The sequence below is a fragment of the Palaemon carinicauda genome, chromosome 30, assembly GCF_036898095.1.
Source record: "Palaemon carinicauda isolate YSFRI2023 chromosome 30, ASM3689809v2, whole genome shotgun sequence".
Taxonomy (NCBI): Eukaryota; Metazoa; Arthropoda; class Malacostraca; order Decapoda; family Palaemonidae; genus Palaemon; species Palaemon carinicauda.
Window position 1 is genome coordinate 70,752,433 of NC_090754.1, and position 288,358 is coordinate 71,040,790.

At 39.9% G+C, this 288,358-nt stretch overlaps 5 protein-coding genes and 1 long non-coding RNA gene across 10 annotated transcripts in view; 3 read left to right on the plus strand and 3 right to left on the minus strand.

Annotated features, from left to right (window-relative positions):
* The window catches only part of LOC137623263 (probable tRNA (uracil-O(2)-)-methyltransferase), an 88,353-nt gene extending 83,655 nt beyond the window's left edge, over positions 1-4,698 (minus strand). For both annotated transcript variants that reach the window (XM_068354023.1, XM_068354024.1), the window contains exons 1-3: positions 4,680-4,698; positions 2,606-2,698; positions 2,309-2,349 (exon numbers count right to left, since the gene is read on the minus strand). The gene's annotated coding sequence lies outside the window, so the exon portion shown is untranslated. The remainder of the gene's footprint in view (positions 1-2,308; positions 2,350-2,605; positions 2,699-4,679) is intronic.
* Positions 4,699-12,887: 8,189 nt separating this feature from the next.
* sta (stubarista 40S ribosomal protein SA) lies at positions 12,888-22,226 on the minus strand. The gene is made up of 7 exons (XM_068354025.1): positions 22,103-22,226; positions 16,613-16,748; positions 16,278-16,483; positions 15,804-15,962; positions 14,305-14,426; positions 13,927-14,185; positions 12,888-12,989 (listed from the first exon to the last, which is right to left on the minus strand). The coding sequence occupies exons 2-7, from the start codon at positions 16,743-16,745 to the stop codon at positions 12,912-12,914; spliced, it is 957 nt and encodes a 318-aa protein (XP_068210126.1). The 5' UTR covers positions 16,746-16,748; positions 22,103-22,226; the 3' UTR covers positions 12,888-12,911.
* Positions 22,227-44,099: 21,873 nt separating this feature from the next.
* On the plus strand, positions 44,100-44,972 carry LOC137623597 (uncharacterized). The gene has a single exon (XM_068354431.1). The coding sequence runs from the start codon at positions 44,100-44,102 to the stop codon at positions 44,970-44,972; it is 873 nt and encodes a 290-aa protein (XP_068210532.1).
* A 3,875-nt stretch (positions 44,973-48,847) lies between these two features.
* Positions 48,848-177,936, plus strand: spg (dedicator of cytokinesis spg). Of its 3 annotated transcripts, none has more exons than XM_068354028.1 (39): positions 48,848-49,029; positions 57,162-57,248; positions 58,641-58,737; positions 60,919-61,015; positions 61,811-61,974; positions 62,302-62,386; positions 70,678-70,716; positions 72,151-72,299; positions 73,082-73,163; positions 73,554-73,730; positions 81,309-81,426; positions 97,812-97,944; positions 99,006-99,120; positions 99,748-99,907; positions 100,183-100,455; positions 100,798-100,988; positions 116,374-116,474; positions 116,988-117,231; positions 122,718-122,904; positions 123,141-123,286; positions 125,521-125,622; positions 125,952-126,230; positions 129,471-129,630; positions 129,877-130,025; positions 130,577-130,662; positions 135,725-135,887; positions 136,202-136,444; positions 136,790-136,984; positions 137,583-137,732; positions 141,703-141,861; positions 142,008-142,190; positions 142,654-142,818; positions 145,749-145,832; positions 152,707-152,867; positions 153,055-153,211; positions 156,153-156,295; positions 157,456-157,598; positions 161,105-161,190; positions 174,609-177,936. In XM_068354028.1, the coding sequence occupies exons 1-39, from the start codon at positions 48,993-48,995 to the stop codon at positions 174,642-174,644; spliced, it is 5,526 nt and encodes a 1,841-aa protein (XP_068210129.1). In that variant the 5' UTR covers positions 48,848-48,992; the 3' UTR covers positions 174,645-177,936. The 3 variants fall into 3 exon arrangements, with proteins under 3 accessions (XP_068210129.1, XP_068210127.1, XP_068210128.1); XM_068354026.1 differs by lacking the exon at positions 174,609-177,936 and adding an exon at positions 166,421-166,901; XM_068354027.1 differs by lacking the exon at positions 174,609-177,936 and adding an exon at positions 166,421-166,901 and having other exon boundaries at positions 157,459-157,598.
* LOC137623266 (uncharacterized) lies at positions 167,758-172,605 on the minus strand. The gene is made up of 2 exons (XR_011040579.1): positions 171,118-172,605; positions 167,758-171,021 (listed from the first exon to the last, which is right to left on the minus strand). It is a non-coding gene; the product is annotated as an uncharacterized lncRNA (long non-coding RNA).
* A 22,871-nt stretch (positions 177,937-200,807) lies between the features above and the next one.
* On the plus strand, positions 200,808-284,772 carry LOC137623267 (A-kinase anchor protein 200-like). Of its 2 annotated transcripts, XM_068354029.1 has the most exons (9): positions 200,810-200,968; positions 207,696-207,799; positions 214,900-214,962; positions 227,132-227,294; positions 244,389-244,479; positions 249,601-251,322; positions 253,945-254,074; positions 263,584-263,708; positions 284,373-284,772. In XM_068354029.1, the coding sequence occupies exons 2-9, from the start codon at positions 207,738-207,740 to the stop codon at positions 284,618-284,620; spliced, it is 2,604 nt and encodes an 867-aa protein (XP_068210130.1). In that variant the 5' UTR covers positions 200,810-200,968; positions 207,696-207,737; the 3' UTR covers positions 284,621-284,772. The 2 variants fall into 2 exon arrangements, with proteins under 2 accessions (XP_068210131.1, XP_068210130.1); XM_068354030.1 differs by lacking the exon at positions 214,900-214,962 and having other exon boundaries at positions 200,808-200,968.
* Positions 284,773-288,358: the final 3,586 nt, after the last annotated feature.

Below are 288,358 nucleotides of genomic sequence, written 5' to 3' on the forward strand. Positions count from 1 at the left end.
GGTAAAAGGAGTGTGAGCTAGTAAACCCTAAAAACCCTTCCTGGGACTGAGTTCTGGGACAGTACTACTCCTCCTACGTCTCATGAGAATCGGCCCGATTGGTTGCACTGTGCTTCTGCTAAGGAGTAGGTCTTTCCCTCAGCGGTAAAGTATCGGCATGTACTACTACTTCTCAGTCTCCCCAAGAGAGAGAGAAGCCAAACATTCACTTACAAAAAAATGCAATGGCCCCCTTTATCCATAACGGTGGTGCTAGTTTGTTCTCGCAAGAACTGAGCACAGGTATCGGGTGTGTGAGCTCCTGTACCGTGTGCCTATCTGTCTACTAAGGGATGGGAACGTTCCCTAAATGTATTCTCTTACCTTGAGAACAAGACAAGACCATACTAAATTTAGTATTACTTTCTCAAGAATGTTCTTGGTATCACCGTGTCTAGTCACAGTTACACGACTCTTATCGATTGGTCTTCTTGAACTTCTTTAATACAGCACCTATAAATTTTATCAAAGAATCCTTCCTCCTCTAGGAAACTCCCAAATGGCACCCAGAAAGTATCCCCTATGTTGAAGAGAATGTGGCATCTCAGTGCTTGTAAAAGTCCAGAGATTGGATTTGAGAAGTCATATGTTCTAAGCCCTAATGCACAATCAAGTTGGAACACCTTAGCTTCTGGGAAAACTTAACCATTGATCAGTTTGACCAATCAACGACTGAGTTTCTCCAAAAGATCTTGGTTGATGAGCAGTATTGATCACTTCGGAGATCTCGAGCTAGAAAGCATACCAGAAACGTCTTAAGGCATCAGAGAGACAAGGGTTGCTGCCCGCATCCAGACTGGTAGAAGGAGCATGAGCTCCTGTACCTCGAACTGGAAACACTTTGCACGGGTTGGGTTATGGTACTGTACTGCTCCTCCAATGAAATCATGTGACCGCTTCCTCCTTCTCTAAGGGCAGTATGAACACTGAAGAGACAGGTAACAGATACAAGTGAACTCGAAGGTAAATATCACCTGAAGTTGAGATAGTGTGGTTACAATTCTGTGGTTCCTGATCATGCGATTTCCAATCCTCTAGTTCTAGATCACAGCAGCTGATGCATGATTCCCAACTATGGCTGCTGATGATATGATTCCTGATAGCAGAACATGGTCAATTCCATGGGGAACGATAATCGTGGAGAACAAGGAGACTTGCTGGGAGTAAACACTCAGAACGCTTTTGTGAAGATAAAACACTTAAGGGAAAACTCAAGGAAATCTTGGAGCTCATGAATCGAAGATCTCATAGCCTGTACAAGCGATGAAAACAATAATGGGTTCCTCTTCAGACGGTATTGTTTTGTATGTACTGGGAACTCTCAAACAAAGCAGATGCCAGATGTTCTGCGACCAGAAAGTCACATTAGTACAGATGTGAAGAGTTAAATTGCATAGGGTCCGACAAAGGCAGTGGATGCATAAACCATGTACTGAACTAAAATACATTTTCCGGGGAGGGAAACATTTCAAGATATGTAACCTCTCACCTCACATACAAGCCAAGAATGTATGAGGGTCATCCTTCCAAGTAGATGCATTCCCAGTATGTACCGTTCCTCCAACACGTACGTGGGCGAGAGTACATTTCAAGTACAAACTGTCTCTCCTTTGCGTACGCAAGGAGAGATTGGTTGGGTGTTCTTGTTCCATGGCTGGGCGAAGTACTAGATATGTTCCCGGTATGTACCGTCCCTCCCAGGCATATGCGTGGAGAGTTCGGCGGAGTGTTCTCTTCATGCTAAGACTGCTCAAGTGGTAATGGAGAGAGTTTGGATACCAGAGATTATCTGCAATGTTGAAATTGTGTTATTGGTAACCCATTGCTTAAGTGGATATTTATGTTAATGGAATTTGTGCACTTAGTTGATCGTGCATGTGGAATCATTTCTCATATGGGTGGAATACTGTTGCACTGGAGGCAACTGAACTGAGATTTAAAGGTAGACAAATCTTTTCCCTCAACCCCATCTACATTGGGAAAATGTTCATTACTGGTAAAGATATAGGTGCTTAATTATTCTGAAAACCATACTTTGATATTACTCTATGAAGCAAAACTGAGCACTCAATGACATGGGAAATTTTCAACCAAAACACCGAACATAAACTAAAATCCTTCTAAATCTTTTCTCTTCCATTTCATTCTAAATCTTTTCAATAACTTTAAGACCTAATCTCTCCTTTTGTTGTTAATAATAGGTAATCTGCATAAGGGAGATTTCCTTTTTACTATAAGAACAAGAACATACACACTGCATTCTACCTACCTCTTGAATTTCAGTTTATGTTGTTAATTCTTTTTGCAGTACTGAAAAAAATAAAAGGAAAACTAGTTTTAAGATTTGTTTTTCAAATTACATTTGGCCTAAACAATTAACGTACTGTACTGTATTCCAAATATATCAATATTGAGCGAGGAAAAGATAATGCTATTCTTAACATATAACTTCTCATCATAAACAACAATTATTTCAAAACAAGGATGGCTTCAAACACTTACATAATTCATTCACAAAAAATTCAGTTCTAATCTTAGATGCCTTAAAAGTAGTTTTGCTACAAACCTTTTCTACGACCCACTTCCCATCCTCTAAAGCGCGACCTATTATTTGACTAATGCGTTCAGGGTCGGTTTCTTCAGCATGCTGCTCAAAGCCCTTAAAGATAAAAAGAAATTCTAAATTACAATATGCACACATCTGCATCCCCAACAATATTCAACTACAGGCTGATAAATTTACTCAATTGGTCAATTAAGTGTAGCACCACATGTCAAATAATTTGTGAAAGACATGTTAATAATCTGTCATACCACTCATATACAGCACCAAAATAATAATTCTTGCAGAAAAAGAAGGTTCAGCAAAGAATTCTATTAATAGGTTCAGACAATTTAAATTTTATCCTTAATGTGAATGCTAGACATTAAATTAAACAGAAGCCAACACATCATTGAGATTTAGTCTTAAGGTACACAGGCTTGAGTCTTAGTCGTATGATAAGCTCAAAATACTACCGTCCAAGGGGGGATTGCAGGGGGTCATAGTCATCCCACGGTTGCATTGGTAAGAAGGTAAGAATATGATTCCTAGGTTAAGTTAGGTATGGAACCTTAAGTTAGGTGGTATTCTTGTGTTTGTTTCCCTTTATAATGTGGTTTTTCAGTCATAACAATAGGAATTAGAAAAACATTTAAAATTTGTATACGAGTTTCCTTCAATTATTTGCATCAGATTAGTTTGAAGTATCAAAATGAATGTTCCTATAGTGAATATTTACCCACATTTTAAATACTGAACCGGTCCGTCCCAACCAACTAGAAGTATCAAACAAAGTACCAATAATTATTTTCATCAGGATTATTGTAGCATAATAAATATTTAGGTAAAGTTTTACAAGTCTACAGGGTATCATTTCGAACAGAAAATATATGTTTTCCTGTAGCAAATAATATGATTTAACCGAATTCGACCTTCATTTCAACCGCAAACAGACAGAACAACCAGTTCGACTAACTTCTAGTAGCCAAAATGATTGTTGTTGTTGCGGTTGAAAGGACGGTGAAAACCGGTTAAATCACGTTATTTACTAGAAGAAAACATATTTTTTGTTAAAATGTTTAAATATAATGACTCTTGTTCTGCCGCGGGCTCGCTTCGCTCGCTAGAAAACAAGAACATCAAGCTCGTTCGTACTGGCAAGCGGTAATGTTGAGCTGCGCATGCTAACATTAACAATGTTACACTAACATTAGCAACACTAAATATAATGGTTCTTGTTCTGCCACTGGCTTATTATACATCCAAGAAGGTAATGTATAGAGAAGAAAAAGCTTGTTTTACCATTATACACCATCTCCTCAGTGTTTTCCCCACCAAAAACTTTGAGTTCCCACTGGGGTCCCTCATTATTGTTGGATATAGTTATATATATATTTCTGAAACTATTCATTTGCGACGGGAACGAGTGTCATTTTCGAAGAGAGCGGAATTTTTTCTAAAGAAAAAAATAATTGTTTTCCTAGGTTACATTGCCCTGTAATACAGTACAATAATACCGAAAAAAAGTTTTTCCGCTAGGTTACATTACCCTGTAATAAACTATGGAGCCTTTGTCTATCAGTGGCCAGTTTGTCCCGTGGGAATTGAAAATGGACATCAACTAACCTAAACTTCCCCCCTAACCTAACCTATAAGCCGTGTCCTTCCCTACTAACCTATGGAGGGGGGGCTAATGCACCCTGCAACGCCCCTTACACTGCTGTATTCTAAGTTAGTCGTAATCATATATACAGGTGGCCACTATCATACACCCCTAAACTACAATAGAACCAATACATTATTTATCAAGCTTCAGTAAATATTGACCATTTTGCATACGCTGTCGTATCCTACACTCTGACCCTATACCCAACACAGAATACAGAATACAGCTCCACCTACTAGGGATAGTTATCCTCTCCCCGTTATTATTATTGTTAGGGGAAGGCTGCTACATGTTTGGGATGGTTACAGAACTTACAGTAAAAATAAAAACTTTCTCGAGATACACGTCAGAAATATATAATACAACTACAGTAAATGTATAAAATACGTAACCTCCTCATAAGTTTCATGAATTTAACGTTAAGTATCTTACCATTTAAATTTCTAGTTACCTGTCTTATGTGATATTTGTAATGACTCTGGGCGTTTTCAGGGAGTTTCTTACATTCTCTTAGTAAATACTTATACAATTGTTTGGACGTTACGTTGTTTACTCTCATCACGACAAAATATCCGGCGACAAATGCAAAGTTTGTTTACATTGTGAAATTACGCAAGACAGGTCGCAACACTCCACGATTTCATGACAAATATGTTGGGCCTCCTGTTATTTGTGAATTTTTATTTACAACTAAACATTACTAAGTTTTATTTTTTAAGTTAGTTTTTAATTTGTCCCGAGCGTTCACCTAACTCCGCTCAATGAATTTGCGGGCACTATCAAAAAATAGATGGGTGCAAATCTTCTAACTTTTTTACTGGCTGTCGACATATACAAATGTCTTTATGAAAATCTGTTTAACTTTTACAGGCTCAGATTAGGATACAAGGAAACCGGGGAGATCTTGGTCCTTGGATAGTAACCAAAGACCCTGTGAACATTGTGATGTCATACCACAGCAGGAGGGATACCACAATAGGCCCTCCTGCACCACCTACTAAAATGTAAGGTAGACAGGGATAAACAGCTGAGCTGCTGAGGGCCGACCTTCAAAATTCAAATGGACACCAATTCGCCACAAGCCCGGCAGACTGCAGCCACATTGGGAAAAGAAATTGTCGAAAACATATCACATTCTAGTTTGAAATTGGTTGGGTTAATACCTGGTTATCAGTGTTGGCAACCTATTGTGGTATATTTGGTATTTTTAAACTTCTTTCAGATTCATGCCCCAACGAGCTCCTTGCTAGGATTTTGCAAAATACCCACGTTTATATCTTGGTCTTTTAACTTTCCTAATTTGGAGCATTTCAGTAAATGTTCTTTACTGTCTTCTTCCTTGCATAGTTTACACATATCATCGTATTTTTTCCCTTAACTTTGCCTTTAGTTTGAGCATGTTTAACTTTGCCTTCATATAAGGATTGCCTTAACGTTAACAATTTCTATTGTACATGGCTGTGGCCCATTTCCTTCTATGAATCTCAATTTTTCATCCCTTTCTGTTTTATTCAGTAGTTTCATCTATCTTTTCCATTCATCTTTAGTTTCAGGGTGTTATCCCCTAATTTCTTATTTACTATATTTCCATTAAATATTTACATTATTAATGCTACTGCTGTAGTACTTTCTATAGGGGTTCTGCAACTGATCTTTAAATATCTCTGATTAATCTCTTTTCATGAGTGTATAATGTTATGGAAGAGCATTGTTTCCTTAATTCTGCAAAACACTGGCCATGTTCGTTTCTTCTACCATGTCCCAGTGTGGTTGTTCATGCATATTTCTTATTATCCTGTATTGAATGTTTTCTGGATCATTTATACCTTTATCTCTCATTTCATTACAGTTTTCGACATTAGCAAATATTGCTGGTAGAGAATAATAACTTCGAGTGATTATTTAGCTCATACCTCACCTCTATTCCGGTCTCTCTCGATTCTGAAGTTGGAGGACACCTACAAACTCTCCTTAATGAATTTGATGTTTCAAACACTTTCGCTGCATAAATATCCATCCATTAGGCAAAAAATAATTCAGGTACAATCAGCACACCAATATGGAACAAGAGACTCTAACTCAACTCTTCCCTTCGTACGTGTAAAGAAATGTGAAGTTTTATCTCTATCAGGGAGTTAAACAATGGAATACTCTGCCTGCTTATCTTAAGACATTGCTTAGCATTCGATATTTTTAAAAATAATATACTAATATGTTATTATCTGTGTACTAAGTTTTATTAGTAGACATTTCTTCATGACCTAACCACTCATGCAATAATGTTCTTAATTCTTATATTGTTTATTGCTTGTATACATTTGTAATTCTAGCATTTCTACAATATCAATGTTTAAATTCAAAATTTGCACTATTTTTTATTCCGCCCTTCTTTATTATACGAATATACAATTCCATTAATTTTTAGGCTAAAAATCTCATTTATATGTGTCTATGTGTATGTATATGTACATGTGTGTATATGTATGCATATGTATATACTTATGTATATATATAAATATGTTTTTGTCCAATAAACATTATTATTATTATTACATTTAGTTTATCTATATCAATATTTACTGTTTTAAAATTATTTTAATTGAAGATGTTATTTTGTTTGTATTATTGCCCGAAGAGCTCTGCTCCACATGGGCTTGGACCGAATTTTTTTTGTAAATATTTTGTATGTAAATATGTTTTTGTCCAATAAACATTATTATTATTATTATTATTATTATTATATAGACCTTGGCTGGTACTGTCCAAGTTTCATACGTTTTCTTACAAATTTCCTATGACATTTTTCTACATTTCTCCTGTCTCCGTATTTTCATATTACGCGACTCTGCTTTTCTTGTTGATATCTCGTTTCCATTATCAGATACTTATATTCCTTAATTTTACTTACTGGCATGCTCTTTGCTTTTGTTAATTTCTAAGATTTTTAGTGATTATGAACTTTTTCATGACCTCCAAACTATGACAATTACTTATTGCAGATTCTACTTTTTACTTCCCGTAGGAAAGATGATTTACAAACATCATGAATTAAATTCCAATATCCTTTATCAACATTATATTTTTTTCTTCTGATGTTATATTCGCTTTGTCACCCACTATACTGCATGGCTTGAGCCCAAATACTTTCTCTTCAGAAATCTTATTGTTTATTGTTCCCGCAGGACAGTTAACGACTGCAATACCTTTTTTTATTATTTGTTTCGCTATTAGGGTTTCTTTCCATCCTATTATTTTTCTAATCTCTTTAAGTTCTAGTCTAGCCTATCAAAGGACATATATACGATCTGAAAAAAAAAGAACCAAATATGTGCAGGATGTTGATTATTGCATTCGTATTTTCTCGAATATAATTAGTGTTTGTAATAAACATTGCACTTTAGTTATATTGCTACATTGCATTTAACACTTCATGTAAAGTTTTGACATACATTCCTACAGGATATGCATAACCCTACATATATTTTCATCATGTTACAATAAGCATTTCTATTTCCTATCTCATCTTATAATTTCCTTGTATATTGTGTATTTGCCTTTCAGGCTTCTGCCTCATGATTTGTCATCTTAGGTGTGGATTTTTTTCTGCCATGATCTCCTCTTTACTGTCTCTACGCGTTACTTTTCTCCTCGAAGGTTTTTTTCCGAGGGGGGGGGGGGGTTCTTTAAAATGTAATTCATTTTTCCTAATTATTTCTTTTTCTTGCCATTTTTAATCCTTTAAATTTGGTCACTTTTTCTTTGGCTACCTTCGGAGATTCTTTTATGTTAGTAGACTTTGATTCCATAACTTATTAATAGCCATCTTTTCTTTCCTTCAACATAATCCAGTTCATCTCGAGTAGAATTGTAGATATCCAAATACTCTCTTGATATCGTATAAGAAGTTATCAATTTATGTTTATACATTATAAGGCTACAAATATCTTTGTCATCTCTTAATATGATTTAATTGATTACTTGTTTCTTGTCCTTTTCAACTCTAGTCCAAGTTCCTTCACATCAATTAGCATTAGCAATTATAATGTTGGACTCTTGAAACAGTTTCTTTGTTGTTTTTTTACATTTCATACTTAACAACTCGTCATCCATTAAGACTACTTTTCATTCTACTTAAGTTGTTTGGCATTGTTCTTCTTTTACTAGTGTACAAGACCACTCATAAATCAGGGGTAAAATCTAGATATGCGCATACACAGATTAAACACTTTCCCAAAATTATAACCAGTCTCGCCAGGTTACAGATACTCCTCTCTCCCTGAACGAGGGACGGGGAGAGGCCAATAGTTATGCCTTGTTGTGCCAAGGAAGTAATAGAAACTTCTTGAGATCTGGATAAACCATGACATATGCTTGTACAATTTGCTGAAAAAAAAAAATCTTGAAATCATGGACACTTTTTGGAGAAATGAAATACGAAATACATTTTATTCTCAGTGAAAAAGAGTAGCCAAAAGATGTGTTAAACATGTTAAAAAGTTAAGTGGCCATAAAATGGCGAGAAACAAAATGAGGTAAAACAGAGAAAAACTAATTGCAAGAAAAAATAAACTCACGTGGTAAGATAAAAATTTCATGAGATGTTTAGCAATACTGTATGAAATAGGTACTCCAAGCTACACGATGAAATGCAAGCAAGTAAAGAAATGAATAGTAATTTAACAAAATTTGTATGGGAATTGCCACAAGAAATTGGTGGAAATATTCCTACAAAACACCAAGGAAAAAATACCAGGCAAGACCAAAATCATAAGAGAAATTATTGGCAACAAGGATAAAATCCAAGATTATTATTATTACTTTCCGTGTATCATACGGTCGTACACAGCAATGACATTTCTCAATTTTGTGTATAGATACTCTGTGTCTTTAATAAAGTTACTTGGTTGCACTGATCTCGCCTTTGAGTCACAACCTACTCTTGGCCCGTCACAGTTGAGCAAGAGATGGTGATAAGTTTTAGCTTTTTCAAAAAGATAAAAACAAGTATACATAGATAGGAGTGTTGATAACTAAAAGAATGTTTGGAAGTTTGAAAGACGTGCACGTGTTTAGGGGTATGGCTAACGGTATGTCTTATTTTTTGGTGGAAGGCAAATTAGTTGTAGCAAAAGAGTGGGGGAATAGAGTAGGTGGATGTAAAAGGGAGCTAGTGAGGGTTGAAGAGCTAATAAAACCGGTGGTAAAAAGTAAACATCACGAAAGGTTGAAAATGGCATATGACGAAGTGAAAGGAAGAGAAACTGGTAAATTAGAGGAGTGGAAGTTAGTAAAGAAAATTTTTTTGGGATTGCAAGTGATGTGTGGCAAGAAGTTTGTTGGAGGTAGCATGAGGAAGGGCAGTGAATGGTGAAATGGAGTGAAAGTAAAAGTGGAAGAGAAAAAGAGAGCTTTTGAAGAATGGCTGCAGAGTAATAGTGTAGAGAAGTATGGAAGATATAGAGAAAAATGTGGAAGTAAGTGAGGCAAAGAGGGCAGCTGACCAGAGGTGGGGTCATGGATTGGGTCATTCATATGAAGAGAATAAGAAATTTTGGAAAGAAATGAAGAGTAAGGAAGGCTGGTTCAAGAATTGGAGAGAGAGAGAGAGAGAGAGAGAGAGAGAGAGAGAGAGAGAGAGAGAGAGAGAGAGAGAGAGAGAGAGAGAGAGAGAGAAGATGGAAATGGAACGTTGTTAAAGGGAGAGGTGGCAAGAAAAAGGTGAGCGGAATATTTTGAAAGTTTACTGAATGTTGAGGATAATAGGGAGGCAGATATAATTGCTGTTGAGGTGCCAGTGATGGGAGATGAGAATGAGAGAGAGAAATTACAAGAGAGGAAGTGAGGAGAGCACTAGTGAAACGAGAGTAGGAAAAGCATCTGGTACGGATGGTGTGTGAGTCGAGATGTTAAAGGAAGGTGGTATGACTGTATTTGAATGGTTGGCGAGATTGTTTAATGTTTTGTGTTGTCAATGGTACCAGTAGATTGGGTTTGTGCGTGTATTGTACCACTATATAAGGATAAGGGAGTGTGCATGAGTGTTGTAATTCAAGGGGTATTAGTTTGGTGAGTGTGGTGGGAAAAGTGTATGGTAGAGTATTGATTAATAGGACTAAGGATAAAACAGAGAATGAAATCTTAGAAGTACAGGGTGGTTTTAGAAGAGGCAGGGGTTGTATGAATCCCATTTTTATAATTAGGCAGATATGCGAGAAATATTTAGCAAAAGGTAAAGAGGTGTATGTTGTGTTTATGGATCTGGAGAAAATGTATGAGAGAGTTGATAGGGAAGCAATGTGGAATGTGATGAGGTTATATGGAGTTGGTGGAAGGTTGTTGCAAGCAGTGAAAAGTTTCTACAAAGGTAGTAAAGCATGTGTTAGGATAGGAAATGAAGTGAGCGATTGGTTTCCGGTGAGTGGGGCCGAGACAGGGATGTGTCATGTTGCCGTGGTTGCTTGACTTATATGTTGATGGAGTGGTGGGAGAGGTGAATGCTCGAGTGCTTGGACAAGGATTGAAACTGGTAGACAAGAATGACCACGAATGGGAGGTAAATCAGTTGTTTGCGGATGATACTGTACTGGTTGCAGACGCAGAGAAGCTTGGCCGATTAGTAACAGAATTTGGGTGTGTGAGAGAAGGAAGTTGAGAGTTTATGTGGGTAAGAGTAAGGTTATGAGATGTACGAAAAGGGAGGGTGGTGCGAGGTTGAATGTCAAGCTGAATGGAGAGTTACTTAAGGAGGTGGATCAGTTTAAGTACTTGGGGTCTGTTGTTGCAGCAAATGGAGGAGTGGAAGCAGATGTACGTCAGAGTGAATGACGGATGCAAAGTGTTGGGGACAGTTAAGGGAGTAGTAAAAAATAGAGGGTTGGGCACGAATGTAAAGACAGTTCTGTATGAGAAAGTGATTGCGCCAACTGTGATGTATGGATTGGAGTTATGGGGAATGAAAGTGATGGAGAGACGGAAATTGAATGTGTTTGAGATGAAGTGTCTAAGGAGTATGGCTGGTGTATCTCAAGTAGATAGGGTTAGGAACGAAGTAGTGAGGGTGAGAATGTGTGTAAGAAATGAGTTAGCAGCTAGAGTGGATATGAATGTGTTGAGGTGGTTTGGCCATGTTGAGAATGGAAAATGGCTGTCTGCTGAAGAAGGTGATGAATGCAAGAGATGATGTGAGAAGTACAAGAAGGCCAAGGTTTGGGTGGATGGAAGCAGTGAAGAAAGCTCGAGTGATAGGAGGTTAGATGCGAGAGCTAGAAATATGAATGAATGGCGAGCAATTGTGATGCAGTTCCCGTAGGCCCTATTACTTCCTCCGGTGACTTGGATGACCGTGGAGGTAGCAACAGTAGGGGATTCAGAGTTATGCAGCTTCATCTGTGGTGGATAACGGGGAGGGTGGGCTGTGGCACCCTAACAGTACCTGATGAACTCAGTTGAGTACCTTGTCAGGCTGGGAGGAACGTATAGAGGAGAGGTCCCCTTTTTGTTTCATGTTTGATGTCGGCTTGCTGTCAAAACTGGGGGAAGTGCCTAGGTATATGTATGTTATACATCCCCAAAGATTGATTTCTTATATTTCATGCTAGTGACAGGAATCTTGTATTCTCTCAACCTATCCAGAGCAACAACCAGTTTGTCTGGATCAAGAACTTTCCAGATAGATCTTGGATGCTTAAAAACATTTTCGTCTTCTTTTCTTCCTCTCTTCTAAAGAAAATGCCCTATTCTGACTTGACCACCCTGCAGTACAAGATAACCCAAGTGTAGATGAACCTGCTACCCTAACAAAAAGTTTTCTATGGCTACAACACAAACTCACGCCGAATCTCATACTTATCAAGAACAAGGTTTTGTACTCATGTCAGAATAGTGTATGTAATAAAGAAAAAAAAATTCCCTCTAAATATATATTTGGATTTTAAGTGTATATACTATAGTTTATAAAAATCTCAACTACTCATATTTTATACACCTTCAAATGGGAGTAGATATATAATAATGCATTCAAAAACTTTGATAAGTAAATTCCAAATGATTTAAGAATGTAGTACAGTAAGTATGGGTACGAGGTGAAGTGGGAGGCAGAGCACAAGATGAAAAGATGAAGTGAAGGATTTGATAAAAATTCTAATTGAAGTTAGAAAACAAGAAGACAATCTTACCCAATTTATTAGTGGGGATGATGATGGTAAGTATGGATAGTTTCTTAAAACTCGAATGGCAACTTGCTGGAATGTGTGATCTTTAGTAAAAAGTTTGTTGTTCCTTCACGTATTTCTAAATATTTCAGTGTAAGAACTGGCTTTAAAGACTAGACACAAAACTCACCTTCATTGCATAGATTTGACAATACAGTATTAGTTTACTGTACATTACTGAAGACTATCAAGTGTTTTTGAAGATAATATATACACAATTATGATACCCGTCTCTGTCTGCGCTAAAGGAAACGATATAGCATTAACACTGGACGAGCATTACTTGAATTTGAAAAACCTGAAGCCTGATTGATTACAAAAAACAGGCCTTGAAACCAATGCTTCCATCTGCCAAAAAAAAAAAAAAAAAAAAAAAAAAAAAACCTAGAACTGACTAACAAATAGAACTAAAGGTTTATACAAACAATCCTCTTCAACTAGACTTTATTGATGTTTACCATGAGGTACCATCAGGGGCACCTCCCCAGTCATCACCAGTTCCTGCAGCAGGAGTGGCAGCCCAATCATCACCCTGTAACACACAAATCAAAAAAATTAATTCCATTTATGACTGAAGACTTAAAATGACTAGTAGCTGATCTACCTCTTCATAAAAATGATTTTAGAATAGTGAAAGCAATCAGTTCAATTAACAAGTGAATTACAGTACAGCATATGAGATCCTATTTTATAATTAAGAGAGACAACAGAGACGGGGCAAAACTAATTCTAAGAGGACAAAGGGGTTCAAAGTCAGTAGATATAAAATCTGACAAAAGTTTTTAACTTGTCAGTTATGTCCTTTTAAATATACAATATTTATTATGTTCAGTACCTTACTATGATTGTAAATACATTTCATTCTAACTTTTTAAAAACTAAGTAAACATTAAAACTTGCAGGATAGACACGGTTAAAACTCTAGGTTATAATACAAGTAAAAATACCATGCTTCCACCAAGGCAAAAGTTTTACAGTTTAGCAGAATGAATTATGGTAAACATTCATAAAAATATCTAATCTAAGATAAGATTAGGTAGGAATCAAGTGTCTGTTCAACAAAATTCATTTTGTGCTATCTACTCAAGGGAATACAATACATAATATATTATTTTCAAAACCCTTCCATGATATGAGACCAGAATGCAAAGCACAATTAATACTAAAAATTGCATGTCGCTAATAGTATTTAAATTGGGATATAAAATTTAGTTATGTTAGTTTAGAAGCATTCCAGTAAATTGTAAGTTATAGATTCTAAGTCATCTGAAGCTTGAAATAACAGACAAATTCTTTTTCTTAGGTATCTCATCAGTTCAAGACTGCTTACTGTATGGGGTCTTAGCTTTTAATCAGACAACTAATTCAGTAGGCAAAGACCAGGCACCTGACCACAGAAAGGTTTAGGGATTACGGTGAAATAACGAGGGAAAGCATTACAATCCTGAAATTCATATGGTACTACTTACAGCTTGACCCCAGTCATCAACAGGTCCTGCTGGGGCAACAGCTGCAGCTGCAGCAGCAGCAGGTGCGGCACCAGGAGCAGCTCCAGCCACTGGGGATGGAACAGTGGCTCCTGGAGCTACAGCGGTAACAGCAGCCTCCGGAGCGTCGGCATCAGTTCCCCAGTTCTCAGCAGCAGCTGTCTCAGCCTTCAACTGTTCAGCCTCAGCCTTAAGGGCCTCTGCTTTAGCAGCCTCTTCCTTTTCTTGTTCTTCAGGATCCCTGGGAAAGTTACACAATATAATGAAATAAAACAAGACAACTTTTCTTTCAGGATCTAAGTTGTTAAATGAAAAGGGGGAAAAATCCCAGAAAATGATAGCCCAAAAGCTTAAGCTTACCTGTAGAAGAAGAGATCAGGCATGACATCAGTTTCCCAGGGCAAGGTGCGGGATATGGTACCACGCAGACGAAGAACTTCACGAGCCAGCATCCACCATACGAGGCCAACTGAATGAGCGCTCTTGGTAAAGAAAACAGAAACGACCAAATTAATAGAAGAAATTTCTTTTCCATTTCAAATATTTCTCTTTTAAAATATGCAATTAAGGGGCCTGGCCGGAATGCCAATTTAGGGGGGTAAAGAAAGAAAAACACAAAATCATAAAAAAAAAAATCCCTGAGCTTCGTATGGCAATGGATGTAAAAAATATTTTGTTAAAATTCCTTTCTTTTAGTTACAGGGTAATTAGTAAAAGTAACTCTACAAACCATAAATATTGTTCCCTACAAAAAAATGCATTATTGTAAATTTTGATAATTATTACAGTTTAACGTAAAATAAAATGGTGACCAAAAAAGAAGCAAGATATTGAGCAAAATGATCTTCATTTAAGATCAAATTACGATAAATGACTTATTTTATTATTACCCAAAAAAAGAACATAAAACTCATAATCATGATTTATTAAGTGTCTTGTAAAAATAAAAAAATAACCTTAAACGCTCTTATCTCAAAACTATACTTGTTGACCTTCAAATTCAATAGTCTCCCTTAGTTTTAAAAATATAGCATAGAAACTTGGTATGTAACTTAAAAAATACATTATAAAACAATAAAATGAAGCCCTATTTTCCAATTTCCCCCCCCCCCTGCTTTTTAGGATTTTTTTTTTTTACCATAATGGATGGAGTGAAAAAAAGCTCTGGGTGATAAGGAGGATAGATGTGAGAGAGGCAAGAGAGCGTGCTAGGAATAAGAATGAATGGCGAGCGATTGTGACGCAGTTCCGGTAGGCTCTGCTGCTTCCTCTGGGGCCTTAGATGACCGCGAAGGTAGCAGCAGTAGGGGATTCAGTGTTATGAAGCTTCATCTGTGGTGGATAATGGGGGAGGGTGGGCTGTGGCACCCTAGCAGTACCAGCTGAACTCGGTTGAGTCCCTTGTCAGGCTGGGAGGAACATAGAGAGGTCCCCTTTTATTTTCTTAATTTTGTTTCATTTGTTGATGTCGGCTACTCCCCAAAAATTGGGGGAAGTGCCTTGGTATATGGATGGATGGAATGAAAAAATTCATCTGGCAAAAAAAAACTACTTTTAGAGAAGAAAAACTTCATAATATTGGAGGTCGATATCAGGCCTATACAGGGTAGTAATGCCACATCTTAGTAATAATTATCATTGGGCGAGATAGAATTTGAAAAAACACAAATTTTTAGGATAAATCGCCCTGGCGTCGCCAAACCGAAGGTCAGAGGCAAAAATACTATGCAGTTTGGAGATGTCTAAAATCACGTAATTAAGTGGTATGAATGTCATTAAAAATTGGCATTAGCCAGCAGGCCCCCTTAAATATGAGCTTTCATCATCTAACACAAGTACAATTTTAAACATTTGCTTACCTTGTTGTTGCATGGGACAGCAATGTCCACAAAGCGCAGGGGAGAGTCTGTATTGCAGAAGGCAATGACTGGAATATTCACATATGAAGCCTCAGTAATAGGCTGGTGATCACAGGCGGGGTCAGTGACAACAAGAAGACGTGGTTCACGGAAAGCAGCCTAAAATAGACAAATGATAGTACAAAAATTAATTCAAAGCAACTTAGAACTTTCAATAAAATAGTAAATTTCTTAAAATTATAATCATCTTTTTATAACAATAAAGATTATTAAAAATACCTTAATATTTATACCAAATTCTAATTTTCTACAATATCAAGTCTACCTAAAAAAAATTTAACTCATTACTCACAAATAAAAACTATATACTCCTGACAAACATTACATGGTATATGAAATTCATAGACAATAAGTGATCAAATATCATGCAAAGATGTGTAAAGTAAACTTTATAAAGGCATCAAGTTTTCTTACCTGGATCTGATTGGTGAATGCACCAGGAGTGTACCGCCCAGCAATGGGGGTAGCTCCAGTGTAGCGGGCAAATTTCAAAACTGCACGCTGACCCATGGGACGTGATGAAATTGTATATACATCAGCTGGGTTTTCAATGGCTGCAATGCTACGAGCAGCCAGCAGAATCTTTTCATAAGTTTTCCTTAAATGAATAATGTGTACACCTGGAAAAAGACAACACATTACATACAGCAGGAAATTCTACCTTTATTCTTCGTGCATCACTAAAAAATTAAAATTGAAGGACATGGATTTGCAAATCTGCAAGGTTTAGAGAAACTTCAGATGCCTACCATCTTGACGCCTCTTGAAGATGTACTGTTCCATTTGGAAGTTCACATTGTTGGCGCCAATGTGTGTTAATGCAGCAAGAAACCTTGTTACATCATTTTCTTCAAGGCCCATAACAGCTAGTCCACCCGACATTTTCTGAAATGTAAAATTGTAATCATACAAAGGTTTCTTTAAACCCATAGTATATAACAATCAAAATAAAATATACAAATACTCTCTCTAATACAAAATACGACATATGAATGAGTACAGTACATGTTTGTTTTCTTAATGGAAAGCAATGTTGTAAAAAGGGCACGAAACCAAAAAGTATGCCTCCACTAAATCTAACAGTAAATTGAAATTAGATTTTAATTAATTTAAAATGTGTAAGTGGCATAAATGACTGAAAAGATTTGTAAAATGTATGATATTACAGTTAAGTAATTGCAAGTGTTCCATTCCAGGTAACAGCCCATTCCTTAAAAAAAAAATCTACGGTAATTTTTTCAATTTTTTTCATTTCTATAAATCCAAGCTTTTGTAAACCCACTTAACAATTACACACCTGTCATATACACGTATTTTAGACATCTTTAAATATATGTACTGTAAATGAAACTTTAAAATCTGAATACAGTACTCATCAATGTACAATACTGTATGTATTGCTTGGCCAGGCCATGCCGTTGACCATACTATAAACCCATTTACTGTGGATAAGAGTACATCTGTATTTACAATTTACAGGAATTTCCTAACACTGATGTTACACTTGACTGTATCTGGGGCGTACAGTATGTATGATAGCGGCCACCTGTATGACGACAGGCCCCCTTCTTTTCAGCTCTATCAGAAACTTGTATAGAATAAAAGCAGTTCAAAATGTTCAATATACCCAGGATAAGTACTTACCAGATACAAACAGAATTATTTTGAAAAACCATCAAAATTGTTGTTACGATTTACAAGTCGAGCGAGCTCTGTACCTTGACAGGAAGTTTCTCACTCCTGAATTCCTAAAATTCACAGTAGATGGCACTAAATTCAACTGAGCTCTAGCAGCGGACTAATGATCTAAAGAGGCAGTCACGACAATTTGAAACAACCCAGTCGGACCCCTCTTGACCTGGGAAATTGCCGGAAGGCTTTTTTTTTAATCCAATCAGAATCCATTATTTCCAAAAATCAAACACGATACAGTAATGGGAGCATCAAGGGTGGGCCCCGCAATGCTCATTCTTAACCCAAAAGACACGAAGATGGTAACAAATCAGTGCAAATATACTAGTGTATATCCAAACTGATTAATAATACAGTATATTGTAAAGATTGCAAATTTTACCAAGAGTCCTATAATGAATTTCCTCATTATTTGTACGAAATGGGACTCTAGGAGGATTACTGCGATGATTGTTCAGTATTGTATTGGGGAAATGCATTTGAAAGATACAACTCGAAGATTCAGACTTCGTGTAATAGCACTGTTGCAAAGGCTATGACTCATCCCTGAAAATTAACCTCAAGTAATATAAATAAAACTTTAATTGTTTGTGTTAAAATCTAGGGGTGAATGCAGTACATTAATACAGGTGTTAACTTTCTTATTACTTGTATAATATTCTTCCTTAACAATGAGTGGTATCTTGCAGGAGTGAAACGGGTTATGAATCAAACACAGAGTTAGCTAAGACTACGTTAGTGTAAGGGGACGCCACCATTAGGTAAGGACACGGCTTGTAGGTCAAGTTATGTGTTCTTGTGTATAGGTTCTGCAAAACGCAGGTTCGAGGTAAGTACTCAGTGTTGGAACAAATGCAGTTTTTGTGCTACGGCAGCCATTACTTATAAAACGGGTAGAAAATTTAAAAAATTACCACTTTCTATACATGCGGGAGGATCTGGCCGGATGCTGATATACAGTACAAAGGCAACCACGATAGAATCGCAGTGGCACATTCTGGAAAGGAGTGCCCATAGAAATTTGGTACTCAGAAACACTTTTCCAATGTACTGTGTTCAGCAGTGATTCCTAGAGTTCCTAGTGTAGAGTGAAGGTATTCATTGCATTAAATGATGTTTACCGATTAAAAAACTGTCCAAACCCTCTAAAAGTATTCATTCCAATGCATGATTCCCAGTCTACTTAAATTTGCGCTCCCCCCATTTCCTGATCTGCCCAACCTATTCCTTCTTCACATGCTGGTCCACCAGAAAGACAACAATTATCCCTAGGAAAGGGGATACAGTATAACCAGCTGGTAGCAATTTCAGCAACTATGCTTAGTTCAAGTACAGCTATATTTGTTCATGTTAAAAAAATACTCTCCAACGCATGCTGGCATGCGCAGCACATCCACGTATCACCTACCAGAAAGAGGAGCAACGGCAGTGTTAAATTGTAAGCTAAGCAAGCCATAGCAGATCAAAACCCATTGAACCAAGTGATTCTGTTTAAGGGGAAATGGTTATCTTTGTCTGAAAATTTTTTTTATCAAGTTGGTTTGACAACGTACGAAATACAAAATTTAGTGTTACCGTGCCAAGAGTGTATACAGTTGGGAAGCAAACAGGGTTGAGACTTATGCTAAGGATCCGGAGGGCCCCTTTGGCAAGTAGGGGAGTGTATGTATGATGACAGCCAGCTAAGAATATGGCTCTAAGAGAGTTACAGGGGGCGTTAGTTGCCTTTAGGCAAGGACACTTCTTGTTAGATTAGGTTGGGAAGTTTAGGGTAAATATAAGCTTCTCCTTTCTTAGCATCAGAGAAAAAGCACTGAACACGATTCTGATTGGTAAGAACGAGCATAGATCATCATCTACACTAAACTTCCCAACCTAAACTAATCTACTAGCAGTGTCCTTAGACTTACCTAACTGGGGGGCTAACAACACCCTGAACTACATTAAACGGTTTCATTGTAGTGTATTACAGGGCAATATAACCTAGGAAAACAACTACTTTTTCTTATAGAAAAAATTACGCTCTCTTCGAAAATGACACTCGTTCCCGTCGCAAATTTTCAGAAATATATATACATCTATATCCTCCAATAATGAGACCCCCAGTGGGAACTCGGGGTTTTGGGTGGGGAAAACATACTGGGGAATCGATATATAAACGTAAAACAAGTCTTTTCTTCTCTATACATTACCTTCTTGAAATTATAATATCCGGAGGAAAATACAAAACAGTATATCTGGATAAACTTTGGAGGCGCCGTTACAAAGATTGTGTCATGAAAAAATACAGTAACCAGTGCTGCCAACGTCCGATGTAGATCAAATGTTATTTTGTGACCTGTCATACTACTAGGCTAGGTTAGGTGGGTTTGTTAGGTTCTGTACCCTTTTTGTACTTTTTATATATTGAGTAAAACTTATATGGAGAAATTATTTAAAATACATATGGAAATATCTACCATCACTATCTTTAGTAATGTCAGCGTGCCGTTGGTAACTTTGTGTACCATACGTCAACATTAGTAACACTGTGTATTATTGGTAACGTTGCTAATGTTATCGTTCGTTCGTAAGAGAAGTGACACCGTGCAACTCAAAGTTATCCGAATTGGTTGATCTGTTTGTTTCCGATTGAAATGAACATCAAATTCGGTTAATTCACGTTATTTACTATAGGAAAACAATTATATATCGTTTCCCGAGTATGTTTTCCCCACCCAAAACCACGAGTTCCCAATGGGGGTCCCCCATTATCGTAGGATATAGATGTATATATATTTCTGAAACTACTCATTTGCGACGGAAATGAGTGTCATTTTTGAAGAGCATAATTTTTTCTATAAGAAACTGGGAGCCTTTGTAAACGGCCAGATCCCGTAGAAAACAGGAATATTCTGGACTAAAGCCATCGTTCTAAAAACGATTTTGGTGGGAGAAGCTGACTTAAAAAACCCACCAAACCTATGCTAAAAGCTGTATCCTTAACCAGGGGGGCCTCCCCCCCCCCCCCCGGACCCTCCCCTTACACAACAGTTTCCTTACCTACGAGTACGACGGGAGAAGCTAACTTAAAAATCCCACCTAACCTATGCCAAAAGCCGTGTCCTTACCCAGGGGGGCTGCACCCCCCCGGGACCCCCCCCCCCCCCTTACACAACATATTTAAGATCTGTAGCCCATTTCCAAACGTTTTTATTCTATACAAGATAACAGTCGGAGCGACAATAAGCAAATTGGGACGCTTGGCCGTAGCGCTACAAATTACCCAGAAACTGTAGTTTTTTTTTCCTAGGTTACATTGCCCTGTAATTCACTACAAAAATACCCATTAAACTGCCTTACTCTTAGGACAGGTTTAAAATCAAGAGAGTTATGGAATGTATATATGATAGCAGCCACCTGTATGTATAATGAAAGCAGGATATGAATCCAAAGGTGTAAGGGGGTTGCAGGAGGGCATTAGGTGGGGATGATTATGTTAGTTGGTGTCCATTTACTACGCACGATGGAGGAGCTGGCCGCTGATGTACAAAGGCTCCCGAGTTATGGGGTATGGCCGTCATTATTTGTACAGCCCCTTCCGTCTAACTTTATCGTAACTGACAGTAATAAGTCTGTACGTAAAATACACGACCTGGAACACTTTACAAAGTACTCTGTGATTACCTACAAACTTCAGATACATTTTTAGTTGAAAATAGTTTAATGGATATGTGGCCTATATTACTATCAATCACAAAGAGTACCCGTGACTGAACTGAGGAATTCTTAAAATTGAAAGTGAACCGCTCAAGTATAGTGACCTGAAAAAAGTGATTTAGGGTACTTTTGAATGGGAAAATGTCACAATTACTATACTTTTAATCATTATATTCATACCATTAGTATTTAATGTAATCTTTATTTCTTGTTGTTAATAAAAGTTTTCTATTAATCTATAGTGAACAATAAAACCAAAGCTTTTACAATTAATCAATGGTGAATAAAAACTTTTTCTATTAATCTATGGTGAAGAATAAAAACTTTTTCTATTAATCTATGGTGAAGAATAAAAACTTTTTCTATTAATCTATGGTGAAGAATAAAAACTTTTTTTATTAATCTATAGTGAAGAATAAAAACCGGTAAAGTTTTTCTGTATTACAGATTCTTATTAAAAACCATCTAAACTTCACAGTACAGAGGCATGACTGCCATGTTACCAGATGTAATTGTTTATAATTAGTAAAATTAAGTAATAATAATCCCTCAACATTTCATATGAACTCGTTACGCATTTCTGGTTTGTGGCTTCTAAAACCCGACATTTGTAAATAACAAAATAATTCTCTGGACAAACTTATCAAGTTAGGTACTTGTTTACATGGAAAGCACTGCCGTTGGGTTACTAAAGTTTCATCTACGAACATCCAATTTATATTCAATAAAATTCATATAAAAACCTTAGGAAATTATTACCACATGATTCAACTTAAAAATTAAATACAGATAACAAGGGAACAAAACTAAAATCTTAAGATATAATGCATAAAATATTGGAAACTTACGGCGGCTTTCCGCTTTGCGGGGACGACTTGTAAGGAAGGAATCGGCAGATTTAAGTAAACACTAGCGTAGCGCTACTAGCAGATAGACAGTCAATCTAGATTTACATAGATATCTAACCTTTGAATTCTTAATTTTTATTTCTTGTTAAAAACCGTTTTTAAAAAACATAGTATTAATTAAATGGTTATTTATATCAACTTTATTAAATCTAATGCATTATAAGACTAATCTATTAGGATTTTATGGACTACATTAACTAATTTTGCTATTAATTCATGGAACACATTCGATATCTGTTTTTTTCGAGTTCTTAATTTTATTTCTTTGTTTAAAACCCATTTAAATACATATTACTCATTAAATAGTTACTTATATGACATTAATGAAATTTGATTCATTATATGACTATTCAGGTTCAGGTTCAGGTTCTGGGGTGAGGCATAGCCTTTACAACGGCGCCTCTGTGTCTTTTAGTTTTGTGTGTTCCTTATTTTCACTAGTTTTTCTCTTTTCATCCACATTTGTTGTAGTATACTTTTCTTATTTTCAATATTCTCTTCACAAAAAAGGAATTTTCCAACTGTTTGTGCACTATCTTCTTTGTATGGTTGTTGAAGCTCAATTGTTTTTATTCTTATATCACTAAACTGTGGACAATATAATATAAAGTGGTTAGCATTTTCTTCTACATCACAGAATACACAGTTTATATTTCCATCTTGGTGTCTGTTTCTTATATTCAAGCCCAATGAGTTTGTCCTTGCTCTAAATAATAAAATTGACGAAAATGTATTGTCATACACTTCCTCCTCCTTGATTTCACTTTTCCAGTTTTTATACAAAATTAAACTCTCCTTACACTCCATTTCACTCTTCCATTTGCTTGTGTCCCATTCTCTTGTTCTCTTCTTTATGTCCTCTTTCGTACATCTCTTGACTTCTTTCATCGCCATCCCACATTCTTCAGCATACTTCTTCACATGCATCCACCACTTCCTCTCTTTTTCTTCCATATCATTGACTATTGCTGTAAGTAGGTCCTTTTCTCCCTTAAAAATGCTATTAAGGTACCTCAGCTTACCATCCATTACCCTTGTTTTCATAGCTGATGCTCCTACATCCCCTCTCAAGGCTACAATTGCTGTATTCCTTACACCCCCTAACATCCTTCTATACACTCCATTCTCTATTCTCTGCAACTTTTCTATTTCCGTTTCTGTTAAGTTAATCACATTTGTTCCATATAATATAGAGGGTAGTGCTACACTTTTCCAGTATGTTTTTCCTATCAGTATCTTATTACAGCTTTTTTCTATGATCGAATAAGTAAGATTGGCTAGCTTTTGCGCCTTAACTATCATTTCACTTTTCTGTGTTTTGAACATATTCCTACCATCATCTACCTTGATACCTAGGTATTTAATATTGCTTACTACTCTTATTCCCTCTATATTATCTGGTTTCTCCTTCATATTATATATAAGTACGCTACTTTTGTCTCTATTTATGTCTAAACCACACTGCTTTCCTATATCTATCACTTTCCTTATGTTTAATTCAGCATCCTCTATATTCTCAGCAAGCACTAGGACATCATCAGCAAAAAATAATACTACTAGCTTTATAATATCATTTTTAAAACCATTACCTTCCCTTTCTACTTGTTTTATAATCTGATAAGTAATTAATTTGAATAATGTTGTAGAGGCAGTACAGCCTTGCTTTATTCCACTACTTACGCTCAATTTTTGTTCTACTCTTTCCCCTATGTCTAATGTAGTCGAGTCTCCCACATACACTTCAGCTATAGAGTTAATTATACTAGTATGTACTTTGTATTGCTTTAATGTTTCTATCAGTGCTTCCCTTTTTATGGAATCGAAAGCTTTTTTGAAATCTAAAGAGGCCACTATGAGTTTTTTCTTATTTTTGAAAGTTTCTTCGACCATGTATTGTAAGATGAATATATTATCCTCAATCCTTCCTCCTTCTGTAAATCCCGCTTGACTATCCTCTATGGCATTATTACTTTTTAAATGCCTTTCTATTTCATCCTTGATAAAAGCCATGTATATTTTATATGATACATTTGTGAGAGCTATAGGTCTCAATTCCTTTGCTGTTGGCTTGTTTTTCTTTTTTAACATTTTTGTTCTGGATTCTTTCCAGCTTTTGGGTTTTTCTTTGCTGGCTAGTTCCTCTTTGTAGCAGTTCACTAGTGTATTCTTGCATATATCACTCATCATCATTGCTTTGTAGTAGTCTGGCTTTAGTCCATCTGGCCCTGCTGCTTTACCTTTCTTTAGACGTTTTAAGCATTTTTCTAATTTACCTTTACTCATTTCAGCGGCGGGCATGGGTTTAATTATTCCTTCGACATTAAGTACAGCATCGTAATGCTCCCTTAGATGTTCAGGTATACTATATTCATTTACAGTTATAATGTCGTTTTCTCTTCTCAAATTATCCAGGTATTCACTCTCCTCCTCCTCATTCCAGATCTCAGTTATTCTATTTTCATGTGTGTTGTATACTGTTTTCCAAAATTTTACTAATTCTTCTTTAGCCTCTTCATCTGATAATTTATTTCCTCTCTCTCCATATAATTGTATTGCCTCGCTTTTTATTTCTTTGCTATTTCTTAATTTGTTTATGTTTTCCCATAGTTTATTGTTTTTATCATCTCTTATCTCCCTGGTCTTCTTTTTCTCATATAACGTTATGCTCTCTTTCACCAGTATTTGTACTTCTTTCTTCTTATGATTGTATTTTTCTTCTAATTCTCTTTTTATCCTAATATCTTTTTCATTTCTCTTTTTTCTATTAAGTTCCTTTCTTTCCTTAATCTTTCTTCTTATTTCCTCGGTTACCCAAGGTTGTTCTTTGGTCTTCCCTTCATTTGTTACCCTTCTCCTATATGTTTTAGCCAAATGCTCTTGTTTCATTTCTGCCATTATTATGTTTAGCTCATCAATATTTTTTACATCCTTGCTGACAAGTTTTCTCTCTATAGATTTCACATATTCGTCTATATCTTTTGCGTCACTGCTATAATATGTAATTTCTTCCCACTTCCCTTTATTGTAATTATTTTCACTATTTGTTTTTGCTTCCAATTCTACTGTTATTAAGTTGTGATCTGATATATCTAATACTGTTTTATCTTCATCTATTTCCATACATTTAAAGTTTTTATATAGCATATTATTTGCAAGTACAAAATCAATAGCACTATGCTGATCTTGTCTATTCCACGTGTATAGTCCTGAGCACCTTTCATCTCCATTTAATAGTGTTAGGTTGTGGTTACCCATCCAATCTAGCACCATTTCCCCATTTCTGTCTACTTGTTGGTGCCCAAGAAATCCAACGTGCCCGTTAAAATCCCCCATAACTAGCAAAGGTGTTGTTTCTCCTGCTTTTTGTATTAAATTTTCACATTCCACTTTCAATTCTTGATCTCTTTTTCTATCTTCTTCTGTATTTCCTGCTGCGAAATATACCAGTATTATCAGGAATACTAAGTTGTGGATTTTGCACTGTACCATTATTATATCGCTATGTTTGGTTTCTATTTCCTCTACTTCAGTGATGTTATTGTTTTTAAAAATTAACATTAACCCTCCACCCTTTTTGTCTTTAAAATCCCTTCTTTTTTCTAACTTTAACAGACCTTTACTCAGCTGTATTTTATCTATTTTTTGGTGCGTTTCTGTCAAACAAAATATATGAACTTTATTTGTGTTCATCTCGTTTTCTATTTCTATTAATTTCTGCTTGGTTAGTGCTTGGATATTTAACAGGCATATTCTTATACATTGGTTAACTTTTTTGTCTAAATTTATACCTTTCCTAATTCGCTCTGCTTGCGTTTGCTTCTTGACGAAAATTGTCGTTTCTTACTAGTTCTCCTCTCTTTATGTACCACCCCTGTTCTCCATTTTCTTTTTTCTCTCTTAATTCCTCTAGCAGCTTCCTTTCTTTTTCCCTTTCCCTGAAAGTGAGGTCAGGTGCAATGAAAACTTGTCTCAACTCCTCTTTTGTTGATTTCTTGAGGTGTTTCCCCCTTGCAATTACTCCCCATTTTTCCTTGGTGCTTTTAAGCTTAACTAGCAGGGGCCTTGGTTTTTGTCTTTTATATAGGGATTTTGTAGTTTAGATTAACTAAATTTGCTATTATTTCATGGAACACATTCGATATCAGAGTTTTTTATGTCTTTATGACGGCTCTTTATGACATTGATCTGATTTTATATTTATCCTCTTTTACTATCCACATCGCCTAAAGTAAGGCATAAAGTATATATATATATATATATATATATATATATATATATATATATATATATATATATATATATATATATATAATATATATATATATATACACACATATATATATATATCCCTATTTTGTTGATAAAATTGTCTACAAAGCACCATATATCACTAAGCTAGCCTAACAAAACTTTAAAATATCTTCACTATAACAATCAATAATTTACTGTATATGTACAATACAATTATATTTGGTTATATCTAAAGCAATACCACAATCCAAGAAAATGACAATTATTATTATTATTATTATTATTATTATTATTATTATTATTATTATTATTATTATTATTATTATTATTATTATTATTATTATTATTCAATCACAGTTTTCAGGTATTGATAGTCTATACAGTATTGGGGACCGGGTTGTGTCTAACTTCCTTGGAGACTCCGTCACTTTCCTCAATATAGGCCTACTATGTGCTATTTCAAGTGGCACGCTCCTTTGCATAAGTCCTGGGGCTATCCTACCTACTCAAGATTCCTTTCAATGATTCCTATAATTATTGACAGTACATCTACGTGCATATTCCAGAGTATTCTCAATTAAGTTCGCAAGTTTTGACACTTGCTTTTTTATCTTTTCTCCCTTATCCTCCACTCTTGAGTCCCATAGTACTGAGAAATCTTGTTGATGTGCTTGTCTCACAATGTTCGTCCTTGCTATATAGCCTACTGTAGTTCCAGTGGGTCCTGTGTAGTTCCAGAGCCAGGGTAGCTTAACCTGGTAAATTTTTACCACCAATTGTTGCTGAAAGATAAGTAGCAATACTAAATAGACAATCAATAGAAACGAGACTTGTTTCTGCATAATCAATATAAAAGTATTTGCATCACCTTTGGAGTTTTGAAGTTACACCAATCCCAATATTTCATTATTTTAACTTTACTTACTTGAAATTTTCCTGGTTCTACCAGACACGGAGAAGCCCGTCGCCTTTCATGACATAAGAAAAGTTGTTTGTCGTACACACCCTTTAGTATTTAGAGAATCATAGAGCACAGACTGATAGACTTTATGTCATCAGTTATTTGAGGTTAAATGCAAGCTTGTGACATTGTTATACAATCTTGTGGATACTTATTTGTAAGGCCTAGAACATGCAGTCGAGAGGTATCTTGGCTTCAATAACTTGAAACCATCCTTAACTATTCTTGTGTTGACACTACTTTGTGGCTGTACGGTGTGTATTATTTCTATTAAATATTTTGGACGTCCAATGCTGTGATTACTTCAGGGGTCATTATGCATATCTTTAAAAATGCAGTCAGTGTACTTCAATCAGTACATGGGTAATCCTTTGTTTCGTAATAACTTCTTGAGTTGCACTTTGGGTAGGCTGTAATGGAGAGTTAAAGTCAGTCCTGGTAATAACACTGTTATTCTTAATTTATAATGAGTCAGCTGGTGAAGACCAGACAGAAAATTATCCCGGGGAAGATGTATTGAAATGTATCACATTTTGAGAAAGAATGTGTAAAATGGAACAAAATTATATCGTTATAGACAAAAGGATATACGGGATTTGTGTATCATATCTACTCAGAATAAGTTAAGATATAACTCCTAACAGAACAAAATAGGTCCACCTGGTAGACTAAATGAGTGCGGATAGAAAGGCCTCGAAGTATAAGCTTAGACTTTTAGAGGAACGTATATAGGCATGGAGCAATTTTATTCTACTGCTAGATTTTTAACTAACTTTGGTTTCTCAATTATTTAGGTTTATCGACGTCCCAATTACAACACTTCTCGAAATTATTTGTGATATAGTATTGATCTAGAGTACGCTGAGCGGGCTAAAACTGCCATATGTGAACTAGATGCGTATGACTGAGTAATAAGAAGAACCCCAAACTCAAGGTTTATAATTTGTGTTTAATATTTAATAACACTTTCCTGATTTATTGAAACATGCAAAAGATAATCATTCACACTATTTGTCCTTGCAATATTAAGTGTCGAATGTCAAAACTGAGGATGGACATGACTTATCTCATAGCTTCTTTATGATATGAGTTACATAAAACTCCACAATCTTTTTTTTTTCTTGTCCTAATGTACCTTTTTAGATAGTATTGAGTCACATTTACACTGCATAATGTACAATAATCAAGCTTCAGTCCCAAATGAAAAGATGTAGTACGAAAGTACTTCCTGGAATATCAGTCGGTCTCATCTATATTTACAAATTTGTCCAGTACAATGATTTCACATATCTCTCCACATTGACATAGGTTTGTGCATACCAAATTATTCTTCTTGCATCCACATGGAAATCATGGTTGTAGTAGACTATTGAAAACGTCCCTGCCTGGCGTTCTGCTGGACGGGAGACCGAGTCCCACTCAAACTCGATAGCTTCTTGTAGTGTCTGAAACCTCACTATCCTTAATTATGAGCTAAGGATGTGGGTTTTGGGGGAGCCTACCTGCGGAGTCATCACCAGCTATTGCATGGCCCTCCCTTTTCCTAAGTTGGGTATATAAAAAGGGAGCTTGGACGCTGATCTCTAGGGCATTGTCCTGACTCTGGGACATGTTACTGTCCCTTGCCTCTGTCATTCATGAGCGGCCCTCCCCCACAAAAAAAAAAAAAAAAAAAAAAAAAAATGCAATGACATTTCCTTAGCTCAGTTTAGGCCTCTGTGGCTAACTGTAATTTACGCAAGAGGTTGCTTTTGAAGCGACCCTCATTTGACTCCCAGTTCTAGTCTATAGTTGAGGGTAGTTTGGGACAAGGTACTATCGATAACATAAACACAAGACACAGCCCGCCAAAACAAACCCATTTATAGGATATTATGATACATTTTTTAATGTGACGATTTCTTTTTTAACGGCGAATTTTTTTTCTTGTAATGTATTATTTCTTCCAAGGTTATCAACAAGCTGCTGGTGTACCATTGTTTCAATGTTCATATATTCATACACACATACATACATATTTATATATGTATATATACACATTTACATATATATATATATATATATATGTATATATATAGATAGATAGATAGATAGATATATATATATATATATATATTCACACACACGCACCCACCATATATATATATATATATCTGAGGGTAGATAGAGATTGTTGGACATGCTCTTCGCTCTCCCCAAGAGAAATCAGTTCACCAAACTTTCATCTGAGTACCACAAAGCACTAGAAGAGTTGGAAGACCCAGGCCTACATGGCTGAGGACTATGAAGCGTGAAGTAGGAGATGATGAATGGAGAAATATTGATTTAAAAGCTCAAGATAGAGACGACTGTCAAAATCTAACCGAGGCCCTTTGTGTCAATAGGCGTAGGAGGAGATGATGATGATGATGATATATATATGTATATATATATATATATATATGTATATATACACACACACATATATATATATATATATATGTGTGTGTGTATATATACATATATATATATATATACACATCTATATATACATACATATATATATATATGTATATATATACATGAGTATATATACATACATATATAATATATATATATACATATATATATATATATGTATATATATATATATATATAACTTCAATCATTGCTTTCGCAACTAATGGCAGGCCCATATTAACCCTCTAAAACAACGAATAATTTACAGTATATATTTCTATCATCAGTGTTCAAAAGTTAGGTCATTTCTTTCCGTTTACGATTGAACTAAGTTCATCTTTTTACTATATACGAATATCAGGTTTTCGCATTATCCATTTTTTCAATAATTTCATTATCCGGATGAAAATATACTCGAGCACTTTCCTAAGGTCCCATGCAGATGGTTTATATTATGCATTCATTTCACTTGTAGTTACTTGCTCTGTAATTTATATTCCTCCGTGTGCAAGATAAGAAATGAGATGGTAAATTGTGCATTGGAAACACCTGACTCGTAGCGCCAATTTACATTTTTTTTCCTGGTAAGACCTAAAAACCATGCACATTTCGCTAGAGGATCTGAAATTAGATCGGAGAGTTGCAAGACGAATGGGACAACTTTTCCTGTTTTCTAGGGAACTAGATACTCACGCGTATATATATATATATATATACATATTTATATATATATACATATATATATATATAAATATTTATATATATATATATACATATATAAATATATATATATATATATATACATATATAAATATATATATATATATATATATGTATATATGTATATATATATATATATATATACATATCAACACAAATATACACAAACATACAGTCATACATACACACATAAAGTTTCCGATATATATTTACGCACTTGCCCACACACACATATATATACATATATATATATATATATATATCCATAATAATAATCAAAGGTTAACTGGATGGTTGTTATGTTTGCAATCATATCGTATTAATGTAAAGCATATATCTGGTAAAGAGAACGTGGTTACAGATTATTTATCTCGGGCTAAATCGGTGGATTCAGGCCTGGAATAAATAATCTTTTTCGTAGAAGCTATCTTACGAAGCTGGTCTAACATGAGAGTAGATTATTTTTATTTGCGTATTTCATTTGTGTATTTAAGAGATGTATAGCCAGCTCGAAAGGTGGGTTCCATTCATGTATTTAATTGTATTTAGATGCATTTAAATTACATAAGAATGTCATCATTCATTAGCTGTATTTTCATTCAATTCCGTGAATGTAAATTTATGGTATTCTAAAGAATTACTTCTTTATTTCACATTGTTTGGTTACGAAGTCTTATGTAATCTTGTTAAAAGGTATGTATGACACACATGAGGTATAAAACGCCAGGGATTGCATCATGTTTCCACGTGGTTGAAAGAGGCATGAAAGTTATAGACTAGAAATTACTCTTTTTTTTTTTTTTAATATTGGTAGAGGAGGTGAGCAGAGTTAGCTGAGAGGGTAACCATTGTCAAGCGACGATAGAACCATACTTCAAAATGCCAAGTTGGCAATACTGGCGCTGCGAGAGCCCACCCGGACCTTGTGCACACGCACCAAGAATATTTTGCTTGAATCCACAAGAAGTTTCCAGAATATATTAGGATGACATATAAGGGTCCACTATTATATAGGAGGGAGAGATGCAACCTGACATTCTGAAAGAGCCAATGTCCGACAATCCTCTCATCAGCATCTATCCATCCACTGAGTGTTTTCTCTCAAACGTAACTAGTGCCTGTTAAAACATTGGTGATATTTTTGTGGTTTAATTTGAAAGAAGTGAAGTGAATTTGTAAGTGCAGTTTATATTGTAAAACTATTTTTTTTTTTTTGTCACTGGCCCTGTAAGAACATTTATTTTTGCTTAACCATTCTGTAACCTTGTGTGACCCCAAAAGTCATAAAGTAACAGTTATATATAAGTAAACGTATAATTATTGTTTTTTATAGTGTTAAAGTATCTTTTTTTTCATTAATTGTCAAAATTAAATATTTTCATATACAGTAATTTTCAAGTGAAACAAGTCATTTTATTATTCTTGAAGTGTATTTCTGTCAAAAGTCTAAGGTCTAGTTCAGTTTAAATTTCGAGTGATTTATTCATGGTATTACTTTTGAAGTGTTATTTTTTATAGAATATATATTTTTGTAAAGTGTGTATTATTTCAATCACCAATAATTAATCCAGTGTCTTGCTCGTATCCCTGACTAGGAACCGACGTAACAGGTTGAATTAAGAATAGTTCCCATTAAAAGTTAAGTACTCATCTAGTTTTTTTTTTTAGAGTAAAGTAAAGAGACCTTTAGATATTTAGTGGTCATATGTATTAACGTCTGGTAGGTACGTATTATTCTCAGAACTTGGAGGGATTCTCGTGTGTATCTCGTGTAAGTTTGGAGCTTGGGAGTTTATGTAATTTGCTAGTTGTAATAATATATATATATATATATACACACACATATAAAACAGTATATATATATATATATATATACATATACATACATACATATATATTATATATACATATAGATATATATATATATATATATACATACATATAAACAGTATATATATATATATGTATATATATATATATGTGTGTGTATATATATGTATATATATATACAAATATATATATATATATATATATGTATATATATTCTAACAACTGGCATGGGCAGTACATGTAATGTGTAATGAGAATGAGAGATAACAGATGGACATTAAAAACAACAGAATGGGTCGCTATAGATTGCAGCCGAAGTAGGGGAAGGAAGAGAAGACGATGCATTGACGAGCTAAGAAAAACTACTGGTATAGTTTGACATAGAAAGACTATAAACGGATGGGAGTGGAGGGATATGTCTAAGGCCTTTGTCCTGCGTGAGTATCCAAATATAATAGTTTTGTTTTAAGAAAAATCTAATCAATAGAATGAACCTTAGACATCATCTAAATTAATTAGTCTTTATAATGTCACTCTTTTCAGAGAATGAATTTCAGAGCAAGGATGTTTCCTTTGTTTCCAAAAGACAGGAAATTGCATCATAATACCATACGGACAAAGGAACCTCACCAAGAAAAGCTAGTACTATATTTCGTATGATAATTATACAGAATAAATAGCGGGCTTTCTTGGGGGAGAGGAATGTGTTAAAGTATTTGATTACAATTTGAAGTACAATATTTTTTTCCACTATTTCTGTCATTTCTGAAATGTTACAATTATATTTTTTTATTTATGAGGAAACATCCTCAATCGACGTTGCTTATTAAATGTCCTTTCGATTTTTATGATTATTTCAAATGAATGTTAACATAGAATTCATAATTATTACAGTATCAACACTTTGGCTGATAAATGGCTGGTTTTGGTAGCTTATTTTGAATGTCCCCGACTAGCGTTCCGTGGGTTGGGAGTTCGAGACTCGCTCCAGCCCAATAGTTTCTAGTAGGTAGGCCTATTCTAGTTTCTAGTGGTTTCCACAACTTCGATGTCTTTGTGAGCCTTGGATGGGGTGTTTTGGGGAGCCTATAGGCCTAGCTCATTAGCAGTCATTGTCTGGCCCTCCCTGGTCTTAACCTGATGGGGAGAGTTTGAGAGCTTATATACATAGTTGGTCTCTAGGACACTGTCCTGTCCCTTTTCTCTTCCACTTATGACTCTTTTAAAATTTGAGGTGTGATTCTCGACAGGAAATTTACTTTCGAGAAACACATTAGGTCTGTGTCTTCTTCAATTGCATAAAAAATTGCTTATTGAGAAAGTCATTTAAGATTTTCGGTGATCAATCTATTCTGAAGAAGTGTTTTGATTCTTTCATTCTACTTGTTTTGAGTATTGTTCTCCTGTCTGGTGTTCAGCTGCTGATTCTCATCTTAATTTGTTGGACAGAAACTTACGGTCTATTAATTTCTTATGCCTGATCTAGATATTAATCTTTGGCACCGTCGTTCAATTAGTTCATTATGCATGTTGCATAAGATTTTTTCATAACTCTGACCATCGTTTACATTCAGATCTCCCTGGACCATTTTATCCTGTCCGTAATACTAGGCTCAATAATAAGGCTCAATACTACACAGTATTCTAGAAGTTTTATTCCAGCTGTTACCAAGTTGTGGAATGATCTTCCTAATCTGGTAGTTGAATCAGTAGAACTTCAAAAGTTCAAAGTTGGAGCAAATGTTCTTATGTTGACCAGGCTGACATGAGTCTTTTTATAGTTTATATAGGACATATCTGTTTTGACGCTGTTACTGTTCTAAGAATGATATATTGTTAATTTATTCTCATCATTTATTTATTTCCTTATTTCCTTTCCTCACTGACCTATTTTTCCCTGTTGGAGCCCTTGGGCTTATAGCATCTTGCTTTTCTAACTAGGTTGTAACTTGGCTAATAATAATAATAATAATAATAATAATAATAATAATAATAATAATAATAATAATAATAATAATAATAATAATAATAACCTTTGAACGTGTCTTATATAGATATTCATAATTCATGTGACTTATTTTTCGATTTTAAATTTTCAGTCCTTTCAGTTCCTCAAGATTTATACGATTTTTTTTTTTCTACGGTAGGAGAACATGGGTGGTATATATTAGGGCATTGTTGTTACACAATGTCCTCCCTAATTGGACGTCTTCCTGTTCGGACCTACGTGAAGAAAAAAATCAATTTCTCTTGGACCGAAGAGGTCCAGGTTGGCCTGGGCACTTGTCACCCGTTGAGATATTACCGCTAGAGAGTTATGGGGTCTTTTGACTGGCCAGATAGTAGTACATTGTATCCTTCTCTCTGGTTACGGTTCATTTTCCTTTTGCCTACACACACACACACACACACACACACACACACACAGACACCGAATAGTCTGGCCTATTCTTTACATATTCTCCTCTGCCTCATATACCTGATAACACTGGTATTACCAAACAATGCTTCTTACTGCACTGTAATTGTTCAGTGGCCACTTTCCTCTTTGTAACGGTAGAAGAGACTCTTTAGCTATGGTAAGCAGCTCTTCTAGGAGAAGGACACTCCAAAATCAAACCATTGTTCTCCAATCTTGGGTAGTGCCATAGCCTCTGTACCATGGTCTTCCACTATCTTGGGTTAGAGTTCTATTGCTTGAGGGTACACTCGGGCACGCTGTTCTGTCTTGTTTCTCTTCCTCTTGTTTTGTTAAAGTTTTTATAATTTATATAGGAGATATTTATTTTAATGTTGTTGCTCTTCTTGAAATATTTTATTTTTCTTCGTCTCCCTTCCTCACTGAGCTATTTTCCCTGTTGGAGCCCCTGGGCTTATAGCATCCTGCTTTTCCAGCTAGGGTTGTAGCTTAGCAAATAATAATATTAATAATAATAATAATAATAATAATAATAATAATAATGATAATAATCTCAACCATCTTTGGACTCCAGCTCGGTCGTCTTTTGCTGCTGTCATCTGACCTGCCACTTTCACAAGATTATCCGACTTACGTATCCTGCCTTTTTCGCTTGGCAATCTAAAAACAAAACAAACAAATACACGATATTTAGAGATTGACTTCATTTATACTTATGATATTTGTTCGCAAGATATACTTGACTGTCTTTGTGAATTGACGCTTTATCTGTGTACTTTAAATTTCAACCAGTAGATTGTATACCCTACATTTTTATCAGTATTATTATTGTTGTCATTATTATTTCACGCAAAAATCAAGCCGTTTCCATGAATAAAAGTGTGACTAAAAGGTGAGATAATTGTTACTGTCAAGTTCTCCTTTAGCTACAAAATCAAGGATAATGACATTGTTATTAACAATGGCCAAAAGGAAGCTTAAAAGGACTTTGATTTATGAAGCTAACTTCTATGAAATAGATAGTACATTTTTGAGAAATGAAAACAGAGGCATTAAAACAAATGAATATAAGCACAAAGAGAAAGAAACTAGATCCACCATACATATTTTATAAATAAGCGAAGAATTTGCGAAGGCAATACGAGAGCAAAGATAAACTATTTTTAGGAGTAGAGGCCGATGGAAATAGTAACCTAAAACCATCTTCTTGCACATATAAACATAGAAAAGAAGATGGGGAATTGTTAAAACCACACATGACTTACCCGAACATTGGTGTCCTAAGACTGAGAGCAATTTGCGTCACTGTTAAACCAGTGTCCAGATCTAGCCCAGATTTGAAGGAAAGGGGATGGGGGTGATCAAATCAGTGTTTTGATCTGAGAGGAAAACGTGACACGGGAAAGAAAATTAATTGGTGCTCCCTCTCCGGTTTAGGGGAAGACTACCCATAAGTTCTCCCCCCCCCCCTTCCCCAATTGCTGTTGAGGATCGGCTTAGACTTGGAGGGATAGCTATTCTCCTCCAATGGCTTAGAACACTTGTTCTTAATTCCCAGGACCTGGTATTCCCAAACTCATGATTGCGACCCAAATTAAGCTCTCTTCTCCTACCAAACCTTCCCGTTCTCCAGTAGCTGCACGTAATTGGTCGGGTTAGACTAGGGGACGGCCAAGGTCAATAGAATTCTATTGGCCTTGGGTACGGTCAAGGCCGTCTCGAATGGTTCGATTCCTAAATCAATGAGGGTTACAAGGATATTTCTAATTGCCAAAACCGTCCGTGCAATAATAAAAATAGAAAAATCAAAGGTGAGGAATTAGATAGAGTAATTGTATTTGCATTTCAGTGATGGAAGTTATAGTAGTTATAATCATAGACTGAATAAAAAAAAAGAAAAAAAAAACTATTAACACTTTTATGCCTCCACGACTAGAACTTGAGACACTCAAACTATAGTTTCTTTTTGGTGATAATCTATATCCTTGATGTGTTAGATAATAGACACGCTGTGATACACAGATACCATAACGTAAGAATCGTCTGTTAATTATGTTTTCTTTTGCTATGATAGTCAAGCTAGTTAATGCGTAGGCAGACCTATTACAATCCATTCATTAAGGACAATTCTACAGGAGAGTTAAAGAATTCTTCAAGAACTGTCCATAGGCCTACAAATGAAGTAGACTGCCCTATCTGGTTTCTTCTACACACTGTGCGCAGAAACCTTTATATGACTCCAGTCAACCTAAATAACAAAAGACGTTGAAAGTAACAAACATTGATTTCGATTCTATTTTCATTACCGTTATTATACTGCTAATAATATGCAAATGCCAACCTTAATAACTGTAAAGGCTTTCAAACTGCAATAAACAGCCAACCTAAACGATACTGTCCGTTAAATGTTCACATGTAATTGCCACCTTTATGACACCCTTTTGGAGCATATAAATGCCGTGTTTCCTGGTAATTAAGTTAGTTATTCGAAGGATTGCATTCTGATCATACCTCTCCCCGGCACGTCACAAGGTCATTCATTTGACATTCTTCCTCTTTTAATTAATTTTTCACCTTTTCATCCAGTGAGAACATTGTTGAAAAGAGAATATGCCCTATTCCCGAAACCTGCAGATGACAGTCTACATTAAACCCTGAATTCCAGACCAAACCTTTGTGTTTATTTCATCCATTTCTTATAGACAAAGAGTTCTCCGGCTGCTGGATGAGGAGGAGGAGCCACAGAATCACAAGTGTGTGGGAGGGAGTGTGATGGTTTGCCTGCAGAGGATGGGGAGGGGGAAGGGGTAAGGGAATACGAGATGGATTGGATTGGAGCTATAGCATTTGAGCCACATGACACTTCAGCGTTAGGGCCAGACAGGCTATTCAGAATTGAGGTGAGACTGGGGGAAAACCCCCAGTTACTTTGTAAGGTAGTTCAAATTGAGAGGAGTTGAACGACAAGCAGAAGAAATGAATCGAGAATAGAAGCGAGGCATAAGGCTTTAAAGCAAATGGGTGCTGCAGAGAGCCTTAATTAATGCCTACAGTGCACCTCATGAGGTACGCTGACGTCACTATCCGTAGGCGGGTGTATAGTGGTTGAGGTGACCACTGCAGTGCCAGGAACATAATTTCTTTGTCTTCACAAGACGGGGTCAGGCAGTGATGCTGTTGAGTACTGATTTTTTTCTTTTTTGCTTGCTGCTGAAAAAAAGTTAATCCAATCGTATCTCAGGTTTCTCTATTATTATTATTATTATTATTATTATTATTATTATTATTATTATTATTACTTCCCAAGCTACAACCCTAGTTGGTTACATAGGATGCTATAAGCCCAAGGACTCCAACAGGGAAAATACCCAGTGAGGAAGGGGAATAAGGAAACAGATAGTTTAGTATGCACGAGTGTACCCTCAAGCAAGAGAACTCTTATCCAAAACAATGGAAGACCATAGTACAGAGGCTATGGCACTACCCAAGACTAGAGATTAATGGTTAGATTTCAGAGAGCCCTTCTCCTAAAAGAGCAGCTTACCGTAAGCTAATGAGTCGCTCTACCTCAATCTAAAGGTTAATACTTTCGTGATTAAATATTAGTGGAATGTTAAACACCTAATGTCAACGATAATTTTATTATTATTATTATTATTATTATTATTATTATTATTATTATTATTATTATTATTATTATTATTATTATTATTATTATTATTATTATTATTATTAACTGCGACCTTATCTAAGTAAGACTATTTGTTAGCATTAAGGAAATACAACAAGCTAGTACACGAAGGATTGATTAATATTGATTGTCTTTTGTTTTCATACAAAACGTAACTTTCCCTGAGGAGGACCATTTCTCAAGTCGGAGGATCCTCCCTGCGTCAGGGGGGTCAATATTGAGCCAAATGATTATCTTTCATAAATCTCAAGTAGTACAAAGTTGCCTGGGTCATTTCCGGGACCTTAGTTCTGCTTCTAAATCCCTTTGTTTAGAAACACGGGCTAGGTATAGTATCTCAACCGTGCTTAGAAAGTCCTTTGGCATTCGTCTGATTTGTTTGAAGATTCTTTGAGTTGTAGAATGAATATGTTGATTATGAATGTATTCATTGACAAACAAAAATAAAGGCGTAGATTATATGCATTTCCTCATATAGATTTCACTTTGATTATGTAAACACTTAGATGTCAATGATAATGTAAAAAACGGTTTATATGTATATGTATAATTCTATCAATACACACACACACACACACACACACACATATATATATATATATATACATATAGGCTATATTGCATATATATAGTATATATATATATATATATATAATATATATATATATATATGTGTGTGTGTGTGTGTGTGTGCGCTCGCGCGTAAAACTGACGGAAGGAAAATGAAAATGCGTGAATTATGACTGGTTTCGCCATTACTTCTTCAAGAGGACTGCTCTATTGAGAGATCTTCACGATACAAAGTACCTAAAACGAACCTAGCTCGCAGGTGCTTTCGTGGGTGGGGCTCATATCCAATTAGCCAGGTGGGGTGCTTAAAGAGGTATTTCAGATGTCACTTGGGTTTTTAAGCTTTCTGACAGTTACTTACAATTTCTTTATATTGATATACGTTTGTTTATTTTAGAAAATTTCTTAAAGTTATCCACACACACACACACACACACACACATATATATATATATATATATGTATGTATATATATATATATATATATATGTGTACATATATATATGAATTATATATATATATATATATATGCGTAAAAATCACAGGAAAACGTGATGCTCAGATGCAAAAGAACCATAGGACTCTGAAGAAGTATCACGAAACTAGTCAGGACTTAATCGTATATTTCGTATTTTCATTTTCCCTGTGGTTCTTCTGCACACACACACACACACACATACACACACAGATATATATATATATATATATATATACAAAAACATATACTTTTAGGAAGATTCGGAGTTAACTTCATAAGTAAATGCTATGAAAATTTCAAGTTAATCATGTTTAGTACAGTGTTACCGAGCATTAGATTAACATTTTCTTTTGAAAGTGTTAAAAAAGAAAATTGTTTCCCAGAAAGAAAATCTCTTCCTTAACAATAGCTTCCTATCTAATATATTCTATATCTAACTTAGAGTTTTTTCTTAACAACATATTTTGTCCTCGTTCTAAAAATTTTGAAAATTTTTTTTTTTTAAAAAATAAATCGAACTCTTCATCATAATTTCGTATTTTAATATTGAAACAAACACACGTATAAGGAAAATAATAAGTATAGTTTTGAGTAAATACCTTCTAACCTGGCTAACCAAGCTGGATTTTGGAGTGTCCTCCTAAAAGAGCTGCTTACCATAGTTAAAGAGTCACTTCTATCCTTACTAAAAGGAAAGTAGCCACTGAACAATTACAGTGCAGTAGTTAATCTCTTGAGAAAAGAAGACTTGTTTGGTAATTTCAGTGTTGCCAAGTGTATGAAGAAAGAGGAGAATATGTAAAAAATAAACCAGACTATTCTGTGTATGAAATGAGCCGTGACCAAAGAGAGGGATCCAATGTAGTACTGTCTGCCCACTTAAAGGGCCCAATAACTCTCTAGTGGTAGTATCTCAACGGGTGGCTGGTGCCTTGACCAACCTACTACCTATATAAAATATTTACAAAGATCATATGCCGAATATAAAGACAGCTAGACTTTAATCAACCAAGAGAGTATGCAGACTTTAGAAGTGGGTATTCAACAATTGACCAAATCCATGTAATCAACCAGCTAATGGAAAAATTGACACAGTATGACAAGTCCCTATGCATGGCTTTTATAGACTATGAGAAAGCCTTTGATTCTCTCAAAACTTCAGCAGTAATGAAAACCCTTAAAAGACAAGGAATAGATGAATCTTATGTTGGAACACTTGAAGATATCTATACAGGTCCACCAATCCTAAAGCTACATAAAGATGGTGAGAAATTTCCGATTGAGAAAGGAGTTAGACAGGGAGACCCCATCTCTCATAAATCATTCGCATTGAGCCTAGTTTTTTTTTTCTTTTTTCAAGAATTTCGATTGGGAAAATGTAGGAATTAACATAAATGGAGAATACCTTTACAACTTGAGATCTGCAGATGACATAGTTCTGTTCAGGGGATCATGAGAGGAAATGCAAAAGATGCTAAAAGATTTTAAAAGATAAAGCAGATATGTTGAAAGGAAAATGTATATAAGTAAAAATAAGATCATGTTCAATGAAAATGCAGAGAGATCACAAATAATGGTTATTAACAAACCTCTCGAGATTGTTAATGAATATAATGAATTACTAAGGGAAGGCAGTAAGTGTTTCCCCAAGACATGAGACCGAAATTAGGATGAAAGGATAAGCATAAGATGGAGAGCTTTTAGTAAACAAATTGAGATCATGAAATGTAAAATGACACTTTCTCTAAAAAGAAAAGTACTTAATCAGATGCTCCTACTAGTATTAATCTAGCTACAACTCAAAGAGCTATGGAAAGAATAATGATGGGAATAATACTAAGAGACAGAAAATGAACAACATGGATATGAAAGCAAACTAAAGTAGAAGATATTCTAACATATAAGAAAAAAAGAAATGAACATGAGCAGGGCATATAATGAGAATAATAGATGGACATTAAGAATAACAGAATGTGTCCATAGAGATTGCAAATGAAGCAGGGCAAGGAAGCGAAGACGATGGATTGATGAACTAAAAAAATATGGCTACAGACTGACATGTAGATGATGAATGAAGAAGTATTGAATTAAAAATTCGTGATAGAGACGACTGACTAAATCTAACGGAGACCCTTTGCGTCAATAGTCGTAGGAGGAGATGATATATATATATATATATACATATATATATATATATATATATGTATATATATATATATATATGTATATATATATATATATATGTATATATATATATATATATTTATTTATTTATTTAAATATGTGTGTTTGTATCTCTCTCTCTCTCTCTCTCTCTCTGTATATATATATATATATATATATACAGTATATATATACATACGAGAGAGAGAGAGAGAGAGAGAGAGAGAGAGATTTTATTCTTTATTCATTCCATTTACTGGGTCTTTATAGTTAGTTATGAATTATATGCCTTTATTTCTTTCAATTTAATTTGTCAAAAGACTTGATGTTAGATCCGCAAAAACTACAATGTCAGTGATGTAGTATCATATTGCCAAGATTATGAATGAACAATGGTAATAACTTCATTCACCAACTCACTCATTCACCCACCCAGGATCGAATTCATAGGGGCATACGGGCTAATTGCCCTGGGACCCATGACTCAAAAACTATATTGGAAAAATTAGAAAGATGGGAAAAAAGGTATTTTGTGACCCGTAACATACTGAGAATTTTTTTTTTTTTTTTAGACACTGTGATGATTAATGGTGTCATTAATGGTGTGATGTTGAAGTAACAGACACTTTAACAAACGCCAATTTATGATAAAGCATAATCTTCATGATTATTATTTTCACTGTGATCCAAATTTGAAGTTAAAATAAAAATATTCGAAACCTTACATATTGCCTCGTTTAAAAATTAATTAAACTTATTTTATAGATGACTGGATTTCTTTTTGGGGAGTTATGTGCCCCAGGCCCCAATTTCTAAATCCGGCCCTGCACCCACCCACTCACATCCCAACTCACACAACCACCCACTCACCCAAGCCGCCACTTAACCAATCAATCAATCACCCATTCGGTCACTTGCCCATCTGGTTGCCCGCCAACTCACTGACTGTGGCAGCAGTTACAGCTCACACCAAAGTCATGAGACTAGAGCCAATTCTTAAGGACTGTAATTTGCCGTGTTGCTCCTGGTATAATGTAACCAGAGTCCCGCTTTTTTTCAAAGTTATAAAAATTTCCCGCGTTTTGGGAGTTTTGTCCAGCTTCGTTCCCATTTGTCCCACTTTTTTGTGTTATACTAACAAAACTGTCCTCATTAATGGAATAGTACTGATATTGTTTCATTTTGCCATTCCAGTGAAAAGTATGAATATCAAAAGTAAGTAGAAAAAGGTTTTGGATTGATTCTTGGATTCTCTCTCTTATATATATATATATATATATATACATATATATATATATATATATAGGGGGGCGACCCGTACAGTCGCGATCGACAAAAGACTAATGGCAGTATGATGACGTCACACAAACTGAGCATGTAGATGCTCCATCCAAACAGTCCGCCATATTTGTTACCAACACTTGCTCTACCGTTGTTCCTGCCAGGTGAGAATTCTTTTTGTTGGTTTCCTTGTAGTATTTTATGTCACCAATATAGGGGTCCCGAGAGCGTGAATATATTGTGATTGTTTTAGGTATACATTGATTAGTGATAAAGGCCATATTAACGTGATTTCGAGTGATAAAAGTGACCAAGCGGACAAAAGTGTTGCCGTGAGAAGTGCTTAAGAAAAGTTTGTTGTGGGGGGCGACCCGTACGGGGGCGATGCGTACACCTACCGTACGGGTCACCCCCGAACTTTTAAATGTACGGCTTGCCCCCAATTGTTTAATTTGTTAATTGTTTTAATATCTTTTATTTTACAATACCTAATTACAAATTTTTCTTTTCCAGACTACTCTAAACCCTCATCCACCGTCATGCCTCGCAAATTTATCACCCAGGGGAAGCTCACAGTTGACAGGAAAGCCCTAGAAGAGGCTTTTAAGCACCGGGCAGAGACTGGTTGCAGCCTGAGGGCTGCATGCAAGCAGTTTAATGTTAAAGTGATGACCTTGCGGGTAAATTAATAGGAAATAATTATTCATTGTTTTAGTGTATGCTAACATAGCATATTTTCTGCTAATTAGGTGCATGGTAATCAAACTTGATACAAATCGATTCAACAACTTTAATTTGCGGTAAAGCTAAGGTTTCTTTGGTAAGGATGCCGTATGTGATATTATCTTGAAATAAAATAGGAGAAGCACACATTGAAAAAGTAAAAAGCTTACAGCAAAAGCCTATCTCTAAGCCATTTTCTACATGACTTAAGGCTAATGTTTTTGTTTTAGGTTAAGGCTTAATTGGTTATGACTGTAGCCTAATGCTTTGTTTTGTTGGCAAGATGCCTTCAACAGGTCAAAGAAATTTTCCGATGGCAAGACTTTTGTGCCCATACAACAGAACTCCCATAGGGTTTTCAGCTAAGAACAGGAGATCCACATCTCCGCATATGCTATCAAGATAGGGAAGATGTTCTATGCCCTTCCTACGACGGAATTTCGTAGGATGGCCTATACCTACGCTGTAGCTTGTGGCAGCAAGTCGATTCCTCCAGCCCGGGAGGAAGAGAAGATGGCTACCAGGGACTGGTATTATGGCTTCATGTCTCGTCATCCCGAGCTCAAGTTGAAGACTTCAGAGGGTATATCCATTGCACGGGCCACAGCCTTCAATAAGGTTAGTGTGGACTGTTTTTTCACGGCGTATACCGAGGCAATGGAGAAGTACTGTGTCAGTCCCGACCGGATCTACAACTTGGACGAGAAATGCTTGTCGACTGTGCTGAAGCCGGTAAAGGTTGTGTGTGAGAGAGGCCAGCCTGTTGCATCCCAGGTTTCGCAGGAACGAGGTGCCACCATGACTTTTGTTAGAATTGTAAATGCTGCAGGACATTACATCCCTCCAGTTTTTATAATCCCCAGAAAGAGATGGAACGACTCGTTCATGAGAGGTACAATTGATGGGTCCAAGAGTATATTGCATCTGAATGGGTGGATGAATGGAAAATGTTTCTTGGAGACACTCCAGCATGTCCATGATAAGACTTTTTGTAGTGTGGACGACAAAATCATTCTTATCATAGACAATACTGTGTGTCACTTGAATATCTATGTCATTAATTATGCCATTGACAATGGCATAGTTATTGTCACTTTGCCGCCCCACACGACGTTAAAGTTCCAGTCATTGGATGTGAGTGTCTATGGCCCATTCAAGACGTACCTGAGGTCATTTCAGTCTGACTTCTCTCTCATGCACCCCACACTGGCATCACGGAGCACATGCTGCCAGAGTTTGCGTCCAAGGCATGGATCAGAAGCGCCACTCCTTCCAACATCCTGAGTGGGTTTTCTGTGACTGGCATCTGACCCATCAACCGCAGCATCTTCCCAGATGAAGCGTTTGCTGGGGCAGAGGTCACGGAGCAACCTTTGCACACTGGCGAGGAGCTACCTGATTTGGACCGTGCTTTGGATGCAGATCTTTCGTCTCCTCCCAGGCGGCCATCTCAGGAACCTTCACCTTCTGTGAGTGAGCCAACTCCAGGACCTTCAGGATCTTCTGCCACCATTACTCCTGAGGATATCCGTCCGTTCCCCAAAGCTTGTCCCCGTTCTCGTGACAAGGGGAGAAAGAAGATCCGGGCGTCCATCCTCACCAAGAACTTGGAGGCCATCGCGGAGAAAATCCTGGACCGAAGAGTCCGGGATGGCAAGCTGGAGTACTACCTGAAATGGAGGGTTATGGCAGCGAAGAAAACACCTGGGAGTCCGCCACCGATCTGGACCTCCCCGACATGATTATAGATTTTGAAAGTAAACGGAAAGAAAAAGAAGGAGAAAAAAATCTTTGCGTCTGGGATTTGACAGGGGCTTGAAAGCCGAGAGGATCCTCGGAGCTACTCAGTTCGGGGGAGAGAACCTGTTCCTAATTAAATGGAAGGGATCAATGAAGCCGATCTGGTGCCAACGAAGGAGGATCATCATCGATGTCCTCAGCTTGTTATCAAATTTTACGAAGAGAGGATCGTGTGGGATTCTCATGTGGCTCCTACGAATCTTGAGGACGGGAAAAAGAATAGTTGAAACGAAGGCTTTTGATTGATCATTTCATTGAGAAAGATGTTCTTTTGCCATAGAACTTTTAATTTTCAATTAATGTTTCAATCCCCATCAGTTTGTTTCCTTAAAATACTGTGTTCCTGTGAGTCGATTTTCATGTTTCCTATGATTCCCGTTAAGTAAACAAAACAGAATATGAGTAACCAGAAGCAGTAGTTGTATCATTCATATTATAAACTTTTATGGATTTATGCTAGAATAAAAATTCACAGGACCTCTGAATAATTTCTGTGAGCTATAACAGTGAAGGAAAGATTACTTGTAAATGATTTTAAGATATTATACATTTTGAACTTTTAACTGATCTTAAGATATACATTTTTAACTAACTGCCTCTCATATATAGTTTGATTACTTCCTTATCTTATTTTACTCAGTTGGTAAATTTTTCCTGTTGCGATTATAGGATCCTGCTATTCCATTTCGTGACGTAGCTTAGCTAATAATAATAATAATAATAATAATAATAATAATAATAATAATAATAATAATAATAATAATAATAATAATAATAATAATGATAAAAATAGAATTATAATAATAATAGAAATATAAAATGATAATAAAACAATAATAAATTATAAAATAGTAGTATAATAGTAAAATTATAAAGTATGATATAATAATAATAATATAAGGATATAATATAAAAAGAGTATAATAATATAATAGTGATTATAGTAATAATAAAAAATATATCAATGATATAATATAATAATCCATCCATATACCAAGGCGCTTCCCCCAATTTTGGGGGGTAGCCGACACCAACAATGAAACAAAAAAAAAAGGGGACCTCTACTCTCTAAGTTCCTTCAGCCTAACCAGGGACTCAACCGAGTTCAGCTGGTACTGCTAAACTCGGTTGAGTCCCTAGTAATAATAAACTAATAATAATATAAGATAATAATAATCATGGAAATGAGTCATCTCTCGAAATTATTTTCCTAAGAATAAAAGTAATATTCTTGAAAGGGTAAATTACTTCAATTCTAACTATGAAAAGAACATTTATCCTCCTCCAAGGTAAAATATGTATTTGTAATATAACAAAGATTCAACAATTAGTGTTTAATTTGTAGATTCGTCAACAATTTAACATTGTCTTAAATTAAAGCTTTAGTAAAACAAATGAACAATTACAGAAGAAAATCAATAGAATTCTACCAAGAACAATTTTCATATTACTCTTCAATTATCTTGAACTACTATGAAATATTGGTTCTGTTACAGTTACGGATGGTAAAACATTTTTGTGCTAAAACATGTATTTCCGAAAAAAAATTGCGTTTCCTTCGAATATATATATATATATACATATGTATATATATACATATAATATATATATATATATATATACATATGTATATATATATATATATATATGATATATATATATATATATATGTGTGTGTGTGTGTGTGTGTGTATCATCAACATAATCGTCATCGTCATCAGTCGTTACTAGTCCATATATATATATATATATATATGAAATGTCCAGCTTTAACAGAAAAAAAAATCTGGTCACATTATGCTGTTCTATACCAATGATCAAATTTACTTTAGCTTTACCTAAAGCTAGGGCTGTTTTCCTGGTCCTGTCAAACACAATTAAAATCCTTTACTGTCTTTGGTCAAACACGGAAAAGCCCTTTTAAATATTTAAAGAGTCACAGAGCGTAATACTTCGTTAGTTGTCAAATCCACGCTATCGCAGGTTCACAATATTTCATAAGGAAAAAAGTATCAACTTAAGTAATGCCCCAGTCACATTGTGGTTAATTTCCGCTTGCATCAGACACGTGTATAAGTTTTTATTGCAGATTTGAACGGAGACATTTTTTATCTCTTAATACTTCTTTGTTAATGGAGCACTGCATAGAATCGGTAATCGCGTATCAAATCTTCTGCCACGTTATAACAACAACAATAAAGATAACAATAACACCATTACATGAGCCATCCCCAAAAGTTAAAGTTAATACTCTTAAAGAGTAAAGGTGATAGTGCTTCCCACACACCATCGTACTTGCTTGCCTCAAGCTTTCAAAATAACATCTTTATACACAAGGGCTTCATTGCCTCTGCTTTATTCTTGATATTTCAAAAGAAAAAAAAAATCCAATCCATAGATACTATTATTGGTACAGCATAACAAGAAATTTCAATGTTGATTTATTCCATCACACCAAATACCGCATTTCTGATTGATGTAAACGTATAGTATTTAGACTGTACAGCTAATGATGTCATTTTTACTGTTCTTGGAATATATTATTTCATTTGTTTATTACTTCTCTTGTAATTTATTTATTTCCGGGTTTCTTTTCCTCACGGCTATTTTTCACTGTAGGAACTCTTGGGCTTCTATGGTATATTGTTTTTCCAACTAGACTTATAGCTTAGCTTGTAATAATAATAATAATAATAATAATAATAATAATAATAATAATAATAATAATAATAATAATAATAATAATAATAATAATAATAATAATAATAATAATCATCATCATCATCATTTCCTTGGATTCTGGTATTGCTTTACATAGGCTAGCTTTTGTAAGCAGTTTTGTACGCAGTTATTAGATTATTAACACAATCTTAATAGGGATATATATATCATGTTATATAATAATGATGATATTACTTAAATGCTTATAGCCGTGACCTCCAGCCTTGCTGGGTGTGACCTCGTTTGACATTTGAACGCGGCGGGCAAATTAGTGTTGATGGGGAACGCCCCTCCGAGTAGATTGTCAATGACAGTGCTGCCATCCAGTGTTGCCATTTATGGAATTTATCCCTAGATTTGGGAATTTTGGATGTCTGATGGGATATTCTGCACAAATTTCTATGAAAAAGAAACAGAGATGAGTAAACCTTTATATTGTTGCAATTAGTTTGCTTATACTTATATGAAGTATAGTGAGTAATTTCTATATTATTAGAGCCTACATGGTCAGAAGAAAATATATTTGTGGAAATGGGGATTTCTGTGCTGTTTTGGGGATTTTTTTACCGTAAGTTTTGGGGATTTTTTAGACTACCCCATCTGGCAACACTACTGCCATCTATCGGCCAGTCAGCCAAGCTTCAAAAGTAAATAGTCAATATGCACGACTCCAATCTCTAGTGATTACCATGAAGTTAATTGCTATTACTCGCACGGAACTCTTTAGACGTCTATGCTAGAGGAAAGTAGAAGTATCTCAGCCATTCACATGGGAACTTGAATATGTGGACGCCAACTAAAAATCAGAAATTTGGTGTGGGTAAGTGTCCTCGTCAATCCAAGGCTACCGTAGGCCTACCAAGACCAACCCTTGCTCCTTAGTTTTCATTGATGTGCTCTTCCACTACGTTGTTTTTTAATGAAGGCATTTAAGACTCGAAATTTCGCCGTTGTTTATTACGATTAGTATAATGGTAAATGCAGGTTGAATTTCATGCGTAAAATATAAGGAAATGGCAGAATAGTTGTATAATTTAGCTTGTTTGTGAATGGGCTTGTTTTTTTGTGCATCTTCGTAAACAGCTGATTTATTTCCTCCTGGCTAAAATCTTTGAGATGGCCTACATCCAAATGGTTCTTATAGATTATTCCATTAAATTTTCGAGGGTGGGTCTTTAATTATGTGGAATGGCTTGGCTCATTAAGTCGAATTTGTGATAGGCTTATTATACAGTGAGCATCCTTATTGACAGACGAGTTCAATGTCATGAACATAGTTATTGGTCTAATATTGTCTGTTAATTCTTTTGTATTTAGAATTGATAAAGGTAGTTATATATCGATAGATTATGTTACAGTACATCCTAGGTCAGAATGTGTCATAGAGGTCTAGTTAAAGTTTTTATGGTTTATATAGGAAATATTTATTTTAATGTTGTTACACTTCTTAAAATAGTTTATTTTCCATTGTTTCCTTTCCTCACTGGGCTATTTTCCCTGTTGGGGCCCCTGGGCTTATAGCATTCTGCTTTTCCAACTAGGGTTGTAGCCTACCAAGTAGTAATAATAATAATATGCTACTTGTATGGAATCTACATTAAACCTAGTTGAAAAAGAGAAATGACCAAAGGATTTGTAGTATGAGCAACTTAAATACATAATCTATATTAGGTTAATTATGAGTTATTGCAATCATAATGTAGCCTAGTATTTCTGAAACTTCTTATTGTGTAGATATGATATTTTGTGTATGACATTTCCCCATGAAATAAAAACTCCAATCTTACTTGGAACATAATTTAGTCTGTTATTGTTGTTATAATTACTTGCTAAACTACAACCTTAGTTGAAAATGCAGGATGCTATAAGCTCAAGGGCTCCAACAAGGAAAATAGCCCAGTGAGGAAAGGACAAAAGGAAAATGAAATATATTAAGCACAGCAACAACACCTAAACTAAATATTTCATATATTAACTAGAAAACTTTAACATAAGAGGAAGAGAAATGAGATAGAAGTGTGCCCGAGTGTACCCTCAAGCAGGAGAACTCTAACCCAAGACAGTGATAGACCATGGTACAGAGGCTATGGCACTACCCAAGTCTAGAGAACAATGGTTTGATTTTGGAGTGTCCATCTCCTAGAAGAGCTGCTTACCATAGCTAAAGTCTCTCTTCTACCCTTACCAAGAGGAAAGTAGCCACTGAACAATTAAAATGTAGTAGTTAACCCCTTGGGTGAAGAAGAATTGTTTGTTAATCTCGGTGTTGTCAGGTGTATGAGGACTGAGGAGAATATGTGAAGAATAGGCCAGACTATTTGGTGTATGTGTAGGCAAAGGGAAAATGAACCTTAACCAGAGAGAAGGATCCAATGTAGCACTGTCTGGTCAGTCAAAGACTCCCACGACTCTAGCAGTAGTATCTCAACGGGTGGCTGGTGGCCTGGCCAACCTACTAGCTTCTGTTATGGTTTTGTTGCCATTTTCTAAAATGAACCTTAGTGGCATTATCATAGACATTTTTGACATGCTTTACCCCTTATGGACTGAGTTGAAATATGAATTCTCTCCCTTTTCCTGTTTCTTGCGTACTCTGCTTCAACTAATATCTGATCCAAGTTTTGACTTGTCTTGTCTTCCATAATGTTGAAGGCTTCATACTGGCCCGCTACTTCTATATTTATCACCATTCTTGCTAATTGTTTATATCCCTTCGTATCACAAGCCGTAACAATATCGAATATTGATACATCAGTAAAATTATAGTTACAGACGGGACAAGATGTTGAACAGAAAAAATAGGTTTTCCTGTAGAAAATAATGTGCTTTCTCTGAATATGACCTTCATTTCAACTTGAAATAAACCACAAACTCATTAGACTCCCTAGGAAAGGGGATATTTTTTAGAAATCTGATGGTTTTTGTGCCGACGTGTGCTTGCTTTGCTGGTGGAAGAAGAAAAGCATCAAACTCCTATCTATTTGCAAGTGGCATAGGCTTAGCTTTACTGGCTATCCCCATTGATTATTATTTCTTAGATGATTAAGTTTTTATATGCATTTAAAATAAATGTAATTTTTGAAGTAAACAAATGTTTTTCTTAAGGAAATATCTATTTTTTCAGTAGAAAAGCTTTTTCTGTCTGTAACTGTAATAAAACCAATGCTTCTTATTTTATAACCTTTTAATCCAATTGCAGCTGCTAAATTTTTTTACTGCCAGTGACTATAAAACAATATCCAACAGATTTTGTAGACTAGAACAAAGCCTTCAGAAGAATATTGAGATTTGAATGGCAGGGCAGGATTAGAAATGAAACTGTAAGAGAGATTACTCAAGTGCCATATGTGAATGAGATCATGGTGAAGGGTAGATGGAGATGGTTTGGGCATGCTCTTTGCACTCCCCAGGAGAGATTAGTTCACCAAACTTTCAACTAGGCTCCTCAAGGCACTAGAAAAGTTGGAAGATCCAGGCCTAGATGGCTGAAGGCTATGAAACGTCAAGTAGGAGATGATGATTGGAGAAGTATTGATTTAAAAGGTCAAGATAGAGATGACTGGCGAAATCGAACCGAGGCCCTTTGCCTCAATGGGTGTAGGAGATGATGATGAAGATGAAGTTTTTCTAATCCTGATGCATCTAAATTCTACTTTGTTCCGTAACCGAAATACAAACCACACTATTTACAGAGGGTTTACCTTTTAGCGCAGCTGAAATGGCGAGCCATTAGAATTTAACGAGGGTAGGGGAGTGGTAGCTAGCTACCCCTCCCCCCCCTCACACACAGATGAATGCTCACTTTCACTTTTGGCTCGGACTGTGACAGACGTCTCTGTCTTGGTCCTCTCTTGGCAGCCATTGTTTGTTTGGTCTTTATTTAATCGCTTACTTTTCATTTACTCAATATATATGTCCGGCGAGCACCAGGAGTCAGAACACGCGGCCTAGTAAGTCCTGACTCTCATGAGGAACCTTAATGGGATTCCAGACCCTGAGGTCCCACCTCGTGAAGGTAAGGACGTGGTCCTGGATCGCGTCTACGGCACTCAGAAGCCCTCTAGAGCCAGCGCAGCATTGCCCTGGTCCCAAGGGATGAAGAGCGCCAGAGACAAGATCTAGGACCATCTCGCGGAGCTTGCCTCCTCCAGCAGATCCAGTGCCGGGAATTAGCTCCTCCCTCCTCCTCGTGTCCATCAGAGGAGGTACTTTGAAATCCTCGAGGAGTCTTCGCTGAGCCTTCCCTTACATCACTCCGTGGAAGGACTCACAGGGGGAGACCCTCTTGAGAGGCTCTCCAACCGGCACGTATCCTTCTCAGCCACTGAGATCCAGAGCCAGGAGAAGGTCATCAAGTGCGCCATGCAGGCCACTTCATGGCTCGACATCTGGCTGGGGTCTCTGGGCATCCTGGTGCGGTCCGAGGATCTCTCCAAGGAAAGCACCAGGAAAGCGCTGGAAACCTTTCTCCTCTCGGGCACTAGGACCATCGAGTTCCTGTCCCACCAAGTCTCGAGCCTGTGGGCCAACATGATCCTCAAACGCAGGGATGCTGTTGCCGAGAGGTTCCACCATAAGGTTCCCAGCACTGAGTCGAGCAGGCTCAGACACTCTTCCGTCCTTGGTAAGAGCTTGTTTGAGCCTAAGGACGTGGAGCTCTCTGCTGAGAGGTGGAGGAAATCCAACCAGGATTCCCTCATCCATATGGCCCTGACATCGAGGCCCTATAAGCCTCCGGTGGTTCAGCAGCCCCGTCCCGTCAAGGATACGAAGACGACTACCGTAGCAGCTAAGCCCAAGGTGTCTAAGCCCTTTCCTGCCAAGGGCAGGAGGGGAAAGAAGTCCTCCAGGGGAGGCAAGAACCCTAGAGGCTCCGGCCGAGGCCGGAAGCGCTAGGGTTGGCAATCCCCCTGCGTGTCCACCAGTGGGGGGATGCCTGCAGAGTTGCGCAGCAAGGTGGCAGCAACTCGGGGCGGATGCCTGGACGGTCTCTGTGATATCCCTAGGGTATCGCGTCCCGTTCACAGCATCTCTCCCTCCCTTGACAGCGAATCCAGTGTCGTTGAGCTCTTTTGCCATGGGATCGGCAAAAGGGCAGGCCCTTTTGGGTCGAAGTCCAGACCATGTTGGAGAAGGACGCTCTCCAGGAGGTCGTGGACGGGTCCCCAGGCTTCTACAGTCGACTCTTTCTTGTGAGAAAGGCGTATGGAGGCTGGAGACCAGTCATCGACCTCTCGACACTGAACGGGTTTGTCAAGCAGACTCCGTTCAGTATGGAGACGGCAGACACGGTCAGACTTGCAGTGAGACCACGAGTCTTCATGTGCACACTGGATCTGAAGGACGCGTGCTTCCAGATCCCAATCCATCCGTCTTCAAGGAAGTACCTGAGATTTTGCCTAGACAACAAGATCTACCAGTTCAAGGTGCTGTGTTTCGGTCTCTCCACAGCGCCTCAGGTGTTCACCAGAGTCTTCACCATCATCTTTTCGTGGGCTCACAGGATCGGCATCTGTCTCCTTCGTTACCTGGACGACTGGCTGATCCTGGCAGACTCGGAGGCATCCCTTCTTCGCCATCGAGACAAGCTCCTCGAAGTTTGCCAGGATCTGGGGATCGTGGTAAACCTCGAGAAGTCCTCTCTGCAGCCCTCTCAGAAACTGGTATATCTAGGCATGATCATAGACACCAATCTCCACAAAGCCTTCCCATCAGACGAAAGGATAGCAAGGCTGAGGAAGGTTGCGAAACCTTTCCTCAATCGAGAAGAACTCCCAGCCCAATCGTGGCTTCGTCTCCTCGGCCACCTCCCCTATCTGACCCGTCTCGTCCCCAACAGCAGTCGCCTCAGGATGAGATCCCTTCAGTGGCGACTGAAGTCTCGGTGGAGTCGAGGACTCGACTCCCCGGACATCCTGATCCCCATGGGATCTGCGGAACGAGCGGACCTCAGGTGGTGGGTGGCAGACGAGAACCTGCGAAAGGGAGGGGATCTTCCCGTCTCTACCCCGGATTTGATGCTCATTCAGTGGCGACTGAAGTCTCGGTGGAGTCAAGGACTCGACTTCCCGGACATCCTGATCCCCATGGGATCTGCGGAACGAGCGGACTTTAGGTGGTGGGTGGCAGACGAGAACCTGAGAAAGGGAGTGGATCTTCTCGTCTCTACCCCGGATTTGATGCTGTTTTCGGACGCATCAAACAAGGGGTGGGGTGCCCACGTTCTGAACCACAGGGCCTCAGGCCTGTGGTCAGAATCAGAAAAGTACCTTCACATAAACATGCTGGAGATGAAGGCCGTTTTCCTGGCCCTTCAAAAGTTCCACCAAGTCCTGGCGGGCCACTCCGTGGTGGTGATGAGCGACAACACCACGGTGGTGGCTTACATCAACAAGCAGGGAGGTACCTTTTCGGAACAGCTGTCCCATCTTGCAGTAGAGATCCTGAAATGGTCCGAAGTTCACTCTATATCACTTGCGGCTCGCTTCATTCCTGGCAAGAGGAATGTACTCGCCGACAGTATGAGCAGAGCGACGCAGATAGTGAGTACCGAGTGGTCTTTGGATCCTCGGATAGCCAACAAAGTCCTGACTTTGTGGGGTTCCCCGACTGTGGACCTGTTCGCTACAGCGTTGGACACCAAGCTTCCGCTGTACTGCTCCCCAGTCCCGGACCCCAAGGCCCTCTGGCAAGATGCCTTCCAACAACGGTGGGACAACGTCGACGTGTACGCCTTTCCCCCGTTCTCTCTGATGAGGAGAGTCCTCAACAAGACCAGAACATCGGTCAATCTCTCGATGACCTTGATAGCTCCGCTATGGCATCTTGCAGAGTGGTTTCCGGACCTTCTGCAGCTCCTCACGGAGATCCCGAGGGAGCTCCCTCCACGTCACGAGCTACTCAAACAACCACACTCCAACATCTTCCACAAAGCCGTAGCTTCGCTTCGACTTCACGCCTGGAGACTATCCAGCATCTCCTCAAAGAGAGAGGATTTTCGCAACAAGTTGCGGAAAGGATGTCTGGCCACCTGCGCAGGTCATCCGCAGGAGTCTACCAGGCGAAGTGGCGAGTTTTCTGTGGTTGGTGCCGGGGAAGGGGTATCTCTCCCCTCGATGCCACTTTACCAGCAATAGCGGAGTTCCTTGTGTATCTGCGGGAAGGAATGCGCCTTTCAGTCTCGGCAGTGAAAGGCTATCGCTCAGCCTTAAGTCTTGCCTTCAGGCTCAAAGGAATGGACATTTCCTCCTCGCTGGAACTGTCTCTTCTCATACAGAGTTACGAACTTACCTACCCTCAGTCGGAAGTGAGACCTCCTCCTTGGAACGTGGTTCGGGTCCTCAGGTCTCTTAAGAGGCCTCCCTACGAACCATTACGCCAGGCTTCTGATAGCCACCTTACCTGGAAGACGGTGTTCCTGCTAGCTTTGGCCTCGGCCAAGCGAGTAAGCGAACTGCATGGTCTCTCCTACGACTTCGCCCATTCAAGGGGATGGGGGGAGGTAACGTTCGGCTTCGTGCCTGAGTTTGTTGCTAAGACTCAGAACCCGGGAGTGCCGGACCCTAGGTTAGACTTTTTCCAGGTCTCGAGTCTTCGTTCTGTAACAGATGACCCAGACCATCTCCTACTGTGCCCAGTCAGGAGTCTGAGGTTGTATCTTAAAAGAATAGCTGCAGTCCGCCCCCAGGTGCGAGACTTGTTTGTTAGCACCGGGGAAACGAAGAGGAAGGTCACCAGGAATACCATTCCGGCCTGGATCCTCAAGGTGATCCACCTGGCCTTGAGTTCTGACCCTCCTCCGTCACGGCGCCTTAGGGCGCATGATGTCGGGCGTAGCTACGTCCCTGGCCTTCAAGAGGAACTTTTTGGTGATGCAGGTCCTGCAAGTTGGGGTGTGGAAGCGTCAGACCACTTTCACGGCCCACTACCTGCAAGACGTGACACACACAGAAGGCTCGATACGTTTTCTATCAGCCCTGTGGTGGCTGCACAACAGCTGGTATAACCTCAGGCTCCTAATTGGACAAGTAGCAGAGGGTTGAGGGCATTGTTACCCAGTTTTAGTCTCTGTGAATGAAAAGATCTGTCTGGCCCTTTTCTTTTCTTCATCCTCTCCTCCCTTTGAGAAAAACAGCATCCTGGGTCCTTTGCACAGATGACCTCGAACCTCTGCAGGTAAGCCATGCTTCCTTGTGTTCCTAGTATTAAGTTGTAATACTGTCATGTCCCCATACTCTGACGAGGTGGTACTGGGTAAGTCCTAGCCTAGATTTCCTTCTAAAGAACTCCAGGTCAACTTCCTAGGACATGTCACTGCTTACCTTCACACACGACTTACATAGGCCGCAGCAGCCCCTCAGCTGTCTGCGAGGTGCAGGGGCCCTCAACCCTTGAGTTGCTTTATGAACTCGAGTTCGGGGCCCCCGGGCAAGCCAAAGCCAGTATGGCAGGGGACTTACCTCCCTTCCTAAGGGTTAAGTCACCCCATGTAAATAGCGTGGTTTGTATTCAGTTACGGAACAAATGACAAATTCGTAGATAATTTGTATTTTTCCTAACGATACAAACCTTAGCTATTTACAGTTATGTGCCCGCCAGCCCTGTCCCCCAAGATAAGTCCTACCTCTAAGTAAAGTAATGTGAATCAATCACTTTATGGCTCGTCATCGGCTGTCGCCAAAGTAATTACCCTATGTAAATAGCTAAGGTTTGTATCGTTAGGAAAAATACAAATTATCTACGAATTTGTCATTGTTGTTATTTGTACAGTACAAAATATATCAAAATCATGCCATAGGTGTTAAGGAATTGGTTTAACATTTTAGTGCCCTTGTCCAAATTTTTGTGTAGATTACTGAGCTCTGTTAGTCACTTATTCAAATGCATCTGTTTATCTATAATATTGTTGAAAAACATCTGCGTAGTCCAGTAAATTTCAGTTTCTTTTTCCAGCAATCTACAATTTTGAAGCTGAACATGTACAACAAGCTTTACGACTTGATGTTGGGGAAACGGTACAGATCTTGGAGGAATGTGGGGGTGAGTGGCTTTATTAAATTTAATTTGCTTTATCAATTGCATTGTCTATTCGTGAAGTATGCTGTCGGAAGTATTCATTTATGAGTTGTTAAAGGCACTTTTAGAAATGAAGTAAAAAATTTTGCTATGTTTTATGTAGAAATTTGTCATCTGTTTCCCTAATCCATTTGGATTGAATTGTAGAAGGAGAGAGAAAGCATTTTTCTTTCTTGGAACAACATATTCAGACCACTAATCAAAAGTTTTGGGTTTCATGTTGTAGAGATTCATGTGTCAAAACAATTTTTTTTTCAATAGATTTTGTTATAAATACAGCAGCTCAATATTGTAGGTGAAGGATTTGTTAGATTTGAAAGATTTTATACTTATGAACAGCATTTTTATTCTGTGTTCAGGGAATTTTGTTCCCGTCTGACATATTTTGTCTTAATTTTCTGTTCTTATTTACATGTACAATATAAAATCTTTGCAAAATAAGTAAAACTGTATATCAGTTGAAAGGAAATTCATTCAACTAGATGCAAGATTGAAGAAGAATTCCTTGGCTGTACTAATTTTTTTGCGGAGGTGAGATTAAGGCTAGGGGTTGATTGATAAATCCAATCGTTAGGGCTGGGATTAAAAATGTTAAGCTCTAATGCTTTCTTATAAGAAAAATATTTTGTTAGTACAGTAGGTAAGATTTATTTTGTAATAATATGATTTTTTTCAAATATAATGCTTTATCAAATTGAGTCTTTTAGTTCTGTAATTATGTTTATATTTGTACCGTATTCCTTATCGCCTTATCGGTGGTTATAGTGATTTTTCCATGATTTTAGTTTGATAGGAGGGAATTCTTCAGTGAACCTCAATAATCTCCCCTATATAATAAAAAAGTGTATCTTTATATTATTATTATTATTATTATTATTATTATTATTATTATTATTATTAAATGCCAAGCAACACCCCTAGTTGGAAAAGGAAGATGCTATAAGCCCTAGGGCTCCAACAGGGAAAAATAACCCAGTGAGGAAAGGAAATAGATAAGCTACAAGAGAAGTAATAAATAATCAAAATATTTTAAGAACTGTAACAACATTAAATTAGATCTTTTATATATAAACTATAATAACTTCAAAACAAACTAGAAGAAGGGAAATAATATAGAACAGTGTGCCCAAATGTACCCTCAAGCAAGATAACTCTAATGCAAGGCAGTGGAAGGCCATGGCACAGAGGATAGGGCCCCACCCAAGACTAGACAACAACAACAAAACAACAATAGCACTACTACTACTACTTATTGATGATAAAAATAATGATTATGGTAGTGTTGGTAGATTTTCAAGACTTACTTTATTTAAAGATTGAGGCAAACTATCATTATATTTTCAATTTGAATTTCAGGATGGTACCGAGGCTTTTCAACGAAAAACAGGAATCTCAAGGGCATATTCCCCTCTCAGTTCATCCACCTGAAGCCCTTTAAAATTGACAATGAGGGGTAGGTTATCTATTCATATGTTTATGTTTAAAATTGTTCCTACATGAATACAAACCATTGTCCTTTAATAGGACTAAGCTTTTAGCAAAGCTAGAAACAGCTTTTGAAATTTATAACAAAGTAATGGTTGTTATCCGCAGGGTGGCAGTAAGACCGGCCCACTTGACAGGCCACTGAGCTCTATTTATTTTTTGGTGGCTTTTGTATTTTAAAGTTAAATGTGTTGGCAGGTTATTGTGTCTGAGGGATATTAAGGAAGAAGACAAGGATGTGCAGCTGTTTCTTGAAAACTGTAGATGTGTGACACTTTTCGGTATAAAGCCCTATGGAAAGCAAACTTAAGTTCTTCTTTCTCATCTGCCTCATCTTCGTTTGATTCTTCACGCTGCGACTTCTAGAGGAAGGACTGGTAGAAAACTTCATCGAAGAATTCTATAAAGACCAATCATTAAGAGCTTTGTATGTGTGACTCAGAACATTCTCTCCCAGTAACCTCACTTCAAGGGAGGTGTCTGAGTACTTGGTATGAGTGTTCATATATCTTTTACTGGTGCTCGGTCTCGTACTGTGAAGCGTGAATGGCGAAAGTTGTTCCATAGGGGAAGACACATTTTTACACATCTCATATGGGGCTGAGCACGCACTGTCATTCGGGGCAAAGGGCCAGTGTTCTTCTTTTTGCACATCTTGGACAACCGGTTTCTCTTTCTCTCTCTCTCTCTCTCTCTTACTCAATAAGAGCCAAAACTATCTCATAACAGGAAGAAGTATCAGTATGTGCTGGTACTGCTATCTTTGTTTGATATAGTGTATGGGAGGAATATGTCGAAAATTATCCTGTAGTGGGAAGAAATTTTGGCACAATTCTCTCATACCGATTGCAATTCAGTAAGTGGTACGAGGTTCACACACTTACTTCCAGTGTTTGATCTCGTACAAGACTAAGCAAGTGCGCATTCATACTTCAGAGAGTTTTGGAGTTGTAAGTAGACATCGTTCTAGCAGAAGGATCGTGATGGAGATGTGATTGAGCATTGCGAATAGTATGACATTAGCAGACCATCTCATATACAGTAAGACATTTTTTTAGCCTGTCTTTAGCTAACTGGTCCCACTGAGACCACTTTCAAAACAGTTTTCACTCTCCCCGTTCTTTCTGCTCACCATGACTGTGCGATCATTCTCTGTGTAACCATTCATAATGTAATTGGTCTTCATGCGCTTAGACACTGCATGACCAGACACCGTGTGATTGAACTCCTGTTGGCCAGTCTTTCAAGTATAGTAATGTTTGAGTCACAGGGCACCTTTCATTTGCTGCTTATCATTGTTCTACGCTCATGCATCTAATTCATCCTGCATGTATACATCCCTCCATGTATTGAGGTCTTCCTTTGCTGTAAGGCCGGTGTACATCACGAGATACCCTTAAGCTCCAAGACTGGTCAATGACATGAGACCTTCCCACACATCAAGACCCTCCCACATGTCCTTGCGTTGAGTTGAAGTAGTGACTTCATAGGACCACTCTGAGCCTTCGTACAATCATTGGGACTCCACATCGTGTATGCGCTATCATTGGCAAGACACACTCACGAGCAACAAGGCTTCACATAATGTGCTCAGTACCACGGTCTTATGTTCGCCCATCGGAAGCTAAAGTGCCTAGTACTATTCCAGCCTCTGATTGCATAGGAGCTCCTCAGCCTTTTAGAAAGTCAGACCCTGAAGCTGTCATCCCTAACTCAACAGAGTACAGTATAGCCTCAGTTTCAGTCTTGGTCCAGTACGTGAATGCATTGAAAAGGATTTTCCTTGGTAATGCTATGCTGGAAATAGGAATGAATGGTGAGCAATTGTGACACAGTGCCGATAGGTCCTGCTGATTCCTCTAGTCACCTTGGTGGCCACTGAGATAGCTGGAGCTTAGCCAGCACCTGACAGGAACCACCATCACCATCCAGCTTTTCTGAAAGCATACTTGCATTAAAGGGTTCTGGTTTGTATAGTTACAGAAAATATATATTGAAAAAACTTTAAAATTTTGTGATTTTCATAAGCTACAAAGAGGTTAGCTAGCTGATAATTTCAAGAAAAAGCATTATAGTAGTTGATCTTGGAAATAAAATACAAGTTGAACCCTAGCTACCATTAGTTTTTTAATAACGATCTGTTTTGCAGGATTTATGAAACTGTAGCCCCGGTGGAAGATCCAGTTGTACAGGAAGCAGCTTCAGTATTGAGAGAATGGGGACAAATATGGAAGGACTTGTATGTGGTAAGTTCTTGTTTACAGTATACGGAAGGAAAGGAATCCTGTCACTGAGATGTAACCAGTCTCTAAATAGATGTTATAGTTTGAGAGTTTTATTTGAATCATTTTTTTGAGTGAGCCTTTCTTTAAATAGATGGCATAGTTTTCAAGTTTCATTGCTATGAGTGAATAAACTGCTGAGATATTATTCTCAACCTTAGAAAGTATTGGAACAGAAGTGTATTCTTTAATTATGTATCTCTTAATATCTTAAAAACCAAAGATAACATTGCCTTTGGGATAGTTGATTTTTTATTGCCTCCTGTTAATCTTATCTCCTTCAGCATTGACATTTTTGTAAATTGAGGATGTTAGGAAAATATTCTTTGTACAGTACTACTGTACTCTATTTAGGTGTAATTGGGATACTGCTTTCACTTGTTTGATCTTGAAAGTTTCCTTACTGATTTTTTGTTATGTAAGGGTTTTCTATTAATGTTTATACAAACTATAGACTGTAGCCACTTTTTATAGAACAAATATATAGGCAATGACTTGTATGATTATTGCTTAATTGTGAATGTAGAACTTAATTTGTCATATGAAAGCATGCCATTGATGAAATGATAAGGACTTGGCAAATTGAAGAAACCTGAGTTATTTGATAGAAGAGGAAATTTGTTTAGATACTGCAAGATATATTTTTTAAGTATAGTATACTGTACTGTAGTTGTTGTTTGGACTTCTTAGAATGATATTGCTTGAAGTAAATATTTAAGTTTTAAGGTCTTTAATTTGATTTCTTTTTCCTGGTTGAAGGTTCTTGGAACCCCTCATGGCGACCAAGAGCTATGGGATGCAGTCCGCAAGACTATGATGGATATAGCGGACTGGCGCAAAATGCTGATCACAGGGACACTAACGTCAGATCAAATAGGGCAGATTAAATTGAAAATTACAAGGAAAATTGATTGGGGCAACAGGTAAGTGTTGAAGGCCAGGTTTTCAAATTCTTTGATCCGTCTGTAACTTTCTCTTCATTATATCCAACCTGTACTAATTTTTTTTAGTATTGACATTTTGCAGAAGCCTCTTGAGTTGTTCTTTTATCCTTGCATTTGTATCTGCTACCCTTTCTGATCAATTTCTTACCATTCTATCCATTACAACTGGATAGCAACAAATGAAATTCATTGAAAATGTTCATGAGAAATTGAAAGGCATAACTAATTTTTTGATAATTGTAGATATTGTGGTTTTCTCATACTGGATTCAAATCATAATTGATTTTGTTTTATTTCTTTTCACAGGAGACTGGGTTTAGATCTGGTACCTCGTGTAGATGGAGAAATGGTGGATCCTGATGCCGTTAGTGTAGTAGAGCTTTACAGAGTGGTAAGTACTGAATGTTGCTGTCTATTAGTATTCCAGTTTTAAAGGTTTATTGGCTGTGCATGAGCAGAAGCGGTAAGGCACGGGTCATTGCACTTGTCATAGAATGTCCTAGGGACCTACCATAAGAAGTGTGTTCATTAGGTAATGAGAAAATGTCAGGAGAGATGCTAATTAATTTGATAAGCTTACTAAACTTTTTCTTATTCAAATTAATGGCCTCTAGCATCAACACACATCTGCATGCATCTCTTTTAATCCTTAAAGACATCTTCAAATTCTTTCTTCAGCAGTCCCTTCTGTTAGTTTTCCGATGTTTCCTTCAGCCCCTGTGTTAACTGGGATCTGATTCTCCTAAGGCTGTATTTTATGCTTGGGAACAGGAAGAAGTCGCAAGGGGCTAGGTCAGGGCTGAAGTGTGCATGTTATACTACTCTTATTCCCGTGTTGGCCATCCAGGTGGTTATCAGCATTGACTCGTGGCATGGGGCATTGTCTTGGTGAAACCACTACTGACCACTACTCCAGTGCTGTGGACTTTTCTTCCTTATCTTCTCCCTGAACTTTTTCAGAACTTTAAGGCAATACTCTTTATTGACGGTTTAACCTGAGAAACCCGTTCAACGGGAATGAGCCCCTGGGAGTCAAAGAAAGGATTGACTATGGCCTTCTCTTGTGACCTGCTCATCCTTGCCTTCTTGGGCTAGGGGTAGTCTGATAAAAACTTGCATTGCTCATCAGTTCATCCCATTAGGCCTCCTTTAACATTCCATAAGCTTCTCATTTGGTTGTCTTAAGTTTAACACAAAATTTGAGGGCATAATGTTGCTCCATGTTTCCGTGCATCTTGTCAAGTGTTTACAGATCATCAAACTGGATCAGACAGGTTCCACCACATACACCACTGCACTCAAACTTAGGAAGATAACAAGTTGCCAGTTAGACATTCTATAGATTATATGTATGTATACTTCACCATGAAGTAGCATTTTGATCAAATCATGTTTAATGTCTCTTCTTACATTTTCTCATTACTTATTTAACTCAACTTGTACATGCATATATGATCAGCAGCCAAGCAAAGGCCAGAGAAAGCCAGGCAGTGGCTGCGGATGACTCAGTATGTAGACATAAAAGTCCCCTTAAACTCCCCTTCCTAACCCACTAGTGCATTTAGGTTGCATGGGCAACTTAAAACTGCCATGCTTTGAATTGGCCTTGAACTCCCGACCCGTGGACTGCGTCAAGGTCCAAGACTTGTGCAATAAAGGTTAATGAAATTAAAAAGTGCTGGATTGGAAACCTATTTGTTGGGAAAGGGGAGAGCTGTTTTTTTTTTAATGAAAGTGTAAACCATTTCATACACTATTGCTTCTCTATGTAAGTTTTATTCCTATACAGAGACAAACCTTTGGCCTATAATAGAAGTATGTTATCAGCTTGGCTGGAACTCCTCTGTTAGAATTTGTAATGAGGTGTTGCTAGTTACTGGTGATTAACCTGTTACTAGCACTTGGGCTCATATGATATCAAACTATCCTTTTCGTGGTGGGATGAAAAGGCCCTCATCTAGCCCAAGTGAGTTACAATACATGCTTAAAAGTTACGTACCGGAAATGCTTATTTCCCCAAGAATACGTTAGGTTTTGAGGTTCATGTATTTCCCGCGCTTGCGCGCGATGAGATCGGACACTTAATGTATCTTTTTTTGGGTCTCAGAGCATCTGGCATCTACTTTGTCTTGCTCTTCCATTCCACAATACGAAGGAAGAGGAACTTGGGAGTGTTCTCATTGTGGGTACAGGCTATGAAGTCTTACCAGTAGGAGTGTGAGGTTTCCTTGTGCCTTGGCCTTTTGTGTTTCGTCTTGGGGGAATGTTCTGAGTGTTTGCTCTCTGCAAGAGAAGTTGCCTCACTCTTGCTCTTCATGATTGGCATTTTCCCATGGGGGATTGCCTATGTGCTGTGTTCACCAAACTTACATTTGGTTACTGTAATTGGGATCCTTATAATTGCTTACTGTTCAGTATTACAATTTGGAAATTTATGATTGTGTACTGTGATTGGGAAATTTACAAATGTCTGCTGTGATTGGGAACTGTACACATGAACTCAATGTTTGTGTACAGCAATCGGGAACTATGCAATCAGTTTTCAATGTCGGGATCCTTACGGTTGTGTACAGCAATAGGTAAACTTACAATTGTTACAGATTGTGAGTCATGTGAATGGGAACCACATGATTTACAACAACGATCTGAGTTTACATGTGCTCAAGGGTTCATCACCTTTGATCCACCTGGGAACTAGGTCTGCTGTTCCTATCACCGAATCCTTCACAACTCCTACCATATAAGAGGAGGAGGACGGAAACACTGAAGCACGAGGCGACCAATCTGGTGTAGTTGCTCGAGACTTAGGCCAACCCCTCTGCATGGTTTTATAGGAGCAGCGGTTTTGAACCAAAAATTCAGAAAGACTGATTGCTCCCTAACAGCCACAGGTTCAATAGTACTTGGGTGAGCTATTTATCTCTCTTCCTTTAGTGGGAAAGCTCCCTAATTTCTGGGGTCAAGATACTGATCAGTTCCAGATCCAAGTGTTAAAATTGGATTCAGACCTATACTCTTTATGAAAATGGACTACACTATACTCCTGAGAAGTCGGGGTAGTGAGAGTTTTTACTCCCTAAGAGCTAAAGTTGCTTGGAATGTTTCCATGAGTCTTCAGATCTCTTAATTGGAGTGGCTCAAACTCGGGTTAGCCCTGGCTAAGCGAGTAGGAGAACTGAATATATTTTTTGTCACTAACCGTTCTTAAGGATAGTAGAAGATCTTCATCTCCTTGGTTCAGCTGGTTTTGGCAAGGACTTAGAATCTAAGCAGTCATGACTTAGATCTTTTTTCCTCTCCTCCCTCTTGATATGGGTCTGAATTACCTTTAAGTATGCCAAAAAACATCAAAACGCATTAACGTTATTTACGAGAATCTAGACAAAACTGGAATAATAATTTACATAAACACAATTTCTGCTATAGTCCTCACTTTTTAGGTACAATAAACACACGCAGGAATAAGTCCTTAGAGTATCCCAGTAGGTAGTAACAGATAAAGACCACAAAGGCCATTGAAGTTCTCTCTCTGAAAGTCTGTGAATCTCTCCTTACATGACTTGGTGTCACTATTTATATTCTACAAAAATTCTAAAATCCAGAACAAACAGATATTTTTCTAGCTCCTTAAACAGTTAAAAACAAAGAACAGGTAAACAAGCAATGGGAAAAAATGACCAATCTAAATATATTAACAATGCAACAATTGTTAATATTCTAAAAAGATTAAAAGTGCAGTAATTTCAACAAGTACAATAAATAATCAAGAACTCATCAACCTTCATAACCTGAGTTTGAGATGAAGTGTCTAAGGAGTATGGCTGGTGTATCTCGAGTAGATAGGGTTAGGAATGAAGTAGTGAGGGTGAGAACTGGTGTAAGAAATGAGTTAGCAGCTAGAGTGGATATGAATGTGTTGAGGTGGTTTGGCCATGTTGAGAGAATGGAAAATGGCTGTCTGCTAAAGAAGGTGATGAATGCAAGAGTTGATGGGAGAAGTACAAGAGGAAGGCCAAGGTTTGGGTGGATGGATGGAGTGAAGGAAGCTCGGGGTGATAGGAGGATAGATGTGAGAGAGGCAAGAGAGCGTGCTAGAAATAGGAGTGACTGGTGAGTGATAGTGACACAGTTCCGGTAGGCCCTGCTGCTTCCTCTGGTGCCTTGGATGACCGCGGAGGTAGCAGCAGTAGGGGATTCAGTGTTATGAAGCTTCATCTGTGGTGGATAACGGGGGAGGGTGGGGTGTGGCACCCTAGCAGTACCAGCCAAACTCGGTTGAGTCCCTTGTCAGACTGGGAGGAACGTAGAGAGTAGAGGTCCCCTTTTTCCTTCCTTTTCCTTTGATGGCTGCTTTTCCGGTCCCATACAGCAGGGGAACCCCACTCTACAGGACCTCCACTGTCGTTTTACCTTGTTTGCTCACAGTATTTATCTTTTCAGGTCACATATTGTTCATTTACTTTTAAATCGTCACTGTCAAAAGACTCATGAAATAAAAGTTTTCAGTTTCCTCTTGAAAGCCTTAATGTCTTCAATCATTCGAATGTTTCATGGGAGCGTATTATATAGTCTTGGGGCCGCATGTTTAAAGGCTCTGGATCCGAAAGTGGGCATAAATCTAGGTTCCAACAGTTTGAAGCCATCTGTAACTATTCTCGTGTCGACACGATTTGTTGGCTGTGCAATATGTAGCAATTCTCTTAGGTATTTTGGATGACCGGTTCTGATAACTTGGTGGGTTTTTATACATATTTTAAATTCAATTCTCGTTTTAATTGGCAGCCGGTGTAAATCAATTAGTATAGGGGTGAGCCTTTCTCTAGGTCGGCCACATTTTATCAGTCTTGCTCCTCTGTTTATTATGTTTGGTAATTCCTTAAGTTGCACTTTTGGTAAATTGTAATAGATAGAGTTGCAGTAGTCAATCCTGGTAATAACACAGTTTATCACAAGATTCTTTACAGAATTCTCGTCCAGGTACTTTTTTATAAACGCAATATTTCTTAGATGATAACCAGCAGTTTTTATTGCATTATTCATTTTGGCATTTAGAGACAGGTTACAGTCAAGAAATGCACCTAGATCTCGAACTTTACTAGATATCGGCACCAAGTTATTATTTATGTTCATTTGAATATCACCTAAGTTTCTCACGCTGTTTGTCTTGCCCACCACCATGAATTCAGTTTTGTTCTCATTTAATTTTAGTTGTTTAAATGTCATCCATTCTCTAACACTATCAAAGATTTGGTTTAGAGTTTCAGAAGTGTCATGTATATCATTTATGGAGAAGTAAAATTGTGTGTCATCTGCAAATAGTTTAAACTTCACGCCATGCCTTTGTAGCATTTTCGATAGACCAGTAGTATAGATGCAGAATAAGATTTGGCCAAGTACACTCCCCTGGGGTACCCTTCTGATTAAGGGTTCATATGATGAATAAGAGTTTCCAATTTGTACACAGTAATTTTTACCAACCAAGTAGTCTTTTAAGTATTCGAAAGCTTGATCTTCAATGCCGATGGACCGTAGATCATTTAGTAGCAGTTCATGCACAACTGTATCAAAAGCACCACTTAGATCAAGCAATATTAAAATACCACATTTATTTTCATCCTTCATTTCTAGCATATCATTTACAACAGAGCAGATGGCTGTCTCCGTAGAGTATAGTTTTCTGTAAGCAGATTGGCTGTCAGGCAAAGCTTCCATTACTTCTAAGTGGCTGACTAGTTGTTCAAGAACTACATATTCAAGCACTTTTGAGACAAAGGATAGATTTGAAATAGGTCTATATGAGCTTAATTCCTGGTAGTCCAGTGCATTTTTCAGAAGTCTCTCTATCAAACCAAGGAGATTGGTCTTTTACGGTTATAGTCTTTTCCATCGGTGGGCACATGGTATCATATTCACTTTTACTCGCTTTATTGTAAGTTGTCATAAGACAGTTAGCACACTTAGCTCCTAACAGACGTTGGTCATCATGATCACAGGGAATGTTGATAGCATCATTTATTCTCTTTGTAACTTTGTCAATAAATACGGTAGGAGAAAAATTTGATTTATACTAAAAGTTTATTTTCTTTACTAATGCATGTTTCTGTAGAGGTAGACTAAACGTAATAAGTTTGTGTACTGGGGAGATAGTACATTTCTCTTCGACTTTTATATCAGATACAATATTATTTATGTCATCACTTATAATTAAGTCTAGCGTATGACCAGTTAAAGTAGTTATGCAGTCGACATTATTCAATAGTCGTTATGATTCTGGTACTGTAACTCAATAAATGCCAAAGCGTCAGGATTTGATGGCGTCATCCATCCAAAAATTGAAGTCTCCACAGATAACTAATTTGTTTTTTTCCATGATAATCATCTCAATGAGAGCACCAAATTTTTCAAAAAAGATACTAGAGTTTGTTCTAGGAGGTTTATAGATTGTTACAAAGGATATTGTATTTTTTGGCGTAAATTTTATTTCTATATATTCAAAGCTTGTTACACTAATTCTTTTCAACGTTTTGAGATTTGAGTAATTTTTATGAATAAAGAGTCAGACACCCCCACCAGACCTACCTTCTCTTGGTATGTGAAAGAAGGCATGTGGGGGGGGGGGGGCATCATTTCAGTGATCTTTGCCCTGTCAAAGTTATTTAGCCATGTTTCAGATAATGCTAATATATCGAAATATTTTTCATTTATCAATTCTCAAATTTGAACAGTCTTATTACCTACAGATTGTATATTTACATAGCCACAGTTTATGACATCCCTAGTAACCATGATCAGTATTTTCCGCTAGTCTATTCAATTCCAAGTCCAAAGCATTGCAGTCTCTAGAATTTACTGTATGGTCACTTGGTCTGTTTAACTTTGTGCATTTTATACACTTTGACACTTCCGAATTACACTCTGGTGGAGTGTCTCCCTGAACATTTCCCGCAGACTTTATCTTCATTCTTAGACTTGCAGTCTTTTTGAAAATGTCCGTACCTCTAACAGTGGTAGCAGGTGATCACGTGGTACTTATCTCGTATGTTATAGATATCCCATCGTAACGAAACTTTGTCTCCAATATCATGAATAGGCCTCCGAACTTCAGGATCACATTTCAGCACAAGGTGGGTGGTCCCCCCCGAGGCATTTTTCTTCAGGTCCAGGCAGCGATTTCTTTGAATCAAAGCATTTACTACATCATCTTCATCATTTTATACATTGCATCATTATTTTGGGTTTTAGTTTTCCAATTTTTCTCGTCTCAGTGTCAGCCACCAATGTCTGAATTTTATTTGCCGCCTCTTCTCTGATCATATTGTTTGCAAAGTTTGCAACAACATTTCCATTCGTAGTTGACCTGGTCTTAAGTATAGGATTGTCTTTAAGTGCTTGTTCAACCTCACGTTTTCTTTCAGTAATTTTAGTTGTTGTATTTGTTGATTTAATTATCAACAGATTTTTTTCCTTAACTTTGTCAGCAAATGTCGGTTTCTCCGGTTTTGGGTCTATCAATGTTTGAAGTGTTGCTTTAGTTGATTCCATATTCATGGCAAGTATGTTGACTTTCTCAGTGAGGTCGGTGATCTGGGTGGAATTTGTCCGCAAGTTTGTTTTCCAAGTCATCTATTTTCATATCTTGTTCGATCAGGGCTAGATTTCTCATGCTAGCATCTTCCTTTAATTTTGATATTACTAAATTGTTTTGTCTGGCATCACGTACGCAGTGAGGGCATATCCAATCTAGGCTGTTCCGGTCAATCTCATTGATGGTTGTCACTATGTGCACACATCTCTTATGGTAGTCTTTTGCTTCCACATGCTATCCATTTTTTGCGATCTCCATCCGTTTCATTACATTTGAAGCAGATATAGTTAGAAGCAGACATGGTGTACTGTTTCTTATCACTTATGTTTCTCCATAAGACTAACTAATATCCTTTCAATGATATTCTAGGCGAGAAACACAAAGCTAAAACATGACTCAGGGCATCAATAGCAGAGCTGAACACAACACGTCCACACACTAGCACAGACAAAGGGACAAGGTTTGAGTGGATGGATGGAATGAAGGAATCTCTGGGTGAAAGGAGAATAGATGTGAGAGAGGCAAGAGAGCGTGCTAGAAATAGGAATGAATGGCGAGCGATTGTGTCGCTACCCCCCAAAATTGGGGGAAGTGCCTTTGTATATGTATGTATGTATACAAACCTGAGTTTCATATCCTGCGTAAACCACCCTGTAAGCCCTAGGTGAAGGTTGAAATAGCTACTCGGTTTATTGGCTTGGGAGCGGGCTTCCCGACCACCCGGCTTCCTGACCACCCGCCAGTAACTACCGATACCTCGTTATAAATTTTAACAACTGAAGTTCCACCCAAGCTGAGAGCATACTCTTATTAAAGGACTTAAGTTAGTACAGTATAGTTATGAAAAACACAAATGACTTTGAAAATTTATGACAGCTAGTCTGCAGTAAAGCCAGGTTTCCTAGATCATGTTAAAATATGGTTAAAATTCCATTCTTAAGAAATGTCTTTATCACCTAGAAGAATTGATATTGTCCAATGATACTTTTAAGAATATTTTCATAAAGCTGTGGATAATTGATGCTTTGGTATTGGTAAATGCTAGCTTAAAGTTAGATATAAATTATTAACTTTTTTCATTCTTTTTTTATTCACAGCATGTCTTGAGTGCAGAAACCTCCCAGGGCCATTCACAGGTAAGAAATTCTTGTCTGGTTTTGAACAAGGTTTTAATGCCTCTTTAGTAAATAGGGATTTTAGAAATTTTATTCAATATCATTTACCAAAGTATTAATTTTTTTTGGTTCATCCTTTCAATTTTTGTAGTGTGATCACATTGACAATTGTTTTGAGTTTTCCAAGAATTTAACCAAAAGATAACATATAATAAAATCTCGAGAGAGACAAATATATTTTTTTTAGTATTGGATCATCCTTTGTTTTAGATGTTCCATGCTAAAGAAATTAAACCCCTCATTCCTTAACGTAACCAAGTGCAGTACAGTAATTAAAATTGCATCAAGTCTTTGCATATTTGAGGAGAGCTGGAAATATTTATTTGGATGAAGAAAACTAGTGGGGCAGGCTTTGCTCAGTCTTGGAGAAGTTTGCCTACCCCAAACACTTGTTACTTATTTCTTCTTGTTATTTTACATTTTATCTTCTGGAGACCTGTATGCTAGTTGATAACTGTTTAGACTTGTTTCAAATGGACATATTCATTTTGAATTCAGTAATGATAAAAATTGACTTTGTTGTAGCTGTAATAATGATAATGGTCTCTAGCTTCTCATTTTTTTCACTACGTTTTTTCGTTCTTTATGGAACACAAGGTTGAAGTTGGGATGTTGCTCATGGGCGTGATGTGTTTAGAAAGACATCTTATTTCTTCAGGCAAAGTTAGTGAGTGGCCACTTTGAACACCGTAACCTCAATCTTTGTACTAGATAATGAGAAAAAATATAGTGAAAATAACTGTTGTAATGATGGTAACCCAGTTAGACATTGATTATTGCTTATTCAATACGTAAAGTCTCTCTTATCTTTCTAATAATGACAAGTGCCCATCTAAAGGCCAAGAATGGATATCTTTTGTCATTTCATATCGCTGTAATTGTTAATAATGCAATGCAGCTTCAAAATGCTTGAGTGTTACGGTCAGGATTTTTAGTACTTCACTTGCATCTGTAGCCATTGTAATGCTAAAAGTCAAGAAGACACTTTTATTAGGAAGTAGTAGAAGGTTAGAATGAAATTTAGAAATAGAGGACAAGCATCTGAAATTAGATATTAGATATTTTTTAGGACCAGTGATACATTACATTATAACTGTTTGGGTGGAGTGGTAAAAATTCTCTGTACTGTATTGTATCTTTTATTATGTTTCAAGTATGATTAAGTGTTCAATCACTAGATAGGAACTGCATTTTACTTTTGATTCTAAATAAAAAATCTTGATATGAAGGTGAATATTATGAAGGATTCATTCACGTATATTACCTCCAACTTTTTTCTTTAATTATGAGTATTTTGGGCGTTTGATGTCCTGCATGGAATGCCTGGGCTCCGCAAAGGCTGTCCCTTTTATCAATATTGTTGTAAAAATTGTAATGTTGTTTCTTTTCTTTCAGGGACTTGGTACGTTAGCCAAAAAGAAAGACAGGAGGAAAGCACAAAGTCATCACTTGTTTTTTTGTATGCGTGACTTTTCATATCACCTGGGGGAAGATGCTGAGGTCTTCTTTTCCCTTTATGATGCGTGTAAGGGGAAATTCATCAGGTGAGGGTCTTTTAATTGTATTTGTAGAGGTGTTATTGTTCAGGGGAATAAGTCTTAAGTATATTGCTAGTTTTTCTGTTTAGAATAATTCAGATTTAGAAAAAGGAAATTAATGATGAATTTCAATTTGTATGTGTTTTGTCATTTTGGTTATCCAGTAATTGTAGAGTTAGTAGTAGAGTTCAACCTGATTCCCTATAATTTTCCCCGTGTACTTATATACTTTAGCTGAATCTATTTAAAGAAAATTGATAACCACAGGTCTTCAATCAAGAGAGAAGTTTAATGCAATTAGTATAATATTTGTATTAGCAAGGTACTACATACCAATGTTCATAGGCATGTATATGTGAACAGTTAGATTTAGATACTCTGATGTATCTGCCCACAAGACATCAGAATGCAAGTGTCTAGTTGCATTCTGACCACTAATGCTGGCTCTATGTGATTTGATTGAAGGGAGTTGGTTTTAAAAAGAATATTTTCTTCATAAACTTAGTTGTAGATATCTTTACTTTTGCTGTATAGCAATTGAGATATGCTTCAACTGGGTAGGTGTTCGTTTTCAAGATGCACCTGAATTGCTGTTATATGAACTAATCAAGATGAAATGTTTCAAGAATTTTAAGGATAATTGATAATTGTAATCAAAATGGTGACTGAACATCATGCTTAATCACTTTTGTTTTAAGAGCAACATTTATTTTTTTGGAAAATTTGTAAATGTGATATGTATACAGTACTTCTCTTTCCTGTGACTAATAAAACTTTTCCTATTTCAGTGAAAGATTTCTAGTCAAATTATCAAAAGAAGGTTTCTTCAATTACGTAGAAAAAATCCACAGCAATTGTACGATTTTTACGGTAAGGAAGTATTTGTAGTTATATTTTAAAACTTTACCAAAAATGGACTAGAATGTTAAGATGTGTCATGTTTTTCAAAGTTGTTTGCTAGCCTTACCAGCCAATAATATAATTATAAGACATAGCAACACACACACGCACACAAATGCTCACTCACACATGAAAGAGAGAGACTACTCGGTCTCTCCCCATCCCTTGGGTTGGAGGAAGAGAGAGTATACTCAGAAACTACAATCTCCCACAAATTGCTGAATCGGCAGATTGTAGTTAGGAAAGAGGAAATGGGTGGGCAGTATCAAATCTGTGTGTGTGCATATGTATCTAAATATTTAGCCATCAGTTAAATTATTTTCTGTCACTATAACTATGCATTCTTTTTCATCCTAACAGGACTTGGGAAGTGCCGACCTGGCCTCTGAGTTGTATATTGTTGCCCATGTTGTCAGAGTAGGTCGGATGTTATTCTCAGAGTCAGTTAAGAAATCGTCGTCTCACAGTTATAGGAGGCCGCATGGTGTGGCTCTTTTCAGATTAGCCCCATCGGTACTGCAGGGAGCAGATGGAGAGGTTAGTAATGGGGCCAGTATTCTAGAAATCAATCATGTGAAATGGCCATCTTTAAAGGTATTCTATTTTTATTGTTACCTTATCTGCAAGAATTTCACTGTAGTGATTAGTTCTGGTAGTTTTTTTACAAATTAATACTCACATATTGTTAATCATTACTGTACTTGTTTTTTTATTTATGTATTAATTTTTTTTAGAATGGAAAGTAAGCTTATTGTACAGTACTGAACTTTTGGAATACAGTGAAGAATGAAAGTATGTACTGTATAAGATTTTGTTTTAACAATTGATTTTTCAATATTAATCTTACCCGATAATCATGTAGCTGTCAACTCTGTTGCCGACAGAAATCTACGGTCGGGATACGCCAGCGATCGCTATACAGGTGGGGGTGAACACCACAGCGCCATCTGTGGTCAGGTACTCCAGTACTTCTTGTCAACACCACCTCAATTTTTCCTCTGTCGTGCCTCCGGCTAGACCTACATGGATACGCTGTTGATTCTGGAGTTATTGCTCACGATTTGGTGATGTATTTGCTCTAGAGTTTAGCCTTCGCTATTCAGGAAGCTATATCATTAGCTTAGCAAGTTTTTGGAATTAATGTGATTTAATTTTGGTACGAAGAGAGTATGAACTCTCTTTCACTTTTAAATGGCCGACCCTTCCCTTAGACGGAAGTGTTGGTGTCGAAGAGAGTATAGACTCTCTTAATTTTGCTTAACAAGGTTATAGATTTATTTTATATCTCTCCGCCTTTTATAGGCCTCTTTGATTAACTTCCTTTTATTATAAACTTATTAATATTAATTTTTATATTTGTTTATATTCGACCTTTCCTAATAGTAGGCGGTCTTTTCTTGGAACCAAAGTTAATTAACATTGAGCCCGTCATTTCGTTTTTACCTGTTAACATATTATGCTATTTTAATGTTTTTGAAAGAATTTCTTTGATAGTCTTGTACTGTTTTCAAAGTTGAACTAACGTTTTGTTTTGTCTCTGCAGTTGTTGACGTTCAGAACGTTCAACTTGCGCTCTATCGTTACGATAGAGAGAGAGTCTATCACGGTGTCACGTTGCAGTAAGAGTTAACCGATTCTAGCGTTTTGTTCATTCTTTCTTAGCTTAAATGGTTTTAATTCTAATAAAGGAACTTTTTATTTGGGAAATCTTTCAGTTTTTTTCCTTTAACAATAATATGTTTTAACGATATATATAATTGGGCTCTTCTCTCAGGTGCTAAGTCAAGAGAGAGAGAGAGAGAGATAGAGACGGAGGGAGAGAGAGGAGGATAAACGTTTCGTTCAAGCGGGTAACGTTGTTATCGTTTTTGCTCTTCTCCCTAGTCTCTTTAGGGGAAGAAGGTAAACGTTTCTAGAGTTTTATTCTTGTTCTCAGGCTTTATGCGGTGAGAGATTTTAAACGTAGTTTATTTGATCTAGTGTTTAGTCTCTTTTCCAGCCACTGAATTATTTATCTTTCATTATGTTTTTCTGTTACATTGTAATACTGTTTTCGCAATTACTAACTTTTAATGAAGGATAGAATTGCGTGTTTCAGGTACAAACCACTTAAAGTTTCGAGTTCAGTGAAATAAGTGCAAACAGAAAATCAAAAGTGATAAAGTGATAAGCGCAAAGTGTTACAGTGTTGCGTTCGAGGGTTCGTCTGTTCGTGCCAGTTGTTCGCCTAGTCTGGGACCTCTTACAAGCTCCCAAGCCCAGGGGAGAAGTAATGTCGAAGGACTTATGGGTTCAGCAGGCCTTGGTCGACGAACAGACGTTTCCCTCCGTGGTTTCGGGTGTTACCAACTCACGTAGCCGACGTGATCACCCCACCCACACAAAGACGAGAGAGCCCTTTTATTCCTCGTCTGCGGAAGAGGTTTCTCGCAGAAACCATGGACCAAATCTTGCAGCTTTTAAGTGCAAGTCGGTCCCTTCCGCGCAAGTCCAACTCCTAGGTGGTGCCATTAGCACTGGGTCAGTTCGGACTTGCTGCAGTACGACAACTGCACACCTCCCAGAGAGGCAAGGTGGTATCGCAACAGACAGTAACTCCGTCTGTTGCCGCACCAGCTGTTTTAGACCCTCAGTTTCAACGGACAGTAGCTCCGTTTGTTGTTGTCTTTCTTAAACTCTAGTGGTCTATGCTGCTGACAATGCAGTCTCAGCTTGCGGTGTTGATGCAGGAGTTTCAGGCAGAGAAGGTTAGCACACCTCCTCCTGCGAGCGCTCATGAGGCAGCCGCCTCAACTCCACCTCTGCGCAGTCCACCCTGCCAGACGTATGATGTTGAGGTTCCTCAACCTACCTCCACGCGTGAGCTGCCGCATTGGGAGTTGCCAGATACCAGCGCTGTGCAGCAACCTCCACTTTCCTTGAGGCAGGAGCCTCTTGCTATGCGGCAACCTCCTCAACACTTGAGGCAGGAGCCTTATGCTTTGCAGCAACCTCCTCTACCCTTGAGGCAGGAGCTTCATGTGTTGCGACAACCTCCTCCATCCTCGAGGCAGCAACCTCTTGCGTTGCGGCAACCTCCACCATCCTTGAGGCAGCAACCTCAACTCTTGCGGCAGCCACCTCCAATCTTGAGGCAAGAACCTCAACTCTTGAGGCAAGAGCCTCAACTCTTGAGGAACCTCATGCTATGAGGCAGCCGCCTCAACGCATGCAGCAACCGCATTCTTCACAGCATGAGCCTCTCTCTGCGCAGCTACCTCCTCAACCCTTGAGGCAAACGCAACTCTTGAGGCAGGAACCTCACAGGAGCCTCATGCTATGCGGCATCCTCCTCAAACCATGAGGCAGGAGCCTCATGCTATGCGGCATCCTCCTCAACCCATGAGGCAGGAGCCTCATGCTATGCGACATCCTCCTCTACCCATGAGGCAGCCTCATGCTATGCGGCATCCTCCTCAACCCATGAGGCAGGAGCCTCATGCTATGCGGCATCCTCCTCAACCCATGAGGCAGGAGTCTCATGCTATGAGGAGCCTCATGCTATGCGGCATCCTCCTCAAACCATGAGGCAGGAGCCTCATGCTATGCGGCAACCGCCTCAACCCATGAGGCAGGAGCCTCATACTATGTGGCATCCTCCTCAACGCATGCGGCATAAGCCTCATCCCTTGCAGCTTGAGCCTCATCCCATGCAGCATGAGTCTCATACCATGCAGCATGAGCCTCATCCCATGCAGCATGAGCCTCATCCCATGCAGCATAAGCCGCACGCCATGCAACATGCTCTGCTTACCTTACAGCATGCTCTACATACAGCATGCTCTGCATACCTTACCGCATGCTTCTCAGTCACACATCTTTGGTTGTTGCCAACTCACTAGACTGTCAAGCAGTTTCATAACGTTGCCTTCTAGTCTGCTGCTTTTGCACCAGTGAAACCCTCACTGAGAGAACTTAGCTTTTCTCGGATATGGTTCCTGTAGATGAGAAAGTGCTATTCTCCCTCCTTCTGATTTTCCCTTGAGGACTCTGTCATTTGGAGAGGAGCCTTTAGCTGCTTAGCCTCCTATGGACTTTTATTTAAGCATAGCATGCTTCCAGGGAGGGTAATGGTTCCACTTCAGTCGCTAACCCCGTCTGTTACCACACCTGCTCCCATAGACCTTGAGCTGTGTTGCAAGACATGCAGTCCAAGCTTAGTCCTTGTTAGAGGATTTTTTGTTTACGGAGTCAGTGTGTCACTGGGAAGACGTTCAACAACCAGCAGAAGTGACTTGTTGTGACGCAGTGCGGCAACCTCAGCAACCCGATAAGGAGTTGTCTGTACGACCCAGACAGTCTAGACAGCTTCGGGTTGTCACTGTACTTCCTCGCTTCCCCATGGTTGACAGTTCACAGACTGTGCAGCAGTACCATGATCTTGTGTCCGGCTCCGTCAGACGACTAGCTTTTAAGAGCTCCCACAAGTCGTCGCTGTCTGGAGATTCTCAGATGGACTATGGATCTGACCAAGGAACTGGGCCTCCTGGTCAATTTTGAGGAGTCCCAGCTCGTCCCATCCCAGACCATTGTCTACCTGGGTATGGATCTTCAGAGTCGAGCTTTTCGGGCTTTTCCGTCGGCCCCAAAGATATACTAAGCCCTAGATTGCATCCAGAGCATGCTGAGAAGGAACCGATGCTCAGTCAGGTAGTGGATGAGTCTAACAGGGACACTTTCATCGCTGGCCCTGTTCATCGAGTTAGGGAGACCCCACCTCCCCCCCTTCAGTATCATCTAGCGGCTCACTGGATAAAGGACATGACGCTAGAGACAATCTCAGTTCCTGTTTCCGAAGAGAGGAGGTCTACTCTCACGTGGTGAAAGAACAGCTTTCTTCTCAAGGAAGTCTACCTTTGGCTGTTCAGAAACCCGACCGCCGTCTCTTCTCTGACGCATCAGACACGGGCTGGGGTGCGACTTTGGACGGACAGGAATGCTCGGGAACATGGAATCAGGAGCTAAGGACACTTCACATCTATTGCAAGGAGCTGTTGGCGGTTCATCTGGCCTTGATAAACTTCAAGTCCCTCCAGCTTTACAAGGTGGTGGAGGTGGACTCTGACAACACCACAGCCTTGGCTTACATCTCCAAGCAGGGAGGGACTCATTCGTGGAAGTTGTTCTAGATCGCAAGGGACCTCCTCATCTGGTTAAAAGATAGAAAGCTCACGCTGGTAACGAGGTTCATTCAGGGCGATATGAATGTCATGGCAGATCGCCTTAGCCGGAAGGGTCAGGTCATCCCCACAGAGTGGACCCTTCACAAGAATGTTTGCAGCAGACTTTGGGCCCTGTGGGGTCAGCCAACCATAGATCTGTTCGCTACCTCGATAACCTAGAGGCTCCCGTTGTATTGTTCTCCGATTCCAGACCCAGCAGCAGTTCACGTGGATGCTTTTCTGCTGGATTGGTCCCATCTCGACCTGTATGCATTCCCGCCGTTCAAGATTGTCAACAGGGTACTTCAGAAGTTCGCCTCTCGCAAAGGGACACAGCTGACTTTGGTTGGCTCCGCTCTGGCCCGCGAGAGAATGGTTCATAGAGGTACTGCAATGGCTGGTCGACATTCCCAGGACTCTTCCTCTAGGAGTGGACCTTCTACGTCTACCTCACGTAAAGAAGGTACATCCAAACCTCCACGCTCTTCGTCTGACTGCCTTCAGACTTTCGAAAGACTCTCAAGAGCTAGGGGCTTTTCGAAGGAGGCAGCCAGAGCGATTGCCAGAGCAAGGAGGACATCCACTCTCAGAGTCTATCAGTCTAAAGGGGAAGTCTTCCGAAGCTGGTACAAGGCCAATGCAGTTTCCTCATCCAGTACCACTGTAACCCAGATTGCTGACTTCCTGTTACATCTAAGGAACGTAAGATCCCTTTCAGCTCCTACGATTAAGGGTTACAGAAGTATGTTGGCAGCGGTTTTCCGCCACAGAGCCTTGGATCTTTCCACCAACAAAGATCTACAGGACCTCCTTAGGTCTTTTAAGACCTCAAAGGAACGTCGGTTGTCCACTCCAGGCTGGAATCTAGACGTGGTCCTAAGGTTCCTTATGTCATCAAGATTTGAACCTCTCCAATCAGCCTCTTTTAAGGACCTCACATTAAAACTCTTTTCCTCGTGTGCTTGACAACAGCTAAAAGAGTAAGTGAGATCCACGCCTTCAGCAGGAACATAGTTTTCACATCTGAAACGGCTACATGTTCCTTGCAGCTCGGTTTTTTGCTAAAACGAGCTTCCTTCACGTCCTTGGCCTAAGTCGTTCGAGATCCCAAGCCTGTCCAACTTGGTGGGGGACGAACTGGAGAGAGTACTTTGCCCAGTTAGAGCTCTTAGGTACTATCTAAAAAGGTCATAACCTTTACGAGGACAATCAGAAGCCTTATGGTGTGCTATCAAGAAGCCTTCTCTTCCAAGGTCTAAGAACTCAGTTTCTTACCTATTCAGGCTCCTGATTAGGGAAGCACATTCTCATCTGAAGGAAGAAGACCTTGCTTTGCTGAAGGTAAGGACACATGAAGTGAGAGCTGTGGCTACTTCAGTGGCCCTCAAACAGAACCGTTCTCTGCAGAGTGTTATGGATGCAACCTATTGGAGAAGCAAGTCAGTGTTCGCATCATTCTATCTCAAAGATGTCCAGTCTCTTTACGAGAACTGCTACACCCTGGGACCATTCGTAGCAACGAATGCAGTAGTAGGCGGGGGCTCAGCCACTACATTCCTATAATCCCATAACCTTTTTAACCTTTCTCTTGAATACTTTTTATGGGTTGTACGGTCGGCTAAGAAGCCTTCTACATCCTTGTTGATTTGGCGGGTGGTCAATTCTTTCTTGAGAAGCGCCGAGGTTAAAGGTTGTGATGAGGTCCTTTAGTATGGGTTGCAGCCCTTTATACTTCAGCACCTAAGAGTCGTTCAGCATCCTAAGAGGACCGCTACGCTCAGTAAGAAAGACGTACTGTACTTAATAAAGGCAGAGTAATGGTTCAAGTCGTCTTCCTTACCAGGTACTTATTTATTTTATGTTATTTTTGAATAACTAATAAAATAAAATACGGGATACTTAGCTTCTTTGTTAACATGTATGCTGGTCTCCACCCACCACCCTGGGTGTGAATCAGCTACATGATTATCGGGTAAGATTAATATTGAAAAATGTTATTTTCATTAGTAAAATAAATTTTTGAATATACTTACCCGATAATCATGATTTAATTGACCCACCCTTCCTCCCCATAGAGAACCAGTGGACCGAGGAAAAAATTGAGGTGGTGTTGACAAGAAGTACTGGAGTACCTGACCACAGATGGCGCTGTGGTGTTCACCCCCACCTGTATAGCGATCGCTGGCGTATCCCGACCGTAGATTTCTGTCGGCAACAGAGTTGACAGCTACATGATTATCGGGTAAGTATATTCAAAAATTTATTTTACTAATGAAAATAACATGTTTATGAAGAATAGGTCAATTTCCACATAGATTCAAGTAATCATAATGAACCCAGACAGGGTTTTTGGCTACTAGGAAACTAATAAGAAAGATACCCGTAATTGTTTGGAATGGGTCATCTAAATTATGTTTTGATTTTATTTTCGGTAATTGTAAGTTAGAGATATTTGGTTATTCATGAAAAGATTTATTAAGGAATACAGTATCATGATTTGATGGTAATTATATGTTTACTCATTAAAATTATAATTTGAAGAAAAATTTATTATTTGGGGAATGTTATTAGTATTTTATGCTATTAGTTGAAGATGTATAGAGTTTGTGAGGTAAAGGTAATGTTCTGGATTTAAATGTTCTTAGCCTTTTATAACAATATTCAAAACTGAAGATATTGAAGTATATATATTAGTGTATTATCTCTCATTGATTAGTCATTCAAGGTAAATCTGCCTGGGTACCTATTTCATTTATACATCATAAAGATTATTTATCTTATTTCTTGATTAAATAAACATATTAAACCAAGTTATTTACAATATCGGAGGCAATGTACTTCTCTATATCTATTTCATATACTGTACTGCAAGCTCATCCAGCCAGTTGTATTATTTTTTTTTCTCTGCCTGTAGGTTGAGCTAACAGGAAAACTCTTCTCCTCTGACGAGAAGGACTTTTGGCAACTACCAGAGTTGGTTTTCAAGAAACAATCAAACAAATATTCAATTATGTCTAATAATGCTAGTTACGGTAAGTAACACTGGCTAAATAGAAAGTTAAACTATTCCAAATAAGACCAAAATTTATAATACTGTATTCATATTTTGCACAGAATGTAAATTGTGTATGCTTTTTAATGCCCTGTATAGTACAAAAAAGGAATTTGTTCTCTCTGTGGATAATAGTAGTAGGTTGGCCAAGGCACCAGCTACCCATTGAAATACTACCCCTAGAGAGTTGTTGGGTCCTTTGACTGGCTAGACAGTACCACATAGGATCCCTCTCTCTGTTTATGGCCTATTTCATCTTTGCTGACACAAACCCAGAATAGTCTGGCCTAATTTTTACACATTCTCCTCTTTCTTCATACACTTGACAACACTGAAATTACTGAACAATTCTTCTTCTTCTCAAAAGGTTAACTACTGCATTTCAAGTGCTCAGTGGGTACTAACCTCTTAGTAAGGGTAGAAATGACTCTTTAGCTATGGTAAGCAGCTCTTCTAAGAGAAGGACACTCCAAAATCAAGCCCTTGTTCTCTAGTCTTGGGTAGTGCCATAGCCTCTTTACCATGGTCTTTCACTGTCTTGGGTTAGAGTTCTCTTGCTTGAGGGTACCCTTGAGCACACTATTCTATCTTGTTTCTCTTCCTCTTGTTATTTTGAAGTTTTCATCTTGTTATTTTCAAGTTTTTATAGTTTATGTGTGAAAGATTTATTTTAATGTTATTATTGTTCTTAAACTTCTCTTGTAGTTTTTACTTATTTCCTTTCCTCACTGGGCTATTTTCCCTGTTGGAGCCCTTGGGCTTATAGCATCCTGCTTTTCCAACTAGGGTTGTAGCTTAGCAAGTAATAATAATACATACCAAGTTATTTATATTTAATTGGGGTTACTCCTGGGCGAAGCCAGTTACGGCCAGTTAAAGAATTATTGAGTGTCTGGCAGCCATGGCAGCCTCACCCTCCCTCATACCGTATGGGTTGGTAATCCTGAAATGTCCTTGAAATTGTCAGTGGTGAGTGATTATGTCCATAATTAACTTAATATAGTTTTTTCAATATTAATCTTACTCGATGATCATGTAGCTGTCAACTCCGTTGCCCGACAGAAATCTAAGGTCGGGATACGCCAGCGATCGCTATACAGGTGGGGGTGTACACAACAGCGCCATCTGTGAGCAGGTACTCAAGTACTTCTTGTCAACAAGAACCAATTTTTCCTCTGTCGTGCCACCGGCAAGACCTACTTGGATACGCTGTTGATTCTGGAGTTGTTTTTCACGATTTTGGTGATGTATTCGCTCTAGATTTTAGCCTTCGCTATTCAGGAATCTTTATCATTAGCTTAGCAAGCTTTTTGATTTAATTTGGATTAATTGTTAACGAACTTTGCTAGATTTTGGAATTCCCCCTTGACTATTTCTACAATTCAAGATGTCTGACCAGTCTCAAGTCCCTAAGTACAGGCAGTGTAGTGTTAGGGCTTGTACTAGGCGTCTTCCGAAGGCCTCCATAGATCCTCACACCGTTTGTTCCAATTGTAGGGGTAAATCCTGTCAATTGGAAGATCGATGTGAGGAATGCGCTGGGTTTTCGGAATTCGATTTTAACGAATTCCTTAAAAATGCACGTAGGCTAGAGAAGGATAGGATCAGGAGGAGTTCTTCTCGCTCTTTTGATTTTTCCTCTCCCCATGCCCCTCAACCTATTCCTTCCCCTGTAGTGGTGACTCCCGACCCTGCTACTAGTGCTCATCCCTCCATGGCGGATATGATGCGTGCCATTCAGGCTCTTGGTGACAGAGTGGAGTCATTGGCTAATGACCGTAATCAGCTTTTGGCAGATGTCAAAGAGCTGAAAGCGCATAGTGCAGTGGGAAGTGTTGTTAGTGCAAGTGAAGTGAAAAGTGTCAGTGTCAGTGTTGCGCATGAGGGTACATCTGTTCGTGCCAGTCGTCCTCCCAGTCCGGGACCTCTTGCAAGCTCCCAAGCCCAGGGGAGAAGCAATGTCGAAGGACCAAAGGGTTCGGCAGGCCTTGATCAGCGTACGGATGTACCCTCAGTGGTTGCGGACGTATCTGTCAGAGATCGTCCCATCCACAAACAGACGAATGAGCCCTATCATTCCTCGTCTGTGGAAGAAGTTTCGAGGAAGAAACGATGGACCAAGGTCTCACGACCTCTCAAGCGCAAGGTCCCTTCCGAGCGAGTCCAACGGCCCAGGTGTAGCCACTGGGTCAGTTCGGACTCGCCGCAGTCTTCCGAAGACTGCACACCTCCCAAGAGAGGTAGAGTGGTTCCACAACAGGCTACTACTCCGTCTGTTGCCGCACCAACCACGGTAGACCCTAAGTGGTCCATGCTGCAGACTATGCAGTCTCAGCTTGCTGCGTTCATGCAAGAGTATCATGCTGAGAAGGTTGACACTGCACCTGTTAACCTACAACCTGCCACGGTTGTGCGCTCAGCAGATACTGCGGCTGCCTGCTCCCACACTCCGCCTGTGAGAGCTCCACCACCGATGCGCAGTCCACCCTGCCAGACGCATGTTCATGCTGCACCCTCCGTTGACATGCGTGAGCTACCGCATCAGCAGTGGGAAGGTGCTGTAGAGCTGCCGTGTTTTGACACTATGCGGCATGCTCCGCAACCCATGCGGCATGCTCCGCATCCCATACGGCATGCTCCGCAACCCACGGCAGTCCCTCCCACACACCACCACTCTGCTTTTGTTGTTGCCAGTCGCAGACTGACCAGCAGCGGCATGATGTTGGATCCGCAGCAGCTACGCATGCACCCGTGCTGCCGGATTCAGCCGTTCAGCTTACTGCTCCACCTTTGCCACTTCCTACTCAGCTTTCGGATGATGGAGTATCGGATGACGAAGCTGCACATTTGGATGAACCGCACTCCGACTTAGAAGGACCCAAGTCTACGCCTCCCTCCTTAGACTTTCGTAAAGTCCTTGCCTTGTTCAGGGACTTGTATCCGGAACAGTTTGTGTCTGCAACCCCTCGCTCTCCTCCCTCCGAGTTTGCTCTGGGCATGCAGTCAGCTGCTCCTGCCTTCACCAAGCTTGTCCTCGCACGCTCATCCAAGAGAGCTTTGAGGGTTATGGGAGAGTGGTTGCAGTCCAAGAAGCAACTGGGAAAGACTGCTTTCATCTTTCCGCCTACCAAGCTTGCTTCCAAATCTAGCATCTGGTATGCCACGGGAGAGGAACCTGGCTTTGGAGTTCCTGCCTCTGCCCAGGGCGACTTCTCAAGTCTGGTTGACTCTCCCCGCAGGCTGGCTATGAGACGATCTAAGATTTGCTGGTCCTTTTCTGACATGGATCATCTGTTGAAGGGAGTCTTTCGTGCTTTTGAGATCTTCAACTTCCTCGATTGGTGTTTGGGAGCGTTAAGCAGAAAGACTTCCCCTTCAGATAAGGACTCTGCCATGCTTATCATGTCTAGCATGGACAAAGGCATTCGGGATGGGTCTGGTGAGCTTGCGGCTTCGTACGTGTCGGGAGTGCTTAAGAAGAGAGAACATCTTTGCTCCTTCTTGTCGTCTGGGATCACTCCTTGCCAGAAGTCGGAGTTGTTGTTTGCTCCTCTCTCCAAGTGTCTGTTTCCGGAGGAGCTGATCAAGGGGATGGCTGCCTTGCTGATCCAGAAGGATACCCATGACCTGATGGCATCTTCCGCACGTAAGGCTAAAGCTTTACCTTCCGTGCCTAGACCTTTCCGTTCTGCAGCAGTGGACACACCAGCAACTAGGTTCATCCCGCCCTTTCGTGGCAGAACCTCCAGCAGAGGAGGTACCCGTGCCGACAGTCACCGTGGCAAATCCAAGAAGGGTTCCAAGTCTGCAAAAGGCAGTATCTGACTGCCTTCCTCTCCAGACAGCAGTGGGAGCCAGGCTCAAGAACTTCTGGCAAGCTTGGGAGAGCAGAGGTGCAGACGCTCAGTCTGTGAAGTTGCTAAGGGAGGGGTACAGAATTCCGTTCTGCCGCAGTCCCCCTCTAGCAACATCTCCCATCAACCTCTCTCCCAACTACAAGGAGAAGGACAGGAGGCTAGCGTTGCAACAAGAGGTGTCGCTCTTGCTACAAAAGGGAGCGGTAGTCATAGTCCGGGACCATCAATCCCCGGGCTTCTACAACCGTCTCTTCCTGGTAGCGAAGAAGACAGGAGGTTGGAGACCGGTGCTGGACGTCAGTGCTCTCAATGCTTTTGTCACCAAGCAGACGTTCACGATGGAGACGACGAAGTCGGTCCTAGCAGCGGTCAGGAAGGAAGACTGGATGGTCTCGTTAGACCTGAAAGACGCGTACTTTCACGTCCCCATCCATCCAGACTCCCAACCTTTCCTAAGGTTCGTCTTTGGAAAGGTCGTGTACCAGTTCCAAGCCCTGTGCTTTGGCCTAAGCACGGCACCTCTTGTGTTTACCAAACTGATGAGGAATATTGCCAAATTCCTTCACTTGGCAGACATCAGAGCCTCCCTCTATTTGGACGACTGGCTTTTAAGAGCTCCGTCAAGTCGTCGCTGTCTGGAGAATCTCAGATGGACTATGGATCTGACCAAGGAATTGGGCCTCCTGGTCAATATAGAGAAGTCCCAACTCGTCCCATCCCAGACCATTGTCTATATAGGTATGGAGATTCAGAGTCGAGCTTTTCGGGCTTTTCCGTCGGCCCCAAGGATCAATCAAGCCCTAGAATGCATCCAGAGCATGCTGAGAAGGAACCGATGTTCAGTCAGGCAGTGGATGAGTCTAACAGGGACACTTTCATCGCTGGCCCAGTTCATCGAGTTAGGGAGACTCCACCTCCGCCCCCTTCAGTATCATCTAGCTGCTCACTGGAGAAAGGACATGACGCTAGAGGCGGTCTCAGTGCCTATTTCCGAAGAGATGAGGTCTACACTGTCGTGGTGGAAGAACAGCATTCTTCTCAAGGAAGGTCTACCATTGGCTGTTCAGACCCCCGACCACCGTCTCTTCTCGGACGCATCGGACACGGGCTGGGGTGCGACACTGGACGGACAGGAATGCTCGGGCACGTGGAATCAGGAGCAAAGGACACTTCACATCAACTGCAAGGAGCTTTTGGCAGTTCATCTGGCCTTGATAAACTTCAAGTCCCTCCAGCTATACAAGGTGGTGGAGGTGAACTCCGACAACACCACAGCCTTGGCTTACATCTCCAAGCAAGGAGGGACTCATTCGAGGAAGTTGTTCGAGATCGCAAGGGACCTCCTCATTTGGTCAAAAGATCGAAAGATTTCGCTGGTAACGAGGTTCATTCAGGGCGACATGAATGTCATGGCAGATCGCCTCAGCCGGAAGGGTCAGGTCATCCCCACAGAGTGGACCCTTCACAAGAATGTTTGCAGCAGACTATGGGCCCTGTGGGGTCAGCCCACCATAGATCTATTTGCTACCTCGATGACCAAGAGGCTCCCGATGTATTGTTCTCCGATTCCAGACCCAGCAGCAGTTCACGTGGATGCCTTTCTGCTGGATTGGTCCCATCTAGACCTGTATGCGTTCCCTCCGTTCAAGATTGTCAACAGGGTACTTCAGAAGTTCGCCTCTCACGAAGGGACACGGTTGACGTTGGTTGCTCCCCTCTGGCCCGCGAGAGAATGGTTCACCGAGGTACTGCAATGGCTAGTGGACGTTCCCAGGACTCTTCCTCTAAGAGTGGACCTTCTGCGTCAGCCTCACGTAAAGAAGGTACACCCAAGCCTCCACGCTCTTCGTCTGACTGCCTTCAGACTATCGAAAGACTCTCAAGAGCTAGAGGCTTTTCGAAGGAGGCAGCCAGAGCGATTGCCAGAGCAAGGAGGACATCCACTCTCAGAGTCTATCAGTCAAAATGGGAAGTCTTCCGAAGCTGGTGCAAGGCGAATGCAGTTTCCTCAACCAGTACCTCTGTAACACAGATAGCTGACTTCCTGTTACATCTAAGGAATGTAAGATCCCTATCAGCTCCTACGATCAAGGGTTACAGAAGCATGTTGGCAGCGGTCTTCCGCCACAGAGGCTTGGATCTTTCCACCAACAAAGATCTACAGGACCTCCTTAGGTCTTTTGAGACCTCAAAAGAACGTCGGTTGTCCACACCAGGCTGGAACCTAGACGTGGTTTTAAGGTTCCTGATGTCAGCAAGATTCGAACCACTTCAATCAGCCTCTTTTAAGGATCTCACATTAAAGACTCTTTTCCTCGTTTGCTTAGCAACAGCTAAAAGAGTCAGTGAGATCCACGCCTTCAGCAGGAACATAGGTTTTACATCTGAAACGGCTACGTGTTCCTTGCAGCTCGGTTTTTTGGCTAAAAACGAGCTTCCTTCTCGTCCTTGGCCCAAGTCGTTCGAGATCCCAAGCCTGTCCAACTTGGTTGGGAACGAACTAGAGAGAGTACTTTGCCCAGTAAGAGCTCTTAAGTACTATTTAAGACAGACAAAGCCATTACGAGGACAATCAGAAGCTTTATGGTGTTCTATCAAGAAACCTGCTTTACCGATGTCTAAGAACGCAGTTTCTTACTACATCAGGCTTCTGATTAGAGAGGCCCATTCTCATCTGAAGGAAGAAGACCTTGCTTTGCTGAAGGTTAGGACACATGAAGTTAGGGCTGTCGCTACTTCAGTGGCCTTCAAACAGAACCGTTCTCTGCAGAGTGTTATGGATGCAACCTATTGGAGAAGCAAGTCAGTGTTCGCATCATTTTATCTCAAAGATGTCCAGTCTCTTTACGAGAACTGCTACACCCTGGGACCATTCGTAGCAGCGAGTGCAGTAGTAGGTGAGGCCTCAGCCACTACATTCCCATAATCCCATAACCTTTTTTAATCTTTCTCTTGAAATGCTTTTTATTGTTGTTTTTTGGGTTGTACGGAAGGCTAAGAAGCCTTCCGCATCCTGGTTGATTTGGCGGGTGGTCAAATTCTTTCTTGAGAAGCGCCTAGATTAGAGGTTGTGATGAGGTCCTTTAGTATGGGTTGCAGCCCTTCATACTTCAGCACCTAGGAGTCGCTCAGCATCCTAAGAGGACCGCTAGGCTCAGTAAGGAAGACGTACTTAAAAAAGGCAGAGTAATGGTTCAAGTCGACTTCCTTACCAGGTACTTATTTATTTTATGTTTGTTATTTTGAATAACTGCTAAAATGAAATACGGGATACTTAGCTTCTAATGTTAACATGTATGCTGGTCTCCACCCACCACCCTGGGTGTGAATCAGCTACATGATCATCGGGTAAGATTAATATTGAAAAATGTTATTTTCATTAGTAAAATAAATTTTTGAATATACTTACCCGATGATCATGAATTTAAGGACCCTCCCTTCCTCCCCATAGAGAACCAGTGGACCGAGGAGAAAATTGGTTCTTGTTGACAAGAAGTACTTGAGTACCTGCTCACAGATGGCGCTGTTGTGTACACCCCCACCTGTATAGAGATCGCTGGCGTATCCCGACCTTAGATTTCTGTCGGGCAACGGAGTTGACAGCTACATGATCATCGGGTAAGTATATTCAAAAATTTATTTTACTAAGGAAAATAACATTTTTCAGTGTGTATTTTCTTGCATACTTTAATCTATGAACACTACTTTCAGATATTTCTACACCATTTGGAGCCATTGGACATGTTTTATATCTATTTATTGTCATTTTTTTTTTTTCATTTGTTTTATTATTAATTAATATTACAAAATATGACATACATTAATAGAAAAGAAATTTATTCATGTTTACTATCTTTGAAAGTTTTTATGCTTAGAGGATTTTAGTAAAATATTCCCCAAAAAGGACTAGAGCTGGGGGCCAAATATTTATGAAGCAGGGGAATTATGCTTAAAAGACCTACTTCTTGATGCAGGCAAGGCACTGTTCAAGTAATTATAAACTTATTTATCAAATATATCATCAGGTGGATCTAAACCAAATAAATACATTTAGTTTATGTAGGGTACTATTTTGTAGCAGTAATAACTGTCTCCTGGTTAGATTGAACTTTTGTTGTACCACTTGGGTTTTTGTCCTTACAAATGCCCTAATGGAATTTGTTTTTAACCCTAAAAATACCATCCCCTAAATAAATAAATTTATCATTCAAGGCCCAATATTTTACTTGATTCATCTAGGCACAAAAACTATCAGCACCTAAGATAGAAAAAGAAAGAGAAATTTATAGTGAAAGTTATGGGCAGTAACTGCACATGAAATATGTTGTAAGAGGTTGGAGTGGGTAAAATTCATGATGTAGAATCTATCTTCCCAGACAGGGTGAAAACAGTTTAAACTATCAATCAAATAAGAATTTGCTTAGTGCGCTGGTTAGTGTGTGTGGATGCCAATTCTGAAAGTTATTTTGAGAGTGTACATTAGCATGATCTGCAATCTTATAATTACAGAAGAATGAAATTGTTGTGTTCTATTGTCAATATGGTATTGTACACAGCCAAATTTCCTGATGTGGTTAGCAATAGTGGATACTGGAGTTGAGAGTCGTTAATTGTTCCAACACGAATACTTACCTCGAACTACTTTCTTAGGAGTTACCTGTAATCTCCTCTCTACCGACCAGAGTTTTGTGTAGGGTACCCTCCATCCCGTTTTCTATGGAGGCCTACCCTGGCATTAAAGAATGTGCCCCGAGGGTAGGCTTATCGCTAGGTCGCTGTCAGCTCGGGTCGAAATCTCCAGTAAGTTCTCTGGTCGCGACGTGTCAACACGTCCCTCTCGTTCTCTATCGATCCTTTGTGTGCGTTGTGTGTGTCCCACGTGTTCCCCGCGTGGTAACTTGTGTTTCCTGTGTACTGTTCCCGGGTGTTCCTGTGTGTTAACCTTCCACCCTTGTGCTTACCCAGTCTATTCCTTGATTCCCTGCGTGCCTGTGTCTTGCGTTTGTGCATTATAGAGCAAATCCGCCATTGTCCTGGGCCTAGAGCCGGTAAATCGTGTGGAGCGTTCCTCTCCAAGCCTGAAGTGGACCCTCACTCCCTTTGCTCCTCCTGTAGGGGAAAGGTTTGTTCGTCATCAGATACGTGCTCCGAGTGTGTAGGTTGGAGTGATATCCAGTGGTTACGTTACGGAACTAAAAAGAGGAAATCGTCGAAACGTTCCCCCAGGAAGGCTAGCGTTACTTCGCCGCTACCTTCACCCAGTGAGCGGTCCGACGGGGCCTCTGTTTCACCGTCCCCTACACAGAGTAGGGGCCGAGGTAAGTCTGTCGTGGAGAAAGAACAAAGCGATCTTCCCCAAGAATCTAGTGAATGTGCAGTGGGGGTTGTGGGTCCTTCTAGGGCTAGTGAAGAGCCCAGTAGTGCGTCCGGAGAGTCGGCCCTTGTGCTCGGGGGGCACGTGTCCTCCGATGACCCCTTGTGGGGCAGTAACGTTGTGTCTGTGTCTTCGCCCCCTTCGTGGGCCTGTGTTTCAGGGTCTTCGGCAGGCGGTGACAACCAGGGTAAGTTAGGTTCTACGGGAAGTGATGCCTTCGGTTGGAAGCTTCCGAAGACACTAGGTAGGTCCACGTTACGAATGGAAGAGGGCCTGGATCCCTGGTTTCCTAGCGTTGGGCGTCAATCATCGTTCCCGACCCCTCTCACGGAAGTCCCCGAAGAATTCCTTCAACCGTCTACCTCGGGCACTCAACGATTTACGAAGTCCCCCGCGGTCCCCGCTCCCACCCGCCATGCGGTAAGTGCAGTGTCGTCGGGCTCTTCAGAAGAGTATTTCTCGTCGGGGGAAGACGCCAGGAGAAAACATCGCCGTCGGAGAGAGCGGTCTAGGAGCAGGCGTTCCCGTTCTAGGTCGCGCTCCAGATACAGCAGGAAACGCTCCCGCTCTCCAAGACGTAAGTACAGGAGGAGTAGGTCACCGGATGGCGATTGGGTCTTCGTACCCCGTGAGACAAGAGTACGTTGTTCCCCTGACCGCCAGTCCAAGGAGTTCTTGCCAAGGATACCTTCCTCCAAACACGACTTTGACCCTCGCAAGCAAGTTCACGAGAAGGACTCTACAGGCAGGCATAAGTCCTCGAAGCCTCCGGTTCACCCCGCCCAGCGGGGGGAAACGCGCTTCCTTTCGGGCAGCCTGGCCGAACCATCCCAGCTGGTGCGGCCTTCGGGTCGGAAGGAACGGTTCCCGCTGTCGGGTCAGCCCACGGGAACCGCGTCCTCGTCCCCCAGAGACCTTGAGCGGACGAGAGTCCTCGCTGAGTCGACGATGCCTGCGTTAACCCCTGCCCCTGGTGCGGACACCCCCGCCAAAGAAGTCCAGTACCTCGGTAGGACGGCGCCCCTGGCTCCAAGAACTAGACGTCCGGTGGGTGTGCCCGGCAACCCAGCTCCCCGGTCTCAAGCCGAGACCTCGGCTGATGGTAGGGAGGGTTCCCCAACGGAGGACTCGGCCTATAGAAGGGTGATTGGCCTTATCAGGAGGCACCATAAGATTGAGGAACCTGCAGCTACTGACGAAGACTACTGGAGGTCCAGCCTTATACGGCTAATGCAGGCCCCTACCCAACCTAAGACCTCTCTAGCACTTCCTCTAGCCCGAGATCTGGTCCTAGGGCAAGAATATGTGGACAAAGTGGTGGCTAGTAATGCCGAGGACCCCAAAACTCAGAGTTCCTCAAAATTGCTCCAGGGCCTCAAGACTCAGGGCAAGGTATATGTGCCAGAAGGGCGTCGTCCAGGCCCCTGTAAGGTAGAACCTTCCCTTGACATCCTGAGTCAGGGCGTCTCAGAGGATAGAGCCTCGTCGGCCCCAGTTTGTTTTTCTCCATCGGAGGCCTCCATGATGGAAGAAATGTCGAGGGACCTGGTGCACGTCTCCTCTTGGCTGGACTGGTGGGCTTCCACCTTAGTAGGAGTGCAATCCTCGTTCGACCCCGCGGACCCTGAGCAGCAGAACCTCCTGAGGGAACTTATTACCTCCGGGGGTAAGACCTTAAAGTTCTTGACGTACCAGTTGCTCGTCTTGACAGCGAATTGGGTACTCCGCAAAAGAGACACCGTCCTGGCTAAGGTGTCCCGGAAGGTCCCAGACAGGGAAGCGCGGGCCATGAGGAGCCTGCCCTTGTGGGGTGACTCCTTGTTTCCCGTAAAAGAATTAGAGACCATTATGGAGAAGGTCTCGAAGCGGAAAGATTTGAACACCCCCAGGCCTACGCCTACTAGGAGACCGCCCTACAAGAGGTCCGTCTCAGACAGTGCCGCGACGGCCCAGGCCTCTCCCAGCATGACGAGGAGAGAGGCCCCTTCTTCCTCCTGGTCCTCAGCGCCTCAGCCCCCCTGTAGGGGAGCTCCAGCATCTTTTAACTCCTTTAGAACAGGTTATTCTGCCTCTAGGAGAGGCCGTTCAGGCCGCTCCTCCAAAAGGAGATAGAGTGAGAGGCTCCCTATCCTCGCCCAAGCCTCGGGTTGGGGGATGCTTCAGACTTCATTGGCAAGCATGGAAGGCTCACCGAGCGGAGCCTTGGACAGTGTCCGTACTGAAGGAGGGCTACAGACTGCCGTTCTTAGCAGAACCACCCCCTCTAATCCCGGCCATCCGGGCGGAATGGCTGGCTCCCAAAGACCCGTTGAAGAAGACCGCCCTTCAAGAGGAAGTGTCCTCCATGTTGGAGAAGGGCGCCATGGAAGAAATTCTTTTCCCAGGCCCGGGTTTCTACAGTCGTCTGTTCCTGGTGGAAAAAGCGACGGGGGGGGGGGGGGGGGGGGATTATAGATCTGTCGGCTCTCAACAAGTTCATCAAGAAGACAGACTTCAAAATTGACACTCCGAAGTCAGTCCTACTGTCCTTGAGGGAGAAAGCTTACATGATGACCATAGACCTCAAGGACGCCTACTTCCAAATTCCGGTCCACCCCTCGAGTCGAAAGTTTCTCCGGGTGAAATGGGGTTCCCAGATCCTGCAATTCAAGACCCTTTGCTTTGGATTGTCAACAGCGCCCCAGGTGTTCACGAGAGTCTTCACGACTGTCTCAGTGTGGGCTCACGAACGAGGCATTCGCCTCATCCGATACCTGGACGACTGGTTGCTTCTTTCCGCCTCGAAGGACCTCTTGGAGGAACAAGGGATGAAACTCCTCCAGTTTTGCAAGGATCTGGGCATCGTGATCAACCCGTAAAAATCAAACCTATCCCCATCCACCAGAATGACCTACTTGGGAATGACGTTAGATACCATTCTGGGAAAAGCTTTCCCTTCGGAAGATAGAATAAACAACCTCATGGAAATCATTCGCCCGTTCCTATCGGGGCGTCCCAGGAGAGCAAAAGACTGGCAAAGACTGATAGGGCACCTGGTGTCGTTGGAGAAACTGGTTCCCCAGGGGAGGGTAAGGCTCAGAGCCGTACAATGGAACCTGAAGAACCTCTGGTGCCAACTGGACTCGCAACAAGTCCTAATCCTAGTTCTACCAAACACGAGGCCCTCCCTGGAATGGTGGCATTGCCGGTCGAACTGGCTCGAGGGGATGCCCTTCGCGAGCGACCCCCCCGAGTTACTACTGTTCACAGACGTCTCCAACCAAGGATGGGGAGCCCATCTCCTCGACGAGATAGCGCGAGGGACCTGGTTGGATGGGGAAAAGGAGCTCCACATCAATGTCCTGGAGTTGAAGGCAGTCCAGAAGGCTTGCCTACACTTCGCAGATCTTCTAAGGGGAAACACCGTGGCGTTGATGTGCGACAACGCCACGGTAGTAGCATACATAAAGAAGCAAGGAGGCTTGAAGTCGAAGGAGTTATGCGATCTCACCATAAAGATTCTAGATTGGGCAGAAGAGAACCAAGTGGTATTGTTAGCAAGGTTCATTCCCGGGAAGAAAAACGTGCTGGCCGACGGTCTCAGCAGAGTGGGCCAAATAGTAGGGACTGAGTGGTCCCTCCTCCCAGAAGTAGCCAAGCTCATCATCCAACGTTGGGGTTCCCCGGTGATGGACCTCTTTGCAACCAAACTCAACGCCCAACTCCCCGTATATTGTTCTCCTGTACCAGATCCGAAGGCAGCCTTGGAAGACGCCTTTCAGCACAGGTGGGACAATCTAGACGTGTACGCTTTTCCCCCTTTCACGTTGATAAGGCAGGTGCTCAACAGAGTAAGGACAGCCCGAATCTTAAAGATGACTTTGGTAGCGCCCTGGTGGCCGGAGAGAGAGTGGTTCGCGGACCTAAAAGACCTGGCGAGTCAACCTCCGTGGCCTCTACCTGACAGGTCAGACCTTCTACATCAACCGCATTTTCTCAGGCTCCATGACAACCCACAGTCCCTACGTCTTCACGCCTGGAGACTATCGAGCGACTCCTGAAGAAGGAAGGATATTCTTCATCCACTGCTAAGAGAATGTCGCTATACCTGAAAAAGTCTTCAGCTGTGCTCTACCAAGCTAAGTGTGCCTCCTACACGAAGTGGTGCTCTGCGAGGCACATTAAGCCCCTTAATGCCTCTGTCCCGGACATAGCGGATTTTCTGGTATTTCTCAGAGACAAAATGGGAATGTCAATCCCAGCCATAAAAGGGGTTCGGGCTGCCTTAGGCCAAGTCTTCCTCCTGAAGGGCATCGACCTGGGGTCCTCTAGGCACATAGCGATGCTTGTCAAGAGCTTCGAGCAGTCCTGCCCCCCACAAGCGAGTAGGGTGCCCCAGTGGGACTAGCTAAGGTCCTGAAGATCTCACTCTCAAGGCAGTCTTCTTGCTGGCCTTGGCATCCGCTGAGAAAGTGGGTGAGATCCATGGGCTGTCATATGACGTTTCTCATTCGAAGGGGTGGAAAGAAGTATCCTTCTAGTTCGTGCCTTCTTTTGTGGCAAAGAACCAGAACCCGGCGGTCTGGGATCCGAAGTTCGAAGGTTTCTCCATACCAGCCATCCCTAGAATGGGTAATTCGGAGGATTTGAAATTATGCCCTGTCTGAACCATTAGAAAATACCTTGAAAGAACGGCTCATCTCCGCCCAGGCATCAAGAGCCTCTTCGTATCCACGGGTGTTACTAAGAAGCAAGTGTCCAAGAACACCATTTCCTTCTGGTTGAGACAAGTTATTGCCAGAGCCTACATGGAGGAAGGCCTGGCCGTGCCAGGTGCCCCCAGACCTCATGACATCAGAGGCCTGAGCATGTCCTTAGCCTTTGAGAAAAACATGGCAGTGGGTCAGATCCTTCGGGCAGGTACTTGGTCGAACCAGTCGACCTTTACTGCCCATTACCTCAAGGACTACTCGAGGAAGTCCTTAGACAGGTTCTCCATTGGAACAGTCATCTCCGCCCTCCAAATGGTTTAACGGTAAAAGCCCCAGGCTCAATCACGGATAGCAACCGGGAGACACAGGTGGGTTTCCTTCCATCCTACCCGGTTGCTCCCTATCCTCATTGGAGATTACCAGCTTGTACCATTGGATTACACGTTCTTCACAACTACGTTACTGGATGCAACATCAGAAGAAGATTTTCAAAGGGTGAGTACTTAGACACTAACGTGAGCTCTTTGTGTAGTTTCCGTTTTCTAGTATGTACTGTTATTCCTAGGCTGCTTGGCCTCCGCTTACTGGGTCTGTAGGTCAGAATAGTACTCCCGCCTCCTAAAGTATAAGTCTCCTAAGAAAGTAGTTCGAGGTAAGTATTCGTGTTGGAACAAATCAAAAATTTTAAGTAATTTTTATTTTTCCTAACATACTTACCGAGAGCTACTTTCGGGTAATGGCCCTCCCTTCCTTCCCCGAGTGCCTCTCTTCCCTTGCAAGTATTGTGCTACTTCAATAGAACCTACTGGAGATTTCGACCCAAGTGGACATCGACCTAGCGCTAAGCCTACCCTCGGGGCACATTCTTTAATGGCGGGGTAGGCCTCCATAGAAAACGGGATGGAGGGTACCCTACACAAAACTCTGGTCGGTAGAGAGGAGATTACAGGTAACTCCTAAGAAAGTAGTTCTCGGTAAGTATGTTAGGAAAAATAAAAATTACTTAAAATTTTTGATATTCATTGTACAGTAAATGTATTACCTAAATGTAGTAGTGATTGATTAAAAATAAATCAGTATGAGCTTAAAGACTAGGTAAATTTATGAGCATTGTATCCGTCTTCCACTCATATGCACATTTTTGGCTGACAAGCAATAACGAGTCTATTATTATTATTATTATTATTATTATTATTATTATTATTATTATTATTATTATTATTATTATTATTATTATTATTATTATTACTTTTAAGAACAGCAACTACACCTAAACAAATATTTCCTATATAAACTAGAAAAGCTTTAACAAAAGAAGAGGAAGAGAAATTAGATAGAATAGTGTGCCTGAGTGTACCCTGAAGCATGAGAACTCTAACCCAAGACTCTGGAAGAACATGGTACAGAGGCTATAGCACTACCCAAGACTAGAGAACAATGGTTTGATTTAGGAGTGTCTTTCTCCTAGAAGATTTGCCTACCATAGCTAAAGAGTCTCTTCTACCCTTACCAAGAGGAAGGTAGCTACGGAACAATTACAGTGCAGTAGTTAAACCCTTGGGTGCAGAATTGTTTGGTACTCTGTGTTGTCAGGTGTATGAGAACAGGGGAAAATCTGTAAAGAATAGGCCAGACTATTCGGTGTATTTGTAGGCAAAGGGAAAGTGAACCGTAAACAGAGAGAAGGATCCAATGTAGTACTGTCTGGCCAGTCAAAGGACCCCATAACTCCCTAGTGGTAGTATCTCAATGGGTGGCTGGTGCCCTGGCCAACCTGCTACCTACTAAAATCTATCGTGCATTGCCCCTACGCTACATACGTAGTGTTCACATGATTTTAAAACCATTTTAAAGAAATGGCAAAAACATTCATCTTTAGATAGGTTCCTTGTCAAGTTTGAATGCAAGAGTGTGAAATAAGATGACCAAATGTCCATAATGCTTAAATTAATTGATTCAGTCAGTGATAATGAACGTTGTTCAAGAGAGAGAACTCACAATATTTTACCTGAAGTGCTCATGGAGGGAAATTCTCAAGTAGGAACCCCCACCCTCCTCCCCCTCCTGTCTTGTTTCCCTTTCACCAGCCACAGCTTTCCTCACGGGTAAACTCTGAGTTAATTTGTCCATTTCTTTTTTTTTGTTGTGAATTATTAATTTGTATTAATGTCTGAGGTTAGTGGTTATAATTTCCTCCTTAAATTACATTACAAACATTTGGAAATGAGTGATAATGTGTATTTATGCACTTGTGGAACACATCGAGTGAATTGCCTTTATTTCTTAGGGGAGAAATTCGTATAGTTTACGATAATTTTAGGTTATGAGCTCACTCTATCAACATATTAAACTCGTAAACCAAGGTACTACCTTAATGGATTTGGACATTATTATTAGTAATACTGTTCTGGATATTGATGTAATTTTGCCTCAAATTTTTCAGGCCTGGTTGTAAGTGTCAAAGTGGTCCATGGTGAATTAGAACAAGCTACTAAAGAAAACCCGCTACTACTTAAGAATGTATGCATCACTAAGAAATTGGGCTTTTCTGATGTCATCATGCCTGGAGATGTCAGGTTTGTGTTATACTGTATAATTTTTTAACACCTGTAGTACAGTATGATCATTTTTGCTTGATATTTAGGTAAATGTGGAAATTGTTTTGTATTTGTAACTTGTATTTTGTTGATTTTCTCAGTTGGGCAGTGTTTTGCTTTTTATAATTCTTAACTAGAAAATTGATGGTAAGAAGATTTAACATGTGATGAAACCTAAATATTAACTATTCTTGCTTTTAAGTAGTTTGTTATACGGTACCTACATTTTAAGCCACTATGATGGGATGTGAATGAAATTGTTCTGTCCCAAGTTCTGATAGTTTTACTCACTCAGACCTCATCTTTATTTACAAACTTTTCCTCCAATTTACTTAAATTACATTTCTTTGTGTAAGTGAGTACCAGTGTTGAAGCGTATTTTCTCTTATGCTGATGTCTAACTGGATCCTGATTGAGAAATTAGTAGTGAAACAGTTGTTATGCATTGACTAGAAAAGTACTGAGATGGGATATCAGCCTAGACACTGCCATAAGTAGAATATATGTTACAAAATTAAATGTTCAAGACTAGAGTTACTGTACTGTATATAAGTTACACAGGTATTTTGAATGCTCGGAATTTTTGAGTAATTAATTGATGCTTATTTATTGCTACTGTACATGCAATAATTGAAAAAAAAAATCCTTTTGGTTCTAAGATTCATTTATAAAAGGTTTATTTATGAAGGTCAAAGAAAACTTCAGACAAGAAGTTTAAACATGAAGGAACCAAATATTATTGGGATGAAAAGTATGTTGCAATGATCTATGAGAATGATAAGGGATTTTGTTTGTCTTTCATAGGTTCGGTTCACTTGAATGAGACGCAGTCATTTGTATCTTGTAAAATTCTAATTAGGTCTTTCAGTTGTAAAATGAAGTTTATCATTTTATAACTAAAATGTAAATTGGTGAAGTACTGAACAGTTCTTTATTTTATTGTAAATGGTTTATTAGCATAGTGATTGCCTTTTTTTTCAGTAGTTGCTTTGTTTTCTTATACATTACTGTGATGTAAGTGTATTTTCTGTTACTTTCAGAAATGACCTTTACGTAACACTAAACAGTGGTGAATTTGAGAGAGGCGGAAAATCTGTCGCAAAGAACATTGAGGTCACGGTGTCAGCCTTGGATGCTGAGGGACGGCCTCTTGAGGTGTGTTTTATGTTAATGGAATATGAATTTGTATCACGGTTGAAAATATTTTTGCAATGCTATGTATTTTGTTAATGAGAATTACTTGTTGCATTGAGACATCGAATGATGAAAATGATTGGGGGTTTCTTTTCATTCAAGCTGCATGACAAGACTTGGTTTATGATCTTTTAAGAGTTTGAGTTTAGACTCTCCTGTATTTTGTATAGTTTTATTAATGGTAATGTTGATACTATAGAATTCACATAGATTTATATACAATTTGCATATTTAAGAATATGAGAAATTTCCTCTAAGTTGAAGCGAGTAACATTTCTTTTGATATATCAAATACTTGTGCACTGAGTTTTTAATCATTGACATATTTTCAGATTCTCAGTGTAATTCTTTGGATTTCTTTTTGTTTGTTTGTACATGCACTGCTTTTAGGAAGAATTAAAAATAATTTTTGTGCTATGTTATAAGGGGGATTTTCATTTTGATTTAGAACTTCTGAAATATTAAGATCTATTAGTAGTTGTTGGAAGTAAAGTAGCATAGGTTTGAATGAGGCATAGCATATTTGCCTGTTTCTTTACATATACTTAATTGTATCTTTACGAAGCCAACATGTTTTTGTCCTTTTAGTGTATATACAGTGGTATGGGTCATGAAGGAACTACTGAATATGCGTCCATGATCATGTATCACAACAATTCTCCACGTTGGAATGAAAGATTAAAAGTTGCCATCCCAATAGACCAGTTTGGAGGAGCTCACTTGAGATTAGAATACAGACATTGTTCAAGTGAGTTAAGAGTATGTTTTTCGTAGCAATTCCTCTCTCCACAGTAATAGATTTTTTTATACAAAGAAATTGTTTCTATTTTTATCATATGGCTGAAAACACTTTATTGAATTATGTATATCATAAAAAAGTTACAGCATTTTATATTTAATTTATTGTAAGTGGCTTTTTTTCAGCCCTTAACCTTATCTATTCTGGTGCATTTAGTGTTTAATTCTAGTTATAAGGTGATCAAATAATTATTATTGTTCTCAATATTGTACTTTTGGTTACAGCTAGAGAAAAAAATGAAAAGAAACTGTTTGGCTTTTCATTTATACGGCTAATGGACGATGAAGGAGGGACAACCTTACGTGATGGCTCTCACGAACTTTGTGTTTATAAGTGTGATGAACGTGCACGATTAAATAATCCTGCGGAGTACCTGACCATGCCGTTTCTTTCTAAGGAGGCGGTAGATTGCATATATTCTTTACCATTCCAGCGATCCCCCAAAGAATTCATAGTTATTGATACATTACTTTGCTCAACTAAGCTTACACAAAATGGTAAGGATTACATTGCTGTTATTTGTGATTGAAAATTTTTGACTTGTGAAGTTTAACTAAAACTTAGGAATATCTCCATAATGGTCTTTTCCAATTGTAATTTTGAACTCTTCAACCTTTTCTTTTTTTAGCTTTTACCATCTATTCAAAAGGGATTCACTTAATACTAGTATTTGAGAGTTTAGTACATCATTTTTCATGATTGATATAAGTTGTCTATGGAGAATAGCTGTTGTACTTTTGTTTATGATGTGTGTCATTCTTTATTCTTCTTGATTTATAACTTTACACTTAAATTTGTTTTTCAAGTTTGTTTATGACTTCACTAATTTTGTCTTCCAGTTGATCTGCTTTCGCTTTTGAGATGGCGTTCAACGCCAGACGGTATTGGAGAAACTCTGTCGCGGGTTACTCGTGTTGATGGCGCTGAAACTGTTAAGTTCCTACAAGATGTTTTAGATGCCCTTTTTGCCATGTTCTCTACAGATGATGGCAACTCCACTCAGCATTCAGGCCATGTCTTCCAGGCACTAGTAAGTCCTGCATTTTGCCTTAAAATGCTTGTTGATTGAATTATGTCTAGTGGGTTTTGGGTTCAGGGAAAGTATTAGTTGTTGACTATGGTATTGGTGGTGCAGGCAGGATTATGATCTAAATGTTTACTGCCATGTTGAAGAAAACACATTTATTACATTCCTAGTACTGTATTGCAATTTAGTATACTGTAGATTATAATATATAATGAGTACCTAGACAATGCATAACTTGGAAATAATTTAGAGAATTCACTCCAATGCTGTATCTAAAGTGCCATCTCAACTCATTGCGAGGTGTGGATCCTAGGCACTAGCAAAGTTAATCTAAAATTTGCTTTAGCACAGTACATTTATAGTCTATTGTAGTATAATTTTATAAAGTTTCTTATACTATATTAAACAATACAACCATTAAAGACAATCCAAGTCTAATACATGTCATAACCTTTCTAGTTCGTTTATGATTGTAGGAGATAGGAGAGGGATTTCACTTCTATCATAAAGTACATACAGCAAGTTTGAATTGCTGACTTTAGGTGACAAAACTTTACTGTTTTAATTAGTGTTTTAAATCATTATTCCATTTGTAAAGTAATTAATCCATTTTGCTTGGGGCTTGTCACATCATCATCATCATCATCTTCTATGCCACCTTCTCCAAAATGGGTGATTAGAAGGCTTAAATGTGGTACATGATAATAATTTATACATATAAGAGACAAGTATGTATAGTATACATTATATCTAAACTACAAAAATGAATTATTAGTAACTTTTATAGCTTGATGTAGTACCTTAAACTTTTTTTCAAATTATTATCTGGTTACTATGAACGATAGCGCAATTTCTATCAGTATTATATTTATTTTGCCATTTAGTTAGAAATTAACTTCTACGAAAGAAAAAATTACTTTCTAAGAGATGAACAATTAAGATTCATTGAGAATTTTATTATATGTAATATTGCAATATTGATTGCAATATAAATTTTTTCCATACATGACTTAAAAAAGCTCAGAGGCCAAATTATTTGTTTTCCTTTTTTAGTCTTTCTAGAAGAATATTTTTAAAAAAATTCTGATAAGAATCAAGCCAATCCCCACAAACATAATTTTTTAGTAGAAATTTGAATTACAGTATAACATGGTCTTATGGCATTGGCTTGCCCAATTAATATGATCGTGTATGGTATTTGTTCCTACACATATATAAACTCTTGTCCTTTGATAGGAGTATGTTTTTGGCATAAATAGAACTCTGCTTGTAAAATCTTGACGAGGTGTCGGTAGTTATTGGTGGGTGGTGGAGAAGCCCATCCCCTCGCTAGCACTCTGAGTACCCTCCTTGTTTTCAACTGTCAGATAATACACACATGCTTACGGCATCCCCAACTATCTATTCTTAATCTTTTGCTTTTTATTTTAGATACTGTAAATTGGTTGGTTAGCAGATCATTGGATATTAGTGAAGAAATGAGGTCTTGCAGTTGTTTCCTGATAACTGTAACTGGGTAACAGTTGTCTGCACAACCTACCAATATCCACATTCTTCTACCTGTTAGGCAGCATTTCTGTTAGCTATTTGTTCCCTCACAAGTGTGGTCTGGTGATGTCAACATAACCCTGAGGAAGTTAGCTTTCCTTGGACATCATTGTTCTACATTGGAGGGAGGAGTGTCTTCCCATTTTAGGAAGGGCGCTAAGGACGCATCACCCGCTTGAGCAGTCTCTTCATAGAGTTCCATTGATCTCTTTCACGGTTGGAGCGTCGTCACCATTCTGGACGATCCCTTAGAAGGCCAAATTCAAGGTTTTCTTTCTTCACTTCCTTATCTTACTTCTAGGAGATCGTATAGAGGACGTCATTGGAAGAAGTTCCGGTAAGACCGATTGATAGGAGTTGGGTGTGCGTGACTCTTATTGTCTGTTGGAGAGAAAGTGCTGTACCAGTTGGTGTAGAAGGGCTTAACACTTCTTTTCTCTCCTTCCTGGACTGGTCTGAAGGCAGTCTCCATGAGAACCCATGCCCATTGGAGTTCATGTGCACTGTTTGGAATGTACTACCTTCTACACGCAACTTAATCCATGCGCACATGCTCTACATACAGTCTTTTATCATACTGCCCTCCACACATTTTCTTGCAGTTATCGTATAATTGTGTAATAGACACATACACGCAACAGGTGTCCAACAGCATAGGCTTGATGTTCCTTACTTTACACCCACAGACTCTATATAGTCTTTAACATAAGTTACTGCCTTTCACATATAAACACACCAGAATTCCATGTTTATGATCTCCATGTTCCTGACTTCTACGCTCACAGGCTCTGCGTTTAGTTTTTACGTTGTACCTGTGGCCGCGGGGGCATAAAACAATTAGAATAGCGCCAACGTTATCCCTGCGTGTCGTAAGAGGCGACTAAAAGGGACGGGACGAGGGGGCTGGGAACCCCCTCTCCTGTATAGAAAATCCTGTGAGACAGCAACAAAGTACCTTTCAAGCGCATACAGTCAGTCCTCTATCATCTCTGGGGTAAGGTAACACACACACACACCTATGAAGAGAAAACAGCCGGGTAACATTGGTGGCCTAAGGTTAGCCAATTAATGACACGTCCCTTCCCCCGAAATCAATGACCAGTCTAAACATGCGATGACGGATGGCTGACTGTGCGAGCAATGTCTTCACGCGTACAGCTTTTGACATTATCGCTTTCTGTACATACACAAGGTGTCTATGACACAAACCTTGCCACAGTCAACCATGCAGACGATGGTTCATGCGCACAATTGTCTATGCCCGCAATCATCCATGAGCAAGAGCACGCATGATCTATGTTCACACGATTTCCACGCTTTTAAGGATATGCACCTCTTGTTCTAGATTACCCCGGGTGTCCACATTCTGTTAACTCTTGAGCATTTTCAGTGTGTCCAGTCATTACGTGATTATTCTTCTCCTCTATCGGGAACATGTTTACTTTGCCCCGTCATTCTTGCAAAGGACCAAGCACTTTCTCCTTCATAAGGAATTGGTTGCAGGTCCTCATCTTTTTTCCTTCTTCAGAGATTTTCTGAAGTCTTCCAGATAGGCGATGGAAGACATCTGCGTAGAAATCCAGGAGGATCAATCGATAGGATTCACGTATGTGCGGCTTCTACCGTAGAAGAAAGTGTAGTACTGTACTGAGAATGTTTTACATCGGGAAGCAACTTTGTACATTTTTGCCTCATTTGTGTGGGGACTTCTTATGTAACGGAAGCATTCTCATCCTTGAGTATACGTGTTGATATAGTTGCGCACACACATACTACCTTTGCTCTGTTTCTTAAGAAAACAAGCACGCACATGTGCACTGATGGTTGGAATGTATAGCTGTGTTCTTTATCCCTCCCAGGACAATCTCTTTTGGAAGAGAGAAAGAGAAGGTTGAAGTGGTGTCGTAATTTGTCCCTGCGGAACAAACTTCAGTGTGCACCGCTTTTGTCCCGAATTTGTACCTGGGTTTAGCCATACAGTAATCCAAATGCAGTGTCTTCATCTGAGCGCTGCATCTAAACCCATAAAAGAATACTTTGTCTAAGATCTCAAAGTAGCTATGTGTAACCGATGATCTCTCTCCATGATGCAAGTACAGCACTAGCCAGGAGAGGCAGTACTCAACTCTAATTGGTACCTACCAAGATAGTACTCAGCTCTTGAGTGGTATGTGATGTAGGCGTTCACACGCCTGTTAACATCACTCGGCCTCGTATGAGACCAAGTTCTCGGACCCTCTATCAGAATAAAGGACGCCGCCATCTTTCCAGTCCTTCTGACAGTTTCCCAAGAGGCGAGATCATGACCAATCTGAATGCTCTAACGGTCATTGAGACACCACTTCCCTTACTCACTATCATTGGGAAGTTTCCTCATCACCAACAGGCTGTCACACAATGTGCCTATGAGTCGTTGGTTGTCATGATTTTAAGTTTAGCCATCAGGAAACGAAGAAACTAGTTCTTCTCCAGCCTCTTGAGTGCATAGAAGCTAGGAGCATGTCAGCATTTAAGGAGTCAGACCTCCAAATTGTGTCTCTTCCTCTACAGAGATTTGCTCCTATTCCTTTCTCAGTTTGGTGCAAGAGCACAGTAGAAAGAGTTTTTTTAACTGCTGACCATTTAGACATGACTCCAGCTGTTAATAAAAGAAGAAGAAATCACCTATGAAGACCAATCTTTCAAACTCGTACAAGACTTTGTCTGACCTTGCCCCTTGTATGCAGGAGAGAACGCGCTGTACACCACCCAGCACGGGGTATTGGGTAGGTATGAGGTATGGTTGCTCACACTCCTACTACCAGTACTTGGTCCAATATTGGAAAGAGTACCCATACTGTTGGTTAGGATGAAGGCTGATGCATTTGCCCTCCAACTTCTTCAGAGAGCTTCAGAGAGTCATTTTTACCCAGAAAGACAACACCCTGTGACCTTTTCTCTTTGGTGAGAGGAGGAGTCCACGTGTCATGAGACATAGACCTATTTTATAGGAAAAGCAGTGCTGTACCAAAACCCTCCCCTCCCTGGGAAGATATTTTGGTACAAAATAATGTAGCTCACTCTCCTGCTGCCAGTGTTAGGTCTCATGGAAGACCAAGCAAACACTACCAGTCAGGACATTGGGTGCCACCCTTACTCCTCTCCTGCACTGGGACATCTGTGATGTTTCAGCAACCACAAGATTTTGAAGAGCGTCGAAAGAAGCAGCAGTACGTACTAAGAGCGTTTTCACTTGGGAATACAGTTTTGGAATGGCCTTACCTTTGAGACGAGACAAGTTTTTGTATCTTGAAGTTTCCTATCCAGAAAATAAGTTTCAGTACCTGCATAGGAGTGCACATGCTTGTTTTCTCTGTTTGGTTCCGAACATACGCTCCCCTTGCGAGAGGATATGCTCTTCTCTCTTCCCTTCCCTTTTAAGAAAACCAGAGATGAAAACAGATCCAGCCTCCTATATTACTACTGGGCGTGAGTAATCACTATGCAACCACTCACTATGGAAACAATCTTCCACTTGCTGGTCCTACACCACACGATTGGACATCTTGCGATTGGATCTCTCATGCCTGTTCCTCTGTAATATTTAGGTTACAGAACTTCTGGCATCTGCTTTGTTCTGACTTTTCCAATCCAGGATACAGAGGAAAGAGGAACCAATGATCGTTCACATGCTGGCATGGACTATGAGATCTTCCCTTCTCGAGTGCTGAGGTAACCCTTTTGGTCTTCCCTTTGTGATTTGACTTCACGGGAATGGTCTGATTGCATTCTCTTCCCTCAAGACAGGTTTTCTCATATTTTCTCAATCGGCATCAACTACCTGCTGCTATTGGGAACAATGTGATCAAGAACCATGCAATTGGAAACCACACAAACAACTTCACAATTGGAAAACACGAGATCAGACATCTGGCTGATCCCATCTTCCTCTCGGAGGCAACTGCTTCAGACATCTGGCTGATCCCATCTTCCTCTCGGAGGCAACTGCTTCAGCATAGAAAGAGGCTCCTCAGGAGAAATTACGTCTCATCCAGGCAGAGGGTGGAGTATCTGGAGTTGTTGATAGATGCGACAGCAGCAAAGTCCTCCCATCAAATGACTGCATAAGCAGACTCAGATAGGTAGTGCAACCTTTTTGTCTCCCAGCAAAACTACTTGCATGACAGTGGCAACAGCTACTCAGGCATCTCTTGCATTAGGGAATCCTCGAGTGGTGTCCAAAGAGACACAGGTTAGCCACCAATAATCCTCCTCTCCATCTGGTTCTGGTGGAATAAGGAGCAAGGAATGATTTAGTTTAGTGGCTAAATGGTGAGAGTTTCAACAAGGGAAACCCCTAGATGTGCACCACAAAAATCAAAACACCTCTGGTTGTTGGTGTAGTGAAAATGCTTGCATATCAACTGGATGGAAACAAAGTTAGCTCTTGTAACACTGCAGTCATTCCAACAATGTCTGATAGGCCGCTTGGTAACACTACTATAGTGGCATACATCAACAAGGAAGGAGTTACTGTTACAGCACTTCTCAAAGCTGGAAAACTCTTAGATGCTAGACAACCCAGTAGACTGGAATGCTAGGTCCATTTTAGACAAAAGAAATGTAAATGCCAACAAGCTCAGGCAACAAGGACTAGTTGTAGGCGCAGAGTGCTCCCTTCATCCTCTTGGCGAAGAAACTTTTGTCTTTGTGGGATTCTCCATTAATTATTGTCTGCCACTCACCTCAACAAGAAACTTCCTGTGCTTAGTTCCCTAGTACCAGACCTAGCAGTGGCCCTTGAGGATGTCATTCAACTCCCGTGAGACAACGCTAACATCTTTGTTTTCCAGTGCTAACTACCCAAGTCATCGTGGGATGTCATTTCAGTTCAATCCCAAGCAGGCCCCTTTGGACCTTTGGGGCAAGCATCAGATGGAGAGCAGATTCTTAAAGATCATCATCTTCCTGCAGTAGCCTCAGAGAAGCGTGTACACAATTTTCACCGTATTTTAAGTGGATGCAGCCTGTTTAAACCACAGCTACAAAACCTTTTTGTTTGTACAGTTAGACTCATGAAGATCTCTATGAATACCATATTTTTCTAGCTTCGAGGAATGATTAGTTGAGAGTATTGTCCTTCGGCTGAGAATCTGAAAGAACACGCTCGAGCTTGTGCTCACGAAGTCAGAGGAATTGGTTCTACACTAGCCTTCAAAAAGAACCTGTCTGAGTGTAAAGTGTTGAAGGCTGGGGTCTGGAAACTTCAGACAACCTTAACAGTCTACTGTCTGTGGGAATATACCCACAAGTCCTTGAATATATTCTTACTGGGACCAGTGGTAGCTACACTGGTTATGTAGTGAACTTAGCTCATTGATGCAGATAAGCTTCTGTCCTGAACAGTTTTTCTATAAGAGTAGATATAGAAGTGTCTCCCCATCCTCCTAGATGTCAGGATGCCAGAAAACCTCAAATCAATCAATCAATCCCCATCCTCCTTATGAGGGGGAGAATGGACATGAATGTGGACAACCTCATTATTTTTATTTGTCCTCTGTTACAGACATCATACCCTTTGAGGATAGAGGATTTCAGGAACTGTCTGTTGCTGGATAGGAATCTAGCCTATCATCTGGGAAACTTTTTCAGGTGATGAGATGTGGACAGAAGTAAAGAATGTTGCCCCTAAGCAAGTCAAAATGTTTTGACATCCCGGTATTTTCAACCAGCCATTTTGGTTATAGGGACCTCCTCTCTCCTTAGGATAAGTCTCCTGTTTTTTCTAATTACAATATTTCTAGTTTAACTCACCACTTCAACCACACTACAAGTCCTGAGTGAAGGTCAAAGTGGCTACTCAGCGTGCTGTATAGGACAGGGCTTCTCCGCCACCTGCCAGTAACTACTGACACTTCATTAGAATTTCAACAGCTGAGTTCCACCTATGTTGATAACATACTCCTATTAAAAAACCCAGGTTTGTATAGCTATGAAAAATACAAATTACTTGAAACGTTTAGATATCCATTTAAAAGAAACATTTTGTGCCTACCGTATGATATTTAAAAGTACTGCACTGTATTACCATATTTTAATGGTCTGGATAAACTATTTAACTATACGTAATGATAAGAATTATCTATGCTGCTGTTCTTTTGGCCAATATTATATTTCCAGTTTTTGTAGTTTATTTAAGGGCTTTAAGTATTTGCTCTGTGTCAGCATATCATCAGTTAGCTGTGACCTTATTAGTAAGTTTTCCTATTCAAGGTAGTTATTATTCCACCAGATAGCCACCTTTTCTGGCATATAAGAACCTTTTTTTTTTTTTTTTTTTACTAAAATATTCGAGGTACACCTATCATTGTGTCCATGATTTCTTGGTCTCTCCTACACCTCTTTGTTGGGCTTATTTGAACTAGCCTTTCCTCATTCCTTAAGCCGAAAATCAAATGTTTTAAGTTTATCCTGTTTCATACACATTGATAATTTTAGAAACGGAAAAAATATAATTTCAAGCATCTCAGAATACACTAAATTACAAATTAAAAAAGAAATTATTTCATGAATTACAAGTTACTATTCAAGGAAATATCCCAGTAGAGACTCATCCTCAAATCCTCCAGTCATTCATATTGCTATCAATTGAACTTGGGGGGGTGGAGGGGGTTGTCTCAGCAAGCTTGTGTTTGCCTCTAAATAGTGACTACTGTACTCAATATGTATTATGAGTATTATTTTAATAAGAAAATTTGTTTAAAGAAATTGCTTATTATCAAAGTGCTTGCCTCTCAACCCTACTGATCATTCTCTGCTAGATCAGATTACCTAAGAAGGAATACAACCCATCAATAAGGACCAAGGAATCTGTAAGCATAGGGACTACGTTACTAGGTACCTCCGATTGTCTGCTCCTATATACTAATGTGTCTGGTACTTTATTTGTCTCGCAATAGTAGCTTTACTGTATCATGATTAATGTTTTTTCAATATTAAACTTACCCGATAATCATGTAGCTGTCAACTCCGTTGCCCGACAGAATTCTATGGAGGGATACGCCAGCTATCACAATACTAGAAGGGGGTGTATTTACCAGCGCCACCTGTGGCCAGGTACTCAAGTACTTCTTGTTGACACCTCCTCAATTATTCCTCTGTCGTGCTTCCGGCAAGACGTTCTGGGATACGCTTATGTTCTTGGAGTATTTTCACGACTTTGGTGAAGTATTTCTCTTTGATTTCGGCTGTCGCTTTACTGGAAACTTCTATATTAGCTTAGTTAGCTTTTGGAATTAATTTGATTAATTATGGTGACGAAGAGAGTATGAACTCTCGTTCACCTTTCAATGGCCGACCCTTCCCTTAGACGGAAGTGTTGGTGTCTAAGAGAGTATAGACTCTCTTAATTTTGCTTAACAAAGTTATAGATTTATTTTATATCTCTCCGCCTCTTATAGGCCTCTTCGATTAACTTCCTTTTATTATAAACTTATTAAAATTAATTTTTATATTTGTTTATATTCGACCTTCCTAATAGTAGGCGGTCTTTTCTTAGTACCGAAGTTAATTAATATTGAGCCCGTCATTTCGGTTTTACCTGTTAACATATTATGCTATTTCCGCCACAGAGTTTGAAAGAATTTCTTTGATAGTCTCGTACTTTTTCAAAGTTGAACTAACGTTTTGTTTTGTCTCTGCAGTTGTTGACGTTCAGAACGTTCAACTTGCACTCTATCGTTACGATAGAGAAAGAATGTTCACGGTTTCACGTTGCAGTAAGAGTAACCGTGTCTAGCGTTTTGTTCATTCTTTCTTAACTTAATGGTTTTGATCCTAATGAAGGAACTTTTCATTTTGGGAAATATTTCAGTTTTTTCCTTTAACAATGATATGTTTTAACGATATATATGATTGGGCTCTTCTCTCAGGTTCTAAGTCAAGAGAGAGAGAGAGAGAGAGAGAGATAGAGACGGAGGGAGAAAGAGGATAAACGTTTCATTCAAGCCTGCCAGGCGTACGAGTAACGTCGTTATCGTTTTTGCTCTTCTCCCTAGTCTCTTTAGGGGAAGAAACTAAACGTTTCTAGAGTGATCTAGTGTTTAGTCTCTTTCCAGCCACTGAATTATCTTTCATTAGATTTTTCTGTTACATTGTAATTCTGTTTTCGCAATTACTAACTTTTGAGAAAGGATAGAATTGCGTGTTTCAGGTACAAACCACTTAAAGTTTCGAGTTCAGTGAAATAAGTGCAAACAGAAATCAAAGTGATAAGTGATTAGCGCAAAGTATGTCAGTGTTGTGCGTGAGGGTACTTCTGTGCGCGCCAGTCGTCCTCCCAGTCCGGGACCTCTTGCAAGCTCCCAAGCCCAGGGGAGAAGCAATGTCGAAGGGCATAAGGGTTCAGCAGGCCTTGATCGGCGCACAGAAGTATCCTCGGTGGTTGTGGGCGTGTCTTACCGAGACCGTCACTCCCACCCGCAGACGATTGAGCCCTTATTTTGCTCGTCTGCAGAAGAGATTTAGGGGAGAAAATAAAGGCAGAGTAACGCTGGTCTCAGGTTTCAAGACCTCTTAAACGTAAAGTCCAGACCTATGCCAGACGTACGAAGTTAAAGTTCAACAACCCGGATGCAGTCATTGGGTTAGCTCTGACTCTCCTCAGTCATCAGTTGAATGCACTCCGCCTAAGAGGAGTGAGGTTCTGCCGCAACAGATCTCTGCTGTTAAGGCTTTACCTCAGCAGACCTTAGTGTCTGCCGACCCCAAGTTGACTCTACTGCAGTCCATGCAGTCACAACTTTCGGTCTTAATGCGTGAGTGTCGGGCTGAGAGTGTTGCGCCTCCGCCTCCGCCTACACTCCCTCCGCCTACGCTCGCTCCGCCTGATCGCAGTACCACCTGCCAGGCGTACGATGTTGTGGACTCTACTATAGTCCATGCAAGCACAGCTTTCGGACTTGATGCGTGAGTGTCGGGCTGAGAGTGTTGCGCCTCCGCCTCCGCCTACACTCCCTCCGCCTACGCTCGCTCCGCCTGATCGCAGTACCACCTGCCAGGCGTACGATGTTGAGCCACGTGCTGAGTTTGCTGTTCCCAGTGGTGTTCAGCCTCCGCCTTCCTTAAGGCAACCTTTACAATGGGATCAGGAGGATTATACCTCTCTTCCTCCGCCTCCACTTGCTGCTCCACCAGTGATGCAACACTCGGTTGAGGTACAACAACCTCTCCCGTCCATGAGTCAGTCTCCTCAGCTCTCGCTGCAGCGAGCTCATCCCTCCACAAGGCAAGCACCACAACACCTTAGCCTTGCGCCTCAGGAGCCTCAGCTTGCGAGACATTTACCTTGTTCTGCGCAGCCTCTTCCTCATCGCGCTCCACTCACACCACAGGAACTGGAACTTGCTACTCCGCTTCCGCCAACCGCTCAGCAAGCGCAACCCTTGGGTTCAACCACTCATGCTAGGAGTCAGCCTCCTCCACCCATGCGCCTTCCTTCTGCTTGTCTTTTATTCAGGCTTTGCAGACTGAGCCTCTGGTGTTCCCTCAACAGAGTCTTGAAGAGGAAACCACAACTATTGTTGTTCCAGCTCGTTCTGATTCTGCTGTTCAGCATACCTTACCTCCGTTTTCAAACCATATGATAATGGAGTTTATTTGTATTTCTTATAAAAATATATTTGTATTCCTTGCAATATATTTTTAACAAGATCGCAAAATATGGCAAAAATATGAATCATGAGTTATGAATGTAAGGTAAATATTATGTTGATATTAAAACCCCATGCAAGCATGCATAAAGCACTCTAGCACTGGTCATGGAATTTCTGAGAAATGTTAAACGCCATGCACACGCTCTGCTTTCCTTACAGCAGGCTCTGCTTACAGCAGGCTCTGCTTACTACATGCTCTGCATACAGCATGCTCTGCATACAGCATGCTCTGCATACAACATGCTCTGCATACAGCATGCTCTGCATTCAGCATGCTCTGCATACAACATGCTCTGCATACAGCATGCTCTGCATTCAGCATGCTCTGCATACAACATGCTCTACATACAGCATGCTCTGCAGACAGCATACTCTGCATACATCATGCTCTGCATACCTTACAGCATGCTTCTCAGTCACACATCTTTGGTTGTTGCCAACTCACTAGACTGTCAAGCAGTTTCATAACGTTGCCTTCTAGTCTGCTGCTCTTGCACCAGTGAACCCTCACTGAGAGAACTTAGCTTTTCTAGGATATGGTCCCTGTAGATGAGAAAGTTCTTTTCTCCCTCCTTCTGATATTCCCTTGAGGACTCTGTCATTTGGAGGGAGCCTTTAGCTGCATAACCTCTTATGGACTTTTATTTAAGCATAACATGCTTCCAGGGAAGGTAATGGTTCCACTTCAGTCGCTAATCCCGTCTGTTACCACACCTGCTCCCATAGACCTTGAGCTGTGTTGCATGACATGCAGTCCAAGCTTAGTCCTTGTTAGAGGATTTTTTGTTTACGGAGTCAATGTGTCACGGGGAAGACGTTCAACAACCAACAGAAGTGACTTGTTGTGACGCAGTGCGGCAACCTCAGCAACCCGATAAGGAGTTGTCTGTACGACCCAGACAGTCTAGACAGATTCGGGTTGTCACTGTACTTCCTCGCTTGCCCATGATTGACAGTTCACAGACTGTGCAGCAGTATCATGATCTTGTGTCCGGCTCCGTCAGACGACTGGCTTTTAAGAGCTCCCACAAGTCGTCGCTGTCTGGAGATTTTCAAACGGACTATGGATCTGACCAAGGAACTGGGCCTCCTGGTCAATTTTGAGGAGTTTCAGCTCGTTCCATCCCAGACCATTGTCTCCTTGGGTATGGATCTTCAGAGTCGAGCTTTTCGGACTTTTCCGTCGGCCCCAAGGATCTTCCAAGCCCTAGAATGCATCCAGAGCATGCTGAGAAGGAACCGATGCTCAGTCAGGTAGTGGATGAGTCTAACAGGGACACTTTCATCGCTGGCCCTGTTCATCGTGTTAGGGAGACTCCACCTCCCCCCCCTTCAGTATCATCTAGCTGCTCACTGGATAAAGGACATGACGCTAGAGACGGTCTCAGTTCCTGTTTCCGAAGAGAGGAGGTCTTCTCTCGCGTGGTGTAAGAACAGCTTTCTTCTCAAGGAAGTCTACCTTTGGCTGTTCAGAAACACCGCCGTCTCCTCTCGGACGCATCAGACACGGGCTGGGGTGCGACTTTGGACGGACAAGAATGCTCGGGAACATGGAATCAGGAGCAAAGGACACTTCACATCATTTGCAAGAAGTTGTTGGCGGTTATTCTGGCCTTGATAAACTTCAAGTCCCTCCAGCTTAACAAAGTGGTGGAGGTGGACTCTGACAACACCACAGCCCTGGCTTACATCTTCAAGCAGGGAGGGACTCTTTCGTGGAAGTTGTTCTAGATCGCAAGGGACCTACTCATCTGGTCTTAAGATCGAAAGCTAACTGGTAACGAGGTTCATTCAGGGCGGTATGAATGTCATGGCAGATCACCTCAGACGGAAGGGTCAGGTCATCCCCACAGAGTGGACCCTTCTCAAGAATGTTTGCAACAGACTTTGGGCCCTGTGGGGTCAGCCAACCATAGATCTGTTCACTACCTCGATAACCTAGAGACTCCTGTTGTATTGTTCTCCGATTCCAGACCCAGCAGCAGTTCACGTGGATGCTTTTCTGCTGGATTGGTTCCATCTCGACCTGTATGCATTCCCGCCGTTCAAGATTGTCAACAGTGTACTTCAGAAGTTCTCCTCTCACAAAGGGACACGGCTGACGTTGGTTGGCTCCGCTCTGGTCCGCGAGAGAATGGTTCTTAGAGGTACTGCAATGGCTGGTCGACATTCCCAGGACTCTTCCTCTAGGAGTGAACCTTCTAAGTCTACCTCACGTAAAGAAGGTACACCCAATCCTCCACGCTCTTCGTCTGACTGCCTTCAGACTTTCGAAAGACTCTCAAGAGCTAGGTGCTTTTCGAAGGAGGCAGCCAGAGCGATTGCCAAAGCAAGGAGAACATCCACTCTCAGAATCTATCAGTCTCAAGGGGAAGTCTTCCGTAGCTGGTACAAGACCAATGCAGTTTCCTCAACCAGTACCACTGTAACCCAGATTGCTGACTTCCTGTTATATCTAAGGAAAGTAAGATCCCTTTCAGCTCCTACGATCAAGGGTTACAGAAATATGTTGGCAGCGGTTTTCCGCCACAGAGGCTTGGATCTTTCCACCAACAAAGATCTACAGGACCTCCCTAGGTCTTTTGAGACCTCAAAGGAACGTCGGTTGTCCACTCCATGCTGGAATCTAGACGTGGTCCTAAGGTTCCTTATGTCATCAAGATTTGAACCTCTCCAATCAGCCTCTTTTTAGGACCTCACATTAAAAACTCTTTTCCTCGTGTGCTTGACAACAGCTAAAAGAGTAAGTGAGATCCACGCCTTCAGCAGGATCATTGTTTTCACATCTGAAACGGCTACATGTTCCTTGCAGCTCGGTTTTTGCTAAACGAGCTTCCTTCACGTCCTTGGCCTAAGTCGTTCGAGATCCCAAGCCTGTCCAACTTGGTGGGGAATGATCTGAAGAGAGTACTTTGCCCAGTTAGAGCTCTTAGGTACTATCTAAAAAGGTCTTAACCTTTACAAGGACAATCAGAAGCCTTATAGTGTGCTATCAAGAAACCTTCTTTTCCAAGTTCTAAGAACTCAGTTTCTTACTATTCAGGCTTCTGATTAGAGAAACACATTCTCATCTGAAGGAAGAAGACCTTGCTTTGCTGAAGGTAAGGACACATGAAGTGGGAGCTGTGGCTACTTCAGTGGCCTTCAAACAGAACCATTCTCTACAGAGTGTTATGGATGCAACCTATTGGAGAAGCAAGTCAGTGTTCGCATCATTCTATCTCAAAGATGTCCAGTCTCTTTACGAGTACTGCTACACCCTGGGATCATTCGTAGCAACGAATGCAGTAGTAGGCGAGGGCTCAGCCACTACATTCCCATAATCCCATAACCTTTTAACCTTTCTCTTGAATACTTTTTATGGGTTGTACGGTCGGCTAAGAAGCCTTCCACATCCTTGTTGATTTGGCGGGTGGTCAATTCTTTCTTGAGAAGCGCCGAGGTTAAAGGTTGTGATGAGGTCCTTTAGTATGGGTTGCAGCCCTGTATACTTTAGCACCTTTGAGTTGATTCAGCCTCCCAAGAGGAACGCTGCGCTCAGTAAGGAAGACGATCTTATTAAAGGCAGAGTAACGGTTCAAGTCGACTTCCTTACCAGGTACTTATTATTTCATTGTTATTGTGGATAACTGATTATATGAAATACGGGATACTTAGCTATCCTTTAGTCTTGTACACTGGTTTTTCACCCACCCCCCTGGGTGTGAATCAGCTACATGATTATCGGGTAAGTTTAATATTGAAAAATGTTATTTTTATTAGTAAAATAAATTTTTGAATATACTTACCCGATAATCATGATTTAATCGACCCTCCCTTCCTCCCCATAGAGAACCAGTGGACCGAGGAATAATTGAGGAGGTGTCAACAAGAAGTACTTGAGTACCTGGCCACAGGTGGCGCTGGTAAATACACCCCCTTCTAGTATTGTGATAGCTGGCGTATCCCTCCATAGAATTCTGTCGGGCAACGGAGTTGACAGCTACATGATTATCGGGTAAGTATATTCAAAAATTTATTTTACTAATAAAAATAACATTTTTCTTAAATAGACAGTTGTGGATTTGGTGCTTGCAATAATAGTTGAAGTGACTCAAGTTCTGTTTTTAAAAATAATGCTGTTTTTCTGATGATTTAATTTCTTCCAGGTCTTTATATTTAGCCTATTAGAAGACACAAAATTTGAGCATTTTAAGCCAGTTATGGATGCCTACATTACTGGACATTTTGCTGCTGCTTTAGTATACAAGTAAGTTGGGAACATTCAGTGTGGTGGTTGTAAATAGTCATCATTATCAAAGAAGGGCATTGTAGCAAAGAATTAAGAAGATAACTTGTAAAGTGGTTTTGTAAAAGTGATTGACAATTCATAAGTGTTGGGTTATTTTCCATTCAATTCAGTAAAGATTCCAACTATTGAAGGAATGTCAAAAGTGCATGGAACTAGTTTTATTGGAAACTGTTACTTGAGTAGATGCTTTGAATGTTAATGATAAATGCTAAAAGATGGCAATTATTATATAGAAATGAGCCTAGGTCATCAATTTCTTGCACAAATAACTGTTGTACAGAATCATCTTGACTGGCTTCTTAGAATATTAGAATGTATTTAACTCATTATCTGCACATCATTATAATATTTGAAAACATGTAACTCATTACTGGCTTATCATCAGAATATATCATCATTGTCTAATTATTTGATAAGATTTGTATTGAAGCTATGATTGAATGTAATCTAAAAGCAGATTCTATTTTCCAGGGGACTTATCAGTTGTGTGAAACACTTGTCAGATCTTTGCCCTCAGAATGAGAAGCAGGAACCCATCATGAGGTGTTTTCGATCACTGGAGTACATTTTTAAGTTTATTATTCAGTCCAGGCTCTTGTTTGCAAGGGCAACAGGTGGCCAGAATGAGGACTCATTTAGGATTGATGTGGACAACTTGTTTGAATCATTTGCTCACTTGCTAAATATGCATTTAGAAAATATTGAAAATTCACAGGTAACTGTTCCTGAGTTGCTGTACAGTAAATTTAACTATTTGTTAGGAGGTTTTAAGATAACAATCCATGAGGTTGATTTGTGAAGCAGTGCCAATTCATCTTATGGAAAATAGCATAAGAGTAGATATTTTTAAGATATCTTTTTTTATTAGGAAAACTTATGAATTCTGTTAGTTTTTATATGAGAGGTTATTAATTAACCTCTGTAGATTGGTTAGAAGGGCTGAAAATATCCATTTCTAGCATTTGCAGTTTCTTGAGTTAGTTGATGAATGGTAAGTAATATTGTATATTAAATTCATACAGGTTATTTATTCCTAATAGAATAGTTGCTATGACATTTATTGAATAGGTTATTTATTCCTAATTATGTAGCCAGTATGATAGTTATTCAAATTGTCGGTTAGATGCGTTTTACCTATAGCTTTTATTTTTAATTGAAAGTACCTTAGCTTTTATTAGCCAGAAGAACTTCATAATGGCAGTTGGGTAAAGTTTTTTTTTTTATATTTTCACATCTTGAGTTGTCCTGTGAATCCTTGATTTGTTCAATACAGTTTGTTAATCATAAGTTGCCTTTATCCATTGTGAACAGTGTCCAGTTGTATCATAAGAAGTCAAAGCAAATGTCCCACTGCAGGTGAACTGATTTGTTCTAACTAAAATTCTCTATCTTATTGCATCATGCAATTCTGGCGACTTGGTAAACAACATTCATCTTCAACACTGATTTGTGCCACATTTTTAAGCTTAGTTTTCACCCTACATTCTCTTTTCCACTCTAAACCGATTTTCAACCTACATTCTCTTTTCCACTCTAAACTGCGTGACTTTCTTTATAAGTGTTTTAGGCAAGATTTACAACCTGCTAAGGTTTTCTTAGCTGTCATAAAATACTTTATTTCTTAATAACATGAATTTAGCCCACGCAAATGGTTCATTTCCCGTATTCAAGTAATGCTTCGAGATACTTTTTCAACTTTTCATTTTGGCTCTCATTTTTGTTTCGGTAGGTTTTGTTTTTTCTTAATTTCACTGTTCATCCTGTGTAACATTTCCTGACCCCAGAAAGGAGCAGTGAAGTGATATAACCAGGTCAGTGGGGTAATACCTAAATAATTAGGTCAAGGCTCTTATTTATCCTTCGGAGATGCTTCAGCATAAGTGTTAGAGTTTGCTAGGCTGCACCTGTAATGATGGCATTTTCTTTGTAGACAAGGACCCCTCTTTTTATACCCTTCGTGCCGTGGAAATACATGTACTCTTGAGAATACCTTTGCTGTGTACAAGGAATAGAGCCTTCCTCAGCATTTTAAATTTGCACAAAAGCTTATACTGTAAGTCCAAACTCTGAACACTGATGATTGCTTTGGTGGTTTTTTTCAGATCCGTCTCCTAACGAGACAGTCTTGGCTTTTCTTCTCATGCCTTAACCCTTTTACTCCCAACGCTATTTGGAACTTTTCAACCCTTAACACCCAGGCGTTTTTTTTTTTTTTTTTTTCAAGCCCATTTTGCAATATATTTTTTTTGAATTGTGCTAACAGCCTTAATTTTCATCATAGAGAGGTCAGGTTGGTCTCATTATTTGGGAAAATGCATGAAGTTTCTCATAAAGTTATCAAAAATATGCAAAAAAATGTAAATAGCAGTTTTTTGCAAGGACGTACCAGTACGTCCATGGGGGTATAGGGATGAGTTTTGTGAAACGTACCAGTACATCCATTGGGGGTAAAAGGGTTAAGTTAAGGAGTGTACTCTGTGCTGTTCCATGGTAAAGAGTATCCCTTTATGCACCATGGGGAGAGTAGTCTCGCAAGTAATGTATCAGGAAGTCTTGCCCTTTGTTCTCCATGTTTGAAGTGATGCACCAATTCTGTGCTTGTCATTGTCTATCCTGTGGTGATTCCAGTACTTTGGTTTGCCTCTCTCTTGACCATATCTTCTATGGAGAGGAGGAATCCTTCCTTGTAGCAACTCCCATATACACTTGGGTGAGACTTTGCTTTATTCCAGAGCAGATGTGGGAGGCACAAATTTCCTTACATTTGCTCTGCCTTTCACACTCTATGTTGCGCTCATCTTTATTTTCTCCTCCTGGCTTGACTTCACAGTTGTAGATTCGGGGTTTTCAGAACAGATCCAGAAGTTCATCTGGAAAGTTAGAACTACCCTTTAGAAGTTTTGGATAATTTTGTTTTAAACCCAGTTACCTACATCTTTTTTTACCATTAGTTTCCCTTCTTAGTTCTTGTTTTCATTCCTGAATCCTCACATGTCTCCACCCCTTTAGCATTGCTGTTCTATCCAACAACTTATTTAGGAATTCCAACTTCCTTTTATGAGACACTGTCTACCCTTTGTAGAAGTTACCTTGCCAAGAATGTCTGAGCAATGAATGATGAGGGCGATAGGTGTTGGCCATCTTCCTATGAGGAAAGGTGTTCCTCTTCAGCTAAAAAGGCAGTCGGATTAGATGATTTTGATTTTTGGAAATAGGTTGGATAGTCCTGTTCCCTGCAGAATAGAGTAAACAACTGTGCAGACCAAGGTCAGCGAGTTCTTATCAGAAGAGGAAATTTTTATTTAAAAGGGTCTGGCCATTTACTTGCTCCCACCTGTTGGCGCAAGAACTACAGCTCTTCATTTTTCCGTTATTTGGATCATGACAAGCTATTCCAACAAATCTTCCTACACATTCCAATTGGAACATTTCAGCTCGCCTCCCAGTTAGAAAGTTGGCTCCAAGGACACACTCCCAGTGGAACGTCTGGCCGTATGAGAAAAGGATGAGGGTTTCCCTTTTAAAACATTTCTTTTGTTGAAGTTTTCCTCCTGTGGCTTCTACTGTGTGGATGGTTACCCTTGCTTTTCTTTTGCCTTCTCTCATTCCAGGGAGAGAAGAGTTTACCCATAGATGGACAAGGTTTTTCTTCTTGAACCAAGCCAAAGATCATGAATCTCTATAAGTATCCCAGAAGGGATTGTTGTTCAAGTTTGAGATTTGCATCCAATTTGAGATATATAGGCCAGCTCAATAACCTAGCGAGATCCTTGAGGCAGAGTGACACCCGGAAAAGGAAGGCTGTCTGACAAGAGGCCTTGATCTACCATGGGCATGATCTGTTACCATGATAAGTGATGGTATTTGCTCCATGAGCTCTCCTCACATTCTTTTAATGTTATATCTTAGGGCTAGGAAGTTTTACAAGAGGCTAGGCTGCAGCTTCTTCCCTTGGAAGCCTTCTATGACCACTGAGGTTATCACCTAGAATGTATTTTCCCCAAGCTCAGTCAGACATTTTGGTTTAGATTTACTATCCGGAGTCGGTTACTCGCCCACTTCTTCCTGTCACATGAGGACCTATCTTCTTAATATATGTCCAGAGCTTGAGGATGATATTCTTCTTTGGCAACATATTGCTTAAGTGAAGTCATTCTTGTTTGCAGGTGAACATGGTCATGAAGAGGAGGGATGCAGCTTCCAAAGATGTCCTGTGCGAATAGACCTCTAAGATTTAGAGTCTTCCTTTCAAGGTTGAAACCTGCGGGTCATGGAAGACAACACCACTACCAGAGCATGCTGAAAGAATCAATGGTCACCCACTTCTGTATGAAGTAGCAGGCCAAATCTTAAGATGGGTGGACGAAAACGACCTAATAATCAGAGGCTACTGTTCTATTGCTCCCCACAGCTTAATCAAGAGCATGGGCCATGGAAGTCCCCCTGCCTGCCGATATTATCCGCCAGATTCTAGGGAATCATAGGTTGGTGTACTAAGCTGACATGATGATCATTGCTCCTTGCTTAACATAAGAATGGTGTCTAAACTTTTCGGATCTAGTACTAAACATCCCAAAGTTTTTGCTGCAATGGGGAAATTCTTCAAACAGCCCACAAGTACAGGGTTCAAGGCAAGCTTTGGGTCTCAGTTTTAAAGTATGGAGACAATTATGCTTGCTGTCAGATAAGAGAAGTCGTTCAGAAGAGGCTACATCCTTTATTGCCACACCTTGCCGGAGACCTACAACTAAACTGTAATAAGGAAAGTGGTCAAAGTTTGCCTGATGTTATCAATGGAATACTTATGTACTCAAGCCCTCTTATTCCCCTGTATTTTTTGCATTGAGAGAAATTGATATATTCAGAAGAGACTGTGTTTGCCAACTTTTGCTTACTTTATGAAGGTAAGAGAACTTCATACCCTGTCGAATGTCATTACTCACAACATTGTCTGGACTCTTTGAGCCTTTTTATTGAAAAAACCTGAAGGCCTGTTTTCTTTTCTTTGCTATCCTGGCTCTACCAGTAGCAAAAGAGTGGGGACTCATTACTATCTCTTGTCAGGGCCTTGAAGGAATTCTTATAAAGAATTAAAGTATATTGAGCCCCTCTCTCCCGGCTTTTCTCGAATACAGGTCAAAGAAGAAACCCAGTCTCCAAAAATACTATGTTCTAGATCAGGCAAATGATTATCAAGGTCTATGTTTGTCCTACTCAGTAGATGTTGATGCCATATGATGTTTATGGGATTTCTACATAATGTTTATACTCGAAGCATGTTTGTAAAAGCAATGGTCCACCTTTTGCCTATATTACCAATTGAATCTAACACGTAATTACTTGGACACTTCACTGGGATTGGTAATTACAGAAAGTTAAATTCTACAAAGGATTTGGGGACGGATATCCTATTCTACTTCTTCCTCTTAATCTATATTTTCTCCATCTAGGGCACCTGCAAGAATTTTGAGCAGCATCATCTCATTTACGATCAGTATCAAGGTAGTCGCCCTAACTTCATTAAATACCAAACATTACTTTTTATAATCTACTGCACTTGGAACACAAATGGTCCATAGGTCCTCTTGACTTACCAATTTTCCAAGGGAGGGCTCTCTGTTATGTGTCCTGTTCCTCCAGCCTCATTTGCTATTCAGACAACTTATGATTATTGGGTTTTATTGAAGAAGCTATGTTTTCGTGATACAGAAAACATGTTATTGACTATAGAAACTCATTAATCATAAGAGAACAGCATGTCCCATCCCTACACTTGTTGATCCTTGGAGGGAGCACGATGTAAAGTACAGTACAGATAAGGTCAGTCCATTTGTGGCTGAGGCACTCGTATTGTCTGTTAATGATATGACTTGACATCGTTCACGATGGATGAAGGCAACTTTTGATTAATGGGTTTGTATACTGAAAAAAATGTGTTTTGTATAAAAGAAACTATTTTCTTTTTAATCTAATGCAAAGTTTTTTTTTTCATCTTTGTACAAGGTGAAAAATATTTTTATTTCTCTGACATTCTATTTGTAAAGAGAGGATTTTTACCAAGTAACTACTACTTTAGGTAGTTTAAAACCCCTTGAGTTTTGCAGTGCAACATTATAAAATTTATTATAAAATTAATTGAAGAAAGACTTCAACATAGACCCTTTTTCTGTTGTAAACTGACATTGAATATCCCACCCCCAGATAACTTTATTAGAGCATCTGCAAGGAGCATGTGATCAACTCTGCCAAGTTTTAAGTCCTGGAGAGGTTTCCAACCATCTCAGCAATCTCTTCAATGCCACACCTTTTGAAAGCACAAGAGAGCTCACCCGAGCCAAACTCAATGCCATGAAAAATTCAATTAACTCTTCTTTATTTGATGATGATGGTAAGTAAGAAGTTGTTTATGGTAATATTTTGTTATTGGTGTAAATTTTTATAGATGAATTAATGTGTAGTTAGGTGACATCACCAGCATGTAATTGACAATTTGTTACATCTGATTTGCTTTATTTTAATGTATATGATAGAAGTAGTACATTTTATGAATTTTATAAATGTAACATACCTCTACTCTGTTCCCGTTATTGTATATAGCTCTAGTTCAATTAATTAAATTTCCAGATGGACGAGCTGTTCTGCTAGAAACAATCAGCACTCATTTGAGACAACATCTTGAAGGTCGTCTTGAGCTTCGTTTGTGTGGGGATGTCCTCTCTGATTTAGTTATTGTCATTCATAAAAATGTGAAGAGCCAGTATAGTGGAAGGGTAAGTAGTGTATGATGATGATATTTTTACTTGCTAAGCTACAACCTTAGCAGGAATATAAAAGTGCCACAGGTCCGAGGTCATTATAGTTATTTGTTCATAGTAATATAGGATTCGTCTGCAATATTTGTAGGCCTTGATTCTTTACATTGGTTTCTGATGGGTATTTCTCAATCTTTCAGAAACATCAGGAAGTTACAGTACCGTATAACACTCATACTAGTCAATATACATATTGTATATTAATGGAAGTGCAATGCAATTTGTTAAACAGTCATATCTCCCTCAAAACAGACTAATTTTGAAGGATGTTTATGGTAGAAGTTCATTATGTTTTGCCTTCCTGAATATCCTTTTCTTTACATATATGTCGATAAAAGGTGGGCAAGTTTTCCTGCTGAACCAGGAAACTCCTGGGCCTTAGTCTGAGCAGAGTAGGTGGTAGAATATCAGTTTCCCAGTACTCAAGGTATCTTTCTGGGTTTGCTAACTTTCATAATTTAGGTCAAAGACAAGATGGTCAATTTAATGACCGACAATACTACCATGGTGGTTTATATAACAGGAATGAAGATAGCAAAAGATGGAAGAACTCTGTTATCTTGATGTCCTCTCCAGAATACAAAAATACATATTGTTGCGAGTGTTTTTCCCCAGGAAGGAACATGAATTTTATGTAGTTGCCATTGAAGTTGCTGCCATAAGAGGTGTTTGGAATCATCATTACTGTAAATGTATACAATATTTTAATTGTTTTGTTGAATATTATAAAAGAAATTAAGTACTTGCTGAGCATAATAGAAAAGGATAGCTATTTGCTATAGATTACTGAATGAAATAGGATAGAAGGTAGCTTGAAGATTGATGATAAAGAAAAGGTTTTTGTCTTTTCATTAGTTTAATTTTTTCATTATGTATTTTATATACAGTACTTGTTAATAATATCGTACAACTGAATAAAGGATTAAATAAGATAATACTGTACAATGAGGGTCACTAATTCTTGATGGTTTTTAGCCTTAGCGTTGAGTTTTCATTGTGCTCAATTTTATGTTAATCTTGTCATTATTTCTTGGATGAAACAAATACTGTAGTTGCACATATCAATACCCATGTTAGGATTAAGTATGTGCATTTCTATTTTATTATTTGTTTTCTTTCTTTTAATATTCATAATTTAATTACTAACTGTCTGACAATTGAAATTACAGTAACAAAAATAGTAATGGCAGAAATTCTTGGTGTCTCTTGGCAAGAAAGTAGAGGTTAAATTATATATATTGCAACCTATTATCAAATTGATGTTTGATTTTATACAAAGCTTTATGTTATGTAAAGTTTTAATCCAAATGGGTCATCGTTTGTAATACAAATGATGATTTACCAAACTTTTCCAGATATGTCATTATTGGCGTATCTCTTCTCAACTTTTTAAGTTTTGTGGACTTGTCTCGAGTTGCACTCAGAGTTTTTTTTAAAGCAGTGATTTTTTTTTTTTTTTTTTAATCAGAAAACATCATTATTTTTGCATATCTTTGAAAAAATGCAGACTTTTCCAATTTTCAGTAATTCATGTTCAGTGCTTTGTTTTGTAAAATACTGTACATAAAACCTTAGACGGTTTCACATTAAGGTTTTTTGACAGTTCGGATTAACTTCACATTACTATTTTTCCCCCCTACATTATTTTTCGCTGCTACTAGCTGCCTTTTTATGTTTTCCTGCAGTGTATTTCCAAGTTAATAGCATTGACTAACAATTGGAATATAACCACTAATTAATCTGCTCCCTCTTAGCCAATCATGAAGTGATAACAATGTATGGTGTTGAGAAATTAGCAAAGGAAAAAACAAAAAGTTACGTAGACGTCTGTTTACTTACAAAAGTTAGATATACCTTGCATGCAAACATACCTCAAAATTTTTGAATTATTAAATCAATAGAAATATAGTACTATTTACATCCAAATAAAATAAAAGTTATGCTAACTCATCATTATAAGGATATTCTGAAATCCTAAACACTTCTGGTCTGAGGAATTCCAGATAAGAGGTTCTCAACCTGCACAGGCCAATTTATGTTCTTATGGTTAAACAGTTCAACAGGGATTTGAAATTCATCTAATATATTTCACTGATAATAGGTATTTCTTATGAGTTCTTTAATGTTTAACCATGACTAATTGTTTAGTTCTGATAATGCACCATTTATTTGATACAGTATTTTATTTTCAGTTGCCACCTGCACTGCATCGAGATGTTGAAACAGTCATGTTGACGTTATTCGATGTAGTTGTGCAAGTGATCCTTTCTTTAGAGAGGACAGCGCCAAGCTCAGTAAGTAACATGCTATCAGACTTTAATATACATACTCTCTCTGTACGTAACATGCTATCAGACTTTAACTCTCTCTCTTTTTTTTTTTTGTGTAAATTTCCAATTATGTATCATAAGAATAGTGTATGATAATGTTACCTCCTGCTGAAGATCTACAGTATATTCATGAGTGTGGTTTTTCAGTTGCCTATATTTCTTTGGCCATTATAATTGATAATAATACTACAGCAATATTTGTGCATTTGTTATTTTATGTTAGTAATGAGTAGATAGGATGTATGTATCATACATATGAATGTCTTGATTTTCCTAATGTCATTTATTTACAGGGTACCCTAGTTGCCTGTTTAATGGGGATCTTGCAGTTCATGGAGGAATCTCATTATGGCCGACTCTGGGATGCTAACATAGGATCAGATGCACATCGTCTCCGACATCTCCTTTATTCAACTACGGTCCTCCTGTCAGACCTGGTCAGAGCTGCAGTTTTCCCAAGTGACTGGTTTGTCATGAGGATGGTAACAAACCACACAATACTGACTGCCATGCAGGAAATCGCTCAGCCACTTATATCAACATTTTTGAAGCAGGGACGTTTTGATAATCAGGTATTATTTGTTGTGTTTTTTCCCACTGTTTGCTTTCTCATCATCATGTGGAACTAAGCTTCTTTGGGTGACCAGTCATGAAAGCCTAATCAAACCAAGAATTTTTATTTCTTTTTAAAAAATCCATTACTTATATACCATGATTAATGGCTTGCAAAATCCCAGAGACACATGTTCATGTTTAACAATAAGAAAGAAGTAACTAAATAGTATCTCACAGGCACCAAAGGATCCCAACTCCCTTGTACTTCATTGACTTGCTTTTTGTGACCTAGACAGTCAGCTGTTAGGAGCACTACTGCCAAGTAAATGTTTCATTACTAGACAGCAAAGACTTTCGATGGATACATAAGTCCTGTGGTATTCAATGCTGGTTAATGTGGGTTTTGCTAAGGAAAATGGTTGAGATTTTGAAAATGAGTGACCATAGAATACTGTACTGTATTAAGATTTGTGGTCTGAAAAGTATGAGATGATTTTAATATGACCGAGGAATAGGCAAAGTGATGTAGTGCACAGAGTGAAAATAAGAGGATGATGTATTAAACAATACGAGGATTTTGACATGATGGGGACACATTATACCAATATTTTTATATAATTAAATGAGACATAGACTGGATATATTTCTCAAAATGGAATTGTCAATTAAGAAATATACCTAAAATTGTGAATTAATTTCATTACTAGTGGAACTCTCAGTGAAAAATGTTGTTAGGCGAGATATCCAGTGCCTTAGATCTACATACAGTGAACTTTGAGTCTTGGTTTAGTTTAAGTTCAACATTCGTTATTTCTAACATTCACTGCTGCATTGTCTTGTGGTTCATACTCTCTCACCTACCTCTTCCTGTTCAGCTTCCATTCTGATAAGAATGATGACCACTTGACCCCCAGACAACCTTCGGGTCCGAAACATCATGCTGCTTCCCTTAGTGAAGAAGCAATGCCCTACCCCTCAGGGAGTCTAGATCTCTCGACTCACTGCGTCAGTTGTGGCCTTCCATGGGCTTTCGGGTTCCCCTACAAGGGAATGGGTGTTGGAGATGTTGAAGCTTGGGTTACTGCAATAGCATGCTGAACCCTTCTGGTCTGGTGATCGTTTGCAGCAGCAACAGCAGCAGCAAACCTTCCCAAGCAAACCAACCTTCTCTTTTTTGCCAACATTCAAGCTCGCGCGTTCACTCCTGGGCACGCACAAGATACAGATGCCTCACGAACCATCACCAAGTGCTCTTGATGGTGTTCTTGGACCTGCTCACGAAACTCAGGCTTCTGAGCGAGCTGATTATGATCTAGTGGCAGGTAGTACCAGGTTTGCCCTCGCAAAATGTTTACAAATGTGTCTGCCACTGATTATGACCAATTCCCTACTCCTTTAGCATGCACTGCTGCTGTGTTGGGTGTTCATACTCGCTTGCCAGGAGAAGTGAGGTCTCGCAAGCAGCGTGCATGCGTGCGAACATCATTTGATGCCATCAGCTGTGTTAGCTGCCCTCTTATTCGCGAGGGACGAATCATAGTTTCAAGAGCTTGTTAAAGCTGTCGTTGAGGTTACGACCGGTTCTGTAATAGGCCAAATACCAGAGAAACTTTTAGTACCCGTTTCTATCCCTGTCATGGTATTGGGTTCTCCAGGGAGCAATATTCCTCCTTCGGACCCAAGGCATAAAAGCACGACTCGTGCTCCAATTCGTCCTGCAGTCCCTGCCGTTGCCTCCTCTCCTGGTCACGTGTCAAGTTATCACCCGTACCTTGACTTGGAGGCTAGTCATCCTAAGCCTGATCCCTTACGGAAGAAACTAGGTATTGTCCCAGTTAAAGTGGCCAAGAAGTGGAGAAAATGGGCTGGTTAGGAGTTGCCTTTTCCAGGAGATACTTTTCACCTGTGGACTAGCAGGTGTCCTCAGAGATCTCATTCATGGACAACTATTGGCTCTCTCTGGTCGGGATTGTCCGTGCCTCATCCACTGTTCACACCCCGGAGCCTGTTGCTGCTCCTGTCGAGCCTCTGCAGACTAAGCAGTCTGCGATGGCTCCTCGGAAGTAGGCTATTAGTGTTCTAGCCTCCTCCTCCTCCTCGAAGCCTCAAGCATGGAAGGATTTGAAGTGTCTTCCGAAGAACTGGGCATTGAAGATTGCCGGCGACCCAGTTCTAAAGAAAAGATTTAGTGGTGACCTGATGCTGGTAAGTCACACTTTGGAGTTCCATTCTTCATAACTAATGAATTATCTCCGTAAGCGAGGGGAAGGATCGTGGAATTTATGCCAACCCATTGATCATCATACAAGTATATGATTCCAAATTGATAATCCCCCATTTGAGAGAGAGGTTTCTTTATTTGATTGAGTACATGTATTCATGCACAGGCCGTGCACAGTCTTGTCATCCCTATGAAAGACAGTTAGTAGGTTGCTAGAGTCACTGCTTAGTTTCCGTACCGGACCAAGTGGTAGGCACTGCAGGGAAGAGAATGAACCATCCATTTCAGTTCTAAGGGGACTTTCAACCCACCAAGCAGGGAGTGTCTCTAATTAAAGGACAAGGGTCCTTTAAAATTTGTGATTTTAAAATTTGTGATTTTTCGATTATGCTTATGTGTCCATGTTAATTTTATGAATAATTCAAATAAATTACCATTTACAGGTACATAATTTGGTATGTTTTTTCTATGCTAAGTACTACATTCTAACCCTTAGTTGTGATCAAATTGTTTATTGGTGCTGATGTAATATGCTTTATGAAGATATTTTGAATAAATAAAGAAATTATATAAATGATACGCATAGTTATTCGTATTTGTGCATAATCGCAAGACACTAGTGTGACCTTGAGATCGTCTGGTGACTACTAAATTAAAACAGAAGTAATTGTTCAATTTTTTTCTGTCTAACTTGTCCACATACAGCTTAACTTTTTATTGTAAGAACTTTGTATTCTTGCAGTATTTTTTTGTTGTATGTGTATCTTTAAATCTGTTTCTTGATAAATGTTGCAGTTTTTATCCATCATATACTTTATAGCATAAATTGCTTAGGACTTGACAAATTTTAGAGTCCAGTATGTTCCTAAGAGTATGATAAGTCATTTGTTTAATGGCTACCCCATCAAATATAAGGGGCTTTATTTCACAATGTCAAATTAAGGTTTATTATTATTATTATTATTTGTAGGATGAAATTAGACACTTAAGTTTATATTTCATTGATACACTCAATTATTTATTTTTTATATTTCAGCTGTGGAGCAACTATTTGAATTTAGCTGTTGGATTCTTAACTCAGCCTTGTTTGCAACTAGAACACTTTTCACAACAGAAACGCCACAAAGTATTAGAACGTTACAACGACATGAGGGTGCTCATGGGCTTCCAAATCCTATCCATGTGGCATAATCTAGGTACAGTAGAGTTTTTAATTTACAAATATTTAGTTTTGATTGTCATAAAAGTCAAAGAAATCTTGTTAATTTTAATGTACTTGGTAGTTTCTTTAGGATTTTTAATACAAAGCTTTGTTCAAGTTTATTTATTAAATTTCCCAATATCCTCTTAAGGATATTTTTTAAACATGTGAAACATTCTTTGGGGAAAGTATTGTTACTGCTATATAGTATGCATAACTAATTTTTCCTCTTCATTTACAGATGACCATCGTCTTCATTTTATACCTGGGATGGTTGGACCATTTCTAGAGGTAACATTAGTACCTGAACCAGAACTTCGCAAGGCAACTCTCCCCATATTTTTTGACATGATGCAGGCGGAACAACAAGCAAAGGGCAATTTTAAGCAGGTAAGCCTGTCCCATGAATCACTTTTACTATCAGGGGAGCAGGTGTTTTTTATCATAAAAAAATGAGGAAGACAGGTTAGAATAAATAAAAATTTTGCTTGAATTTGAAGTATTGTTGGACTAACTTGGTAACAAACTCTGTTTTAAACACTAAAAGGAAACCTAATTAGTAGAATATAGAATATGTAAGAAGTAAGTGATTGTAAAGGTGTGTATTTGAACAGTAAAATAACCAGATGAGTTTGCTTGCTGTTATGATTTTTGGAAATAAATCATTTTTAAGGAAGGTGACTTGATAGTCTGGTTACGATATATATTGATAAGTCATTCTAAAAGGGTAAAAAACCCTCTTTTTTTATGATTTATGTATTACTTAATTTTGTATTATTATAACTAAACTTGATGCTTATGGTACACTTTCTGATTGAATGAGATATTGCATTTTTTCTTTTATTGTAACTAATTTTTAAGCATTGAACAATAATCTGACAGTAGAGATGAACTTATTTTGAAATACAAATTATTTCAAATATGTTTCTTCTTATCCTCAGGTGGAAACGGAACTTATAGACAAATTGGACATCTTGGTTAGTGAAAATAAAGGGGATGATGAGTATCGGCAGCTTTTCAACACTATGTAAGTACAAATTCTACCTTTGATAGCTAAATGCTTGTCAAAATTGTGGTATACATTTGTAAAGTATATTTTTTTAATAAATTTTTTTATTTTATTGAAAATTCATGTGAAAAGTACTACTGTACTGGTTTCTTTTGATTTGTGCCGTTGGCACATTGCCAGTAAATAGTATAGGAAATTTCTTTAATCATTTCAAATTGATTTCATGCTTACTCCCAGGGAACATTTAAGTGCTGTGTAAGTGTTAACAGTTTGGTGCATGTTGAGTAGTTTTTCACTTTTAGTCAGTGATGATATCTTATCAATTTTGTAGTACTTTTTGACTGAAACCATTTTTATTTTCTTTTATATTTATACACGTCAACAATGTGAACACGCCCAAATCCTAACTCCTTCAGGAGAGGGCATTTTAGAGTTTAACCATATCTTAGCCCTAAATACTTACAGTTCTTTATATTGAAATAGTTAGGTATCTATTCCTCTTATCAGATAATTTTTCTCTCCTTATGCTATCAAAATTGATGTTTGAATGATGACCTTTGTGCTGTGTGAAGGGTGAGGTTGGACAGTAAGCCTCCTCACCCCTAAAATTCAAGTAGGTACCTAGCCGAGTGAGGAGAAAGTCTGATCTCGACAAATTGACAACCCTCAATCTTACTTGGAGTAATGTGTATATCTAGTTATAAGTCGTAGAGTGGCCCTCATACATGACAGCTACACCCATTTTGTAGGTGTAGCTTCAAGTCAGGCAAGGGAAAGCATCTAGACAAACAAATAATTCTTGGTGACCTCTGCACAGAATTATAAGACTCATCCATGATCCATTTTTATTTCTCTTTTTGCTCTGGAAATTGGTCTAAATTCCATGTAAAATATTGGGGAAAAAAAATTAATATCTTTGTTGTAACACAACTTGAATTTTCTTTCTTAAATAGATATATTACAAAATAGATGTCATTCAAAAAAATTTGTTAGTAATTGATTGAAAAGAGTTGTTGATGGGCACCATAGTGAGTATAGAAATTAGATGTTATCAGCTGGTGTTCCTTGGGGTAGTATCTTGGCCCATTACTTTTCTTACTATATACACATGATATGTGGTTTGGCCTAGAAAACAAGTTCATTGGATATGCAGATGATGCTACTCTTTTTGCCACAATTCCATCTCCCGATTGTAGATCTGGGGTTGATGAATCCCCTAATAGAGATTTAGCTAAAATTAGTGCATAGTGCAAAGTATAGGGCATGAAATTGAGCCCTAACATAGCCAGAAGTAGGATTGTAAGTAGGTCAAGGGCAGTGGCTCCTCATTATCCAGATCTGTGCAATGAAAATGTTGTTTTACTTTATATGACTCTTACCATGATTCATGATTGAAAATTTACTTTGAGAAACACATGCAATCTGTTTCTTCTTTAATTACAAAAAAAATTGGCTTATTAGAAAGTTTGATTTTCGATGATAAATCTATTTTGAAGAAATATTTTCATTCTTTCATTTTGCTTTGTTTTGAGTATAGTTTTCCTGTCAAGTCTTCAGCTGCTGAATCTCATCTTATTCCTGATCTAGATATTAATTTGTGGCACCGTCATTCAGTTGAATCTTTATGCGTGTTGCATAAGATTTTTCGTAATTCTGACCATCCTTTCCATTCAGATCATCCAAGACATAGTACTAGGTATGAAGTTAATTCTGACAGTCATGCCTTTCCATTATAAGACCCAATGCTTCACAGTATTCTAGAAGTTTTATTTCAGCTGTGACCAGATTGTGGAATGATCTTCCCAATCAGGCAGTTGAATTGGTGGAACTTCATAAGTTCAAACTTGCAGTGAATGTTTTTATATTGAACAGGCTGACATAAGTCTCTCTTTATAGTTTATATATGACAGATTTAGTTTAATCTTTTTAATTTTAGGATATTTTATATTGATTATTCATAAAATCTCATGTACTTTTTCTTATTTCCTTTCTTTACTGGGATATTTTTATATGTTTATAACATCCTGCTTTTCCAACTAGGGTTTGTAGCTTAGCAAGTAATAGTAATAATAATAATGATAATAATACAATCGAGAAAACCATTGGATGGCTGAAACCACTAAAATCTAGTCTGATAATTACTCAAGTTAGAACTAGTTAGAAAATATAGACATAAGTTTAAAAAGTTTTCAAGTATGACTGATATTGTAAGCTGTATGCAAGGCATGGTGATTTTACTAATCACAGAAGAGAAGAAAATATAAAAACTATATTAGTCTCTTTACAACAAAGATACAACAATAGGGAAGATTGTAGGATACACAAGAATTTCAGTAAGGAAAATTATTTTTTTTTTCTTTTATTAAATGTGATAAAGATTAAATTAGTGGGCAAAGTTTCACTCAAAAAAAAAAAAAAAAAGATAAAGAATCGCTAAATCAGAGTTTTGAGACCATATGATCCAAAATTTCTTCAATGACAAAACTGTAAGTATTTTAGTGACCCTCAATAAGCTCTTTGTGGATCAAATGACTTCACAATCATTTGGAACTACGATACATCAAAATCTGTTAACTGTGTTTAAAACCACCATGCATGATGAAAAGAATTATTATATGCACAACAAGGAAATAGAGAAATATCACAAGCAAGTACATGCATGGCCATCAAAAAATTAAAATACTGCTTAGAGTGAGTGACTTTTGTTTAGCCATCAAAGAAACCTATATATAGAACTGTAGGTCGCCCCAAAAATGTTCATCATAAATAAAATAACACTGAATTAGCTACTAATCTATAAGAAGATAAGGGGTAAAAGTATTGATTTAAAAACTAAAGATAGGCTACTGATGGAATCTAAATGAGGCCCTTTGCGTCAATGGGTGTAGGAGGAGGAGAAGATGATGATGATAGGAGATGGTTAATTTATAATGCAAAAGTCAGAGGATAGTCTCCAATAAAAATGAAACACATCAAAGAAATAACTTTGAATGAAAATCAATTACCATTATGGAAGAATGGGTCACTAAGACAAACAAAGCTAATACTGGTAAATCAGACTAAAATTTAAAACCAATAATTACTGTATTTTGGAAGAATAAAAAATGGGGAGGGCACACCTTCCCCATGTCAAATCCAAGTAAAGAATTGGACACATTGAGTTACAAACCCGAAGCAGAAGAATAAACTTCCAACTCCCACAACATCAAGCAATAAATAAAATGAAATTTGATAAGATAGATTAAAGTCAAAATATGAATCAGACAAGCCCCTAGCATTCAATTAAGATGGATAATGTATCAATCATTTTTCAAGTGTGGATGCTGGGAGTGTTTTATTAAAACACTCATTACCCCACCAATTTTGACAAATCATTTGCATACATTATTATGTTTACCTATGTCACTTATTGCAGATCATCACACAAAAGATAATCCAAAAAAGTCATAACTCAAAATTCTTATGTGCATTACACGTGAAATAAGAACGTGTACAGTAAAGTCTCAAATAGTAACAAAGAAACTAATTGATCTGGTTTTGATTAACAAATTACTTAACAGTATGGTTAAAGCACTTGTTTAGACCAAAAACAATTTTCATTTATATCATAAAAGAATAGCAAAGTAGTGAATCACTGTAAACTAACCACTCACGCCAAAAATGTTTAACTATACATAACTTGATGAAATGTAAATTGAATTATCACAAAAATCTGTCTTATTATAATCCGATATACCTATCTCCCAAGAACATTGAAAAATACCAGTTCACCACAACATTAGAAATTATTTTATGGTGATGGTGCCTTATATTTGTATTTTAGTTGTTTGAACGTTGATGTATCTGATGTTTGCCACACGTTATGACTCCACAATCTCTTTCAAGTGGATATATGCTCTGTTGTGGGATATTGCTTTTATTTTCACCTGTATCCTGTGGTCTCTTCCCACTTGGCTGTGTTTATTGGAATTTTTACTTTTCTTTTGTTTTGGTTCTTGTAAGATCATTTCCTTTGAGTTAGCTCTCAAGAATTGATAAATGTTTCAGTAGTATCATTAAACTATTTTATAATTGTAATGTTGCTGTGTGAATAAGTTCATCCAATGAAGCTTTAGTATTGATAATATTAGACTTTGTTTTGCTAGAAACATGAAAAATCATGTTTTTCAGCAAAGGCACCAATTTCCTAGTTTCAGTAGTCAACATGAGTTTGCACACGAGTAATGATATTTTATGGAGTCGATGTAGTTGTATAAGTAGTAGTATTGGTAGTAATAATAGTAGTAGTAGTAGTGGTAATAGTACATTTAGTAATGTGCAGATGCTTAATTTATATAAAAGTGTGTGCTTTTTGGCTAGGAGAACCTGGTCAATGCAGTATCTGTTTTGACATCTTCACATATATTTTTCCTTCAGTTGGCAACTTTGCTGGAATAGGTCACTGAAAGGTAGACAACAGTAGGGAGAAGATATCCACTATCATGGACAAGTGGGTGTCAGACAAGATAACATAAGACACTGCTGCGCATATGGGAAATGTTTGAGCTGTACCCGAGGTCTAAAAAGTAGATTTATTATGATCATTATGAAAAGACCTTGTATTTGTATCTGGAAGGAGTTTGTAGTTGGTAGAGAATTAGACAAGAAAGGTTATTGAGACAGTGAGATCTATGAACTTTGTGGACAGCATAAATATGATGACTGCGGGTCTTGAACGGTACTACGAGGGTTGATGTGACTTGTGTAGTGCTGTCATCGTTCAATATTAAGAAGAGGAAAAGTGATCTAGTGTTGCAGATAAATTATAGATTTTCTTATAGGTTGGGAAGTTTAACTAAACCGTAGTTATTGCTTTGCTTTTTTCATTCAATTCACTGTTTAAAAGTCACAAAAGCATAAGAAGAATGAGATGATGGGATTTTGCTGTGTAAGGGCTATTTAAAATTCTGTATTTATAAATTTTGGTTTTTACAACTACAGTATTCAGTTTTGCTATTGATTAAGCATTTTTTATCTCCGCATTGTAGAGGTTTACTGCTTAAGTATTTTTTTCAACTATTTTTTTTCAACTCTATTACAGATTGCTGGAAAGGGTTCGCTCTAATGATCCTGTATGGCGAGAGTCTGGGACTGCATTTATTAACTCCGTAACACGACTCCTAGAACGTCTTTTAGATTACCGAAATGTAATGCAGGGTGATGAAAATTGTGACAAGAGAATGAGCTGCACAGTCAATCTGTTGGTAAGCAGAAATAAGTTTCACCAAGTATTACTTGAAATTAATTTGGTATTTCTTTTTTATATCAGAATTCATATTGAGAAGGTAAAGCTTTATAATAATAGTTTTTATAAAATTAGCAATGATAAGAATGAGAATAGATGTATTGGTTATGTGAATGGGGATGCAGTAGCTTGAATAAATTTGTAAAATCCCCTCACATTGACTGTAAAGATGTTTCATAAAAAGTGCATCCCAAAAATTAACTACAAGTAGGTCGTTATTATATTTTATTGCCATATGATTGTATATGAGCTTACATTTATCATATGTTTCAGAACTTCTACAAAAATGAAATAAATCGTCAGGAGATGTACATCAGGTATATATACAAGCTGCACGATTTGCACCTTCCGGCGGGGAATTTCACAGAGGCAGCTTTTACCCTTCAATTACATGCTAGTCAATTAGCCTGGACACAAAGGATGTTGCATGCAGATCATTTGTATCCTGCACAGACAGAAACACAAAGAAAAGAGTTGATTTACATGAAAATTATTGAAAACTTTGATAAAGGAAAGGTATGTTACAACCTTTGTTATTTCTGAATTAATTCTTAAGATGTTTAATAAAACGTTAGCTTGAAGGAGCCTGCCTTCAACCCTTTTAAGTTTTAATAAACACAATTTTGTCTGCCCTGTGTACTTTGGCATACTTTTTATTAAAACTGTAATTGATTTTGAGAGAGAGTTTAGGCTGGAGGAACATAGAGAGTAGAGGTCCCCTTTTTTGTTTTGTTCTTGTTGATGTCGGCTACCCCCCAAAATTGGGGGAAGTGCCTTTGGTATATGGATGGATGTATTACTTAGAAGGTACTACGGTAGTAGTTTTCTTGCCGTATTAATTTTTGTTGTTGTACATTTCAGTGTTGGGAAGAAGGTCTTCCACTGCTAGAAGAATTAGCAACCCAGTATCGCTGTAGATTATTTGATTATCAGAAGCTGAGTGAAGTGTTGAGACGGCAAGCAAGGTTCTACGAAGAAATTTTGAGTTGCAACCGTCATGACAACGAGTACTTCAGAGTTGGCTTTTATGGCTTGGGTCTTCCATTGTTTGTTCGGGTATGATTGACTTATTTCAAGATTCTAGCTAATGATGATAATACATTTTTGTCATAGACAAGCATTTTTTTCAGTTACTCTACAGGAGCATTCAAACTACAGTGTTCCTTTTTAGCTTAAGATGTTACTGTTTATTTTTATTCCCTTGCATTCTTTGTTAAGGATTTGTGTTCATAATTGCAAATTTTGTGGAATCCTATATAAATTTTTCTTTTTTTTTTCTTTATAGCTGGTAAGGACTTTAAACTAATTTTAGTTAGCTATATTTTATTTTTTATATGAAACATTTTAGAGAACATTGCATTCTATATCTGTTTAAACTACAATGTAATTATGATAAAGAAAGAAGTTAATTTTATAATTCATCGTTGGTTATGCCCAACTCATCTGAGTGTGATTATTCAATTTTTTATATCGGTATTAAACATAATCAAAGTATATAGTAATCCAGTCAGTTTGCTTGGCATTTACACAAACTTAGTTTCTCATTCATATAATTGAAATTATGCTTATATTTGTCAATTTTTTTCATTCATTATTTTTCAATGTATGGTACCAGCCCTCTCTGTTTTATGTTGATTTTTTTTCTTGTCCACAGAACAAAGCATTTATCTATCGAGGCTTGGAATATGAACAAATAAGAGATTTTACTCAGCGTATACAAACAGAATTCCCTCAGGCAAAAATACTCCCACCCAACACTCCTCCAGATGATACTATTCGATCATCTGATGGGCAGTATATTCAGGTATGTCTCTTATTTGTTGTGATATCTGATACACCAAACTTTTTGTTTCTCTCTTGCTGATAGATGTCATTAAAGGTATCAAAAGATCCAAACAAGACTGTAAACAGCTTGTTTCTATGCGTAAACAAACCTTTTACCCTTTAAATTAGTGATTTTTCTTGAGCGGTGCTGAAAAGCCATTGTATCATTAACAAGGTAGCTGGTTAAGAACAGATGGCTTAGGGGAAAGCCTTGCATACTCACATGCACTTTTGTATTTGGCTGCAACAATTACAGACACCCAGTCGTGCTCTCTCAACTGTTGGACCTTTTTTAACATTCATTTGTGATGTGTTGCTTTTTTATCTACTTTATTTTTTGTGATTACTCTTGCTTATGAATATAAGGCAGTGAAAGCTAAGCATGTGGTGAAGTGAATTTGTTCCTCTTGAGTATACAAACCCTTGAAAGCCCATGTGTAGTGTACCTTTGTGAAGGAGTGACTATGAGCAGTACTCCCCCGCATCCCTTGTGTTTTGTTTTCACTCTGCTGATTATGAAAACGATGAATTTGGATAGTAACCTGCCTTGCTTTGTGGTAGTTTCTCTGCCCCAGGAAGGAGTTCCCATTTCAAACTGAGTTTCACCGAGGAAACCTGTTCTTGGGTGGGTTCATTTGGCACCGACATTGTTCCTGGGATGGTGACCTCATATGTTGCAGTATCATTGATTGTTCCCAGTGCTCCCTTGTTCCTTGTGACAAAACCCCAGTGAAGTGGTTTGTGTTGCAACGTTGGAAGCTCTTGTAGCTTCCCCCTCTTAGGGACTGCAGTTCTTATTGGTCACACAAACCATGACTCCTTAGTGACAGCAGGGAAGAAGGGTTGGCAATCTCTTCTCTCTCCTTCCTTCTCTTTGTCAGACAATTCCACCTTGAGAAGACAACAGCTAAAAAGGTAGTCTCGTAGGAAAGACTCACTAAATGTTCCTTAGGACTTAATGCTAATGCTCTCATCCTCCTAGAGGGATTGATGATACTCATCTGCTAACTGGTCACCTTCAAGGTCAGACAAGTGAGTGTGAGCCAGTGTTACAGTTACCACTGTTATGCCTGGAGCAAGTGAGTACTGTAGTCTTACTTGGACTCAACATCAGCACCGTAGGGCATAGGAGGGGGTGAGTGTATGGGGTCACCTTCCTTGTTCCTACTGCGATATGAAGGATTGTTCCTTACCTTGGTGCACACTCGGTACCATACAGAACTCGCTTGCCAACTCGCACCTTCAGGGTCGGTTAGTGATCATGAGCCGGGCATTTTAGTCACCACATTTTTCATCAGTTGTAGGTGAATGGTCCTGCCCTAACCAATCCTTTGCACCATACAGTAGAGTAATAAGAGTATTGTTCACTCTACTGCCTCTTGCTGAAAGGGAGCTCTCACACAGGCCAGTACCTTCTGGTTTTGTTAGTGATTGTGAGTCTGATGCGGCAGCCATTGCTGTTTTGTCTTCTACAGGCCAGTGGTCTAAATAGGACAGATCTCCAGCATTATACAGAAGGCCAATATAGGGATTGTTTACATTGCTCCTTGTGTCATTATAGAATGTAGAGGAAAGAGCACACACACCAACCCAAAGCTGTGGTGTTGATTTGCAATTATGAGCTTGTGGTAACAGGTATCGCTGTCCACCTTTTAGCTGCTGACGAGTTTTTTCGCTGATCGGTACCTTTGGTGACAGTCAGTGAGGTGAAACCTGTGCAACAATGATCACTGTTTGCTCCAGTTTCATTGAGATTGCTCCATCTGGACAGAACACCAACTCCTAGGTAATTGAGAGTAGGATACACTTTTATGTGAAGCTATCCTCCTCCTCATTCACTCCCCCTTCTGATTTTGATGATTCTTCTCAGCTGTAGTATTAGTAGTCCAGGAAGGCTAATTGTAAGCCAGTTGTAGGATTCTTCAGAGACACTGCCTCACTTTCTGGGAAGGTGGATGGCTCCCCGTTGGTCCCTCCCCGTATGGGGGCTGGGACCACTACCTCATGCCAGGGCCTGATTGGCTGGCTGGTTTGGTAGTCTGTCTGGCTGCAGATACATGGCCCTGTGCCCCATCCGGGGTGGCTGGCTTGCTTGACTACGCTGGTAGCCTAGCTGACCTTAAATATATGGCACCGAGCCGTGGAATGGGTAGCTAGCTTGACTACCCCGATAGCTAGGCTGGTTGGAGTTGCACGGCCCTGTGCCACAGTACAGGTGGCTGGCTAGCTGGCTTTACTACCCAGGTAACCAGGCTGGCCGGAGATGGATAGCCCCCTTACCTTAGCTTGGGTTGCTGGCTTGACTACCCTCTTACATGAGATGCACAACCGGAGTGGCTGGCTTGACTGTATCGGTAGCATGGGAGGGTGGGTTGACTACCCTGGCAGCCAGGCTGGCCTGAGATGCATGGCCCTGTGACCTGTGCCGCAGCCAGTTCATAGCCTTTGTTATTTTGTTAGCGTAGGATGTTAAAAACATGTTTTTTCTCTAATATACTGTTTTTAGGGGTTTTTTTTCAGAGGGTGGGAATGGATTAATTTGTTTTTAGTTGTTTTATATTGAAAAAATTCATCTGTGATACGAGAAAATTGAAATACGAGCTCGGTCCTGGAACGGAACTCGTATCTCAAGGTATTACTGTACCTTTGGTCTTGAGGTGGCTGCTGAGTAGTTGTGTTGCATTCTCAGATTCCTCAGAGGACTTGGTATGCAACCTGGCCCAGCATACATCTTGAAGAGGAGTAGAATGACTGGCTCATCTACGTCTTTCTAGTGGATGCAGTAACCGAAACCGTTACACGCTGGTTGTACATTTGATGCTGGCCAATTGTGTTTTTGTACTAGATTTAATTTAAGCCAGTACCATCTGAGGCCCTCACATTTTTTACATACCTTAATTACCTGTTTTTAATATGCTAAACTTCTGGTTTAAGAAAAAAATCTTAGGATGACTTTCAGTCGGTATATAGTTTTGATTGGCAGGAATATTCAAGTTTCGGGTTGTTTTTTAGTGATTTCTTTTTGTCTTGTTTTTAATCCAAGATTTTAATTTAAGTTTGTAAGAAAAATTATTAGTTATTACCAGCCAAGCTGCAGTTCTAGTATATAAAAAAAGTGTACTAAAGCCCAAGGGTCCCTAAAGGGAAGCAGCCCTGTACAGAAAGGACATGAAGTAAAGAATTGACTATAAGAGAGAAGTAACACAAAAAACTATATCAAGATTATAGATAACAATGCTAAAGAGATGAGTAATAGGTAAAATATGAAACAAGCATATCAACCTGCTCAATAGGGCAGCATTTTCACCAAGTTTGAATTTCTAAAGTTTCTTAGATTCAACTGTTTGATTGGAAACATCATTATAAAATTTAGTCATAACAAGAATAAAGTTATTAGAATTAAAGATATGTCCAGTACTATATAGTAAATATAATCTAGTAAGATCTGAACGTGAAGAATGTTTAGAATTATGAAAAATGCACAATGAACTAATTGGACAACAATGCAAGTAATAGATATCCACTGCTGGGATAATGAATTTAATAAACAGCAAGTTTTTGTCCAACAGTTTAAGATGAGAGTAAGCTACTGAAGCCCAGACCATTGAATGATATTCAAGTATAAAAGAATTGTTTTATTAGATAAAACTGGTCAACATGGTGGCACCAACATAACTTCTAGGCGAACCACTTAAAGCGAAGGAAGGACAGTAATGAATGTTTTGAAAATGGAGGTTGAAGATGCAGATAATGAAAAATAAAAAGTAAGGAAAAGGAAACCTCTTGTTAAACTACCAGGCATACTTCCGCCCAACACTGATAGGAAAGTGTTCTTGAGTGTACCCTCAAGAAAGAGAACTTTAACCCAAAGTAGCTAATGAATAATTTCAGTTTTACAATAAAATGCTTAGAATTTTTGTGGCTGAAATAATTTTGTATTTTTTTTTCAGATTTGTGCTGTGAAACCTATCCCAGAACCTAACCCTAAGTTTGATGGTTTGGAAGTGGATGATCGGATACTCAAGTACTATGCTGTCAATCATGTTCGCTGTTTTGTATATGACAGAGCGACATATCGTGGAGGTGCAGACAAGGATAATGAGTTTAAGGTATTTATTCATTTTTTTTATCCATGACTTTTTTAGTTATATTTGATTGTTACTAACGATCAATTTTAAAGAATGCTAAGCATAAGATATAATAGGATTTGTATATACTAAAAATCGACTAAAATATTATGACATTTTTATTGCAGAACCTTTGGATTGAGAGGATAACGTACACAATTGAGTCCGAATTGCCAGGAATTCTCAAGTGGTTTGAAATAGTAGACCAGAGGATAGAACAGTTGTGTCCTCCCCAGTGTGCCTGTGAGACAGTAGAGAAAAACAATAAACAACTGAAACAGATGTCCCTCCAGTACAGAGCTAATCCACATGTAAGATTTGCTAAACACAATAATGGGTTTTCTAATTAATAACAAAGAATGAATAAACTATTTGAAATTTTTTTGGTTATCTTGTATAGTATTTTTGAATAATACATAAATGTATATTATACATACATGCATACATACATACATACATATGTATGTGTATTTATCAGAATATAATATAGTTATCTTGTATTCCTCTTTTATTATTCTTTTTCTTTCTTATATATCTTATATAATCAAGCATTATACTGTATATAATTTGAAATACTCCTTTCACTTGATATTTTAATGTCACACAAAATTGCATTTATTTGTAGGATCACTATGAGCAATTTTGATAATTTGATTTTATTCCAAATTTTGTAGTTTGCTCAATTCTACAGGCTGCCATTTAGAATACTAATTATATACAGAAGAACACAATTATATGTCCTCATGCTTGGCTATGTTTCTTCTTTCATGACAGGACAACATCCAACCTTTCACGATGAGGCTTCAAGGCACCATTGATGCTGCAGTAAATGGAGGCATAGCTAAATATCAAGATGCCTTCTTTGGCCCAGATTATCTCCATGTGTATCCTGAGAACTCGGAACATGTTAACAGGCTGAAAGTTCTTTTCTCGGAGCAGGTAAGCTTTCTTTGAATAGTTAAGTAGACACATGTTGTGATTATATTACCTTATAAAAAGATGGGTAATATTTAATTAGATTTGTACAGTTTTTCATTTGACTTTCTCTTCTCTTTATTATTTGCTTGTGTGATTATAGGTATTAAACTTTTTTGCAGAAAAATACTTAATTATAGGTGTTTGAAAAGTTAATAAATACTGAAAATGTATTCTTTGCTTTTGGTAACAGAACTTTATTTATTCTTTCAGTTACCTTTTAATTTTGTTACTCAAAAAAGATAAATATGAAAACTATCAAAGCTATTAGATAGGACTTTTACAGTTTTAGTGATACCTTAATAGGGGTGCTTATTCTATTGGTTTTTGGCTGAGAAAGCTTGAGCCATGTATTAATCCATATATTTTTTCCATCACTAATTTAACCATGGATGGGTAGTCTCATTCTTAATTTTTACTGCCTGTTAAGTTATTTTTAGTCTTTTCCAGAATTTATAAAATTGAAGTCCCCTATAGCAGTCATCATCACTATGTAGTTTAGCCAGATGTTCAATTCTATGGTAGAAAGTGAGGAGTCTGGTTCAGTAGTTTTATCGGGATAATTATAATAGTTTAACTAGACCAGTAAATCCTTCCTAGACCCTCAAAGGGCCTAAAAGATTTTTAGGTAAATATTATAAATTAGATGTGAACATTGGAGCAAGAGAATCTTGAAGGAGGTTAATCATTAGTTGAGATTAAAAGCTAATTCTGAAAAAGAAAAAAAGTAAAAATCATTGTAGAAGGGCATTATCATCATCATCATTGATTACTTGCTAAGCTACAATCCTAGTTGGAAAAGCAGAATGCTGTAAGCCCAGGGACTCCAACAGGAAAGGAAACAAGGAAAAATAAAATATCTTAAGAGTAACAACATTAAAATAAATAGCACCTATATAAACTATAAAAACTTTAACAAAACAAGATGAATAGAAATAAGATAGAAGTGTGTGCCCGAGTCGGTGTTGTCTCGTGGCCTCGTGGTAGTAGCGGCTTAAGACTTAAAAATATGGGAAATGAGGATTATGACAGATTTTACTCTGTATCTTTTCAAATACTTCACTGAAAATATTAAAGTACCAATTTACCAAGTTGAATAGAAATAGCAAAATCTTTTAAGTGCTCAATATTAATACATACAAGTTACAAGTTGGTGAATTACTAGGGTCTGGCAATGGAGAGAGACACAGCGGGGTTTTAGAAAGTCACTGAATAATACTACATTATGAAATTTAAGTAAATGTTGATAAGGCCAGGATCAGTCTATAGTGGCTATAGTGGCAGGACGGTACTGGCGAACCCTCTAACATCTGGGGCAGGCTTCTCCTTAAATTTGGATGAGATACCATGGGTGGTCACTGGTGTTAAGGGAGGGATGGCTGTCTCAGATTCAACGGTTGTTGTTACCAGTCGCCGGTGCATCCTCTCCATCTCCAGCCCTGTGGGATAGAGATTTGATTCAGCAATATGACAGGTCAGCAAAACATGGGCACCAACTTCCACAACACTTGGCTAATGTAGATTGAGCAACTCAGAGCATCGAGGTCACAAAGCAACGGTTTTATGTCTGGAGGCGTCTCGTTATGTGTTTTCTTTATTCAATAATCTAACTCTATATATCTTGTCCTGTGACAATGCCCAGTAAATTACTCGAAATCAATTGCTTGAAAAATTATTTCTCAAACTTTCAATGCCTCGAAAGGTAGATTGCTCGAAAGCAAATAACTTCTAGTATTTTTTTTTTGAGCATTTGAATTGGAAAAAGACATTGCTTGAAAATAAAAGCAGTCGTTTAGTTAAATAAATATTACAATCTAATATTTATAAATTTGTCTTTATAGTTAAAAAGAAAAATCAAATAACATTTATTCGCTACTAAAATTTATAAATTCTGGAAAAATCACTTTTACTGTTAAATATTCAAATGTGGCCACAACATTGGGTACCGTTATAAATGCCTATACAGATAAGAGACAAGTTTTAAGAGCAAATTCGGCATCAGTGTCGCTTTATTTAAAGACTTTGACTCAAATGAAAAAAAGCACCCAGAACATTTGGAGAGTAAAAATTGTTGCTCTATGGCCTTCTTAACCATGGCCTGTTCAAAATCAACCATTGTTGTCAAACGCGGGAACATATAGGGACTTCTTTCTTTTAAAACCACCAAGAACTTCCTATAGATTTCGTCAGTTTTATTAGGTAACAATGCATATACAAGAGGCATGATTTTACCTGATTTCATGCCATGTATTTTACATAATTGAGCAAATATGAGGACAGAGGAGAGTATGTAAAGAATAGACCAGATTATTCTCTTGTGTTTGTGTAGGCAAAGGTAAAATGAATCATAACCAGAGAGATGGATCCAATGTAGTACTGTCTGTCCAGTCAAAAGACCCCATAGCTCTCCAGCGGTAGTATTTCAACGGGTGATTGGTGCCCTGGCCAACCTACTACCTACCTAGTGGGAATGCTACATATAGACTCCAATAATGCTTAATTTATGCTGCAAATTGCAATTTTGAAGTTGTAATTCTCTGTAGGGATTACAATGCTGTATTGTTTTTTTTATGGGAGGAAGGTATTAATGCAACTGCAATGGTAGAATAGATTGTGCATAGGTTTAGGGGAAAGTGGTTGATGATTTAGTTTAATATTTTTGTTCATGTATTGATATTTAAGGTAAAAAAAAACAAAAGGGGAAAACTTAGCAATTCTAAGAATTTGGATTAAAGAGTGATTTATAATCATCATTGTGATTTGTGAAGAAAAGATTCGGATTCAAGTCACTATTTTTGCCTAATTCAGATTCCTGTTAAAGGAATTCTATTAACTTATGACCATGTCTCATTAGTTGTATCAATTACTTTATTTTCTCTATTTTGTCATTTCAGACTCTGATCCTAGAGGGTGCTCTTGATCTCCATGGAAGGATTGCACCACCTGCCAACCAACCCTTACATAGACGTCTTGTAGAGGTAAATTTTGGTTAATATTTTTGAAAAGTATGGTATGCATTTATTAATATTGTTGCAGTTGTCAGTTTCAGGAGTTTTTACAGGATTAAAGCTCAATATTAACTGTTAGAGGTTGATTGCAGAACTTTTAACAATGCTTGGAGATGCTTTTGGGCATGTCTGTTGAAAATTCCTGCTTAATGACTTTGCTTGACAACCTCCAGGTGTGTAGATTGACTTCTTAAAATTCTGGTGATACCTCCAGAAATGTGACTAAATAGAAGGTTGTTCCATCAGGACAGTCTTATGGTGTCTAAAGGAAAGTTTGGGAGGTTTGTAAACCATTTTTATATGGCTAGAATAGTGATCACAGTTATTGTTAGATGTCTCTAGCACCATATTTGTTCAGGGACATCTAAATAATTTAAGATTAAAGGGAAAGCAGTGCATATATGTTGTCCCAAGGATTCATAACCATGTCTATTGATGGTACTCAGAAGGCTGGTGAGAGATAGATGTAGAACTATATAGATAGTGACCCTGAGCCCCTTAAGGGGCTGGCCGGCTAATGCCAATTTTTAATACCACTTAATAAGGTGATGTGGGACATCTCCAAACTGCAAAGGATTTTTGCCTCTGACCTTCGGTTTTGTGACGCCAGGGGGATTTACAGTATCCTGAAAATTAGTGTTTTTGAAATTCTATCTCCTCCCTTGATAATTATCACTAAGATCTGGGATTACTACCCTATATAGACCTGATATAAATCTCCAATAATTTGGAAAGTTTTATTTCTGCGAGATATGAATTTTTTTTTTATTATGGTAAAAAAACAAACCCTAAAAATCAGGGGAAAAAAATTAAGAAAAAAAATAAGAAAAAAAAATTGGAAAAAAGGGCTTCATTTCATTGTTTTATAATGTATTTGTAAGTTATGTACCAAATTTGAATTCTACGTTTTTAAAACTAAGGGAGACTACTGAATTTGATGGTGTATAAGTATAGTTTTGAGATACAGGCGTTCAAAGTTTTTTTTTTGTATTTTTACAGTCAAAATTAATGGTTTTAGAAGAGGTAGGGGTTGCATGAATCAGATTTTTACAGTTAGGCAGATATGCGAGAAATATTTAGTAAAAGGTAAGGAGGTGTATGTTGCGTTTATGGATCTGGAGAAAGTGTATGATAGAGTTGATAGGGAAGCAATGTGGAATGTGATGAGGTTATATGGAGTTGGTGGAAGGTTGTTGCAAGCAGTGAAAAGTCTCTACAAAGGTAGTAAAGCATGCGTTAGGATAGGAAATGAAGTGAACGATTGGTTTCCGGTGAGAGTGGGGCTGAGACAGGGATGTGTGATGTCGCCGTGGTTGTTTAACTTGTATGTTGATGGAGTGGTGAGAAAGGTAAATGCTCGAGTGCTTGGACGAGGATTAAAACTGGTAGACGAGAATGACCATGAATGGGAGGTAAATCAGTTGTTGTTTGCGGATGATACTGTACTGGTTGCAGACACAGAAGAGAAGCTTGGCCGATCAGTGACAGAATTTGGAAGGGTGTGTGAGAGAAGGAAGTTGAGAGTTAATGTGGGTAAGAGTAAGGTTATGAGATGTATGGGAAGGGAAGGTGGTGCAAGGTTGAATGTCATGTTGAATGGAGAGTCACTTGAGGAGGTGGATCAGTTTAAATACTTGGGGTCTGTTGTTGCAGAAAATGGTTGAGTGGAAGCAGATGTACGTCAGAGAGTGAATGGAGGGTGCAAAGTGTTGGGAGCAGTTAAGAGAGTAGTAAAAAATAGAGGGTTGGGCATGAATGTAAAGAGAGTTCTGTATGAGAGAGTGATTGTACCAACTGTGATGTATAGATCGGAATTGTGGGGAATGAAAGTGATGGAGAGACAGAGATTGAATGTGTTTGAAATGAAATGTCTAAGGAATATGGCTGGTGTATCTCGAATAGATAGAGTTAGGAACGAAGTAGTGAGGGTGAGAACGGGTGTAAGAAATGAGTTAGCAGCTAGAGTGGATATGAATGTGTTGAGGTGGTTTGGCCATGTTGAGAAATGGAAAATGGCTTTCTGCTAAAGAAGGTGATGAATGCTAGAGTTGATGGGAGAAGTACAAGAGGAAGGCCAAGGTTTGGGTGGATGGATGGAGTGAAGGAAGCTCTGGGTGATTAGAGAATTTATGTGAGAGAGGCAAGAGAGTGTGCTAGAAATAGGAATGAATGGCGAGCGATTGTGACGCAGTTACAGTAGGCCCTGCTGCTTCCTCCGGTGCTTTGGATGACTGCGGAGGTAGCAGCAGTAGGGGATTCAGTGTTATGAAGCTTCATCTGTGGTGGATAATGTGGCAGGGTGGGCAGTGGCACCCCCAGCAGTACCAGCCGAACTCAGTTGAGTCCCTTGTCAGGCTGTGAGGAACGTAGAGAGGAGAGGTCCCCCTTTTTGTTTCATTTGTTTGATGTCGGCTACCCCCCAAAATTGGGGGAAGTGCCTTGGTATATGTAAGTATGTATGATTATTATGAATTTTATGTTCTTTTTTGGGTATTAATAAAAGGAAACAATGTTATTTATCATAATTTAATCATAAATGAAGGTCTTTTTGCTCAATATCTTGCTTCTTTTTTCTCTGTGAAGCAAGGCAGCCACTCCTCTGTCCACAACACTCTCTCTCTCTCTTTCTGCACTACCGATATTACCCTCTTCTGAACTTTTAATAGAGCAAATTTTCTTCTTGCTTATGTTAGCAAGATGTTGAAATTTTCTTTACTTCTTTGAAATGATAATATTCTTGCCGAAAATGAGAAAAACAAATGTGAAAATTGTGAATGTCAGAGGGTGTTTAAAGTTTTTCTTTATATTTTTATAAAGCCAATATTGATAAATCCTGATTATTATGAATGTTATGTTCTTTTTTGTTCACTTATAAGCAAAAACAAAGTTATTTATCATAATTTACTCATAAACAAAGATCCTTTTGCTCAATATCTTGCTTCTTTTGCTCGTGTCAGGCAAGGCCGTTGCTTCTCCATCCACACAACTCGCTCTCTCTTTCTTTGCACAACTGATATTACCTTCTTCTGAACTCTCATTGGTGCGAATTTTCTTCTTCCTTATGTTAGCAAGATGTGAAAATTGTATTTTCCTCTTTGAAATGATAAAATTCTTACCGAAAACAAGAAAAACAAACATAAAAATGAGTGAATGTCATAGGTCAAACTCAGGCATGTACTCTCCACGAGGTTTGTGGTATGACTGAAGGGTGAAGGGTGTAATTTACTGTGTAATACATCATTTGTGACTCGTGAAAGGTATATCGATGCCATTGTTCACAATTTCTTTTACATTGAAATGTAATGATTATCAAAATTTACAATAATAGAAGAAATACTGCATTTTCTTATAAGGAATAGTGTTTATGGTTTATTAAGATACTTTTACTAATTACCCTGTAACTATGAAAGTAAGAGGAATTTTGACAAAATATTTTGTATTCGCATTCTCCATTGCCATACGAAGCTCCGTGAATTTTTTCAGGATTTTGTATTTTTTTCCTATACCAGTGTTATATTGGCATTCCACCTGGCCCTCTTAATGTTAAAGAACATATAAAATGAATGCAAAAGACCCACTGTAACCCCATCTCTCCCCTTGTTCTAGACATTTGCAAGAAGTTATTAGGTGCAATAAGGACTCCGAGGCCAAAGTGCTTTTTGATCCAGTGCCCAAAGTTACCTGATCCCTGACTTGGCCCCACTGTATCCCACCCCATCCCCAGTGCCGATCTCCCGACACTTGTGCTTGGGGGGCCTGTGTCCCAACGGTGTGCCCTCCCTCTCCTGTGACAGTCTGTTCCAGTGTTGTGGCTCCTGTTGGAGCAACCCATGTGGTTCCCACACCTCAGGTGAGCGTCATTCTTTCCTGATTACTTGGACGTCAACAACTCTTCTTACATAGCTGGGAGCGATAGTCAAGAAGAGGAAGAAGGATGCACAGTGTTCTTCTTTCTCCTCCTCCGACTCTGATTCTTACTCTTCTTCTAAGATGGTGAAGAAGAGGAGGAGAAAGAGGTAAAAAAAGTCCAGGAAGACCAGCAATAGTTGTAAGGAAAGGGCTCCTTTCAACCCTGTCGCTCTCTCAGGCGGTTGGAGAAGATAGCATTCGAGTGGCTTCTGACCAAATGGGGGCCGAAGCCACCGGTTATCTAGCCCTGGCCATCATGGTCACTTAGCCACCTATGTAGCTGCCCATGACAGGAGTATACGGCTCTGTACACATTCTCATCCCAGGTTGAAATAAGAGTTTTGGCAACCTTCATAATCCATCTTTCCAGGCCTTTGTGACCCGTGCTCGTCCCTCTTCCATCAAGTAGTCATGACCTTTTCCCTGTACCACTGAGCATATTGCCGTAGCTGTCCACCCACCCCTATATGCAGAGGGAGAAGTACTTTGGTCTTTGCTGGCTCTGCTGGGATACATGCCTGGACTTCTCCTCCCATTGCTGTTGGTCTGCCCAGGCCTTCATTAGCCCCCAATTAGATACCAGTTTCTGTGCTCTGGGCAGAACAGGTGTACTTTGGGGGGGAGCATAATCATCGTAACGTCCTGCCACACCCTCAGCCCCATCAAGTCATGAGGTTATGCAGGGATCAAATGTCCTGGGGATACCGGATTGGGCCAGATTACCCCAAGTCGGAAAGTTCCTTCGTGAAGGTCCTTAGCCTCATCCGTGAGAACCTCAGTTATTAATCGGTTCTTTGGTTCTTCTCAAGGCTCAAGGCCCCATTGGAATTGTCATGGTCAGATCTTGTTGATTTGGCTCTGGATTGAATTGACAATCAAATCTGCAGATCTGAGAACAAGCTTGTATCCAGTCAGTCAAGTAGGATCCTGCACCATCACTTTCCAGGCAGCGGATGTTATACACACTAGAGAACACCATGTCAACCCATCTGCAGGTTGACCCATCGGTATGTGCTCTCAAGGCAGAAGATATATTATTCTTAGCCTCTTGAGTCAGCGGCCATGGAGTTGTCTGTCAAGGCCTCTCTCCACACTGTTTCCTGGCTCGCCCAGTGGTCAGGAGCAGTTAGTTAGTTACTTCGCAAAGATAATGATTTTATCTGCCCTGAAGTCTTTGGTGAAATACTGTATGAGAGTTTTGTGCAGTCTGATGGGAAAGCTGTGACCTTCCATGCTCTCCAGGTAACAAACCAATGGGCTAACTGGGTTTTGGAGAGACAGGATGCTATGGTCTCCCATTTCTCAAAAGAGGTTACCCTGGAAGTGGCATTGTTGCTAAGGAAATAATTTCTCAAAACAGTTACCTTGGAAGTGGTGTTGTTATTAAGGAACTCATTTCTCAAAACAAGTTAAGCTGGAAGTGGCATTGTTGCTAAGGAACTCGTTGGTGCTGGAAGCCACGTCTCTCCTTCTTGGGAGTCATGTTTCAGGCAGCGGTGGAATCTTGAAGGATTGCTTCACAGGACTCCCTGATCCAGAGCAGTATTTCCGATGGTCCCAGCCCTATGAAGGCAGCAGCTGCCAAGCCTGCGGGATTTGGATTGAAGATGGGCCCTGTGCTCAAGCCGTGACCACGATTGGCACCTCCTGCAACCTCTTCCCGAAATGAGCCAGTATGTACGCAGCCTTTTCAAGAACCCCAACCTGGTCCTTTTAGGAAGGGTGGCTGTTAGAAGAGGTGAGAGAGAAGGAATCACTGGTGCTGGCGTTCCTCCTCTCCCGAGAGTAAGAAGATGCCTGTCTTACCAGTGCTCTACTTGGTGGAGACACATGGCTAAGCCTTGGGTAGTGAGTGTGCTTCAGGATGGTTACCTGTTACATTTTTAGGACCAGTGCTCCCCCATGTCAATTAGCAATAGAGTTTCCGGTAGATCTCCAACATTGCTGAATAGCCTGGCTTTGCAGGCAAAGGTGAGAAGGATGTTGGAGAGAAAAGAGATTGAAGTCGTGTGAGATAAGTCTCCGAGCTACTATAGTTGCCTTTTCCTAGTGAAGACAGCTGGAGCCTGCAGACCAGTCATCAACCTCTCTCCCCTGAACAAGTTTGTTTGTCAAACGAAGTTCAGAAAGGAGACAGTAGAGTCTATGCTTTCTTTCATCGGAAAGGAAGATATGTTATCACTGAACCTGAAGGATGCATTCTTTCAAGTTCGTGTTCATTGCATAGCATTTTTATATTGGTTTTATTTCAGTAAAGTTAATAGCAATAGAATTGATACTAGTGCCCTAGATTCTATTTTTTTAATTTATTCTTTGTCTGTACTTGATTAAATTCATTTAGAACAATACAGTATATATAAAAGGCACATGATTTTTTTTCTCTTGAATGTCTTTTGTTAGCTAGAATTGCTGTATGTGATGCTCTATGAATGACTGTGCCTACCAATAATATGCATACACATAATGTGTTTATGGAAATTGCAGAAGGGTAGAATTTTTGTAACTTCTAAGGTATTTGTGGAATTACATATTTAGTGAAGCTTGGAAGTTGAACTATGGGAATAGTGCCTTATAAATTTAACTCAACCTAAACCTAGAATACTTTCAATTGTTTTAAACTTATTTCTACCACTTTTGTTGGTTTTCAATATAAAACAAATCTTTTATGTTTATGTAATTCAGTTTCAAGAATTTTTAGAATTTATTGTACACTAACACGAGCCAGCCTGTCCCACCAATTTTACATGGCTTCATTCTTACATTTGATATTTTGCTTGCGGGTACTTTTGTTCTGAAGGAAAATTGAGCTTAAGAAAAGTTAGATGTATCTTATATTTTTTATTTTCAAGTATTGTGCATCTATTATTTTTTATCTTGAAACTGCATTGGTAACTTTATTTAATTTGTAATTCATATCTACCTTTTATTATTTCAGGTATTTGAAGATTTACGAATTAAAGTACGAAAGATATGCTCAACTCCTCAGTCCCAGAGGTCGGTTTCGTCTCTTCAGTCTACACCTCCTCCACCTCTTACACATAGACGAGCTGACTCTGATCCTGCCACTGAATTCAGGAGAATTGGTTCTATTATCAAGTTAGTCAACTGTCATATTTTTATTGAAATTAGTTTGGGAGACTCCCAAGTTTTCAAGTTTTGTTGCCAACAGCAGGTTTTAAAGGACTTGTGTATGCATATTGGATATTTTCTTTATATAAAAATAACATTGAAAGTTGAATATCAAGTTTGCCAAGTTATTGTTCAATATTACTCCATTTTTCAGCTCCCCTTTACCACCACTGCCTTCAGACAAGTGTGCTGCTAGTATAAGTTCTTCATCAACATCTGGACATTCATCACAACGTTCTTCACAGGCATCATCTCTCTATGCTCACTTTCAGTCAGCATCCCACGATGATGAATTGTATGCCAAACCTCAGGTGTGTATGATAATGTGAAAGAAGTCTGTTTTTAAAGGTTCTTTGAAAATGTTAGAAATTAGAAAACATATTTGCAATACTTTTTTAGTATTTATTGAAAGCTTATAATCCCCAGGTTTACAGTATATGATTGATTGTTTTCATTTAGCTAATACATACTATTTAACCTTGTGTTAGATAATACCAAGTTGTTTTTGGTAATATGATACTGTACTGATTTATAATTTTTTTTTTTTTTTTTACTGGGTAACCAAAAGGAAATGTAAAGAAATGTTTTTGATCTCCACCATCCCATTAATCATATGTTGATCTATTTCCATGCAGGGAACCCCTGCTGCATTCAATTTCTTAGTTGTCCTCTATTGAGGGGTTCATCTTCATCTATCTATCTATCTATCTAGGCACTTCCCCCTATTTTTGGAGATAGCTGACATCCCAAAAGAAATAAAAGGGGATTTTTTCCCCTTGTTCCTCCATGCTTGATGAGGAACTCAGCCGAGTTTGGTTGGTATTCCTAGGGTGCCTGCAGCCCACCTTCCCCAGTCTTCAACAACAAATGAACCTTCATAATACTGACTCCCCAACTGCTGCTACCTCAGTGGTCACCAAGGTGACCCGAGGTAGCAGCAGGACCTATTGAAACTACGTCACAATCCCTTGCCATTCATTTCTATTCCGAGCATGCTTCTTTGCTTTTCTCTTATCTATCTTCCTGTCACCTATGGCTTTCATCATCCATCCACCCATACCTTGGGCTTCTTCTTGTACTGTACTTCTATCAACTCTTACATTCATCACCTTCAGCAGATGACCATTTCCATCCTCTCTACATGGCCAAACCACTTTAACACATCTTATATACACCAGCTGCTAATTCATTTCTCACACCTGTTCTCGCTCTTACTGCTTCTTTCCTAACCCTGTCCAGTTGAGATACACCAGCCATGCTCCTCAGACACTTCATCTCAAAAACACTTTTTCTGTCTTTCCATCACTTTCATTCTCCACAATTCTGATCCATACATCACAATTGGTACAATAACTTTCTCATACAGAACTCTATACATTCATCCCTAACCCTTTATTCTTTACCACTCCCTTCACTGCCCCCAAGACTTTACATCCTTCATTCATTCATTGACATACATCTGCTTCCACTCCACCATTTTGCAGCAGCAACAGAACCCAGGTGCTTGAACTCATCTACTTCAAGTACCTCTCCATTCAGTATGACATTCAATGTAGCTCCACCCTCACTCCTTGTGCACCTCATAACCTTACTCTTACTCACATTTACTCGTAACTTCCTTCTCTCACACACCCTTTCAAACTCACTAATCAACACAGCTTCTCCTCCGAGTGTGTAAACAATGCAGTATCTTCTGTAAACAATTACTTATTCACCTTCCACTCATGATATTTCTCATCTATCAGTTCCAGTCCTTGACCAAGCACCCAAGTATTGACCTGTCTTGCAGCTCAATCAACAAACAAATTAAACAACCATGGTGACATCACACATACCTGACTCAGACCCACTCTCACTGGAAACCACTCACTCGATTCATTAGATTCATTCCCTATCCTAACTCATGCTCTGACTGCCTATGTATAAGCTCTTCACTGCTTACAATAACCTTATGCCAATTCCATATAACCTCATGACATTCCACATTGCATCCCCATCAACTCTTATCGTAAGGTTTCTCCAGATCCATAAATGCAAAATATACCTCCTTACCTTTTGCTAAATATTTCTTGTATATCTGCCTAACTATAAAAATGTGATCCTTACATCCCGTACCCCCTCTAAAGCCACCCTGCACTTATTAAATTCTATCTTCCATTTTATCCTTTATCTTATTAATTAACACTACCATACAATTTTCCAACCATACTCAACAAACTAATACCTTTAAAGTTACAGAACTCATGCACATATGCTTTACCTTTATATAGTGGAGCAATACTTGCACAAATCCAATCCATTGGCACCCTTAATAACAAAAAACATATTAAGCAATCTTGCCAATCATTCCAGCACAGTCACACCCCCTTCCTTTAACATCTCGGCCCTTAATTTTCCTTGTTTCTTTTCCTCACTAGGCTAATTTCCCTGATGGGGCCCCTGGACTTATATAGCATCGTGCTTTTCCAACTAGGGTTTTAGCTTAGCAAGTAATAATGAAGATAATAACAATAATAGGTCAAAGGGGAAGGCTTGATAACCACTTGTTATCCAACTTTATTAACCTTATCCAGCTCACACTGAAACAATCCCCTAATTAAAGGATTCAGGTTTGTATGACTGGGAAAAATACAAGTTTAAAATTGCGGTTTTATGTCACTGTGCCATATGTGGCATGCTCTTTAGACTCGTGGATATATTTTTATCTTGGTTTATGAGGTTTGATTTCTGACACATCATCTTTAGTCTTCATTACCCAATTCTGGATCTTCTGAGATGCTTTGCATTCTCCCCCTCCATGAAAAGGGCAATTTCAGCAAACGGTTTTTATGATTGGAAACATATTATTCATCAACAACCCATTACTCAGTGTCTTTTGCTGCCTTAATTCCCTGCACTCATATTTTTATGATATGAAGTGTTATCACATGAAGGTCTGGAAATAATGCAATGAAACTTTGCTTTCTTGCTTACAAATAAGGCAACGTGTGATTCCGGATTTTTCATTGGAGTGCATGTTATGTGCTGTAAGAACTATTTTGAAAAAGAATACACTTATTTTCATTTTGGCACATCATGTACAGTGGCACTGTATTTTCAAGGTGCATGATCACATTTAAGAGAAAAGAAGTGAATTATTTGTTATATTTTGTTTGTATTTATTTTTCATATTGTTCTATACCTAGACATTTGTAAGGCAGCTATTTTGGTAAATTGGCAACTAATGACCTATTTCTTTGTCAAAATTAATAGGAATGGGATGAAGGTGTAGGAGGAAGTCAGCGGGATTCCAGACCTCGTTCGGCATTCATTACGGACAGCAGGGGCTCCTCACCAAAGTCATTAACTAAATCCCTCAATAGTGATTATGTGATAGTACCATCATCAAAGGCAGTGTAAGTCCAGTAGTTTGCAGGTACTTTGCAAAATAATTTACATTAAAAATAATAATTTAACAAAATTTCTCTCTCTCTCTCTCTCTCTCTCTCTCTCTCTCTCTCTCTCTCTCTCTCTCTCTCTCTCTCTCTCTCTCTCTCTCTCTCTCTCTCTCTCTCTCTCTCTCCTCTCTCTCTCTCTTTTCTACTACTACTACTACTACTACTACTACTACTACTAGTACATAGAAATGTTGCTTTTAGTCACAACAGAAATGAAATTGGCCCATTTGTTATGTATTAGGTCTGTGCTTTGTTAAAAATGTATTTGATGCCTAAAGATTTGGAATTATGGTAGTTCTCTTTGTCAGAGGGAGTAAGTAACGTATGACGGAAACATGCATTTTATCAAGTTTCTGCTTTGCCTTCTTGACAACATTATGCAACTAGGTTGTTTGTTGTGTAAATACAGTTCACCGTTTCCTCACAGGGTACATTGATCCTGTGGTAGATAACTGAGTTTGGGTATTTGACATGCTATCATTCTGGGAAATAAATCCAGATAATTGTGTGAGGACATGGATTTTTTTCAGAACATTGAAGTGTTTGTCTTCTGCTACTGTTGGTGTAAAGTTAATAAGTATCCTTCCCTCTTCACTGTCACAATTTACATTAGCGTTATTTTTATATAGAGATTGTTTTGTAAATTGCCACAATAACTGGTTACCATGTTCTAGATAAGATAAATGTCTGCTGGTACTCTGGAAAACAAAATTTTACAGATCCTTTAGAGTTGAATAATCCGGACATACTTATTCCCTGAACTGATGAAATGATAAATACCTTGCCACCATGAAAAGGATGAGGAGGAGGAGGAGTCGGGCAAATTAAAGTTTACAATATCTGAAAGGAATGCAATGGGTCTTTAGGACTACTGGAAAGAACATTTAGTATCTCCTATAATGTGCTATACAAGGCATTCTTAAAATTTTTAGCCCCACAGTAGGGCAGAGTAATCATGAATTTAAGAAATAAGAAATATGCCTTCCTTGAAGTTTTTCATTGGATTGAACTTTCCAAATAATAACTTAAGGTTGAACTGTAATGCCTCAAATGATTATACTATTAATTGTAAAACCTTAAACATTATTGATCAATAAAGAATGTTTGCCTTTTTCCAGAAGTGACGACAGCCAAAGGTGGAGGCACTCCCGACCTCCAAGTCCTCGTGCACCAAGAAACTCAGGAACCCAAGACTCCCTAAATACATCTTGGAGTGATTCACAAGGATCACAGGAATCTCTGCCACCATTGCCTCCTAGAGGTTAATGCATTATTGTATTTGTCATTTTCAAGTTTTTTTTTTCTTTACTAGATATTGATACAGGATATTTGTATTTATACAAATATTGTCCTTTCTTGGTGTCTCATCTCTCTTCCCTCATACATATATTGATATTTCTTGTTTAGAAGAAGTTACTTATGATTTTATTTAGAAAAAAGTTAACTTTTATATCAAGTCGTTACGTACATATGCCTGCATCTGTGATCTTTTAAAACTGCAGATATCCTTCACAGTCAAAAATTATTAGTTGCATGGTACAAGAGCCGTCCGGAGAAATGATGGTACAATTATAGTACTCGCAGTTTGCACTTGAACAATTCAATCAGCAATGTAGAAGACAGAAACTGCGATAGATAACTACCTACTCATGTGGAAAGTAAAACTATTCTATCTACATACCTAGGCACTTCCCCCAATTTTGGGGGGTAGCCGACATAAAAAAAAAGGGGGGAACCTTTCCTCTCTACGCCCTTCCCAGCATGACGAGGGTCTCAACCGAGTTCGGCTGGTACTGCTAGGGGTGCCACAGTCCACCCTCCCCCATTATCCACCACAGATGAAGCTTCATAAGCTGAATCCCCTACTGCTGTTACCTCTGCGGCCATACAAGGCGACCGGAGGAAGCAGCAGGGCCTACCGGAACTTTGTCACAATCGCTCGTCATTCATTCCTATTTTTAGCACACTTTCTTGCCTCTCTCACATCTATCCTCCTATCACCCAGAGCTTTCTTCACTCCATCCATCCACCCAAACCTTGGCCTTCCTCTTGTACTTCTCCCATCAACTCTTTCATTCATCACCTCCTTTAGTAGACAGCCATTTTCCATTCTCTCAACATGGCCAAACCACCTCAACACATTCATATCCACTCTAGCGACTAAATCGTTGCTTACACCTGTTCTCACCCACATTACTTCGTTCCTAACCCTATCTACTCGAGATGCACCAGCCATACTCCTCAGACACTTCATCTCAAACATATTCAATTTCTGTCTCTCCGTCACTTTCATTCCCCACAACTCTGATCCATACTTCACAGTTGGTACAATCACTTTCTCATACAGAACTCTCTTTACATTCATGCACAACCCCCCTGTTATTCACTACTCCCTTAACTGCCCCCAACACTTTGCATCCTTCATTCACTCTCTGGCGTACATCTGTTTCCACTCCACTATTTGCTGCAACAACAGACCTCATGTACTTAAACCGATCTACTTCCTCAAGTAACTCTCCATTCAACATGATATTCAACCTCTCACCACCTTCCCTTCTCGTACATCTCATAACCTTAGTCTTAACAATGTTAACTCTCAACTTCCTTCTCACAAGTACCTTTCCAAATTCTGTCACTAATCGGCCAAGCTTCTCTTACGAGTCTGCAACCAGTACAGTATCATCCGCAAACCACAACTGACTGACCTCCCATTCATGGTCATTCTCGTCTACCAGTTTCAATCCTCGTCCAAGCACTCGAGCATTCACCTCCCTCACCACTCCATCAACATACAAGTTAAACAACCATGGCGACATCACACATCCCTGTCTCAACCCCACTCTCACCGGAAACCAAGGTTTGGGTGGATGGATGGAGTGAAGGAAGCTCTGGGTGATAGGAGGATAGATGTGAGAGAGGCAAGAGAGTGTGGTAGAAATAGGAAAGAATGGCGAGCGATTGTGACGCAGTTCCGGTTGGCCCTACTGCTTCCTCCGGTGCCTTGGATGACCGCAGAGGTAGCAGCAGTAGGGGATTCAGTGTTATGAAGCTTCATCTGTGGTGGATAACGAGGGAGGGTGGACTGTGGCACCCCTAGCAGTACCAGCCGAACTCGGTTGAGTCCCTTGTCAGGCTGGGAGGAACGTAGAGAGGAGAGGTCCCCTTTTCTGTTTCATTTGTTTGATGTCGGCTACCCCCAAAAATTGGGGTAAGTGCCTTGGTATATGTATGTATGTATATGCCATTTTCAACCTTTCTTGATATTCATTTTTACCTCAGGTTTTATTAACTCTTCAACCCTCACTAGCTCTCGTGTACATTCCCCCACTCTTTAGCTACTACTAATTTTCCTTCCACCAAAAAATGATCAGACATACCGTTAGCCATCCCCTAAACACGTGCACGTCTTTCAATCTTCCAAACATTCTTTTAGTTATCAACACATAATCCATTAAAGCCCTTTCTACCACTCTTCCATTTGCCACTCTTACCCATGTATACTTGTTTTTATCTTTGTTTTTGAAAAAGCTAGAACTTATCACCATCTCTTGCTCAACACCCATATCTACCAGTCTCTTACCACTCTCATTTTCACTTATTACGCCTTACTTCCCAATGAGACCTTCTACTTCTCTATTGCCCATTCTAGCATTTAAGTCACCCATGACAACTACATAATTCCTTCTACACACCTAGTTAATTCATTCCAGAACTCATTCTGCTCTTTTTCACTTTTCTCACTTGGCCCATAAGCACTAACAAAAGCCCAACATTCCCTACCCAACCTAACCCTTACCCATATTAACCTACTTTACCTGTCATCCATTCACTAAGCAATAAAGCCACACACCCTCTTGCTCTTCCCCAGTCACTTCAACAAACATGACTTCACCCTTCCCTTTTATCTTTGTCTCACACAAAGTCAATATATCCATCCATCTATTCCTAAATATACTTCCAATCTCACACCTCTTACTCTCTATCGTACTACATCCACGCACATTCAGACACCCCAAAACTAGAGTGCGGGGAGCAGGCGCTCTCCCCTTAGCTCCACCTCTTTGATGTCTCGCAGGAGTACAGTGTATAATACAGAAGGGGTTCCCAGCCTCCTCGTCCCGTCCCTTTTAGTTGCCTCTTACGACACAGGGATACATTGGCGCTATTCTAATTGTTGTTATGTTCCCCCCGGCCATACGGGGCATAAGTAAATCAAAAGAATGAAATGTGTGGAAAAGGGTGAATCAGTAAAAATTAGTGAAAGGTAATTAAATTGAAATCACGATTAATACAGGCAATTCTTTCATAGAAGAAAATTTTTTTTAAATCTGCTCAGCTCTTATCAGTGCTATAGAAAGACTAAAAGTGAAGATGGTAATGGATGAGTACTTGACATTCCAGGCAGGGTTCGTTTCCATTTGAAGACTATGAATGTGAGCATATGTGTGATGGGGTTGTGATAATACAAATATTTGCCAGTAAAAGTAAAGTGGTTCATTGCAGTATATGGTTTTTAAATGCCAGCAAAAACTACTATTGTAATAACTGGTGGATCGTTTTGAATTTTTTTATTGGGTATGTGGACAAAATTTTTAGTTTCAAAAGCTAAATATAAAGTTGCAGTGTAAGTCTTCCTTTATGATTTCCTTGATAGACACTTTATGGTATTTCTTTTGTAAATGTTCAGTCTCTGTCCATTCTAAGAAAAATATTTTAATATTTTTTTATGTAAATGGTTTTTTTTTACATTTTTCTTCTTCATTTCAGGCAATGAGAAGCAAATTAGGTCTGTAAGTCTTGGAGGAGAGGAAGATGTACCTCCTCCAGTACTGCCAAAAAGGATGGGCAAAAAGGTACGTGCATCTAGTTTCACCGTAGGAGACAGAAAAGATTTGTGATTTTTATTGTATAAAATGGAAGATATATTTTCATATATTATGTATGTGTTGGAAGGAAGCATACAGTGCATTTTTTATAGGGTTTAATGGTTTGCAGTTGTCACTTTTTTTAAATAATCCTGTAACAAGCAAAAATCATGAGTGCTATGTGGAAGGAGCTCATTTGGCTGTTTGTCCTTTGGAGATTTACCAGGTCATGGCAGGGAAGAAATTACTGATTGTCACAAAGTTAGTAGGCACCATTTCTTTGTTTTTGAGTGAAGGAGTGGTTTTTTTTGTTGTTGTTTGAAAATGTTGTCCCATCCATGCTTTGTTTTGAAGGAGCTCTGGTTATAGCAAAATGTCATGGACAGTGTTATATTTGGTAGGTTTTCCTTCACTGTCAGTGATGGAATCGTTACTTCTTCAGTCTAGTAGGAGCTGGGGGCTCTTCAGGAGGACTTTGGAACTGGTAATTTGTGTTGAAGTAGGTGTTTTGTGTAGTCAATTATGATTAAAAAAGTCATCCTCCGCTAGATTTTAAATTCTTCTAATTTAAAGTAGGAATATGCCAAGTTAATATCTGTATTAGCTGTATTTTGGAACAAGTTTATTCTTATATTAGCTGTATTTTGGAACAAGTTTATTCTTAAGGGTTACTTCGTAGAAATCGTATTGATTGTCGGTTCCATTATGATCTTGTAAACATTAACTTGGGTATTGATATTTAGCTGATAAGGATTTTATTACTTCTGATTGTGGTAATATCATGGAAGCTTTCCTTTTCATATAGATAAATGCTGTACTTTTGGTTTTGTAAGTCACTTTGGTTTATAGACACGTGGTTGAGGCAACGAAATGTAGAAAAATAATGCGATTACCTTTTGTGTGTTTACCTATATCTTTTAAGGACAAAGATATGCTCAGGATATGAATTATTTTTTTTTTGTGTTCTCCACAAAAAGAACAGTGTGTTTTAATTCTTATTTTAGCAGGAGTCGTGTAATGTTCTATTATTATTTTGCCATTTTTTTTTTTTCAAATACAGTTTTCAAAAGCATTTGCAAGAAATATTAAACAGAATTTTCAACATCTTTTTTACGTTGGGTGTTTGATGTATTTTATCGTCATGTAACGTTGCTGTTATTGAAAGTTTAATTTTTTATATAACGCATTGGATTTTTTGTATTTAGATTGGTAGCACACTTTTTGTGTTTAGAGCTTCACTTATTGTATTTGCAAGGGTCCTAGTTCAATTAAGACAAACTTTAATAGAAGGAAGAGTTTTTCAAGTAATTTTTTTTGCTTTTCCCAGAATCCCTTATTTTTAGGTATCTTCCCAGTATTGCTGTTATTTTCTGAACACCGCAAGGCATGGTTTTCAGTTATTAAGTGTAGATAAGCAGATAATAGATGGAATTTTCTCTTTTTTTTATTAGCCTAGTTTTGTTTGTTAGTAATATATTGCTGTCTGTGTACTTATTTTAAGTATGTTATTTAGGAATGTTATTGAAAATTGATTTTGATTTGACTAAGAGGTTGGTGTTGGTATTGCATATATACTTGCTAGATAATAGCTTAGGTTACCATTTGAACATGCTTTTAATTAGATTTTTATGTATATGCCCCTTTTTAATCTTTTTTTTTTTTCTAGTGTACAGTATTTTCCTTTCTTCATAGATGTACAGTATGGACATTTATTTTATTAGGTCCCAGATTAGAGTGTAGGATTTGATTGCAAAATGGATAAAAGATACTTGGAGAATGTCTTTCCCATTACCTTCACTGGTATATTCTTTTGGCTGTAGTCTACCTTATAGTCTGTGGCAAATGATAAAGTTATTGCTATATCAAAGTGGTTGTATACTATTTAAAGAAGTTGATTCAGATCTTGCATGTCAATTTTGGAATAACATGTTTGTAGATTGGTGTGCAAACCATTGCTCCTTGGTTTTTTCAAGCTAATTTCCACAGATATACCAATTCTAATTGAAACTGCTCCATTACCAGAAGTACATATCAGCAGTTCAGAAAATGAATAAGAATAAGAGAAGCTCTTGTTAAAATGACCAAATTTGTATAGTTGCTGCTTAATCTACTTCTGTAAGACCCGCTAATCAAGTAGTACTTACTAAATTTATAAAATTCATTAATAAACGAAAAGATAGATATTGATCTCGTAGTTTTAAAAAAATCATGAAGTTGACTGCATCTTCTTTTTGTGATTCTGAGCAACGGATTCCTAAAATCTTTTGTAGGCCTTGTGATGACCATAGTACAGGAAATTGCATAAGATTTATAATATTAACTTTCATAATATTTTCCCTTAATTTTTTTTATTGCCAGTCAAACTTAGTGTTATCAGTCTTGTCATCTTAGTTCAAGTGTAACTGCTTTTTAAGTCACTTTGTTTTTCTTGCTATTTAAAGATGCCAGATATTATGTCAATTTAATTTTGAGTATCTGTAAAATCACAAATCGTGATGCTTGTCAGGATGATGATGACAGCCATAACTTGTATTTTAAGAGTAATATCTGACTTTTTGCTTCAGTTGAGTTATTTGGCTTTGCCAAAGCAGTGTAAATTTCTGCCTCAATAATAATTTATACAGTTTAGAGCAATGTTTCTTAATTAGATATAAACGTGGATTCTAATAGATATGAAACATTGCTTAAAGTGCGCTCTCCTATCAATTCTCCATTTAGCTTTCACATCTGCAATTCTAAAAATAAGTAGATAGATGTCAGGCAAGGGGCGTGAAAGATTCTCTCCCTTTTAGCGCTCTTGTGTCCATGCGTACAGAACCGCATTAACCCCAGTCCCCGTTGAAAAGAAGCAGCATCAATCCCTTGTATTCCAGTAGGTTACAACTGTTGTATCTGGCTCCCTGGATTTTTTGTGGCAAACTGTCTTTCTTCTTGTGTCTGTTGAATGAATAAGAGGTAGTTGCTCTTTTTACCCCTTTTCATCTTGTTGTGCTTCCATTATTCTATCCAGTTATAATAATTATTCTCAAGAAATGATTATTCTCATCTTTCTTGGTACTCTGTTCTGATTTTTCCCGAGAATCATCTTTTTTCCTTTTCACTGTTGGTTTTTCAGACTATGGTTGATATCTGGTAAGACATTTATACATTTTACAATATACAATGCTTGTATGCTTTTCTTTCTGAAGGTTTTGATACTGGTTACCAACTTTTTTTTGTACTCTGTATGGAGGTGATAGAATTTCTAGGTTAAGCAATGACAGTACATATTTTATATATATTTTGGGGGTTACAGATTGTTCTCTACTTTTTCTTATCTTCCACAATATATAAGCCTTTTACAGGTTGTTTATCAAGAAATGTATATACCATAACTTTTGCTGTTATTATTCAATTGGTGTGTTTTTACTTTAGTATCTGTTCCTTATAGTGATGGCAGTATCATCTTCTGCATGTGTGTGCGTAACGTGTAAATATGGTTAAGGGTGATTACTTAACATTTTAGGTTGTACATACAAGTTAATTGTTTTAATATATTTTGTTTTTAGCAATAGTTTTGGTATTTATACATTTTCTTTATTTTGCAAGCAAATATGTTTGCTGGATTTTACTCTGTATTTGGATTGCTTGATGGCTTCCAAGGCCCCATCAATGGGTCTTACGGTCCATATTTAATTCTGATAATTTCTAATGTAATCTAAATGCATTTCCAAAAGAGAACTACTGCCAAAATCATTGAAGCCACCCAACTAGATCTCTCCTTTGAGTAATGTGGCAAAGCTTTCTCATGAACCTTTGAATATGATTTCTGTGATGGAATTCATTTGTCTTTTCTCTCCTTATCTTCAGTTATCTCACAATTTCTTTAGAAGAATTGTGATTTAGAAATCATCTTTTCCTTTATCTCTGTAATCCTTTTGCACTACATGCAAGGTGTAGACATTTAATGGTTAGTCTCTAATATTAAGGCTTTTCAGCTGTGTTGACTGTGTATGTCCATTTGATAATTGGCATACATTTGAAATCTCGACCTTTTTAATTGGGTCCTAATACAATCCTTGAATTCCTTCCTGATAAACTAAATGGAACCCAATCACTTATTCAAGAAAGTTCCAGCAAGTTCTGTAAAGTTGACTTTTTTATGGGTTTGAATTTCACCATCCTGCTTCTTTTCACGGACAATGTTTTACTGACTAAGTAAAAGTGATGAATTTATTATGAAAAATCTAATTTTCATAAAACAAAACTTTTTATACAAACGTTTAATGTAAGTGTCCCCATCCTGACCTCCTGGTTCGGTTACATGTGTTCAAACTTTCAAACTACGCAAGAGGCGAGACACTTCACTACATGGATCCTGAAGAACTCTGTTGCACAAGCAGAAACCTACTGGGATTAAAAAGGGAATGTCATCTTTTCTACTGGGATTTTTTTGTCTAGGGATGCATGCAGATGCACAAATTAGGCCTATGAAAATAATAGGCTTCCATATGGAAATTCAATTTTTTTTTTATAAAAGATATAATTAGGAAACTCAAAACTGTATTTTGTAATCCCAAAAACTAATCCACAGACCCCGTGAGAGATTTAGATGATTTACATCAAAATTAATTGCCTTTATATATATCCTGAGTACATTTTTGTCCTTTCATATATTTCAAGCTAATTTTAATCTTCATGAATAAGTTTTTCTCCTTAGTTTTGTTTGGTGATCTTGTTTTTGCTTTGAACAATTGTTATTTCTTACACAAATCTACTATGCAGACTTTCTTTTACCAAACTTCTTACATTGGTCCTTGGTTTTTATCAGCTGCTGTTTGTATTGTTTTGTATTCTTAGTCTTTGTGGAATGGGAAGCTGGCTGTAAAGAAGTGATTAATCGTGTTCTTTCCTTTGGATTTCTGTGTTTGTAATATGTAGCATTTTTCCCATAGTAATTCTCTCTCTCTCTCTCTCTCTCTCTCTCTCTCTCTCTCTCTCTCTCTCTCTCTCTCTCTCTCTCTCTCTCTCTCCACTTGTAAATATGAAAGAATTCACTCTTATAATTTTCTCCCTGGTCATGGCCTTGTAAGTCTGCAGTTATCTTAATGAAGAAGAGCTATCAGAATTCATCCATAGCACAAGTGATGAAATGTATATAAAGCAGAAATTTCTCCTGTTGCTTACAGCGATAAAATGCAATGACTATGGGTCTTTTCATAAATGATTTCACACACAGTGTCCATCTCCTGCCATGTATGGATCTGATCAGTTTTTGGGTGATGATGTGGATGGGTGCAGTAGTAGTGGTGATGGCCTTAGCAACGGCTTACCTGCATCCACACCGACTACCCCACCGTTACTCTCCCCACGTAACCATCGCACCCCCCCACCTCCACCCATACCTCCAAAGACAACTTCCACCCCGATCACTCCGCTCTCTCCACCTACCAGCTTCACCACCCTCAACACCTCAGGCGATGACATGACACCAACCACACCAACTAATATTATAGTAGATCAGCATCTGGATGGGTCACATAACAGCCTTCACGAGAACTATTCCGTGCCAACCAGACTCCAGCCACAACTTCCCCCTCCCTCTCAATAAAACTCTTGTTTTTTGTTTGAATTTTGTTATTGTTTTTTTCACTTGAGTTGTCTATGTCATTGTTTATGTTTTTATATTAACTGTGCCCTTTTTTTTTGTTAACTGTACAGTAGTATACTGTATATATAAAGAAATATGTATATATATTATATATATATATATATATATATATATATATATATATATATATATATATATATATATATATATATATATATATATATACTGTATATATAGTTTTTCTTTGAAAGGTTTAACTAATTTCTCACCTTCATTCTTCTCCATTACTAACCATTACTGTATATTGCCAACGTGCCACTTGTTATTCTCATGCTAATTGCACTGACTAATTTTGCTTATATTTTTGTTGATTATTCTTTTTAACACATTTATTTCTTTCTCCTTTACTATATACAAATCTTATGCTTGTGTAACTTTATGATAAGTATAGCAATGCAAAGACTAAGGTAATATATATATATATATATATATATATATATATATATATATATATATATATATATATATATATATATATATATATATATATATATATATATATATATATATATATATATATATATATATATATATATATATATATATATATATATATATATATATATATATATTTGCTAAGGTACTTGTCTGCCTAACAATGTAAAAGATTAGTTTTAAAGAGAGGAGAAATATTCTAAAGTTCTTTGACCACAATAATGGTCATGTTTTATGTTGTATATAATTTAAAGTTTAATATATTTTGTTTTTATCTTGACTTCATTTTGCAAAGTGGTAAGTTATTGTTTACACCCTCCATTATCTACAATATTTGGTATGATGTGTTCGTGTTGGACATAAACAACACGTTCGCGTTAGGTATCGAAAGAAAATGTAATTGGTCATTTCATTGATCATTTCCTTTAAATACTACTTTTTTTATGCTTTAACCCTAATCCATTGTAACCTTTATAGAGCAGCTAATGGGAAATAATTTCCAAAGGTAGAATTTAGAATTCAGTTTCCCAATCGAAAATCACAAATTGAAAGATTTTTCCTTTGTTTACTCTTACTTCTGCACAATAGAAAATCATAGAAAATGTGAGGGTGATAGCAAATTGCAATGCTGTATTTAGTTTTAGTTGAGCAAAAATGAGATTACAATTGATGAAAATTTCAGAAATTTTGCCGACAAATGGATATATCAGATCAGAATTATTATATAGTTAGATTGTAGTTTATATATTAAGAATCACTTTTGTTTTCAATTGCAGCTTTACAAATGATTTAATATTAAAAATGTGGAATTCATCCCAAATATGTTTTTTACATGGTCTTATACCTCATTTAGTTGAAAAAAGAAACTCATAAGATGACCTTATTTCTAATGTCAAAGAATATGCTACAAATTATTCTTTGTGAACTATAGTACTTTGAAATAGAATTTCGCTTTCCACAAATTAGTCAAAATTTTACATATGCACAAATGAAAAAAACTAGACTTGCTTCTACACTGCCTATTATGGAAATCATAATAAAATACTGCCACCTCACCTTTTAAATAAGAAAATGCTTTGTTTAGAGCTAGCAGGAAAATGCTTTTAGGAAATAGTTCAGAGGAGTGTTTTGTTACTTTAACATGAGGTTAAAGCAAAGTAGGTAAATTTTTTAGTCTCCTATACCATTTTTTTTTGTTACAATATTAGATTGAGATCTTAAGGAAAGCTTGTAGATGTGGTTTCAAGCTCGGTTCTTGGACGAGAAACAAAACAAAGAGTGGTAGGAGGATACTGAGGTGCGAAAAAAATTATTTTACGAATGCTGTATGTTAGAATCCGAAATCCTTATTGAAGTGCTTTGGCAAAATTAAGAAAATTAATTCATACCCAGAGTATTTTAGGTTATTGGTCTTTAATTTTCAGTGCTATATTTACTGGGCTAGTTATGTAGTTAGTACGTTGAAATCAAGCATTAAAGACCCTTTCAATTTCTTCTTGTTTTGAGGTTCAGATTATTCCTCAGCGCTGAAATACCTACTTAGGGAGCAGGTTCGACTATGATGTGCTATTTTACTCATTAGAATAACTAGGGAGGATGGGAGTCCTAATGTATTGACTAAACAAGTTCAAATAATGTTCAAAGAACTGGTGGATGGTACTTGGTGTTTTAAGGACATGCATTGCACTGGTTAAAGAAAAATTTTATCAATCAACTCAGTTCGTATGATTTTTAAGCATAATGAATTTTTTTCCTGTCTTATATATAAAGTTTAATTTGATGTGGAGGAAAATGCAGAATGTAAATAAATTTAAATGTTAAGTGCCAATTAGGTGATTATGTAGAGAGAAAACGATTGTTTATGATACATAGCTTTTAATCAAACTGTACTTTCACATATCATAAATCCAAGCTTGTAATTTTTTTGGAAAAATAAAATAGTGAACAGTCTCAATAACAGAAAGGTTCCAGAGCTGATAACAGATTTAGAGATAGAAATATAGGTCTTTTAATCAGTTAATCAACAAGTCAAACAGCCAATTAGGTTTTTAGAGTTGAATTAGGGCCTGTAGAGTAACATTGTATGTAGGATTCTTGCTGATTGTCATGTTGAACATAAAACTTCAGGTGTTGAAATTTTGCATAATGTTGCCTTGACATTTTCAGGTAGTTAATGCTGTGTGGCATATGTTACTTTTTGTTTTCTCAGTTTTCTTTGTTATGTGATGTTAACAGTAAAATTATAGAATTCAAATACAAAACTTTCTGGTTTTTGTAGCTCAGGTTTTGGTTTTAGTCTCTTGAACTGCAAGCCTTGGTACTGTTTATAGTGAAAGTAACATTAGTAGTAATGATGATTGTCATGGTTGTGATAAGGAAAATTATGACTATAGAGTGCGTAGGAGTTGATTGACACGCCAAGTCCCCGTTGAATAAGAATAATACTTTGATATTATGCCATCAAGTTTTTTTATATTTCTTTTAGTCTGATTCGGGATTTTTTTAATTTTGTTACCAAGGTTTCTTGATATGCTACTATGAAAGCCATATTTACCTTTACTAAGATATTCACTAATATGCATTGTTAGCCTCTAGTAACACATTTAGCCCTCCTTCTTAAGGGCAGTACAAGATTGATTTTCGGAACGGACAAGGTGACCGAGCAGTGCTAAGACCAAATCGTAGGCTCAAGAAATGGAAAGCCTGCAATATACCTTTCAATATGAATTTAATTTTTTAGCTTGGTAATTGGGTATATTTTTAGATTCAGAAGTAGTTCATCCTATTGGTACCAGAATGAATGATTCTGAATAAAGTAAAGGTGATAGTCCTAAACTTAGTACATAGATGGCTTATTCAAAGTTTTAAGAAGTACTAATTTGCCTTTAGTCAGGTTATTTCTCCCATAGTTTCCCTTCGTGATTTTAGTATGCATGGAATCTCTTATCACTGAAACTACTGCTTTCCAATAGAAATGAAGTGTCAGAATAATTTGAAAAACATTGGAAATTATAATTTTCCACACTAAAATGGGCAACCTCAAAAAAAAAAAAAAAATGTTTTTAAGTACAGTAGGTAAGTTATGAGGTTGCAGTATCTAGTATTTGGCAAAAAATAATTCGATTTTTACTAATGGAAAAGCTAGTAATAAATGACATCCATTCTATTTAAAGTGTGTAGATACTGTATGTCAATTTAATCATCTGACAGGAATTTACCACTGCCATAATGTGCTAGTCAAGCATCTGTTTGTCTGTAGATATAGTCTTATTTCTACAACTACTTTGTTCTGGAAAGGAAGATTTTTATTGAACACTTCCAAACATATGGGGCACATGTAGAACCTTTACTGGTTTGGGTATGTAGGGAAGTCAAGTGAGAAATTAGGAACCAGCTTGAATTAAGCTGAGAGGGAAATTTTAAGCAGAGATTGCAACTTGACTACACCCTTTTTCAGACTGGAAAGCCTATGCCGTTTGAGGAAAGTAACATTCCTCATTGTTCCGTAGAGACTATGAGCAGATAGACTTCAGATATGGTAGACAGGTGATTGCACTGAATAGGATCTTTACTTCAAAATTAAGTTAACAGAAAATATATATTAGATCATGGTCTGCTAATTTCTTTTATGATAATTAAGCATATGTACCCAAGGTTTAGGATAGATAGTGATGTACAGAATAAAGCATAAAAAATAACAAAACAATAAAGGAGGTTGTGAAGTCTTAAGATACCTGTTCATCTTGTAGGAATGCTGTATGGCATTTCAGAAACAAATTATATTACTAGCAAGATGAAGTAAAAAGCCATGTACCCTGTAAGTATTGAACCTTGAGCAGTCTGTTGATGATAAGAAAATGCGAAATGATAACAGTGGCATTCGTGAAGAAAGAACTCAACATTGCATTACAGTATGTGAATTTCAAAATCAGTAATAAACCTTTGTTATAGAAGTGTAATTCTTTCCAATGTACCAGTTATACTTATAATAATCTCTTAGGAGCACAGCATCTACATGTATGTATAAAGAGTAATATCTATAAAGCTCGTATAAAAATTTGAACACGCCATTATATCAATGTCTTATTGTTTATAAAGTATCTGAACAATGAGTTCCACTGAGGGCAAGTTTCATAAACTCACCTGCTTAGATTATTTTTCAAGGGAAATTGGAATAACTTGAATACTGTACAAGAATTACAATATTTCACTCTAATTCAAAGGAAGTAGTGTTTAAACATGGATTACTTTTTGTATTTATTATGCCATGATTTGCAGAGGTTTTTATTCCTCGCAAATTAGTGCTAATGCTATGCATTGCTGTTGCTGATATCTACTTTAGTTCTTATTCTATTTCATATTATCTTTACCTTAGATATTCCTGCTACTATCTCAAATAGAGAGATGTATCGTACTTTGAATTTTTAAATCGAAGCAAAATTTAGTGAACTTTAATGGCTTTCATCAGGCCTTGTCCTTCATTCCAAAACTTATTCCTCTATGAGAATTACTGTTTTATTTATGTACAGCCCATCCATATTATTTTAAATTCAGCTAACAGTCCTATACTAAACTTTCCTTCCAAAGCAAAACCCTTTGCTCCAGTATACCTTATGTTGGTTTGTGGTTAACTCTTGGCTCTTCATTCTATTCCATGTTATTATTTGATTTATTGTTTATTCAGTGTTTATGCAAAGTATCCATTCTAGAATCATTGTAAGTGATCAATATCTATGTGAAGAGTATTCATCTTTTTGAATCGTTCAAAACTATTTTGCTGTAGTGATGATGAAAGACTTCTAGTAGCTTTGTTTATTTTTTCATTTTGTGTATTGTAATATAAAAAACCCCATAGTCCTTGTTTAAATGTGTATGTTATTTTAAGATTGGAAACTGGATAAACGTACAGTACTGTATTACCAAAAGTAAACCCACTGATGGTCTATGCAAAATTAATATAGTTTCAGTTTTGCAAATAAAAAGTTATTTTTGTATTTTTTATATTGAAGTCGGTAATATTTTCATTTAAATACAGGTTAGGTATTGTCTGATGATTCAAGCAAGATGTATGAAGTTGTCATACGTAACTAAGATTTTGGTAAAGTTACTATAGTAGTTTTAGTTGGGCATTTTTTTTTTTTTTTTTTTTTCTTTAGCCTTTCATATAATTGAACTAAGCTACTGTATTCCCCTGATGGTTGGGTGTCTCAACTGCAGTGATCATTTTCTTTGTTGTTAAGTTCAGTTTTTGGAATCTAACCTATTATAGGCAAGTGTTACTCATTTATTCAATTACTTTTGTCTTTTGTCTGAAAGTAACTATTGTCAGCAAGGTAATCATAAATCCCATTTTGAAATATTTGACAGTCATGACAGACAATGTGGTATATTGATTATATCTCATGCTAAAAATATTCCATGTTGTCATTTTGTAATGCTTGGAAACAAGTATCAAGTTATGTAGAAAGGAAAGCAATGTTTAGCAACGTTTAAATCAATCAATTTGAACGTAGCCTTTGAGAGTTAGGAATGTTAGCTCAGTGGTCTGGTAAAACTATTTCATAATAATCATCATGATTGAGCTTTAGATTTGTAATGCCATTTCTTTGACTTACTCCCATTTTATGTAGTTATTTAATATGTTTCACACTGTTATGTGCAGACCATAGACCTTATGTCATAAGTACTTTATTCCTGCAATTTCAAACAAGGTTTTGGTCTTCCCTGTCAAACTAACCTTATACTGTAATTTTATTTTCTTGATCCCACATTGCATAATCTTTATGGTAGGTAACTGTAATGTATATAAAAATATTATTTGTTTTGTAATGTATATGAGATGATAGAATTCATCTCATTTATTTTAGTTTCATATTTTATCAACCAAACCTGAATCTCATAGCTTTTACTGTATTATAATTTTATGGTATATATATGATAGGTTATTTTATTACTTTTTCCATAGATATGAACTATGCAATATATTTTGGTATAAAAATCTGATCTGATTTATAAGAAACCTATTAATTTAATTATGTAAATTTAAAAGTAAAGGCTGTCTAAATCATTTATTATTAGGATCTCTTAGGATTTAATTAGTTTTTTCTTTCAAGCATATTTTACAAGCAGAAAAAAAGGTTTTTTAATACATTAGATCAAATTTGTTTTGTTTCTATGTGTTTAATCATTTTTATGGAAGGAAACTGTGCATTATGATTTAGGCTACTTGCTTTAGAATATTATATCGTTTAATTTTTTGAAATTATTATTGTTGTATGTATTATATCTTTGTTCAGAATTCTTGAATGTGTAGTCAGCAATTTCAGGTCAGTTTATTTGTTCTACCATTTGTGCTCAAATTTGCTTCCTTATTAAATCTTTAATTTTCAGACGTTTCCTCAGAACTAGGTAAGTCTCCGTTTCTATGATAAAATACAGCATTGCATACATTAATAATCATCACCCTAAGCCCTTAGTGGCTACTTTCCTTTCATCTGTGCCAAAGATGTCTTAGAATTTTGAATCTTAAGTGCAGGGATGCCTTGTGTGTATCAAAGCAATAAAACACTTGAGGATTTATTGAATCTCTTCTCAAAAGACAGTTTTAAGTATTTTTCTTATTTTGTACAACAGGAGACATGCATCTCTGATTTGTTTTTTTTTTATAGAAGTAGGTTCCCGTATTCATTATCTTTTATCCAGATGTACTGATCACTTACGATTAAATGTCCTATAAGCAATAGCTTCCTGTGTTTTTATGACAATTGTTCTGTAGATGAACTGGTCATATATGGCAGCTTTTTTATGATTTGATTTGAATTTTTCATGACTACAGACATTTCAAAGCAGGTAAAATTGTCTAACTGTAATTTTTTTTACCTGTTGATAGATGGTTTGTTATTACAGAGCAGTTAACTCTTCCTTTATGGCATTTATTTGTTTCATGATTCTTTGAAAAGCTTAAAGCTTATAACTTACATTATGTATGATATCTGATTAAAGTAAATTGTATTTCATAGTTCAGTAATGCGATTGATTTTCCAGTAATATTTCCTCAATGACATTAAAGGGAAAAAGATCGACTTTCCAGTGAAAGTTAAAGGGAAAAGCTTATGTTTTGTAAACGTTAATCAAGCATTGCAAAGCAGTTAATACTGGATGTTGTGTGCCTGATCTAAATACATGTAACATTAGTTTTACAATATGAAAGTAAGGTAATATGACATGTAATGTTATCAAATGTTGTTTTAGTATGACAGAGCAGTAGTTTTAGTATTACAGAGCAGTATCAATGAGTAAACTTTACCATTTTATTTTCCAGACACGTACTCAGTCATGCTATAGCAACATACTGTAAGTAGGAAAAATTTGAGGTTATATTTATCGGTGACCTATGTAACCGGGGATGTTGAGATTCTAAATAAATTCTCAAATTATCGAGCCAGGTTTGGTAACCTGAAATATTTTTTACTGGAATGAATTAGAAGTCTGGTGATTGTGCGACCAAAGCACACTTTTCCGGCATCCTTTGATAACTGGCTGCCAAACACTGTACCAGGTTGTCAGTACTGTACAGTATTCTGTGTACTGAGAGAAAATTTTTCCAAATGTTTATTGAGATGATGATAACTGACCATGAACATGCTTGCCATTAATTTCTGTTATTAAAATCATTGCTGAGAATTTTGGCAACAGGATGCTGAAAGATGCCGGAACCATTCATGTGGCTTAGTTTCGTTGTAAGTAATAAAGTGTCCATAAAGTTTTTTTTAATGATATAGCTTGCATTCTGGAATCTACCTGTAATCCATTAACTCACATCTTTTGACTGTTTTATTGTGAACTATGTAAGCCATCATGTTTTGCATTTACTCTCGCTTTTTTTTCAATGGAAAAAGATAAAATTAGCACAATTGATGGAGAACAGTTATTTCACTTTTGACTTTAAACTTTGTGTGTGTATGTTTGTATGATTCAAGATAAATGTTGTCTCAGCATTTTGTTGTGAAAAAAGTTCATATAAAAGACAAGTAAACTACCACTATAAACACTTGGAATCTGTATGCAGATCTTATTTTTAGTGGGGTTATTATTATTGATTTGTATAATGTATCCAGTCTAGAGTTTTTCTTTCATCTTCATATTGTATACAGTAACGTATAGAAGTTTAATTTTCTTTTTTCTACATATCAAAACTCATCTCTTTTAAACACACTTTATATAGAAGAGGAAGTGTCATGTAATATATTTTGCATTTTTATTTCTCACGTTAGTTTTAGCCTCAAATCCACCCTTTGAGATTTTATTTAAAGGTCTTTCAATGATATTTTCCCCCATATATTTTAATGGTCAGGTTTTAGACAAGGTTTATAAGATCTCAGCAGGAGATGTACAACAATTCTATTTTCTTCATTTTTTTTTCTTTTTGGTTATGAAGAATTTCTTTTTATTGCATAGTGGCAGATTCTTTGATGACCCAATTGGAGTGTTTGGAAATGAACAGTATCTATAAACTGGATGTGTGTTATTCATGAAAAAGGTTATTTTGATGGCTTTCATGTTGGGAGATATTTTGGAAAGATTATATACTACAGTATAAAAATGAGTTTATAGCCGTTAGTGACGTTATGCTGAAGCTGGACAGAATATTTGTAACTTGTGCTGTAGTTAAGCATTGATGTATATGATTTTTTTTAGTCCTTGCTTATTTGCTTTGCCTTGAAACAATCTTCAAGGTCTTCGAAGTCATTTTTATGGTGTTCAAGATCTGAAGGTCTTACTTGTGCAGTAATCATTAGGTTTTGCTGAAAAGAATAGATAATTTTGATAGAGGAAGCGTTACCTTAGAGGCTGTATGAATTAGTGTCAGGTGTGATGATACATAACTCATTTACAACTTGATTAAAGGAATTTTGAAATTACCTAAAATGTAAATGTAACAGAAAACATTGGCCTTGTAAACCAAGGATATGGTACAGTATACTGTGTATTGTAGGTTATTGTAATTAGACTAGTATATATTGCTCTTTGTCTACTACTAAGAGAGCAGAAATTTCATTTATGGTGTCCCTATGAGCTTGGAAGTGTAGCTTGTAAAAGAGTCTAATTAACCAAGTAGAAGTGGGTCTCCACAGTACAGTGTAATGCTAATGTACTAAAATGATTGAAAGACTTTGAAATGTCACAGATAATAGTTAGTTTAGTAAAAGAAAAATTTAATATATTTCCTGTTAACTTCCCTTTAATCTTCTCAAATGTTGCCAGTCCGATAGTTCGAAACAATAAACGAGAATAGGGTAATAGCTTGAGACAACATGTGTGGCTGTAACCTTCCATTTCAGAAAGACTTTCATTGCCATAAAGATGTTTTGTGAATGAAAAGGTGCTCCATCTTGCCTCTACATTTTGTAAAATACAATATTTTACTTGGTTCAGACTAGATCAAAATATTTCTTTATACATTATTGTAGCATATATTTTTGCATGTGTATATATATACCATTAACAGTTTTTTTTATGTATGCATATTAAGTTTACATATTTATAAATATATATATATATATTGTATGACATTTATATGATAATGCATTATTTTTCAGTAATGTAGCACAGTATGACTAGGTTATCATAATGTTTTTTTTATGTAAGTACAATGCAACTTTCACAAAAGTATTATTTTAGTAAGCTTTTACTTCATCATGAACTTAGTTAAGCTGTGGTCAGTGATAAGTTTATGAATATTTTCTTCTTTTGAATCTCTTTTCACATGTAATGCCTCAGTTCATGATAATTGTACATTATTTGAAATGTCAATTTTATTTGTGATATTACCATCCAATAGATAGGAAAAAAAAAGTTGTGTTTAGTCATTTAAGAATCTGTGTTGTGGGTAGTTGAGTAAGGCGGTATCTGATAAAAGAAGATCATAGTATTGACATTTGTATTTTATTATAGTTTAATTATTTTTACAAAAAAATTCAATATCTGTGTTTATGATAAATTTAAAGAGTGAACAGACCAGTGTCATGCATATTGGAGTTGTCACAGTTTTGAAAATAGAGAACAGCTTTAAGGATAGGTTTTCAAATGATGTACAACTGTATATTTTGGTTTAAATGAAATTAAGAAGGTCTGGATTCCTAGTCACTGCTCAATTAAAGCTATTCTTATCAGTTGAGAGCATTATATCTCACATATTGCACCTACCACATCCTATTTTGGTAAGTTGAAACATATCAGAATGACCGATGTGAAATATAATGTTTAATCTGAATTATACTTGTGTAAACTAATTCCTTGTCTGGATTGAATATTTGTATTTGATTTCATCATTGTTCATTGTCAAAATGAAATATATACTTGAATAGAATTCTAGCTTCTTCATTGAGAATTAGAACAATGTTTTAAGAATTGTAATTGTAAATTTTTTTATTGTACAATTTATTAGAATAGTGAAATTGGTCTAAGCACACCAGAGCTGTAAATATGAAGCTGATGACTTGGCCGTATAAATTTATTATTAAGGCATAATTTTTATGAGAACAAATCGTGAATTTACTTTATTATTTTGATTAGGAAAATAATGTATGTTTTTTGAGAGGAAAGAATGATGCTATTAATTATTAGATCACAAAAATCAATAAAATCTACAGAAATGTATTTTGTTTTTATCCTTTTTTATATATAGTACTGTATGTAGAGGTACTGTATTAATATTATCTTTCAAAAACTTTGTCATCTTTAGAATGGGTCGAACCTGTGACGGCCGGCGAAAAAGTCCTTCTTTGTACTTTTTCTGATATAAATCTTCCAAATATACCAGAGAAAATTAAAAGCATGGAATGCAGAGGTTACAACCCTCGCGCGAGCACCTTGTTGGTGTCGTATATCTAACAAGGGCGTTTGTAAAACACTATTCACAGGCTGTCTTCCATTTAGATAATCCCTTCATCAAAGGGGAAGGGCCGTGACAGGCCCTAGAGAATACAGTTGGGTTACCCTACCGACACCCACCACTCGCGCTCACTAGGTCATCCTTCTGTGTTGGACTTGCCAGCAAAGTTTATAAGTGTTTTGCCCAGTGTTTTTCGAAGTGATTGTCGTTTATTCATCATGACTGACGTTGATACTTCACCCTTACCAATGTTAAGTACCATAGTTTGTTTTGGCAGCTTTTGACAGTACCGGGCATTTGTTCTGTTTCCAATATGGTGGTTTTTAGTTTTGGAAGCGATTGTCTTGCCGAGGTATCGGCAGCCATTTTGGGTTATGTTCGCTTCGGTAAATATTCTAGTTAATTTTGCCCATCTGGTACTCTGTCATCTTGGTTATATCACTTACGTTTTATGGCCTTTTATTGTTATCATTAATTTTTGCTATGGTATGTATTTGCTTGCAAGTCCAATTTGGACCTACGAAGAATAGCGATTTAAAGAATAGCGAATTAAAGTTTAGCGATTTAGTCTGTTAGTTTGTTCTCGCCTCAGAGGCTTCGATTTAGACTTTATCCTTGTTTTTTTGTTACGTTATTCTTCGTTCTTGGTTATTACTAAGAAAAGCAATCAATTTTATTAATGTTCTTGTTTTATTGTGTGATGTTAGTTTTTTATTATGTAACCTTGAGAGCGAAAACAGAGACTGCTCGTTCCCTGTTCTACAGATATGAGTTATTCCTTCTCTCGTTTTCTTTGTTAGCTCGAGTAAGAGAGGTGAATTTCCCGTTCTCCGTTTTTATACGATCACGAGTTATTCAGGCCTCCTCTTAGTATCAGAGTTGATGATAGTACGTTTAATATTATAAACGTTTTTATTGATGTGGTTACTGTTAATATAGCTAACACTATTAATAGGTACGTTAGTGTATGAGTCATTAATTGGGGTCGTTTTATACCGACACCCTCAGCTCCGAAGTTATGCTTAGCTCCGCCTTGAGTTATGCTCCGCTATATGGATACTCATTGGGTGAGAACTAGTTAACGTTCAGGAGCAGATTTTTGGAGTGCAACGGTGAAATCCGGCACTCGGACTCCGGCTGAAGCCTTTTACACACGAACCTTTGTCATGTTTGATCATAATTACACCGTTACGGCCGGCTTCACGGGAGATAACACAATCATTCATTGAGGTTAATGTTATCGTACCGGGAACGGTCACGATATCACGGTGACGGGCCTTTGCTACCGGATCTCCGGTACAAACAGAGATCAAGCAGACGGCCAGAACCGGAGTTAACAATGTGATACCGATGAAGACTTCACAGTTTCATTATTACGGTCCCTTTTTCATCGAATCTCCGGCTTCACTGGAGATAACACAAACATTCAGTATTAGAGAATGTTATCGTACCGCTGAGGATCACGTTTTCACGATGACGGACCTTTGTCACTAGTTCTCCGTTACAAACAGAGACCAATCAGACGATCAGAATCAGGGTATGAACCCCCTTTTCATAAATAATCACAATATCGTTATTACGATCCTTTTCATCGAATCTCCGGCTTAACCGGATATCGTACAGGCGATCAGCATTGAGGTTAATATTAGTTTTCCTCTGGTGTTCACGTTGTCACTATGACGGACCTTTGTACCGGGGATTGTTACCGGAGCTCCGTTACAGACAGAGCTCACTCAGACCACGGGTGGCCAATCTCTTGTTTTGCTGTAAAGGAAAGGATTTAACATGAATACAAAGTAAACTGTACTTACTTTAATGACACTTTGAATTTGCGTTGGTAATATTCATTAGTTATTCTTGAAAGTCCAAATAAAAATATATGAACATAACTATGCCTATATTTATGCATATATTTAATTCTAACTATGTATAAATATGGATAAATATCCATACAACATCGTGTTCAAATAGAAATAAATTGATTATGCCTATATTTATGCATTTTCAATTCTAACTATGCCTAAATATGAATAAATATCCATACAACATAGTGTTCAAATAGAAATAAATTGATTGTGCCTATATTTGTGCATATTCAATTCTAACTATACCTAAATATGAATAAATATTCATACAACATCGTGTTCAAATAGAAATAAATTGATTATGCCTATATTTATACATATTCAATTCTAACTATGCCTAAATATGAATAAATATCCATACAACATAGTGTTCAAATAGAAATAAGTTTCCACTCAGTACTGGGAACCAAACGTTGGCCCCTTCTAATGAAGGGCCGGGTCGAGACTAACCATGCCATGAGAGGCTATCTACTGTTCCTTGAAACTCTGGTCAGTGAACAGATGAATCAATAGAATACTAATAGCCAGTAAATAATGTTAGACCCGGTTCTGAACGTCTGAGTCAGGGGTGGCCAACCTGTGGCGGATGCGCCAACAGTGTCACATTTCATGAATACAAGTGTCGAACTATACCCCAAAAGATAGTACATTAAATGATTTTTCTTTAAAATTGATTTTTATGAGTTGTACAGTTGATCCCAGCCTGTGAATAGGATCACTAACCAAAGTTCAAGGAACATCCAGACTTATGTCCCCTTTCTTTTACAGAAGGTTCGCCTACATGGTTCCCGTCAGGATGATGATGAATCTCTCTGGCCTGCAAGAGAGGCTCTCCGCCCTTGGTTATCAAGGTTGGGAAGAAATGCTCCATCTAGAGGTCCCTATCTCCTCAGAGTGTCCTCTCTAAGGTTGGACGACGACCCCATGGACGGGCAGGTAGGTGGGGATGAATTTTGAGCCTTCAGCTTTGCAATTACCTACGTCACCGACCTAGGACCCTTAATGGATCCTGATGTTCATGTTACCCTACATAAACCGTGACTGCTAAAAGCAACACATTCTAGGGAAAACCAAGGGGCTATGACGGAGCTCAAAAGTATGGTAGTGAGTCAGATCCGTTCAGGAACTCAGAAGTTTCCCCCTACAGCCCCAGGCATATCGAAGTAACCTCCTTCGATAAAAACAACGCATAGAGATTTGCCTTACATGTTCCATATATAGATGGTACCATAAATCTGGATGGCATAGACATCCTCCCTCTGGGGGACCTAGAATTTACTCCCAGGTACTAGAATTCCCGTTCAACGGATTCATTCGATTGAAAGAGATTGCCTTGGTTAGGTTAGACAAGGTACTGAAGGTAACAGTATTATTTCCTAAAGGGCAGGCCCGATCTGTCTGGACCAGGATGTTGTCAGTCTGGGGGTTACGATAATTCCAAGATCTGCCCTTCCAATTCGACCTACACGTTTGATGGTCTGATCGGGTTAGTTGTGGGAAATACGTTCTGTCTGAGGCCTCTATCAGACAGGAATCGATAGTCGGTTACCCACTCGTCATCACAGCCTCCCTCCGATTCGACGTCTATGCATCCAAATCCCCCTCATCAGGTGGTCTACCTCACTGATTCCCCAGGTACACAGCCCAACTCCGTTGGGATGTTTTACCTGCATACAGCCCTAGATCCGAACCCTCAGGCTCCTCTCGTGGACACCAGAGAGGAAGCTACAGGAGTAGAAGACAGTCTCGCCATCGAGACGGACCTAGAAAAAAAGGGGGCTCGGAGAAGGAAAGTACCTAGATTCACCCCCTCACAATGCGGTGGTCCCGGTAGGGGGTAGACTTTACCACTTTCGAGACCATTGGACCTTCGGTCTGTGGGCTCATAGCATAATCTCTAAAGGTTTGAGGTGAAAATGGCCACAAGGTCCTCCTCCTCCACCAGTGACCTTCTCCCAGAAATCCACTTCCATCCTGGAAGAGTACACCACAGGGTTACTCAAGAAGAAGCAATCAAACGGGATCGATCACTGAAGTTCCAAAGCCACCTGTTCACAATTCCGAAGAAAGGCTTGGCGGCATTGAGAGTGGACCTGGACTTGTCAAGCTAAACTCTTACATTCTCTGCGACAAGTTCCGGATGTTGACTATCTCTCAGGTACGGACCTTACTTCCCCGTAGGACCGTCACCACCTCTGTCGATCTTACCGACGACTATTATCTTGCGCCTTTAGCTCGAAACTTCTCTTCTTATCTGGGTTTCCGCCTAAGCAGGAAAGCCTTTGTGTTCAAGACATGCCCTTTGGCCTCAACATTGATCCCAGGATATTCACAAAACTAGGAGAGAGAGTGTTAGAACAACTCAGGAACCAAGAGATACAGATCATTGCTTATCTGGCCGGTTGGCTCATTTGGGCCCGGCCGGTCATAGAAGGCAACAGAGCTACGAAGGAATTATTCCAATTTCTCGACAACCTGTGATTTCGGGTCAATCTCCAAAAAATCTCGCCTGCAACCATCAGTCCGCTTAGAATGGTTAGCCATTCAGTGGGACCTTTCGAAGCACACGTTGTCTCTCCCTTCCAAAAGGTAAGAGGAATAGTTTCCAAGATCAAAAAATTTTCTCAAACACAAACAGGTGTCCGAAGAGCCTTAGAAAGTATCCTCGGACTTTTCCAATTCACTTCAGTAACAGATCTAATAAAAGCCAAACTCAAAGACATCAATCGAGTTTGGAGAAAGAGAGCTACAGTACCTATAAGAGACATGGTCTCGAAGATCCCCTCTGTCTTGAAAATGAGACTACACCCATGGTCCGAACCGAAGGACCTCTCCAAATCGGTTCCTCTACAATTCCCACCTCCACAAGTGACATTCCATACAGCCGCGTCTCTAAGTGGATGGGGGGGATTACTCCGAACATCAGATGTTTCAGGTTCTTGGTCACTCTCCATGAAACAGTCCCATATCATTGTTCTCAAAGCCATGGCAGTGTTCTTGACCCTGAAGAGAGACTCTCCTCCGAGGTCGACCCACATCAGAGTAGTGTCAGACAGCACAGACGCAGTACACTACGTCAACAGGGGAGGATCCAAGTCACCCAACCTGAATCAGATCCTGGTCACTATCTTCGCCTGGGCAACAGAAGAGAACTGGTTCCTGTCAGCACCTCACCTAGCGGGAGGCCAGAATGTGAGAGCGGACTCACTATCCAGGACGGATCCACTGGAGTCAGAATGGTCTCTAGACATAATTTCATTCCGGTGGATACTCAGGCTCGTTCCAGGCCTCCAGGTAGATCTATTCGCAACTCAGATGAATCACTAACTTCCTTGTTATGTGACCCCAACCCTGGACCCTCGGGCTTATGCCATGGACGCATTACCCCGGGATTGGAACCATTAGAAGAAGATTTCCCTATCTCCCCCAGGGAATCTTCTAAAAACTTTTACACAAACTACGCTCCTTCCCGGGCGCAGTGGCTTTAGTACCACCTCACTGGCCAAGAACAGTTGGTTTCCTCTCCTCCTCGAGTTGAAACTCAGTCCCATCCGGATCCCGTTCCTCAAACTGACCCGAGTATCCAAACTCACTGTGTCAGATTACTCAAGGATAGCCAAAACTCTAACTTTGTGGACTACAGGAAGTTGGCAGCTCGTAGAGATGCGAACATTGAACCGGAAACGATCTCTTCATCGAATGGGACAAAAAGGGACTCGACAATTCGCCAATATGATTCGGCCGTTAACAACTAGTAGGTCCCCTGAGAGTGCAGACCATACTCGTATGTCCCCGCATTTAGCCATCTCTTTCTTGAAGTTCCTATTTGACAAAGGCCTAACAGTTAGCACTTTAACCACCATCAAGTCAGCTTTGAAGAAGATCTACCTTGTTGGGTTCAACATTAACCTAGCTGATTCCTATTTCTCATCAACCCCAAAAACATGTGCTAGGCTTCTACCTTCGGTTCGGCCACAAAAGGACTCTTGGTCTCTGAACGGTGTTCTCAAACTTGCGATGGACACGGACAATGAATCCTGCTCTTATATCACTCTTCTTAGGAAGACTTTATTTCTAACGGCTATGGCTTCAGGTGATGGAACATCAGAACTAGCAGCTCTCACGAAACCCGGAAAACATAGATTTCCTCCCTTCAGCCGAAGTACTCCTTTCCAGACAAAGCTTCCCTAGCTAAAAAATGAGGATCCGCAAAATAGGTGCTCCTCTCGGAAGATTATTCTTCATCCCCAGGATTTTTCTCCGTGTACAGTCACACTCTCAAGCCCCTTTTTAGCTAGAACTGCCACCCGCTCGTCTGGCTCCTTGGTTATCAGGGAACAAGGAGGTACTATTTCCATTCACGGTATCAGGCAACAAATCCTCTACTTCATTAAACATACTAATCCGGAATCATTTCCCCAGGCTCATGATATACGGACAGTAGATGCCTCCAACAATGATTTCCAGAACAGGGACTTTGATGATTTTAAAAAATATACGGGTTGGAAATCCCCTATGGTTGTCAAACGCCAATATCTAAAGATCTTACAGGCCCTTAAATACCCAACGATGGCAGAGGGGAGCCTTATCTCTCCCCATTAATCTCCTCTTCTTCCTTTCTTCCATCTCTTCTCTTCTCCCTCCTACCCGCCACTCACACCACGTCGCCGCTCTCCTTGGTAGTTCGTTAGCCCTATGATATTTGCCATGTTTAATTCCTATGGTTTAACTGTTATTGTAGTTACCGTTCCTTTAATGTTTAGATATACTTAGACATGTAAGGTTTGATGCCTTTTGCGATTCGACACTCAGTTGGTTCCTTGTCGTCATTATTATTTAACCTTACGTTCCCTATGTCATTTGGCTGGTTGGTAATTGGACGATTACTTTATTATATCATAGTATTGTCGTACATGGTGATTGTATTCTCCTCATTATGTTATTAATTTATTGGGCTTGGAAGACATTCTCTGGTACTTTTTCGCCGGCCGTCACAGGTTCGACCCAGAAAAGGGATTTTGACGAAGGAAAAATCTATTTCTGGGGAGAGACCTGTGACGCCCGGCGAAACCCTTCCCGATGATTTTTGTACGGACCCACCCTTTCCTTGCCAAGCCATATGTTCTTGCAGAAGGATGACCTAGTGAGCGCGAGTGGTGGGTGTCGGTAGGGTAACCCAACTGTATTCTCTAGGGCCTGTCACGGCCCTTCCCCTTTGATGAAGGGATTATCTAAATGGAAGACAGCCTGTGAATAGTGTTTTACAAACGCCCTTGTTAGATATACGACACCAACAAGGTGCTCGCGCGAGGGTTGTAACCTCTGCATTCCATGCTTTTAATTTTCTCTGGTATATTTGGAAGATTTATATCAGAAAAAGTACAAAGAAGGACTTTTTCGCCGGGCGTCACAGGTCTCTCCCCAGAAATAGATTTTTCCTTCGTCAAAATCCCTTTTATTGGTCTTGAATTTAAAAAATAATTTTCCTTTTTATTTAGATAGAGTATAGGATGATCTTGTTGAAAGGAAGGGATTTATTTTGTCGCTAACATTAAACCATACACTAAGTTGGCTACACTTTCCTTATTCAGAGCTTTAAACGCGGTAATTTTGTTGTGTATAGTTATTTACCATGACTTCTAAGCCCTGTTTCTAGACTTGGGTAAACTAGTACTTGAAATTGGTTGAAGGTAGAGTTAATGATATTGAGCAGCCAGTTGGGAGGAGACTCAATGGTATGTATGAAAATTAATAGGCGAAAGGGACAACAAAAAAAATCTTATTATGCTCTAGAGTGCATTTTTTAAGGTAAAATTAACCCCCACCCTTGTGGTTAAACAGTTAACACGAGTCGTGTGTTTTCTTCTGAGAAATGTATTTATTTTTATTCAGGATTTATGTACACATTTATGGAAAAAGACTAGGGCCTTTAAATTTTAAGAAAACTTGCAAAGAAAACAGGATATCCCTTTATAAGAAATTAAAGGGAACATGGTTGAAGTTGAAACCGAGTGTAGAGGAAATTTTATTGCGCAATGTAACCTTAAAAGTCGGGACATAGGCTTCTAAATAACTATTACAGTAATTTTAGTTTTATAGCCAAGTGATTACTTTTGTTCTCCTTGTCATTCAAGCTTGCTGTTCTGTATCAATACCTAACACCAATAGTTTGTCATAACTTATGTGAATATACACACTTATACAAACTTAAACATCAAATATATAGTTTTGGGAACAGTTGCTGTGGGGACTAAATTCCACCATGGTAATCGCTTGTTCTTGATAAGTTTTAAAAATTTTTCTTCCCCAAATTAATTTCCTCTGGAATAAGTTGGAAACTACTAAATGTCACAATAACATGATACAGTAAACATTACTATGGTGGTAAATAACTAAAATCTATATTGTAATTAATGTTTAAAATTGCAATAGCTGTTACACTTAACTGCATTTGCTAACAACTCTCATGTTTCTTAAGATAGTTATTCATTGTCAATGTTGTATGCTTAATTTGAATATTTTGAATTTAATTATTGCAATGAACCTCCCATGATGTTCATATTGCTTCTTCTTTAGAAGCTTGTTTTATCATTGCTTACTCCAAAAATTTATTAAAAATTTTCCCATTGTCTTTCATTTCAAACGATAGATGCTTCTAGTAAATTAACCCTTTTACCCCCAAAGGACGTACTGGTACGTTTCACAAAAGCCATCCCTTTACCCCCATGGACGTACCGGTACGTCCTAGCAAAAAAATGCTATAAAAATAAATTTTTTCATATTTTTGATAATTTTTTGAGAAAATTCAGGCATTTTCCAAGAGAATGAGACCAACCTGACCTCTCTATGACAAAAATTAAGCCTGTTAGAGCAATTTTCAATATTAATCTTACCCGATAATCATGTAGCTGTCAACTCCGTTGCCCGACAGAATTCTACGGACGGGATACGCCAGCGATCGCTATACAAGAGGGGGGTGTACTCACCAGCGCCATCTGTGGCCAGGTACTGCAGTACTTCTTGTCAACACCACCTCAATTTTTCCTCTGTCGTGCTTCCGGCAAGACCTACATGGATACGCTTATGATTTTGGAGTCTTTGTTCACGGTTTTGGTGAAGTATTGCTCTGAGATTTCAGCTTTCGCTATACAGGAAGCTTTTCCCTAAGCTTAGATAGCTTTTGGATTGATTTTGATTAATGGTATAACGATCTTTGCTTTAATTTGGAAACCCCCCTTGACTGTTCTCTGATTCAAGATGTCCGACCATTCTCAAGCTCCTACCCAAAGACGATGTAGTGTTAGGACTTGTATTAGGCGTCTTCCGAAGGCCTCGGTTGATCCTCACACCGTTTGTTCCGACTGTGGGGGAAAATCCTATCAGTTGGAAGATCGATGTGAGGAATGTGCCGGGCTTTCGGAATTTGATTTTATTCAATTCCTCAAGTTTACGACTAAGTTAGAGAGGGAGAGAGTTAGGAGGAGTTCTGCTCGCTCTTTGCTTTATTCCTCCCCCCTTGATCCTCAACCTTTTCCTCCCCCTGTAGTGGCTACCCCCGAACCTATTATTAGTGCTCAGCCTGATATGTCGGATGTTTTACGTGCCATTCAGGCTTTAGGTGATAAGGTGGAGTCGGTAGTGAGTGACCACAAGTTCCTCTTGGCAGATATCAAGGAACTTAAAGTGAAAAGTGCAGTGGGAAGTGGTAGTGCCAGTGCTGTGCCTAGTGTCAGTGTCAGTGTTGCGCATGAGGATACTTCTGTGCGTGCCAGTCGTCCTCCCAGTCCGGGACCTCTTGCAAGCTCCCAAGCCCAGGGGAGAAGCAATGTCGAAGGGCAAAAGGGTTCGGCAGGCCTTGATCGGCGCACAGTAGTATCCTCAGTGGTTGCGGGCATATCTTATAGAGATCGTCACTTCCACTCTCAGACGATTGAGCCCTTAATTTCCTCGTCTGCAGAAGATGTTTCCGGGAGGAAACGCTGGACCCAGGTCTCAAGGCCTCTTAAGCGTAAGGTCCAGACCGCGCGAGTCCAACAGCCCAGGTGTAGCCACTGGGCTAGTTCGGACTCGCCGCAGTCATCGGATGGCTGCACGCCTCCTAAGAGAGGTAAAGCGATGCCTCAACAGACCTCAACTTCTGTTAAAGCTATGCCTCAACAGACCTCAACTTCTGTTGATCCTAAGATGGCTATGCTGCAGACTATGCAGTCGCAGCTTGCGGTGTTGATGCAGGAGTTTCAGGCAGAGAAGGTTAATTCACCTCCTCCTGCGAGCGCTCCTCCACCTCTGCGCAGTCCAGCCTGCCAGACGTATGATGTTGAGGTTCCTCAAGCTACCTCCATGCGTGAGCTGCCGCATTGGGAGTTGCCAGATACCAGCGCTGTGCAGCAACCTCCACTTTCCTTGAGGCAGGAGCCTCTTGCCACGCGGCAACCTCCTCAACACTGGGGGCAGGAGCCTTATGCTTTGCAGCAACCTCCTCTACCCTTGAGGCAGGAGCCTCATGCGTTGCAACCATCCTCGAGGCAGCAACCTCTTGCGGTGCGACAACTTCCACCATCCTTGAGGCAGCAACCTCAACTCTCGCGGCAGCCACCTCCACTTTCCTCGAGGCGAGAACCTCAACTCTCGAGGCAAGCACCTCAAGAACCTCAACTCGTGAGACAAGAGCCTCTCACTGCGCAGCCACCTCAACCCTTGAGGCAAGCGCAACTCTTGAGGCAGGAACCTCATGCTATGAGACAGCCACCTCAACGCATGCAGCAACCACATTCTTCTCAGCTTGAGCCGCTTCCCATTCAACTTGAACCGCAGATTATGCAGCATGAGCCTCATGCTTTACAGCATTCGCCTCTCACCACGCTTGCTCCTCAGACCCCCGCAGAACCTCCTTCATCCCAGCCTCATGACTTTGTCATTACCAGCCCTCATCCTCTTCAGCAGAGACTTGAGGATGAATCCGCAAGTGCGCATGCACCCGCTCTTCAGGATTCAGCCATTCAGCATACCGCTTTATCGTTACCTCTCGCTTCTCAACCCTCAGGTGATGAGGTTTCTGAGGATGAAGCTGCTCACCTGGATGATCCTTCATCTGATGTGGAGGAACCCAAGTCATTGCCACCCTCCATTGACTTTCGCAAGGTCCTAGCTCTGTTCAGAGAGTTATACCCTGAACACTTTGTTTCTGCTACCCCTCGCTCTCCTCCATCCGAATTCTCTCTAGGCATGCAACCTATTAAGTCTGCCTACACTAAGCTTGTCTTCGCTAAATCATCAAAGAGAGCTTTGAGAATGTTAGGGGATTGGTTGCAGTCCAAGCAGCAACTGGGAAGGACGTCTTTTATGTTTCCGCCTCCTAAGCTGACTTCTAAGGCGGGCGTCTGGTATGCCACGGGAGAGGAACCAGGCTTGGGGGTCCCTGCCTCTGCCCAGGCTGACTTCTCAAGTTTGGTTGACTCTCCACGAAGGTCGGCTATGAGACGCTCTAAGGTCTGCTGGACCTTTTCTGACCTGGACCACTTCTTAAAGGGAGTCTTTCGCGCCTTTGAAATTTTTAATTTCCTCGACTGGTGCCTGGGGGCCTTGAGCAAGAAGACTGCCCCTTCTGACAAAGACTCGGCCATGCTGATCATGTCCTGTATGGACAAAGCAATTCGCGATGGTTCCGGCGAACTTGCCTCTATGTTTGTATCGGGAGTCCTCAAGAAAAGGGAACAACTTTGCTCCTTCCTTTCCACTGGTATCACCTCTTGCCAAAGGTCACAGTTACTTTTTGCTCCTCTTTCTAAGTTCCTGTTTCCTGAGGATCTTATCAAGGAATTGTCTGCGGCTCTTATACAGAAGGATACGCATGACCTCGTGGCCTCTTCAGCACGGAAGGCTAAGGTTGCACCTTCAGTACCTAGAACTTACCGCACCCCAGTGGCTGATACTCCTGCTACCAGATTTATTCCGCCCTTTCGTGGCAGAGCCCCCAGCCGAGGAGGTACCCGCCCAGACGGTCACAGGGGCAGGTCCAAGAAAGGTACCAAGTCTTCGAAAAGCAAACATTGACTCTCCTCCTCTCCAGACAGCTGTAGGAGCCAGACTCAAGACCTTCTGGCAAGCTTGGGAAAGAAGAGGTGCAGACGCCCAGTCTGTCAAGTGGCTAAGGGAGGGTTACAGGATCCCATTCTGCCGCAATCCCCCTCTGACCACTTCTCCCATCAACCTCTCTCCCAACTACAAGGAAAAGGACAAGAGGCTAGCGTTACATCAAGAGGTGTCGCTCCTGTTACAGAAGGAGGCAGTGGTGATAGTCCGGGATCATCAATCCCCGGGCTTCTACAACCGTCTCTTCCTGGTGGCCAAGAAGACAGGAGGTTGGAGACCGGTGCTGGACGTCAGTGCGCTCAATGCTTATGTCACCAAGCAGACGTTCACTATGGAGACGACGAAGTCGGTCCTAGCAGCGGTCAGGCAGGAGGACTGGATGGTCTCGTTGGATCTGAAAGACGCCTACTTTCACGTCCCCATTCATCCAGACTCCCAACCTTTTCTGAGATTCGGTTTTGGAAAGGTTGTGTACCAATTCCAAGCCCTGTGTTTTGGCCTAAGCACGGCACCTCTGGTGTTTACGCGACTGATGAGGAATATTGCGAAATTCCTCCACTTGGCGGACATCAGAGCCTCCCTTTATTTAGACGACTGGCTTTTAAGAGCCCCCACAAGTCGTCGCTGTCTGGAGAGTCTCAGATGGACTTTGGACTTGTCCAAGGAACTGGGTCTTTTGGTCAACTTAGAGAAGTCCCAGCTTATTCCTTCCCAAACCATCGTTTACCTGGGAATGGAGATTCGGAGTCAAGCTTTTCGGGCTTTTCCGTCGGCCCCAAGAATCAACCAAGCCCTAGAGTGCATCCTGAGCATGCTGAAGAGGAACAGATGCTCGGTGAGACAGTGGATGAGTCTAACAGGGACCCTGTCATCGTTAGCCCTGTTCACCGAGTTAGGGAGACTCCACCTCCGCCCCCTTCAATACCATCTAGCAGCTCACTGGGACAAGAATATGACGCTCGAAGCGGTCTCTATTCCTGTTACCAAAGAGATGAAGACTACTCTCATGTGGTGGAAGAGCAACATCCTTCTCAAGGAGGGTCTCTCGTTAGCTGTTCAGACCCCCAATCTTCATCTCTATTCGGACGCATCAGACTCGGGCTGGGGCGCGACCTTGGACGGACAGGAATGCTCGGGAACATGGAACAAGGAACAGGAAACGCTTCACATCAATTGCAAGGAGTTGTTGGCAGTACATCTGGCCTTAATGAACTTCAAGTCCCTCCTGCTAAACAAGGTGGTGGAGGTGAACTCCGACAACACCACAGCCTTGGCGTACATCTCCAAGCAGGGAGGGACTCATTCGAGGAAGCTGTACGAGATAGCAAGGGACCTCCTCATTTGGTCAAGAAGTCGAAACCTCTCGCTGGTAACGAGATTCATTCAAGGCAATATGAATGTCTCGGCAGATCGCCTCAGCAGGAAGGGTCAAGTCATCCCCACAGAATGGACCCTTCACAAGAACGTGTGCAACAGGCTTTGGGCCTTGTGGGGTCAGCCAACGATAGATCTGTTCGCTACCTCGATGACCAAGAGGCTCCCATTGTACTGTTCCCCAATCCCAGACCCGGCAGCAGTTCACGTGGATGCTTTTCTGCTGGATTGGTCCCACCTCGATCTATATGCATTCCCGCCGTTCAAGATCATCAACAGAGTTATTCAGAAGTTCGTCTCTCACGAAGGGACACGGCTGACGTTGGTTGCTCCCCTTTGGCCTGCAAGAGAATGGTTCACAGAGGTACTGCAATGGCTGGTCGACGTTCCCAGGACTCTCCCTCTAAGAGTGGACCTTCTACGTCAACCTCACGTAAAGAAGGTACACCCAAGCCTCCACGCTCTTCGTCTGACTGCCTTCAGACTATCGAAAGACTCTCTAGAGCTAGAGGCTTTTCGAAGGAGGCAGCCAGAGCGATTGCCAGAGCAAGGAGGATATCCACTTGCAGAGTCTATCAATCCAAGTGGGAAGTCTTCAGAAGCTGGTGCAGAGCCAATGCAGTTTCCTCTACCAGTACCTCTGTAACCCAGATTGCTGACTTCCTGTTGCATCTTAGGAATGTTAGATCTCTTTCGGCTCCTACGATCAAAGGGTACAGAAGTATGTTGGCAACAGTTTTCCGCCACAGAGGCTTGGATCTTTCCTCCAACAAAGATCTACAGGACATCCTTAAGTCTTTCGAGACCTCTAAAGAACGTCGCTTGTCCACTCCAGGCTGGAATCTAGACGTAGTCTTAAGGTTCCTTATGTCTCCTAGATTTGAACCTCTCCAGTCAGCCTCTTTCAAAGACCTTACTCTCAAAACTCTTTTCCTCGTCTGCCTTGCAACAGCCAAAAGAGTTAGTGAGGTTCACGCCTTCAGCAAGAACATAGGATTCACATCCGAAACAGCTACATGTTCCTTACAGCTCGGGTTTTTGGCAAAAAATGAACTTCCTTCACGTCCTTGGCCTAGATCGTTCGAAATTCCTAGCCTTTCCAACATGGTGGGTAACGAGCTAGAGAGAGTTCTTTGCCCTGTCAGAGCTCTAAAGTACTATCTTAAAAGGTCAAAACCTATACGAGGACAATCAGAGGCCTTATGGTGTGCCATTAAGAAACCTTCGATGCCTATGTCCAAGAACGCAGTTTCGTATTACATAAGGCTTCTGATTAGAGAAGCTCATTCTCACATGAAGGATGAAAACCTTGCTTTGCTGAAGGTAAGGACACACGAAGTGAGAGCTGTGGCTACTTCGATGGCCTTCAAACAGAACCGTTCTCAGCAGAGTGTTATGGATGCAACCTATTGGAGGAGCAAGTCAGTGTTTGCATCATTCTATCTCAAAGATGTCCAGTCTCTTTACGAGAACTGCTACACCCTGGGACCATTCGTAGCAGCGAGTGCAGTAGTAGGTGAGGGCTCAGCCACTACATTCCCTTAATCCCATAACCTTTTTTAACCTTTCTCTTGAATGCTTTTATTGTTGTTTTGGGTTGTTACGGTAGGCTAAGAAGCCTTCCGCATCCTAGTTGATTTGGCGGGTGGTCAATTCTTTCTTGAGAAGCGCCTAGGTTAGAGGTTGTGTAGAGGTCCTTTAGTATGGGTTGCAGCCCTTTATACTTCAGCACCTTAGAGTTGTTCAGCCTCCTAAGAGGAACGCTGCGCTCAGTAAGGAAGACGAACTTATTAAAGGCAGAGTAATGGTTCAAGTCGACTTCCTTACCAGGTACTTATAATTTCATTGTTATTTTGAATAACTGATATGAAATACGGGATACTTAGCTTCTTGATTAACATGTACACTGGTTTTCACCCACCCCCCTGGGTGTGAATCAGCTACATGATTATCGGGTAAGATTAATATTGAAAAATGTTATTTTCATTAGTAAAATAAATTTTTGAATATACTTACCCGATAATCATGATTTAATTGACCCACCCTTCCTCCCCATAGAGAACCAGTGGACCGAGGAAAAATTGAGGTGGTGTTGACAAGAAGTACTGCAGTACCTGGCCACAGATGGCGCTGGTGAGTACACCCCCCTCTTGTATAGCGATCGCTGGCGTATCCCGTCCGTAGAATTCTGTCGGGCAACGGAGTTGACAGCTACATGATTATCGGGTAAGTATATTCAAAAATTTATTTTACTAATGAAAATAACATTTTAAAAAAAATATACTGCAAAATGTGATGAGATAAAAATAACCCCTTGGGGGTTAAGGGCTGGAAATTTCCAAATAGCCCGGGGGTAAAAGGGTTAATAAAGCAATGTAGTGGTTAATGGTAAGGAACACCAGCAGTTTTGTGTAGCTGTATTCAGTTTATCCATTGCATTGGTGATATGAAGACATATCCCCTTCATATTTTGTTGACTAAATTGTGTTTTATGTTGTCTTTCCTGCTGGATTTGTTTGAACTCCTACAAATAGATAGAACTGTTTTTAGATATGCTTTGTGAGGAGTACAATGCCTCTCTGTTCCTCTCAGGAAAGTATGTTCAGTATTGAGTTCAAGTTCAAATAGATTTTTTTTTTTTTTTTTTTCTTTTCTTTTCTTTTTTTTTTTTTTTTTTTTTTTTTTTTATTGGGTTAAAATTCACAGGAAACATTGCTAGTTGTATATTGTAGTCTACATTTGTTCCTGTGTGTGAACAAACCTTTTAAATAGGGAGGGGATTTCAGTACAAACTGAAAGAGCCGTTGAATTTGTTTCTCTAACTAGGTACAGAAGTTAACGATAGGTGGAGCATGTGGGCAAGAAGCCCCTCCTCACCAGCTGCCAACTGAGCCTCACTTTGAATTTCGGCTGCAATGAATACGACATATCGTTATGCCCTTATCCGAGCTTTTCATTTTCTTTTTCTTCAAGGAAGTGATTGCTGGCTATTGTAATGGATGTGAAGCAAGAGATTCGCACTTGCCAGGGAAAGGGTGGGCACTGCAACCAGTTGTAAACTGGTGGTAAATCCACTATCTGTGTGCATCTTGTAAGGGGCATGATTATTTGCAATCATCCCCATGTGCTGAGTACAGGTCATGGCCTCCTGTGCAGTAGCAGGTGTATGTCCTGATTGGGAAGAAAAGTACTAAGTATTCTTCGGGATCTATCTTGGCAATGCTCAAGAATACACCAAAGAATCTTTCGCTTCCTCTGTTTCATCAGTGCTGCCATTGTCACTGACCCTGCACGTACACCCCTGGTTAGGTCTCTAGGTAGAGTATGCGTTAGGAGCAAGGAGCCTTCAGTTCACCAGCGGGCTTTCTTGGTTCTGGTGGTGTGTGGGGGTTCCTCCATTGTTCGCTAGATCCCATCAGAGGTTAGAGGCTTCGCCTGTTTCCACAGGCTGCTGGCAACGATTTTGACCTAAGGATGTCTTGGGTTTCCTTAGGTCTTTCAGGTAGGCCCACTATGACTACTGTATGATGAGGGAACTGGTAGCTGAGGATACCTTTTCCCTGGTGTTCCCAGTACCAGTGTCTCCAATGGTGGTGCCACTGGTGAAAGAAGTGGTGGTGCCCCTCAAACCTTAAAGGACTGTTAAGGCTCACCAAGTGACACCTGTGCTGGCAGAAAAAGCTCCGGCACAGGGAAGTTTCAAGCCTGAGATTGGGAGGAAGTCTTGTCTAAGGCCGAAAGTGCTTGTTGCCCTACATTTGGAGTACTGTACACTCTTCACCTCTTACCTGTCTCCCCTATGTTAGTAACCCCTTCCCCTATGCCCATTACCCTTTCTTTCTTTTTGTGTAAAGGATCACTAAATCTGTTGAATTGAATCTTCTTTTATTGGCTCTGTGTTGTTAGCTTATGAGATTGGCCACTACCTCATATCTTGCATTTCTCATGTGGGGTAAGTATAGAGATTAGTACAGTAATACCTTGAGATACAAGTGTCCCAACATATGAGAAATTTGAGATACGAGATAAATTTTGAGCAAATTTTTGTCCCGAGATACGAGGCGGTTCCCTATGCGGCCGAGTGTGTGAGAGGTTTCTCACCAGGACAGCATTGCTCGGTCTTTCCCGTCGGATCTCCGTCACATAAAGTTATCTCCGAGCATCGGCTGTAGTGTTTGCTTTTTTTACGTGATTTTTGCATTAATCAGTGCCGAATTAAGTGAATAAGCAATGGGTCCAAAGCAAGCGAGTGAAAACAAGGGTAGTGAAAGGAAAAAGCGTATGATGACAATCCAGATAAAGCATGAAATAATTGAAAAACATGAGAGTGGTGTAAGAGTGACTGAGCTGGCTCGCCAATATGAGAGGGGCACATCAACAATATGTACCATCCTCAAGCAGAAGGATGCTATGAAGAGCACCAAGCCTTCCAAAGGAGTAACCATCCTCACCAAGCTGCACAGTGATATCCATGACGAGATGGAGATGCTTCTTTTAATATGGATAAAGGAGCAACAGTTGGTGGGAGATAGCGTGACCGAGACTATCATCTGTGAAAAGGCCAGCAGAATCTACGATGACTTGAAAGGGAAGCAAGCAGCTGAGAGAGGGGAGACTTCGACGCCAGCGGAAACCTTGAAAGCCAGTCGTGGCTGGTTAGATGACTTCAAAAACCGGACTGGGATACACTCAGTTGTGAGGCATGGGGAAGCAGCAAGTTCCAACTCGAAAGCCGCTGCGGACTTGGTCAAAACCTTTGCCTCGGTTATCGCACAACAAGGCTACATCCCCCAACAAGTGTTCAACTGCGATGAAACTGGCCTTTTCTGGAAGAAGATGCCCAGGAGGACATTCATCATGGCAGAGGAGAAGAGACTACCGGGCTATAAACCCATGAAGGACCGGTTAACTCTAGCCTTGTGTGCCAATGCCAGCAGTGACTGTAAGGTCAAGCCACTGCTGGTGTACCACTCAGAAAACCAATGTGCTTTCAAGAGCTAAAGGATCTTGAACGAAAAACTGCGATTGAAGTGGCGCGCTAATGCTAAGGCTTGGGTTACGCGGAATTTCCTCACTGAATGGGTTAATCTGTGCTTTGGTGCGGCAGTCAAAAAATATTTGGCCAAGAAAAACCTGCCAATGAAATCCCTCCTGGTCCTCGACAATGCCCCTGGTCACCCTCCTGGTCTCGAAGAGGACATTGTTGATGAGTACAAATTCATCAAGGTCCTTTATCTCCTGGCCAACACCACGCCACTCCTCCAGCCCATGGACCAACAAGTAATTTCCAACTTTAAAAAACTGTACACGAAACATTTGTTCAAGAAAGGCTTCGATATCACAGACAACACCAATTTCACCCTTCGTGAATTTTGGAAGGAAAATTTCAATATCGTCCATTGCTTAAAAATTATTGACGATGAATGGCAGGGTGTCTCACGAAGAACTCTTAATTCAGCATGGAAGAAATTATGGCCAGAATCCGTCGCTGAGAGGGACTTTGAAGGGTTCGATATGCCAGACCCCTGATGACCCCGAACCTATTGTGGTGGATGAAATCGTGTCTTGGAAAATCCATGGGGCTGGAGGTAGATAGGGCATACGTGAACGACCTTATCGAGGAGCATCAGGAAGAGCTCACAACACAGGAATTGATTGATATCCAGGAGATGCAGCTCAGTAGCGAGGAGGTGGAAGACGAGGGCCGCCTTTCTATGATGGAAATCAAAGACAAGTTAGCGAAGTGGCAGGAGTTTTCTAATTTTATGTAGAAGAGGTACCCGGACAAGTTGGCATGTGGTCGTACGTTAGCCTTTTATGACGACACTTGCGTACGTCATTTTCGCAACATTTTGAAAGGGAGACAGAAGCAAACATCCGTAGATAGGTTCCTTTTAAAAAGGCTGGCATTAAGTGAAGGTGAAAGGGAGGTAAAAAGAGCCAAGCCTGAAAAAGAAGAAAAGTAAAAAAATGAAAATGAAAACAAAATTATAATTAAGTTTTGTGTAACGTAAGATTAACATTTATTTTTAAGTGTGTGACAGTAAGCTAATTTCATTTAAGTTAAATTTAATGTTGCTAATTTCATTTAAGTTAAATTTAAAATTGCTAATTTCATTCAAGTTAAATTTAAAGTTTAAGTTATATTACGTACAGTAGTGTTAAAAAAGTGTAGCGTACCGAATGTGTTGCCATCAAGTCTCTCTCCCCTCTTCCTCTCTCCCTCCTCCTCCGCACACACGTCGTTAGCCGCTACCGTCTGTTTCGAAGGTAAGAATTTCTTAATAATGTTATATTTTATTGAGGATCATAACCAGTACATAGACATTTGTTATTTTGTGAGCGTAGAATGTAAATTAGAACAATTAAAAACGTGTTTTTTTCCAATGTAATATACTGTTTTTAGGTGTTTTTTTTGAGATTGGGAACGGATTAATTTTTTTTAGTTATTTTATATGGGAAAAATTGATCTGAGATACGAGAAAATTGACACACGAGCTTAGTCCTGGAACGCATTAAGCTCGTATGTCAAGGTATTACCGTACCTAGCTTGCTTAAATGGGTCTTCATCTCATACATATGTTTCCTTATATAATAAGTTCTGTAATCATTTGGAAAAGTTTATTAACATTTTTAAAATAGATTATTAAAAATTTAATTCTAAATTAGCCTTCATAGTAAACTATTTAAGAAATCCAAATAGACTACTTAAGGCATGTTGCTAATTTTTTATACAATATAAATTACAGCCTTCCAAGTTCTTGATTATTGCTATAACCTTTCATTCTGCTAGATGGATCGTTGGCAATTAGTCCTAGACTATTATTTGTAATATTTATTTCCTCCTTATTAGCTATCAGCAAGGAACTTACATGATATAACAAAAATCGGTGCCGTTATAGTATGTGGCCTACCTTTCGAGTGTGGCCTACGGAATTTTGTCTCTGATATAGTATGTGGCCTACATACTGTTATTACGAATATTGATCATGTAAGTACACATGGATTTCAGTATTTAACTATGTAGTTAATGTTAATGTTGTGTAAGGGGGGGGGGGGGGTCCGGGGGGGCACAGCCCACCCGGGTAAGGACACGGCTTTTAGCATAGGTTAGGTGGGTTTTTTAAGTTAGCTTCTCCCGTCGTACTCGTAGGTAAGGACACGGCTTTTAGCATAGGTTAGGTGGGTTTTTTAAGTTAGCTTCTCTAAGGTAGGACACATTCAAACTGGCTTAGGTAGGACACATTCAAACCGGGTAGGCCACATACTATAACAGATCCAAAAAGGTAGGCCACATACTATAACGGCACCCAAAAATCTTAGTGATATTCTTTTCATTCGTTTTAATACCTGTAGTGATATTCTTTTCATTCGTTTTAATACCATACATGTCAAAAGAATGAAAAGAATATCACTAATGTTTTTGTTTTATCATGTAAGTTCCTTGCTGATAGCTAATAAGGTGGAAATAAATAATACAAATAATATTCTAGGACTAAATTGGCATGTCCATTTAGCAGGATGAAAGGTTATATCACTAATCAAGAACTTGGAAGGCTGTAGTTTATGTTGTTTAAAAAATGAGCCACTTGCCTTAAGTAGCTTATTTGGATATTTTAAATAGTTTACGATGAAGACTAATTTGGTATCAATTTTTTAATAATCTATTTAAAAGATGTTGATAAACTTTTCTTAATGATTATAGTATTTATTATATAAGGAAACTGATATGTATAAGATGAAGTACTGTAATCATTTGGAAAAGTTTAGTAGAATTTTTAAAATAGATTATTAAAAAGTTGATTTCAAATTAGTCTTCTTGGTAAACTATTTAATAAATCCAAATAAGTTACTTAAGGTATGTGGCTCATATTTTATACAATATAAATTACAGCTTTCTTTTATTGAGCAAAATTGTAAAATGTTTCATGCTTTTAACCTAGTGTCATTAGAAATGTGAACAAGGTAAGAGATGCTAGTTAGTAACTTTCGAACAAAAATCAAGTGAAATCGGGTTGCACGACTTTAGTTGCATACCGTACATAGAGTCATTGCTTGTCTATGTAGATTTGATATTATTATTCTTATTATATGCTAAGCTACAACCCTAGTTGGAAAAGCAGGATGCTATAAGCCCAGGGGCCCCAACAGGGAAAACAGCTCGGTGAGGAAAGGAAAAAAGGAAGAATAAAATATTTTAAGAATAGCAACAACATTAAAATAAATATTTCCTATATAAACTAACTTTAACAAAACAAGAATGAGAGAAATTAGATAGAATAGCCTGCCCGAGTGTACCCTCGAGCAAGAGAACTCTAATCCAAGACACTGGAAGACCATGGTACAAAGGCTATGGTACTACCGAAGACTAGAGAACACTGGTTTGATTTTGGAGTGTCCTTCTCCTAGAAGAGGTGCTTGCCATAGCTTAAAGAGTCTCTTCTACCCTTATCAAGAGGAAAGTAGCCTCTGAACAATTACAGTGAAGTAGGTAACCCCTTGTGGGAAAAAGAATTGTTTGGTAATCTTGGTGTTGTCAGGTGTATGAGGAGAATCTAAAGAATATGCCAGATTATTCGGTGTATGTGTAGACAAAGGAAAAATGAACCATAACCAGAGATGAAGATCCAGTGTAGTACTACCTGGCCAGTCAATGGACCCCATAACTCTAATGGTAGTATCTCAACGGGTGGCTGGTGCCCTGGCCAACCTACTACCTATACTTAAGTAATGTATATTCTCAAATTATTTTCGTATCTCCAAACTATGTAGGCTTCCTTGCAGATTCTCATCAAAATATACTTCAATGACTACCTGCTGTTAAAGTTAACTGGTAATAAACTGTTTATATTATTTCTAAACCTTCGCACACAAAGTATAGATTAATCTCGTTCCATTTTTCCTAGTTCCCCTGCTCACTGTTCTACAGGTATCTTATTTCTCCTCTTGTTTTTATCTTTTTTTTAAGTTTTTATAGTTTATATATTAAAGATTTATTCTAATGTTACTAGTGTTAAAATATTTTAATTGTTTATTACTCTTCTTGTAGTTAATTTATTTCCTTATTTCCTTTCCTAACTGGGCTATTTTCCGTGTTGGAGCCTTTGGACATATAACATCTTTCTTTTCCAACTAGGGTTGTAGCTTAAGTAATAATAATAATAATAATAATAATAATAATAATAATAATATATAATTAATAATAATTAAAAATTATTTCTCATTTAAAACTATATTCTGAAGCCTAGATAAGCGAATCGGACATATTCGATACCAGATTCGGACATAGTCGTTACCATGGAAACAGATGTTTACAAAAGTGACAGGAATTCGTAAGCATGTCATTCTGCAAAGGAAACTGGACGTTATGTTTTATATTACCGTTGCTCCTCTTGCTTCCAATGACGTGAGAAGAAGATAAGATACTCTTTGTGGAGCCAAGATTAACACATACATGTAAGTTGCGTTTGCAGATGTGAACGAGACAGACTACAACCCACCCGTAGAATATCAACAAATGAATGAAAAATATACCGTTTGTATAGGATATACTGTAGATAATTAGCGCATTTTTTCATCGGTTTATTATACACCCAAGAAGGTAATATATAGAGAGGAAAAGGCTTGTTTTACCTTTACCGTTTTCCCCATTCAAAACCCCCGAGTTCCCACTGGGGTCCCCCATTATTGGCTATATATATATATATATATATATATATATATATATATATATATATATATATATATATATATATATATATATATGTGTGTGTGTGTGTATATATATATATATATATCTGAAAATATTCATTTCCGACAGGAACGAGTGTCATTTTCGAAGAGAACGGACCTTTTTCTATAGTAAAAAATAGTTTTTTCCCTAGGTTACATTTCCCTGTAATAAACTACAATAATACCAAAACTCTAGCTTACCAAGGTTAATTTATCGGTAGCGGTCTATTACACCAACTTGGCGTTAGGCTAACCTTTATGGTATGGGCAAATATACTTTTTATATATATATATATATATATATATATATATATATATATATATATATATATATATATATATATATATATATATATATATATATATATATATAAAGTATATTTGCCCATACCATAAAGGTTAGCCTAACGCCAAGTTGGTGTAATAGACCGCTACCGATAAATTAACCTTGGTAAGCTAGAGTTTTGGTATTATTGTAGTTTATTACAGGGAATGTGTGTGTATGTAGACTAAAGTATATATGTATTATATATATATAATAGGTTTTCTTATAATTACGGACGGAAAAAAGATTTCCTAATAAAAGACGTGTTTCATATAGAAATACGTCTGTTTTCTTCGAAAAGACATTCATTTTTATTGCAAATAAAACTTATTAAAGTAATATTCAATGGGGTTAACATGCACAGCTCAGCATGTACCACTTGCCAGCACATAGGAGCTTGATGTTTTTCTTTTTCCACGAGCAAAGCGAGCACACGGTCGAGCAAAAACCATTAGATTCATAAACAAACATCCCTTTTCTTTGACTGCCTAACAGGGTTTTGGTTTATTTACTGAACCTTTGTAGTTTGTTGTGACAGGCCCGGTATGGCCAGAAAATCAAGTAAAAAAATGTCTGTAATCGGCTCTTTTTCAAGGGAATGGGATCACACAATGAAATAGTATTAAATTCACTAGTTTTGTAAATGCTTGTCCCAACAAACTACATACTAGGACAGGGTCGTGATCGCCAGAAAATAGAGTAAAAATCATCACCTATTGAATTTTTCATGGGAAGTTTAACAGAATGAAATGGTGAATTAACTAAATTTGTAAATGCTTATCCTAACAATCTACATACTAGGACCACTCGGTGCATACAAGCCGTGTCCATACCTTCCTAATAACCTAACGGGGGCGCGTTACCTCAAACACTGTCGCTATCATACAAACACCACAAACCCACCTAACCTAACCTAGTACTGTAGTTCCCAGGTCACAACCCCTGGCCGAGGGAAAGCCCCTGGACCCCCTTCGTAAGTCTCTTTCCTACTCTAAAACAGCTATGGCCAGCACTAAATTATATCTTAACCACATTGTAATAATAAAAAAGTTATTCAGGATTACCTTAATATTTGTAGTCGCTGAAGTCTAAATCCTCGGGTTCTTGTGCCTTCAACCTCTTCCAGGGTGGAGGATTAGGCGGAGGACTTGAATTTGTGGGACTAGTGGAAGCTCGTATGTCACTTGCGGAAGAACGCCCGGTAGAGGGCCGAACATTACTTGAGGGAGGTCTACTTGTGGAGGGCCAAACGTTACTTGAGGGAGTTTGACTTGTGGAGTGCCTAATGTTAGTAGCGTTAGCGGGACGACGGATTGTGGAGGAAGGAGATTCAGGAATCGGCAAGAAGAGAGGACTGGCTTTGAGTGGTTAAACGCACTTGATGAGCTGTAAAAATGCCCTCAACGGACATATGGACTTCTCTATATATCGCTTCCTGATACAGTACTCTGCGAAATAGCTGTCGTACAACTCTTTCTGGGTACCGAATCTTTGTAGCAAGCTCCTTTTGAGAACCCGCCATTGTGATTCTATAGTGTTCGTATGTACGCTCGGATCATTAGGATCAACGAAGTTAACACTGTGGTTAACTGTAAAATGAATAAAATCATGGTCTTTGACATGGCATAGCCTTTCCAGCAATTGGAAATGATATTGGTCCCCGGAAGAACGTTCTCTTGGAGCGCTGAGATCAACGTTTGCGCGCTACGATCCTTAACCACTTTGAAAAAGGTCTCATGTGTTTCCCGGTCAATGCCCCCAAAGACCCAGGCTCCTTTGACTCGATGCCCGATGTTATACTTCCTCTTGCCGAAGTTACTCTCATCCACTTCCGCAGTGTGCCATAGTTCCTTTGGGTTCTGATCATGCTTCTGGTTGCGTGAATCCCTGTAGGCTCACACGACACAATTCCTGAAGATTCCATCAGGAATTAGCGATAGAGTTCCTACAGGTTCTTGTCACAACGATCCCTTAGGGTTGAGTGAAATAGATTCACGATCCCTTAGGGGCATGAGAAAGGAATTCACTAAATAAATTCAGAACCTCTAGGTTCTTGTCGCTCCGAATCTCTCGATTCCCGCGAACCAGAGTTTGTTTGATAACTATGGTGGACCCCCCCACGGGATGGGAAATGGATCTTCCAGCGTAGCATGACTTATTACATCACTCTATACTCCCAGCTGATCACTGGTCTTGCCAGCACCGATCCTTTCGTTTTCAAACGAACCACCGTCATCTTCCCTCCACCCTCCCAACTCGAATGGTTGGGTTACCATGCGGCTAGTGATATTTTCTCATCATTGAGAAACCCTCAACTGCCGGGATGGAAATTATCGTAGAATGAAAAATTCTTTTAATTCCAGTTCATTTCCCCTAGCAGGCCTTGCCTGAATTAGATGGTAGTTTTCTCGCTAGTGAGAAAGCGTCCTTCGGGTAAGCGTTCGATGGCAATCTATGGTCTTATTTAAACAAACCCCCACTTACGAGACTTCACCCTTTTTAGGAGACTCTCGTTCCTGAGAAGTTTTACAGAACTTCAACGGGTATTATTAAAACTTCTTCAAGGCCGTAAGCCTTCCCAGAGCATGCGCTCTATCCAAGACAAAACCGTGAGGTTATTGTCTTAAACTAGAGTTCTACTGTTTGATTGAGTCAGCCACTCCCGTCATTGTACCTCGGGTACAACGACTTGCCGTTTTACACGATAGACTTTTATTCTACCTTTACAAAGTTAATGTCTCAAACAATTAGTCCCGAAGGAGCAATGTTAGCTTATGTTTTAGAACAATAGCAACAGCGTGGGCAACTTTTCATTATGTTTACGAACGTTTTGAACCCCGCCCACAGGGAACCAGACATCCTTGCCTCTGTATGAATGCTGGCTAGCCCCTCCCATGAAGAGGGGCAAACCAAAGGAGAAATGATCGCTTCTATAATTGTGTATTTTGTTTGAGAACATGTGCGCTCTCATTCACAAAATTATTACAGCTAGGTAACGATAAAAAATTCATTGGGCAATAATGTTGCAATTCGTCGCACATATATTATTCCCGCAACCGGATTCGTGGCGGCTGAGATTACGCATGCACTAGCGCAGATGGACAAGTACAGGTGCGTACAAGCGAGCTTTCTGTCAATAAGGACTGTATACATCTAGCAATTAGAACTCCGTTCTATTAAGTTGTATAGCTATACCCCTTACTGAAACCAGGTTATTCAGTACATTATTCGGCTACATTCCAGTTACCAGACATACAGCATTTACATTTTGCCTTCTTATAGGCACTTTTCCCTTTCTCCCAATCGGAAGTCTTAGTCCCCTACAATGACTCTGACCGGAAACTTCACTTACGCATATCTGTTCCCTAGTAGGGAACATTCAATACAAATGCTAGTGCACCGATCGGAGACGGAGAAGTACGAACTTTTTCGTCCTAAGAAGGAGAGATGAATCTCCGTTACGAACCTTTTCAACGGACATGACTTTAAGTCGAGCTACGCATGTATGCTTGTCATGTTCGCAGTTCGGTGTTACTACTCTGTAATAGACTTATGCTTATTACCCATCCAACAATAGATTAAAGATACGTCTCAATCTCTTCTTGTGGTTGGTTGGATGCGTTCGGTAATTACCGTCCAGTCTCCTGTCCACAAGGCGATGTCTATGGAGATTCGCTCTTATAACATAAGCTGTGCTAATTAACTGGTTTACCGTTTGGTATCGGTCTTAATTCAGCCAACCACACTAGATTAGTGGCAGTTGGAGGGAGAATAGGCTCCTCCCCTTCATTGCAATAACGTGAAAATAATTCCACATCTCGACCTCACCTCAAGATGTGTTTATTGTTATACAACCTCCCCCCACCGCTGGACGAACCGCGGATGGTAGGTGGCAGACGAGAGCTTCTGCAAAAAGGCCTATCTTCTCGTCTCCCCTCTGGATCTGATGCTCTCTTTAATGCATCAAAAGAGGGGGGGGGGGGGCATATGCCGCACCATTCCATCCTCGTCCGTTGGCCCGATTCAGAAAGGTACGAGCATTCACCTCTCTTAGAGAACCATCTAGCAGTAGGAAGCCTCAGATGGACAGAGGACAGCTAGGTGCCCCATCCGTTCGCGTCATTCCTGGTACAGGAATTTGCTTGCAGAAATCTGAGCAGGACCACTCAGATAGTGGGCTCCTAGTGTCTTTGAATCATCTTGTATCCAACAAAGTCTTAACTTTATGAGGTCCCCGATTGTGGTCATGCTCGCAACGGCCCTGAACTTCAGGCTCCCGCTCGACCGTTCCCCAGTCCTGGAACACCAGGCCCTCGAACAAGATGTATTCCAAGATTGGTGGGGCAGCTTAGAGGAGTACGCTTTTTCCCCCATTTGGTCTGGTGAGAAAGTCCTCAGCATAGTCAGGATAAGCAAGATCTTATCAATGACTCCAATAGCTTCACTATGGCATCCCGCAGAATGGTTCTCGGACCTTCTGCAGCTCCTGACGGAGTTCCGAGGGATCTTCTAAGCAGTCATGTGCTAACACTTTCCAAAGCCGTAGCTTTACTTTGACTTCACGCCTGGGATAGTCCTACACCTCTCTCAGAGAGGCCTTTCGCAACAAGTTGCGGAAAAGATGTCTAGGCACTTAAGAAACTTTTCAGCGTCGGTCTTCCAGGTGAAGTGTTTGGTTCTTTGTGACTGATTCGTGGAAGGGAATTCTCTCCCATCGATGCCTTTACTTATACAAAGTTGGAGATAACTTGTCCCCCGTCGGATCTCAACCTCCTCCTGGGAACACGGTTCGGGTCCTTCAGTCCCCATACACCCTGGTAAGGTGGGATAGGGTAATGTTTATGGTTGATTCAAAGATTCCTTCTTTTCTGAGAATTCTTACCTAGATTAGCTACACTACTAGTATCACACAATCACACAGATTGCTCAGGCCACTAAGCATACTTTGTTGCTCAGGCCACTAAGCATACTTTGCACGAATTTAGCAATGTGTCAGAGTTTCTCCCTGTTAAGTGCAAAGCACGTACGGGAAAACCTCCTGGTCAAATACCAGCCATTGGTTTGGACTTCCACCCTCCTAATGGGTGAGTCATCGCTATAAATAGTGAAAGGGTTTGTATTTAGTGTCGGAACAATTGACAAATTTGGAACTGATTTGTATTTTTCTAACAATACATACCTTGAGCTAGTTATAAAAATTGGCTAGCCATCACCTGTCCCCTGATAAGTCCTGTCTGCAATAAAAAGTGACGAGACAACAGAGGTGTGTACGGGAGCAGGGTAGCCAGTTACCCCCTAACACCTCCCCCCAGCTAAGTAGCGGTGGGGTAGTTACACTTCACTAAAATTCTTATGGTTAGTCTTCCAGCTTTGCTGAAAGTGTAATCCCCATAAATAGCTTAGGGCTTGTATCGTTAGGAAAAATACAAATTTCTTCCAAGTTTGTCGTATTACTTTAAGTTTGTCATTTTTCCTAACTATACAAACCCGAGTCCTTTAATCTAATTTTGCTCGTCAACCACTTTTCTAAGTCCTTAGCCAATGATCAAAACTTATTTTTCTCTGACTGGAAGGGGCTGGAACTTCTTGCCTTTCATCCTCACCAGTCAGATAGTCAACGTCTGATTCCAGCTTGTGCTGAAGTAATTTCCGTAATTAAAGGACTGAGGTTTGTATAATTAGAAAAATATAAATTACTCTAAAAAACTTTATCTCTCTAAAAATTTTTAATTTTTTCCTGTAAAATGCAATGTTAATTACAAAAGTTTACCCAACAACAATGTCAATTGTATGTGATGTAAAATAAGAATCAACTTGTACTTTGTATGTTTATATTACAGGTACTTTACCTATTATCTCTCCCCTTGTATGCATCTATTTCTTAGGTGTATGCCAACCATTAAAGATGGATTCCATATTTATTTTTTTTCAAATTCTTCTCTTGTATGTAATATAACATTATAAAAGAATGATTAAATAGATTTATATGAATACTGTAGTTAGATAAAGATAAGGTATCTTTGAAAAAAGTAGAAATAGGTTAGGTATTATTAGGGAAGTCAGGACATAAATGAATAGTATACAGTACTTAAATTGAATTTCTGGTAATTGATATATTTTTCCTAGGCAAAGCAGAGGTAGATTTTATGTGGCACTAGATGAGACGTCATGACAGAGGGCACAGAATATTATCAGCATATTGGAGAATTACAAAAGGCTTTAAGAGAAAGGTAAGGAGTCTAGAAAATCAACTACTGTATATGCCTTATTAATTTTACTTATGAAAAGAATGAAAAAAATATTAAGATTTACATATAATTTACTGTATCAGTTCCTGTTTCCATTCTTTAAGGTATAGTATTTGATAATAAGTAACATACTCTGATATGGTATTTCATAATACAGTACTGTACAGTACTTTGATTCTTTTTTAATATAAAGCAGGTATATATAAATTTCAAATAAAGAATACTGTATGCCATTTAGTAGTGAATGCACAGGTGAAAGAAAATGAGAAAACTAAAATTAATTGGCTTGAATAGTATACTGTACAATATACCTTTGTTCCTATGTGTATACAAACCTTTTTCTTTCAAAATAGGGAATGTCTTCAGCAGAGATTGAATGGCCGTTGAATTCATTTAGGAAGTAGTTAACGACAGGTGGTGCGCATGAGTAGGCCCACCCATCTCCTGTCGAAATCTTCATTTTTATGAATAGAACTTACCTGGCAGTTATATATATATATATATATATATATATATATATATATATATATATATATATATATATATAGCTTAGTCTCTGACGTCCCGGCAGAATTTTTCAAAAATCGCGGCAACCGCCGTGTGGTGGTTGTGCAGTTAGGTGGTTAACAACCCTTATAGGGTGGTACTTGGAATCATTCCCGTTTTCTGTTCCTCAGATCATCTCTGCCGGCCGGATCGACAACATCGTTGGTCCGCCATTAGAGTTTTTCGTTTCGCTTTCCCTGTGTTGCTGTACCGGACTTATTTTTGGTGAAGTACATTGATTTGGGGATTTGGCAATCGTGTTTCTGTTTATTCTGATATTTTGGATTTGTTTAATATGAGTAAGAAACTTCATTTTCGTGTGTGTGTGAATGAGGAATGCAAGGTGAGGTTACCGAAAGTTTCGGTAGACCCTCACACGGTTTGTTTGGGTTGCAGGGGTTTTGATTGTGCACTGGATAATAGGTGCAAGGAATGTGAGATTTTGAGTGAGAAAGATTGGTTAGCTATGAAGCGCTATGTGCGCAAATTAGAGCTAGATAAAGTAAGGAGAGCTTCTAGATCTAAATCTAAGTCTACTAGTGAACCTAGTTTAGATATTTCCATTGAACCTTTAATTAATTCCTCTTTGGAAGTTGATCCTTCCCCTGAGGTAGTAACTCCTGCCCCTTCTACAGGATCAGTATCTGCGGATGACCCTCGTTACGCCAGGATGGCGGCCAAGTTGAAGGCTATTAAAGATCAACTTGCAGCTTTGAAAGGTAAGAGTGAGAGTGAAGTTATTGCTTGTGAAAGTGCAGTGGAGGTGGCGACTGATCGAACCTGTCATTACCCTAGGGCTAGACCTCTACCAAGCTCCCAGGACCAAGGGAGACGGTACTTCGACGACCGGAAGGGGGTGAGAGGTACGTATTCTCGGTCAGCTGTCGCCTCAGACAGTCCTGTTGCATTTTCCCAGGCTGCTTTTGACCGCCACGGAAAAGGTGTGTCGGATGTGATGGTGTCTTCCCCGAACCCCTCTCCCAGACGCAAATGGCAGTATGAGGTTTCGAGACCGACCAAGAGGAGGTGGAACCGAACTGATCAGTCTTGTTCTCACTCTCTCGGTAAACCAAGGGACGAAAGTCAAGAAAGACCAGCGAAAGATCCTTCTCCTTTTACCAGCGCTACTCGACAGCCTTCTCCTTTGGAACCGCGGGATCCAGCAGCAGTCGCTAAATCGTTTATGACGGTTATACATGAGCAACTTTTCTCTTTGGTTCAAGCTTTTAGCTGCTCTCCCTCCCAGTCGGACAGACGCAAGGACGACTCGTTACCGGTCAAGAAATCAGCTTCTAAGAGGGAATGGAGTTCCTCTTCAAGGGAACCTCTGCGCGATTCATCAAAGGCGCGGTACCGCGCTTCTTCCTCATCTGCTCGCCTCCAGGACCCTGGCGATACTCGACATCAGGACGATTCCGTCTCTCGTTCTTGGCGTCAGGACAATTCCAGCCTGCTTCTCCAGGACGATGCCGCTTCTCGTCGCCAGGACGATTGCAGCTCTCGGCGCAAGGACGCTTCTCTCGGCGCCAGGACGCAATCACCTACCGCCTCAAGGACTCTTCTAACGCTCGGCGCCAGGACGCTTCCGGCTCGCGGCGCCAGGACGCTTCCGGCTCGCGGCGCCAGGACGCACATGGTTCTCTGTGTCAGGATGCTTGCAGCCTTCGTCTACAGGGCACATCCTACGATTTGCCTCTTTTGGATTCAGGTGAACCTTCTACCCGAACGAAAGCTGTAGTAGAGGTGGGACAGGATCTTGAGGATGTCTCAGAGGATGAAGACAAGCCTGCGGACGCAGCTGGCGATTACAGGTAGTCGCCGACTTACGACCGAGATAGGGACCGAGAGATGAGTCGTAAGTCGAGTTCGCCGTATGTCGAACTAGAAAAGTGAAGTTTCCGTAGATTTATTCTGATACGTTATGATTCGGCAATCATCTGGATCGTATTTTGTCAATATTTTCTTACTGTATCATTATTCCATTTTCTTGTTTCATAGGATATCATATGCTCTATAAATGCATTTTTGTATTCTATTTATCAATTTTGGAAGCATTTTACAATCGAGTACTGAAAATTTTGTTTACCTTTGGTTATGATCAGCTATTCTGAAAGTGCCACTACCTACCGTATCAAAATATGGCGTACATACGTATGGCATATTTTTTTTATCATTTCTTAACTTATTAGAAATAACTTCATGATGAATATTACATCAATGCCAATATGTTACAGGAAATCAGTTTCCATACAGTTGGTCTAATCATTAGGTATAATGCGAAATCGTTGTAGCTCTTTCTGTGTGTGTGTGTGCTCGCTCTCGCAATCGCATAAGAGTAGTTCAATTTTAAAGCTGCATACAGTATTCTAGTTCAATATTAAACCTTTATATTTCATTAGACATAACTGTGTTTAATTGTGGTTTATTAAAGTACGTTTATATTTTATTTTTCAATTTCTTGAGCATATCAATAATCAACAAATACTTTTGATTTACTTTCGGTTGGCATCAGCTGATCTCAAGGTCACGCTGTCGTATTACTATTATGGGCACATATATATAGTGCGAATAACACTGATTTATATAATTTTCTTGACATTCGAAATTTGTTCATAATGCATATTACATCAGCGCCAATATGTTATAGGGTATCACATTTTCCATACAGTTTGTTTATAGACCTTATTATTAGTTATAAAAAGAATACGCTCTCTCTCTCTCTCTCTCTCTCTCTCTCTCTCTCTCTCTCTCTCTCTCTCTCTCTCTCTCTCTCTCTGTATTTTGTTTTTAATTCAGTTGTATCTTCATGTTTTTTTTTTAAATTATTAAAAAATTCTATATATCATTATTCGATGTTTCGATTGTGGGAATAGTAACACATCAGAAGGAAATCACTTGATTTGCCTCTCGCCTTCCGCCAGAAATATGACGTCATCAGACTTTCTTTCTTAAATTTACGGTAAGTTGTTCTAATCTTATAACTAATGATACAGACCACTAAAACACTTGATATCGTTACTGGGTGTTTCGATGATGGGATTGCTGTAATAAGATTACTCGGGAACACTGAAAGAAAATCATTCGGTTTGTCAGCGCGCTTCCACCAGATACATGACGTCACAAGACACGTGACGTACAGTAAACTGGATGCCTGAAAACTTTAAATAATTCATTCATTCTATGAAGAATGACTTGCAAAATATGTAAATTAATTTTCTTTGTTTCTCGCAAGAAATGAAAAGAAAATACTAACAACAAACAAAAGTATTTTATTTTTATAATGTGAAAGGAAATATATTATTTTCAAGAAAATATTTGCACTATTACAGTAGTATATTTTCTTTAGATAAACATCGATCTATTACGAGAGATTAAAAAAGTAGCGTACAGTCAAATTTACGCTACGTAGTACTCATGACAACCGATACAGACCCTCAAAATACTTTGTATCGTTATTTAATATTTCGATAATGGAGAAACTAATATTAATCGTTAGCCTATTGGAAGGAAATCACTGTATTGCCCGGACGCTTTCCGCCGGTGATGTGACGTCACCAGACATAATATGAACTCGACAGATTTAAAAAATTTTCTGAATGTATTTTTAACTGAAAATAAATACTGAATATTAACAATAAAAGAAAATAATAATTTATCAAGATAAATCAGTTTATATGTATACAAGAAAATAGATTATTTTCAAGGAGATATTCGTCCTATTTCCGATAAACTTGTGACGTCATCACCCTGAAAAATGGTCGAATAGTCGTATGTCGCATAGGTCATAAGTCGTGCAATACCTGTATAAGGTTCTCTCTCGCTTCTTCCTTTAGCTGTATGGGGAGGAGTTTCAACCTTCTGCCCCTCATTCTCCTCAATCACAGTTTAGCAGGAAGAAGGCCAAAAAATAGTCGGCCTTCATCAAGATGAAGCTCTCTATTTCTGCTAAGAAGGCTCTCGCTAAAGTGGACGAGTGGACGAATGGATGAAGGAGCATAGACAAGCGGTTAAGACCACCTTCTCTTTTTCCACCAGCTCGACTTGCTTCGAAGGTGGGCATGTGGTACGAGACTGGAGAACCCCTGGGTTTGGGAGTTCCTGCCTCCTCCCAGGGTGACTTCTCTGGTATTGCGGACTCTGCTAGAAGGTATGCCCATAACTCGGCTAAGGTTATGTGGTCAATGTCTGAGCTTGATCACCTCATCAAAGGGATTTTCAGAGCTTTTGAAGATTTTAGTTTTTTGGACTGGTCTCTAGGGACTCTGGCCAGGAAAACAGAACAAATGGAGGGAACACAAGACCTGACTAGTATCATGTCATGCATGGACAAAGCTCTTAGCGATGGATCTAATGAGTTGGCTTCCCTTTTTTCGGCAGGAGTTTTGAAGAAAAGGGGCCTGTTATGTTCTTTTACTTCTAGATCTGTGACTGTTGCGCTGGAGTCTGAACTCCTTTACGCCCCCCTTTCAGAACATCTCTTTCCTGAGTCCCTTGTCAGAGATATTACCCTTTCTCTTGCGCAAAAGGTCACTCAAGACCTCCTATCGCGCTCGGCTCGAAAACCTTTGCCAGTCACTCCTTCGTCTCTGAAGAGAGAGGAGAGAAAATTCCAACAGCCCTTTCGAGGTAGGGCTCCTTCGAGATCAGACTTCAGAGGAAGAAAGCAGGAGACGGGCGGAAGGACGAATAGAGGTTCGTTTAGATCCCGCTCCAAGAAATGAAGTGCAAGTCCTCCAGACAACGATAGGAGCAAGACTGTCACTTCTCACTTTTTTGGCAGGCTTGGAAGAAAAGAGGGGCGGACACCTGGTCCCTCTCGGTCATCAAGGAAGGATACAAGATCCCCCTTTTGAAGAAGCCTCCTCTTTCAAATACTCCTCTAGCCATAGTGGCTCAGTACTCAGATGCAGTGAAACAAAAGGCCCTTCTGGATCTGGTCGACCAGATGCTGGACAAGGGAGCGATGGAACCAGTTCTGGAGCTATTCTCCCCAGGCTTCTACAGTTGCCTGTTTCTGGTACCCAAGAACTCGGGTGGATGGAGACCTGTTCTGGATGTCAGCTCGCTGAACGTCCTCGTGGAAAAGACGAAATTTACCATGGAGACGACTCAGTCTGTGCTGGCAGCAGTACGTCCAGGGGACTGGATGGTGTCTCTCGATTTACAAAACGCTTATTTTCACGTCCCTGTCCATCCGACTTCAAGGAAATACCTGAGATTTATGATCCAGGGCAAGTGCTTCCAGTTCAAGGCACTTTTCTTCGGTCTCAGCACTGCTCCTCAAGTCTTCACCAGAGTAATGGCGAACGTAGCAGGCTGGTTTCATCAAGAGGGGATAAGGGTATCCTTTTATCTGGACGACTGGTTGATACGATCGCGGTCGAAAGAAAAATGTCTGGAAGACCTACAAAAGACTTTCATGATGGCTCAAGAACTGGGTCTCGTCATCAACAGGGAGAAATCTCAGACCGAGCCGAATCAGACTATTCTTTATTTGGGGATAGTTCTGAATTCAGTTCATTTTCGGGCTTCTCCCTCCCAGGAGAGGCAGACCAAGTGCCTCGAGAAGGTTCGTGAATTCTTGAAGAGACAGAAGTGCTCAGCGAGGGAGTGGATGAGTTTACTGGAAGACTCCTTTTCCTTCCCCATTCCAGCAGAAGTCAAGGATCATCTGATTTGGTGGCTGGATCCAGCTTTGTTAGGAGAAGGGATCTCCCTGTACAAGAAGAACCCAGACCTAGTGTTGTTCTCAGACTCATTGGAGTCAGGATGGGGAGCAACACTAGGAAGCAAGGAGGTCTCAGGCTCTTGGGAAAAGAGTCAGACCGGATGGCACATCAACAAAAAAGAGTTGATGGCCATTTTGTTAGGACTAAAGGCCTTCAAAGACTCAGTGTCAGGGAGGATAGTGGAGGTCAACTCGGACAACACCACGGCTCTAGCTTACATCAGGAAGCAAGGGGGAACTCACTCTCTGTCTCTGTTCGAAACAGCAAGGGAGCTCCTTCTATGGTCGAAGGAAAACAAGATAGAACTGTTAACAAGATTCGTACAGGAACAGAGGAATGTAAGAGCACACATGCTCAGCAGGAAAGGGCAAGTTCTTCCCACAGAATGGACCCTCAACTAGCAAGTCTGTCTGAGTCTGTGGAAATTATGGGGGAGGCCTTTTTGAGGCCATACCAACAAGTATGTAGTATAGCGTACTGTAGTACTGTATAAAAAGATATTTTCCTAGATCAAAACTCTAAGAAACTCCAGAGATTACACCAACAACTACTATTTGCAATCTACTGCTGTAATTAGAAATATATTGAAATTAATACGATGAAATGACGCACCACCTCCAGCTGTTTAAGTGATACTTAAGAAAAAAATAAATGTACACTACCAGTGTGTTTCCTCTCTGTTTACCATTTCTCTGTTTTGTCAAATAAACTTGTGTAAAGAATTTCTCAGTCTCAAGTGTTATACAGTATGAAATACTTTGCGTGATCAGTATTTGGGAGTTTTATGATATGATTTTCATCTTTCAGAGAACTTCATCGTCTTGAGCTTGAGAGAGAACACATATCCAGGCTTCAGCGTCGTGAAAAGAGGTACTGTTTGTTGATAGAAGTTTTGATATTTAGTTGTCATCATTATTATTATTATTGCCATACTGTGCTAGGCGGTATATCTTAATAAGGTAGAATCATTTGAATATTTGGGAACTATGATCTCTAATGCAGGGTCTTTAGAATCTGAATTTAATGAAAGATTGGTAAAAGCAAATAAGGCAATGGGTAGGTTAAGTAGAATTTGGAAATCAAATCGCCTGAAATTACATATAAAAATCAGGCTGTATATCAGTTTAATGAGATTGGTGTTACAGTAAGAACATGAATCTTGGTATGACAATGAAACAATATCCAACATATTTTGTACATTTGAGAACAAAGCCCTCAGGAGAATATTAGGAGTTAAATGAAGGACAGGATTAGGAATGAAACTGTAAGAGAGATTACTTGAGTCCCATATGTGGATGAGATCATGGTGAGGGGTAGATAGAGATGGTTTGGGCTTTCTCTTTGCACTCTCCAAGAGAAATTAGTTCACCAATCATTTAAGTAGGCCCCACAAGGCACTAGAAGAATTAGAAGACCCAGGCCTACATGGCTGAGGACTATGAAGTGTGAAGTAGGAGGTGATAAATGGAGAAGTATTGATTTAAAAGCTCAAGACAACAGGCGAAATCTAAGCGAGGCCCTTTGCATCAATAAGCATAGGAGGAGATGATGATGATGATTGCAATATAATGATGGTTCAAATGAGCAAACATTCAAATAGTACTAGCTTAAAAGCATATCAATGTGCAAATCAAACTTCCAGATGTATTAAGTTAAATAAACGTTAGAAAACAGTAGATGATCACATATACCAAAACAGCTTAGTATACTGTAGATGGTTTTGAACATTATTTATAATGTCCCTAATTGGTTGTTCTGTCTTTCACTTTAATTTCTACCCACCTAGATGTCTAGTGTCTAACTTTTCCCTTGGTCCAATTCTCAACCTATTTAAGGGTTGGAATTCATGACCTTTGCTTGGAATTTTTGAAATTCAGATTACTGTACAGTAGTGTATTGCATTTTTGGCTAGAATGTTTATATTCCATATTTCAAATAGTATTTTTAAATATTTAACTTAGCCGGTGAATATATAATAGCTGCTGCTCCAGCGGCTCGACAGAAAACACACACAAAAACTCGCGAGCGATCGCTATGAAGGTTGCGGGTGTGCCCACCAGCGCCAACTATCAGCCAGATACCGCATATACATGTAAACAGACCCAATTTTTTCTCTGTCGGCCTTAACGACAAGACGTATCAATACTCGCTGTATAACCTGGAGTTTTCTCAACATATTTGGTGAAGTACTTCCTTTTGGTTTGAGCTTTCGCAGTGCAGGTGTTTTATCTTCAACTTAAATCTTGAACTCGTTTTTGGATAGATTTAATTTTTGATGACATTGGATTGTTTTTTTTTTGGACTTTCTTTGACTTTTAAATGGCCGACCCTTCCCTTTACGGAAGTGTGTTTTAGGCTTTTAGCAATTATCTTATCACGTTATAAATTAATTATAGATTTTCCTCTCTATATTTTATATCTCAACCGCCTTTATTAGGCCTCTTCGATTAGCTTTCCATTTATAATAAACATCAAGATAAATTTTAATGATTTGTTTATATGCAACCTTTCCTGAGAGTAGGCGGTCCTAACTTGGAAACCGAAGTTAAACAACGTTGAGCCCTTTCAATCGTAAATAACTTTTACAGAGCAAATGATTTAAAACTTATTAAATGAATATTTTTTAGTAAATATTTTATGAAAGATTTTCTTTGAATAGTCTTCGTACTGTTTCAAAGATGAACTAACGTTTAGTTTATTTATACTACGCAGTTTGCGCTCTATCGTTACGATAGAGAGAGAGATTATCACGGTTTCACTTTGCAGAAAGAGTAAATCGATTCTGACGTTTTGTTCATTCTTCTTTCAAAGCTTAAATGTTTTAAATACTATTTTAAAGGAACTTTTTAATTGAAAAACCTTTCAGTTTTTTCCTTTGGTCAAATAACCTGTTTATTGACGAAAGGTAAGTGGGCTCTTCTCTTCGGTGCGAAATCAAGAGAGAGAGAGAGAGAGAGATAGAGACGGAGAGAGAGAGAGGAGAGAGAACGTTCCGATCTTTATTCTCGTCCCAAGCGAGTATCGTTGTTCTCGAGTCAGCTTTTTACTCTCGTCCCTAGTCTCTGTACGGGGAGAAAGGATAAAACGTTTTTAGTTTTTATTCTCGTCCCAAGGCACTGTACGGTGAGAGATTGAAAACGTAGTTTTGAATGAACTAGTGTTTAGTCTCCTTCCCAGCCACTGATCTTTTTATCTTAAAATATGTTTACTGTTTTTTGCTTGTATTAATGTGCTTACATTATACGACCGATTTCTCAATTATAACCTTTTGATGAGGGTAGAATTGCGTGCTTCAGGTAGAAATCAGTTTTATTCATACCTAATGTGAATTGTTTTAAAAAATTCGATCTCAGTGAAATAAGGGCAAAACAGAAAATCGTAGTGATAAAGTGATATTGCGCAAAGTGTTATCAGTGTTGCGACCGAGGGTTCGTCTGTTCGTGCCTGTCGTTCGCCTAGTCCGAGACCTCTTGCAAGCTCCCAAGCCCAGGGGAGAAGTAATGTCGTACGACTTATGGGTTCGAGAGGCCTTGATCAGCGAACAGGCGTTCCCTCTATGGTATCAGGCGTATCTCACCAAGATCGCCCCTACCATAAGACGAGATAGACGATTTTCTCCTCGTCATCCGAAGGCTTTTCGCATAAGAAACCTTGGAACAAGGTTTCGAGGCCCTTTAAGCGAAAGTCAGTCCTTTCAGGATAGGTCCAGCGTCCTGGTTTTAACTATTAGGATAGCTCTGACCCTATGCAGTCATCGGAAGACTGCTCGCCGCCTAAACAAAAGCGTAACACAGGCTCCGAGAGTCTTTTTGTAGGCAAGGTTTTGCAGTCACAGACGTTACCCTCGTCTCTTACCGCAACCATTCCCGTTGATCCTAAATGGGTTGTACGGCAAGACATGCAGAATAAGCTTGCCTCTCTTATGGAGGACTATTCTGCCGATAAGGTTCACGTTGAGCCTAGCCGTTTATCTCATCGAGATCCTGGCCTTCAGCCGCCCAAACGAACCTTTGTGCGTCCTGTTGACGTTGGCGTAGCTAAGCACGTCAGTCACGATATGTAGAGCCTCACTCGATGCGGTCTCGTGTTGATTTTCAGCCGCATTTGGACGTTAGGCCACTTACTAATGCTCCTGTTGACGTTCAGGACGTTCGCCAACCATCGGAGTTGACTTGTTTTGACGCTGAGCGTCAACCACCGCAGTCTAGAGTTGTTTTGACTGCTCAGACTAGGCAGTCAAAACAGTCTCGAGTGGACGCCGAGCGTCCTCACGCACCTGTTGTTGTTGACAGTTCACAGACTGTTAAGCAGTTACATGACGTTACGTCCTAGTCCGCTACTAATGCACCAGTGGGTGTGGACTCTGCTTTTCAAGCATTGCCACCACAGCAGGTCTCTCCCTTTGCTTGAGACTCGGCTATTGTCGGACAAGGTTCCTTCAGATGAGGAAGTTGCTGTTCCCCCTCCTACTGATATTCCCTTGAGGACTCTGTCAGACGGAGAGGAGCCTAAAGCTGCTCAGCCCTCTCTGGACTTTAAATAAATCATGCTGATTTTTAAGGATCTTTGTCCGGACCATTTTGTAACTGCTGCTCCTCGTTCGCCTAAACGTCAGAGTTTACACTAGGCCTAGCTACTTCGAAGCCGTTGTTTTCTAAGCTAGTGCTCTCTCGCTCTTCTAAGAGAGCTTTACGTTTGCTAGGCGACTGGTTTATCACCAGGAGGAGTTTTGGGGAGACAGCCTTTGCTTTCCCTACTTTTAAGCTGGCTTATAGAGCGAGAGTCTGATATGACACGGGAGAAGTTCTCGGCTTGGGAGTTCCTGCCTCTGCCCAGATAGACTTCTCAAACCTCATAGACTCTCCCTGGCGCCTGGCCATGAGACGCTCCAAGATTTTATGGTAGACTTCAGAGCTAGACCATCTCCTGTTAGGAGTTTTTTTCGAGCGTTTGAAGTTTTGCTGTACATTATGTCATGCATAAACAAGGCTTTCAGGGATGGCTCCAATGATCTGACAGCCACGTTCTCTGCAGGAACAAGTCCCTCAGGGATGGCTCCAATGATCTGGCAGCCATGTTCACTGCAGGAGTACGTAAGAGGCAAGTGCGCTCAATGTGTTCATTGTCAAGACAAACTTCACGATGAAGTCTACCAGGCTGTCTTGACAGCATTAATGGAAGGCGACTGGATGGTCTCTCTCGACCTTCAGGAGGCATACTTCCACATTCCTATACACCCGGATTCCCAACCGTTTCTGAGGTTTGTTTACAGGAATGTGGGGTACCAGTTTCGAGCCCTGTGCTTTGGCCTCAGTCCTGCTCCTCTCGTGTTTACTAGGCTCATGAGGAATGTGGCAAAATCCCTCCATCTTCTCAGAGCATCGTCCAGTCTACGCTGTCTGCAGGATCTACATTGGACGTTGAGTCTGGCCAGGGAGTTGGGATTTTTGGTCAACCTAAAAGTCCCAACTGATCCCATCCCAGATTATTCTATATTTGGGGATGGAGACTCGCAGTCCAGTTTTTTCGGGCTTTTCCGTCTGCCACCGAATAGAACAAGCCCTGCTCGAAGTTCAACTAATGCTGAAAAGAAAACGTTTGTTCAGTCAGGAGTTGGAACAGTCTCGTAGGGACTCTCTCATCCCTGGAGCAGTTTGTCTCACTAGGGAGACTACACCTTCTGCCTCTCCGGTTCCATCTAGCCTCTCACTGGAACTAGGACAAGACGTTAGAGACGGTATCATTCCCAGTCTCCGAACCAGTAAAGGCATGCCTGAAATGGTGGGACAGCAATATCAGTCTGAGAGAGGGACTATCCCTAGCAGTCAAGAACCCAAACCACGTGTTGTTCTCAGACGCGTCGGATTTGGGTTGGGGTGCGACCCTGGACGGTCGGGAATGCTCGGGTCTGTGGACCTCAAGTCAGAAGAGCATGCACATCAATGGCAAGGAGCTATTAGCAGTCCACTTGGCCTTGATGATATTCGAAAGCTTCTTCGAAACTAAGTGGTAGAGGTCAACTCAGACAACACCACAGCTTTGGCGTACATCTCCAAGCAAGGAGGCACACACTCCTTCACGCTGCTCGAGATCGCAAGGGACCTTCTCTTATGGTCAAGAAATCGAGGCATCTCCCTGTTGACGAGATTCATCCAGGGGGACTTGAACGTCTTGGCAGACTGTCTCAGTCGGAGGGGTCAGGTGATACCCACGGAATGGACCCTCCACAAGGACGTGGGCAAGAGTCTTTGGGCTACTTGGGGTCAACCCACCATAGACCTCTTTGCCTCCTCGTTGACCAAAAGGTTACCAATCTATTGCTCTCCAGTCCTAGATACAGAAGCAATCCACATAGACGCGTTTCTACTGGATTGATCTCTTCTGGACTTATATGCATTACCACCATTCAAGATAGTCAACAAGGTACTGCAGAAGTTCGCCTCTCACGAAGGGACAAGGTTGACGTTGGTTGCTACCCTCTGGCCCGCGAGAGAGTGGTTCACCGAGGTACTTCAATGGCTGGTAGACTTTCCAAGAAGTCTTCCTCTAAGGGTAGATCTGTTACGTCAGCCCTACGTAAAGAATGTCCATCAAAGCCTCCCCGCTCTTTGTCTGACTTCCTTCAGACTATCGAATGACTCTCAAGAGCTCGAGGCTTTTCGAAGGAGGCAGCCAGTGCGATTGCAAGAGCGAGGAGAGCTTCTACCATTAGAGTATACCAGTCGAAGTGGGAAGTCTTTCGAGACTGGTGCAAGTCAGCATCTGTGTCCTCGTCCAGTACCTCTGTAGCCCAAATCGCAGATTTTCTTTTACATCTGAGAAAGGTTCGCTCCCTTTCAGCTCCCACGATTAAGGGCTACAGGAGCATGTTGGCTTCGGTCTTTCGACATAGAGGCTTAGATCTTTCCAACAATAAAGATCTCCAAGATCTCCTTAAGTCTTTCGAGACCTCTAAGGAACGTCGTTTGGCAACTCCTAGATGGAACTTAGACGTGGTCCTAAGGTTCCTCATGTCAGACAGGTTTGAGCCATTACATTCAGCCTCCCTGAAGGATCTCACCCTCAAGACACTTTTCCTAGTGTGCTTGGCTTCGGCTAAAAGGGTCAGTGAACTTCATGCCTTCAGTAAGAACATCGGCTTTTCTACAGAAAAAGCCACTTGTTCACTTCAACTTGGTTTCCTGGCCAAAAATGAAGTGCCTTCTTGTCCTTGGCCTAAATCTTTTGATATTCCTTGCTTATCAGAGATCGTAGGCAACGAACTGGAAAGAGTATTATGTCCTATTTAGCTCGTACTAAGTCATTACGAGGTAAATCTGAGGCATTATGGTGCTCAGTTAAGAAACCATCATTGCCTATGTCAAAGAATGCTTTGTCTTTTTTTATCAGATTTTTAATACGAGAAGCTCATTCTCACTTGAATGAGAAAGACCGATGTTTGCTTAAGGTTAAGACGCACGAAGGTAGAGCTATAGCAACCTCCGTGGCCTTTAAGCAAAATAAATCTCTGCAAAGTATTATGGACGCGACTTTTTGGAGAAGCAAGTCAGTGTTCGCGTCATTTTACTTAAAAGATGTCCAGACTCTTTACGAGGACTGCTACACATTGGGTCCATTCGTTGCAGCGAGTGCAGTAGTGGGTGAGGGTTCTACCATTACATTACCCTAATTCCAATATCCTTTTTAATCTGTCTCTTGAAATGTTTTTAATATTATTTTTTTGGTTGTACGGAAGGCTAAGAAGCCTTTCGCATCCTGGTTGATTTGGCGGGTGGTCAAAGTCATTTCTTGAGAGCGCCCAGATTAGGGGTTTGATGAGGTCCTGTTGTATGGGTTGCAGCCCTTAATACTTCAGCTCCTGGGAGTCTTTCAGCATCCTAAGAGGATCGCTGGGCTTCGTGAGGAAGACAGACTAATAAGGCAGAGTAATCGTCTAAGTCAACTTCCTTACCAGGTACCTTTATATATTTGGGTTTTGTTATGATATAACTGTCAAAAACTCTAAGCATATACACTGTAAACTTAATTAACTCTGGTCTCTACCCACCACTATGGGTGTGAATCAGCTATTATATATTCACCGGCTAAGTTAAATATTTAAAAATGATATTTTAATTATAAAATAAATTTTTGAATATACTTACCCGGTGAATATATAAATTAAAGGCCCCCCCTTCCTCCCCGATAGAGACCCAGCGGGATGAGAAAAAATTGGGTCTGTTTACATGTATATGCGGTATCTGGCCGATAGTTGGCGCTGGTGGGCACACCCGCAACCTTCATAGCGATCGCTCGCGAGTTTTTGTGTGTGTTTTCTGTCGAGCCGCTGGAGCAGCAGCTATTATATATTCACCGGGTAAGTATACTGTATTCAAAAATTTATTTTATAATTAAAATATCATTTTTAATGAAAACAATTCATTTTATCCCTAAAACCTCCTTTACTTATACTTCATTTTTGCAAGTGCATCAGGTCCCTTATGCAACCCATTTCTAACCAGAGCACCTACAGGTATCCATTTACTCTTTCTTCAAGAATTTGAGGGAAAGATATTTGGCAGTTTCCCATTAACAATTCTCTCTAATCAGTCATGGAAAGTCTCGGTTTTCCTTGTCTCGATAGTATCGTAAGTAAACTTTTTCTGCACATTTTTCTAAGTTATATTCATTGTATTTCTATTGCTGTCTGCTCATTCATATATTTAAATTTTTTTATGTTATGGTTATGTTGAAAGATGCATAAAATGTCAGAAACAATAACTAAATATGACTAAAATGTAAAATTTAGCCAGAAAATACAAAGACAAGACTATATTATGCTACACATCTTACTCATTTGTGACCATTTGGTACATATATTGTATATTTTTCTGGATTGGAGGGAAGGGGCTCACCACAGTTTAGCAAATAACCTTGAAATATGATAATTAGGTCTTTATGTTCCCCAGTGTTGAGGAAAATGATTGCTAAAAGACCATTCTTATGCATACTCAAATAATTTCAACCATTCTTTACAAAAAAAAAAAAAAAACTGAAGCCTGTACATCCTTATCTGCTAATATATATTTTTTCCAGTACTACATACAATGCAAACCATTCACTCTTTACGTATGAGTATTTATTTCGGCGAAGCTGAAACTAGCTAATAAAGCTTTTAACTACGTGGTTTGATTACCCTCCACTAGTTAACGGTGGGGAGGAGGGGGGTACGCTAGCCCCCAATCACACCAGCATTAGCAACTAACCGTCACTTTCTAATTTGGTTTGGTGGAGTGCAGACACGTCTCACACCCGTTACCAACTGGCCTTAAGCTAAAACTTTCTTAACTTTCCTTTTTCAGGTGTGAGTGTCTGTGAGGATCTAAACCGTGCAAGTTTTTTTTGGACACCGAAGGGCACCGTTGCGGCACCTTCATGTTGGCGAAGGAGACTGATCCTCACTGTCTCTGCCCTGTGTGGAGAAGTCACTCTTTTATGTAGGAGTCTCCTTGTGCTGAGTGTAGGAAGTGGCCGCCCTCCCTGTGGTTAAGATTTGGTAGACACTGGAAAACGAAGACTTGAAGAGATTCTTCCTCGTTGAGGTCAACCTTGAAAGGAAAGAAATCTCGCCATCTTTCTCCTTTGGTTCGATCTCACCATTCTGATTCTGCTGAATTGGCTTCCCCTTATGGTCGGTCGAGTACTAGCGGTGCTCTGGTAACACCGGGACAACCTTTCATGCTGTTCGTCTTTTGTGGCCTTCTTTGGGGCTGACAGGTCCTCCGTCTAAGGAAAAGTTACAAGAAATCTTGCGATTGGGCGTGCTTGCACACTCAAGCGCAGATGCTTCCTCTCCTGCTCATACCGACATTCACCATGCCCAGGCGGCTGGGCGAGAGCAGCTGAGGATGGGCAATCCTTGGGGTGATTTGTCAAGAGATCCTGCGATCTCAGGAACTAGCTTCATCTACGTACGAAGGCAGTTCACTGAGGGGATTTTATGGCTGAGTTCCCTCTACCGGAAATGAAGCAAAGTGAGTAGCCTGGAGGTCCGCCTCTTGGTGCTGGACAGTCTACTCTTCCGAGGGAAGACAACCCCCCCACCAACTCCTGTTCGTCTATCTCCTTGCTCGCGAGGTGATGCAATGTCTGGATGAAAGTGGTTGATCCTCCCTACCGTCTGCGGTAGAGAAGGTCTTCTCCTGAGTGATCTCCTTGGGGGCCTGGGAGGTTCCACCGAAGAGCGTTAGGTTTGTCTTTGCCCCACTCTAGTTCATTGGAGCATAGCTTTTGAGAACTGGATGATGAGGATGGGAAACTGTTGCCATCTTTTCTTCCTCCTCGTCATCGCGCTTGTATGGCATAGCGTAGTTCTTTGCACTATGGTAGGCAGGACACTGGGGAGACCTCGCCTAAGGTTTCCACCTCGAAGGGGTAGGATCCACCAAGCGCCCAGCTCCCTGTCCTCCCTCGCCTTATGGGGAAAGGAAGACAGCATGCCCATTTCCTTCATTAAACTTGGCGAGTGGGAGAGCTCCTCTCCTAGACGCTCTTGTAAGGGAACACACAGACCAGTCACCTGTGGATAAGTCACATACATTGTTGTGCGCTTTGCATCCTAGTGAGGAGACAAGAAGAGCTTATTCACTAGAGTCGGATAAACGCAATGCTCCTGGTCGCGAGTTTGATAACTTACGTACTTCGAACACCTGTTGTAAGGCGAGGGCGAGCTCTTATCTTTTCATCTTGCTACGCACTGGTACAAGGACCGCGCAGCCAGCGCGCAGTTCCAGTTCTCACTTCGCGAGCGCTTGCTTCCAGCTGAGCGAGCTGGAAAGAGTGCGCAAGTCAGCACACACTACCAGCCTTTGCCTCGCTGGTGCGCAGTAGAAGAATTCTCCTTACCTGTCAGGATTGCTCAAATTGCGCATGCAAGAGCATGTGATTAGTCCTTGCATTACCAGCACACACATGTTGCTTTTTCCTCACCTGAACAGGCAGGACAAACCCATCGATCTGAACAGGTTGATAGCTCTTGTTGGCATAAAAAGCAGGAGCAGGATTTCGATAGCGAGCCGAGGACCTCTTGTCCCCTTCCTTTCCAAGGCACGCTACCTAAGTATCGGAAACAGGTGCAGGGAGCAATTCCGGGAACCTAGTTTTCAAAAGATACAGTGTAGTTCAAAGACCTAGTGCAGACAGTGAGGCAAGTGGTTGGAGTTACAGCCAATCCCCAACCTAAAGTTCCCTTGCCAGGGATTCCTACCATCCTGTGGAATCCTTACAAGGGGGTGATGCCCCAGTGGACATTAGGAGATCTAACCTACCTAAACATCCTCCACCTTCTGTCCCTCCCAGGTGTTTGAGGTATGATGATTACCTGAAGACCAAAAATCCGAACAGGCAAGCTCCCACTTGGGAGAGACTTAGCATGATCCTAATAGTGACCAAGAAGAGGAAAAGGGACCATCATAATCTTACTAGGTAGACGGTGGTGGATCTGAACACGTAATCAGAGTGAGTTGGTAGCAATAAACTGCAGTAAATATTAGGGTCAAGTCTGTTTGGGGTGCAGATATCTATGGTTATCTACGGATACGTCCCTGATTATACATGATATCTTAGGATAGTCGTTCCGGGGGTTAGAACCCTGTGATACCTGACGGTAATTCTCTTGTAATATCACTCACAGAAATATCATACAATAGGAAGCTGCCGGAAGGAACTTCCATCAGGACGACATGGCTCGAGCCCAAAAATCTGTAGTAAATATTAGAATTACAAAAATATTTTTCATCTATAGAATCATTATAGTATGATAAAAATGTGTAAGAATAACACCATTTATGAAATAAATCACCAAAGTATGTTGTACTGAAAATTTCACGCATTTTTTTCTACATGATACTGAAAAATTTAAAGCGCTATAACGCAAAACACTACTTTTTTTTTTTTTTTTTAATATTTGCCAAAATTCTAAAAATAATAAGAGCTTCTTGAAATTGCCTACATTAGTACATATTGGATGTACTTTTCTTGTGTAATTTCATATTTTTTATAATGTGAAAAATTTTAGCACTGCAACTCTCTACAAAGAATTTCATTAAGATAAATACTAGTCTAATGATAAGCATCACAGACAATTCCAGGTTTGATTTTTAGAATGTTAGTATAAGATAGACCCAAATATTTAGAGGTGAATTTTAGGATTGAAAGCCCATTTTTTATGGGGAAGTATACAGTATATAAAATCAATGTAAAACACATAGGTAAGCACATTATATCTTGTTTAGGCTCTTATTCCTTTTAAGAAATGTACCCTTAAAAATACAGCATTTTTATATTGAAATCTATTATTTTGATACTAGCTTGCAAGTCGCATGGCTAATACCGTACTGTATTCTTGAGGGTAACTATGGCAGTTGTATTTGTGAGCGAGATCCCGCATCTGCTCGGCTCTTAGAGCAGGCAAACTAAATATGCCTTATTAGCTAAGTTGTGGAAGTCTTCAAAACTTGTTCCTTAAAACTAAAGTACAAGAAGAGAAACAAAGTCTCTAAGACCGAATCATTATCTTAAAATTAACCAGTTTTTTCATATTCCCCATGCTTATCATGATTGTCTTATTCATTTACCGAACAAACTAGATAAATGTTCTTCATGATATTATAAATGTACGTTTTAAACAATAAATGATTTATTTGTTTGATTAATTAGTTAGCCTTGGCTATCATTCTTTAGAATCAATTCTAATATATGCCATAAAACTAGAAAAAAATATTGCAAATATTGATTTATGAAACCATTTCTATATAAAGAAATCTTTAATTATGGATATCCCAATTTTTTTTAACTTGTAATTGTTGAGAAAATCAATAGTTATTGTTTGCTTCAAGTGATGAAAATATTTAGTATACAGTACATATGCTGTTCTGTTGTATGCTGTCTGAAACCTCCACTGCAAACAGTATGACTGAACTAGTTATTCTTCACTTGTGGTGCGTTAAATTTAAGGCTCTTTAAGAATTTTGGACATTATCAAGTACTTGTCTTTTATTAGGCATGAGCAGTTAAGATCCAAGATTAAAACTTTGCATCAAGAATTGGTACAAGATGAGATTGAGTCCACCCAGAGGGTAACCCTCCTATTATCTCAGGTTGACTCTGTAAAAAGGGAATACGAATTACTTGAGGCAAGAACTGAAAGGCTACGCCAGAAGAAGGTTAGTGTCCGTGATCTTCATTTGTTCTTTGGATTGCCACTAAGTGGGAATTAAAGAATTCTGTTGGAGCTCTGTTACATAGAATTTTGATACATGAACCATTTCAGGAGGAATTCAGAAGTCTTTTTTTAGAGTTTTACATTATTTGTCCAATTCTTCACTAGAAAGGCTTTGCTATATCAAAAAAAAAAAAATTGCTTTAGATTTGCAAATGAATTGTAAAATTCTGTACTGCATACTCATTTTGGCTTTCCGCTACCTAAAATCATAATTATCCCACATTTACTAATGAGAATCCTTGCTTCATGGCAAGCCTAGACCTTCTTTTGACCCCTAACAGCTTGAGTAGATTTAGTTTCCGCATTGCAATTCTGTCACTCTTCCAGGATTAAGCTTATTTTTGTGTATTTCACCATTGTGTCAGAGTTTTTCATTATTCAATTCATCACATGTAATATCATTATTATTTTGTGTAATTTTTCTGTGTATTTTTTTTTTTTTACAATGTGTCAGTATTCTAGATTAGGTTGCTGGTGCTTGGCTACACCCTTCAAAGTAATATGAGCATGAATGACTTTCTTAATATATATAAATCTTCCCTGATGTTCATATTACTTCTCCCTTGTGGCTGTTTAAGTGACGACATCTACCCCAAAATAAAAAAATCCTGTTTTCTCTCTTTGCAAAAGGCCTTTCCTTCTGGCGGTTGATGTTAACTATCTAGTTGATGATGCGTCATAGTTTCTTGCCTTTCAATTCTATTGTTGTTTGTATAGTTATTGGTTTTTTATGTTTTGCTGTGCAATTCAAATTTGGTTTTAGTTTTTAAGCTTTTGACTGGGATGTTTTCTTCTGGAATTGCTATAAATGACAATGACAGTAGGTCATATATGAACAATTGAATAGTAATGTGTTTATGAATTATGTCTGACTTTGTGAAATATACTAAGTGTTGGATTGTATTTTGTTTTTTATTTGTATGGAGGAAGGTTGATCACTTATGTTTCTCCTTTAAACAGCTATTTCAGCTAATAGCTGACTGCTTTATTTTTCAAACCTACAGTAAATTAATGTTTAGTATATGCCTTTACTATTTTGCTTTGTTTGTCTTTAGTTCAGGAGAAAACCAGAGAAGACTTGAGAACCCTAGACTAACTAATCAAGTTTTGCCTAGTGTAGGCCTACAATTCAGTAGGGGTTTTGAAGGAGCACAGCTCTAATAAAATTAAGTCATAGGCTATATAGAGCCTATTCCTAAGTTTATTTTATTTTCTTCTTACGCAACTTGTACTAATTTTAGCAACACGGTTATACTCTTCAATAACAAAACGAGTTGAAAGGTGAAGTACAAAAGAATTTTGAAATGTGGAATAGATACAGGGAAATGACAGCATAATTGAGGGTAGAAATAGAGGTAAAAGCAGCAGCTATTCACTACAGCTGTTGGTATACAAGTCATATTAGTCATGTTTTGTACAATGCTATGTATCTTTCGTAACCTGAATCGGGAATTTGAGGTTGGTCCTGTTCAATTTGAAGAACCCCAACCTCATCTGTCTCCATCAAGTCATAAAGCATGGCAATACCAGAGTCGAAAGACTCATCTATGACACATTAAAAGCAGGGAAAATATGATAGAAAAGTGACCAAGTCCAATCACCAGTGTTTTCATGATCAGTATAAGTTAGAGATATATTAGAAAAATATGAGATATTTTCTCCTGTGTAGGGTTGTGGTTGGAGTAACTTACTTTCCTCACTTGTCATATTGGAGATACGGTTGGTTTTGTGACTTACATGCACCATTCTAAAATTTAGAGTTTGTAGCAGCCATGAGGTGATGGTCATAATAAACTTTGGGAGCATAAGATTTGTCTCATTTGCCTTTCATCAGAGCAAACCTTATTTTAAGACTAATAGTCTACCACAATTTTTCCATTTCACTTACCATTAAAGACAACAGTGGACTTGGAAACTGAAATATCAAAGGTCCTTCTTGCCATTAAATGCTAGTGTCTCATTACTTTAATAGAGGCATGCCCATTGAAAGTAAGGAAAATTGGAATATTTATGTAAATTTTATGGGTAAATTACAATAAACTGAGGTTTTGGAGAATCAATATAAACATTTGATGCATATAGAAATAAGTTTTATTAAAATTCAGTTCTTCCTTTTTTTCCTCCTTTTTTTTTTGTCTCAGTTGAAGATAAGGCCTACCATGTGGAATCTATCTCCTTTCTCTATGCTTAACTTTTATTTTTACCAAATTTTACTTGACAGGATGTCACCCATAAATATTTTGTCATGTTTTTGTTGTGGCCATTAAGTACTGTATATTGCAATATGTGTTTTCTTTATAAAGGGATCTAATGGTGCCTTTTTCTCCATCATCCTCATAATTTTTTGTTATATAGGAGAAATGCATTCAAGCCTCATGTTGTTGCTGAAAGTTTTGTCCTCTTTTTACTGTTTACCTGGACTATAGATTGTTGTTTTACCATCATTGAATAACACAAAATGTTTTACTTTGATGCTTCATATTTGTCAAAGAGGATTATCTTCGTATCTTATCTTTCTTCTATACATTAGTGGCATTACCATCTTAAGAGTCATGCATCTCCCTCCCTCCGGAATTGTGATTGAAGGGATACACTAATACCATGCACTATGTCATTAATTGGTTCCAGGAGACATGCCACAAGTTAATTTCCACGTAATACGGTCCATCGGTATTGAAGTTCAAGCTTTTAAATACCTAAAAGACTACTTAGTCAACAGAAATTACTGTGTGCAAAATGGAAACTCTTATTCATCATATGAACTTTTAAACAGAGGATACATACTCTTCATAGGAGTGTACTGGGCCCAATCTTATTCTGTATCTATACTACAGAGGCATGGAGTGACGTTCAAACTATTTGCAGATGATACACAATTTTACTTCTTCATAAATAATATGGACACTACTGAAACTCTAAACCAAATTCTTGTCAGTGTTCGGGAAGGGATGACAATTAAACAACTGAAATTAAATTAAAATAGAACTGAGTTTATGGGGGTTTGAAAAAAAAGACAGCTTAAGAAACTTGGGTGATATTCAAATAAACATGGATAACAACTCTGCTGCCCTGATATTGTGTAAAGTTTGTGGTCTAAGCATATCTCTTGACTGTAATTTGTCTTTCAATGTCCAGAGCTACTTAATAGGTTTGCTGAAGGTAATCATCTATTCCCTAGTTTGTAATTTGGTTTTCGTAAAGGCCTTGGAGCATGTGATGACCTTCTTACAATCACCAATGCTGTACAGAAAGCCCTTGATTGTGGACAGGAAGTTCGTATGATTGGCCTTGATTTTAGTGCTGCCTTTGACCGTGTTAATCATGAGGCCCTTGTTTTCAAACTCAGCCAGTTGGGAGTGGGTGGGTCGTTTCTTAGCATTATTATTGATTTTTTAAGTAATAGATCTCAAAGAGTTGTTGTTGATGGGCACCATAGTAAGTATAGGAATGTGATATCTGGTGATCCACAGGGTAGTGTTCTTGGCCCATTATTTTTCATACTAAATACACATAACATGTGGTTTGGCCTAGAAAACAAGCTTGTTGCAAATGCAGATGATGCTACTCGCTTTGCATCAATTCCATCCCCTGAATGTAGATCTGGGTTTGGTGAATCCCTTAATAGAGATCTAGCTAAAATGACTGCATGGTGCAAATTATGGGGTATGAAGTTGAATCCTAACAAAACTCATAGTATGATTGTAAGTAGGTCAAGGACCTCAGTATTAATAATGTTTCTTTGAATGAAAATTTTAAGTGTGATTCTCGACAGCAAATTTACTTTTGAGAAACATATTAGGTCTGTGCCTTCTTCAATTGCACAAAAAATTGGTTTATTGAGAAATTCTTTCAAGATATTCGGTGATCAATCTATTCTAAGAAGTGTTTTGATTCTTTCATTCTACTTTGTTTACCCTCTTAATGAGAGAATGCCTTGATGAAGTCACTGAGCTTCAGCACGGCATTCTATTCCCGTGCTGAAACTTGGTGACGGGCAAGAGGGCTCTCGAACTTGGGGAAATTGCTCCCCCAGTTTGAATCTAAATTTCTCTCTTTCACCTTTTTCTTTTTCTCAATATTACTTTGACCTTATCCTAATTTCATGAACTTTCTTTCGTCTTGCTTTCCAAACTCTATGAGAAAAATTTCCCTCATTATAGGCTATATGTGTATATATTATGTACATGTATATATTTTTTTTTTTCCCTATGGCTTGGATGTTTCTACATCTATTGTAGCCCCGGCGGGGATGTTCATACATCCTTTATTGCTGCCTGCTTTGATGAGTGGGAGGAGGTGTCACGGTTGAGAGGTGTTTGCACTCAAAGCTATATGTGAGAGTATTGGATGATTTCAGCCATCCCGAAGATGGTTTGGACCTTTTTGGCGGAACTATTCTCAAGTGTTGGGTCTTCGGAATCCAGGGGGATCCGATGCTTGGGGTAGGACTCTTGGCTTTTGGCCGGAAGCCCGTCATTACAGATATGGGGAGGATGATTCCATAATTTCTTGGTCTCAGTCCTAACAGGCGGGTTCAGCTTACACCTGTGCCTCTACAGTATATCTGTTTTGATGCTATCCTTCGGGTAGGGTATGGAGTGGACCATCTGGGAAGTATACTCTCATTGTGCCGATAGTGGAGAGTGCAAATTTCCTTTCTGATGTGTGATGGCCTAACATTCTCGAGCAGGTACATCAAACTAACCCTTTTCTCTCTCTCTCGTCTAATGGATTCTTTAAGTAACGAACCCCCATCCCCTGGATACGCTGACTCTCCCCCGGCACTGTTGACGACCTCTGCTAATTCAATTAAGGAAAATTCTGTTGACGACCAAGGAACAAAAAAGGACCCCTCTACTCATGTTTTAAACCCAATTAAGTCGGGTAACAAACGGAAACTCCGAATCCTTCATGTTACCCAAATTCCAATAAATACTGATTATGATATGATATATAAAGCATTTAGATGCTATGGAGTGATAAAAGAAATTAGAATGAAACTTGAAAATGAAAAATGGCATTCATGGATAACTTATAACAATCATGAAGAAGCATTCAACGCAATATGTAACATCAATGATATCAAAATTAATAACTTAAATGTCATGGGTGCCCTATGTGATAAGATACCAAACAGTTTGGATGTATATAGACCTGCTGACTGGTTTGACAAAGATATCGATTTAACTATGCTCCCCCAAAGAAAGCCAAAACCACCAATGTGGCTTGTTGCTGAGCCTAAAGGGAGTAATGGGAATTATTTTAAAATTAGCAAACTAATTCAGAAAAAGGTAGGAACCATTGCACCAGGTGATATATCTCGCTTTGGGAAAAATAGCTTCCTAATCCATGCAAAATCATACACGCAATCAATAATACTGTCTAACCTTATGACAAGCAGTGATGAGGATATGTTAGATGTCAAACCCCACCTAAACTTTAGTTACGGAAGGGGAGTAGTCTTCAATAAAGATCTGTATGAATTTACAGAAGAGGAAATACTAGCCATGTGCCCATTAACAGTGTGGAAAGTGCATAAGATTCCTGGGACGTCAATGATTATCCTTACTTTCCAGGATGCTGATGTGCCTTTCCACATCGATATTGAAAATGAAAGAATAAAAGTTTGACCTTTTAAACAAAAGCCCTTACAATGCTTCAAATGTTTCAAATTTGGACATCCTTCTAAAGTTTGTAAAAATGAAAAAATGTGTAGCATCTATGCCAGTCCTTATCATGGAGAGTGTACACTTGAGCCCAGCTGTTTGAATTGCAATTCAAACCATAAGTCAACTGACAGGAGCTGTGAAATTTATAAGTTTGAAGAAGCAGCCCTCAACAAATTCAGTGTAGAACACATAAGTGTAGGACATGCCAAAAGACTACTGAAAAAAACCAAACAGCTATGCAAAGGCACTGAAATCAAGAGAAAATATACCACAGGAGTCATCGAACCCACATAGTGCTGCCAGTAATTCCAAGAAAAGAAATACATCATCTAATGATAGTAAAGTTTTACGTGACAAGATAAGCATATTGCCTTCCAAGGCTTTGCCACTGTGTATTAAAACTGCGACACTGCCCACTTCTATACAAACTTCATCCCCCATTACCAGCAATTGTACTAACCTCTCTCAGGTCATGTCCTTGCCTGATTTGATGGAGGTTCCACCCGAAACAAAGTTACCAGGTGCACCTGTGGTAGGGAAGGTGCAAAAACCTGGTAGATCCTCATCACCTATAAATAGGAAAAGAGAGAGACCTCCATCTCTCTCACCCCCTTCCATAAGAAATATTAGAGTTATGACATCAAATAAATATGATCTTTTGTCTGTTGATGTTTCTGATCACCCAGAAGACAATTTAAATAAATCAGAAATTCAAGTTGAGGTCCACCATCCCCCTCAACAATTGGATCAGAAGGACAACAAGAAAAGCACAAACAAAAAACCATATTTATCAAGACCCTCTCTAATAAAACCACCGGGAAATAGCATTAGATTAAAAATTGCTAATGGGAAGACTTCATCTAAAAGCTCTTCCAAAAAATAAACCATAGTTTTTTCCTCCATTTTGCAATGGAACTGTCAGGGTTTGAGGGCGAAATATGAAGAACTTAAGCTCTTAATTCACGAGCAATCCCCCATAATTGTATGTCTACAGGAAAGTATGCTTGATTCTAACACTCCTAGTCCTCGAGAGTATGTTAGCTATAGAACACCATATAATCAACAAGCAGGGAGCCATGGCGGAAGTCTCATGTACATTCGTCGAGATGTTCCCCAAATACCCATGTCTATACGTACAAACCTGCAGGCAGTTGTTGTACAAATTGATATAGGGAGAAAATATACAATATGCTCTCTGTACTTACCTCCAAATGATAATATTTTATATGATGATTTAGCAGAGGTCATTCAACAACTCCCTCAACCTTTTCTCTTACTGGGAGATATGAATGGTAGACATCCTTTATGGGGTGATGTTTTGGCCAACACAAGGTGCAATATTATCTCATCAATTGTGGAGAATGAGGATGTGGGACTCCTTAATACAGGAGAGCCCACACACTGCCATGTTCAGACAGGTACAGTACTTTGTCATGCATTGACCTTTCAATTGCAAGCTCTAACTGCCTTCTTGATTTTGATTGGAGGACATTAGATGATTGGCATACTAGTGATCATGCACCAATCATTATAAACACCAACAAGGGTCCGCCTTTGCAAAGATCGCCACGTTGGAATCTAGACAAGGCAGACTGGGTTAAATTTTCCGAGCTAAGCGAAATCGAAGGGAGAGCAGAACAGTTTGAAAGTGTTGATGATGCTATAGACCTACTGAATGGAACTCTTCATACAGCAGGAGTCAATTCAATTCCCAAAACAACAGGGTTATTCAAACGATGACCAGTCCCATGGTGGTCTTCAGAACTATTAATAGAATATGGCATGATCATAGTTACCCAAGTGTTTGGGAACTAGCCATTATTTTAGCTTTTTTAAAACCTGGTAAAGACAAGTTTTTAGCAGCAAACTATCGTCCTATTGCATTGGCATCTTGTTTATGTAAAATCATGGAGAAGATGGTCAATGCAAGACTGATATGGTACCTTGAAAAGAAAGGTATTTTATCACCGATTCAATGTGGATTCCGAAAAATGCACTCAACGACTGATGTGTTGATACGACTTGAGTCTTCTATGTGTGAAGCCTTTGCTTCCAAACAGCACCATGTTACAGTATTTTTTGACCTTGAAAAGGCATACGATACCACATGGAGATATGGTATTCTTAAAACCATTCATGAATTGGGATTGAGAGGAGAGCTGCCACTATTTATTCAGGCATTTCTTTCACGTAGAGTTTTTCAAGTGAGAGTGGGGGAAACTCTATCAGAGAGTAAGTGCCAGGAAGAAGGAGTTCCTCAGGGTAGTGTGCTGAGTGTAACCCTTTTTGCACTAGCAATTAATGGGATATCCTCAGCCATTCCCCAGGATGTTCTCTCAACATTATTTGTGGATGATCTCTCAATATCATTTGCTGGCACTAGAATGGCAATGGTTGAGAGAAAAATCCAACTCTCTATTGATAAAATTATCCAGTGGGCTGACATGAATGGATTTAAGTTCTCGACAAGTAAAACTACCATTGTCCATTTTTGTCGTATCGGGGGAGTACATCCAGACCCGGATATATACATTAAAGATCAACGGATACCATGTGTATCGGAAACCAAATTTTTAGGTTTGATATTTGACTGTAGACTTACATGGGTTTCTCACCTAAAAGCGCTAAAAGCTAAATGTGTTGAAGCTCTGAATATCTTAAAAGTATTGTCCCATACATCATGGGGGGCAGACCGCAATACTATTTTAAAATTATACAAGGCCTTGATTTTTTCCAAAATTAGTTATGGTTGTGAGGTATATTCTTCAGCCACCCCAAGCCGGTTAAAAATATTAGATTCGATACATCATGCAGGTATTAGATTGTCTACTGGAGCTTTTAAAACCTCGCCTATCCCAAGTCTCCTTGTTGATGCTGGAGAGTTACCTCTAGACCTTTACCGAATGTCTTCCATTCTTCGGTATTGGTTTAGATTGCAAAGACTCTCTAGCCTTTCAGACTGCAAGCCTTGTAAGACAAGCATCATACTTTGAGTTGCACCCAAAATCTCCTCAACCTTATGGCTTTCGGGTGAAACGATTATTAAATAGTCTGGATATAATTAGAAATAAGGTACTTCCATTCAAGGTATCATCAACGCCTCCATGGAAGTTACCAGAGATATCTTTTTGTAAATATTTTATTGGATATAAGAAGAATATGTCAGACATAGAAGCCAGGTCTCTTTTTAATGAACATGTTAAAGAACATAGAGGATCAACTTTTATCTATACTGATGGCTCCAAATCTGATGCTGGCGTTGGATTTGGAGTACATAGTAATGGTTTTAATTGTAGAGGTGCACTTCCTCTGACCGCTTCCATATTTACTGCCGAACTGTATGGGATATTAACCGCTATTGAGAAAATAGCGTTGGAGAAGGAGGGTAATTTTACAATTTTTAGTGATGCAAGGAGTGTCCTTCAAGCTATGGAAGTTTTTAATTCTAATAACCCTCTAGTTTTAAAGATTTTAGAATGGCTTTTCCTTATTGGACGGAGAGGTATAACAGTTCAATTTTGTTGGGTTCCAGCACATGTAGGTGTGTCCGGGAATGAGAAGGCAGATTCACTGGCTAAGGAGGCTGCATCCGAGTTGCTGCCAAGAAGGTATCCCATTCCCTGTAATGATTTCTTACCTGACATCAAGAAATTGGTTTGCAATAAATGGCAACAGCAATGGGATAGTCAAGATGGCAATAAAATGAGGGAAGTAACAAATGACATATCTCCTTGGAGGTATAATATGATGCCCCGAAAATGGGAGACGTCTCTTTGTCGTCTCCGTATTGGTCACACTCGGTTGACACATGAGTTTCTGCTGAAGGGCCAACACCAACCGTATTGTGACAACTGTTTAGTACCTCTAACAGTAAGGCATTTGTTGACCGAATGCCCCAATTATAACATCTTGCGGAATAGATATTTGTTTGAGGCTCGAGGTGAGGGTGGCAGGTTCATCCTTGCCAAGATTCTTGGAAATGATGTGTCCTACCATGCAAGTGGCATTTTTAGATTTCTTTCAGAAGCAGGTCTTCTGAAAAATATTTAACTTTTATGACATTCAATTTTTATGATTTTAATTGAATACTCTTTCATTTTAAATATTTAACTTAGCCGGTGAATATATAGCTGCAACTCTGTTGCTCGACAGACAAAAAACTGTACAAAAAAACTCGCCAGCGATCGCTATACAGGTTTCGGGTGTGCCCATCAGCGCCAACTGTCGGCCAGATACCAAACTCCATGTAAACAAAGACTCAATTTTCTCTCTGTCGACGTGTCGACAAGACGTACTTTTACTCGCTGTAGAACCTGGAGTTTTCTCAACATATTTGGTGAAGTACTTCATTTTGGTTTGAGCTTTCGCAATGCAGGTGTTTTTATCTTCATCTTAAATCTTGAACTCGTTTTGGATAGATTTAATTTTTGGTGACAAAGAGAGTATGGACTTTCTTTGACTTTTAAATGGCCGACCCTTCCCTTAGACGGAAGTGTGTTTAGGCTTTTAGTAATTATCTTATCACGTTATAAATTAATTATAGATTTTATATCTCACCGCCTTTGTTAGGCCTCTTCGATTAATTTTCCATTTATAATAAACATAAAAAATAAATTTTAATGTTTTGTTTATATGCGACCTTTCCTGAGAGTAGGTGGTCCTAACTTGGAAACCGAAGTTAAACAACGTTGAGCCCTTTCAATCGTAAATAGCTTTTAAAGAGCTAATGATTTAAAACTTTTTAAATGAATATTTTTAATAAATATTTTATGAAAGAATTTCTTTGAATAGTCTTCGTACTGTTTTCAAAGATGAACTAACGTTTAGTTTATTTATGCTACGCAGTTTGCGCTCTATCGTTACGATAGAGAGAGAGTGTATCACGGTTTCACTTTGCAGAAAGAGTAAATCGATTCTGACATTTTGTTCATTCTTCTTTCAAAGCTTAAATGTTTTAAATTCTATTTTAAAGGAACTTTTTAATTGAAAAACCTTTCAGTTTTTTCCTTTGGTCAAATAATATGTTTTTTTGATGAAACGTAATTGGGCTCTTCTCTTAGGTGCGAAATCAAGAGAGAAAGAGAGAGAGAGATAGAGACGGAGGGAGAGAGAGGAGAGAAAACGTTCCGTTCAAGCGGGTAACGTTGTTCTCGAGTTACTCTCGTCCCTAGTCTCTGTACGGGGAGCAAGGATAAAACGTTTTTAGTTTTATTCTCGTCCCCAGGCAATGTACGGTGAGAGATTGAAAACGTAGTTTTGAAGGAACTAGTGTTTATTCTCTTCCCCAACCACTGATTTTTTTTTTTTTTTTTATCTTAAAAGATGTTTACTGTTTTTTTGCTGGTATTAATGTGCTTGCATTATACGACTGATTTCGCATTTACTACCTTTTGATGAGGGTAGAATTGCGTGCTTCAGGTAGAAATCAGTAAAAGTTTCGATTTCAGTGAAATAAGTGCAAAACAGAAAATCGTAGTGATAAAGTGATATTGCGCAAAGTGTTACAGTGTTGCGTCCGAGGGTTCGTCTGTTCGTGCCTGTCGTTCACCTAGTCCGGGACCTCTTGCAAGCTCCCAAGCCCAGGGGAGAAGTAATGTCGTATGACTTATGGGTTCGAGAGGCCTTGATCAGCGAACAGACGTTTCCCTCTATGGTATCGGGTGTATCTTACCAAGATCTCCCCTACCATAAGGCGAGAGAGACGTTTTTCTCCTCGTCATCCGAAGGCTTTTCGCATAAGAAACCTGTAACAAGGTTTCGAGACCTTTAAGCGAAAGTCAGTCCTTTCAGGACAGGTCCAGCGTCCTGGTTGCAGCCATTAGGACAGCTCTGACCCTATGCAGTCATCGGAAAACTGCTCGCCGCCTAACAAAAGTGTAACACAGACTCCGAGAGTCTTTTTTGTTGGCAAAGTGTTGCGGTCACAGACGTTACCCTCGTCTCTTACCGCAACCATTTCCGTTGATCCTTAATGGGTTGTACGGCAAGACATGCAGAATATGCTTGCCTCCCTTATGGAAGACTATTCTGCCGATTAGTCCGTTGAGTCTAGCCGTTTATCTTATCGATATCCTGGCTTTCAGCCAACCTAACGTTCCTTTGTGCATCCTGTTGACGTTGGCGTAGCTAAGTCACGTCAGTCAGGTTGTTTAGAACCACTCTCGATGCGGTCTCGTGTGGATTTTCAGCCACATTTGGACGTTAGGCCACTTGCTGATGCTCCTGTTGACGTTCAGGACGTTCTCTAACAATCGGAGTTGACTTGTTTTGACGCTGTGCGTCAACCTCCGCATTCTAGAGTTGTTTTGACTGCTCAGTCTAGGCAGTCAAAGCAGTCTCGAGTGGACGCTGTGCGTCCTCACGCACCTGTTGTTGTTGACAGTTCAGTTGTTGACAGTTCACAAACTGTCAAGCAGTTACATGACGTTGCGTCCTGGTCCACTACTAATGCACCAGTGCGTGTGGACTCTGCTTGTAAAGCATTGCCACCACGGTAGGTCTCTCCCTTGCTTGAGACTCAGCTTTTATCGGACAAGGTTCCTTTAGATGAGGAAGTTGCTGTTCCCCCTCCTACTGATATTCCCTTGAGGACTCTGTCAGACGGAGAGGAGCCTAAAGCTGCTTAGCCCTCTATGGACTTTAATTAAATCATGCTGATTTTTAAGGATCTTTGTCCGGATCTTTTTGTAACTGCTGCTTCTCGTTCGCCTAAACGTCAGAGCTTACACTAGGCCTAGCTACTTCGAAGCCGTTGTTTATAAGCTAGTGCTCTCTCGCTCTCCTAGAGAGCTTTACGTTTGCTAGGCGACTGGTTTATCACCAGGAGGAGTTTGGAGGATACAGCCTTTGCTTTCCCTTCTTTTAAACTGGCTTATAGAGCGAGAGTCTGATATGACACGAGAGAAGTTCTCGGCTTGGGAGTTCCTGCCTCTGCCCAGATAGACTTCTCAAATCTCGTAGACTCTCCCTGGCGCCTGGCCAGGAGACGCTCCAAGTTTTTTAAAGGTCAACTTCACAACTGTTTTCGAGCCTTTGAAGTTTTGCTGTACAATTATGTCATGCATAAACAAGGCTTTCAGGGATGGAAAGCGGTACCGCCTCAGTCGCTAACCCCGTCTGTTGCTGCACCTGCTCCCGTAGACCCTAAATGGGCTTTGCTGCAAGACATGCAGTCCAAGCTTGCGTCCTTGATAGAGGACTTTAATGCGGAGAAGGTTGCTGCTGAACCTTCTGGCCAACAACCTTCCAACCGGTCGGTTGTGCGTCCTGTTGACGCTGAGGTAACCTTCTCGCGTCTACCAGTTGAGGTGGTTCCTCCACCGATGCGACCCAGTGTGGGTTGCCAGCCGCACGTTGACGTTAAGCGACGCTCGGAGGTGGTTGTTGACGTTCAGGACGTTCAACAACCATCAGAGGTGACTTGTTTTGACGCGGTGCGTCAACCTCAGCAACCCGGGATGGTGTTGACTGCACAACCCAGACGGTCTAGACAGTCTCGGGTGGACGCTGTGCTTCCTCGCGCACCCATGGTTGTTGACAGTTCACAGACTGTGCAGCAGTTCCATGACGTTGCGTCCGGCTCCGTCACGCATGCACCAGTGCGACCGGACTCAGCGAGCCAGACGTTGCCCACTCCGTTGCCGTTTCCTCATCAGTTTTCGGATGAGGAACTATCTGATGAGGACGTTGCTGAACAACAAGACGATCAGCCCCCAGAATAGATCAAGCCCTGCTATCCATCCAGAAGATGCTGAAGAAGGAACGCTGCTCAGTCAGGCTGTGGATGAGTCTGGTGGGGACGCTGTCATCCCTGGAACAGTTTGTATCACTAGGAAGACTACACCTCCGTCCTCTTCAATACCATCTGGTTTTTCTCTGGAAAAAGGACAAGACGCTAGAAGCGGTCTCGATCCCGATTTCCGGAAAGATAAAGTCTTGTCTGACTTGGTGGAAGGACAATATCAAGCTAAGAGAGGGTCTTCCCCTGGCTGTTCAGACTCCCCACCACGTTCTCTTCTCGGACGCATCGGACTTGGGCTGGGGCGCGACACTAGACGGTCGGGAATGCTCAGGTCTGTGGAACTCGAGTCAGAGGAGCATGCATATCAACTGCAAGGAGCTGTTGGCAGTTCATCTGGCCTTGAAAAGCTTCGAGTATCTCCTTCGAGGCAAAGTGGTGGAAGTAAACTCGGACAACACCACGGCCTTGGCGTACATCTCCAAACAAGGAGGTACCCACTCACTGACGTTGTACGAGATCGCAAGGGACCTGCTCATCTGGTCAAAAGGTCAAGACATCTCCCTAGTAACGAGGTTCATCCAGGGCGACTTGAACGTCATAGCAGATTGTCTCAGTCGGAAAGGGCAAGTAATTCCAACCGAATGGACCCTCCACAAGGATGTGTGCAAGAGACTTTGGGCCACTTGGGATAAACCATCCATAGATCTCTTTGCAACCTCGCTGACCAAGAGGCTTCCAATCTATTGCTCTCCAGTCCCGGACCCAGCAGCAATACATATAGATGCTTTCCTCCTAGATTGGTCACATCTGGATCTCTACGCATTCCCACCGTTCAAGATTGTCAACAAGGTACTGCAGAAGTTCGCCTCTCACGAAGGGACAAGGTTGACGTTAGTTGCTCCCCTCTGGCCCGCGAGAGAATGGTTCACCGAGATACTTCGATGGTTAGTAGACGTTCCCAGAAGTCTTCCTCTAAGGGTAGACCTTCTACGTCAGCCACACGTAAAGAAGGTACTCCATAGCCTCCACGCTCTTCGTCTGACTGCCTTCAGACTATCGAAAGACTCTCGAGAGCTAGAGGCTTTTCGAAGGAGGCAGCCAGTGCGATTGCTAGCGCAAGGAGAGCGTCTACCATTAGAGTCTACCAGTCGAAGTGGGAAGTCTTCCGAGACTGGTGCAAGTCAGTTTCTGTATCCTCGACCAGTACCTCTGTAGCTCAAATACCCCTGGATGGAATTTAGATGTGGTACTAAGATTCCTCATGTCAGACAGGTTGGAGCCGTTACAATCAGCCTCCCTGAAAGATCTCACTCTTAAGACACTTTTCCTGGTATGCTTAGCCTCGGCTAAAAGAGTCAGTGAGATTCATGCCTTCAGCAAGAACATCGGATTTTCGTCGGAAAAAGCCACTTGTTCGCTGCAACTTGGTTTTCTAGCCAAAAATGAGCTGCCTTCTCGGCCTTGGCCTAAATCTTTCGATATTCCCAGCTTATCGGAGATCGTAGGCAATGAACTAGAAAGAGTCTTATGCCCTGTTAGAGCTCTTAAGTTCTATTTAAAGCGTACTAAACCTTTACGAGGCCAATCTGAAGCTTTATGGTGTTCAGTTAAGAAACCATCCTTGCCTATGTCAAAGAATGCTTGGTCAGACTTTATCAGATTGTTAATACGAGAAGCTCATTCACATCTGAGTGAGGAAGACCGAACTTTGCTTAAGGTGAAGACGCACGAAATTAGAGCTGTAGCAACTTCCGTGGCCTTTAAGCAAAATATATCTCTGCAAAGTATAATGGACGCAACCTATTGGAGAAGCAAGTCAGTGTTCGCGTCATTTTACTTGAAAGATGTCCAGTCTCTTTACGAGAACTGCTACACACTGGGACCATTCGTAGCAGCGAGTGCAGTAGTGGGTGAGGGCTCAACCACTACAATTCCCTAATTCCATATCCTTTTAATCTGTCTCTTGAAATGTTGTTTTTTATGGGTTGTCCGGAAGGCTAAGAAGCCTTTCGCATCCTGGTTGATTTGGCGGGTGGTCAAAGTCATTTCTTGAGAGCGCCCAGATTAGGGGTTTGATGAGGTCCTGTTGTATGGGTTGCAGCCCTTGATACTTCAGCTCCTAGGGGTCTGTCAGCATCCTAAGAGGATCGCGAGGCTCCGTAAGGAAGACGTACTTATAAGGCAGAGTAATCGTCTAAGTCGACTTCCTTACCAGGTACCTATTTATTTTGTTTTTGTTATTTTGATAACTTCTAAAATGAAATAAAAACTCTTAGCTCATAAGATGTAAACATATTTAACTGGTCTCTACCCACCACCCTGGGTGTGAATCAGCTATATATTCACCGGCTAAGTTAAATATTTAAAAATTATATTTTAATTATAAAATAAATTTTTGAATATACTTACCCGGTGAATATAAATTAAACGACCCTCCCTTCCTCCCCAATAGAGACGCAGTGGGATGAGGAGAAAATTGAATCTTTGTTTACATGGAGTTTGGTATCTGGCCGACAGTTGGCGCTGATGGGCACACCCGCAACATGTATAGCAATCGCTGGCGAGTTTTTTTGTACAGTTTTTTGTCTGTCGAGCAACAGAGTTGCAGCTATATATTCACCGGGTAAGTATATTCAAAAATTTATTTTATAATTAAAATATCATTTTTTTATTTTATTTAATTTTTTACTTTTGTATACATAAATTAAATGTTACCGGCGTCAATGACCTTCGATGTCAGGATGCCTGAAAACTTTAAATCATTCATTCTACCTTGTTTAGAGTATTGTCCTGTCTGGTCTTCAGCTGCTGATTCTCATCTTAATTTGTTGGACAGAAACTTACGGTCTATTAAATTTCTTATTCTTCATCTAGATATTAATTTTTGGCACCATCATTCAATTAGTTCATTTTACATGTTGCATAAGATTTTTCATAATTCTGACCATCCTTTACATTCAGATCTTCCCGTACAGTCCTGTCCTGTTCATAAAACTAGGCATGCAGTTAATTCTAATAGTCAGGCCTTCTCCATCCTGATGCTCAATGCTACACAGTATTCTATAAGTTTTATTCCAGCTGTTACAAAGTTGTGGAATGATCTTCCTAATTGGGTAGTTGAATCAGTAGAACTTCAAAAGTTCAAACTTGCAGCAAATGTTTTTTTTTATGTTGAACAGGCTGACATGAGTCTTTTTATAGTCTATATGTGAATTATCTGTTTTAATATTGTTAATGTTTTTTTAAATATCTTATTTAAAATTTTTAATTACTTCTTATGTCGTTCATTTATTTCCTTGTTTCCTTTCCTCTATAGGCTATTTTTCCCTGTTGGAGCCCTTGGGCTTATAGCATCTTGCTTTTCCAACTAGGGTTGTAGCTTAGCTAGTAATAATAATAATAATAATAATAATAATAATAATAATAATAATAATAATAATAATATGTAATAAATAAACCCCAGTCTTTTGGTCATTAGATTTAGAACCTTTTTAGTTTAGATTTCAGATGTCTTATTAATTTTACTGTGATGTGTAACAAATATTCTTGAAGTTATCTTTTTTCTGGAGAGTTATATTCATTATAAGAAATGATCTGTAACTAAATATAGTTTTTTTTTTTTCAGCGTCAGTTTGAACTGTTTGTGACCAGTTCAAATCAAAGGCCCACGGTTTTTGGTACTTCAAATTATGGTGCTCACAATGTCAGTGACCTAGGTAGGCAGTTCATTATTCTTGACCTTTGCCGAAAGAATACTTTTAGAAATATTCCTTGAAAATTATTTTACTGTATTTGCATTAGTACATACAGACAGTTTGTAGTAATACTATCTTAGTTTCTTTTGGAGTGGATATCTTAGTGCTATACAGTGCCTCATGCTAAGTCGTTTTCAACTTCAAGTTGTTTTATATTAAGAGATTTTAAGAAAGATATAGGTTTTTCTTCGTTTTCTTTACTATTGAAATTAAGTACAGTTACTGTATATAAATTTATCAGAAAAAAAACAGTAAAAATATTGAACTACAGTATGGAATGACTTATAGAATTAGTAACAATATGGGTGTTGTTACAGGGGTTTATAGGGTGTCTTAAGTTGTAGTTTGAACTGTTAGTTCTAGTTGAGTGGTTTTGGGGTTTAGTTGTGAATATTAGAACCAGTTAATGGCATAAAATGAGGCATGGCTGTACTTTACTCATTATTTTAATAAAAAATTATTATCGAAAACAACTTTATACATGTATTGTTCTGTATTACATAAGTCTTTGAATGAATGTGGATAGTGTGTGTGTATTTTTCTAATGACCATATTGTTTCATATTTTGTTAACCCATATCATGATAAACAAACTTGGTAGGGTAAATGATATGCCTCAATTTACTTTATGTAGTAATTGACAATCTTTTTCTTTTGACCATATTAGTCCTTCTGGATTCATGGGTTGATACATTATTATCTGATATTAGTAGCAGCTACAGGCCAGTTCCTAGGTCCTTGAGAGGGTATAATCCATTCATCATCATCTTTTAGCTCTCTCCTTACCCCTTTTTGCATACTGAAAGATAAAGAATGTCTTGGGTATCAGCTTTTGTCTACCATTTTGGAAATCATCAAAATACATTCTGCAGCTCAAACATCCTTCTTGTTTCATGAATTGATTTTCAGGTTACATATTGATACATTTTATTAAAGGTATTTTTCCACAAAAAAAAATAGATTTTCTCCATACAAACTAATTATTCCTATATTTAAATTCCCTTCTCTAACCCTTGCTGAGCTACTCACTCTTTCATACTGGGGACATGACATCTAATTAGCAGGAGGATGATGATTATCAAAGGATTATGTGACAAGGGAAAGTAGCCTTTATTAATCTTCTTTCTATTAGACAAAAGAGTGTAGCTTCTGTACAAATGCAGGCCCAATTGTTGGGTTTTTATGAAAATATAGGTAGTGTATAAAAACTTATTACAGTATCTTGTTTTATGGAAGGAAATATGATTTATGATTTTAATTTGGGGGTTACAGTTTGATTTTGTGTAAATATTTTCTTGTAAACACTATTGAATAACCTTTAGATTTTGTAAAATTCAAAGTAATATCCTTTATGCTAGTAAAAATATTTTAAGAACAAGCTGGACAGCCATTGAGTAATTTTAAGCAACAAGTTGGAGCAAGGACGAAGAGCCCTGCTGCCTTACTTGTCAGTCTCTTTACATATGTTTTTGGGTGCATTGAGTACAGACATACTAATGCGCCTTTAATCGATCTTTTCATTTTCTTTCTTTCTGGAAGTGAATGTTGACTTGATTGTTATAATGTGAAGGAAGACACTTGATCATGGGAGGATGGACTTTTTTTTTGTTAAACCCACTGTAGATCCAAACTCTCTGTGTGCTCTAGTTAGGGGCATGATTGTTTGCAATCATCCCTCTGTGCAGGTCGTGGCGTCCTTTGCTGTGTCAGGCATATACTTTGAGGGGGAGGAAGAGCGCCTTGCTTTTTCCTTTCATTCATTGGGTGTGCCTGCTATAGCTGCTCCTGTATTTATTCCCTTGGCTCGATCTTCAGAGAGTATGTGTCAGGAGCAAGGAGCCCTCGGTGCTATTTTGGCAGGCTTTCAGGTTCTGGTGGTGTGTGGGGTTCCCCCAGTGTTTTCCACACTACCTCTTAGGTTGGAGGTTCTTCTCTGTTTGTGCTACCGCTGACGACAACTGTTACTTAAAGAAGGTTTAGGTCTTTCAGGCAAGCTCCCCAGTGCCAGTGTCTCCCTTGGGGATACCAGTGGGGAAGGGCATGGTCAGTGTATACCCAGTGTCAGTGTTTCCTATGATGTGTGCAGTGGTTCCCCCTCTCTGGGTGCTTCGGAGCCTAAAGGATGTGTTCCCCCGGTGCCGAGAGGGAGTTCCCCGTGCACCTTCCCTGCCCCCTCCCCTTATGCCTTTAGGGCTTCTGATCCCCTGTGTGACTATCTCTCCCCGTGGCAGGATTCCACAGTGTTGTGGTTCCTTTTGGAGCCATCCCCTTGGTTTCTTCCCTTAAGGTAAGCATTGCTGTGTGGGTTTCTCGGACATCGACTCTGTGCTTGCAGAACCTGAGAATTGTCTTAAAGATAAGAAGAAACATAAGCAATCTTCTTCCTCCTTCAACTCCTCTTCTTCGTCGTCCTCTTCAGTTTAAGATGAAGAAGTTGAAGTCCAGTCAGCCATAGTTATAGGAAAGAGCGTCTTTTGACATCACTTCTCTCAGGAGGAGTGGACATGCTGTGACCCCATGTCACGGCCTCGTGCCTATACCCCACTGGAGTCGGGCTCGGTTCCCTGGCTATCTCGGTAGACTAGCAGGATTGGTGTTACATCTCCATGTTTCAACCCCCCCCCCCCCTGGATGCATTGGGCCGTGACCCCATGTCTCAGCTTCAAGCCTCGTCCCCAGTTGCTATAACCCCTGTGTCACAGCTTCAAGCCTTGGCATGGTTCAGGTCCCGGGCTACCTTGGTAGCCAAGCGGGATAGGTGTTGTGGCCCCATGTTTCTGGCCCCCAAGGTCTGATGTGTGGGGCCACGCCACAGGTTCCCGACTACACCGGTAGATCAAGCGAGACGTGTGATATCCCCATGTTTTGGTCACGTTGGCCATGACCTGGTTACCAATGTTGACTAGTGTTAGGGCTGTGTTTCGGACCCATGACTCAGAATTCCAGCTCCTCACCGAAGTGCTGCTCCCCACTTACATCAGTAGCCAAGTAGGATAGACAACCGATACACAGTATCAGAGCGTGACCCTGGGTTACGTGCCTGTGGGGCCAGTGGCCGTAACCCAGTGTCATGGCAGGAGCCGGGGCTCGTCTCCCAGCTATCCTTGTGGCTGGGTTGTCTTGTGTTGCCTTTGTGTTAGGGGTACCCCAGGGCAAATGCATAGGGCCAGGCCTGTGGCTCCGTGTCATGGTGCCACACCTCCACTGGGGCTGGGTTTTGGGTCCCCTTGGCTACCTTGATATCCAAGTGGGACAGGTTGTTTGGCCCCTATTTCAATACATGAAACTGGAGCAGTGATCTTTGAATGAGCCCTGTAACCGGGATGAACTAGTGTTGCCTTGGTTTTCTAGCACGCCAGGCCTGTGATCCCTTGTCACAGCCCACCTGGGGCATGGCTCAGGTCCCCTTGCCTACCTTGGTAGTAGGTAGTACTGGAGTACAGCTCTGTATGTTGGCCCCTGGGACCAATGTATGTGGCTTGGGCCAAGTCCAGGTCCCACTCTGCTTTGTGTATTGGATTCCTGGACTATTCAGTGACCAGGGGCGGCCTAGAATTAGGACCCTTGGCACTTGTTGCACCCCGGTCGATGATGAAGCTTTGACATTCTCCATCCCAATACGCCTTGACTGCTAAGAGACTTTTAAGTACCAGCTAGGTCTAGAACTTGCAAAGTCAGGGTTAAGTCCCTCCTTTGTCTTCAATAGGAATTTTGAAGTCAGCCAAGTGTTGGGGCTTATGCACCAGACCACCTTTACATCCTTTATTCTACAGTAGTACCCACAAGTCCCTTATGCCTTAGTGCTTGGTCTTATGGTGGCTGCTAAAATAGTGGTTTAGTTAGCCCAGAATCTGTATGGGACAGTAATCATCTTCTTCATAGTAACTTATAGATGTAAGTCTGGAACGGAGGCAGAATAAGTGGCTATTTTCCATTCTTTCTACCTGTATCTTAGGGATGAAGCATTACTCACTGGATCTGACAATGTTGGTAAAGTACACTTCTGAGCTCCATTCTTTAGAATCTAGAAAAGATATCCTCCATCCTCCCTAGACAAGGGGGAGGATGTTGGAATATATAACAATCCTTTTATCATCACATGCCAGATATATTCTGGACTGCAATCCCCTTCAGGGGAAGGGATCCCTCCTTTGACCACGCACCAATCTTCTTTTACAGGCTAGACTCTATCAGCGTATTTATCCCAATGATAGATAGATAGGAGGTGGCTAGAATCATCTCCTTTGCTCCCATACAGGACCAGGTAGACTGACATTTCCAGGGAAGAAAAAGAACCTTCCAGTTTGGATCTAGAATTTCCGACCCACCAAGTAATTTGTATTTTTCTTAGCAATACAAACCTGAGTCCTTAAATTAAACTTCCCTCCTCAACCACCCCTCTCAGTCCTGAGACGAAAGATCATAAGTGAAGACTTTGAGAGGTAATGGGGTTGAGATCTTTGCCTTACTCCCACCTATTGCTTAACTGCTGGTTAAAACAATGCAATGGCCATCCAGCTTGCTCTGTACTTATTCCCTACCTAAGCAGCAATGGAGTATACCCATATAAATAACTTGGGTTTGTATAGCTACAAAAAATACAAATGACTTGAAAATTTCCTATGGTTTAGTTGTTTTATTATTTTCTTCTTTGCATACTTTTATCATTATGTTCTGGGGCTGCAACCATCAAATTCAGATACACTATGGAAACCTTCACATTTGTCATAGTTGGTATTTCCTTATACCAAATTATTTTTTGGGTAATATAGGCTATTATTTATTTGTTATATTTTTTGTGTACTGCCCTAATTTTGATTTTACATTACAGTTCTTCATATTAGTTTCATGAATAGATAATTGAAACCTGTTACTTTGGGTTTAATTTAATTTTATATCAATGTTTCCATTTGTTTAGATTTTCCATGGAGGTTTTCACTACAATTGACACATTTTGATCTTTACTTTCACTCTATTGTTTGCTCGATGACCAGATGGGAATGGAAGATTTAACACACAAATAAGGATTTTGTAAAATAATTACTAAACCCATTTCTAAAACAATTTTGTACTCACCCTTCAGGGCAGTTCAGCACCAAACTTGGACCCCAGCCAGATGCAATCAGTACCATTAGAACATCAATTCAACATAATGAACAACAGTTTCAGCATCCTTTTTCCCCATTCTCTGTACCATCTGCACCAAATGTGTATCCTTCAAGCTACAATATTCCAGCAAGTTTACAATCAACAAGAATTAATGTCCAAGGTCCCATGATGGTGCCTCAACCCCAGTGTGCAGAAAATGTAAGCTTTCCTCAAAGGCCAGTGCCTCAAAATGGCGGAAATATTTTGGGTTCTTCAGGCCATGGCCAAATTAATTACATCCCAAATAATGCCTACAATGCAGGTGACCCTACTTATAATCCACAGACACTTGGTAACAAGGCCACTGGTTACTCCCATCCTTCTGAGGAAAACTTTGCAGCAAACATTCAAATTAATAGAAGCCAGTATACAACTGAAGTGATTCCAGAAAAACAGCAAATTTTACAAGGTGTGGTTATTAACGAGGACGAGACTACCACTGGTAACTTGAATAGAATATCATCAAAAGTTAATTATCAACACATTGAACCAGAAAGGAATAGCAGAGACATAACAATTACTAATAACCATGATTTCAATACAGAATCAGTTAAGCAACCTCTTTCACAATCCTCTACAAGCATTAGTCATCATGCTCAAGCATTTTTGTCACAAGAGGAACCTTCATATCTACACACGGTCTCAGGTCATTATCCACAAGAATTCAGACAGCCTGTGCAACATCCATCGTCATCAAGAGAAATTAGTTCCCATTCACATGAAGCACAAAAGTTGCCAGAAGGTACAACTAGTGTAGGTTTTCATCCAACTATTAGAGAATCACCTAAGAATCAAGCCATTGTAAAATCATGTGAATATAATACCGTTCTAATGGAAGATTCAAGAAGTAGAAATCTATATGCTTCTGATGCAATTAATGCAGAGGTAAAAAGTCAACAAGCTGAAAATGTAGTTATGGAGAGGGAACTTGAAGTACAGAAGGATCAGTCACACTGTGAAAGTAACCGTATGTTAGATGATGAGCAATATAAAGCTTCTGTTAATATGCCTGTGAAGCAAGGGGAATGGAGAAATGTTCCTGAATCCCTTGATCCATCTGATGAGCAGCTCTTGTATCGACCTAGTTCTGTAGAGGAAGAGAATAATGTATATCAGGATGTTAAAGTCCCTAATTATGTTTCTGATGAAACGCAGATTGGTGATGTAACAGTTGATAACTATGAATCCTCTTTAGAAATGAAAAAAGTTGATGATACAATACTACTAAAGGAGACAGAAGTGAATGAAGCAGAGCCTGTTGAGGAAAGGACCCCAGAAGTCTATGAGTCACGCAGACCAAGTACATTCACTCAAGTAGAGCCAGAATCAATTAACCAAAGCCAGAAGGAAGTAACCCCAAGACCTCCTGAGCCAGAATCTACTCCAGAAAGTCATGAGGAAGTGACTCCAGAATCTACTCCAGAAAGTCATGAGGAAGTAACTCCGAGGCCTCATATTAGTAAGGAAAAGGTAGATGCTATGAAGAGTGATACAAGTGATGATAATGAACCTTCACCTACCAAGAAAAATGCTTATGGTGGAACAATTCAGTCGTCGTCTCAAGATACCAGCTTGTCCAGGCCATTTCCTCAGAATGCAGCTAACAATATTGATGATGATGATTCAGATTTCTTTGACCGGGACGTACCAGTTACATGTGAGTATTGGAGAAGCTCAGTGAATCAAAGTATTTGTTGAAATAACTTTGGGCTGTATAATTTTATTACAATAGATTTCAGTATAGTGTGCTCTCAACTGAATTGGATGGTAGAATAGTATAGTACAGTATTTGAAAGTGATAATTATCAAGTACAATTTTCCTTAAGATTTAATTCGATCCGAATCACATTGCCCATGTAACAAATTCCCTCAGTATCTAAGTGTTTTCTTGTTTGATGGAAGAAATTGTTTTGCAAGTTTTTTATATTTCCTTGTTTAAGGTTGAAGTCTATAATTTTCTAATGGAATGGATGTGTCATGTATTTGCATGTTGGAAGATAACCCTCAGTGATTTTGCTTGTACTTTGAGAGTAGAAAATTAATAAGTCAGTTTCCTGAAAAATAGCATCTGTATGTTACACTTCAACATGAAAAAATTATAAAGGAGTTATGCAAAAGAAGTACAATAGGGTAGGGTTTCATAAAATTTTAAGACCTTATAAAAGCATTTTAAAAGAAAGAGTATGACTAGAAAAATGCTGTTTAGAAGAGAATTAGGTCTGGTAACAAGAAGTTTGGGATTGAAAGGTTAACGAACAGTTAATGATGAGTTAAAGCATTATTTTTATTTCTTTTAGTTTATTGATTTTCTTCCTACAGAAACTATGACGAGTGCATTTCTTATGTTATACAGTACTGAGGAACTTCAAATGTTGTATTTGCCATGACTGGACTGCTATTAGTTAGAGAACAGAAAGTTGAATTTATCTTTTAAGCTGATTCAATCTGGTAAGAATAATAAGTTAGTGGAGAGCTTTATTACCCTTTGCTCTTCTTACCTCATGAACAGTATGACTCATTCAGCTTAATAAGTAAGAACTAAAGAGTTTTGAATTTGCTACAAATGAGAGATGGTAACTTAGTGGGAATGTTGGTGACTTGCAGACTGTGCATCCCAAATTTAAGCCCCATTCATGCCCATAGATACTTCACTGAAAACACTATGAATGACCTTTTTGTCCCCATTTACAATTTTTTTTTTCCATATCAATGCCTGATTTTATTTCCCATATGCATATGAATTTTTATCAGGAATATGAAAAGATGCTTAAACCATACTTAAAAGCAACCTGAAATATATGGAGTAATTAATATGAATTATTCAGTATAACATTCTATATCTCTATCTATCTATTTACAAAGGCAGTTCCCCCAATTTTTGAGGGTATCTGAATTTAAATAAGAAACAAAAGGGGACCTTTCCTCTCTCTGCTCCTCCCAGCCTGACGAGGGATTCTGCAGAGTTTGACTAGTACTGCTAGGGTGCCACAGCCCACCCTCCCTGTTATCCACCACAGATGAAGCTTCATAACGCTGAATCCCCTACTGCTGCTACCTCACGGTCACCAAGGCGACCGGAGGAAGCAGCAGGGCTTACCAGAGCTGCGCTTGCCATTCATTCCTATTTCTAACATGTTCCCTTGCCTCTCTCACATCTATCCTCCTATCACCGAGAGCTTTCTTCAAGCATTGGCCTTCCTCTTGTACTTCTCCCATCAACTCTTTCATTCATCGCCTTCTTCAGCAGAGTCACTTTCCATTCTCTCTACATGGCCAAACCATCTCAACACATTCACATCCACTCTAGCTGCTAAATAATTTTACACATGTTCTCACCCTCACTATTTCGTTCCTAATCCTATCTAATTGAGATATATCAGCCATACTCCTCAGACACTTCATCTTAAACACATTCAATTTCTGTCTCTGTCACTTTCATTCCCCACAACTCCGATCCATACATCACAGTTGGTACAATCACTTTCTCATACAGAACTCTCTTTATATTCATTCCTAACCCTCTATTCTTTACCACTCCCTTCACTAACTACAACACTTTACATCCTTCATTCACTCACTGGCGTACATCTACTTCCACTCCACCATTTGCTCCAACAACAGACCCTAAGTACTTAAACTGATCTACTTCCTTAAGTAACTCTCCATTCAAGATGACATTCAACCTAACACCGCCCTTCTCATGCATCTCATAGCCTTATTTTTACCCTCATTAACTCTCAAATTCCTCCTCTCTCATACCCTTCCAAACTCTCACTAATCAACCAAGCTTCTCCTCCTAGTCTGCAACAAGTACAGTATCATCCACAAACAACAACTGATTTACCTCCCACTCATGATCACTCTCGTCTATCAGTTTCAATCCTCAACCTAGCACTCGAGCATTCATCTCTGTCACCACCTCATCAACAAACAAATTGAACAACCATGGCGACATCACACGTCCTTGTCTCAGCCCCACTCTCATTGGAAACCAGTCACTCACTTCCTTTCCTATCCTAATGCATACTTTACTGCCTATGTAGAAACTCGTCACTGCTTTGTCAAGATAGTAAATAAAGGAGAATTACCTACAAGATTTAATGAAGATGTTACTGATCACCACAGATTTAAAAAAAAGATGCAGAACTTTAGAAGCTTGATGAGTGTCTATTGTCATATGAGAAAGGTGTTAACATTGGTTTCTGCACAGCATTAACATCATTTACTAAATGATTTTTGTACATAATTCAAGTGTTAATTTTTTTTATTTTTGTTTCAGCATCAAGGGCATACAAAAGCCTTTTGGGTGATATGGCTATTGGAGGACCAGGTATTCCTACAGAAAGTGACAGTGATGACATCGAAGGACAAATGTCTGCTCTGGCTGTGAGAGAGAATCCAGCAAAAAGGTAAGTATTCACTAGGAAAAATATCTTTCTTGTATCAAATTAGGTACCAGTTTATATTTTTGCATGAAAACATCTTGCTGCATTTTCCTCTCATTAACAACATTCTTACCTTTTCTTTAATCTTTTTAAATTTGGGATGGTTATATTTGTTTGTATTTTTTAAACTTAAAAGTGGACAAATAGATTGACTATTAATTATAAAAAAAAGTAAAAAGACTTGTAAGTAATACCTCGGTTTACAAATAACTCAAAATACAAGCATTGTCTTGCTCTTCAACCAAAATGTCCATCTGTATTCAATTTTTTTGTGGAGAGTACTATGAGACTAGCAGATGCTGTGCAGAAAACAGTGCCGCAGCACCCATATACCATCCATGCATTGTTCACATGATTTTTATGCCATTTTGTTTTGGCTTTGCTTGCCTTAACTCTTTCACTTTCTCTGCAATACTTGCACCAGCATCACCAAATTATCTTGCAAACCCTCTTTAGCAGTGTTCTTTTTTTGAAGTTGTGACCAAGTGTTCTTTATAGAATTGTGATTGCTATTGTTCACCGTCAAATTAACAGTAACAGTACAGTACAGCATCAAAACAATGGTCTGCAAATTAATCAAGAAAGAAGGAAGGAGATGATTACCTTAGAGATGAAAAAAAGAATTTTCAATATTAAACTTACCCGATAATCATATAGCTGTCAGCTCTGCTGCCCGACAGAAAAACCTACGGGCGGAATACGCCAGCGAACGCTATACAGGTGGGGGTGTACATCAACAGCGCCATCTGTCAAGTAGGTACAGTACTCAAGTACTCGATGTCAACACAGAACCAATTTTCTCTCTGTCGTGCCACTGGCAAGACCTACTAAATACGCTGTTACTAACTGGATTTGTTTTCACAACTATTTGGTGAAGTACACTATTCCAGTTTTGAGCTTTCGCTATGCAGGGGTTTTATCTTCATTTCAAAACTTGAACTCGTTTTGGATAGATTTAATTATGGTGACAAAGAGAGTATGGACTCTCTTTCACTTTTAAATGGCCGACCCTTCCCTTAGACGGAAGTGTGTTTAGGTTTTTAGTAATTTTGCTTAACACGTTATAGATCTATATTTTTTATATCTCTCCGCCTTTATTAGGCCTCTTCGATTAACTTTCCATTTATTATCAACATATAAAAATAAATTTTTATGTTTTGTTTATATGCGACCTTTCCTGATAGTAGGCGGTCCTAACTTGGAACCGAAGTTAATCAACGTTGAGCCCGTTATATCGTATTTTACCTTTAAAGAATTTATAACTTTTTAATTTTAATGTTTTATGAAAGAATTTCTTTGATAGTCTCGTACTGTTTTTCAAAGATGAACTAACGGTTAGTTTTTTTAGTCTACGCAGTTGTTGACGTTCAGGACGTTCAACATGCGCTCTATCGTTACGATAGAGAGAGAGAGTGTTTCACGGTTTCACTTTGCAGTAAGAGTAAACCGATTCTGGCGTTTCGTTCATTCTTTCTTAGCTTAAATGGTTTAAATTCTAAATTAAAGGAACTTTTTATTTGGAAAACCTTTCAGTTTTTTCCTTTAGCAAATAACATGTTTTGACGATATATAATTGGGCTCTTCTCTCAGGTGCGAAATCAAGAGAGAAAGAGAGAGAGAGATAGAGACGGAGGGAGAGAGAGGAGAAAAAACGTTTCGTTCAAGCGGGTAACGTTGTTCTCGTTTTACTCTCCTCCCTAGTCGCTGTAGGGGAAGAAGGTAAAACGTTTCTAGGGTTTTATTCTTGTTCCCAGGCTATGTGCGGTGAGAGATTGTAAACGTAGTTTATTTGATCTAGTGTTTAGTCTCTTTCCCAGCCACTGAATTCTTTATCTTTATATATGTTTTCTGTTGCATTATACGACTGTTTTCGCAATTACTACCTTTTAATGAAGGGTAGGATTGCGTGTTTCAGGTAGAAATCAGTAAAAGTTTCGATTTCAGTGAAATAAGTGCAAAACAGAAAATCAAAGTGATAAAGTGATATGCGCAAAGTGTTACAGTGTTGCGTCCGAGGGTTCGTCTGTTTGTGCCTGTCGTTCACCTAGTCCGGGACCTCTTGCAAGCTCCCAAGCCCAGGGGAGAAGTAATGTCGAACGACTTTTGGGTTCCTCAGGCCTTGATCAACGAACAGACGTTTTTCCCTCCGTGGTTTCGGGCGTATCTACCAAGATCGCCCCACCCACACAAAGACGAGAGAGCCCATTTACTTCTCGTCTGCGGAAGAGGTTTCTCGTAAGAAACCTTGGACCAAGGTCTCTCAGCTTATTAAGTGCAAGTCGGTCCCTTCCGCGCAAGTCCAACGGCCCAGGTGTAGCCACTGGGTCAGTTCGGACTCGCTGCAGTCATCCGACGACTGCACACCTCCCAAGAGAGGCAAGGTGGTACCGCAACAGGCAGTAACTCCGTCTGTTGCCGCACCCGCTGTTTTAGACCCTCAGTCACAACGGACAGTAGCTCCGTCTGTTGCCGCTTTTGTAGCTCTTCGTCTGACTGCCTTCAGACTATCGAAAGACTCTCAAGAGCTAGAGGCTTTTCGAAGGAGGCAACCAGAGCGTTTGCTAGAGCAAGGAGAACATCCACCCTTAGAATCTACCAATCGAAGTGGGAAATCTTCCGAAACTGGTGCAAGTCAGTATCCGTATCCTCGACCAGTACCTCTGTAACTCAAATAGCTGACTTTCTCTTATATCTGAGGAAAGAACGATCTCTTTCAGCTCCCACTCTCAAGGGTTACAGAAGCATGTTGGCATCAGTCTTCCGTCACAGAGGCTTAGATCTTTCCAACAATAAAGATCTACAGGACCTCCTTAAGTCTTTTGAGACCACGAAGGAGCGTCGTTTGGTTACACCTGGTTGGAATTTAGACGTGGTACTAAGATTCCTTATGTCAGACAGGTTCGAACCGCTTCAATCAGCCTCCCTGAAAGATCTCACCTTTAAGACTCTTTTCCTGATATGCTTAACCACAGCTAAAAGAGTCAGTGAGATTCATGCCTTCAGCAAGAACATCGGATTCTCATCCGAAACGGCTACATGTTCTACAACTTGGTTTTCTAGCCAAACACGAGCTGCCTTCTCGGCCTTGACCAATATCGTTCGATATTCCAAACTTATCGTATGGTTGGAAATGAACTAGAAAGAGTATTATGTCCTGTAAGAGCTCTTAAGTTCTATTTAAAAACCTTTACGAGGCCCGTGTGAAGCTTTATGGTGTTCAGTTAAGAATCCATCTTTGCCTATGTCAGAGAATGCTCTATCCTATTTTATCAGACTGTTAATACGAGAAGCTCATTCCCATCTGAATGAGGAAGACCAAGCTTTGCTGAAGGTAAGGACACACGAAGTTAGAGCTGTCGCAACTTCCGTGGCCTTTAAATAAAATAGATCTCTGCAAAGATATTCGACGCAACCTATTGGAAAAGCAAATCAGTGTTCGCGTCTTTTATCTTAAGAATGTCCAGTCTCTTTACGAGAACTGCTACAATCTGGGACCATTCGTAGCAACGAGTGCAGTAGTGGTGAGGGCTCCACCACTACAATTCCCTAATTCCATAACCTTTTTAATCTTTCTCTTGAAATGTTTTATTATTGTTTTTGGGTTGTCCGGAAGGCTAAGAAGCCTTTCGCATCCTACTTGATTTGGCGGGTGGTCAAAGTCATTTCTTGAGAAGCGCCTAGATTAGAGGTTTTGATGAGGACCTTTAGTATGGGTTGCAACCCTTCATACTTCAGCTCCTAGGAGTCGCTCAGCATCCTATGAGGATCGCGAGGCTCAGTAAGGAAGACGTACTTAAAAAGGCAGAGTAATTGTTCAAGTCGACTTCCTTACCAGGTACTTATTTATTTTATGTTTGTTATTTTGAATAACTGCTAAAATGAAATACGGAATACTTAGCTCATAATAATGTCAACATGTAATGCTGGTCTCTACCCACCCCCCTGGGTGTGAATCAGCTATATGATCATCGGTTAAGTTTAATATTGAAAAATGTTATTTTCATTAGTAAAATAAATTTTTGAATATACTTACCCGATGATCATAAATTAAAGGACCCACCCGTCCTCCCCAATAGAGACCCAGTGGACAGAGGAGAAAATTGGTTCTGTGTTGACATCGAGTACTTGAGTACCTACTTGACAGATGGCGCTGTTGATGTACACCCCCACCTGTATAGCGATCGCTGGCGTATTCCGCCCGTAGGTTTTTCTGTCGGGCAGCAGAACTGACAGCTATATGATCATCGGGTAAGTATATTCAAAAATTTATTTTACTAATGAAAATAACATATTATTGAGAAGCATGATAAAGGTTCACATGGGGTAGACCTTGCTTAAATGTACAATCGTACAAAGTCAACGATAAGCACAATCCTGAAGAAGAAAGAAGTAATCAAAGCAATTGATGCTGCAAAACAGGTGTTTACATCTACAAAACAATGGCTATATGTTCTAGAAAATGTCGAGAACTTGCTTCTCACATGGATCATTGAGCAGTTAACAGGAGATACAATAACCAAGACCATAATTTGTGAAAAAGCAAAGTTATATGTTGACCAGGTATGTCAGCAGACAAAGAAAAAGAATCATTCAAAGCAAGCCATGGCTGATTTGAAAACTAAAAGAGAAGAACACTCATCCATAGTGTTGTGTGACATGGTGAGGCTGCAAGCTCTGATGTCAAGGTAGCAGAGGCTTTGTTGTAGAATTTAAAAGTTTCACGAATTCAGAATCTTACATGCCGCAGCAAGTGTTCAACTGGGACAAGATTGGTCTTTTTTGGAAGAATATGCACAGGAGCACCTTGATTACTGCACGAGAGAAGGCAATTCCCAATTACAAGCTCAAGAAATACTGCCTAACCCTGCTGTTCTGTACTAATGCCAGCAGGGATTGCCAAATCAAACTTCTCTTGGTGTATCACTTGGAGAGTCCACAAGCCTTTAACCCTTTTACCCCCAAACTATTTGGAACTTTCCAACCCTTAACCCCCAGGCGTTTTCCTTTTCAAGCACATTTTGCAATATATTTTTTTTTAATTGCTCTAACAGCCTTAATTTTCATCATAGAGAGGTCAGGTTGGTCTCATTCTTTTGGAAAATGCCTGAAGTTTCTCATAAAGTTATCAAAAATATGCAAAAAAATGTAAATAACAGTTTTTTTGCAAGGACGTACCGATACGTCCATGGGGGTAAAGGGATGAGTTTTGTGAAAAGTACCAGTACGTCCATTGCGGGTAAAAGGGTTAAGAAGTACATGGTGCAGAAGAAGCAACTTAATGTCATGTGGAGGTCAAACCATAAGGCTTGGATGACATGCATTTCATTTGTCAAATGTGTCAAGGAAATTATTGGTTGTGAGGTCTAAAGGTACATCATGGACAAGATTCTCCCACTCCAAGCCTTATTACTACTGGACAGTGCTTTTGCCCATCCTTCAGCCATTGAAGATGACCTGATGGAAGAATTAAATTTCATGTAGATCAAGTTCCTGCCACCCAACACTATTCCAATTTTCCAACCCATGAATCAGCAGGTGATCTCAGATTTCGAGGTCAATTGAAGGGACCAAGCTCTCCCTCCAAAAATTTTGGAAAGAACATTTCCTTATTGTCAACTGTCGCAAAATTATTGATAAAGCCTGGAAAGGGGTCACCAAAAGAACCCTTAATTCTTAATTCTGCATGGAGGAAAGCGTGCCTGAATGCAATGAAGAACATGATTTTGAGGGGTTTGAACCCATGCGGAAGAGGCAGTCGACAATGAAATTGTGTCCTGGGGGAAGACAATTGTGTTGGAGGTGGATAGGGATGACATCAGTGATGTGCTTGGGGAACATAGTAAGCAGCTGATGATCATAGAGCTGTTAGAGTTGCATAAGAAACAGCAACAAGAGGTAGTGGAGGATATTTCATCTGAGAAGGAGGAGAAGGAAGGACAAAGTGACAAACCCACTTTGAGTAAAATAAGGGAGATATTGAAAATGTTGGAAATACTGCAAAATTTTGTAGAAACACATCACCTTACATGTAAGGTTTTGGGAGGGCAAGCAGTGAATCTATTTATGGACAATGCGATGTCCCATTTTCATACCATTTTAAAGAAAAGCCAAGAAAAATCATCTCTAGATAAGTTCTTGGTAAAAGTTGAACACAAGAGTAAAAAATTACGGCAAAGTGTCCAAAAAATGTAAAGTAAGTGATTCAGTTATAGTGAACGCCATTCAAGAGAGAGAATGCCCAATATTTTACCCAAAGTTTTCGTGGAGGGAGATTCTCCCTCCAAGCAGTAGCTCCCCTTCTTACCTGTGTGCTAGCAGTAACTCCGTAAAGCTATGTGGGAGTTAATTTATCAATAATTTCATTTTTCATTGTGACATTAATTTTTATTTATTTTTGGTGTTAGGAGTTATAATTTTCTCTTTATATAACATAAAAAAAATCTCAAAATGAGTGCATATGTTTATCTATGAACGTGTGGAATTAATTGATTGAATTCCCTTTATTTCTTATTGGAAAAATTGTTTTGTTTTACAAGCATTTTGGGTTATAAGCTTGCTTTAGGATCAGATTAAACTCGTATATCGAGGCTCTACTGTATCTTCTTATTTATTTTTTCTCCGTTATTTGAAAATTATGGTTGCATGTCACAGCTTCATTCATTGGATGAAAAACTATGCAGTTATTCTATTTAGTGTGAGACATTTATTGTCTGTACAATTGTTTTATTAATCAGGTAGACTGAAAAAAAATCTATTACATTCATAATAACCTGAATTGTATGATAAGTTCTATATACTGACACCATACTTTTGAAAAGGTTGATGAAAAGTAATTGAAATTTTTCTAAAGTTTAAGGTCAATGGTGAGCACATAACAGGAAAATGTAAAATTGAAAAAAACCTACTGTGATTACACCTGGGTACCTTTGGAGGAATTTGATGAGGATAGGAAAAGTTTTAGTCAGACCTTTTCTGATTGCCCCAGGTGGATAACCAATTACTTGCACTCATAGAAAAAGTTTTCTAGCTTCGTAACGGGGAAATAAGAAGCAAACCTGCTAGTCCTTGGGCCTCTGCTTATAATGCCTTCTACACAGTTTCCCATAGCAGCTAAATGTAAATATTGAGTTAGTGACCTGCTAGAATGGTCAGGCAATCAAAGCAGGAGAGGCTACAGCAATAGATGGGCCCCTAGCTGGAGCAGGAACCCTGATAATAATGAGCACCTGGCAAACCTATGTATTCCCAAAACTCCAATAGGGACAATGGGGATTGTTCTAATGTTGCTTGGCAATGATCTTAGGTTGCAAGTTAGTTTTTCCTGGATTGTACACCAAAAGGAAAGCAACAAAGCTCTAAGACCAGCACAAGTCTTCCTAATAGGTACAAGACCAATATAAGCTATGGGCATAAGAGGATTGGTGTTATCCACTTGAAGACTGTGTCAGAAACTTCTAGGCCACCTTCCTTATGTAACAAAACCTCTTTTACAGGAAAGTGACCACTGTCATATTTTTACCCCTGCAAAGAGAAGACATGGATATATCATACAGTCATGAGGACCATAATGTGGTTACAGGCCCTCCAGTGCCCAGTACATCTAGGCAAAACATGTAAATGCATGTGCTGAGCAATTATCTATTCTTTAGTTTACTATATGGCCCTACCCGTTTGTTGAGGTCTTATAAAATTTCCAGTATTGTATAGAAATATCTGGATTTTTGTCACGAAGTTTATATGATTGGTCTTGATTATAACATTGCTTTTGTCTCTTAATAATGAGGCCCTTGTTTTCAACAGATAAGTGTTGAATAATTTCTTAGCGTTAACAATGAACTTTTAACTAACAGTGTGAAAAAAGTAGTTGTTTATGATCACTGAAGTAGTGTATAATCTCAAGAGTTCCTTCGAATTATGTTTTTACCTTTTACTCTTTTATGCACATATTTGGTGTGGTTCCTGAATCTCATGACATGTGTCTAACTAAAATTTCTGTTTGGTGTAACTTATGGGGAATGAGGTTAAATCCTTACAAAACTCAAAATATGATTGTAAATAGACCTAGGGCATTGGATACTTTGTCCACATTTGTTTACATTAATGATAATCCAACTACAAGCTCTGCTTTCAAAACTCTGGAAGTAGTTCATTGCAATCACGTTTGTGAAGCACACACACACACACACAATCATAATTAGCATCATCCTTTGTTAAAGGGATGATGGATGAAGTGGGATCATTCAGTAGTAGCCTTTGGATAGGTTACTCATATGAAACTCGCCTGCACTGGACCAGACTAATTGAATCATGGCCATGGGCTGTTAGCAGTACCAAGAGAAAGGGGCAGAGTGGCATATGCAGTACCAAGAGAAAGGGAAGAGTGGCGTATGCAGTACCAAGAGAAAGGGGAAGGGTGGCATATGCAGTACCAAGAGAAAGGGGAAGAGTGGCATATGCAGTACCAAGAGAAAGGGAAGAGTAGCATATGCAGCACCAAGAGAAAGGGGAAGAGTAGAGTATGCAGTACCAAGAGAAAGGTGAAGAGTGACATATGCAGTACTAAGAGAAAGGGGAAGAACAGCATATGCAGTACCAAGAGAAAGGGGAAAAGTTTCATATGCAGTACTAAGAGAAAGGGGGAGAGTGGAGTATGCAGTACCAAGAGAAAGGTGAAGAGTGACATATGCAGTACTAAGAGAAAGGGGGATAGTGGCATATGCAGTACCAAGAGAAAGGGGAAGAGTGGCATATACAGTACCATGAGAAAGGGGGAGAGTGGTGTATGCAGTACCAAGAGGAAGGGGAAGAATGGCATATGTAGTACCAAGAGAAATGCACTCTCAGCCCCATACTACATAAATGCCCACCATAATACCAGCCTTCTAGCTAGTACAGTGTTAACATGTGCTCCTAGCATTCGCATAGCAGTTGATTGATCCCTGCCTGGGACTGTTAGTTTAAGCTGTTTACTGCTGTGGTTGGGTACCACAGTGGTGGGGTTGGGCTTGCCCAGCTGATATTCTAGTGAGCATCTATTCTAATGATACTGGAATGGGTACCAGACACCTTTACCTTTTACCTTTACTTCTTTTTTTTTTTTTTTTTTTTTTTTTATTAAGAGTATTGGTTGTTGTACTGTATGTAGAGAAGACTCCACAGGTTCAGTTTTATTGGAAACATTTTTCAAATAAGAGGAAAAGACTCATCACTTTTAAGTTAAGTGATTTAAGATATTTGCAACTAATTAAAGTGAATGCTAAACTTGTCATCATCCCCTTCATACTGAAATAAATGCTTTGTACCAGTAAAAACAATGTATAAAAAGAACTTCTATACTGTATTTTACAATAATGAAATTACATTAATTTCCATAGATTAGATTTTCTGAGCAAAGTAATGGCTAGATATACTTTAGCTTCAAAAGTTAATTATTTTTCCAGGTACTTCTCATTAATTTGTTCTTTATTTTTCAGGCCAAACTCTCGACCTTTTGCTTCAAGTATCCCATCTTTGCGACCTAAACCTCCCAGTACAGATACTGATAGTGTTGACAGTGTGGAAGCTGCAATACAAGCAGCAATGATCAAGGCTAAACAAGGTAAATAACTAAATGCAAATCACTTTTTCTGAGTTTTAAATAATGGTCAAAATACTTCTTCTGAATCTTTGGTGCTTAATAATAGCACTCATCTTGTTGCAAGGACACTAAATCCTGTATCAAATCCAGTCAATTACCAGGTTGTGTTCAAAGGAGTTTACATGTAGGTATGAGTACTGTTAAATTAATGTCTAGGAGAATGTGATTGTATATACATTTATATATATATATATATATATAGAGAGAGAGAGAGAGAGAGAGAGAGAGAGAGAGAGAGAGAGAGAGAGAGAGAGAGAGAGAGAGAGAGAGAGAGAGAGAGAGAGAGAGAGAGAGATATATTAGTAGCTTTTATGATTAATATTTTTACAATATTCAAAATTACGAATTGTTATATAGCAAGTGATCTTACATATGTTGTGTACCATGAATGGTAGGGTACCCTTTGTAAAAGTCATTATCTTCATTAACTTGTTTAAAACCCTTTTTTTCAATATTAATCTTACCCGATGATCATGTAGCTGTCAACTCTGTTGCCCGACAGAAAAATCTAAGGTCGGGATACGCCAGCGATCGCTATACAGGTGGGGGTGTACAACAACAGCGCCATCTGTCGAGTAGGTACTCAGGTACTTCTTGTCAACAAGAACTCAATTTTTCCTCTGTCGTGCCACCGGCAAGACCTACTTGGATACGCTGTTGTTTCTGGAGTTGTTTTCACGCTTTTGGTGATGTATTCACTCTAGATTTTAGCTTTCGCTATTCAGGAACTATTATCATTAGCTTATCAAGCTTTTTGGTTAGATTTGGATTAATTGTTAATGAACTTTGCTAGATTTTGGATTCCCCCCTTGGCTAATTCAAGAATTCAAGATGTCTGACCATTCTCAAGTCCCTAAGTACAGGCAGTGTAGCGCTAGGGACTGTTCTAGGCGTCTTCCGAAGGCCTCTATAGATCCTCACACCGTTTGTTCCAATTGTAGGGGTAAATCCTGTCAATTGGAAGATCGATGTGAGGAATGCGCTGGGCTTTCGGAATTCGATTTTAACGAATTCCTAAAGAATGCACGTAGGCTAGAGAAGGATAGGATCAGGAGGAGTTCTTCTCGCTCGTTTGATTTTTCCTCTCCCCATGCCCCTCAACCTATTCCTTCCCCTGTAGTGGTTACACCCGACCCTTCTACTAGCTCTCAGCAACCCTCGATGGCGGACATGATGCGTGCCATTCAGGCTCTTGGTGACAGAGTGGAGTCATTAGCGAATGACCGGAATCAACTTTTGGCCGATGTCAAAGAGTTGAAAGCGAAAAGTGCAGTGGGAAGTGTAGTGAGTGCAAGTGTGGTGGAAAGTGTCAGTGTCAGTGTTGCGCATGAGGGTGCATCTGTTCGTGCCAGTCGTCCTCCCAGTCCGGGACCTCTTGCAAGCTCCCAAGCCCAGGGGAGAAGCAATGTCGAAGGACCAAAGGGTTCGACAGGCCTTGATCAGCGTACGGATGTACCCTCGGTGGTTGCAGACGTATCTGTCAGAGATCGTCCCATCCACAAACAGACGAGTGAGCCCATTCATTCCTCGTCTGTGGAAGAAGTTTCTAGGAAGAAACGTTGGACCAAGGTCTCACGACCTCTCAAGCGCAAGGTCCCTTCCGAGCGAGTCCAACGGCCCAGGTGTAGCCACTGGGTCAGTTCGGACTCGCCGCAGTCTTCCGAAGACTGCACACCTCCCAAGAGAGGTAGAGTGGTTCCGCAGCAGGCAATCACTCCGTCTGTTGCCGCACCAACCACGGTAGACCCTAAGTGGTCCATGCTGCAGACTATGCAGTCTCAGCTTGCTTCCTTCATGCAGGAGTATCGTGCTGAGAAGGTTGACACTGCACCTGTTAACCTACAACCTGCCACGGTTGTGCGCTCAGCAGATACTGCGGCTGCCTGCTCCCACACTCCACCTGTGAGAGCTCCACCACCGATGCGCAGTCGACCCTGCCAGACGCATGTTCATGCGGCACCCTCCGTTGACATGCGTGAGCTACCGCATCAGCAGTGGGAAGGTGCTGTCAAGCTGCCGTGTTTTGACGCAATGCGGCAGTCTCCGCTACCCACGGCAGTCCCTCCCACGCACCAGCACTCCGCTTTTGTTGTTGCCAGCTCGCAGACTGACCAGCAGCGGCATGATGTTGGATCCAGTGCAGCTACGCATGCACCCGTGCTGCCGGATTCAGCCGTTCAGCTTTCTGCTCCACCTTTGCCACTTCCTCCTCAGCATTCGGATGATGGAGTATCTGATGACGACGAAGCTGCGCATTTGGACGATCCGCACTCCGACATAGAAGAACCCAAGTCTACGCCTCCCTCCTTAGACTTTAGGAAAGTCCTTGCCCTGTTTAGGGAGTTGTATCCGGAACAGTTTGTGTCTGCAACCCCGCGCTCACCTCCCTCCGAGTTCGCTTTAGGCATGCAGTCAGCAGCTCCTGCCTTTACGAAACTCGTACTCGCGCGCTCATCCAAGAGAGCTTTGAGGGTACTGGGAGAGTGGTTGCAGTCCAAGAAGCAACTGGGAAAGACTGCCTTCATCTTTCCGCCTACCAAGCTTGCTTCCAAATCTAGCGTCTGGTATGCCACGGGAGAGGAACCCGGCTTGGGAGTTCCTGCCTCTGCCCAAGGCGACTTCTCAAGTCTGGTTGACTCTCCCCGCAGGCTGGCTATGAGACGCTCCAAGATTTGCTGGTCCTTTTCTGACATGGACCATCTGTTGAAGGGAGTTTTTCGTGCTTTTGAGATCTTCAACTTCCTCGACTGGTGTTTGGGAGCGTTAAGCAGAAAGACCTCCCCTTCGGATAAGGACTCTGCCATGCTTATCATGTCTAGCATGGACAAAGCCATTCGGGATGGGTCTGGTGAGCTTGCGGCTTCGTACGTGTCTGGAGTGCTTAAGAAGAGAGATCACCTTTGCTCCTTCTTGTCTGCGGGGATCACACCATGCCAGAAGTCGGAGTTGATGTTTGCTCCGCTTTCCAAGTGTCTCTTTCCGGAAGAGCTGATCAAGGGGATTGCTGCCTCGTTGATCCAGAAGGATACCCATGACCTGGTGGTCGTCTTCTGCACGTAAAGTCACAGCTTTACCTTCCGTGCCTAGACCTAGGATGGACACACCAGCGTCTAGGTTCATCCCGCCCTTTCGTGGCAGAACCTCCAGCAGAGGAGGTACCCGTACCGACAGTCATCGTGGCAAAAAGAAGAAGGGTTCCAAGTCCTCAAAAGGCAGAATCTGACTGCCTACCTCTCCAGACAGCAGTGGGAGCCAGGCTCAAGAACTACTGGCAGGCTTGGGAGAGCAGAGGTGCAGACGCTCAGTCTGTGAAGTTGCTAAGAGAGGGGTACAGGATTCCGTTCTGGCGCAATCCCCCTCTAGCAACTACTCCCATCAACCTCTCTCCCAACTACAAGGAGGAGGACAAGAGGCTAGCCTTGCAGCAAGAGGTGTCTCTCTTGCTACAAAAGGGAGCGGTAGTCATAGTCCGGGACCATCAATCCCCGGGCTTCTACAACCGTCTCTTCCTGGTAGCGAAGAAGACAGGAGGGTGGAGACCGGTGCTGGACGTCAGTGCTCTCAATGCTTTTGTCACCAAGCAGACGTTCACCATGGAGACGACGAAGTCGGTACTCGCATCGGTCAGGAAGGAAGACTGGATGGTCTCGTTGGACCTAAAAGACGCGTACTTTCATGTCCCCGTCCATCCAGACTCCCAACCTTTCCTAAGGTTCGTCTTTGGAAAGGTCGTTTACCAGTTCCAAGCCCTGTGCTTTGGCCTAAGCACGGCACCTCTTGTGTTTACCAAACTGATGAGGAATATTGCCAAATTCCTTCACTTGGCAGACATCAGAGCCTCCCTCTATTTGGACGACTGGCTTTTAAGAGCTCCGTCAAGTCGTCGCTGTCTGGAGAATCTCAGATGGACTATGGATCTGACCAAGGAATTGGGTCTCCTGGTCAATATAGAGAAGTCCCAACTCGTCCCATCCCAAACCATTGTCTATCTAGGTATGGAGATTCAGAGTCGAGCTTTTCGGGCTTTTCCGTCGGCCCCCAGAATCAGTCAAGCCCAAGAATGCATCCAGAGCATGCTGAGAAGGAACCGATGTTCAGTCAGGCAGTGGATGAGTCTAACAGGGACGCTTTCATCGCTGGCCCAGTTCATCGCGTTAGGGAGACTCCACCTCCGCCCCCTTCAGTATCATCTAGCTGCTCACTGGAGAAAGGACATGACGCTAGAAGCGGTCTCAGTTCCTATATCCGAAGAGATGAGGTCTGCGCTGACGTGGTGGAAGAACAGCATTCTTCTCAAGGAAGGTCTACCATTGGCTGTTCAGACCCCCGACCACCTTCTCTTCTCGGACGCATCGGACACGGGCTGGGGTGCGACACTGGACGGACGGGAATGCTCGGGCACGTGGAATCCGGAGCAAAGAACACTTCACATCAACTGCAAGGAGCTATTGGCAGTTCATCTGGCCTTGAGAAACTTCAAGTCCCTCCTTCTAGGCAAGGTGGTGGAGGTGAACTCCGACAACACTACAGCCTTGGCGTACATCTCCAAGCAAGGAGGGACTCATTCGAGGAAGTTGTTCGAGATCGCAAGGGACCTCCTCACCTGGTCAAGAGATCGAAAGATTTCGCTGGTAACGAGGTTCATTCAAGGCGACATGAATGTCATGGCAGATCGCCTCAGCCGGAAGGGTCAGGTCATCCCCACAGAGTGGACCCTTCACAAGAATGTTTGCAACAGACTATGGGCCCTGTGGGGTCAGCCCACCATAGATCTGTTCGCTACCTCGATGACCAAGAGGCTCCCGAATTATTGCTCACCGATTCCGGACCCAGCAGCAGTTCACGTAGATGCCTTTCTTCTGGATTGGTCCCATCTAGACCTGTATGCGTTCCCTCCGTTCAAGATTGTCAACAAGGTACTGCAGAAGTTCGCCTCTCACGAAGGGACACGGTTGACGTTGGTTGCTCCCCTCTGGCCCGCGAGAGAATGGTTCACCGAGGTACTGCAATGGCTAGTGGACGTTCCCAGGACTCTTCCTCTAAGAGTGGACCTTCTGCGTCAGCCGCACGTAAAGAAGGTACACCCAAGCCTCCACGCTCTTCGTCTGACTGCCTTCAGACTATCGAAAGACTCTCAAGAGCTAGAGGCTTTTCGAAGGAGGCAGCCAGAGCGATTGCCAGAGCAAGGAGGACATCCACTCTCAAGGTCTACCAGTCAAAATGGGAAGTCTTCCGAAGCTGGTGCAAGGCGAATTCAGTTTCCTCAACCAGTACCTCTGTAACGCAGATAGCTGACTTCCTTTTACATCCAAGGAATGTAAGATCCCTATCAGCTCCTACGATCAAAGGTTACAGAAGCATGTTGGCAGCAGTCTTCCGCCACAGAGGCTTAGATCTTTCCACCAACAAAGATCTACAGGACCTCCTTAAGTCTTTTGAGACCTCAAAGGAGCGTCGGTTAGCCACACCAGGCTGGAACCTAGACGTGGTTTTAAGGTTCCTGATGTCAGCAAGGTTCGAACCGCTTCAATCAGCCTCTTTTAAGGATCTCACATTAAAGACTCTTTTCCTCGTTTGCTTAGCAACAGCTAAGAGAGTCAGTGAGATTCACGCCTTCAGCAGGAACATAGGTTTTACATCTGAAACGGCTACATGTTCCTTACAGCTTGGTTTTTTAGCTAAAAACGAGCTTCCTTCTCGTCCTTGGCCCAAGTCGTTCGAGATCCCAAGCCTGTCCAACTTGGTTGGTAACGAACAAGAGAGAGTACTATGCCCAGTAAGAGCTCTTAAGTACTATTTAAGACGTACAAAGCCATTACGAGGACAATCAGAAGCTTTATGGTGTTCTATTAAGAAACCTGCTTTACCGATGTCTAAGAACGCAGTTTCTTATTACATCAGGCTTTTGATTAGAGAGGCCCATTCTCATCTGAAGGAAGAAGACCATGCTTTGCTGAAGGTAAGGACACATGAAGTTAGAGCTGTCGCTACTTCAGTGGCCTTCAAACAGAACCGTTCTCTGCAGAGTGTTATGGATGCAACCTATTGGAGAAGCAAGTCAGTGTTCGCATCATTTTACCTTAAAGATGTCCAGTCTCTTTACGAGAACTGCTACACCCTGGGACCATTCGTAGCAGCGAGTGCAGTAGTAGGTGAGGGCTCAACCACTACATTCCCATAATCCCATAACCTTTTTTAATCTTTCTCTTGGTAAGGGTAGAAGAGACTCTTTAGCTATGGTAAGCAGCTCTTCTAGGAGAAGGACACTCCAAAATTAAACCATTGTCCTCTAGTCTTGGGTAGTGCCATAGCCTCTGTACCATGGTCTTCCACTGTCTTGGGTTAGAGTTCTCTTGCTTGAGGGTACACTCGGGCACACTATTCTATCGTATTTTTTTTTTCTTCCTCTTGTTTTTTTGAAATGGTGTGTTGGGCAGGCTTAATAGAAGGGCCATGGATGCCTGGTGGTTTATCAAGAGGTTGTCTTTTCCTTTTTCTGATTTTTTCTTCTAAAAACCATCCTTACTGTCCTCCCTTCAGTTGAAGTGGCTATCCTGGAGGGTATTTAGCCTTGCATGGTGTATCGGCTCCTCCATGTTGACCAGTTTTTCCGACTTTTTACTATAGTCTATGGATATCATCAATCACTTTTATTATTATTCTGTACATATTGTTTTTGTTTTAATTCTTGTTAATCTAGTTTTTAAGTATGATGTGTCTTTTTTATTTCTATTAATTCTTATGCTGTCTGGAGACATTGAGCAAAATCCGGGACCAGTACGTCCTAGATTTCGTCAATGTCGTCTTCTGTATTGCAATATTCGTGGTCTTCATGCAAATATCCGAGACCTTACAGTTGCGTCCAGACAGTATGATATTCTTTTGTGCTCAGAAACTTTGGTTTCTAATATGAGGCACTCATCTGAGCTCCTTATAACTGGTTTTAAGAAGCCAATAATGCTGAAACGTGATTCCATTCCTAGGGCCAGGGGAATGGCGGTGTATATTAGGACCGAGTACCCTGCTTCTCATGAGTCCTGCTATCAATGTGGATGTCATGAGATTCAGGTAATAAAAGTTTGTGGCAGGCATAACAACTTTTATTTGTGTTCAATCTACCGGAATCCAGACATGGATGATTCTATCTTTGATTGTCTTCTTACCATTATGGCTAAGATACAAGAAGATGATAGAAAGGCTTCGTTTGTCTTTGTAGGTGATTTTAATGCTCACCATAGGGAGTGGTTGAGTTCTATCTCTCCTACCGATCGCCATGGCTTAAGAGCTTTAGACTTTGCCTCAGAATCAGGCTGTGAGCAAATCATAAATGAAGCTACTCACAGGTCTGGTAATTGCTTGGACCTCGTATACACTGACTCCCCTGGCGTTATAACTAGTAAGGTTGGTTCTCCAGTCGGGACTTCTGATCATGCCTTGATTTCATTATTAGTGAAGACTGAGCAGCCTGTCCCTGATATATCATATTCTTGTAAAATTTATATGAAATCCCAAGCAGACTGGAATGGGATTTTGCATGATCTTTTGTGCCTGAATTGGTCACAATTATATAATAGTGTAGATCCTGTTGTCCCTTTGAATGAGAATCTAGTCAACATAATTGATAGGCGTATCCCTTCTCGTGTGCTAAGGTACCGAATGAAGGACAAACCGTGGTTCAATGATGATTGTAGACGTGCTTATTTGGAGAAGCAGGAGGCCTATCACCTTTGGAAGGGTAACAGATCAGATTTGACCTGGAACAACTATACTCAGCTTCGAGCTTTTGCTCAGAGAGTTTATGCCTCAACTGAAAAGGAGTACAATTTAATCATAAAAGAAACCCTCTCTGGTACAACTCAGGAACATAAATGGTGGTCTACCCTTAAATCTGCACTCTTTGGTGTAGATGCAACAGTTCCTCCTTTACTTAAACCAGATGGCTCAGTCACTCACTGTCCAAAGGAAAAGGCAACCCTTTTGGCTGATGTTTTTGACAGTAAACAGAGTAATGAAAAACTTGAACTTCCTCATTCCTGTTTTCCTGAGGCTAAACTAACTAGTTTAGCTTTTCGATCTCGTGAGATTAAAGCTCTGTTGTTGGACCTTGATGCTTATGGAGGTGTAGACCCTAATGGTATTTTTCCTTTGTTTTTTATAAAGACAGCAGATTTCTTAGCTCCAAAGTTATCTGTTATTTTACGCAAGTTAGCAAGAAGAGGAGCTTTTAGCACTTGTTGGAGAATTGGTAATGTTACTCCTCTATGTAAATGTGTTTGTGGTAGCTCAAGTCCCACTGATTACCGCCCAATTTCCATAACTCCCATATTATCTAAAGTTTTTGAACGTCTTCTGGCAAAACGTCTTAATAGGTTTGCTGAAGGTAATCATCTATTCCCTAGTTTGCAATTTGGTTTTCGGAAAGGCCTTGGAGCATGTGATGCCCTTCTTACAATCTCCAATGCAGTACAGAAATCCCTTGATTGTGGTCGGGAAGTTCGTATGATTGGCCTTGATTTTAGTGCTGCCTTTGACCGTGTTAATCATGAGGCCCTTGTTTTCAAACTGAAACAGTTGGGAGTGGGTGGGTCGTTTCTTAGCATTATTATTGATTTTTTATGTAGTAGATCTCAAAGAGTTGTTGTTGATGGGCACCATAGTGAGTATAGGAATGTGATATCCGGTGTTCCACAGGGTAGTGTTCTTGGCCCATTACTTTTCATACTATATACACATGACATGTGGTTTGGCCTAGAAAATAAGCTTGTTGCATATGCAGATGATGCTACTCTCTTTGCATCAATTCCATCCCCTGAATGTAGATCTTGGGTTGGTGAATCCCTTAATAGAGATTTAGCTAAAATTAGTGCATGGTGCAAATTATGGGGTATGAAGTTGAATCCTAACAAAACTCAAAGTATGATTGTAAGTAGGTCAAGGACGGTGGCTCCTCAACATCCGGATCTCAGTATTGATAATGTTTCTTTAAATTTGTATGACTCTTTCAAAATTTTAGGCGTGATTCTTGACAGCAAATTTACTTTTGAGAAACATATAAGGTCTGTGTCTTCTTCAATTGCACAAAAAATTGGCTTATTGAGAAAGTCTTTTAAGATATTCGGTGATCAATCTATTCTGAAGAAGTGTTTTAATTCTTTTATTCTACCTTGTTTTGAGTATTGTTCTCCGGTCTGGTCTTCAGCTGCTGATTCTCATCTTAATTTGTTGGACAGAAACTTACGGTCTATTAAATTTCTTATTCCTGATCTAGATATTAATCTCTGGCACCGTCGATCAATTAGTTCATTATGCATGTTGCATAAGATTTTTCATAACTCTGACCATCCTTTACATTCAGATCTCCCTGGACAATTCTATCCTGTTCGTAATACTAGGCAGGCAGTTAATTCTAATAGCCAGGCCTTCTCCATCATAAGACTCAATACTACGCAGTACTCTAGAAGTTTTATTCCAGCTGTTACCAAGTTGTGGAATGATCTTCCTAATCGGGTTGTTGAATCAGTAGAACTTCAAAAGTTCAAAGTTGGAGCAAATGCTTTTTTGTTGACCAGACGGACATGAGTCTTTTTATAGTTTATATATGACATTTTTGTTGTTGACGTTGTTAATAGTTTATATATGATATATCTCTTTTGACATTACTTTTTTTAGACTGATTTATTGTTAATTTGTTTTCTTCAGTTATTTATTTCCTTATTTCCTTTCCTCACTGGGCTATTTTTCCCTATTGGAGCCCCTGGGCTTATAGCATCTTGCTTTTCCAATTAGGGTTGTAGCTTGGATAGTAATAATAATAATAATAATAAAATGCTTTTTATTGTTGTTTTTGGGTTGTACGGAAGGCTAAGAAGCCTTCCGCATCCTGGTTGATTTGGCGGGTGGTCAAATTCTTTCTTGAGAAGCGCCTAGATTAGAGGTTGTGATGAGGTCCTTTAGTATGGGTTGCAGCCCTTCATACTTCAGCACCTAGGAGTCGCTCAGCATCCTAAGAGGATCGCTAGGCTCAGTAAGGAAGACGTACTTAAAAAGGCAGAGTAATGGTTCAAGTCGACTTCCTTACCAGGTACTTATTTATTTTATGTTTGTTATTTTGAATAACTGCTAAAATGAAATACGGGATACTTAGCTTCTTATGTTAACATGTATGCTGGTCTCCACCCACCCCCCTGGGTGTGAATCAGCTACATGATCATCGGGTAAGATTAATATTGAAAAATGTTATTTTCCTTAGTAAAATAAATTTTTGAATATACTTACCCGATGATCATGAATTTAAGGACCCTCCCTTCCTCCCCATAGAGACCCAGTGGACCGAGGAGAAAATTGAGTTCTTGTTGACAAGAAGTACCTGAGTACCTACTCGACAGATGGCGCTGTTGTTGTACACCCCCACCTGTATAGCGATAGCTGGCGTATCCCGACCTTAGATTTTTCTGTCGGGCAACAGAGTTGACAGCTACATGATCATCGGGTAAGTATATTCAAAAATTTATTTTACTAAGGAAAATAAAATTTTTCATAACCCATTAATTCTAATATAGCCAATTTGGGCAACTGTAGAAATCTCAAACACCTACCCTTGGAAGAAGCAAAACGATGATGATCTTCTGCTCCCATTAGATTGGCACATTTCCCCAGTGGTCAACTACTTAACTATTTGTGTTGTATGGGGTCAGAAGGTGGACACCTTTCCTTCTTTTGATTTAAAGACCCAGGGAGGCAATCCCTATCCTCAAGACTGAAAGGCTTTCCCTCTGGAATATGCCACTCTACCTGGTACCGTAATGGAAATATAGGAAATAATACAAATAACCTCATGATCAGCTAGCCATAAGGATGTAGCTGTTAGGACCTTGCTTGGTACTAGTTAAAAGGAACTTCATTCTAGGTCACAGAAGAACCTTGTCAAGGAGGTTATGTAAGAAGGGTCTCACCATGACATAAAAGAAACAGTGGGTTTGGTAGGCACTCTACCATCACCTCCATTGTTTTAAATGGACGGAGAAAGTTGCTTTTAACAAACTCTGTCTGTTAGAATGGATACAATGGATACTCTGGAATGCAGTTTACCTGCATCAGATGTCCACTCCACTATGTAACTTCTGAGTAGATCGGGAAGTGGAGAGAGCTCCCTCGGTTCCTCTGTGAGCCGATGAAGAAGGTCCGGTAACCACTGCATGCTGCCACATCGACGCTATTAGGGTCATGAAGAGATCTTGCTGTGTCCTTACCTTGTTCAGAAGGCTTCTTACTAGGCAGAAGGGAGAAAACACTTAGACGTCCATATTGTCCCACTGGTGTTGGGAGACGTCTTGCCAGACTGCCTGGGGATCCGGTACTGGAGAGCAGTATACCAGAAGCTTCTGGTGGGGGACATTGCAAACAGGTCGATCATCGGCAAACCCCACAAAGTTAAGACTTTGTAGGATATCATGCTTTAAAGACCACTCCAGACCCAAGTATCAGTCTTCCTGCTTAAATTGTCCGTCAGAATATTCCTTTTGTCCAGGATGAAGTGGGCCAATAGAGCTCTGGAGGCTGTGAAAAAGTACCTCCTTACTTGTTTGTGTGTGCCACTACCGTGTTGTCACTCGGCATCACCTCGGTGTATCCTGAAAGGAGGTGATTGAATTGCTTGAGGGCCAGAAAGGCTAACCTCATTTCCAGGAGATTTATGTGGCATTGTAGCTCAAGCTCTGTCAAGAGCCCAGAGGTCGTGTGGTGCAACATGTGAGCCCTACCTTTATTTTGACGTACCTGTGATCTGGGGGAGGAGAGAGGTCTACTTCCCTGAGCAGGTTGACACCCATCAACTCGGGTCTCTTTTTTGCTCTGACCTTATTGGAACCAAAAGATTTGGAGGATCTCTGGGCAGAGACCAGAATGTCTTCATCTACCACTGGAGAGAACGAGTTCACAAACGGCCGTTGGGTACCAGTCGTTTGAAGGAGGACAGGTGCCCCAGCAACCTCGGCCACCAATGTGTTGGTAGCATATCATACAACAGAAACAGGCGAGCAGCCTGTTTCAGTCTCTCTATTCTTTGGTTGGACAGAATGACTTTGCCTAGTTTAGTTTCCATTTTCAGCCCTAGATATACTAGATCTTAAGAGGGTTGTTGTGAGGACTTCTCATGATTTACCACGATCCCCAGATCAGCCAATACCGTAGTCTAGATAACGAAGGAGACGAATGCTGTTCTTGCGTGCCCAGATGGGCACTAGGGAGAACACCCATGTGAACACCTGAGATGCTGTATACAGGCCAAATCATAGAACCTCGAATTGGTATTTGTTCCGTTGTGGTATACTTCCACGAACTACATTCATAGGAGGTTCAGGGATCTTCCCAGTCTCGACCAGAAAAATTCAGATAGGCCTCCTCTCCCTGCCCCTTACTCCTAAAGCATAAGGAAACGACCTGGGTAGAGTTAATGCCACTACCTATGGCACGGCTACCGCTGCCTTGTCTCTGCCCACTACGACAGACCACCACTCCTCCTATGACTGCTGTAGCCCGGGGGGTTGGGTGGGGGAAGTTAGCGCTGCTACCTACGGCACAGCTCTTGCTGCCTCCGCTTGCACGCTACAGCAGGCTCCACTTTCCCTCTCGTGGTCACTGGAAACCAGCCGTAATGGAGCAACCTGCTACCTATGACACAGCTCTTGCTGCCTTGGCTCTGTTTGCTACAGAGGGTTCCACTTCGACCCGGCCCCCCTGGTCCAACAACCATACCGGGAGGGCCACTCATCTTTGCCGGGGCCTACCGACGGAGGACCAGGCTTCGCCGGATGAGTCTTCTGTCTTCCACAGACTCATCCCTTTATTCCGATGGCGCAGTGGTTCAGTTACCCTACGCCTCCCCCTGCCTTGAAGGACTGCTCAGCCGTGGAAATTTGGTTTGGCACCAGCTAGAGGTCCGGCTGCCCCTGAACCTTCCCTGGTTGCTGGCCACTTCTCAAATCTTCGGCAGCCTAGACAAGGCCATTGCCGGGCCAAAGAGCTCCCTAAGGTCCCACAGGCTGGGCCGTGGAGCCCACGGTAAGAGCCGCTACTTCCCCCTCCTGCAGGAGTGGGATGGGGCCACCACCTCCCCATTCTCCGGGAGTGGGACAAAGTCGCTCCCCTTCTCTGGTTGGGCCTTGGAGGCCACGGAGCAAGCTGTGACCCTCTCCCTCCTCGGGGAATGAGATGGAACCTCTCTCATTTTCTGGCTTCTTCGTCACCTCCTCCTCCAGATGAAGCAGTAGCCCTGGACTCTGAGGTCACCCATCACCCAAGGGACCCCGCCTTACACCTGCTTGCCTGTCTCTGCCCTCCAGAAAATCGTCATGAAGAGTCCCCAGCAACATTGCCCTCCTCTGGGGTCACCTCCACTCCCTCCTTTGCCCTTCACCAACCCTTATCCCCATAAGTCACTTCCACCGGAAGCAGTAGGACCAGAGGCACCCCTCTCCTTTAGACTCAGCGGGTAGGGGCTGCCTGTTGTTACGTACGTTGGTGGTACTGGGCCGACCCTTTGATGGTACAAATGTGGAGGGAAGACTACCGTTTCTTCATCCAGAACGTCCTCCCTCCCCTCATCAGGGATTCATTCAGCCAAAGGACCAGCTTCGGTGGAGGGCCCTGGATGCAGAGATGGAGCAGAGGCTACTGAAAGGTGCCATCCAGAAGCTGGACAGCGAGTCACTGGGGGTATTTCAGCCACCTCTTCCTAGCTTAGAAGGCCACTTGGGGGTTGGAGACCGGTGGTAGATTCGTCCGTGGAGAAGTTGGTACCTCAGGGCAGGATAAAGCTTTGGCTAGTCCATCAGGAAACATTCTTGGCAAGTCTCCCTGGCCCAGTCAACAAGGGAGGCACTCCAATGATGAACCAATTAAAGAATCACCCTGAAGGGAGTCTCTCTACGGGACCCTCCTCTGAAGCTCTTATTGTTTACGGATGCATCCAAGGAGGGATGGGGGCTCACCTGTTCCAGGAGTCCTGGTCAGGGCTTGACGTTCTGAGCATCTACGAGCTGGAACCTTGGGGGGTCCAGAAGGCACTTCAGTCCCAGGAAAGTCTGGTGCAGGGAGGGCAGTAGCCCCAGTGAGGGGTGGCCTACATCAAGAAACTGGGGGCATCTCTGATGGCAAGCTTCATTCCAGGAAGAAACGTGTTGGCGAACGGGCTCAGCCGGTTGGGGTCAGGTGATAGGCACGGAATGGAGTCGTAGCAAATTAGCCGTTAGCCATGTGGGGTTCCCCCTCCCTCAATCTCTTCACAACGAGGCTTAATGCAAAGCGCCCTGTGTTCTGTTTGCCGGTCCTAGACCCGCCAGCAGTTTTGAGGGACGCCTTGTAGAACCCGTGTAACGGTCCAGCTGCATACGACTTCCCTCTGAAGAGTCTGCTATGACAAATCCTGTACAGACTCCCGGAAGTAAAGGGCACAAGCCTCATGTTGGTAGCTCCAAGGTAGCCAGACAGGGAGTGGTTCCTGGACCTTCTTGAGTTAGCATTATAGCATTAGAGGAACCGTTGCCCTTTTGGCTCAGGGAAGATTTAAAGCAGCCCCACTTTAACAGGTTTGATGACAGGCTGTAAAACCTCTCTCTTCATGGGTAGATATTATCCAGAGTCTCCTGATGTGAGAGGCCTTCTCCGCAAAGACATTCGTCCAGATGACAGGCTATCCGAGTTTGTCATCATGACTTACAAGCAAAATAGGCTATGTTTGGTAAGTAGTGCAAGCAGAAGAATATCATGTCCTTGAAGCCTTGGGTACTCAGATAACTGATATCCTACTCCACCTCAGGATGAGTAGGTGTCTTAATCCTGGCAGTGAGGGTTTCCAGCCGGCCTTAGGACAGGTGTTCCTACTGAAAGGAGTGAATCTGGGCACCTCGAAGCGACTTTTTATGCTCCTGAAGAATTTTGAGCTATCATGTCCTCCTGAGCCCCTATGAGTTCCAGAGTGGGACGTGGCCAGTGTTGAGCGTCCTAGAGAGACCCCCCTTTAAACTCCTCAAGGACATTCTTAATGGGTACCTGACGTTGAAGACGAGTCTCCCTCCTTGCCCTGGCCTATGCCAAAAACCCAGAAGTCCACGGTAGCAGACTCTAGGTAGGTCACGGTTTAAGCCCCTGACTTACCGAAATCCGGAGACGTCAAAGACCTCCTCTGTTTGGTTCAAGCCATGAGAAAATACAAGGGTCTGACAGCGAGGCTACATCCTGTCATCAAGAGCCTCTTTGCATTCACGGGAAGGGTAAAGATGACAATCCTTAGGAATGCCATCTCATTTTAGATGCAGTAATGACCAGGAGAGCTCAATTGAAGATGGGAGTCACCCTGCCAAAGTCAACAAAGCCCCACGAGATCAGAAGTATTGGCACTTTGCTAGCATTCTCCAAGAACATGGCAGTCAGGCAAGTACTGAATGTAGGGGTATGAAAGAGACAGTCAACCCTTACGTTTTGCTAAAGGACTGGACAGTTAAATCCATCGATGCATTCAAGATTGGCTCGTTCGTGGTTGCATAGTAGTGGATCTTGCCATGACCGAGTACACCCGTACTGTGATGAGCGGTAGTGTATCTTTCCCTATCCTCCCTACCCACGTCACGAGCGTGTTCGGAGTATCAGAGGAAGAATCACCCGGGCTTGGCGAGTGTGATCTTTCGTTGTAGGCCTACTCGGTATGGGTACGGTCCTGCCTTTTTGTTTGGGTTTTTTGTTGATCTGTATGGCCTCCTTCACCCTTTTCAGGCTGCTCCCTCCTCCCTGTACACCTGTTCCCCTCTTAAGCACGAGTCTCCTATTAATGTAGTTCATGGAAGTGCCGCATCGGAACAAAAAAAATTCTTAGTAATTTGTATTTTTCCTAGCTATACTTGCTACAAACTACTGTACCTTCGGGTTACTGTCCACCCCACCTTATCCGCAAGATTCCACAGGTGGGAGAGATGTGTCTAATCAATGGAACTGGAATGGGGATCTAAGGCCTGCCGTAGCCCAAGCTGACCTCAGGCCTATCCGAATTTTTCTGGTTAAGACTGGGAAGATCCCAGAACCTCCTATGAATGTAGTTCATGGCAAGTATAGCTAGGAAAAATACAAATTACAGTATTAAGAATTCGTTATATTTTGTCGTTTAAGAGTGAACCTAAGGTATTTCCCTGATGATGGATGAAAGGGGATCTGGAAATATGCTTCCTGATGATGGATGAAAGGGGATCTGGAAATATGCTTCCTTGAGTTCCAGCGTCATCATGAAGTCTTTCGGTCTGACTGTCTCCATCTTGAACGGGGTTGTTGGAAAAACTTGTTCAAGGCTGGGAGGTTTATGACTGGTCCTCAGCCTCCAGATATCTTATTTACTAGAAAGTTGACTGTAGAAACCTGGAGATTCATCTCGGACCTCTTACAGAGCATCCTTCTCCACTATGGTCAGGCCTTGGGCGGATCCCCTTGCGTAGGAACTTGACATTACTTGATGTAGGGTTCGATTAGGGAGAGAGAGAGTGAACGGGACGTGGTATACCGTTCTGAGGACGGAGATCGACCAAGTTTCGGTCCCCTAGAACATCCACCTCTACCACCTGCTCTGTAGACTTCCACCCACTAGTAGGATAAGCCACGCTTTCCTCCTGTACCCTTAGAATCTCTTGCTTAAAAAGGCTGCCAAGATCTTAGTTTCTTCAAAGTGGCCTGCTTAGGTAGTTGAGACCCTTTATGTCTCTGGCGTTTCATCTACAAAGATTGCTGCGTAGGTGGTGCTAAGGAGTAAGGGCAAGAAGTCATTGCCTGATGAAGGAAGGAGTCCTGTCTCGCCTTCCTCATCTCTCAGCAACCGCTTTGATGTCCTCCACATTGAAGAAGGAGGGAGGGACCATACATTGAGTAGGTGCAAAACTTCATACCTTCCCCTTTAGGAACCTGCTTCTGGTATTTTTAGACTAATCAAAAATCCAGTTGATCCACTAGCTGAGGACATGTGAGTGATGAATTCCACCGTCCTGGCACCTGAGAGAAGGTAAGCATATATTTCCTCCATCTTCTGGTTGGTGGAAAAGTCTTCATTCATGAAGAGGTACTCCACCAACCACAACCGGTAGTCCAACCATGAAGCACAATGCAAAGAACACTTCACAACCCGCTCCATGTTTGCGGCATGTGCCACAGAGAAAGCCACCAATATGGAAGCAAGCTTATCTAGAGACATATTATGGGTCAAAGCTAGAATTGCTGGGCCTAGGGTAAGCAGTGATGGATCATTGTCAACGATCTCGTAATACTTCCTCTGTTGTACATACGGCGGAGGAAGTACACGAGATGAGTTCACAGACCTGAGGGACTAGGAGACTCCTGCCACTTGGGCATGAGCCCTCTTCTTGGCACCTTTACCCCCTAGACCAAGGCAAGACTTCCTTAGTCTTGCTTGGCCTGGGGGTATCGTAGAAAAGGTCCAGGATAGTGACCTTTTCCTCTGCTGGAACTTGATCCAGTTCCCCCCAAGGAATTGATCTTCAGGATGCAGAAGAGCACCTGCAGAAAGACATGATCCGAGTCCTTCTGCTCCAAGGCGGAAATCTTTGGGCTGGCAGCATTGCATCGGAGTGTTCTGAGCCATTGTCAAATGGCTGTTCCAGCCCCCAAGCTCACATCCTTAGGAGCCAGGGGTGGATCAAGGTCATCAACTGTTCTGAGACCTCGAAGGGAGACCCCTGTGCTTCGGTCTTACGGAAGCAGACCTAAAATCTGGAAGCTGGCTGCCCATACATAGAGTGTCAATTCTTCACAATGGTCTTCGCATCCTTCCGCTTCCGCGGATGGATGTTAAAGTCCGTGAGGAGAGAAGGATTCTCCTTCCTCACCGGTTCCTTGGATCTTACACCCTTGAAGATGGAGGGGCTGGAACCTTCATCACTGGGGAGGGTGACTCATGTCGATCCCAGTCTTTCGGCGAGAGCTGATAGTTGTCCGTGAATAAGACCTTACCAGGAGATCTCAAGCCTCTCCTGGTCCTAGGATAGATAAAGCTGCCTAGTGACCTTGTTTCCTCTTCTGCAGTTTGATAGGGATTATGCCCAGCCTTTTCCACTCAGGGTCTGGATCGGTGTTAGAGGCCTTTGCACTAAGGTACTGCTGGTAACTAAGATGACTGCTGAGGAGAAGGAAGGCAGGGCACTGCCAGAGAAGGAATCTGCTTAATAGCAGCGCTGCTGCCTCTTGAGTCAGCCAGAGGACTACTCCTCCCCGAGGACTTCAAAACCTCTAAAGGGATGGTCAGAGTAATCTGCCAGCGGTACCACTGGAGGGCCATGGGTGGGTCCTGAGACCGCCTACATCAGGTTAGCAGAAAAGGTGACGGCATCCAAAGGGGCGCCACGAGTGTTTCCTAGGTCTAGGTGGAATGCCCAGGAAAGGAAGGGCAAGATCGGGTGGAACGCCATGCTCTGTGTCCCTAGGGAAGCAAGAGTGGTCAGCCTGTCGATCGCGAGTGACTGTAATAGAATGGAAATTTGTAGTGGGCAATGCTACCAAAGCAGCAGTACCCAGAGAACGCGATAGCTGTACCACTTGATGGCGAAGTGAGTGCTGATGCAGGGAGCCATGGCGAACACCTGTACCAGTGCCAACAGAAAAAGTGTAACCCACCTATCCTTGCTGTCTCGCTATCTGCGCATAGCGCCCTGGCGAGGGGAAGCGAGCTACCAAGGTAGCACGCACCTGTGGTACTCGCGATATTAAAGTATGACATGCTGGTGAGTAGGGTCTAATAAACTTGCTATGGTGAGCATGGTGCAGTTGAGAGAATGCACTGACCTCTCTCAGACCTTCGTCAGGCAGAGGAGCTCGCTTGCCCACCTCGCACGATGGTTGGGTGTGCGACACCATGCAACACTTGCCTGCTAGATTAAGGTCTTTGTTTCTTCGCACTAATAAGCTCTTGAGGCAGACACTCTTCCTCGTCTTTCCTCTTGCAGGAGGTCGGCAAGCAGCCTTCCCTTCTCCTAAGGGAGGAAACGCTCACTCACAAGATGAAAAAGGCTGAGCTGTTGGTGTACAATGGCGCACAAGCAGGACAGCAGGTTCTTCTTCATGAGCTGTTGAAACCCTAGGTGCAGAACCCAAAGGACCTTACAAAACGATGAATGGTTTGTCATGCTCTACGGACAATACGGCTAGGGGCGGGAGCTGCAAGCAGCTCTTAACCCCATTGTTGTCTAATTCAGAGAAGCTATGCTCTGAATAGGTAGAGCGAGGCATCGATGAATCGAGCACATGCTTGCGGAAGCCCCAGGGATGCGACCACTCTGGCGAAGGGCACCTTTCCTGCAAACGCGATGGCCACCCAACACCTGGAGGTGGACCTCTGGGCAGCATACTCTATTTTCCATCAATGTGCTGAGCAAGGTAGGTTGAAGGTCGGCATCGTATGCTGCCATCAAAATGTAGCACAAGTTAGTTTCTGGGTTTAACCTGAAGGGATCCCCTGATGAGGGGTACTTGTCTGCATCCACTTAAGTGCGTCTGCCCAAGCAGGCCGAACGTAGGGTGGTGAGCAGAAGCCAAGGTCGCTACAGGCAGAGACATGAGAGTCTTTTGGTATGTGATCTTCGGAGTCTCCAGAGGAAAGACCAAAATCAACCCTTGGGGAGGCAGCTTTACTCCTCTGCTGTGTCCCCAACCGAAAGACCTCAAGCAGCTGTTCCATGTATGGAAAAGCCACCAGGAAGGCTACAGCTGAAGCATAGTGATGGCAGAGGTTGCTGCTGCTGCTGCTTCTCTTGGGGAAGCAACAAATACCTCAGAACTTCAAGGTTGTCCAGGGGTCAAAGGGCCACCACTCTTACTCGACTGATCACTGGAGGAGACCAATCGAGCAGTGACAGAAACAAGCCGACACAGTCACATGGTGAGAATGAACTCTTAGGGGGAAGAATCCCTCTTAGCCTTCTTCCACCACCTACCGTATCACTGCCACTGGGTTAGAGGCAACTCCTTACAGTTGTTACAAAGAGACGCCTCTGAACAAGAGTGACCACTGCATGCAGGACAAAGGCCGTGAGGATCCGTCTCCACGGCTGACATGAAGGTGCCGCAAAAGCACCCTTCTATGCCAGGACAAACCTGCGTGTAGATCCTCACATACAAGCCCTCTGAAAGAGAAAAGGAAAGTCATAGGTTTTAGGCCAGTTTGTATTTATTCAGAAAGAATAAACAGGTTTATGGGAGAGAACAGCAGCAGGTCAGTTCTCTACAGAGACAAAATGAAAAGTGATGTAATATTTCCAGTGCGGGTGTGAGTTAAATCTCACTTGAAGTCTTACCGCTAGTTTCATATGTCACCAAAATATATCTCCACTGTAAAGAGCAAAATGGTTTGTATATAATGCTGGAACAATGGCAATTTGGGCCTTGAGGGAGAATAGCCAACTCATCCTCTCCCTCACACTCCCGCTACTCTTCCACACTGGATGCAATTTTTTTCTCCCAGCCGGGACAGCAAACTTGGACTGCCTCCTATTCTAAAGGACTCAAGTTTGCATAATTACAAAAATTACAAATAACTAAAAAATGTTATATTTATCAATTTACTTTTCCCATTTCTTTGTACAGAAAAAGCAGATGCCTCAGATAAGAACCAGGAATCTGTAAAGGTAACCGAAACCTCAAATACAGAGTCAAGATCATCTTTAGATATGGAGAAGGAAATTGCTCCTGTATCTACAGGGGGAAACAAACTACTCAAGGGCATATCCAAGCCCTCAGGAGCACTCAACTTGAAATTGGACTCTGATTCAGAGTCCTGTGGTGTTAGTGGAGGAGACAATGAGTCTGAGGATGATTTTGACTTTTATGATTAGATTATCACATCAGGAATTTGTACATAAATTTTCCATTACACTATACAGTGCTATTTTATTGTTAAAGTATAAAAGATTATTTATTCTATCCGCTATATGAAACCAACTTTATTGTTAATATGAAGAAAATATAAAATAAAAACAAATTGGCATTCATGAACATCATTTCTTTATCCCTCTTTAGTAGACACACAGTAATGAAGATGAAGAGAAAAAGAAAATGTCCAAGATATTCTCAATTATCAAGTTTCTAAATATCATAATCAATAATTTATAAACAGATAAGTAAAGTTATAAAAAATTATAATGAACCCAGTTAAACAATGAAGACAATATTGGGTGTGAAAGACTTTTCATCTGCTCTTCATCATCACTTGCAGTCATCATTTTGAGCTTTATATAAGAAAAGAAAGAAGTAAACATAGGGACCATATTGCACAACAATGATTAGAGAGTAATAAAGACATGATTATTATTCATAGTATTACTCTTCTAAACTGTTGCTTCTAATAACAAACGAACATGAGGGAAAGGGTGGTAGCAGAAATATGGAGAAACTGATAATTTTTGTTTACATAAAACTAATTATTTCAATACTTATCCCCCTTGAAGCAAGCATTTCTTATACAGTATCTGACCTCCCTTTGATGCCAGAGCTGCTGTCACATCCCTTCATTACATCCCCAGTCGACTGAAAATAGTCACAACTAAGACCTGCTATAGGTGGAGAAGTGAAAGGGTTATATGAATTTTAGGTAAGAATTTCAATTTCAATACCCTTACCTAAAATTTAAAGCGCTCACTATCACACTGACCCAGATGGAAGGAAATTGGTCATCTAAAACCAAATTTCCTATTACAGTACTAACCAAACAAAAAGTCCATTTGTTAAAAACATTTCATGGAACTTGTGCTACAAAATGAAAATGTCACAGACCTTGGCTATCTGTTCAAGAAAGTTATTATATTAGCAAACCCCACACCTTGCAGTAAACTAAAGTTAATTACAAAACACAGTTACAAATGGCAGAAAACATTAACCCTTTCAGTAACTTTACAAAAAACATTTAACTTAATTTTTTTTTCTTGCCTTTTTCTAACTTTTAATTTTTTTCTTTTACTTGTTTCCTAATTTCTAAATTTCATCAATTTCTTCATTCTTTCCCCTTTTCTTTTTTTTCGGATCACTGAGCATCCTTTTTGCCTACTAATGGCATCTTTAAAAAATAATGACCCAAGGAAGCCTGTTTCTGCCTGCTTAAAATGTTCCTGAAATGAGTTAGGCAAACGTCATTACACTGAGCAAGAACACAACTTGCGTAAACCTTTTCAGGTGTTTCATTTCTATGAAATCTGCCATTTGATGATTCTTTGATTTCTGCCGTTATCATAGTTGTAGCTGTGTCCTTGTCGCCGCTAGAGAACTGTTCCTGAACGACGTTCACTTGCATGGCCTTCAACTCCTTCAGGTCGTCCAATGTAAGCTCCTCGAGAAGCTCATTAATGTCGTCCTCATTTAACAACCATCCCCAGAGACCTCCTGTGTGTAACAATTTCCTCAACCTCACGTGGAGCAGGTTCAGAATCATCGGGGAGTTTTAGCTTCGGCTTCAGCTAGGCCTACGTCAAATCCCTCTAAGTCTCGTGTGGAGACGGCATCAGGCTACAGCTTCTACCACAAAGAGTTCAAGATGCACCTTGAAGCCTCCTGCAAAGCTTGCTCGATGAGTCAGAGGCATATCACAATATCGAAATGCTCCTTCCGAAATTCATGCAGGGTGAGATTTGTGCTATCGGTGATTTATAAACATCTGAAGAGATGTTTTGTATAGGGCTTCTTGAAGTTTGAAATCACCTGCTGGTCCATGGGCTGGAGAAGAGAAGTGGCATTAGGTGGAAAGTAGAGAACCTTAGTCAACGAATACTCCAGAGGGATAACTTCCAACACCAGTGGACATTTCAGAGCGAGGTGCTTCTCTTCCAAATATTTTCTTACAGTCGGACTGATACAGAGGTTTACCCACTCGACAAAGAACAGTCTCATTACCCAAGCTTTCGCATTAGCCTTCCACATCACTGGAAGCTTCTCCTTGAGCATTTTGTGGGACTTGAGGGCTCGAGGGGTCTTGTTCTCTTCCGCCGTGATGTAGGTTCGACAAGGCATTTAAAAAAGAAAAAAACCCAGTTTAATCGCAGTTGAAGAATTGCTGGGAACTGCAGCCTTCCCGAAGAGTCAACCCCTCATAAAGGAACTAGTACTTTGAATTTGTCATACACCGATTGGTATGCTACCCTCCGTTGTTGTAAGGCAACAGACAATTGATCTAAAATGACATTGAGATTCACATCTGAATTTTTCTCTGGGGGAAAAATATACTTCCTCTGAGGCTGAAGTTGTGTTTGTATCATATCGCTTATTTCTCTTACTTGGCTGCTAGCTCCAGCTCTTCATACCTTTTTCTAAGTGATTTTACAAACTTTTTGAGAGACTCAATAAGATCAACCACTTTTTTAGGTCAACATCAATGCCTTGGAAAGCTTCACCAATTTTGTTGAACTGCCCAAGTATTGTATTCCAGATCTTGGCTGCAAAAGCTGTCCCAAAACTATTCATTTTGTTCCCCAGTACTTGAGCTTCATGTTTTACTTCAGGTGTATGTTTCGAGCCATTATCAACACCTCTTCCGACAATTTAAAAATTATAGTACCCATTCACAAGGGATTCAGTAAAATCTGCTCTTACTGACTAACAAGTGTCTAATAGACATTTCAAAGTTAGTACTCGTTCTTTCAAGCCGACATCATTAGATTTGCCCATTGTTGTGTAGATGCAGAAAGTGTATAAACTCTGCGTGAAGCCAAAATAACTAACTTCTCCTACAAAGCAAAAGGCTGAGGATATTAGTAATTCTAGACTACAGGCTACAGCTGCAAATTTGGATCATAATGAAAATTATAATCATGCATTAATGCTTCATCATATATTGGCATTAGTTTAAATGTCTGTTACTTTAACTTGAAGGCATTAATGGAACCTTTTACATCAGTGATCATTACAATTTCTAAAGAAAATAACATAAAATTAAAAGAATATTTTTCAATATGTTACGGGGCCCCCTTGGTCACAGAATACTTATTTTTCAACATCTTACTAATTTCCAAATTGCCCTCTATGCCGCCATATAAATCTAGCCCTGGTCAGGCGGCCTCGCGATTCCGATACTAGACATAATCTGATCATAACTTACCCTCCTGATGAGACCCACAATAAAGACCTTCCCCGGTACTTTAGGCTAAATGCTAAGGACATGTACGTTAGTTCAATAATCTGAACTCTACCCCTATACCCTAATCTGGGTGCTTTCTGGCACTGTTACAGGAATATAAGGGGAATTTGTTGGTTAATTATTAGCATTTATAAAAAGGTAAATTCCAATTTTTCTGTGAAATTATTACTTAGTATCTTTGTAAAAGTTCAGTTAAAGACTCTAGTTTCTGATTTCAAACAAAATTTAGGAAAAATAACATTGACTCAAAGGCGAACAAATTAACAGAAAAAAACAACCAGTTAAAAGGGTGGGGGGAAGCGTGACCAGAATTGGAATTGCCTGCAATCGTTGGAAATTAGACCAAAAACCTAAAATTCTTCATCTACCGTGGCCTTTACTCATCTTCGAAAGGGCTTCCTGCAGCAACGAAAAAGATTATTGAACTACGCAGCCATTTATTTTCAGGCCA

What these genes read in the sequence shown, in the direction of transcription:
- sta (XM_068354025.1), bottom strand. Translation starts at nt 16,745, where the DNA reads ATGTCGGGTGGACTAGCTGTTATGGGCCTTGAAGAAAATGATGTAACA. An exon ending in CTGTCCCATGCAACAACAAG is followed by an intron (nt 14,427 to 15,803) that starts GTAAGCAAATGT and finishes TTCTTTACCAAG; the next exon opens with AGCGCTCATTCAGTTGGCCT. An exon ending in TTGATGACTGGGGTCAAGCT is followed by an intron (nt 12,990 to 13,926) that starts GTAAGTAGTACC and finishes TGTGTGTTACAG; the next exon opens with GGTGATGATTGGGCTGCCAC.
- LOC137623597 (XM_068354431.1), top strand. Translation starts at nt 44,100, where the DNA reads ATGTTCTATGCCCTTCCTACGACGGAATTTCGTAGGATGGCCTATACC.
- spg (XM_068354026.1), top strand. Translation starts at nt 48,993, where the DNA reads ATGTGGACGCCAACTAAAAATCAGAAATTTGGTGTGG. An exon ending in GTCTAATAATGCTAGTTACG is followed by an intron (nt 81,427 to 97,811) that starts GTAAGTAACACT and finishes CAAATTTTTCAG; the next exon opens with GCCTGGTTGTAAGTGTCAAA. An exon ending in GTCTTCCATTGTTTGTTCGG is followed by an intron (nt 136,985 to 137,582) that starts GTATGATTGACT and finishes TCTTGTCCACAG; the next exon opens with AACAAAGCATTTATCTATCG.
- LOC137623267 (XM_068354029.1), top strand. Translation starts at nt 207,738, where the DNA reads ATGACAGAGGGCACAGAATATTATCAGCATATTGGAGAATTACAAAAG. An exon ending in AAAGGCTACGCCAGAAGAAG is followed by an intron (nt 227,295 to 244,388) that starts GTTAGTGTCCGT and finishes TTTTTTTTTCAG; the next exon opens with CGTCAGTTTGAACTGTTTGT. An exon ending in CCGGGACGTACCAGTTACAT is followed by an intron (nt 251,323 to 253,944) that starts GTGAGTATTGGA and finishes TTTTTGTTTCAG; the next exon opens with CATCAAGGGCATACAAAAGC.